This window comes from Myodes glareolus, chromosome 9, assembly GCF_982192425.1.
Source record: "Myodes glareolus chromosome 9, mMyoGla1.1, whole genome shotgun sequence".
Lineage (NCBI taxonomy): Eukaryota > Metazoa > Chordata > Mammalia > Rodentia > Cricetidae > Myodes > Myodes glareolus.
The window spans coordinates 39,191,431-39,452,291 of NC_142034.1; the positions used below are offsets into that span (position 1 = coordinate 39,191,431).

General features: G+C 43.4%; 9 protein-coding genes, 3 long non-coding RNA genes and 1 other non-coding gene across 24 annotated transcripts in view; 6 read left to right on the forward strand and 7 right to left on the reverse strand.

Annotated features, from left to right (window-relative positions):
• The window catches only part of Heatr9 (HEAT repeat containing 9), a 10,373-nt gene extending 1,889 nt beyond the window's left edge, over window positions 1-8,484 (forward strand). The window contains exons 3-15 of one of the 3 annotated variants that reach the window (XM_048437802.3): window positions 877-1,058; window positions 1,331-1,457; window positions 1,662-1,718; window positions 1,896-1,952; window positions 2,984-3,041; window positions 3,382-3,512; window positions 4,831-5,013; window positions 5,414-5,503; window positions 5,594-5,713; window positions 6,886-6,959; window positions 7,357-7,408; window positions 7,750-7,836; window positions 8,048-8,484. In XM_048437802.3, the coding sequence (XP_048293759.2) occupies window positions 877-1,058; window positions 1,331-1,457; window positions 1,662-1,718; window positions 1,896-1,952; window positions 2,984-3,041; window positions 3,382-3,512; window positions 4,831-5,013; window positions 5,414-5,503; window positions 5,594-5,713; window positions 6,886-6,959; window positions 7,357-7,408; window positions 7,750-7,836; window positions 8,048-8,413 (1,584 nt within the window). In that variant the 3' untranslated portion in view covers window positions 8,414-8,484. The remainder of the gene's footprint in view (window positions 1-876; window positions 1,059-1,330; window positions 1,458-1,661; window positions 1,719-1,895; window positions 1,953-2,983; window positions 3,042-3,381; window positions 3,513-4,830; window positions 5,014-5,413; window positions 5,504-5,593; window positions 5,714-6,885; window positions 6,960-7,356; window positions 7,409-7,749; window positions 7,837-8,047) is intronic. The other 2 variants (XM_048437804.3, XM_048437803.3) reach the window with 2 other exon arrangements.
• A 5,195-nt stretch (window positions 8,485-13,679) lies between these two features.
• Taf15 (TATA-box binding protein associated factor 15) lies at window positions 13,680-48,124 on the reverse strand. 2 transcript variants are annotated; one of them, XM_085695560.2, is made up of 16 exons: window positions 47,995-48,124; window positions 38,329-38,368; window positions 35,572-35,623; window positions 35,371-35,455; window positions 35,184-35,289; window positions 33,397-33,587; window positions 31,294-31,315; window positions 23,189-23,223; window positions 22,559-22,591; window positions 20,884-20,993; window positions 19,028-19,157; window positions 17,616-17,708; window positions 16,061-16,142; window positions 15,885-15,973; window positions 15,270-15,759; window positions 13,680-14,005 (listed from the first exon to the last, which is right to left on the reverse strand). In XM_085695560.2, exons 1-16 carry the CDS (start codon window positions 47,999-48,001, stop codon window positions 13,966-13,968), a joined length of 1,605 nt encoding a protein of 534 aa, XP_085551686.1. In that variant the 5' UTR covers window positions 48,002-48,124; the 3' UTR covers window positions 13,680-13,965. The 2 variants fall into 2 exon arrangements, with proteins under 2 accessions (XP_085551686.1, XP_048293763.1); XM_048437806.3 differs by having other exon boundaries at window positions 31,195-31,315.
• Window positions 47,961-54,479, forward strand: LOC125402837 (uncharacterized). 2 transcript variants are annotated; one of them, XR_007232768.3, is made up of 3 exons: window positions 47,961-48,613; window positions 51,273-51,369; window positions 51,585-54,479. It is a non-coding gene; the product is annotated as an uncharacterized LOC125402837 (long non-coding RNA). The 2 variants fall into 2 exon arrangements; XR_015738789.1 differs by lacking the exons at window positions 51,273-51,369; window positions 51,585-54,479 and adding an exon at window positions 49,339-49,428.
• Window positions 54,480-57,826: 3,347 nt separating this feature from the next.
• Window positions 57,827-81,948, forward strand: Mmp28 (matrix metallopeptidase 28). The gene is made up of 8 exons (XM_087910167.1): window positions 57,827-58,183; window positions 69,205-69,284; window positions 69,378-69,565; window positions 73,779-74,003; window positions 76,679-76,924; window positions 77,382-77,531; window positions 77,825-77,992; window positions 78,864-81,948. Exons 1-8 carry the CDS (start codon window positions 58,073-58,075, stop codon window positions 79,256-79,258), a joined length of 1,563 nt encoding a protein of 520 aa, XP_087766293.1. The 5' UTR covers window positions 57,827-58,072; the 3' UTR covers window positions 79,259-81,948.
• LOC148120830 (uncharacterized) lies at window positions 69,842-79,054 on the reverse strand. Its single transcript, XR_015738790.1, has 3 exons — window positions 78,915-79,054; window positions 70,737-70,974; window positions 69,842-69,967 (listed from the first exon to the last, which is right to left on the reverse strand). It is a non-coding gene; the product is annotated as an uncharacterized LOC148120830 (long non-coding RNA).
• Pgbdf (plakoglobin binding and degradation factor) lies at window positions 80,612-83,059 on the reverse strand. 2 transcript variants are annotated; one of them, XM_048437809.3, is made up of 3 exons: window positions 82,956-83,059; window positions 81,235-81,547; window positions 80,612-81,155 (listed from the first exon to the last, which is right to left on the reverse strand). In XM_048437809.3, exons 1-3 carry the CDS (start codon window positions 82,966-82,968, stop codon window positions 80,909-80,911), a joined length of 573 nt encoding a protein of 190 aa, XP_048293766.1. In that variant the 5' UTR covers window positions 82,969-83,059; the 3' UTR covers window positions 80,612-80,908. The 2 variants fall into 2 exon arrangements, with proteins under 2 accessions (XP_048293766.1, XP_048293765.3); XM_048437808.3 differs by lacking the exon at window positions 82,956-83,059 and having other exon boundaries at window positions 81,235-81,761.
• An 8,131-nt stretch (window positions 83,060-91,190) lies between these two features.
• Window positions 91,191-99,098, forward strand: Gas2l2 (growth arrest specific 2 like 2). The gene is made up of 6 exons (XM_048437811.3): window positions 91,191-92,025; window positions 93,581-93,822; window positions 94,651-94,758; window positions 95,747-95,843; window positions 96,418-96,670; window positions 97,378-99,098. Exons 1-6 carry the CDS (start codon window positions 91,641-91,643, stop codon window positions 98,879-98,881), a joined length of 2,589 nt encoding a protein of 862 aa, XP_048293768.3. The 5' UTR covers window positions 91,191-91,640; the 3' UTR covers window positions 98,882-99,098.
• Window positions 99,099-99,628: 530 nt separating this feature from the next.
• Window positions 99,629-111,519, reverse strand: Rasl10b (RAS like family 10 member B). 3 transcript variants are annotated; one of them, XM_085695559.2, is made up of 4 exons: window positions 111,268-111,519; window positions 107,838-108,189; window positions 102,636-102,760; window positions 99,629-102,092 (listed from the first exon to the last, which is right to left on the reverse strand). In XM_085695559.2, exons 2-4 carry the CDS (start codon window positions 108,051-108,053, stop codon window positions 101,822-101,824), a joined length of 612 nt encoding a protein of 203 aa, XP_085551685.1. In that variant the 5' UTR covers window positions 108,054-108,189; window positions 111,268-111,519; the 3' UTR covers window positions 99,629-101,821. The 3 variants fall into 3 exon arrangements, with proteins under 3 accessions (XP_085551685.1, XP_048293769.1, XP_048293770.1); XM_048437812.3 differs by having other exon boundaries at window positions 107,838-108,194; window positions 111,268-111,518; XM_048437813.3 differs by lacking the exon at window positions 111,268-111,519 and adding an exon at window positions 110,773-110,947 and having other exon boundaries at window positions 107,838-108,194.
• A 6,038-nt stretch (window positions 111,520-117,557) lies between these two features.
• Ap2b1 (adaptor related protein complex 2 subunit beta 1) lies at window positions 117,558-229,490 on the reverse strand. 4 transcript variants are annotated; one of them, XM_048437816.3, is made up of 22 exons: window positions 229,359-229,490; window positions 221,510-221,569; window positions 213,762-213,867; window positions 209,283-209,418; window positions 205,949-206,194; window positions 195,887-196,077; window positions 193,508-193,729; window positions 192,897-193,017; window positions 192,684-192,779; window positions 189,272-189,387; window positions 186,645-186,810; window positions 185,317-185,415; window positions 180,956-181,215; window positions 177,221-177,413; window positions 162,549-162,590; window positions 161,603-161,749; window positions 158,274-158,419; window positions 157,051-157,180; window positions 133,454-133,538; window positions 132,519-132,605; window positions 124,708-124,862; window positions 117,558-118,028 (listed from the first exon to the last, which is right to left on the reverse strand). In XM_048437816.3, exons 2-22 carry the CDS (start codon window positions 221,544-221,546, stop codon window positions 117,954-117,956), a joined length of 2,856 nt encoding a protein of 951 aa, XP_048293773.1. In that variant the 5' UTR covers window positions 221,547-221,569; window positions 229,359-229,490; the 3' UTR covers window positions 117,558-117,953. The 4 variants fall into 4 exon arrangements, with proteins under 4 accessions (XP_048293773.1, XP_048293771.1, XP_048293772.1 ...); XM_048437814.3 differs by lacking the exon at window positions 229,359-229,490 and adding an exon at window positions 226,898-227,053; XM_048437815.3 differs by lacking the exon at window positions 229,359-229,490 and adding an exon at window positions 226,393-226,547.
• Window positions 229,491-229,661: 171 nt separating this feature from the next.
• On the forward strand, window positions 229,662-233,602 carry Pex12 (peroxisomal biogenesis factor 12). The gene is made up of 3 exons (XM_048437820.3): window positions 229,662-230,268; window positions 230,552-231,105; window positions 232,187-233,602. The coding sequence occupies exons 1-3, from the start codon at window positions 230,143-230,145 to the stop codon at window positions 232,584-232,586; spliced, it is 1,080 nt and encodes a 359-aa protein (XP_048293777.1). The 5' UTR covers window positions 229,662-230,142; the 3' UTR covers window positions 232,587-233,602.
• A 4-nt stretch (window positions 233,603-233,606) lies between these two features.
• Window positions 233,607-237,100, reverse strand: LOC148120831 (uncharacterized). The gene is made up of 2 exons (XR_015738791.1): window positions 236,380-237,100; window positions 233,607-234,145 (listed from the first exon to the last, which is right to left on the reverse strand). It is a non-coding gene; the product is annotated as an uncharacterized LOC148120831 (long non-coding RNA).
• LOC125402850 (Z30 small nucleolar RNA) lies at window positions 234,257-234,353 on the reverse strand. Its single transcript, XR_007232779.1, has one exon. It is a non-coding gene; the product is annotated as a Z30 small nucleolar RNA (small nucleolar RNA).
• A 12,403-nt stretch (window positions 237,101-249,503) lies between the features above and the next one.
• On the forward strand, window positions 249,504-259,745 carry Slfn14 (schlafen family member 14). 2 transcript variants are annotated; one of them, XM_048437822.3, is made up of 5 exons: window positions 249,504-249,834; window positions 251,795-252,855; window positions 254,344-254,424; window positions 255,005-255,719; window positions 257,932-259,745. In XM_048437822.3, the coding sequence occupies exons 2-5, from the start codon at window positions 251,829-251,831 to the stop codon at window positions 258,770-258,772; spliced, it is 2,664 nt and encodes an 887-aa protein (XP_048293779.3). In that variant the 5' UTR covers window positions 249,504-249,834; window positions 251,795-251,828; the 3' UTR covers window positions 258,773-259,745. The 2 variants fall into 2 exon arrangements, with proteins under 2 accessions (XP_048293779.3, XP_048293778.3); XM_048437821.3 differs by having other exon boundaries at window positions 249,508-249,834; window positions 254,293-254,424.
• The last annotated feature ends 1,116 nt before the right edge of the window (window positions 259,746-260,861 follow it).

Consider the following 260,861-nt stretch of genomic DNA (forward strand, 5'->3'; position numbering starts at 1 on the left):
CCTGAAATCCAAATTTAAGCTGTCATTCTTTTGAAGTTTCTTATTTATGCCTTCTAAATATAGAAGTCAACATTCCAAGATTTGAAGTCATGACAATCACTGGAAAACCCTTAAGATCCTATTAGTCACTAAACTGAGAGCTCCTGATGAAACCCATTGTTCCCTGTTGTGTAGAGAGATCCGTTGTAAAGATAGAAAAGTTTGAGAGATGCCCGAATCTTGGCCAGATCCTCAGAAAACCACTGGCCTGCACAACCCCCTCTGCTACAGTCAGAACTGTACCACGCAGTTAAAGACTTGGGATCTAACATGCACAAGGCCCTACATGTAGTCTCAGCAACACACATAGCCAAGCTGTCACACAGTAAGGACAGTACTTGAAGGAAGCCTATTTTCTCGAGTAACCTATGAGATTCATGGAAGCGGATAACTATGTAACATACAGTAGGTGCTCTTGTCTGAATAAGCAGTGGCCTCCTTTCCCTAGCGTTATACCTCCCCGAGCCCTGGCCTCCTCCCTGCCCACATGACCTTTCAAAGGCTTTGAGATTCTCGAGTAACCAAACCATGAACCCAGATCAGTTTACAGATCCCTTCAAGATCTAGGGTGCTTCTGAGCTTCACAGCTATCTTGGGAGAGGAGCAGAACAAGGAATTAGACTTGTTTTACAGAGAAGACTGAGGTCTTGGGATTGTAAAGTAGCTTTTCCAAGTCATATAAATGGGGGAGATGCTAGCTGTGGCTCCAGCCTAGACTTAAAGTGGTATCTCCCGTGTTTCCTTTTCCTCCCTTCCATACCCTTTCTCTGGCCCCAGCACTCCAGTAATGGCCTAGTAATGGTCTCTGACTGCTCTGCCACTTTCTCTCCCTGCCAGTTGCCAAAGGAGGCATTTCCCCCAAGTCCAGAGTGCTGGAGGGTGCATCAGAGCAGACCAGACTCAACTCCTGCCTTGCATACTAATAAGAATGAGCTCCTCATACATTGGCGCACTCTGGATGATCGACGCAAGGAGCGGGAGTCGCAGAAGATGTTTTGGAGAAGGAGAAAGCTCCCAAGGTGTGCTTTGCCCTTGTCCATATTCTTCACACCATACAACTCCTTCAGGAAAAGAGAGGAAGAATCAGGATGGGTTTGGGCCAAGAGTGGGACAAATCAGGTCCTAGATAGAAAGGATCTTGGGGTTCTAGAAGCACAGCTCCATCAAGTGAGTATCACTGAATCCTTCTCTGGTCTCTTCTCTTGAGGCTCTGTGGCACAGTTAGGGTCATGATACACGTAGGAGGGGAGGAAGAAGGGGACCATGGCTCTCTGTGCAATTTCTCACACAGGTACTTCAAAGACAGTGCCCAAATACAAAACCTTTATGTCGCTATCAGCAAGTTGACTTTAAAACCTAAGTTGGAAACTGGATCGTTAGATCCCACCAAGGACCCCCTGAAGTGGCAAAGATTAAAGGTCAGGACCATGGTAGCATGAGGACTGTGGACACTCCTTTTCTGTGGATACCTTTACCTTGGGTTCAGACTACCTACCCTTCAGCCCTGAGTCCTTCTTTGCAAAATGGAGGGAAGGAAGAATGGGGATGGGGTTGGCTGGACTGCTTTCAGTTTGGAGTTCTGCTTTTTTCTTCCATCGAACTGGCTCTCCTCGGATGCGCAGGAACTCACAAACAGCCTGAAATCTCCAAGAGAGGATGAACAGTGCTATGCAGCCTATGTGAGAAGCAGCAAGGGGATGGGAGGGCAGCTTCAGGGGGTGGTAATTGCGATTGAAAGGGAAAACCAGCTAAAGGTGGATGGTAGGGGGCAGGGACATCCCAGGTATAAATTTCAGCTGTGTCCAGAAGACAATAACTCTTGAGCTGGTGTCCAATGTCTTTTTCCTTTCCTACAGGCTTTAGGCCATCTGGGCATCAATAACAAGTTTGTCATAGAAGCGCTGTGGCAGGTGGTGAGTTCTGGGGCTGCATGGAGTTCAGGGGTATGTAAAGGGTGGGAGCATGGGCACATAAGGCTGTCCAGAGTACCAGGAAAGGTCAGGTTCACCATTGTGTAAAGTCCCCATTTGTGCCTTTGGCCTCTTTAGACTTTAGTTTGAGGACAGTGGGAATCTGAAGATCCTCTTTGTTTAGGAAAATACTTTGGACTGAAAAGCCAGAAAAGACTTGGAGCTGGAGCTGAGTAATCATTCCTGCAATCTTAGCACTCAGGAGGTGGAGGCAGGAGGACTGCTAGTTCCATGAGCTTGAGCTACATGAGTTCAAGACCAGCCTGGGTTGTGTAGCTAGACAGTTTTAAAACACTAAGGACTGAGGAGGTAGATCAGTAATAAAGCCTTGGCTAGCATATACCAGGCCTTTGAGTTCTATCACCACACTGGGACTAAGTTCATCCTCTGACTTAAAACATTACTCTAGGCTTACATATGTTAAACTAAGCATCCTACTATCATTATTGATGGAGGTCAGGTGTGTGTGTGTGTGTGTGTGTGTGTGTGTGTGTGTGTGTGTGTGTGTTTTGCTGGGAGTTTTTTTGTTAGTTTGTTCTGAGATAGATTTTTACTATGTTGCCCACGTTTTGAACCTATGGACAATCCTCCTGCCTCCTGACCCCAACTGTTGGAATTACAGGCATGAGTCACCACACCCAGCCTGAGCCTAATCACTCTTTATAGTCACATCTACAACCTTACTGAGCTCTCAGAAGAGTTAATAGTATCTCACAAATAGAAGCTCTGAGAATCCAAGTGCTTGCCTAAGCCAAGTGACTATGAGATACTGGGAGCACAGAGAATGTGCACAGAAGCCTCCCTGGCTTGGCGCTGCTTCATGGCGCCATCCTGTCAGTGTATTCTGTGTGCGCATGAACAAGCCACTCTAGTTCCCTGATTTCTATCCTGTAGACATCACACTGAAGCAATCCTTAAAGCTTTGACCATCTATCACTTCATGGTATGTTTTCGCTATTTCCTCCTTAAATCAGGCTCAAACTGGTTCAGCAAAAGTGAAGGATGAGGCCTATAGAGCCCTGGCCATCCTAGGTATGTTCTCACCCTTCGTGGGAGGTATAAAAGCGTAGCCACTTTCTTCTGTGGGTGTGGGTAAAAGGAAAGAGGGTATGACCCCACTCCAACCTAGCGTTCTGCAGGGGCTGGGAACTACCCTAGGTACCGTTGAGCAGAGAGAAGGACAGGGAAGGCTCTTCAAGTTGCATTCATGCTTTGCCAGCTCTGTGATACAGTGGGAGAATGGGCAACCCCCTGGAAACCAGTACTTGGACCTCCCGTCTTCAGAGTAAAGTGGAGTTAAATGGGTCCTTACAGAGAAGAGCAAGAGCAATCCTTGAGGCCCTGCCCTGACCTGAGCACCCTCCCTATCCAGGTTGCTTGAATAAAGTTGTGATCCAGGCTCTCATCAAACAGTTGAAGGGACAAAATGAGAGACAAAGGAGAGAGACCCTGATGGGGCTACGCGTAGCTCTGAACTCCTGGGCTGCTGTGCCGAATAGCAAGGTGATTGGGAAGGGAATCTGTAATTGAGGCAAAGAAGGTCAAGGCAATTGGTGATTTCAGCTCGGACTTGAGTCCGAAAGAAGGCAGCCTAACTCTTAGATTTAATAGGAGACACTGTCCTTGTGGAGTTCCTTCTAAAGTTGAACAGAAGTATAGGCTGATAAACTCACAGTTAGACAAGCTCTGTAAAGCTGAAAAGAGTAAATGAGATTCTATAAGAAACCAGCATGTCTGTGCCCTTTAAGTGGGCGCCATCGTTATCATCACCTCTAAAGCAGACCATTGAAGCAAAATCTCTGTCAAAAAGTAAAAGACACTAAGCGAGTCCACTGATACGGCTCTCACTTATCAGGGATCTCTTTAGAGCCCTCATCCTCTACTTCAAACAGAGCTTCGTGTAAAAAAGAATCCATTACTCATCCATTTATTCAGCAAGTAGATATTAAACAGTTACCATGTGCCAGGCACTGTTGGTCCCTTAGGATTATCAAAAAATCAAAAAGGCAAAGCATCCTGCCTTGGTTGCAGGACTCGCAAAAAATTAAATAATTTAATATGCAGAAGTATCTATTTTTGTTAGTGGTACCAATGTGGTGGGAGGAAGTAAGCAGCACCAAGACTGCCAAGTACGGATGAGAATGAACTGTAATTTAGACATGGTAGATAGAGAAGGTCCAATAGGAACAGTGCATTTGAGCAAGACACGAAGATGCTTTCCAGACACCTAAGAGAGGGTGTTCCAGCAGAAAGACTACCCACGACAAAGGCAGGGACATGATGGGCATGGTCGTGGGTCAGCCAGAAAAGGCAGTGCTGTTGAAATGGAATCAGAAAAGAGAAAGCAACGGGAAATGAAGGTCTAGTCCAAGAAATTAACAGACTAGAGTGTATGTGGCCTCGTGGGCTTAAGTACCCGGGCTCTTACTGTGAGTTTGAGGCCAGTCTGGTCTACAGTGTGAGTCCAGGGCAACACAGAGAAACCCTGTCTCGAAGGGGAAAAAAATATGACTTAGGAAAGAGTAGATGACAGCAAAAAGTAAGGAAAAGAGTGCAAAAATCATGTGATGGCCTGAGGCTTATTTTAGAGAAAAATGGTCGAAAGCAATATTCTAGAAAACATGAAGCCTGAGCCAGGTACGGCAGCGTGTGCCTGACATCCCAGCTCCTCTGAGACTGAGGCAACAAGACCCTAGGTTTGGGGTCATCTATAAAATGAGATCTTAGCTCAAAAAAGGAAAAAAAATCACATTTAAACGTGACTGCCCACTGAAGACAGAGCGCCTCCTGGTGCTCATTTTACATACTGTTTCCCTTTAAGAGACCTGAAATTGGAAATGAGGAAGAGCTGGTGCCTGTGCTCCAGAAGCTGATAGACAAGTCGCTGAACGAAGTGTCCTTAGAGGCAGCCCTGTGCTTGGGTTTCCTGAGGCCCAGCAACAGCATGGTCCAAGAGTTCTTGCTGCTATGTCTGTGCCAAGGGCCCATGCCTCAGAGGATGAAGGTATGAGAGGCAGGAAGCCAGGATCCCTGGGAAGTGCTTGGCAAACAGTGGCCAGTGTTGACTTGGCCAGTGTTGTGACTACTATCACATCCCAAAGAAAACAAGTTTCATCTGGGTACACAGCACAGTTCTCTGTGTGTTTATGAATATGTAAATACATGACTATGAGGATATATGGACAAACAAGTGTACACACATACATGTATTTGGCATTTGGTATGAGTGCTCATTTATTTATATGTGCACATATCCACTTGTACTCTTATTCAAAAGGCCGAAAGGCAGAAAGAAGCACCCTCTCCTTATTCCCCATTGAGTTCTAGGCTAGCCCTGAAGTCTGCTTGGCTATCAGCACACTTCTGGGTACACCATATACCCTGCTCCATCCCGTCCTTCACAGGCACTTAGGATGCTGGTCAAGATGATGAATGTTCACTCAGCTGCAGTCACCAGGGCCATTCTGGAACAGCTACACTCTGACGTCATTGATGTAAGCTCTAGGCTACTTGCCTTAGCACTTAAAGAGGAGGGTTGGAAAAGGCATCATCTTTCTTTCACACCTCCCTGTCCCTTTCCTTAGGACCGCTTTGAAGCTACCCAGATGCTCAAGACCATTGGACTGGAAAAGATCCAGGCACAGGGACTGGAGGAACTCACATTTGACCTGCTCAAGAGGAAGATACACAATGAACCCTTCCTAGTAAGACCATAGTTCTCAGGCCTAAATTTCTCTTTATTCTCTTGAGATGTTGATTCCCAACAAATTCCAGACTCTAGTATCACAGTGATTTTACCCTATGCCTCTCATGTAGTCCATGTTTTTAACCTACCTTTTCTGGTCAAGCAGTTCCTCAGCACAAAAATGCTACCCAAACTGCTTCCTGCTATTCATTTCTTCTTTCTTCCTATGAAAATGCTATTGCTCCTTCCAGACTATTCCAAGCCCAATGTGGTAGTACATGCTTATAATCCTAGCACTTGGGAAGTAGAAGCAGTCAGGAATTCAAAGCCAGTCAGTCTCAGTCACAGAGCAAGCCTGGGGAACCTGCGGGCAACATGCAAACTGATAAGCAAGGGTGGTCCAAATAGCACCTCCTAGGGGAGCTTTTCCAAACCACCAGACTCAATCTTGTCTTTCTCACATCCATTGCATTTAACTCTACAGAACTGCAGTATGTCCACATCATTCTAAAATGTAGATTGTCTCGACTCTTCATAAAACTTCCCCGCGGTTTCCAGTGCCCTCGGGATGGCTTACTTTGTGTACCATCTCAAGCCCTACTTAGCTCTTTAGTTTCCTCCCTCTCCAGTGCTAAGGACCAAACCCAGGCCCCTCTGTACAGTAGGCAAGTGCTCTGCTACTGAGCTGTGTGTCAGGCCTTGATTCTTTGAAGACTTTGTAGCTGGTCTGAAACTCACACTCCTCCTTTCTCTGCCTGGCAAGCGCTGAGATTGCCGTGTGCACCGCCCTACTCAGAGCCTCTCTACCCTACTCAGAGCCTCTCCAGCTTTCTTCTCGGAGCCACACAGCAGCTGTGCTATGGGTGGCTAGATCCTGATTTGCCCTCCTCTACCAGTATCATTACTGAGTGCAATTCTGAAAAGCCCTGGTCTGACCACCTCAGAAAATCAACTGTCTCCCCACCACCCGCCATTCTTCAACAAGCTGCTGGAAAACGTCCCAGAACCCAAGACTGAATAAGAAAATCCTATGTATGTGCGCCTTTCAGAGTACTGTAACTGCCTGTCTGCTTGTCCTTTACCTATTCAGTTGCTCAAGACAGATATCCTTTGTAACAAAAACTAAGTGTTTAGTAAAGGCATATGAAGGTACATCCCTGCCTTCCCTCTTTCTGTTGTCCCACTCTGCAGGCAATGAGGCAGGCTGTGTCTGAAACAGCAGAAGTTCTCAAGATGAAGCCTTTAATAATGAAACTGATGGAGGCGTGAGTTGGACTAGATAGGGCCAGAAGGCAACAGTGGGGTTGGCTGAAAATCTTATCTGTACTTCTGGGCAGGTCATTCTGACTCTAGACTTCTGTTATTTAAAAAAAAAAAAAAGCTAGTAATACCACTCAGTACCACTCAGGGTTTGCTATTAAACTATATTATAACCCCAAGGAAACTTTCAGAAGGCCAAGAGTTGTGGTGAGGATCAAACCTTAATCATCATGTTAGTGTTTCACGGTGAACTAGAGTATGTCTCCCAGCTCCTCTGATCTGAGACACGAGAGGGAAATGAAATTAGCAGCACCCATCATCATGCCCTCTCTCTGGGCCTGAGATATCAGCAGCCTCCCTCTCCCTGTCCTGCAACTGAACAACATACTCCCTTCTACACAGGCAACTGATGAGCCCAGATGCCAGTGACCGCCAGGAGGCAATCATCTCTTTGGTAAGCAGTGCTGGTTTTTTTTTTCTGAATCCATTTTTGAGGCATATTGATGATGGTAAGGGAGTAAATGACTTTGCAGTTACTGAGGATGAGAAAGAACTGTGGTTTGGGAAGGTTATTTACTTTAGAATTCTAGTTCTATTGAAGATTCAAGCCTTGGAATCAGTAGGGTAAATGATAGAGGGGTGTGAAGGATGCTATTAGGTATTAGAGAAAAGGTCTTGATTAAGTGGGAACAAATTCCCAAAGACCAAGGCAAGGGAAACCAAAATGGGAAAGAGGACGGGGCATATTACTTTCCTGGAGCTGGCTACTTAGGCAGATTCATTTTCTCTGCCCAGGGTGCCCTGGGGATCCGTAACCAACAGGTGTTCCACTTGCTGCTGGATATGCTGGATGCAGAAGAGACCCAGTCTGTGAAGAAGAGTGTAAGACATTCCTGTCACATACCCTCCCATTCATTTTGCTGTTTGTTCACAGTCAATGATAGGGAATTGGGGCAAAAGTCCTCAGACACTGTCGCTTGACTTGATTCCTTGTGGGTCACAGTAACCATGTCTAGAATCTCCTTTCAGGTTCTACCTCCTTTCCTAGTCCCAGGCAAAGTGAGTCAGCCTCAAGGTCTTTATTTCCATGCAGATACAAGAGACATTACTTGTTTGGGCTGCAAGCAACCCCTGGATCCAAAAAAAGCTGCAGAACAAGGTTTTCTTTGTGTATGATGTACCTAAAACTGGGAAGGTAGAGCCTACAAGGTTTCGGAAGGAGCCTGAGGCCATAGATGACTTGTGTATCAAAGACTTTCGACGTGCTAAGCTGAGCCCCTTGTTCATAGCAAAGTCCTGCAACAAACAAGGTGAAAAGCAAGAGGCGCCTGCTTTCTCATTCTATTTCTCCAAACCAAGAAAGCAAAGGCCACAAGTCACAGGGCCTTGGGAGCCAAAAATCAGGGAACAACTCTGGAACTTGGTGAGGCCTCAAAGTAGGTTTGCTTTTTGGGCCTAATTTCTAGTCTCTTCAGAATAGTTTCCTGATAACTCTTCTCTTTCATGAATAAATACTTGTCACTTTACCTAGCTTCGGAAGCACCACGGCTGTTCACTCCACAGGCTTCCTTCCCATGGCTGGGTGTTTTTTCTATGCAGCCACATTTCCTTTTATCAGAGCAAAGAAGGGAGGACAGAGCCAAAAGTTCTTTCTCTGTGGCTAGTTTTCCTCTTGTTCTAGCTTCATTCTGCTGCTGTGGCAACTACCATTACCAGAAACAACTCGGGAAGAAAGGATTTGTTTGGCTTATTCTTCCTGGTCATAGTCCATCACTGAGGGAATTCAGAGCAGGGATTTAAAGGCAGGAGCTTGAAGGCATGAACACTACCTGCAGGTTTATGCTTAGCTGGCTTTCTTATACCTCCATGGGATGATACTACTCACAGTGGAACTGGCTCTCCTGTATCAGTTTGGAATACAATCCTCCCACAGACATGCCCACAGTCCAATCAGATCTGTAATGCCTTAAGTGAAGTTTTCTCTTCCCAGAAGACTAAGATTGTATCAAGCTGACAAAAAGCAAAAAACAAACAAACAAAAAAAGTAGGACACTTCCCTAAATCAAGTCCCTTGTCAGTGCCCAGAATCTGGCAACAAAACTAATGAGCTGCCAAAGAAAATACAGAGAAGATACTGGGAAGTTTGCTTCATTTTCTTACTAACTTTGCCCCAACCTAAATCTCTCTAAAATGGTGAGAATTTTAACTTTTAAATTTCATTCATTCATTCACTCATGAGTACCTGTATATGTATGTATATGAATCCATACACCACAGCATAACTGGAAAGTCAGTTCTCTCCATACACCTTGTGGATCCCAGGCATCCAACTCAATTTGTCAGGATTGACAAAAAGTACCCTTAGATGCTGAGCCTTTTTTGTAAATCTCAAAATTAAAAAAAAAAAAAGAGACAGCATCTAGCTATGTGTCCCACCCAGACTTAGTACTGCTATTCAGCTTTAGTCAGAGCCAATCAAACTCTGTTGCCTACCTCATAGTCATTCTCTTTAAAAGACCCCATTAACTTTGTAAAATTGCCTTAGTTTTTTCTCTTATTTCTATTGACATTTGTATTTCCCTTTACTAACAAAACCTATTCCACCAATCTCAACAAACTACAACCATATTAAAAGGTTGCAAGGTGTGGTAGTGCAAATCCATAATCCCAGAATTTTGGGAGGCTAGCAAAAGAATTTGAAGTTTGAGGTCAGCCTGTTCTACACAGTGAGTTGTTTTAAGATTTAACCAAACCCAAGTCCTCTGCAAGGGCAACAAGGCTTTTAACCATTGAGCTATGTCTATAGCCCTATATAGTGAGTTTAATGCTAGTCTGAGTTATATACAGCAAGAAAAAAAAAATGGTGAAAGGGCAAGAGAGAGAAGAAATGAGAAAGTTGAAGGTAGTGCAGAGTGTGGGACCTTTGGAGAAATAAAACACTTGTTTTGTTTTTGGAGACAGGGTTTCTCTGTGTAGCCTTAGCTGTCCTGGTTTGCAGGCCAGGTTGGCCTCAAACTCAAAGAGACGTGCCTGTCTCTGTCTGTTGAATGCTGGGATGAAAAGGTGAGTGTCACCACAGCTCAGCAGAGAAACACTGATTTTTTTCCCTAAAGTGCACTACAGTGGTGACAATATAAAGAATAAATGATCAACATCTGAGAGCTAAATCAAAACAGTGACTAAATCAAAACAGATTTCAGATAAGCAAAGAGATGAGAATGTTTGAAGTGAGGCTTGTAGATACCCTTTATTTACTGTTAGGGGGCATGCAGAGATCCCATTTCCAAGACTTGTTAAAGGGGTGTGTTACATTTGGATGTTGTCCTAGAATCAGTTTTAATAGATTCTGATGGATGAGTGGGCATCTTGGGACTCTGAGAGGAGGTAATGGGAGGTTGTGACACTCTGGTGATAGACCCAGATAGATGGTAGGTGCTGTGTGAAGTCATTTTTGCTCAGTGTTATCAAGTCTTCTGCTGAGGATCGGTGAAATTAGGATTGAGATATTACCATGTAGAGACTGGTTATCTGGTTAAGTAATAAAACATGCCTCCTAAGGCACCATAAATATGGAAAAAAGGGGGTTAGGAATCTGGGCAGGGTTTTACACAAGTTGAAAGCTTAAACAATATCATTAATAATGCAATGTTTTTGTCTGTAGGCTGTTGAAACCCTGGGAAATAAGAATTACATTCTTATTCATCCCAAACCCCAAGAATGGCCAAGCAAAGAATGTCTTTCTTGTCTTTGGCAGGAGAGAGCCTAGGAAGTGCTTATATTTCCAGAAGAGAGAAACCATACTCTCTATAATACTTTACTTTGCATTCAGAATTCAATTCTCTTCCAAAACTTTTACTGAGGCAGTAGTTCCTAACAGTGTCTGCACACATTTTAGTAAACAATAATTGGTGTGCAGAAGAGCTATTATTAGCTTCCAGTGAGAAGATATCAGGGATGCACAGGACAACTATAAAAAATATCCACCAGCGCACAGTGGCACACACCTTTAAACCCAGCACTCAGTAGGCAGAGGCAGGAGGATCTCTAAGTTCCAAGTCATTGAAGTTACACAGAAAGACTGTTTCAGAAAAAAAGAACAAGACCAAACATGTTGGGTGTGGCGCGCTGCTTGACCAGCAAGCAAGAACGACCACAAAATCGAGGATTCTTCTCTGATCACACTTTATTGGAGCCTCTCGGTTGAAGGGATAGCGTGGAGCGAGAGAGAAGAGAGAGAAAAGCGAAAGAGAAAGAAGCCCAAGTGGCAGCTGCTTTTATAGGGTGGAGGGGGTTGGATATTGTCCTGACTGGTGAACACCACTCCGCTAGGGAACAAGGCTCAGTTATGCAAATGCAGGCCAAGGGTGAGTGGCAACTTCAAAAGGATTTGTTTACCTCCAAGCTGCAGGACCTTGGAGATGTCCTGAGGGCTCCTTACAGTTGGGATATATGCCTATAAACCCAGCACTTATAAGGCTAAGGAAAGAGAAGAGTTCAGGGTAACTTGAGCTATGTAGCAAAGACCCTGTCTAAAAAACAATGGGGTAGAGAGAATATATAACCTAGAGTGTTATTTTATTTACTTTAAAATAACAAAGATTTATTATGTATACATTTGGCTTCCATGTATGCCTGCAGGCTAGAAGAGGGCACCAGATCTCATTACAGATGGTTGTGAACCATCATGTGGTTGCTGGGAATTGAACTCAGGACCTCTGGAAGAGCACTCAGTGCTCTTAACATCTGAGCCATCTCTCCAGCCCCTATTTTTTATTTTGTGTAAGTGAATACCAGTGTGTGGGGACATCTGCGGAAAAAGGGACATCAGATCCCTTGAAGTTGGAGTAAAGAGGTGGTTGTAAACCACGTGAGGTGGGTACTAGGAACTGAACTTGGGTTCTCTGGAAAAGCAGCAAGTGATCTTCATGGCTGAACTATCATCTATCATCTTTAGACAGGAGCTTTTATTTTATGTAGCCCTGGTTAGCTCTGAACTTATGATCCTCCTGCTTCAGCCTCCCAAGTGCTAGAATTAAATGTATCGCCACACACAGCAGCTTTTCACTTCTTGAAATTCACTCTTCTCAGTATTATATTAACTCAGATGGGCAAAAATCATGTTCTTTCTCATATGTAGGTACTAGTTCACAAAGTGCTTACTGTATGTAAGTGGGAGTATTGGTATAGGTTATGAAACTAGAGACCACAAGATGTGAAAAAAAATTCCTTCTTCCCTTGGGCTTCATTGGCCACATAAGTTATTTCTTAGTTTCAGGATCCTCTTCTACCCATCTTTTAAATGTGTCTGAGCTGTTCTAAAATCTTTCTTCCCAAAACTAATTATTACTTTGGGTGCTTTTAAAAACACCCAGGCTTCATTCAGGTATGTTTGGAGTTGAGCCGAGGCATCTTTATTTTCAAAAATTTCTAGCTTTTGTATACAGCAAACATGGAAAACAACTGCTCTAGGCAACTTTATCTATTCTCAACTCCCACTTACTAGTTGATTGATAATTTGCAAATACGTGTGATGAAGATGTCACAAAAAGTGATGTGGAAATGATTAAGTGCGGACAGTATTTTAGGTAAAATGGCCAGGAAAAATGAGGAAGAAAATGGTAGACCATAATCTAATGCAGTACTGTAAAAGGAGTAAGCCATATGAGTATCTGAAAACACTACACAAAGATGAGCAAAGGTACTGAAGCAGAAGCCTATTTGATATGACCAAGAATTATAGGGCCAAAGACTGAGATAAGACTCAGTGATAAGAATGCTTGCCCAACATGAATAAAGCTCTTGGGTTCAATACTGCCACCCTAAAAAAAAAAAAAAAAAATGGAGAGATGATCATTGTGGCTGAACAAAACAAGCATGAGGTTGGTGAGAAAGACAAATCCTGTAGGATCTTGTAAACTAGGATGAGGAATTTAGATTACAGGCTATATGGAATATAAAGCAATTCAAAGAGGGGCTGGAGAGAGATAGGTCAACAGTGAAGAGTGCTTACTGTTCTTACAGAAGATCTGGGTTTGGTTCCCAGCATCCAAATAGCAACTCATAAAACTCAAGTTCTAGGGGATCCAAAGCCCTCTTCTGATTTCCACAGGCTCCTCTGCACATGCAGTACAGACATATACACATAGAATTAAATATTACAAAATTAAGGTCACTAAAATTAAAAATCAGTATTAAAAAATACTGACATACAGTATTATAACATCTTTACATCATTTAGTTTTGTAGGGAGATTTGTGAACACACTATTGGAACTGTCAAAACGAGACAAATGCAGTTTGCTAAGAGAACTGTCAAGACTATAGGTGATTTTAGGTATATTCTGAAGATAGAATCAAAATGGTCTGTATACATACAGTATATAAGTTAGAAATCAAGAAATTCTAAGTTTTGATCTGATCTGACCTGGGCTGACCTGGGTTGGTAAAGACATTAGGTTAGGAAGACTAAGAAAAAGATGTTTTGGAAGATCAAATATTATATTCAGTACTTGTTAAGTTTAAAGACTGGAATCTTAAACTCCTCAGGTGATTCTGACTCTCAGTCATCCTAGAGAACCACTATTCTAAACAAGGCAGGAGCTTAATAACTAATAGTTGGAAATAACAAACTATACCTAAATTTACTTAGGTAGTAGTAATTTTCTAATTCTGTAGGGTTATTTTGCTGTGACTGAGTCCTAAGTGTGATAAATAATGCACTCAATGTCCACAAAAAACAAGCAGCTTTTATTGCAGTATTACAAAACACTTTCCATTTTGGCAATATTTTACAATGCACTTTACTTTAAGGGTTGGGAAAGAGAAGGTGGAAAACTAAAAAGGAAAATTTCAATGGACATTTCTAAAAGGAAAATTGTCCCCAGCCCTCCCACCCAAATAAAAACCCGAATGTCAATTTCGCTACCCAAGAGGCCATGAGGAAAGCAGCAGGCAAACTCTGACAATTCCACTACGGATCATGTCAGAGACAAAGGAATATTCAAAACAGTCATCAGTACGGTCGGTTGCGCTGATCATTTCTGTAGTCGTTTCTAGGGATGAAAAATAAAGAAATAAACTAAATTCTAGGGTTTTTAACCAATGGAACATCAGTTATTTCTTCAGAGTACTGATGACCTATACCAGCTAGATACTTTCTATAAAAGTTGGCAATGCTCTTTATTTCTGTAACCCAAGAAAGTATTTTTGAGGCAAGGTCTCTAAGTAGCCTGGCTGTCCTGGAACTATGAGATCAGGCTGGCCTCTTTTTTATTTTTATTTTTTGGTGAGAGACAGATTTTCTCTATGTAGCTTTGGAACCTGTTCTGTAACTCGCTCTGCAGACCAGGCGGGACTCAAACTCAGAGATCCACCTGTATCTGCCTCCCGAGTGCTGGGATTAAAGGCATGTGCTGTGACCGCTTCACTCAAAAAAGTATTCTTAATAAATCTAATTCATCACTTTTAAGACTTACAAAGTTTCTTAAAGAGGCCTTGTTATCCATCAACTCTAGTAATTTTCCACCTAGATCAAGGACCACAAAATCACTGTAAATACTTTCAATTGTCTACTAAGCCAATAATCCAAGTATCTACTACGGCACAGAACCTTGGCATAGTGAATAAGCAAACCTTTTAAACTTACATTTCATGTATGAGTTCTGTATCTGTCACTTACTACGTATCTAATCTCAGAAAAGTTACTAAATATCTGACGCGGTTAGGAGACTGACAGAAGGACCAGAACTAAAGTTGTATAAAGACACTACAGTATTGGATATACCAAAATTTGTGATAATTAAGCTATAAGTAATACCTAACAATTATACAATGCTTTCTATGGGCAAGCAAATGTGACAATCTCATAAAACTCTACAAAGTACGTATTATTTGTTCCACTGTACAGATAAGGCTATTGATGCTCTAAAAGGTTAATAGAACTACAATCACATTAAGATGTGGAGCAGAGGCACAGCAGTTTGAAACTACATGTAAATACTATTCTCACTACCTTATACTACCTTCAGTAAATAGAGGAACTTGATTAAGGAGTTTGAAAATCCTCCAAGATATTCTTAATTTAAGTATTATCAAGTTATCTCTTTACCCCAATTTTCTTTAGTCATGAGAAAAACAACAAAGATTTATTAATTTGCAAAATAAAACCAAAATTTGAACTTATTAAACACAGAACTAAACATTTTTCTGAACGATATCAATTGGAATTAAAGAAAACAAAACAAACAAAAAAATGGCTTGAACCCTAAAACCTAGAAGCAGTGAGACAAGAGTTCACAAATATACCTGAATACTCACCTTCCTCCCATTTTGCCTCCATAGCCACCTCGATCTCCTCCATAACCCCCACCTCGGTCTCCTCCATAGCCACCTCCACTTCGGTCTCCACCATAGCCTCCACTTCGGTCTCCACCATAGGCGCCACTGCTGCCACCACCTCCACCACCACGGTCTCCTCCATAGCCTCCTCGGCTTCGGTCTCCTCCATATCCGCCTCGATCACCCCCGTAGCCACCTCGATCACCCCCGTAGCCACCTCGATCACCCCCATAGCCTCCTCGATCACCTCCGTAGCCTCCTCGATCTCCTCCATAGCCACCCCCTCGGTCTCCACCGTAACCACCTCGGTCTCCTCCATAGCCACCTCCTCTATCTCCTCCATAGCCACCTCCTCTGTCCCCACCATAACCACCCCCACTTCTGTCTCCACCGTAGCCACCTCGGTCTCCACCTCTGCCCCCACGACCTCTGTAGCCCCTTTCTCCACCGTAGCCTCTCCCCCGGAAATCTGCAAGGTAAAATTATAAACCAATAAGGCCAATATTAATAATACAAAGCCTCCCCAATGCTAGTTAGAAGACAAACAACTTATACATGCTGTCAAAGGACTAACGAAAGAAAGAGTTAGCCTACCTCCCCCTGACTGACGAGAGTCCTCTGGTCTAGGCTCATTGCACTGATTGCAGGAATTCCTTCGAGCAAAGTTCATATTTCCACATGACCTGAAGGAGGGAAATAAAATGTTCCTAAGTCTCCAATAAACCCTCCAACTCTACCTCTACACCCACCAGAGTAAATGACATACTTACGGATTAGGGCAAACCCAGTCCCCATTCTTGGGGTCTCCACCTCGACCCTGAAAACCTCCACGGCCTCTATATCCTCCACGGCCTAGGGAAGGGGGAGACATAAGATAGAAGTGAAAATTCAGCAGCAGACATTAACAATATACAGGCATAACACCAGATGAAAGAAATAAAAGAATAAAGTGCCCATTAATACCTGAACAGACAACTTCAAAAATAATTTCCATTAAAGCAAGACTTAGAGGTTTCACTTAAAAATATAACAAACGTTAAGAAAAGACCTGGAAGACATTATAATATAAATACTATAGTAAAAATCCTTCAAAGTCTGCTTTTCATAATAGTTGATAGTTTAAGAATCTCAGTCATAGGGGCTGGAGAGATGGCTCAGTGGTTAAGAGCATTGCCTGCTCTTCCAAACGTCCTGAGTTCAATTCCCAGCAACCACATGGTGGCTCACAACCATCTGTAATAAGGTCTGGTGCCCTCTTCTGGCCTGCAGGCATACATGCAAACAGAATATTGTATACATAATAAATAAATATTAAAAAAAAAGAATCTCAGTCATAAAAATTAAATTTAAGTAGTAAATTCCAAAGTTGAGAAAATAGACCCATTTTAAAAAAAAAATTAAGAAGCTGCACTGGGAAACTTAAACTTTGGGTCAGCTCTGGAAGTGAGACTCAGCAGGCAAATTACTTATTCTAAGCCTAAAAAACTGAGTTTGTGCACCAAAGCATGCATGTACCAACAGAAATAAATGCTTTTAAAAAGTTAGACGAACTACTTAAGTAGGTTTCATTTTGATAGTTATTCCAAAGCTCCTTTACCACTGCTGCAGAACACTGCAAAGACATTTCTACAACCTTTCCTACCACTTTCTTAACTACTAGAACATCCTCATTTTAGGATGAAAGGCAGGAGACTGATGCCTCAGTGGTTAAAACACTAGCTTTTGCAGTACCCAATATGGTGGCTCACAACCATCTGTAACTTCAGTACATACAAGCAAACCACTCAAGCAAAAGCCAAAAGCTGTACGTGTCTGTGTGTGTGTGTTTGTGTGGTGTAGTGGTGATACACACCTTTAATACTAGCAGGGAGCAGGGGGAGCAGAGGCAGGTGATCTCTGAGTTTGAGGCCAGCCTAGTCTACAGAGCAAGTTCCAGGATACCCAGGCTATACAAAGAAACCCTGTCTTGAAAAACCAAAATATAAAAAAGAAAAAGTAGTAATAAAATTTACGAGGCTGGAGAGATGACTCAGAAGTTAAGAGCACTGGCTCCTTTTCCAGAGACCCCGAGTTCAATTCCCAGCAACCACATGGTAGCTTATAACCATTATTAATGGGATCTGATACCCTCTTCTGACATGCAGGTGTACATACAGATAGAACACTTATGTATATAAAACACACAAAATTTTTTAAAATAAAAAAGGCTAGCAAGCAATTCTATGCAAGCAAGGACAGAACAGACACAAATTCAAACTGCTACGTGTAGCTCTTGAACCTTCTTATTTATTTAAATAGTGCTGGGAACCAATGTAAATATCCTACCTCTTCGTCCACCTCCACTTCCACCACCTCTCATGAATTCAGGCCTTCTGGTGGCAAACGACACTTTTATGATGTTTCCATGGAATTCTTTTCCTAAGAAGAAAAAACAGTTCTGAGGCTGAACAAGGTGGTACATACCTATAGTCTCAACACTCTGGAGGCTAAGGCAAGAAGATCACTGAGATTTTGAGATTCCAGCTTCAGATAGATAGTATGACCAAGAAGAAAAGGAGGGAAGTGAAGAGGAGAGATATTTAAATAAATGCTACATACAATGTCACAACATACCTTTACCTCCTGACAAAACAGTAAGATTGTCTTGGCTATTTTAGTTTCAGAAAAATAAACACATCCCTGCAGAAACTCAAACATACTAGTGCTCTGTGTTCCAATAGCGCTAAAATAAAACCCATAATCTACTCAACAGAACAGACCTTTCCATTTCTTACTAAACTTAAAGACAAAGAAAATCACCTAATATTTTTAAGAGTAAATGAAGGTAAAAGTTTTCCAGTGTTGAGAACTGAACCCAAGGCCTAATACAAACACTCTACATACTACTGACCTAAATTCCGAATTCTGACTTTACATTTTATATAAAGATCTAATTTGCAAAACTGTCAACTGTGTCACCATTTCTTTTTCCCCCCACCATTTACTTCTTAAAGGGAATTGGCATATGTGCATGTGTATACACATGTAGTTAACTATATATATATCCACACATACACTTGATTTGGTTTTTTTGCTTTTTATTTTTTGAGACAGTGTTTCTCTATAGCTTTGGAGCCTATCCTGGAACTTGCTCTGTAGACCAGGCTGGCCTTGAACTCACAGAGATCCGCCTGCCTCTGCCTCCCAAGTGTTGTTATTAAAGGCATGCACCACCACTGCTCACCCACACATATTCTTGAATGTGGGCTTCCTAGTGTGCTTATAATTTAGAATAAACAAACTGGGGGGAGGGAAGGAAGGTTGTCCATAACAGGATCATGTTTAAATATTTAGTCCTCAGCTTGTGGCACTATTTTGGAAGGCAAGATTAAAAAACACTCTAACAAGCAATGACATAGTTAATCTCATTCTACACACACATAAAACACCAGTTTGTATTCTTGATTGCTATTAAACAGGAAAATAACCATTATCTCAAAGAACATGTTTTGACTTCCAGACTAGAAAGAAAAATTTCTGTTGTATATGAATGGAACTAGAGAAATATTCAGCAGTTACGAGCACTGGGCCCTAGTTCAATTCCCAGCACCTATGTGGCAGCTCACAACCATCTATACCTCCACTTCCAGGGGATGTGATATACTTTTTTGGCCTCCAAAGGGTCTGTATGCACATACATCCATGCAGACAAAACACCCAAACACATACATAATTTTAAATATAGGAAAGAAGCATACCATCAAACCAATCAATGGCCGCCTTAGCAGATGGAGGGTCATCAAATGATACTGTTGCTTCCCCTTTTGGCTTTCCCGTGTCTTTGTCTGTATAAAGATTTATCATTGGTTTTCCAGTCTTTTTGTTAGTCTAAGGAAAAAAAAATGACCAAATTGGTGTTGTATTTCAGGAATAAATGATCATGTATCATTCAGGTAAAATTTTTTTCGAAGATTTATTATTTTTAATTATTTGTATATATGTATGTATGTGGTGTGCACAAGGGTTCAAGTCCCTTCAGAAACCCGAACCGTTTGATTCCCTATAGCTGAAAACTACCGTAGCGGGTGTTGAAAACTAAACTCAGACCCTCTAGAAGAATAGTCCATGCTCTTCACAGCCAAGCCACCTTTCCAGTCCCAGGTAAAGATTTTTTTTAAAAGGAATCCATATATTCACACTATAAAATATTATATGCTTACTATAAAAATAAAAGTTATCTGCAGGTGTGGTTAATGAAAACTTTCTAGGCAAGAGTAAGTGAAAAGCAAACTATAAAAGTCTTGTAAGGAGCCAGACATGGTAGCACATGCCATCAATCCCAGTACTTTGGAGGCAGATCTTAAGAGCTTGATTTGTCTACCCAGTAAGTTCCATGATAGCCAGGACTTTAAAAAAAAAAAAAAATCTTGCAAGGGTTACCAAATGTGAGGATCTGCACCAGCAAAAAACAAAACAAACCAAAAAACTCAACAACAAAAAAATAAAAGAACCAACTACCCCAAAGACAAAAAACACCCTAAATAAATAGAATGCTATTTATGTGCAATTTATTTAAACCCATAAAAATCAAATGCAGATGTTTCATAAAAAATGTTTTGTAAAATATTTAAAGGCCAGGGAAAAAAATCTTTTAATGAAAATCAATACATTATTATTAAGGAATACAGTGGGCTTTGGCTGGAATAAGGCTAGAAGACAGAATTCTACTTTATTAAAAATGTGTGGCCAGTTATGGTATCTTGCCCCTCTAACCCCAGTACTCAGGAGGCTGAGGCAGACAGATTGTGAGTTTCAGGCCCTATCTCAAAACAACGAAGAAAAGCTCTGAACTTGTATGAGTGTGTTTCATGTATAAATTTAAAAAACAAGCAAACAAAAAAGCCCCAACAATTACTCAACAAGGGAAAAAATGAGTAATTTCACTAACAACCAAAACAAGGAATAATGAATGCAAAAACATCAAACAAGTAATACCTACTTAGTCCTGCTCTAAAGCATATATTGGCATTTCAGAATCCAGGAATGAAGCTTAAGCACAAGCAGAAAGATAAACATGAACAAGAAATAAAATGTACTTAGTGTGCTCCTTAGGTTTTTTGTTTTGTTTTATTTTTGAGGGGGGTAAACTTGACTCTAAAGCCATCTGGGAATAGGAACTGCAATCTGTTGCAATGTTTCCAACAGATTGGTTGACTGATGTGGGAGGGTCAGCCACTGGAGGTGTTGCCACCTCTGAGCAGGTGGTCCTGGGTGCTGTAAGAAAGCAAAATGAACAAACAAACCATGGGAGCAAGCAAGTTAAGCAGTGTTCCTCCTTGGTTTCCATTTCAGCTCCTTGCCTGACTTCCCTCAAAAATGGATTGTGATAAGTCAAATAAAATAAGCCCTTTCCTCTCCAAGATTCTTTTGGTCAGAATAGTCTATCACAGCAATAGAAACCTAAAAAAGACACACAGGCCTATTGACATGAGGGAGCACATGCATTACAGGATTTAGTAATGCTTACTACAGTATTATACAGACAAGGTAATACATGCATCTTAATTACAATATTAACAATTATGAAATCTTCAATGTGACACTGATTACTTACCTTGATAATTCCTATTTGCTTAAAGAACTCTCCCACTTGATCTGTAGAGACACCCTCCCCAAGTCCTTGCACAAAGATTGTGTTGTTATCTGAATTATCAGACTCTGAATCTAAGGGGAAAAAATTACGATCAATTTCATGTACATATTACTTGGTTTTACTACTCCTGCTCAGTAATCAAGACCATTTATTGACTAATATTGGATTGCTTCTAAGTCCCAAATAGAAGAACCAACATGAAATCTTACATAAACATGCAAAGTATTCAGTTTCATGGAAGACCATAAATTACAATAAAACTTTAGGTAAAATGCAGGTTACACTCTGAAATACATAAACCAATTAAGGGAGAGGTTAAAAGTATCACTCTTCAGATCCAGGACTAAAGCTCATGAAGAGATGAAGAAAGTTAACTAGTATACCTTTCTCAGAAGAACTTTCAATTGTATATAGTCATACAACTGACTACCCAATGCTTTTTAAAAAAGACTTTCTAGTACAAAATTCCCCCAAATTGGATACTTGACTCTCAAGCCAGCCAGCCAAGCAGAATGCTGGGTTCCCATTCACTGCAAAAAGCCTTGTACATATCAGAAGGTAAGAGCACCTGGTACACACACCTTACCTTACACGCACACTTTTGGATTAGTACAACAAAGTAAGAAAGTTGTATAAAAATTCAGTCCATCAAGGGATAATTCACAAATTGCCATCCATATAGAATACTTTGGCATCTTAATAAAAACAAAAGTTCTGATTTCAATATATATTAAGTATTTTTATTGAAATAGATTTTAACCTCTAAACCATAACTTTAAAAAGGGTCCAAAAGCAAATCTACAGTCCTGAATTCATCTAAAATTGAAAAGTCATATAAAATTAGTGCCTTCCACCCAGAGAAAGACAATTCTCATATGCATGAACTTTAATTTCTTATGTCTACTAAAACTACCAATCTAATGTAAGAGTTTTATTTTATTATTATTATTTTTTATTTTTTTTTTTTTTGGTTTTTCAAGACAGGGTTTCTCTGTGTAGCCCTGGTTATTTTGAAACTTGTTCTGTAGACCAGGCTGGTTTCAAGCTTAAAAGATTGGCCTGCCTCTCCCCCTGAAAGCTGGTATTAAAAGCATGCACCAACACTGCCTGGCTGAGAGTTTTTTAAAACACATATCTTTTTTTTAAATATTTATTTATTTATTATGTATACAGTATTCTGTCTGTGTGTATGCCTGCAGGCCAGAAGAGGGCACCAGACCCCATTACAGATGGTTATGAGCCACTATGTGGTTGCTGGGAATTGAACTCAGGACCTTTGAAAGAGCAGGCAATGCTCTTAACCTCTGAGCCATCTCTCCAGCCCCACATATCGTTTTTTTAACCTCTATATTGTTAAGATAGCAAAATTTGAATATTTCTTCAAATAAGAAAAAGCGTAACACAGGAAAGAACAGTGATTTCTCTAGCACGTTTTCTAATTAGACCCCCCTGAATTTTTAATTTTGGTATTTAAAAAATAAACAAACAAACAAACAAATAAATCAAACTGCCCAGATCTGCCAGCACCATTAAATTAAACTTCCCTTTAGTATTTACTCCTACAACACATATTCCTCTTTAAGAGGTAGAAAACTACTATTTTGTAACTGTAAAACAAAAGTATCAAGACTCTTACCAGCATCTGGTCTGGATCCATAATCCCTGTGACCTAAGAGAGAAGAAAAGGCTGTAAGGCAACTCATTTGGAATTAAAAAGGAAGATGGTAATATCAAGCATGTAAAGTCATTACTTCCAAATCCTTGAAAGTCAACCATCACAGATTTATAAAATAACTACATAAATTTTCATTATTGAAAGTGTAAGAAATCAAAGATGAATGTCAACGTTTCTTTAAACTTGTCCAAGATGGCACCCACCACTTTTGCCATTATTCTAGCATCACTTTTGTCAAACACTGATTGATTGCCAATGCTGATTGAAAACTAATAATTTAAGAACACCATGTCAGCTACCTTTATAAAAGAAAAAAAAACCTATTGTCACAACCCAGTGAAATATTCATTCATTGGTCAGACTCTTTCATGCAAATTCACTGTGTAGAAAACCCACTGGACTATTTTGAGATCAGTTTTGGCTTTTAGTATTTACTTTGACATAAACGTGTATACAGAGTATTTTGTAATGCACACAACACACCAGCCTCAACATTGTAAGAAAGGGCTTAGACTGCATCTGCGGGATATTGGTGGCTTTTAGATTTATATAGCATTTCCACTGAAACATTTTGGGATACTCAGCACTTACCACCAAAATTTTTGAAGCCACCGCGGTCACCACCACTGCAGAGGAAAAATTGAAGAAATGATTTCTTCCTTAAGTCTCTAATGTGCTGAGCCCTGGGCTCAATCTACACTTAACTGTCACAAGTAGAGTGCCTAGGAAAATAGCACCACTAACTTTCCAGTAAATTCCATTTCAGAGTTCAATGACTCAATTTAAGTGTTTTCTCGAGGATTTATTTCTACAAGTTGTCTTTTCACGTTTATTATACTTTTTATGTTAAAAACAAAAAACTTCCCAACCCCAAGCCAAAAGGTTACTACTCAAACCACTAACTTAAAAAGCTGAAGCACAGCATGAAGTATGTAAAATTAGAGCAAGTATTCTTTCCCAAGCAGTATGTCTGAAATATGGGAAAAAGTTAAAAGACCAGAGGAATAAAAAGCAAAGTTAGACTTTGATAGCAGAACAGGAAATATAAAATCCTGAGTATAGATTCTGCTGTGATAATAAAATTATGGGTTTTGTAAAATGAACTTCTTTAAAGTGATAAATTTAAACAAAAATGAACCTGAAAAATATTTGAAACTTTTAAGAAAATTAATAAAATGAGGACTAAAAAAAAACAGCTAAACTCAAAACTGATCTTCTCCACAATATTAATATAAGTCTTTTCATATCATAGCAGAGGTTCAAGCTGCCAAGTGCTCCAAGTATCAAAGCAACAGAATATGTTAAAGAATGCAAATACCAACACTGCAGGTGCCTACAGAATGACTTTATTTGGCAAATTCACAGTGTCAGTTTAGTCAATGGTCCTCATACACACAGCTTTATGTAATAAATCTAAGCAGCTCATACTAGTCAAGAAATTAAAACAGAAAAACTTGGCTGAAATAGATAAACTTTCTAAAACATAGGTGCTGATAAATAACACAAAAATTTCAGATATCTGATTTGCTGCTCATCTTACGATGCTAGAAGCTATCTGCTTACAAACTTCTGCTCCAGTGATTGTCCAACTCTAGATGGCTTTTCTGAATCATCCAATGACTAAACAAGATAGCTTTCTCTTATATTTTATTAGCCTGACATAAAGATATTTTGTCTTGTAATCAACTTAGGTACAGATATATGTGTTTTAACTTGCTTTTAAATTGTGTAAATCCCAGGAAATCCTTCTAGCAAGAGAATAAGGCTAGATCAAAGCTACGAAGACAGTATTAAACTAAAGTTCTGCACAGACACAAATTTGTATTTAAAATTACTATGTCAACACAGTACCTACGTCTTCCCTATACTTTAAATGACAGGTATATCACTGCTACCTCTGTAATAAAGAGGCGCTGGTTATTTTCATTTTGAGACAGGTTTTTAATGATGGTTCTGAATTTTCTATGTAGATAAAGATGACCCTGAATTGATCCTTTTGTTTTCTCAAGTGTATTTTCCATGAGAGCCCAATAAAGCTGAAGTTAAATTGTTGAAAAAAAGTTCCCCTTCTTTTGCAGTACCAGGGACTGAACAGAGCCTCATGCTTGCTTAAGTAGGTAGTCTACCATCATTAAGCTATACTCCAAGTCCCTTGGAAATTACATTAGAAGTCAAGGGTCCCTAAAAGATGAACCTCAAAATCCCGATGGCAGACATGAAGAATTACTGAAAATATCAAGTCCACAATTCTTTTTTTTATATTTATTTATTATGTATACAATATTCTGTCTGTGTGTATGCCTGAAGGCCAGAAGAGGGCACCAGACCTCATTGCAGATGGTTGTGAGCCACCATGTGGTTGCTGGGAATTGAACTCAGGACGTTTGGAAGAGCAGGCAATGCTCTTACCCTCTGAGCCATCTCTCCAGCCCCAAGTCCACAATTCTTAAAAATTGTTTGGTGTCTATTTTCTTGTATATGAATATGGGTGAATACCCACTGAATGTATGGGTATGTATAGACAGCTGGGCCTGCATGTGGAGGCCAGATGTTTATCAGTAGTCTACTGTTCTCCACTTTATATTTTGAGATAGGATTTTTTCACTCAACCTGAAGCTTATGGATCAGATAGACTGGCTGGCTACTCAGCCCCTAAATCTTCAAGTCCCCTCTTCCCAACACTGGGATTACAGATGTGTGCCATCACACCCATTTTAGAGGGTTAGTTAGGGTGTGTAAGATGAAGGCAAGACTTTTTGTTTGTTGTTTTGTTTTTTGTTTTGAGACAAGGTTTCTCTGTAGCTTTGAAGCCTATCCTGGAACTAGCTCTTGTAGACCAGTCTGGCCTCGAACTCACAGAGATCCGCCTGCCTCTGTCTCTCCAGCGCTGGGATTAAAAGTGTGCACCAACACTGCCCAGTGAAGGCAAATCTTTTATAAGGAAACTAGAAGTTGTGTGTTCATAAGATATATCCTAACTGCTTTGTTGTCAACAAAACTGCTGATCTGGCCCACAGTGAAAGGAAAATATGCAATTTTATATAAGGTAAACTCTCATTTCCACGCTGGCCAACAATACAACTTTGAACAATTTTGGTGGTGGTGGTGGTTGTTTTGGAGACAATGTCTCTCTACATAGCCCTGACTGTCCTGGAACTCACACTATAAACCAGGCTGGCCTCAAAGTCAGAGATCTGCCTGTCTCTGACTCCCAAATGCTGAGATTAAAGGTGTGCACCACTTTGTGGCCTGGCTGAACAACAACAAAAAACAACAGAGATGACTCAGAGGTTAAGATCACTTGCTATACTTTCAGAAGACCCAAGTTCGGTTTCCCCATACCCATGTTCAGCAGTTGCATATAAATGCCTATAACTCTACCTTCAGAGAATCCAATACCCTCTTCTGTCTACAGACACCCCACATGGCAAATATTTACTGATACAAATGCAAAATAATTTTAAAAATACATACTCTAAAAGAAAATATAAAAAACATAAAGGTTGAGTTTCCTTCTTTACAAAACTCAGTTCTACATCCTTACTATTAAAGGGTAAGCACAAGCATAAACATAGCTTAAAAGCTTCTCAGAAAAACTCAGGCTCCCAGTAGCCATACAACGAAAATTTGCATTAAGATCCCCAAGTAATTCATATGCATATTTAAATCTGAGACGTGCTGATCTATGTTCATCTGTACATCCAAATGACATCCAACCATTTTCTCTCATTAATTACATTCCCTTTATTAGGAAATTTATCGTCATTAACTCGAGAAAAAGACTACAAAGCATATTCATTAGTACTAAAGAAGATATTCCTGTGGTAAATGTTTCTTTCAAACTTGTTAAGTTACAAAATTCTTTCTTCCATAGTAAGGTCTCATTAGCAAATTAAAACAGATATTTCAACAGCTGAGTCAAGATGCTACAAATTTGTTTTCAGTCCCAAAAAATAGAAGCAAACATGTGCACATAAAGAATTCCCCAATATCATTTTAAGGTAAAGTAGTAGAGGTATTTAAGAGACATATGCATCTTCAACTTAACTGACAGAGTACCCTACACAGAAAACTTAAAGAGATGGGTCTTTCAAATTCAAAACCATAATGAAAAGAGGACTGTAGGGTAGACTGTGGAGGTTTCATACATTTAGAAAAGAAAGATTCAACAGAAAAGAAAACCTGGGGACTGAAAAAATGGCTTGGTGGTTGAGAGCACTGACTGCTTTTCCAGAGAATCCATATTCAATTCTCAGCACCCACATAGCTCACAGTCATCTAGACCTCTAGTCCTAGAGGATCCAATGCGCTCTTCTGGCCTTCACGGGCAGAGCATGCAGTATACAGACATACATGAAGGAAGAATACTCAAACATTAAAACAAAGTTTTAAAAAAAAATTTTTGAAGAAAACTTTTGAGGTCCCCTCCTTTTCCCAAGACAGGCTTTCTCTGTTTAACAGCCCTGCTGTCCTGGAACTTGCTTTGTAGACCAGGTGGTCTGGAAACTCACAGCAATCCACCTGCCTCTTCCTCCTGAGTACTAGGATTAAAAGTGTGTGCCATCAAGTCCGGTTTAAGTTTTTGTTTTAGGTGTTTGTGTTTTTTTTTCTTGTTTGAAGACAAATATATATCTTATATAACTTGGGTCAGCCTAGCACAAGGGAGTCCAAGCTGGTCTCAAACTCATGGCAATGCTCCCAAGTACTGGGATTGATAACAAACACAAGCCATCACATTAAGCTCTCAATCTATAACTTAAAAAAATAGAAACAAAATAATCCACTTAGGAAAAAAGGACATAGCTAAAAAGCAACAAAAGAATTTAAAACCTTGCACCGTGCTTGAGTTTTCATACTAATCAATCCAGAATACACATTTTGGGAGTGGGAAGAAAAAACCCAACAATATCTTATGTGAATGATTCAATCAATTTGAGCATCATTCTGACTTCCCTTCATGTCATACATGTGTGGCAAAAGGCTAACTTCAAAAAGACAAGAATCCTCTTTGTCGATGTGCAATGTCCAATATACAGTTAATATCTACAAGAGTATTTAAAATATAAGTAGACTAAAATGTGATGAGCTCTAAATGTCAAAAATGAAATTAATTTCTAGTTTTAGGATCACAACTTATCTATACGTGGAGTATTTTAGATGTGCTGGGTTAAATAAAGTATATCATTAAAACTGATTTCACTGATTTTATTTATATAAAAAGTGTTCTCTTTCTTTTGCAGTCCTAGAAAATGAACCCAAGAGACTATATCTGGGTTTTCTGTTTTCTTTTCAATGTAGCTATAGAAAATTTAAAACTACATACATAGTCCAAATTAATGATATACACAGTTTTCTATGGAGGAAGTGCTGTTCTAGACTACAGCTAGACCATATATACTTTCCATCACATCCAAGTGCTGGGAATAGAAGCCAACTTTTATTTATTTGTTTGTTTTTTGAGACAAGGTTTCTCTGTGTGGCTGTCTTGGAACTCACTCTGTCGACTAGGCTGGCCTTGTGCTCAGAGATCTCTGCCAAAGATAAAAGGTGTGTACAACCACAGCAGGCTAGAATCCAACATTTTTAACCATGCTTTACCACTGAGCTATATATTCCTTTAACTCAGGATGTATACATATGTTGTTTGAGACAGGGTCTCTTTATGTAGTCCCAGCTGTTCCAGAACTCAAGAGATCCATCTACCTTTGCCTGCTACGTGCTATGATTAAAGACACCATGCTTGGCTACGCATATACATTTTTAGGGGGTGCTAACTAAAATTCTCTTGCAAAGGGAAGAAAATATTCAAAATTTCAGAACATTTTAGGAATTTACCTGTAAGAGCCTGAAACATTTAACTTGATCACATACAATGAAAAAGATACTCTGCACAATAGCAATCAATGCTTTAAAAAAAAGAGAGAAAAGAGAAAAAGAAAAAGAAAAGAAAAATCAAGTCCTGGGACACTTTTTTCTTAGCTTCTAGGCCACTAAGTTGCCAATGTCAAAGGACAAGAAATTCAGTACTCTTTTTGCAACAATTGCTTCTTAATGAAGTCCCTATGTTCCTGTAGTCCCTATGAACGTATCTCTCTCCAAATTAAATTAATGGCTTCTTTTTTGGTTTGAAGTCTTCCTCCAGTCAACCAATCACAGAATAAGACGATCTCATTCTTTATCGCATATCCAAATCTCACCCTTAAACTATGACCCTTATTTAAAGATAATAATTAATGTAAGGTAGTCTTCAAACTGTTGTGGCCCTCTACCCTTCTACACCCGCCCAGACAAAAATTTCAACTGACTAAGATAATTAGAAACACAAATAGGGTTGCTGAAGACTAATTAAAATTTCTGTATATTTTGGTGTTAAGTACAAAACTAAGTGTTCTTTAAAAACAGAGCAAAGGAGACATTTATAGTCAAATTCATAATGCTGCACCCTAATGCCTAAGTGAGAGAATACATCTTAAGGATGCTGCAGCACATAAAAATTATATGACCTTTTATTTTTTTTTTCTTTTTTTGAGAGACACTAGTTCTGGAACTTTATGTAGACCAAGTTGGCCTTGAACTCACAGAGATCTGCCCAGAGTGCTGGGATTAAAGGCGTGCACCACCATGCCCTGCCCAGAGTTCTAATTTCAGTAAATTCATAAATAAAGTTTTATTAGAACAGAGCCTGGTTTGTTTACATTAATTTATGCCTCCTTTGGTGCTCTAAGAGCAAGTCTGAAGAACTACAAGGCCTAAAACATCTGGCATCTTGCTTTTAACCAAAAACCCAAAAAAACAAACTTTGCCATCTCAATACAAAGAATAATGGCCACTGAGATTTCTAAACAGGCTCTATGTGGATGACTAATTTACCGGGGGAAGAGAAGAGAAAGTAGTCAAGACTAAAAACTCTCCACTCTAACAAAATCAGCATCATCTTGACCTAACATAAACGAAGGCTTCTACATAAGTTCTTTGTACTGAGTTTCTACATATAGAGATTTAAAAATAAAAACTTAGCTCATGAATTACTATCTGAGCTACAAATTATACTTAAATATATTGTCAAGGAAGTTATGTTGCTTTAAAAAGGGGCGGGGGGTCTTAGGCTGTTTAAGGTCCTTTTCCTTCAGCAGGGAAGAATCATTCAACATCCTTGCAACCCTGTGGTTCTAAGATGGGTGCCCGCTAACAAACTAAAATGTTATAGGCTCTCTATCCATTCCCTTCATCCTAAAAAGGTGAGATTCCACTGTTCAATTAAGACAGAGCTTTAATAGGTAATCTATTAGATTGCAACTTCCTTATTAATAGTAGAAAATTAAACTTATGACACATATAACATTTACAGAATTTCAAATAGCCAGTCATCTACAACAATTCCATTGGAAAATTAAGTATCTAGCAATTATTATCTCAGGGATTCAGTTTTAGGTTGGGAAGAGGCCACAAGGTAAAAATTAAGTACCATTTCACTTTACAGTACTAATTTATATACAAATAATAAATGATGTTGACATACTACTCTTTTTGATAATAAAGGCACATACAATATCATCATTTATCTTGGTAAAGTGAATGACTACCAATCAATCAAAAAAAAACCTAGTATTAATTTTTTACAGTCTTTAATGTCTCTTACAAAAATTTTCAAAATTATGAGACTTTGGAATATCCACAATATCAAAGAATATAGTATATTTAAAAAAGATATATAAGCAAATTTGTGGCTCACTTAAAATAAGAGTACATATAAGTTGTTTTTCATGTCACCTTAAGGGACATTCAGTCCCTAAGGACGGAACTGAACTGCTACTAACATATTAAGTAACAGACCATTGACAATTTCAATTCCCAGTAAACAAATTATTTCAAAGCCTATGTATTTTATAAATTTACAATCTATAAATTTCATCTCAGGACATAGACCAATTGGTTTTTCATTACATTTTCAAGACCAATAAACTAACTTTACAAATATGTTTAAAAATTATGGTAAAATCAGCTTTTATAACCTGTATTGTTATGAAACCAACATTAATAATTTAAAATTAGCAACGAGAAAAGTTAAATTTAAGGCTTCATACACCACAGCTACAATCATTAAAATTACAGAATGTTATGTGATATATTATTTCAATAATTGTGTTTAAGGGGAGACATACATTAAAAATTTCTTACATGTCTATCCCATTTTTCTACTCTGCTACTGCCTAATACTTTCCCAGCCCAAGGGAACTTTGTCTTCCATATACATTAACTTACCTTTTCATTGTAAGATACTTTGATTTCCAGAGTTATCTTTTAAAGGAGTTTTGAGTCTAGCTCCAGTAAGAAAACCAATCAGTAATTTAATCAAATCATAATCATGGTAGGGAGCTTTAATGATATTTAAATTAACATACACCATATAAAATACTATCAACATAGCCTCTTCTGAAGTGATTTACAACATATAAAGATTTCAAAATAAAGTTTTAATTTATTCTTTTTTTCTACAACATAATCTCTGAAAGTCTCTTAAGTAAATGCCAGAACAAAAATAAGGAAACCACAAAGAGAAAGAGAGAAAATGAAGGTATCTGTATCTAAACACTTACCTTGGTCCTGTCATAGGACCTCTTCCATCCTTGTCATATCCCCCACGCCCTCTACCTCCTCCCTGTGACCCGCCATATCCTCTATTATCTTCTCCATACCTACTCACATCACGACGGTCATCTATAAAAGGAAAATATAACACAAAAAACTGTCACTTCAATTTTTTTATATTGTTGCAACAAACATCTCTTTACAATAGGTTGATTTTGAATTCTTTCTTTTTTGTTAGATTTATTTATTTATTATGTATACAGTGTTCTGGTGCCTGCAGGCCAGAAGAGGGCACAGATCTCAGTACAGATGGCTGGGAGCCACCATGTGGTTGCTGGGAAATGAACTCAGGTCCTCTGGAAGAGCAGCCAGCACTCTTAATCCCTGAGCCATCTCGCCAGCCCTTGATTTTGAATTCTTGAACTTAAATAATTCTAATCTCATATAGGAATACTGATATATGCCACCATACCAAGAAACTATTGTCATTTCTTATTGTTTCAAAGAATATAATTTTTTTAAAAATATTTATTTTTTTATTGTGTATACAGTGTTCTGCCTGCATATATGCCTGCAGGCCAGAAGAGGACACCAGATCACATTACAATGGTTGTGAGCCACCATGTGGTTTCTGGAAATTGAACTCAGGTCCTCTGGAAGAATAGTCAGCGCTCTTAACCACTGAGCCATCTCTCCAGCCATAAAGAATATAATTTTAACTGTCACTTTAAGCCAGATAGTATGTCCTTCAAGGAAAGACACTAATACACCAAAATGCAATCCACCATACAACATCTGGAAATGTGTTTGGGAATTATATCTGTATCAGATTACATTTTACTACAAAATCCGAGAGCAAGTGGAATAATTTAAACTAAGTTGGGAACTATGAATTCAAGAACTTTAATAACGTAAAGACAGAACTCCAATTCTATTTTTTCACCTCAAATACATTAAATGCAAGTCAGGCATAGGCATAATCACAGCCACCAAACATTTTCAAACTGAAAAGACAGTTATTCAGACTATCTGCTTATAGTCACTCACTCGATTTATTATATGGCTGGGGATATAGCTCAGTGATGAAGTGTCTATATACAAAAGTCCTGGGATTCAATTTCTAGCACCACCAAATTATTTTCCCCAGCAAAAATGTTTAATGACAACTTACTAGGAGCCAAGTCCTATCTAGATAATAAAGGCATTATGGGAGTGAGAGAAGGGTTGGGAGTTGAGGGAGAGGAAAGATTTCTGTCCTTAGACCACTGAGTTTCATGGTGTGGTTTGAGTCCTATGCATCATAAGATATATAAAGTGTTATGGGACAAGAGAAATTAATGACTATTCCTTTTTACATGAGATTAGAGAAGGCTAGCATAGGACAATTTTCCCCCATCAAGTATTCCATCATCAAAAGAACTGACAACAGGGGCAGGAGAAATGGCTCTATGGTTAAGAGCATTGCAACTCTTCCAGAGATCCCAAGTTCAATTCCCAGCAACCACATGGTGTCTCACAGTCATCTATATTGGGATCTGATGCCCTCTTCTGGCATGCAGGTGTACATGCAGATAGAATACCGTATAAGCCTGTGTAACTCCAGCACTCCACAGACTGAGGCAGGCTGATCTCTGCGAGTCTGAGGCCAGCTTGGTCTACAAGAGCTAGTTCCAGAACAGGCTCCAAAGCTACAGAGAAACCCTATCTCAAAAAACCAAAAACAAATAAAAACACCATATACATAAAATAAATAAATCTTTAAAATTATTAGAAAATAAATAAATTTTAAAAAACTGACAACAAGCTGGGTGGTGGCAGCATATGCCTTTAATCCCAGTACTTGGGAGGCAGACACAGGCCTCTGTGAGTTTGAGGCCAGCCTGGTCTACAGAGTGAGTTTCACGACAGCCAGGGCAGTTACAGAGAAACCCTTCTCAAAAATAAAACAATCGAAAAAAGGAAAAAAAGAACTGACAACAGCACTGTCAAATGCTCAGCATTTAAGACAACAAAGAAAATGTCATCAGCCGTCACACAACCTTCTGACGATCTCTAGAAAGTTAACCAAAAAAAAAAAAAAAATAGTTTGGATGACCATGAGAAATATATGTCCAGTCATCCCAAATTTTTAATCAATGAGTAAAATCCAAACTCAATAAACAATTCTGTTAAGGAATAAAGAAATACTTAAGGGGCCATTATAATCTTACCTTGTGTGTGGTGGCTGTAGTTTTCCCTTTGTGAATGGTAAGACTGCTGGTTTTGATTATAGGAATCATGTTGTTGATAATTTGACTGCTCATCATATGAGCCTTGATGCTGATCATAGCCTGACTGCTGACCATAAGAATCTTGCTGACCATAGTCAGACTGGCCATATGAAGGTGCTCTTCCACCTTGGCTAAACAGAAACCAAGAACATAAGACCTTATAGAATTGTTCACTGCAGCAAATTAAAGAACACTAATATAAAAGGCCTAGACAGCTAGACTTCAGCAGTGTCTAATACTATGTTCTCACAGTAATTATTTGGTTTTTCAATCTAAAAAAACACATCAATGAAACACCCCCCAAAAACAATTTCACTATCACTAAAAAGGGGAAAAGAAAGGTTGTTGCACTACACTGGGGAAAAACAAGCACTTTTGAATACTATTAATAAAATAACTGGTTTTTACTTTGAGTTAAAAGAAAAATAAGATATTACCAAAATACAGTGATATGTATGATTCTTTAGCAAACATGGCCATTAAGTGATGAGTTCTCTTATTAGTTACACTGAAAGGTTCTTTGTTATTTCCTTTCAACATCATGTCTTTTGTATTTAATAGCCACACATGATGCCTGTCCTTTTGGTACTGGGGAGACAAGAGCATCATGACCTTAAGGTCAACCTAGGTTACGTAGACACTGGTCTCAAAAAAGGAGGGAAAAACGGAGAATTGTCTCAGTTCTTAACAGCCACACCTAATTCTGCAGAATACCACAACAATCTATTCCAACTCCCAACTCAAAGCATCAGAAAACTATAGTTTGAACACTAACCCTTTACTTAAAAACAGTCAAAACATTTCTCTTTGCTTTACATTTATTTCACGCTTTCAAACATACAGCCTTTATAGAGCATTTATCCTATGATCACACTTAGCAATAAAAGTTTTTTCCTAATACAGCATGGCTTCCAGATATTATTCCCTACATATGTCCTTTCTACTTTGCAGAGCACCTTTCTAACTAAGACGAATAATTTGACCTCACAGTTCTTTCCCAAATTCTACTTAAACTTCATTTAAAGTACTTCTGTCATTGCTGCCAGGAATGATTGGAGACCTTAAGCTCTGGTTCTTTTAACCTTCTTCACCTCTATAAAATAGAAATAACTACTAATGTTGTTTCATAGTGGTGTCTGAGGACCAACAACATTAGGGAATGTGGAGTTAGTCCACCAAACAAAGCGCAATAAAAACTCCACTTTGTAGTAACACTACTAGTTATTTCCATTCTATATAGGCCTACATAGTTTTATGCCAGCCATGGCTACATAGTGAAACACTATTCCAAACAAAAAAGGGGAGGGAGGGCTAGAGATATCGCTCAGCGTTTGAGAGCACTTGCTTTTGTGTAGAGGACCCAATGTTAATTCCCAACAACCACATGATGGCTCACAAAAATCTGCAAACCCAGTTCTAAGAGATGTATGCTCTCTTCTGGTCTCTATACCCTGCCTCTAACCTCTGTGGGAACCAAGCACACATGGTACACAGACAGAGATAATACTCATAAATCAAAATAAATGCATCGAATATATATATAGTAAAGGTAATGTATCCAAATGGTACAAAAAACAAAACATAGGATTTAAACACAGAGCTCAGTGGTAGATTACTTATGGCATACGTAAAGTCCTGGGTTCTATTATCAGCACTACAAAGCAATTAAATGGAAATACAAAGGCAGGAATGTACAATACAATTTCAATAGTTTACTGTTTCCTTACCCTCCTGATGATTCTGTGCTTTGTTGTTGTCCCTGGTTATTATATGATTGCTGGCCGTATGAGCTCTGCTTTTGATTCTCATAACTACCATAGGACTGTGAATAACCTAATAAATTAGATAAGAATACTATTTAGTGAAGGCTCTGATCCAACTCTCTAAAATAGCAATTTAACAAACCAGTCCAACCTGATTGATTTTGTCCATAACTCGAGTAACCACCATAGTTTTGTCCATACGAAGAATCAGTCGTTTGTCCATAGCCAGAATAGCTCTGAAATTCAGGTAAACATTCAATCTTTATTACTTACTAGATAAAATCACTATGGACAAACTTTATTACTTATTAAATAACTATTTATAAGGAAAACAACTGATTTTTCAACCTACTTGTGATGTTTGTCCATAGCCTTGACTGCCTTGATTTCCATAGGAAGAATAACTGTAAAAGAAAATGTTAATACTTGAAAGATATATACTTAAAAAAATTGAAACGCTTAAATGAAAAACTCAGTCTTCAAAAGAACTTAGTGTTTCTCCCGCTTGCATCTGAATTGTTTTCTGTCTAATGGTTATAAAAAGTTATTTTTTTGGTTCTTAGTGACTGACTCAAAATAACAGACCATTTAGGTTTAAACAATTCTGCCTGTTTCTTAGAATTTAAATTGATGACCAACAACTAATGACACAAATAAAGTCATTCCCAGACCTCCTGAATGTCAGTACCAAGTGTTGCTGTCAAACAAAATTTCTTACAAATAATATTTCACCAGAGCTACAAAACTAAGAAAATTATACTTCGGGATAAATAACAAAACAGAGAAAGGCACTGAACAGTATCATTCCATAAACAGGTTTTTATTTAATATCAGGTACACAGATTTCTAATACTTAGAACATATACAGTTTTTTTGTAGCTAAAAATGTTTATATAAATAACCATTCTGATGATCACATAGTGGCCCAGGCATTTAATCTCAGCACTCACAAGACAGAAACAGGCAGACCCCAGGCTAGCTTGGTCTACATAGCAAGTTCCAAGCATACCAAAGCTACACAGTAAGACCCTGTCTCAAAACAAAAACAAGCAATCATTCCTAAGAACGTGCTATTTCCAAAACCTGCATGTTAATCCATTGTAATCTGAGAGATTACTTTTGAGACAGGGTTTCTCTGGCTGTCCTCACTCTGTAGACCAGCCTCCAACTCAGAGATCCCGAGTGCTGAGATTAAATGCATGTGCTACCATGCCTGGTTTAAGAACGTAATTTATAATACTTCTTAAGCCATATATGAACAGATTAATTTCTTCATACTATTTGTTTGAATTGAATTTCTTTAACTTTCCAGAAAAAAACAAAATATGGAACAAAAGTTCGGTACATATGCTTCAGTAATTATATCTATGCATGCCTCTAATTACCGAAGCATTATGTGTGTCTATGTATATACATATACAAACATACACACACACATATATATATATATCCAAAGAACCAACAGAATGAAATTATTCTGTATCAAAACTGCTCTGTAGTTTGATAAACATGCATTGTGCTATTGAATAAATGTACTTCCTAAGACTTATCTTTTTAAAATTGTATCATGTATTAGCAAGTCAAAAAACAACTCAATATATGGCTCTTTAATACCCAAAGAAAAGTTATCTTCAAAATAAAACCTTTTATCTTAGAGCAATCAAATACTAAAATTCCAACTATTTTTTCTCCCAGAATCCCATAACTTTTAAAAATACAAGCAATAAAGAAACACTTGCCAGGTACCTACTAAGAGACTAGCACTCTCTTATAGGAGTAAAAATCACATCAATTTTGTTTCTGATTTGCTTCTAACTATCTCACAATAAGCCTCCAACAATAGTTGGTAGTGTTATGTTGAAAGCTGTTACTTCTCGTAAGTGAAGAACAATCTACCATCATTTAGACATAAAAATAAACTTTCACTCTGAGCATATTAGTACTTTTAAGAACTGCTAAACAATATACTATAGTGATTTAAGAAAATCTACTCTTGCTCTGGATCTTCCTTAACATGTAGTGATGATTGTTTTCTGGTTCAAGTTCCACTAAAACTGGAGGCTGCCAACTGACCGAAGATGGCAGGGGTCAGTTTTCTTTCTTGTTCAAATAAATGGCTTAATAAGAGAGAGAGAGAGAGAGAGAGAGAGAGAGAGAGAGAGAGAGAGAGAATATCTGTGAATCTGTTCTAGGGGCTAAAGCAATGGCTCAGTGGTTAAGAGCACTTGCTGCGGAATCAGATGGCCTGAGTTTGATTCCTAGTATCCTAGTATTCAAATATTGGCTCACAGCCATCTCTAACACCAGTACCACAAGGATCCAAAACCCTTTTCTAGCCTCCATGGGCACTGCATGTACATGGTACACAGATATACATACAGACAGAACACCCACACAAGTTATTCTTAAAATCACATTAGCATATTATATATCATGGAAAAGTAAAATTTTTTTCTAAGAACCTGTTTGATGCAAGTTTTAAGAAATTCTCTAGGCAGAGGATGGCTCAGAGGTTAGGAGCACTGCCTACTCTTCCAGTGGACCTGGATTCAACTCGCAGCACTCACATCAGGTAGATCACAAAAGTTTGTAACAATAATTCCAGGGGATTTGACACCTCTGACTTCCAGAGGCACTGGTATTCATGAGCACATACCCACATGCAGAAATACACATAATTATAATAAAAATTTTAAAAATTATTAAATTCTCTTAATTTCTAAAAGAAATTTCTAAAGAAAAAAATTCTACAATATCTAAGATTTCTGCTTTATCCTCAAGACATATTTATTAATCAAACAGACTACTTAAAAAAGAAATGTTGCACAATACCCATTTATAAAGGCAACCAAGTTTTAACAATTTAGTCACACATCCTACCCCCCCCCCTTATTTTTAAGATAGGGTCTTTCTATGTAGCCCAGGCTGGCCTCAAACTTTTGGTAGTTCTCCTACCTCAAGTTCCTGAGTGCTGGGATTACAAGCCTGAAGTACCACTTCTAGCCTTATTATCTTAAGATATCCAGACAGCAAATTTTAGAGAGAAAATTGTATTATCTTTCTCAGTTTCAGCCTTTCATGATATTATGAAAACATATGTATACTTTACCTTTGCTGCTCACCCCCAGACTGACTGTAACTTCCAGAATCTAAAACACATAAAAAAAATTTAAATCATATTTAAAATTTATGCTTCCCCTAAGACTAACTTTATAAAACTAGCAACTGTCAAAAATTACATTAAGAAAAACTAAAAGCCAGGCCTGATGGCACACACCTTTAATACCAGCACTCAGAAGGCAGAAACAGGGGGGGTTCTATAAGTTCAAGGCCAGCCTAGTTTACATAGTGAGTTCCAGAGAGCAAGAGGTGCAGTGAGGCCCCGTCTCAAAAAGACAAAATAAAATAAAAAAATAAAATAAACACAAACACACACACGCACACAAAGAAAACCTAGAAATTAAATCTATGCATTGTTAAACCACTGTTCTAAAAGTATATGCTGGTGGTCACAAGAAAGTAAATATAAAATCATTGAAAATTCATTATTTAAAAACAAAAAGACTCAACCAGATATGGTTGTTCATGCCTGTACACTTGGCAAACTGAGGCAAAAAAGACTGTCAGAAGCTCAAGAACAGCCTAGGATAGGCTCACAGACTTCCAGACCAGACTGGATGGACTAGTGAGACCTTGCTTAGTTCAAGCTACATCTACATATCATTACATTATTAAAAGCAAACAAACAAAAAAAGTAGCTGTTTAAATTAATCAGGGCCAAAAAAGGGAAGAAACACGCACTCTGACATGATTAATCTACAGAATCACACTATCATTACCACATCAAAACATACAACATTTTTCTGCATTGGACTACTATGGTTGTCATCATCAATGAGAGTCTCCTAAGACTTGCCAAGAAAAGCTGTTGATTTTACCAAACTTTCAAGCAACTGGCCAACTGGTGACATATCAAACCAGCAATGATATATGCTTGTAGCCTGAATTTTAGTAACAAAAACTACCTTAGGAAAAAGCCTATCCGGGCAGTGGTGGCACATGCCTTTAACGCCAGCACTTGGGAGGCAGAGGCAGGCGGATCTCTGTGGGTTCGAGGCCATCCGGGCCTACAAGAGCTAGTTCCAGGACAGGTTTCAAAAGCTACAGAGAAACCCTGTCTCGAAAATCAAAAAAAAAATAAATAAATAAAAAGCCTAAATAAACATGTCAAGTAAAGGAGGCAGAAGAGAGCAAACTATAAACTTTCTCTACAGTTCAAAGTATAAGTCATACCAAAAATTGTTGAGGAGGCGCTACCCTTTTAGGTTTATATTCAATGTCAAATGAATAGCCTTAACTTGTGATAAGACAGATGTTGTATAAAATACAACTATAAAACAGGATCATATGACAACCTTATCTAATTTTAAAATCTTCAATGAATAATTCAAATAAAATCAAAAGCTTCCTTTTCAGTATATTTATATCAAGTTACCACATAAAGATACATCACTACAGGTTTAAGCAGGTGACATTAAATTTATCACCATGCTACTGTAAGTATCTCCAATATGACATTTCTTTAAAAATCCTTAAGACTATTAAAGAAAATCTGATATGAAGTTAAGGACACAGGCTACATGAAATGGGGAAGAGAAACTATCTTACATGTCAGCTATTTCCATAACTGGTAAGAGTTGCAGCTAGCAACCAAAGGAAAATAGGAAAAGAACATACTCTACCTGGCCCATTAAGAGAATAGATGCACCTATCAAACAGCAAAGAAAAGCCACCCAAATCAATCAAGAAGACTGGGGGGGAGGGGATTTAAACACTTGAAGATACATATATTTCTCCATCGACAGTCTAATACTTCAGTATTTCCTTTTGGTTCAGACAAAACCATTTAAGTATTTAGCACTTAAATCTTTCGACCGTCTCTCAAAATCTAGAAGTTAAATATTCTTAACTTTAGCCAAAGTAATTACAGACCTTTAAAACTATAAACCCGACTTCAGCAGAACTAAAATTTCAAGATACACAAATAAGCACAGCCACCAAAAAATATGTATTTCAGTGATTAAAATATAGGTGCTATTTTCAATTAAAAAAATCAGTTTGCAAATGCCACTTAGGGCAACTCAAATAAGACCTTGTTAAGATTACCTGACACTTGAGACTTGTGTCTGGACTTGTTCATTATTTAGAAGTGCTTCTAAATTATCAAAGTGTACCAGTGTACTGGCTACTTTATGTTAACTTGACACAAGTTGGAACCATCTGAAGAGGGAACTTCAATTGAGAAAAGATCCAGCTATATGAGGCATTTTCTTAATTGGTGACTGATGGGGGAATGTCCAGCCCATTGTTGGTGGTGGTTGTGGGTTCTATAAGAAAGCAGGTTGAGGGCTGGAGAGATGGCTCAGTGGTTAAGAGCATCACTTGCTCTTCCAAAGGTCCTGAGTCCAATTCCCAGCAACCACATGGTGGCTCACAACCATCTGTAATGAGATCTGGTGTCCTCTTCTGGCCAGCAGGCATACACACAGACAGAATATTGTATACATAATAAATAAATAAATCTATCTTTAAAAAAAAAAGAAAGAAAGCAGGTTGAACAAGTCATGAGAACCAAACCACAAAGCAGCACCCCTCCATGGCCTCTTCATCAGCTCCTGCTGCCAGAAATTGCCTGCCCTATTTGAGTTTCTGTCCTGACTGCCTTCAATGATGAACTATAACTATTAACAGATAGTTATAGAAGCATAAGACAAATAAACCCTCCCCAAGTTGCTTTGGCCATCATCACAGCCATAGTAACCCTACAATAAATTGGTACCAGGACAGTGGGATGTTGCTGTGACAGACCTGGCCATGTGTTTTTGGGAGGATTGTGGAAGGACTTTGGAACTTTGAATTAGAAAAGACATTGAGTGTTAACAGCTCAGTGGGCCATTCTTCAGGAGCTGAGGGCAATTCAGACAATGAAGGCCTGGCTTGGTAAGTTTCTGGGGAAAGCAAAGACTCTGCTGGGCATTTTGTGTGAACAATCTGTGGTTCGAGTCAGCCAAGGCTGAAGAGTCGGTCGTGATTAACAAGAGACCAGAAGCACTAAAGACCATTCCTTTACTGGGACAACTGATACTGGTCAGCCAAGAAATTTGTGGGAATTAAAAGACCAACTAGAAAGTGGTTTCTGACAGCTAACACACAGAAGCTGTGTTCTAGATGTGGCCTAGGCCGTATCTTATGCTGGCAGTTGAATTTAGTACTGTTTAGAGTCCCCTAGGTGATACTGGTTTTGAAGGCATGAAGGGGTCATAGAATAACTGAGGTTTGGCACTGTGAGGGGCCAGGAGAGGCCACTGGTAAAGGTATAGCCTCAGTAGCATTTGCAGCCCTGAAGGGACTGAAGGGGTCAAGAAGGGAAGTTAAGGCTTGGCACCAAGAAAAGAACAAAGGACAGGTTATAGGTGAAAGTACAACCCTGCTGCAGTTAGAGGCCCAGTATTTTGGAGATGCCAGTACCACGGGATGACTACCCAGAACAGCAGCAACAGTGGAGCAGTCAGCTGGAGCCAGAGAAGTGACCCCAGCACTTTGGAGGAGTACAGAAGATCATCAGTGGATCCCAGATACTGGATACTGAGTTATAGTGGAGTTTGGTTTTGCTGTGTTCAGACTGTAACTGTGCCTTGGTTCTTCCCTCTTGAAGAAAAGCATTTTTTTATTTTATTTTACAGAAGCCCACAGTTAAAAGACTGAATTTTTAAAGACATTTTAGGTTTTAAGAGACTTTAGACTTTTAAGTTATTTATGTTTTATGCATGTGTGCTCTACATGCCAGATAGGGCATCAGATGCTATTATAAATGGTTGTAGCCACCATGTGGGTGCTGGGAATTGAACTCAGGACCTCTGGAAAAGCAGCCAGTGCTCTTAACCACTGAGCCACCTTTCCAATCCCTAGATTTTAGACTTTTAAAGATACTGAATTTTGGGCTGGTGAGATGGCTCAGTGGTTAAGAGCATTGACTGCTCCTCCAGAGGGCCCAGGTTCAATTCCCAGCACCCACATGGCAGCTCGCAGCTGTCTGTAACTCCAGTGCTCATGAAATAAAGTTAAAAAAAGTTTAAAAAAAAATTCCCTCCCTTAAAAAAAAAAAGAAGAAAAAAAAAGATACTCAATTTTGAGTATTTGAATTTGTAAAGAACTGTAGGACTTTTAAAGTTTATAAAATGTTTCATAGTGTGATGGTGATGTTAATGTGTGATCTTGGGGGGGTGTTGAAAAAGGAAAGGCAGTGATGAAACAGTGATATGTGTGTGTTAAAGTGACAAGGAGTCATTTGTCCTGGATAGTTTTATATCAACCAGACACAGCTAGAGTCATCTGAAAAGAAGGAACCTCAATTGAGAAAAGGTCTCCTGAAGACCCAGCTGTTGGACATTTTTTAAATTATTGATTGATGGGGGAGGGCCCAGTCCACTGTAGATGGTGACATCCCTGGGCTGGTGGTTCTTGGTTCAATAAGAAAGCAGACTGAGCAAGGCAGTAAGCAACACCCTTCATGGCCTCTACATCAGCTCCTGTCTCCAAGTTCCTGTCTTGTATGAGTTTCTGTCCTGACTTCTGCAACGAACAGATATTGTAAGTCAAACAAACCCTCTCCTCAAGTTGCTTTGGTCATGATGTGGGATGCCCCTCTGTAGGCTGTGAATATGTTTTATCACCACTGGCTAATGAAGAGGCTGCTTTGGTCTATGGCAGAACAGAACAGAATTTAGCTAGGCGGGAAATCCAAGCAGAGAGACAGAGAAAAAGAAGGCAGAGTTGGAAAGGCTCCAGCAGTTGCTGCAGGAGTAAGACGCCAGAGCATTACTGGTAAGCCATGGGGCCCATGGCAATACGGATTACTAGAAATGGGTTCATTTCTATGTAGAGGCAGCCAGTAAAAAGCATGAACCATTGGCCAATTAATATTAAGTCTCTGAATGATTATCTAACAAGTGGCTGCAGAAACCAGCAGGTAGGAGAGAAACTGGTCCAGTGGGACTGCGCAGAAAAGAAAAAAGTCTGCAGCTACATCACAGTGTTTCAAAACAGCAACTCTAAACTCTAAGACAACTAGGTATGTCCAACTTGTGGCCCAAATACTGGAATTGTAGGCTCGAGCCACAAATCCTGGCTTAAGAATTTCCTTTAAACAACATTTACAGTAGCTTCAAAGAGACAACTACATTTCAGCTGATGTTTGTCTGGTTACTCTCTCCATCTTACCTCCAACCTATTTAATATGCTTTATTTCTGAACAGCATTTATCTAGGTAATTTTTTAGCACTGTGCTTTTACCTTTGTGCTTTAGGTGGGCTGTTTTTTCTATTTTCACTTGTAGCTGACATCTTAAATTAGAATTTTCTATTTACCATAGCTTTTCCTTTTTCTTTTAACTCCTTTCCTACTTTCTATTATATTCTCTTTATATTCCATTTCCATGGCCTTATAAATTTTGGCATATTTTCTTGACGAAATTCAAAATTATCAACCTCCACTAAAACACCCAGACTTTACTATCCTAGTGCAAATCAAATTTTGTGCCCTTATTTTCCTTGCAATTTTTATTCTTCTTCCTTTCTATACATTAATTCTTTTGGCAAAGATCAGTATGACTATGCGCTAGTTTATTTGGTAGAAAACTCAAGGTCTTTGGCTATTTTCCCTCTGGACATTAGTCTAAAACCTTTTTAAGCAGACTTTTATTTATGTGTCCAAATAAAAAGTGAAAGAGCATGTATATATGCATGCAAGACAGAAGAGGGTGTAAGACTCTCTAAGCTAGAGACACAGGTAACTGTGGGCTTCGAGATACAGACACTGGTAACCAACTCTAGTTCTCTGTGCCACGAGCAGCAGCAACAGCTTCAAGGTCCCTCTGCAAACTGTTTTTTTATGGGTTATTATTTTATAATCTGTAATCTTATAGATTTTGAAATTATTTTTAGGCATGTTTGAAACTAATGCTTGATTAAAACTTTCAACTCCTTAGGCTTGTCTGCCTTTAATCCCAGTACTGATGAGGAAGGTGGATTTCTGTGAGTTCCTGGACATCTAGGGCTAGTGAGGTCCTGTCTCAAAATAAAAAAAAAATAAAAAATAAAAAAGAACAATTGAACTTTTCCAGCTTTTTTTTTTTAAGGCAAGAATTTCCTATGTTGCTCATGCTGGTTTAAAACTAGAAACCTTCCCAACTGAGCTTCATGAATACTGATGACAGGTATGTACCACCATACCCACCAACTTTCACTTTCATCTCTATCCTTCTAAAGTGAATTTTGGAAGACAGATTACAACTACATTTATAATTCTGCTAAGTTCACTATTTCACTTCTCCCATCTTTGAAAATTATGTTTGGGAGAGGGAAAGGGTAAAATGGCTCAGTATGTAAACATACACGACATAAACTTGACATTCTGAGTCTAATATCTTGTACTACAAAGTCTTTGTCCTGACTTTCACAGGCACACCAAGGCACACACTCGCACCCGCACATTAATGTAATTTTTAAAAATTGTATTTTGTTTCTTTTTCAAATCTATGTGGCCTTTCCACATAATATGTTGGTCTTAACAGTAATTCATTCTTTTTTAACTTTTTCTAAATTTAACATTATTTTATGTGCATTGGTGTGAAGATGTCAGATCCCTTAGAACTGGAGTTACTACAGATAGTTGTGAGCTGCCATGTGGGCACTGGGAATTGAACCTGGGTCCTCTGAAAAAGCAGCTGGTGCTTTTGACCACTGAGCCATCTCCAGTCCTGATTCATTCTTTCAGTTTTTTAATCTTCAACATATAAACATTTGTTCTTTTGACACCTGTTCCTTGTGTTCAATTTTTACCATGAACTCACCTTTTGAAAGGTTTACATTTCCTCAGATTCTCTGTGATCTATGTTATCAGAATTCCTCCAGTTTTCATTTTGTTTTACTTTTTTAAACCAGGAACCCAAAGATGTTAATCAGTCCAGATTTTTTATTTTTATGTTACATCGTTTTAAGGTTTCCTACAGGCTAAATGAGTAACTTAAAAGAAGTAAGAGGTTCCGGGCTACAAATTCCAAGATTCTACTGTGTCTAAGCTTCCTCGTTAACACGTACACTAGGATTTTTTTTCCTCTTTGTTGATTTCTTCACTGAAGGACACAATCCTTCACATCAATTACCTGTAAACCCAAGATTTATAAGGGTTTCAGTTTCCATTATCGGGCTAACAGTTCAAGGTTGCATCACCCACCCTTAGATAATAAAACCACCATACAAGGCCTATACTCCCTGGAGGTAATTGCCAAAATAGCTCTATGCATATCATACTGGATTCTACTTCCATTTTTACTATGGGTTTTAGCCTTCCCAAATTTTTGTCTATTTTTTTTTGAGGTGCATATAGAAAATAAGATACCTTGAGCTGTCCTAACTGCTTGACTTTATTTTATATATAACTAATATTTTACTTGTGATTTTAATTCAAAAGCTCTGGTAATTCACTTTCGCAAATAACTTTGAACGTCACTGATAGTAATTTTGACTTATTGACAGAATGCTATGAATACATCGCTTTCCCCTGATGCAAGCAATCAAATCCTTAAGTTTTGTGCATGCTTAAATTCCATTAATTCCAGCCCAAATGATTACATTTTAATATGTTTGAAAATCTGACACAGCAAGCATCTGGATTAGTTGAGTCAAATTTCTAAGTGTAGTCTGGAATGTTTAAAGAATGTAACTTATTAATGATACTAGTTGCTTAGGGGTGAATTCTGTTAAGTTTATTAATTTAAACACGCATTAAAAAACAAGTCAAAAGCATCACTTTTACACAAAAGTCAAAGTATTTTACACAAATATCACAAAACATGTTGTTATAACACTAACAAGATCTTAAAAGATTTTAACTTAAGTCTCTAAATTTAAGTTTTCTATTGAAATTACTCAGTCCTATAAAAATGTCACTGTCTTATATGAATAATTACATTAAAAAAACCAACAGAGTTTGGGCAAGGTACAGCAAGCCTGTAATCCCACTCAGGAGACTGTTTAAGATGATGAATTAAAGGCCAGCCTGGAGATATACTGAAGATCCTGTCCAAACAATCCCGAGTTGCTACTGATCACTGCTTGCACTAATGTTGGTAAATTTCTACATGAGAGTAGAATTTTATTTTTACAGTCATATACCCTTTTTAAGGAAGCATTTGTACATATTCTTCTGGACCTTTACCAGGTATCATGACGAATTATGAAACCTGGTAGCAGACATACCAACGTCTACTTTGGAAAAATTTGAAGAGCTAACTTCAGTACAGTTTAGCCCTGTCCATCAGACAGATATCCTATCCCCGCCCCCCAAAAAGCTTAGAGCTCCTTAGAATCAACACTAATCTAAGGAAAGATCATTCCCCTGCCCAGTCTTTCCTACTCATTTGAAATCGTCTCCCACTGCTGCTGCCTTGAACGAATGAACAAATGAACGAAAGGACGAACACACACACACAACCTGGTGGACTGGGGAAACCTTTTAAAAAGGATTGCTAATTAACAGAAGTGTAAAAAAAACTGGTGGGTGTATGGTTCATGCCTTTAATCCCAGAACTTGGGAGGCTGGGGCAGATAGATCTCTGAGCTCGAGGCCAGCCTGGTCTACACATCGAGTTCCGGGACAGCCAAGGATACATAATGAGATCCTGTCTCCAGTAAATAGGTAAATGTAAAACTACCAAAGGGCATATTTCATTCCAGCCATATGGCTTTCGGCAATGTCCCTCGGAAGGAAAGCACGAACTCATGCTCGCTTCTAAGATCAAGTGGCCTGTCTCTGCCACCTGTAAATGTAGCCCAACAATAAAGGCCCTTGTATGATCAATTGGACCAGTTAGAATCAGGAGGACTTTTAAATTCTGGTTTAACAGGATCAAACTGGCTGTCCGGGAGAGGCAAATGCCTCTCTTCCACACATCCGTGGCCTCCATAAATATCACTTCGAGGAAGACGCTGTCTTTCCTCTGGTCTCTCTGTTCTAAGGGAAATGCCACGAAGACCTGAAAGTGCTCACCGTCAACTGTCAAGGCTCACATTTCGGTGCAGGAGATGAACAGGTGGAGGAGGGAGTACAAAGGTGAAGTCGGATACGCAAATCCCCCAACCCCAATCAATCCCGGTGGTTACAGCAGAGGGAATGACCCGTACGAGCGGGTTGCGTGCAAGGTAATGTGCTGTGCTCCCCGAGCCTTGGACCCCCACCTGATGAATGCGTGAGTCGGGAAGGGCCCAGCTCCACTTCTCGGATGGGGAAGCTGAGGAACGAGGCGGCGAGACGACCGGCCAGAGGCCTCGCTGAGAGACCCGAGGCGCTCGCAGCTGAGGACCAGGAGCTGCTGCTCACATCCCGACTTCCCCCGCCCCTGTGATGGTGCAGGCGGGCCTCCGTCCCCCCAACCCCCAACTCACACACCCCCTCCCCAGGGAGCTGCGCGTCTCCGCAGGTTCCAAGGGTAGGGTCAAAAGACAAGGCTCAGAGCTCTCCCGCCGCGATTCGTAGCCAGGGAGCGTTGGGAGCGTGCGTGCCTCCAGTCCAACATGGCGGCGCCACGGCCGCCCCCCCCTCCCGCCTCCCTCGGGCCGGAGGCTTTCCCTCGCCGCCCTCCGGTGGGCGGGAAGACGGCCAGCACCCGCCGGACCCCTCCTCGCCGCTGCCGCTGCTCGCCGGAGGCGTCACCTACCCGACATGCCTAAGAGCCGCGGCGCGGAGCCCTCACGGCCCGCGGAGAACAAGGCAAACGAAGAGTCAGGCGGCGCGGCTTCTGGAGCTGTTCTGAGGGCGGCGCGGCGGGCTGAGGCCGACTGCGGGACCGCGGCAGCCAATCAGCGCGCGAAGGGCGATACCACCGTGCCGCGGCCGGAGGGGTGGTCCTACGCCGCTCCGGTCCGTCGACCCCGGCGTCTGTCCCGGATCGCCCCTCCGCGACCGTACCATTATTGAGAGGGAACTGAGAAAGGAAAGTACCAAAGCCCTCGTGGGGCTAGGGGGAGGCGGCAGGGCCGGCTCGCTCCGTCCCGTTTACAACCCCAGTTCTAATTGTTTTGGGACGGGTAGAATTGTGAGTTGTGAAAGCGAAAGAGGCGCCCTTTTTCCTAGTCAGAACTATTGACTTGGGAAACGGGTTTCTTTCCTCTAATGTCGGGAATGGTGTGACCGGCCTCGCTCCGGCTCTTGATGCAGAGCTTGAACCACTTGGGGGCGTTCCGAGTCTGAGGAGCGCGCGGGACGAAAGTCGTGACGAGCTCGGTACCCGATCACCTCCAGGCTTGCTCGAACTGCCTTGTCCGGTAGAAGTCAAGGTGAGAGGAGGACAGAAACGCGAGTTCAGTCTAAATCACGCGCAAACCTGACCCCGGGGATAAGGTGGTGCGGGAATCGCGCTTTCTCAATCCTCTATAATAACAGCTATTGATCGGCGTCTTACATCATCTCATTTAATTCGCGCAGGAACTGATGAAATATTTCCTCCTGGTTGCGGATAGAAACGAACAGACTGAGGTCGTGTTTTGGAAGTCTAGTAACCCAACCCCACTGCTGAGGGCTTTAACCTAACGCTGTACAGTAAACTCTATTGGAGAAAGGGCTTGGAAAACTACGAGAAGGCCATTTCCCCGAGTGAGACAGCTGAACCAAAGCCTGGGTGATGAGTTAATCAAGTTGAAGAAGAGGGCAGAAGATCTGTCCAGAGTTTTAGAACATGTAGCTTGATATGTTTGGAGTGTCGCCTGCAGGGGAGAATACTAGAATATGCCAGAAAAGTAGGAGGCTAAATAGCTGAGACCTTGTAGTTTGAACTTTATCCTGAAGGCGGTGGATCCACCCACTAGAGACTTCAGAAGGGTGAGATCAGATACGTATTTCCCAGCTACAAAATGAAGAACAGGTTGGAGATGAGAAACGTCTAAAAGTGTGTGTGTGTTGAGAGGAGGGGCGACTGAGAATATTGTTCAGTATTAAAGCCTGGCCTAACATGTTTGAGTTCCTGGGTTCAATTTCCAACACTGGTAAATATTTTTTTTTTCAGCCCATCGAGGTAGCACATGCCTATTAATCCCAGCATTCAGGGGGCAAAATCAGGCAGACCTCTGAATTCTTGGCCAACCTGGTGTACATGGTGAGTTCCAGGACACACAGGGCTACAAAGAGAGAACTTGCCTCAAAACAAAATTCAAAATTTTAAGCAGAGAGATCATGCCATTAGCCAATGCGGTGGTTATAGTGAGAGATCATAGTGCACTGGATTCAAAGTAGCTGTGAAGGTAAGGACAGAAATCACGGGCACACTTAGGAAGAAGTGGTGATCAGTGCGTGTGCAAGGAGCTGGTGCAGAGAGCTTTAGGTTTTCAGTATACACATATGGGCAAGTGGAGGTGTCACTCATTGGGATAGGGACCATGGGGAACAGATTGGGATGGAGTAACAAGTTCAGAACTGATACTTGAGGTCAGAAAGGGGCATGAGGTCATTTCTCCTCATTATGCCCTTAACTGTATAGACGGAAGATTATATATATATATATATATATATATATATATATTATATATATATATATATATATTATATATATATATATATATATATATATATATATATATACCTCCAGATGGGTACAAACAAGCAAAGCTAAAGAAATAAGTCTTTCACTACTACGAGTCATATACATATAACTTGAGCATCTGTAATGAGAAAAATAACCCAGAGAAGAGGAGCTTGTGCAGTAGCGAAGTAGCGGGAGAGAATCAGGTCTCAGGAGGAAGAAAGAGATCTGGGTTAGTTTTTTTATTTTGTTTTGTTTTTAATTTTAAAGAAAAAAAAACCAGTATTGTTCGGGCTGGAGAGATGGCTCAGCGGTTAAGAGTACTGACTGCTCTTCCAGAAGATCCAGGTTCAATTCCTAGCACCCACATGGCAGCTAACAACTGTCTGTAACTCCAAGATCTGACACCCTCACACAGAGATACATGCAGGCAAAATACCAATGTACATAAAATAAAAACAAATTATTTTGAAAGCAGTGTTGCTCATCTTTGACTGCTTGTGTTTATATCCTTATTCATTCACTTATTCATTCAGTCTCCCTTTCCTAAGGCCTGCTCTGTGCGTAGAACCTGGGAAGTCCTAAAGACAGAGACACAAACCCAGCTGCCACCCTCCAGAAGCGACAGTCGCATAATTGGTGTGGTGCAGACCTGTGGTTCCTACCAGTTATTGGAACTGAATGTTCTAGGGTTGGAAGATGTTCTGAAAATAGGACACTTCGTCTATAGGAAGGTAGGATTATCAAGAAAAGATCCCGCATGAGGTGCCTCCTGAACCAAGCTTTGAAGGAAAATCAGGATTTAGCTGGTGGGTATTCCAAGCAAAACGGGGTGCATTGGCGATCCTGAGAGAGAGCGCTTGGGGGCACTGTGAGTAGCCCTGATTGGCTTGTCACTGGAGTTGTAGAGATGGGGGATGAGAAGAAATGCCATGTCAGAAGTGGGCACCACATAGACATGGAGATACATGTGTATAATCCCAGCACACGGGAAACTGCTGCAGGAGGATCCTAAGTTTGAGACCAACCTGGACGACAAAGATCATATCTCAAAAGGGGGGGAGGGGCAGTGACAGAAGCTAGTCTGAAAGGCCTTGTCTGCTCTATGCTTTATGGATGACTTTGGGCATCACAATTTTAAAAGGGGTAAACCTGAGGGCCAGTGAAAGGGCTCATCGGGTAACCACTTACCACCAAACCTGATAGTGTAAGTTTTTTCCTTAGAACCTGCATGGTAGAAGGAGAGAACTGACTCTTGCATGTTGTCCTCTGACCTCTGCACACATTAATTAATGCTCAGTTAATTAGTTAAAGAAGAAACGTGGGAGCTTCTGAGGAAGTTAACTTAGGAGTGACAGTTTTCTGTATCCATTATCTCATTTTCAGGACAGACTTGTGAAATAGGGATTTGTATTTTGTAGACGATAACCCTGAAACTCAAGAGAGGTGAACGTGTTGATCAAGATCACATGGTCAATTAGGAATAGAAGCAGAGATCCTGCCAACCTTTGAACTGAGGTCAGTGATCTGTGCACAGTGTCCCTGCTCGCCAAACTCGAAGCTCCTCCCATGTCTACTCTGTTCCAGGGCCTTCTCCACCACAGATGAAGCCCTGTGCCCTTCTGCTTTCCGAGTGATTGCCCCATAGACGAAGCGAGTGGGCCCTGATGATATCTACAGCAAGCTTTTGTCTTCACCCATTTAACGCTTCATGGTGACTCTCCCTTCTCTAGTGATGTTCGCTTGCCTGGCCTTGGTCTACACACTGAGAGAAGAGAACAACGGCTTCAGCAGAATGTTTCTGGGAAGTCTCGTTTCTGGGCCTGTCTGCCCCTGATCTATTCCCTATGGCCTCACATGAAGTCCTGCAACCCCCTCATCCACCCCATGATGGGTGGGTGGGTGGGTGGGTGGGTGTTGGGTTGGCTGTATGCCCAGCAAGCTATAGGCACCAGGTTTAATCCTCAGCCATGAAAAAAAAAAAATTTTTAGATTCAAGATTGTGCAATTACTGCCACTGGAATTGGTAAGTAAGAGGCTGGGGAGAAAAGTACAAAGGTCAGTGTTAGGATCCCCAGGACCCATGTCAATGCTGGGCCATAATGGTGGTCGGCCTGGAATCCAGCACTTGGGAGGCAGGGGGTGCCCAGGGCAAGCTGACTAGCTAGAGTAGTCAAATCAAGTGTGCTCCGGTTTCAGAGAGAGACCCTACTTCAGTAAATAAAATGGAGAGCAACGGAAAAAAACATTGGACTTTAACCTCTGGCCTCTTTATGTGGCAATTTTCTCAGGGATCGAAACATTCTACCTGCAGAGACTCTTCTTAAGATAGTAGGTAAATAATTCCAGATGACTTCTGGAAGTCCCAGGCTTTTTTTTCTTAAGACTATGTAAGTGACTCCTGAGTGTTGCTCTCAGACAAGACAAGCTGCAAAGAGGATTCTCAGACAAGCCAGCTTCCTGGAAGAGGCACTAGGAGAAGACACATTCCAGCCTGTTGAGCTGCCTGCAGGCTGTGCGGTATGCACCAGGTTTCCAGCTTTTGTGAGCCGGCACCCATGCTAGAGTGGGTTTTGGTGATGTAGCTGTGTTCAAGTGATTTCTGTTCCTCTAAGTCATAACCCCACCTCCATACTTTCTGTAAATAACCCCAGTGGAACTCATTGGCTCACCAAGTTGTACTTTGGTGTATCTATACATTGGCCTGTATTTCCTTTCTTAGAGTGAATAAGTGTGTGTGTTTGTCTTTCCAGGAAAAGTTTGTCATATCATACCTCTACATATGCATGTGCACCTGTGCACACACACTAATACACATACCAAACACACACACAAAACATAGCATTTGTCAATGGGAAACTGATAAGAAGTCAGACTGGAGATGAAAGCCAGGAGAAACGAAGGTTGCTCCACAGGGAGTTAGCCAAGCTTCAGGTTCCACTGGGGACCTGAGCTCTAGCACCTGCCTGCTGGAGGAAGGGAAATGTTCAGAGCCCTGATCCCTGGCTCCAAAAACCACCCCCTCCCTTTGTTCTCCAATTCATGGCTCCTGTAGTCCTATTGCCACTGATAATTTCTATGTTGCCTCTATTGCCAGGTTAGCTCCCCAACTCTTCCATCATTGATGCAAGCCTTGCAAGGACATTTTTAAGGACCGGAGATTTAAGTCGGGTGAGAGAAGAAACTGTCAGAGCTATTTGAGCAGAGGTGTGACCTGCTTGGCCAGGATTTCTCTGGCTGCTTTTTTCAAAATATGGTCAACTACAGGACACATAAGTAGAAGCCAAATGAAGTAATTGTTCAGAAGACTCACACCGAAGCCACAGTGAGATCCCGTGGCAGTCACAGGATTCGAGGCTTTCCAATTTTTTTTAGTTTGTTCTGTGATATGTGGCCTACTTCTCTCCGAACCTAAAGCACCCCATCACAATACCTAAAACAGTAGGCATTTAAAAAAGTTTTATTTATTTTGATTTTATGTGTATTGAGTGTTTTGCCTACATGTATGCATGTGCATCACATGCATGCCTGGTGCCTTCAGAGATCAGAAGAGGGCATTAGATCCCCTGGAACTGGGGAGTTCTAGATGATTGTGAGCTACCATGTGGGTGCTGAGAACTGAACCCGGGTCCTCTGGAAGAGCAATAAATACTCTTAACAACTAAAGCCAACTGTCTCTCCCAGCTCCAACATTATGCATTTTTTAAAAGGAAGTGGGGGTAGGGGCTGTGTGCAATGAATGCATAAATAGGAGCAGCACCACACAGAAATGGCCTGCCTTTCTGGCTTATGTGTGAACTCCTCCAACTTGAAGAGCTTACCGAGAACTGTCCTATGTCTCCCAAGGCACAAGTGAGTGTCTCATGAGTGTTTGCTGAAAGGACAGCTGCTCTGGGCCAAGTGCCACAGGCAGCATGTAGCCATTGTCATCACTCCACCCCTTGCAAGGGAGGTGTCCCTGGGACCCAGTGCCTGCAGCCTTCCTCGAGAGCAGGCCTTCCAGCTGCAGCAGGAGGCTACCCAGTCCTCCCACCATGGCAGGCGCTTCCTGTTTAGGGTGGAAAGGAACCAGACACTTTCCTGTTAGCAGGTCTCTTAAGCAAAGCAGCAGATGCTAGCAAGTGACTGGCCCAGTCTTGCCGGCCAGATGCCTGGCGGGCAGACAGCCTTTATGTGGAAGGGAAGTAGGGCACAATGCCAGACTGGCCCAGCTTTTATTGTGTTCCTCGCACGTCCCCAGGGTCCTGGTGTGAGTACAAAACAAACCAAGAAGAAGCCGACGCTTTTACTAAGCTGTGATGAGGGATGGGGCAGTGGGGCTGCTCCGAACTGAGCACTGCTTAGGGAAGAAGCGCTGTGATTGTTCTGCAGTATGTCGTCTGGGCTATGAGTGGGCCCAGGTATGGAAACTGCACAGGACTGGGGTGAGCACTTGTGTCTGTGCAACCCATCACCAGTACTTGGCAGGATTCAGATTACTAATGATCCTGCTCACTCCTCATTGCTTGTCGGGGCATGGGGGAAAAAAAAGACAAGAATTCTCTTTGTCCCCCTTGAGAAACGGCAGAAACTCAAGAGTTGTTCATTTACAAAGATCACACAATGTGGTAAAATAGCCAAAATTCAAAGCCAGGTCTGCCTCATGTCTTGCTTTTCCCTGATCAGAGAGAGAGAGATCCAAAAGTACATAGGCAGGTGCACTTGTGAAGGCGCCTAGACTGAGGCCATGTCCACTGTGCTGGATAGGGGAGCTTCCCTCTGTTATAGGCAGAGGTGATTGCTAGAAAGTGGGGAATTGCATCGCTCAAAGCTCAGCAGCCTCTGCCAGTGGTAAGTCATGTCTCCACCAAAGTTTGCACCACCCAAGGGAAGCCTCTCCAGCTCCCTCCAGCTCCTCTCCTGTCCTCACTAGTCCTCAGATTTTGCTGGTCTGGGGACTCCTTGAGGCTGGTCCTCCTGTGACTGACTTACTTGGGAGCCCAGAATCCATCCCTTCTGATAGAATCTACTTTGTGTTCTGCACACTTCCCGGGGAGGAGGAAAGTGCAAAGACAACTCTGGCTGTTCTTGTTGTTATACAGAGGGAAACTGAGGCCTAAAGGTTCCGTGTCCTGGTTTATACATCTTGCCTGATTCAAGAGACCTGCTGTGACCCTCTGCCAGAACAGGAGGAATGGCCGCTGACAGCTACCCCGCTTGGCACACAGCATGCCCAGGCCTGGCATGAGTTCCAGAGTTCTGTCCACTATGGGAGGATTGGGAGGCTCTAAGGAGCTGAGCCAAACCCCAAGTTCTGCAGGAGGAAGGGGAGGGGGAGGCAGCTGTCTTTGAAGAGGACACGCGGTGAATGCTACCAACACTGCTGGGTCAGAATCAGAAACCACCCAGCAAAGATGGGGTAGGAAGGAAGACAAAAACAAAACCATTGGAAAACTCAGAGCTGATTTCCTCTTGGGCACTTCTGGTATTTAGTGTTTAGTGATTCTTTAAGTCTGCAGTAAGCCTCAGAAGTCTGAATGTTTCTGGAAGGGGAAAGGGAGGTTGTGTTCTGGAGACTGAACCCAGTGCCTTGTGCTTACTGGGCAAATACTTAACCTCTAAGCTATAGCTCAGCCCAGGAATCAGAGTTTTTAGTAAGTGTTTCTGTGAGGAACCTAAGAACATTTCATGCATTTCACTTATGTATGATAGTGCTGTGTTCTAGAGTTACAGCATTCAGGCTTGAATCCTGCCTTCATTACTAGAACTATGACCTTGGGCAAATGATGGAATCTCTGAGCCTCATTTTCCTCATCCTTTAAAGTAAGAATGCATAGGATAGTAGCTTTCTCCTAAGGAAGTCACAGAGTCTTTCTGTGTAGCCCTGACTGTCCTGGAACTGGCTCTGTGGACCAGCCTGGTCTTGAACTCAAAGATATACACCTGCCTCAGCCTCCCAAGTGCTGGGATTAAAGGCATATGCGACCACACCTGGCTCTCCACCAAAAAAGATTTATTTTAGGGGCTGTAGAAATGGCTCCACAATTAAAAGCCCCTGATGTGTGTGTGAGAGGGGATTTTGTTGCTGTTGTTTGTTCCCATAATAGCACAAAGGAGACAAGGTAAAGTGGAACAAGGTAGCTCCCAAACTCAGCAGTGGTACTAGTGTGGATGGGATTGCCCTGGGATTCACAGGAAGGGAGAATCAGCTGTCTGTGTAGCCAAACCTGTATTCTTGCAGATGCTTGGTTGTCTAGAGAGCCACAGCTCCCTCTTCGCCTTTCTCAATAGTGCAGCTGAAGTGGTTTCTGGGTGTGTTAGAATGGAGAGAATGCGCCAGATGGGGAGAATCTAGCTGGAGAAAGAATCAGCTCAGACTGGACTTCTGCTCTGAGTCTACTCTCAGACAGGTGTCCCTTACTGATACTTCCCAAAGCTCCCTGATCTAAAGAAGTGCTTCCAGGCCTGTTAGAATCCACCCATTAGCCAAAACTACCATCTGCCCTTGTCATACCTATAATTCATACATATCCCCTACAGTTGCCAGTTAAATTGTAAGATGCCCAGATGAACTTTGTCTAATCATTTTCATATGCCTGTCCCAAATGCCACATGACACTCACCTATATTAGACAACTATTAATGTAATATTGAAGTTTAACTGAGAATTGAGGTTTTATTTTCTGTCTTTAGTAGCTCTGTCCCACTGTCCTTCAGAACCTCTTGTGCAGGCCACCAAAGCTTATCCACCATTTGTTTTGTTCTTAACTGAGAATTTACACTGTAGGCCATGTAGGTAGACTAGAAGCTCTCAGAGGAGAAGGCTGGCCCAGGCCTCAGGCAGCACCTCTCAGGAGGATCCCCTGCTGGATAGTTAAGCAAAGAAACCCCTCTCCAACTCTGCCCCCAGCTGCTCCCTCGGGTAGGAATTGTCTGTTCCAGGGAAGGGTCTTCCCAGAGAAGTGCTTGTATCTAATTGTTCTCCCCAGAAATGGGTGCCCCCTTTTCACCAGTTGGTTGGAAGGTATGGTGGAAGAGGGTGCTGTTTCCAGTTAGTGCCACACAGGGAATGCCTGTTTATAAGATGTGAATTCAAGAACTTTTTCCAACTCCTCTACCCCAGTAGTGTCTTTTTCTAATAGCACAAAACTTTGAGAGCGATTGAAGCCCTGAGCCTCAGGGTTCAGAACACTGAGTTACTTTTGCTTAGCATTTAATAGATTGCAGATTATTTCTGCAACTCTCACCTAATTCCAGAAGGGCGACATCCTGGTCCCATTTACATTTTAACAGGCGAGTGGACTGACACAGCGCCTGACATTCTCAGCAGTAGATGTGATGGAGTTCACGTTCGCTCAGTATATGTGTAGCAATGGCAGCCAGAGAAATCTTTCCGTTCCGTTCTCATTCACTGTGTAGGTTAAATGGAGGTTTGGGGGATGTATGCCCTTCGTTTTCATGCTATTCTGAGTACTAAATGTCATATACTTTCTTTTTACTCATGAAGAAAGCGACACTTTGCCAAAGGTGTCACCACTGCATCCTGCCATTTACTGTGTTCCGCGTAATACCAGGCATCATGCTTGCTTATGCGCAGGTATTATCATCGAATCTTCCCCCAAAGCCCCAAATCTATCCTTTTCCCCATGATAAGATGTTCTATTTTCACATGATAAGATGTTCAAAAAGGGTGAGTAACCCAAAACTACACAGCCTGCTGGTGGCTGGGGCGAGACTCAGAGCATTTCCAAAGAAGCCGGTGTCAAACTTCAAGCCCCCAACTCCCTGACTCCAGCCCTGGCTTCTCTCACAGTGACCTCGACCCGCACCTGACTGAAACCACAAGCCCTGCCCTGCGCAAGCCAGGATCCTTCTTTACCAAAGTCCTAGGTAACTGAAGGACTAGGAGACCTATCCGCTCGGGTCCTTCCTGGAGAGACCGGGACCAAGGAGGAGAGTGGCAGCAGGCGCCGGGCGAGGCTGCACCGCGGGCGGAAGAGTCTTGGGCGAGCTGCTGGGCTGGTGGGTGGGGCAGCGCCCGGCACTCCCTCCCCTCCGCCCTCTCAGTCCTCCGGCCGGCCGACCGGCGTGCGGGCATCGCGGGTGCAGGACGACCTCGGCCGGCGGGGAAGCAGGGCTCTCGGGAGCCCCGGAAGCTGGCAGGTCCGCCCGTGGACCACAACAAACTGGCATTCGCGGGAGTCGGGCACAGCTGACCACTAGCAACCCGCAGCTCGCGGCGATGGTGACTGGCGTGAGCCTCCTGCTGCGCGCCCTGCCGCTGATGTTGTGGGGCTGCCGGGATGCACAGCCCGCCCGGCTAGGATACCCGAAGCTGCGCGAGGAGGCAGAGGTACGGTTTGTGCCCGCGGCGGAGAGGGGAACACCAACCACGGTCCCCTCCGAGCGACCAACTGAGTGCCCTCGCTCTGATAACTTGCACACAAAGAGACGGGACAGGATTTCTCCCTGTGCCAGAGCTGCAGGCCTGCGATCCTGCACTGACTAGCAGGGTCAAGAGACAGCCACCAGACGGGACAGTCGGGCAGGCTAGAGCCTAGAGAGAACTCCACCTTACCGCTAAGCTGGGGCGACTAAGCCGCTCACCCATGCAATGTCCCGCACCCTGGGTGTAGTGCAATGGGTACTGCTGACTGGCCAGAGCAACCGTGGCCTCCTGGCTTGCCTAGCGAAAGCAAGCCTTTTAAACTGCTTTAAAAAACTAGTTTAATCCGTCAAACGGGGACAGTCTGCAGAGGCCGGTATTAGGGAGCTTTAAATAGTGCTTTAGGACCGAAAGTGAGAAAAGGTGGCAGAGGTAAGCCTCAAAAGATTTTTCTTTTCACTTTTCTCAACTACCTGGTAGTACAGTGGAGAACCTTAGTGAAGTGGAATGAGGATTAGTGTAAGGGGTCTGTTTTCCACTTTGTGCTAATACCAATTTCACACACACACACACACACACACACACACACACACACGCACACACGAAAGCGTTTCTCTGTTCTTTTCACCTCTCAAGAATAGCACTATTGTAAGAAAAGATGAAATAAACTTTCAACACTTGAGTCCAGGTTCTGTGCCGGTCCTTGCTCCCCTGCCCCAGACTCCTTTCATTCACTAGTTCCCATCACGGTTTGGGGATATCTGGAAAGGACCAGGCAATCTGCCCTTCAACTCAGTCAGCCCTTCCCTTTGCTATAGAGGAGGCACTCTCTGCTTTCGCATATAAGGATTCGCTTGTCTCTCTGGATTTGCTCTTACAGCATCAAGTGCAGTCTTGAGGTGCCAGGAGAAGGCTTCTGCCTACAAGGCCAAGTCTTGCTAAGAGTCCCACCCCACCTCCCCCTAGGCAATTTCTGGCAGAGGAACAGAGGCAGTATCTCTGCCGCCCATGCCTGTGGTGGACCCAGATGGTGAGAATTTCATCTTGGGGTATGCTTGGGAAACTTAATATCTAGCAGATTGAGTAGGGACTCAATCTGTTTAACATAAATTGGGGGAGGGGGATTTTAAACTCTGGTCATTAAAACTGTTTTAAATGGGTAAATGCTCTGGAAATGTGTAGTGGGTGTACATCTCCGTGTGTCTATGCAGGAGCACATGTGGGTATATACAGTTGTGTGTGAGAGTCTATCTGTGTTTCTGGGCATGGTTACAATGTCCATTGTTTACATGGGCTTCCAGACCTGCATGTACAGGGCAAGCCGCTTAATCAGTAGGCACTCATAATGTCTGTTTCCACAAGATTCTTGTATGGTTTCACTGAAATTATGTATCTAAAACACTCAGTCTGGTACCTAGTGCATAGAAAACAGTCTGTCCAAAGAAGTTCTTTTACTGTTGATGTTGGAATTATCTGCATCATTATCTTAGAGCACTGAGCTGCAGATTTAGAGCTCCTGGCCAGGAGTCTAGCTCTCCAACAATAGCACAGAACAAAACATGTAAAGCATTTATTTCCAGCACCGGCCAACAAGCAACAGAGGACTGCAGCTCCTAATAGTTTGTCAGTGACTATGGCTATGACAAATTATGTCTCATAAAACCAGGCACCATGGCACACACCTGTAATCCCCACACTTGGGGGGTCTGTGCAGGAGGATCAGAAGTTCAGGTCATCTTTGGCAGCATAGTGAATTTGAGGTCAGCCTGGGATACATGAGACCCTGTATCAAAAAATCAAAACCAAACAAAACAAAAACAACCAAAAAAGAAAAAGAAAGAAAGAAACAAACCTACCTCCAAGATTTGGTGAAATAAAGCAAGACTTTATGAAGTTCACAGATACTGTGGATCAAAACTTCAGAGAAGGCCTGCCTATCAGGGTAGCTTCTCTCCACTCTAAGATGCTTGGGGCTGTTCTCTGACCCTGGCTCTCAACCAGAACCTTGGGTTACTGGGGGAAATACAGTCATCACAGAACGGGAGCTCTGAGGGTGAGGCCGCCACCTCCCCAGCTCTTGCTTTGGACACAGTTCCATGACTGCAGTGCAGGAAAGTGGACCAAAAGCAGAGCCGAGTCCTGCTGAACTGAGGGGGGCGAAATCCAGAGTTCAGGGCTGTTGAAGCAGCCTGAATGATTGGCGCGCTGTTCCGCTGACAAGGGAGTAGACTTAAGGGTATGCCGTCGCCTGTATGGGATGACTTCCCTGGCGTGTGCAAGTTGAGGGCATGTGGGGCTACTGAGGACAACTGCTATGTGACTGGGAACAGAAGGCAAAACTCTGGAATTGAACCGGTCTGAAAGATGTGAGACGTCTGACCCAGACCCCCCAAAATGTACAAAGACTGAATACCCCAAGTGTCCATGAGAGCCTACAGTGATGCCATGATTTAGTGTGGAAAATGGTCCCATGAGAACAAAACTTAGGAATGAGCGCACATAGAATGTGTTGTCTCCTGCTGGAGCTTCTTTAAAAGACAACTAACTAAAGGAAAATACGCTATGTGCTGGTCTGTGGACCACATTCAAGATGTCTGACAGTCGTGCAGGACAGGAAGGGGTAGGAAAATGAAATTTTACTGTCATGGGCTCGTAGATTTGTGAACTGGAAGTAACTGGTGTGAAACAGAAAATGGGATGTGTCAAGTGGGAAGTGCAATATTGGTGTAATAGTAACTATAAATAGACTAAAATAGGTTAAGGATGTACTGTGATAGGTTAAGGAAGTCAGTCATACGTTCGTCCCCGCCCACTCTCCCCCCATACACACAGAAAACAAAACAGAGCCTTGCAAAGATCTGCCTCCACATATTTGCAATATTCTGGACATTCTGTATAAACGGACTCATATAAAATGTGGTGCGATTATTTTCTTTTGTAGGGGGGAGTTGGGCTTTTTAAATTTTGCTTTGCTTTCTAAGACAAAGTCTCACTATGGAGCTCCAGGCTTCAGATTTATGGTGACCCTTTGGCCTTTGTCTCTCCCAAGGCTGGGATTACAGGCATAAACCAGTATTACCTGCCTAAAATGTGGTATTTTGTGGAGAGTGGGAGAGTTTGAACATCTCTAACCCAACAGAGAGCAGAACAAAGCAAGCGTGGTGGCGCAAGCACTGAATCCCAGCACTCAGAAGCAGACAGATCTCCAAGTTCAAAGCTAGCCTGGTCTACAGAGCAAGTTCCAAGACACCTGGACTACACAGAGAAATCCTGTCTCAAAAAAAAAAAACAGAGCAAAGAAAGAATAAATAAACGTTAAAAACAAAAAACCAGTGGCCTTATGGTGTCACAGATCTTTATTCCGAGCACTTGGTAGGCAGAGAAGCATGTGAGTTTGAGGCTACCTAGCAAGTTCTAGAACAGCCAAGGCTACAAGAGACTCTAAAAAATAAAATAAGTCTCAAAAATAAAATAAATACATAAAAACAAAAAACTGGGCATTTGGAGCAGTGGTGAAGTGCTGGTACCATGTGTAGGTCCTGGGTTTGATTTCCAGCAGAGGTGCTTATATATCAGGATGTTGAGATGGCTCAGTGGGTAAAGGCACTTGCTGAGCAAGCACGATAGCCTGACTACATCAGTTCAATCTCCAAAACCCCCAGTGAATGGAAATAACTTTAAAAGATTGTTCTCTGACCACCACACATGCATGCCAATGCCATTGTACACATGTGTGTACACACACACACACATGCACACACACAAATAATAAGTTAAAAAGATAAAGAAATGCTTAAAGTTGTAGAAGGCTTGAGCAACCGTGTCAACTGTATTGACCTAGTTGATACTGTTGGTAAAATGCCCCCTATAAATCCCAGGATATGAATTCTTTTCAAGTGCATGTGGCGATGCCTTCTGACGAAAGCAGAACTAAACTGGGAATTGGGAACAGGATACCCAACAAAGCTCTAAACGTTGAGAAATTAGACAACACACTTCTGAATTACCCACAAGTGAATGAAATCACAAGAAAAACTGGAGAACACACGACCCAGCAGTATTTAGGGATACAGCTAAAGCAATATTCATTTAGTGAAATTCAAAGCTTTAAATGTCTACAGAGTACAAGAAAACCTTTGGAAGGGGTGTTGAGATTGGGTCTTTCCATGTAGCCCTAGCTGTCCTGGACCTCATTCTATAGACCAGGCTGGCCATGAACTCACAGAAATCCACCTGCCTCTGCCTCTCAAGTGCTGGGATTAAAGATGTATATCTTCACGCACAGTCTAGGAGGAAGGGTTTTAGATCGGTGATCTAGATTTACAATCTAGAGATGGTAGGAAAGGAACAGGAGGGAAAGAAAGAACAAAACAAGCTACGTGATCATGGGTTGATTCCTTCACTTCTATGAGCTGCCGTAAAATCAGGAGATAAAAGGTTTGAAAGACTTCTAGAATTCTCTCTAGCTAAAATGTTGTTTGGCTTTGGTGTTTGTGCCTATGTAGCTGTGCATCTGTGTGTGTGTGTGTGTGTGTGTGTATGTGTGTGTACAAGCATTTGTCTGTATGGCTATATCTGTGTCTGTAGCTTTGTTTACTTTAGAGTTTTTGGTTTTTTGTTGAGACAGAATCTTACTTTGTAGCCCAGACTGGCCTCAAGCTTGGATCCTCTTGCCTTAGTCTCCCTAGTGCTGGGATTGTAGGTCATGTCCATCTGGGTGTGTCTGTGTTCTCAAATTGTCACATGTGTTCCTATATCCAGTGTGCTCGGGTCTATGTTTCCTTTGTGTGCAGAGTGATAACATCAAGGGCTTTCCAGAGTGGGTTTTGCTTGGGAAAAAATTTACTGCTTTCAAAGCATTATGAACAAGTTCATTGTTGTCCACTTAGGAAAATCGGAGCCAGTCACAACACTCCAAAATAGGAAGAGCCCCCCCCCCCCCCGCACTGAATTGCAACATTGGGTTAATGAATGACATCATCACCCTGGCCCCCATTTCCAGCCAGGTTCTGTCGTATATTAGGCGACAAACTGTCCCAAGGGATCTGTCTATCTACCCTTAGCTTTGTTTGAGTCTTTTTACAACAACCAGACTACTAAGTGTTTCCAGGACCTGCCTTCCCTCAGTGACCTACCCATATCTGCACAGCCAACCCCAGTGTGCAGTACCAGAAACTGGACTGTTTTCTTTCTCCAGAGACTCTCTTGGGCTTCTGTGGAGTATCCACGCCAAGATGTAGTGTCTCTTTCTCATACCCCAGGGCCATTCATTAGACTTTTTGTGAGTCAGAAACCAGAAGCCTGGGTGTGGAAGCCATTCCCAGGAGCTCAGCATAGTGACTAATGAGTAGAGGGTGGACAGAAGTAGAAGGAGCGGTCCCAGGGGTCACAGACAATCACAAGTTGGTGGAAAAGCCTTTATCCACCAAATGTTGGCCTTTTTGCAGGAACAGGGTTCAGCGCAGTTGGGAACCTATGGCTTATTAGATGGTCTGCTAGGGTGTGAAGAGGAAAAAAAAAGCCATCCTGGGCTCCATCTGACAACCATGGAGCCCACTAGGCAAGCTACCCTCACTTCCTGCAAAGGAAAAGCCCCAGCTTCATCTCCGGTACAGCTGAGAGCCACTGCTTCCAGGTTCGGGTTGGGAGAAGAGCTTGTCCGTCCCTCCCCCACCCCTCCTCTGCTTGAAAGCTGCAGAATCGCTAATGCAGATGTCAACAAAACACCTGGACTAGTTGTCAGAGGGTCTCTGGATTCAATCACTGGCTCTACCCCTCACTGGGACACGTCTACAGGCCACTGTGCTCCCCTGGCAGTGACTGTCCTTTAACATGGAAATAAGTTCATCTGCTCTGGCTGTCTGCTTCCAAGGTGGTTGTAACATTCAAAAGAGGCATCACGTCTAGAAAGCTCCACAGATTTCAAGGACTGCTTGTGCTCCTGGTCACCATGGAAACCTTTTTACACAGAGAGCAGGTCAAGGCAGGACACCAGCTGCTGTCCCTCCCTCACATCTTAACTTGGCTACTAGCTAAAGATGTATTTGAAGGGTAAGTGGAACCCACAGTGTGTCTATGTGGAGACAGAAACCATGAAATGGGATATGACATGGAGCCCAGTGTGGTAGTGCACGTCTGTGGTCCCAGCATCAGGAGACGAAAGCAGGAAGATTACTGCAAGTTTCATGACAGCCAGCACCTCAAAAACCAAATTAAAAGGGAGGGTATAGTAGGAAGGCGGGAAGGTGAAAAGGAAAGAAATGACAAGAGAAAGGAAAGGGAAAATAGATGGGCTGCAGCGTGGGTAAAACAGCAGAGCTTCTGCATGAGTTTGTCATTTTGCAATTTTTTAAATGCTGTATTACTTTTATGGTTGTTGTGTGTGCACGTGTACGTGTGTTCATACCAATGTGTGCCACTCTGCACTTGTGAAGGTCAGAGGACAACCTGCAGGAGTAGATTCTCCCCTTCCACCATGGGGATCAAATTTAGGCTGTCTGTGGCAAGTGTCTTTACCTGTTGAGCCATCTCGCCAACCTCTTTGCTTTATTTTTGCTTCTGAAATTGATGCAGAGAGTATTTAAGAGGTTTGTTGCTAGAGTCACCCCTGTGACTGCAAAAGTTAAAATGATATTCTTAGCAGGATGGCTTCCCTGAGGCTTTCCTAGGGCATCTTCCTGACCCTGGGGATGCTGTGGTGAGGTCAGGCAGTGTGGTCTTCCACCCGGTCAGGCAACTCTGTCAGAGTATACACATTGGTCATTGATCTACAACGACAGCAAGGCCTGGGCTATATCTAGGGATCTACCCCCATTTTATAGAAGAAGAACCCGAGACCCAGAGAATGGCAGGCCTGAGAACACAGCAGCAGCAGCAGCAGAACAGAGATTCACCCGGTTCTCAGCCCAGTGACTCAGTTCTTCACTCTGCCCAATTACCCTGCTCAGAAATGGCCAGAATTTTTCCTTCCCTCCGGCACTAAACAGACTGAGCTAGACACACACCCTCTCATGACAAGTAGGGACCCATGCTGGATGACATCCTGTAGAACAGCCATTCCACCCATCTGCCTGATCGTGCAAGCAAGCTCCTTTCACTCCGGCACCACAGCCACTCCCGGGACTTTCAGAGATGATTCCTCAGAAACGTGGCCCCATCCTTACTCAAGATGGGCAAGGCATGCTGGCACAGGTTTTTAGGCCAAAGCAGGGTGAATCACCTAAAGGGCAAGGTCCTCAGCTTCCTCTCCCTTTAGACATAGCCTTGGGATCCCCAGGAGAAAGAACAGGCAGGTAGAGAGAGACCAGAGTAGAGAGACAGTCACTTGCTTGTACTTCAGGGTAGGGAGGAACTGCCTGGCACCACCTTCAGGAAAGCGGAAAAGGTTATGACCTTGGATAGAGTTCCGAGTCCCGAAGACACAAGAGCCTAGCCTCAAAAAATGGAAGCCAGAGGAGAAATGCCACCCTGGAAGGGGCAGGTGGTGGGCAGGGATGAAAGTCTGGTGCTCTTCCACTGGTCTGAGTCTTGTAAGATTCCTGTTCCCCACCCCACTCCTGCTCTTCTTCGCATTCAAAGCGAGTCATTTCTGTCACCTTGGCAGAGAGTCTGAGGGACAGAAAAATAGCAAAGGGTTAAGGACAGTTCCAGAGGCAGGATTCGAACCTGGTTACCTCCTCACTCCTCTACTGCCCAGAATTTCTGAGTGCTAACAGTAGCAAAGGGGCCCTTCCTCTGTGTCATTTTAAATGCCTAAATATGCAATAGTATACATAAGCATGAAAGTTCATAAATCTACATGATCCACATTGTAATATCTGAGTGCTGTTATGGGAATATGAAATGTCAAATTCTTAAAATGCCTTTTCTCATTCTCTGGTGCTGGTGGCCTGGGCGGGGTGTTCTTTCTGCTCACTGGGAATTTAGATCTGCTAAGCCGCTGAAGAGGCCAGAACTTCCCCTCTGATGACCCCTGAACCCGCCTCTGCCTCAACTTGTTGCCAGAGTACCAGGCAATGCCGCTCAGCCAGGAAACAGGGGCCCCGCCATACAACTTCCCCTCCTCCCTGCTGTCCCAGAACCTCAGCCAACTCCCTGATAAAGTCTGGGCGGGTTTATGGGGAGAGAAACAAGGGAGCGCCAGCAGGGCTGACCTGTGACCTGGTCTCTTGAAAGTCATTGGTCCAGTTAAAGGGCTTCCCTCTAAAGTCCTCTTTCCAGCCTCACCAAGGGAAAGGGGAGCGGCAAGGAAGAGAACCTGAACTTGGCTGACATGAGGCCAATACCTGGGAGCAGCCCCTGAGCAGACACAGAGGCACAGGTGGGCTGTATGCCAAAAGCCTGTGGTTAATTTTCCCTGCTCACCAATGAAACCAGTGCTTGCTGGGCATTTACTACGTGCCTGGCACCGAGCCAGATGTGCAGTGCTTTATTTATATTTATTTGTGAGATAGTGTCTTACCCTGTAGCTCTAGATGGCCTTGAACTCACTACCCAAGCTGGTCTTGAGCCAAAGGCCTCCTGAGTGCTAGGATCACAAGCATGTACTACTATACTCTGAACAATTTTGCCTGTAGTCCTTGTGGGGATCCTGTGGGGAAAACAACAACAACCAAAAAAACCAAGGCTCCAAGATGTTCTGTGTCTGTTACCAAGTAGGATCAGGGTTAGAAATATTCTCTAGCTCAAGTCCTGTGAGCAACACATGATTTTCTTGATGGAGACGCTCAAACCCCTTGCATCCCGTATGTGTCTGAAAATGACATGCATTTACAAAGGCAAAGGAGAAAACCAGAGTGCTGATGCTAACCCACCCGCAGAGAAACAGCAAGGCTGGTTTGCGAAGGGGTCAGCTGTCCAGAACCAGGGCTCCTTACAGAAAGCCTCTGTTTATTAAAGTCTTACAGTTGAGGTCGCTAAAGGTGGATGCAAATGTTTAGTTTGCTTGCTTTGCTTTGCTTTGTTGGTTTTTTTAAAATTATTTTTATCATATTTTCATTTATATTGTGGATTTCTTTGTTTTATTTTGTTACTGGTTTTTGAGACAGGGTTTCTCTGTGTAGCCCTGGCTGTCCTGGAACTCACTTTGTAGACCAGGCTGACTTCGAACTCAGAGAACTCTGCCTGCCTCTGCCTCCTGAGTGCTGGGATTAAAGATGTGCACTACCACCTGGTTTGTTTGGGTTTCTAAAAAACATTCCTTTTATGTATATGCACACATGTGCCTGTTCACTACAAGCCTGGAGAAGCTCCCAGAGGTCAGAAAGGGGCACCATGTTCCCTGGAACTGGAGTTATAGGTGGTGTGGACCACCATGTGGGCACTGAGAACAGAACCTCAGTCCTCTGCAAGAGTAAATAAATATAGCAAAGAAAGGTGAGGATAAGAGAACAAGGAAATCAGAAAATTATTTCTGTATAGATAAGCCAGCAAAAAAGATATTGGATCTGGTTGTGCTGGCACATTCCTTTAATCCTAGCACACAAAAGGCAGAGAGGCCGGCCAGACTTGTGTGAGTTCAAGGTCAACCTTGTCTACTGTAAACTCTGGGTGAGGCAGAGCTGCGTAGTGAGACCCTGACCCAAAATAAACAAAAATTCAAGACACTGTACGTTAGAGTCAAGAAGTTGAAGGTCTGGGGTTGAGGTTCAGTGGATAGAATGCTTGCCTAGCATGAACAACAACCTGTATTCAATCCTCAACACTACACACACACCAGCTGTGGTGATGTGTGCCTGTAATCCCTGCCCTCAGGAGGTGAAGGCAGGAAAATGAGGTCATTTATCTTCATTCAGGGTCATTCTGGCCAACAGGGGAAGTTCAAGGCCAGATAAATGAGACTCAAGAAGGAAGAAAATGAGAGAGGAAGGAGGGACTTGTTTTTCATATCCAAGGTATGGTTTATGGGGTTCATCAATGCTCTGGGCAAGTAGGAAGCCAAGTGTACCAGCTCCCCAAAAGATAGAACTAGTGGTGGGTGAGGATAATGAGTCACCCTCTTCTCTCAGCTGGGAGACCCTCATCTGTGCATGTGAGGGCATTCAGGCAATAAAAGGCCAGGGGATCATGGGACATTATCCAATTATGTTCACTTTACCTCTGGGGAAGTTGCAGATTTCTAATTCAAAATATACATCTCTAGAAAGTCATTTTTTTATATGGGGTAAAAGGTAGATGGTGAGTATATTTGATGTCAAAGGGACTTCAGACTTTAGCATCTTTACCTTTGGAGAGGAGAATTAAAAAGAAGGTAAGATCAGCGGGAAAATTTTATGCAAGACCAAGCAGGGCAGAACCAGCAGTCTACAGCTCCTAGAGCTCTTAGATATTTCAAAGCAAATGTGATGCATGTGGATGGGGTACACATGCACAGCGCATACCCTAAGTGCTCCGTGGGGGGTGGGGGGCTCCTCTGGTGTGGCAGGTGCCTTTAAAGTGCTTTGGGCTAGTCCTCATAAAAGGATAGTTCTTAATAATAACTCCTCTGTAGCTGAGAAATGGGCACTTGAAAGACAAGCAGCTGACTGACAGAGGATGAGGCTCACTTGGTGGGGTGATAAAGCACTGAGAAGGCCCCATAAACAACACCTTGGGTGTGAAAATCCCTCCTTCCCTCCTCACTCCCTCATTTTCTTCCTTCTTGGGTCTCCGTCATTCCAGGCTGGCCTTGAACTCCCTATGTAGGTAAGAAGTAACTTGAAAGATGGAAATCAAATCTAGAACAGCCCGCCTCCAACGCCCATCAGTGTCCAGCACACTCTGTTGGATTTCTGACAATGCCAGAAGATTATAAGAAAGCCGGATGTTGGGATATATTGAGAGCCTGCCTGCAAGCCTCTAGCTAGTTGTGATGGTCTTTTGACTTTAATCCCAGAATTTTTTTCTGCTATAGTTTACAAATATTCTCAGGACAGGAGGGGAATCTGGCCAGGATGTAAGTGCCTCAGACCTTTGGGTGCAAGGATGCCGCATGTTCCTCTTTCCCTCAGGCGTTCCTGGAGAAGTACGGGTACTTCAGCGAGCGGGGCTCCAAAGCTGCGGCCTCCACTCAGTTCAGCAATGCCATCAGGTATGATGGAGGGATGTGAAGGGGTGCGAGATACATAGCTCCAGCTTTGCCCCACCTCCCGCTGTAGTCCTTTCTCTCCATTTTTCCTGACAGAGAGTTCCAGTGGGTGTCGCAGCTGCCCGTCAGTGGTGTGCTGGACCAGGCCACACTGCATCAGATGACACGTCCACGCTGTGGGGTCGCAGACACTGACAGTCATGCAGCTTGGGCAGAGAGGATCAGTGCCCTGTTTGCTGGGCACCGGGCCAAAATGAGACGTAAGAAACGCTTTGCAAAGCCAGGTGAGTGCACTGAAATCCAATTAGGCTGGGATTCCCTGGTGCCCCGAAGAGCCTGTGGCCAAGAAGTGTGACCAAATTGAACAGGAATTTTGAGAGAATCCTCTCTTACCTCTGGCAGAAGAGGGGCAGATCTTTTGGCTAAGGATTATAATCATGAATACAGATATTTAACTCTAAATTATACTTGCATTGATGAATTTTCATTGTACATGTATTCTCCAGATTAAACCCCATCAAGCCCACTTAATTCTCCAATCAATATTCTACACAGGGCAGTTAAACAGTTGTCAATGGTTCTTGTTCATATTTTATTGAAGTTATTTCCATAAGAATTGAGACTTTTCATAACACTTATTCAACCAAGATGTGATCTGTCGATGAGTTTTATTTTGTTCATAGCACCTTTAAAAAAAAAAAACAAGTTTTATTTAGATGGAATTCGCTTGCCGTGCAATTTACCACTTAGAGTATCCCATTCTTCTAAAAAGAAGGGTTTATTTTATTTGTAGAATTGTGCAACCATTACCACAAGCTAATTCCTCTTTCCAGAACATTTCCATTGTCCTCTGAAGAAACCCCATGCCTGTTATCAGTTAGCTCCCTATTGTACCCTGCTGCCAGTCCTGGCCACCACTAATCTTTGTGTCACAGGGGACCCGTCCATATTAAACATCTCATCACAATCCAGTGTATGCTCTGTACAGTTTCTCCTGTTGGGTTTTTCCTTTTCTTCTCTTTCCCTCCCCTCTTCTCCCTTCTTGCTCCTTTCTTTCCAGTACTGGGACTGGAACCCAGGGCCAAGGAGGATGCCACTGACCTACATCAAAAAATTTCTCCTCTCCCTCTTCCTTGTCTCCCTCCTCCTCCTTCTCTCTCTTCTTCTTCCTTCTTCTCCCCCCCTCAAATATTCCAGGGCCATTGCTCCCTGTCTACAATTATGAATTACTATTATGAATATTGGATGCTTCTGTCAGTTTTCCGCAAATAATAAGTTTTGATATGTGAAATTTTGGTACCATGATTGCTTTGACTAAGACAGTTTTTCTTTGCTCAATTTTTGCAGTTTTCAAGGTTGTTCACAAGATAAGGTTTTTCTGTCAGGTTTTCAAGTATAATTTTACTGTGCACACGTTGAATGGTGGCCACTTTCATTTGTGCTGCTTTTACTCACCTCACTCACTGAACACATGATTGAATATCCAGAATTTGCTTTCATTTCTTAGTTGATGGCTAAGGAACTTGTGGGCAGCTGCAGGGTGGCTGTTCCCAAGCATGTGCTAGGCCGTTCCTGCTGCATTCACTTGTCCATCCCTCCTGACTGCCCTGTTCTGAATGACCGTATTCATCCACAGTCAGCTCTGGGGTCAAGGTGTCCCAGGTGTCAGCATGCTGTTCATCCCATTGTGTTTCTAGGCAGCAGAGAAGAGTGAAGTAGGAAAGGGGAAGGACACACTCACAACAGGCCAGAACAGAAAGACCATGACCCGGGAACACAAGGCACTGGGTTCAGGCATCAGCTGTCATGACCAAGTCATGTCACTTGGTTCTGATCCCTCATCCTCCTTCATGTAGGAGTCAGACTTTCTTAGGTTGCAAAGGAGAGCTCTCTGGGATTACTGAACGCAAGAGGCCTGTGAGAATGTGGTGGGAAGTGAGCAGGCCCAGAAACACTAGAGCCTGAGCTCTGGGGATGCTTCCTTCTGGCTGCAGCCCATCTTCTGCCCCAAGGGAGCATCTAACTGAGTGCATTCATAGCTAACAGTGTGGAGTATCTGACTGCCAGATAAATTCGAATGTCAGATAAACAATAAGGAATTGTATTTATATTTTCTTATTGAAATTTGTCTGGGCATCCTGGATTCATATGTGTGCATCTGCCAATCTCAGGTCGAGCACCTGATCCTGCAGGGCTGATTTCTCAGCCTCCTGTTTCTTCACAGAGTTGGTGGGTGGGGGGGGGGGGTGCTGGGCGGTGCACCTGAGTTGAAAAAGGAGGTGAAAGCAAATGTGTATGTTCTCAGCCCCCAGCACATTCCAGGCAACTTCCCAATGTTATTCCGAAAGGTAAGCCTCATCGACTCCACTATACAGAGGGGGAACGGAGGCTTGGAGAGATTCCACAATTCCTGCGAGCTTGTACATTCAGGACTGCGATTTCAGCCTATACCCTGTGCTGTCATCAGTTTCCTGCTGGGCATCAAGACTCCACAGTCCTTCTAGCCCACACTTCTAGCTTTTCTGTCCCTGTCCTCCTTAGTGCCTTCCTTTGCCTCTTCCCACTGGGACCCTGGAGAGAGGACATAGAGGGCAATACCACATGCAGGGAGGGGGGCCTTCAGTTACTATGGAAAGCAGCCCTGCATGGGCTGGATTTGGGATTAGGGCCAGAAACAGCCAGCCTTCTCCTGGGGTGCCAAGGTAGAGGGTTAGTACTGCCCCTACCCAAACACACAGGCAGTTCCTTCCTTCCTGGTCTCTCCCAAGAAAAACACTCTTTTTAAATTTTTTTTCTTTTCAATTTTGTTTCTGTTCATTCTCCCTACCCTTCCCCCACACCACTTCACAGAGATTTTTTTTTTTTTTCTTGAGACCTGTCACCTTCCCTGGCTACTCAAATGACTACCACCCTCCTTCTTTCCCGCCTTGGGGGTGGGGGAAATGACAGGCCATAATTGCAGAGGGAAGCACCCCATACCATTTGCTAGAGGGTTAAAGGTTTGGTGATGTTAGTCGGGAAGAGTCTGAAGTCGGGTCCCTCACAACAGGATGTAGGAGAGCCCAGTGCACGCTGCTCTGTGCCCTGTGAAGACTCACAGCAAGCCGCAGAGGGTTCTTGGTTAAGAATGAACCATCCTGGGTGGACACCTCTGGACCCTCAGCCTTGCCTCCACCTTCCCTGTCTCCTTCCCTTCCTCAAAATAGTTCCCTCTTCACTCCCTGAGGACTGGTCACTGGCTGAGAGGCAGTAGTTGGGTGGCTGCCAGGCCAAACAAGCCCAAGGAGATGCATTGCCTTGAATGGAGTGGGGCGCACCCCACCCCCACTTCCATGGGTGGAGAGGGCCAGAGTGAACCTCCCTCCCATCTGGGGAATCTCAGCCCTTGCTAAGCTTTGACCCTAATGTTTAGGCAGCTTTATAGGCCTGGCATCTCTGCAGGGAGGACTGCTTCTCTGTGTGGACTGCAGAAGGAGCACTGGGCCAGGGGTCAGGCCCCAGCTCAGCCTCTCTGGCACTCTGCAGCTGTGGGCAGGCGCCTTCCCCTGGGTCCTAGTCATCCAAGTCTGGGCCTGGAGAATCTGGCCTGCAAGCTCTGAGACTTCCATTTGGGATTTTAGTCTCTGAGCTACAGGGCTCGGAGGCCATCCCCGACAAACTCAGAAGCCAGATTTTCTGGCTGCTCTGTTCCTGGCCACAAAGCAAACTGCAGATGGGCCCCCATGTAATGAATGACCTGGGGCTATAGCAGAGGCCAGAGTCCCAGCCCTTGGGGAGGAACTGAGGTTTGGGGCAAAGGGAAAGAAGCTTAAGAAAGAAGAGATGGAAACGTTACCCGGGCCTGTGACAAAGCACACCCTTTGTTCTTATTTGTCTTCAACCCAGAGGTCTCTAGAGTCCCTAAGGAAGCAGGGAGCAGGTCGAGGGGGCAGGGAAAGACCTCAAATGTATGGTTATTTTGGTTGTTGACCAGTCACAGGCCCTAAGTTCTGGCAATTGCAGAGTGCAGTCTCTGGGAGGTGACAGGAGACCATGAGGGTGGAGGGAGAGCCTGGGGCAGGCGCAGCTGTGACCTTAGTGGCCCCACCGACTCTCCATCCGGCTACTGAGGACCAGCCTCGAGTGATTGTCAGCCAGAGGCATTGAGCTTTCTCAGGCTCAGCCTGGGCTACGGGAAGGAATGAAATCCGAGACCAGGGGTTCAGACTGATGCTTGAGGGGGTCCTTTTCTGGGCAGAAGCTACATCTTTACCATCAGATGGTACCTCTTAGGCCACTAGGTTGCAGACTCTCCAGGAGAGGGGTAGTCTGCCCAAGGTGCATCCTCCCTTCAGCAGAGGCGTAACTTCCCTCCTATCAAATAGGAGGCTGCCCAAGGCCAGGGCTGAGAGTTCCCTATCAGATCAGCCGCTCCCTGGGGCCAGGCCAACCCATCCTCCTGGGCCTGTGGGGACCAGTCTCAGCAGGTGTGACTCACACGGCCTTTCTGGGTGACAGGTAACAAATGGTACAAGCAGCATCTCTCCTACCGCCTGGTGAACTGGCCTGAGCGCCTGCCTGAGCCAGCTGTTCGAGGGGCCGTGCGAGCTGCCTTCCAGTTGTGGAGCAACGTGTCAGCGCTGGAGTTCTGGGAGGCCCCAGCCACGGGCCCTGCTGACATCCGCCTCACCTTCTTCCAAGGGGACCACAATGATGGGCTGGCCAATGCCTTCGACGGCCCAGGTGCTGCCACAAAGTCTCTTTCACACGGCAGGAGGGGCCCCTGGCTAGGATAGGCAGCCTGGGGGTGGCAGAGGAGTTTCCATTCTCCTTGAAACCATGGCCAAGCCAGGTTCTCCCCCCAAAGGACCCTCCATCCCCTCATCTGTAAAAACGGGAACAACAGGCTCTGTCCAAAATGTACCAAATGACTGAAAGGACAGCCAGATAAGGTTTGGTGTGGAAAGCACTTTGGTAACCCTAGAGTGTGCTGGATTTTTGGAAAACATTCTGAGATTCTGTCTACCCCAGCTTCTAGACAGGCCCGTGTTTCTATTGTTCTCCAGAGCAGACTTTATAAAGGTATTTAGACCACCATCAGCCCTCCCCTTCCCTGCCCCCAGACAGCCAGCGCAAGAGGCCTTCACCCTAGCATTCACAGAAGTGCTTCACAGATCCCAGCCACAGCTGCTTCCATTTGTCCCCAGCCTGCAGGCTTCCTCTGCAGTATAATAATGTAAAAGTTCTAAAGAATGAGCACATTCTTCCATTGTGCTCAGCACTGGCCTTGAGACTCTGAATGTGGACCATTTGAGCCCTCCAGGGAGAGCTAAGCAGAGTGGCTAGCACAGGAGACGCAGGAGACGGCTGAAGCACATTCAGGAACCGTGAATTCCTCCTGCATTTGCCAGGCTCTGCCTCCACCTTTGTCAGTCCCTGCTGACCTGGGCTTCGAGAAGGCAAGGCTGGAAGGACCCAGGATGAGGCTTCTAGGCTAACATTATCACAGTGCTGTGTGCTAACCTTAGCGCAGGTGTGTGTGAGCAAGAGGACCTGGAAGCTACACATGTAATAATTTCTGGACGGGCTGTTCACCTGTGAGAACCACTGAGGCCCTTAACTCCCTCTGCTCACTCCTACGATAGCAGGGAGAGAGAGAGGCCCACAGTGGAGCCCTAGTAGAAGACAGGAACAAAGGATATATATGTTTATAAAAAACCATACACATCAGCCAGGTGTGGCGCACACACCTGTGACCCCAGCACTCTGGTGGCCATGAGACTGGAGGGACGGGGCTCAGTGCTGCGTAGTTGTGAAGGCCTGAGTTCAGATTCTCAGCACAGGGTGTGGGGGTGTGGGAGGGCGGAGACAGGAAAATCTCGGGGGCTCAGTGGCCAACCAGTCTAGCAATCTAGCCAAAATAGCAAGCTTTATGTTCAGTGAGAGGCCCCTCTCAAAAAAAACACCATATATATATATATATGTACATATACATATACATACATATATATATATATATATATATATATATATATGGAGAAGGCCGAAGAGATCAAAGAGATGGCTCAGTGGTTAAGAGCACCGGCTGCTCTTCCAAGGACCTGAGTTTGATTTTTTATCATCTCAGGGCTGCTCAATTTTTAACTCCAGTTCCAGGGGCTCTGATGCCCCCTTCTGGCCTCTGAGGGTACTAGGCACACATGTTGTAAAGACATACATGCAGGCTTAATACTCATAATAGAATAACAATTTAGTTGAGTGGTAGTGATGCACACTTTTAATTCCAGCACTTGGGAGACAGAGATAGGCAGAGGCCAGCCTGGTTTACATAATGAGTTCCAGGACAGGCAGGGCTACATAGAGACACTCTTTCAAAAAATAATGTAAACGTGTTAAAGGTTAAAAAAAAAAAGTGACTAGGAAAGACTTCCCAACATCAACCTCTGGCCTGTACAGGTGAGCACACCTGCCCCCCCCACACCAGGCCAGCAAATAAGACCCCTGTCCAAAAGAAGTGGGGTGGGCGTGAGATGTCTCAGTGGATGAAGGTGCTTGCTTGCCCTCACTCTCAAGCCTGCATGCAGACTGATCCCCAGAACCCACGTGGTAGAAGATGAGAATTGAGTCCCTCAAGGTGTCTTGTACATGACACACTTGACACACACACACCTTAACCAAAAAACAAACAAAAAACCAAAACCAAACAAAAACAGGGTCCCACTCTGTAGTTCAGGATGGCCTTGAACTCTCTTTGTAGACCAGACTGGCCTGGAACTCGAAGAGATCCATCTGCCTTTGCCTTCTGAGTCCTGGAGGTTAGAACTCACACTGTAGATCAGGTTGGCCTCGAATTCACAAAGATCCACCTGCCTCTGCCTCCCAAGAGCTAGGATTAAAGGCATAGGCCACCACTGCCTGACCCAAAAAAAAATTTTTTTTTAAGAAAATGTGCATACACATAGAAGCACATTGTGTTCAGTCTGCCGACTCCTGAACATAACCCACGAAGGGGGCAGGTCAGGAAACAGCACAAATCCTTACCATCCTTCTAGGGGTAACCGATATTAGTAGTGCCTAGGATAGGCACTGTTCTAAGAATCAAGTGACACACGCTCGTTCCCAGAGATTAAGCTGTCTGCCCAAGATCACACAGTTAGTAAATGGTAAATCTAGCACCTTCGAAGCCTAGGCAGTTTGGCCCCTAGCTGAGTCCACCATGATCTTTCCTTAAGATCCCTTAGACATCTGCTCTCCTGCTGGCACTCCCGCGCCTATCAGACTAGAAAGGGAAGTTAGAAAATCTCTCTCTCTCTCTCTCTCTCTCACACACACACACACACACCCCACGTAGGAGCCTGGTGTCTGTGCGAGGGAGCCCCTGGTTCCGGCTTACCATGCCTATTCCGTGCCGCTCGCAGGGGGCGCCCTGGCCCACGCCTTCCTGCCCCGTAGGGGCGAAGCGCATTTCGACCGGGATGAGCGCTGGACCCTGAGCCGCCGCCGCGGGCGCAACTTGTTCGTCGTGCTCGCGCACGAGATTGGCCACACGCTCGGCCTCGCGCACTCGCCCGCTCCACGCGCGCTCATGGCGCCCTACTACAAGAAGCTGGGCCGCGACGCCCTGCTCAGCTGGGACGACGTGCTAGCAGTGCAGAACCTGTATGGTGAGCCCCCAGCCCGCTCCTGACTCTGTGCTTGTCCCCTAGGGTCTCTAGTCTTCGGACTCTGGCTCCTCAAACAGGATCCCCCACCCCATCCCCGTCACTTCCTTGCTTCAATCTTCTCTGTCCTAAAACCTCAGGCACGCTTGAGATCTGAATATCCACAGGCTCTGTGTTTCCCCATTTCTCCATCAGTTCCAAGAAATTCATGAGTGCAAACCTCTGCCCTTAGCTCAGAACCCTTTAGTCTTCCAGTCTCGCGTTATCTCTTTTCTGGGCTGTTGGGTGGGAGAGGAGATTCCTGGATTAGTGCACTCTTGGTGAACACCAAGAACCAGGGCTGCATTCACCCCTCCCCTCTCCTTCCCTGGGTCTCAGATCAAGGGCAGAGCAGACAAAGGGTCTTGAACCCTCCATGCATGTCCACCAATGTCTGCTATCTCTCTTCTTGAATCTTAAGGAAAGCCTCTGGGTCGTTCAGTAGCCACTCAACTCCCCGGGAAGCTATTCACTGACTTTGAGGCCTGGGACCCTCACAGTTCCCGGAGGATACGCCCGGAAACCAGAGGTCCTAAATACTGCCATTCTTCCTTCGATGCCATCACCGTAGGTAAGATGATCCCAACAGTGCCTGGGGTCTTTTTTCCCTTTTTCGCATCTCTAGGGCTCCCATAGCTGAATGACTAGAGAATGGAAGTATCTGGAGTATAGATATCCGGAATCACATGCTGTCCTGGGTGGGGGGGGGGTCAAGCTCAGTCCCAGCTTTGAAATCCTACTTCCCTGAGCCCCCTTGTGCGTCCCACCTTGGGCTTGTCTGCAAAACCGGGTCTAGGGCAGCATCCTCCCCCAAAGTCAGCAGGAGGCCAATGGCCTTTCCTGCCGTCTCTTGTCTGGGGACAGATGGGCAATGGCGGCTGCACGTCTTCAAAGGGAGCCACTTCTGGGAAGTCACAGCGGATGGCAATGTTTCAGAGCCCCGTGCACTACAGAAAAGGTGGCCTGGGCTGCCCCCCAATATTGAGGCTGCTGCAGTGTCATTGGAAGATGGAGACTTCTACTTCTTCAAAGGTATCAGTCCTGAGTCAGCTGAGATTGGGATGCGGCGCCAGGGGTGGGGGTGGGGGTCCTACCCGAAGTGAGGAGAGGGAAGGATCCCCAGCAATGAGTCCCTGGTGGAACTCATTGTTAAACCTGTGGCCCAGGAAAGACTCCTTTCAGGGATGGAGCTGGGAGCAGCAAGTGTCCCGGTGGTCGTCAGGTATAGAAACAGTAGGGGGAGGACTGCTCTCCAGTCTGCAGGTCAGCAGAAAGTCTGGAGGTGTCTGCCCTGCCACCCTGGCTGTGTGAGGCTGGCATGCCGCTTAGCTTTGGGAACTCGCAATTCTTGGATAGGGAAAGCAATGCTCAGGTATGAGGAAGCCGGATAAAAGGCAATGGCTGAAGGGTGGACAGCGCACGATCTGACGTGGTAATACTGCGTTGAACAGCACTCCTTCTACCGGTGCTCAGTGCCTGCGACCTTGGCACAGGGACAGGGAGAGGGAGGGACTGGAGACACTGCCCTCGGGGAATTACTAGTATTCGGGGAGCGATAAAAATTTAAGGCTATTCAATCTTCCCTTTCACTCCCGAGGTAGGGAATCCCGTCTCCACCCACCCCACCCCTACCCTTTTTCTCAACACCCTCCTACCCTCCCCAGCCAGGGATAGACGGATTCTTTCAGTGTCTGCTCTCTGCTGGCACCTGCTGGGAGTCTGGACCATAACCGGTTCCCCTCTTCCGTGTACTCCTTAGTTCTTAGCCACACTATGACTCCAAGGGTAGCTAACAGTCTGTCTGGGGCTCTCAGAAAGAGAAGGAACCAAAGGGACAGAGATGGGGTGGAAAGCCAATGAGTGAGCACCTCCAGCTCACTCTGGTTCTCTCAATGCCCCACAGGGAGTCGATGTTGGAGGTTCCAGGGCACGAAGTCTGTGGGGGGAAACTCACAGCTGTGCCGTGCTAGAGGTCTGCCCCGTCACCCGGACGCAGCTCTCTTCTTCTCGCCTCTGCGCCGCCTTGTCCTCTTCAAGGGCGCCCGCTACTACGTGCTGGCTCGAGGGGCGATGCAAGTGGAGCCCTACTATCCCCGCAGCCTGAGGGACTGGGCCGGGGTCCCTGAGGAGATCAGTGGCGCCCTGCCAAGGCCGGATGGCTCCGTCGTCTTCTTCAGAGATGACCACTACTGGCACCTAGATCAAGCCAAACTGCGGGTAACCAGCTCCGGCCGCTGGGCCACAGAGCTGCCCTGGATGGGCTGTTGGAATGCCAACTCAGGAGGTGCCCTCTTCTGAAGGCTCCCGGTACTGAATGAACGGTTGAACCGTGGTTGCTCGTCCCACCCCACCCCACCCCCACCCCCCGCCTGAGAGGCGGGGCCTGTCTAGGAAGCCCTTGAACGTCGTCGCAGGAACTTCCCAGTAGCACGGCCTCCAGCAGGAAATCTGCATTTATTCCCGTGGTCGAAGGAGAAACAAAAACAGGGTTCCCAGAGCCCTTTCCTTCAAGGACCTCTTTCCTTCCCACTCCTGAGGGGATTCTGTTCCGATGAAGGTTCAGCCCCATGCCCATAGTGCTGAGTCCCCCACCAAAGAGGATGCAAAAACTCAACCGGGTGGGAGGACTGCTCTGCAGAAGCCGCCCTTTCTATGCCTTTCGGGCTCATTTCTTGGGAAATCACGGATTATCCCATCAGAGACTTCACCCTACCTCCCACCACTAGAAAGCTGGGGTGCAGTGAAAGTTCCTCTCCACTGTCAGAGGCCCTTTGTTGGATCAAGAGGCCGAGCAAAAGGGAATGTGGTCCTCCGGACCTGACTTTTTGTCTGGGGTGACGAAGAAGCACCCCCAGCTGGTCAGCCTAGAGGCGTAGCAGCCTTCCTTGGACAGAACCTTCCACCCTTCTCAGTAGAAGCAGATGGGTACGGGGTACTTGAGACACAGAGACCATGCTCTCACATCCAACTAGGGGACAGCCGGCTGCGTGTGTATGGTTGTCATGGAGAGAGGGGGTGTACCTCTCTTCGAAACGCAGGCCTTCTTCACGCAGTTTGCCTTCCAGATGACCCGACTTGTGCAGCAGGAAAATGGCCGAGGATCCTTCAGGGTCTGCCCATTGCAGGCACTGGGAATGCAGCCGCCATGCTGCTCCGCAGAACGGATGAGGCCTGTTTGCTCTCAACGGCCCCATTCTCCAGGCCACACACGCAGCAGCGTTCCGAGGCCCATTCTGTCTAGCCAAGAATAGCTGGGATTCCTCAAGAAGGAACCAGCTCCCCAGCTTTCCCCTTTTGTCGGAGCCAGTCTCGGTATTAATTTTAGCATCTGGATCTCCATCCCACCCTGCCTCCTCCTCCACCTACCAACGCCGCTGCGCACACACGGTGACCACCGCGAACCAGCTCTCAGGGACTGGAGAATGATTTGGCAGGGAAGCAGCCTGCAATTCCCTAGAGGCATTGCTGGCCCCGTGCCCTCCTTTCTTCTCTGTGCAGTGGACAAAATGACCTTTGACTGCCCTTAGATGCAAGTGCTTTGTACTGCCCGGTCCTGGGTAGACCACAGAAGAATCTCCCTGCTAGACCCTGCTTTTTGGGTTGTACCCAGGAGAGAGAAAGGAGGGTCCCATTTTTATTACTCCACTCCACTTCAGGTGACTCTAATTGGAGACTTTATTGAGGGGTTAGAGGGAAAGAGGCAACCCCGAAGCTGTTTTTCTTCAAGCAATGCATCTGTTCACCTGGCCAGAAGGACCTAAAAAGATGTCGGTGAGGCTGTATCGGAGGCGTGGATCAGGAGGGTTGTAGGTGCTGGATACAGTCTGGAGAGCAGGGCCTGCTGTAGTTCAGCTAGACAACAGGTGAGACCGTGAACCGACAGTGGACCTTCTCACCGGAAGGAGGAGCTAAGGACGGCGGCTTGAAAGGACAGTTCTGTGAAACGCACTAGAGATAGAAGAGTTTGGAGCTTTGCGGACCCAGAGGCTGAGAGTGGATGCTCTCAGAGCTCCTTGCGGCCTCTCCCTTACCCGGGTCAGGGTGCTCCAGAATACAGTGCTCAATGTAAGCTGGGTGGCTATGCAGGCTCTTGCATTTCTTGCAGAAAAGGATCTCGCAGCGCGCACAGCCCCCGCGGCGCGGTGGACGCCGCCGCGTCTCCAACACGCACGGTTCTTCCGGGGCACCACGCTTCCTACGGGCCGAGGACGTGAGTGCTCAGGGGCCCTGCGGCCCTCCTCCCTAAAGCTCGGCCCCGGGTGTCTGCACCTCACCTGTCCGCGGGGGCCCCAAGGCCACCCAGAAGCGCGAACGGGCTGAGCCAGCCCCAGAAGCTGCTGTCCGAGCGGCGCAGCAGCGCCACCTGCTGGCTGCTCGGCTCCTGGCGCAGAGGGCTGTAGGACACCGAGCGGGCCTCTCGCTCCCTGGCATCGCCATCCTCCTCGACCTCCGCCGTGCTCTCAGGGTCCGGCCTCTCCACCTCCGACGAAGACGAGGAAGACGACGACGACGACGACTTGCCCTCCAGCTCCTCCTCCCTGGCCTCGGGCTCCTCCACCTCCTTCCTCCACAGAGGGGTCTTCACACCTGCAGGCGGGGAGGGAGTCAGTGCAGCCGGCTGTCCTGGCTGCTTGCTGCGGAAGCCTGAATCCAGAATGCGTGGGGGAGATGCCGCCGGACAGATGCTGCCTGCCAAAGGGTTTCGGAGTCCCAGATTCCCGGACTGCTGCTGAGTTCCCTCTCTCCTGAGCTTCCTTGCTAAGGATTCCAAACAAATCACCTCGCTTCCATCATGCTCCATTTTCCCGTCTCTGAAGCGGGAAAAGTAGCACCTACCTCAAGAGTGGTTGTGAGGCTGATTCTAGATAATGTCTGGGTAAAGCACACAGTTTCCTGCTTGCAGTTGTGCAAGCAATCAACGAACATGTATTACCAACACGGAAGGAGGAGGGTTACCCAACGTTAATAAACATCAATTGTCATTTCAATAGGTGGTCGTTTATGGTTGTTTAAACAATCATCACAATCTATTATTATTAATATTAACATTATTATTGAGATACGGTCTCACTGTGTAGCTCTGTCTGACAAGGAAACTCACTATATAAACCAGGCTGACCTGGAACTCACAAATATCTGCCTGCCTCTGCCGCCAGATTTTGACTTTCTGTGGTGGTGGAAGTCCAGTGTCACGGGAGACTGGCTGAATAGGCATAACTAACTAAACCCGAAACTGTTCTCAGGCTTGGCCAATTGCAAGTGGATTTCAGCCACATGCCCCCCTCTCTAACTGACAGACAGACATCATAACTGCAAGTAAGTCAGGACCTGAAGCAAGTTCCTGGGCTGAAACTAAGCAGGTCTTCTCCAGAGATAGCCATTCCATCAGCACATAGGCAGCCCCAAGACAGCTAGACTTACATTGCAAAGAAGGGGGCAGCACTTGAGGTTTGCCCTGGAAAGGTCAAAGGACAATTTCTATAGACCACTGTCCATCTTTTCCCCAAGTTAGGAATGGAATAGAATGATAACAGTGAACAAGAAGGTGTGTGTGTGTGTGTGTGTGTGCGCGTGTGCGTGTGTGCGTGTGCGTGTGTTGGGCACTGTGTTGGTTAATCTTAACTGTTTAAATTGACACAATCAAAAACACCTAAGAGTTTGTGTGAAGGGGTTTCTAGGTTGGTTTAACTGCTGTGGGAAGACCCGCCCTGAATACAAGCTGGCAGCCGAGCTGCTGCGGTGCTTACACTTACACCAAGGCCAGAGAAGATAAGGGGGAGCGAGGTCTGAACAGGAACAAGTGAAGATAAGAGAACTGATGGTAGAGGATAAGAATATTTAGGAAGGGCAAAGCAGAGGGCTTGTAACAAAACAACATGAATGAGGAACTGAGAAAAGGTCCAGGTTTTCTAATGTCACCATGGTGATGGGCTAGTTGGTCCAAGATGGATCAAGTGGTCCTATCTCGGTTTGCACCCTTTCTAGCCCCACTCACCATGCTTATCCATTCTTGGTAATGGAGTTACTGTCTGTTCCCTCTGGTCAGGGACTGGGATGTAAAGGATGCCCAGTACCTATAGAACTCCATATGGTTTCCAGGACCTCTGTTGGATCATAGGGGGTGGGGTTAGAACCTCAGCTGCCCATAGGGCTCTGCTTAAGGACCGATGCCTTTTCCAGAATCTCCAGACTCAAAACTCTCATGTTCCCTACCTTGTTGCAAGGAAGAGTCCAATGGAGAATAGAGGATGGCTTTGGCCCCAGATTGACTGGGTTCAAATCCCGGATCTACTACATAAATATAAAACCTGTCAGACCTTCAGCAAAAACCATTTTAACAGGAACAGTTGAGTTAGGCCATTGCTGGGGGTGAAGCCTACATGTGGGCACCAGGAGTTAGCTCCTTGAGTCATAAGGCCCAGTACCCCTTGGCAGGCACACCCGAACCAACAAACCCAGCCTGTGACTTAGGCAACATCCTACTAAGACACAAATGTTCCAAGGCCCAGTTGTTCATCCCGCCTGCCTCCCCAGGCCCAATCTACCCAACAGTTCTTTGTCCTTCATTTTTCTCAGGGTAATTCTGGGGTTTATGGAATTTTAATGTATGTGGGGGTGGGGTTGAAGAGATGGCTCAGTCATTAAGAGGTTGCCCTTGTTTTGTGTGTTTTGGTTGCTTTTTGTTGTTGTTGTTTTGTTTTTGTTTTTGTTTTTTTGAGACAGGATTTCTCTGTAGTTTTTTGGTGCCTGTCCTGGAACTAGCTCTTGTAGACCAGACTGGCCTCGAACTCACAGAGATCCACCTGCTTCTGCCTCCCTAGTGCTGGGATTAAAGGTGTGCGCCACCACAGCCCAGCGAGTCCTTGTTGTTTTGCAGAGGACCCTGTTTGGTTCCCAGCACTCACATGGTGGCTCACAATGATCTACAACTGCAGTTCTAGGGGATCCGGTGCCACCTTGTGGCCTCTGCAGCATCAGGCACGCATGTGGTGCATGGCACATACATGCAGGCAAAATACTTACACATAAGCTAAAAATAAATCTTTTTAAAAATGTAGAGTGTCATAAAAACAACACTAGCAAAAAAAATCATGTTAGGACTTGTTCTCAGAATAAAAATGGTATTCAGTGAAAACATATAAGCAAGCAATCTTACCAGAATGTGGGGTGCATGTCTCTCCCATTCAAGTGCCACTCAGAAGCCCCCTGGAGAGGAGACCCCCACTGGGAATGAGTAAAAACTTGGAATAAGCTGATCTCCATCCAAAGAGGGAAAGGAATGAGCTGCATTTATTGGCAAGCACCCTGTTACTTCCTGCTGTTCATAGAGTTTGTTATGCCCAAAGAGCAAGGTGAGGCACACCTGTGATTCCAGCATGGGGGAGTCTGAGACAGAACTGATTGTGAGTTTGAGGCCAGCCTGGGCTTATATATGAGACTCTGGGGTGTGTGTGTGTGTGTGTGTGTGTGTGTGTGTGTGTGTGTGAGAGAGAGAGAGAGAGAGAGAGAGAGAGAGAGAGAGAGAGAGAGAGAGAATAGGCGGGTGCAATATCTTACTTGGTAATACAGATTGCCTCTGTTGTGGCCATCTGGAACATCCTTGCTTGTGCAGAGAAAGGGAGTGAGGCTTTGGAAGGTTACACATACATCAGCTAAAATGTATCTGGTTGGTCAGAGATTAAAATGGCTAACTAGTAATGGGTCCAAACTTCATACCACTTATTCACTCAACAAGCCGAAGGTAGGGGATGTAGGACTGGTTTAGTACCCTGGTGATGTGCTAATACCTACAGGCATCATCAGACTCTATGGCTTGTGCTGAGAACTCTCTGGAAATAGAAAACCCTCTGTCACCAAAACTGAAGCCCCTTCTTCTGCCATAGGCTGGCATGGGTGCCAGAGACTGCCTCCTCTTTTCCCTTTCCCTTCTCTTCCCTTCCCTTCCCTTCCCTTCTCTATCCCTTCCCTTCCTTTCCCTATCCCTCCCTTTTCTACCCCTCAGCTGACCAGCCACGGGCCTATCTTTCTGTGCTCCAATCCAGGCATTTCCTCAGATTCAGATTACACTGAATTCTGGGGGAATCACCTGTTCCTTCTATAGTCTCTAGGAACCTGCTAGGCTTCCTTCCCTAACCCGTTTACTTTCTAAGAGGACCCACTGAGCAAAATCTGAGCCATCATCTCTCAATCCTCCAGATACAAGTGACCCTGGGGAAAAAAGCACACACTCCCTAGTCAAAGGCCCAGAAGGCCTGTGATTTCAGCACAGCCGGCTGTCCCTGTTCTTAAGTCACCTGCAAGCTGGTCCCGAGGATAGGTGGAAGTGCATGTGGCTTCTAGGGGGAGACTGGGAAAAGGATTCAGGACAAGACCAGTCTCCTGGACTTGAAGGATGTGTGTGCATATCCATAGGGGTTTTCGCCATCAGCAACAGAAGTGGGCCTGGCTAAAGCTGGAAAAGGAGTTTTCAGGTTATGGGAAAGTCAGTGGAGGTTATGGGAGAGTGCGTAGACCCACCAATCAGCTGGAAAGCAGGAGAGTTTGGGGCCTGACATCACAGCTAAATTTCTACCACAGAACACGAATTGTGAAGCATTGCATCTCTGGCCCCCGAATTCAGGTGGACATGCCATCACGGCGGCCCTAAGGATGAGTTCTTCACTGCTTCTGGGTACCACTGGCCCCATTTCATGAGTCTCATTGATTCCAGCCAAGGTCGCATACTCATGAGCCAACCAAAAGGGACTCCCAAAGATGGAACCAGGTGCCTTCTGGGTAGGGGAGGCACCACAGAAGCATGCAGCCTCCTGGTCCAGGCTGTGAGATTCATGGCTCTTTCCAGTTGCTTGTTCATGGGCAGGAAGAACCCTACTTTGTCCACTAGCAGACTTGTGATTTCCAAGGTCATTTTGGTTGTAAGTGACAGCAGACCAACTCACACTAACAAGGTATTCCTTTGTCACAGATGGAGGTCTGGGTCTTAATCCCCATTTCTATGTATCAACATATCCATTGACCTAAGGAAAGCATAAACATTGACTCTCCCATTTCTTTATTTTTTTAAATACAAGATTTATTTAGTTAGTTAGTTAGTTTGGTTGGTTTTTCAAGACAGGGTTTCCCTGTGTAGCCCTGGTTGTCCTAGAGCTAGCTCTGTAAACCAAACTTGCCTCAAACTCAGAGATTCACCTGCCTCTGCCTCCTGAGTGGTGGCATTTAAGGTGTTTACCACCACTGATCAACTAAATTTATTTATTTTTCTTTTATATACATGAGCGCTTTGCCTAAATGTACATCTATACACCATATGCAGGCTTGGGGTGCCAATGAAGGCCAGAAGAGGGTATTGGGCCCTCTTGGAGTTATGGATGGTTGTAAGCCAACATGTGGGTTCTGGGAACCAGACCAGGTCCTCTACAAGAGTGACAAGTGCTCTTAACCGCTGAGCCACCTCTCTGGTCCTCTAATTTCTTTCTTAAAACCCAACTCACATTTTATTTGCATTGTTAAGTCTTTGGGCTGGAACGCAAGTCTACCCAACTCCCTTTCAGACCTTACTAAATCTCTACCTCAGTTCTCTGCTGTTTTATGTGTAGGTTTAAACCTCTGAGGAAGGGCCAGAAAGATGACTCATGGTGCAGGGGTAAGAGAGCCTTTGGCCAAACCTGGGGACCTGAGTTGGATCCTAGGGCCCACATGTGGATGAATAGAAATGACCCCTGCAAGCTGCCCTCTGACATCTGTATGTACACACCACATTTGCACACATGCACGTGCATACACTCACACACACATGCACACACACACACACACACAAATAGATACATAGATAAGTAAATGATGAAAAAAAGTTAATTTTATTTTTCTGGAGTTAAGGAGTGCAGCTGGGTGGTCAGGCATTTGCCTGGCATGTATGAGATCCTAAATTCAGTCTCTATAATAAATCATATCCTATCCAATATGATACTAAAGTAAAAATTGTGTTTAATTTAAAAAGACTAAAGAGTTTTAAATTTTTAGTTCATATAATTTAAGGATTGGCATGTTGAATCCTGAATGTATACACAATCCAATTTTTTTGTTGTTTTTTTTTGAGAAAGGGTTTCTCTGTGTAGCTTTGGAGCCTGTCCTGGAACTTACTCTGTAGACCAGTCTGGCCTCGAACTCACAGAGATCTGCCTGTCTCCACAGTCTGATTTCATATGAATGTCTACATACTTAATGTGTTGTAAAAATAAAATAAAACCAATAATATAGAACACAGACATAATTGGCATCTAAAGCCAAAAGATTTGCTCTTTGGTTCTTTACACAAACTATACAGCCAAGGTTCATCAAGACTTTGTGGTACTATTGAATGGTTAGGACTATAAATTATCCCCTGTCTCCATTCTTCCCTTCTTCCTTTTAGTAAAGAGCCACCACTGAATATTGACAGGATACATGACCACCAGCTACAGTTTCAGCCTCCCTTGCAGCTACGTGAGGGCCCAATGCCTAACCCGTGGCCCAATTCATGTGAAAAAAAAAGTTATGTGTGTAACTTGCACTTCACATCCTTGAAACGGAAGCTGTCAGAGCTCATACAGCTTCTGCATCTTCTTCCTACAAATCTGGAGAAGACAAAGTACTGGGAAGCCAGGGTTGATCCTGTAAATGATGACAATAGCTAAAGGGAGCCACAAGATAGATGGGCAATGTCATGGACAGAGCCGTCCATCTACCTAGAACCATTTGCCTAGCTCTGAGAGGGGAAATCTTTATGTGTGTGAGAGCCACTGCTGTAGGTGGTCTGGCCTGATGACTGACAGGTGGATAGATAGACAAGTGGTTGGCGATTAGATAACAGAAAAGAGAACTCCAGCACCCCAAGGTCCTCTGTTCCTCTCTCTGAGTGTTTGTGTGCCAGCTTCCTTTCCCCGTTGTAAGATGGATCTCTATGCATGCAGGTAACATGGATTCACCTCTGCATCTCTAAATCCCTACTATCCGTTGGAAAAAGAGCTTGTCCTTGTAGTTCCAACTCAGAAACCGCAGAGAAGAGGGCTAGGGAAGTGTCTCAGTGGTTAGAGCCCGGGATGTTCTTCTAGAGGACTTGGTTCAAAGTCTAGCACTCATATATGGTATCTCCCACCCTCTGTTACTCCAGTCCAATACCCTCTTCAGCCTCAAGGACAACAGGTGTGCACATGGTAAGCATGTACGTGCACCAAGTATGCACATACATACATGCAGACAGAACACTCACACCTTAAAGAGGTAAAAATAAATTATAAAAGTTTTTTTAATCACAGATAGGGCTCTATGAGTGATCCACTTTCTTACCTGTATCATAAGTTCCCAAGGAGACGGGGGAAGGTTGTTGCCATTCCGAAGGCAACAGCTGGAGGTGTTCTTAGATGATGTAAGAGGCTGAGATATATACCATGGGCAATTGGTGGGTGGAGGTCAGGCATTCTGACAATTGTTCTGTACTGCTCGAACAACCCTCTATGACAAAGAACCAGATAACCAGAGCGCCAAGGCTGACCGCTTGTTTGGAACAATCCTCCGAACTCCCCAGGAGCTATGTGGAATGTGGTCACCTGTCGTCTCCTGGTCTAAGCTACCACTGTTCCTCCTTGGATGCTGCTAGGATTTCAAATGTTGTTACATCTGTGGCCTGGGAGTCCCTCCACACAGCTGCCCGAGTCGGAGCATGTTCCTCCTCTGCCCGGAATTCTGGTGCGTTTACCATTTTACTCAGAGAAAATGCATCTCGGTGTTCACCTGCCAGGCCCCATCTTGGGTCTCGATTCTTCTCAGCCACATGTCTGTCTCCTTTTTCTATTCTTTTCAAAATTGATTTATTTATATTTGTTTGTTTGTTTATTTTACGTGCCTGCATGTATGTCTGTATACCACGTGCATTCCTGGCCTGGTGTCCGTGGAGGCCCGAAGAGGATATTGGGTCCCCTGCAGCTGGAGATGCAGACGGTTCTGAGCTGCCATGTGGGATCCAAACCAGGTCCTGGAAGAGCAGCCAGTACTCTTAACCTCTGAGCCCTCTCTCCGGCCCTTCGTTTAAAAAAAAAAAATATTTTACGTGCATGAATGTTTGCCTACATATGTGTATGCATACTCCATGCATGCCTGGTGCCCACAGAGGCCAGAAGAAGGCTTCTGATCCCCTGGGACTGGAGTTACCAGTAGCTGTCAGTCATTGTGCGAATGCTGGGAACGGAACTCAAGTCCCCTGCAGGAGCAGCCAGCCCTCTTCACTGCTGAGCTGTCTCTCTAGCCCGCGTCACAGTCTTAAAACTTTTTTTTTGTTTGTTTGTTTTTTGGATCTGTTTGGGTTTTTTTGTTTGTTTGTTTGTTTGTTTTTTCGAGACAGGGTTTCTCTGTAGTTTTGGAGCTTGTCCTGGAACTAGCTCTTGTAGACCAAGCTGCTTTTAAATTCACAGTGATCTGCCTGCCTCTGCCTTCTGGAGTGCTGGGATTAAAGGCGTGCGCCACCACCGTCCAGATAAGACTTATGTATTATGTATGTCTGTTTGCCCTGTGTGTGCAGGGACCCATGGAGGCCAGAAGAGGGCATCAGATCCCCAGGAACGGGACTTACAGATGGTTGCTATGTGGGTGCTGGTGGACAAACCCAGGTCTTCTGGAAGATTAGCAATCCCTCCTAACTGCTGCTGAACCATCTCTCCACCCCCTCTTTTTGCTATCCTTTCTTTCTTTTTTTAGGATTGCTATTCTTAGAACATACCAAGCATGTTCCTGCCTCCAAGTCAGTGCACTGGCTGCTCCTAGTCCTCATGTGGGCTCACGTCCTCACTTCTCTCAGGTCTCTGCCCAGACGACACCTTAGCATCAAGGCCTTTCCTTTACGAGAGGTGCCCCTGCCTATAGAACCACCCACTCTCTCCTGTATTATATCCCCCCAAATTATCCCTACCCAAATGACTGCACATTTATTTTGTTGTTGTTTCTTTTTTTTCTTTTTTTAAATATATTTTTAAAACTTATTTATTTATTTATTATGTATACAATATTCTGTCTGTGTGTATGCCTACAGGCCAGAAGAGGGCATCAGATCTCATTTCAGATGGTTGTGAGCCACCATGTGGTTGCTGGGAATTGAACTCAGGACCTTTGGAAGAGCAGGCAATGCTCTTAACCACTGAGCCATCTCTCCAGTCCCCTGTTGTTTCATTTTTTGATTTTTTGAGGCAGGTCTTATCATGCATTCCAGTCTGTACTTGAGTTTGCTATATAGGCTGGCCTTGAACCCTCGATCCTCCTGCCTCAGCTTCCCGGCTACTAAAATTACAGGCGTGTGCCAGCACTCCTAACCAGATTTATTTGCTCATCTACCCACCCATCACCTAGTAACATGGAAGTAGCTGCTAGAGTTCAGGCAGAGGTATCTTTGTTTGTTGCTGTATTCTCAGCCCCATGATAATGCCAGGTACATAGTAGAGGCTACAGAAATCTTTGTTGAGTCAGGCAGTGGTGGTGCACACCTTTAATCACAACACTGGGGAGGCAGAGGCAGGTGGATCTCTGTGAGTTTAAAGCCAGCCTGGTCGACAGAGGGAGTTCCAGGGCAGCCAAGGTTATGCAAAGAAACTCTATCTCAAGAAACAAAACAGCAGCAGCAACAACGAAAGAAATCTTTGTTGAATGAATGCGTTGCTGTGCCCAGGGGATGAGACTGTTCTAGAAGAATCACACGATTGGAGCAGGGATGGAACAGATTCTCTGGTGTGTAGACAGGGCTGCCGGGTGAGAGCTGGGGCTCACCCAGGCTGTACCTGTGTGTTCTGAGGGTCTGGTGTTTTTCCACATATTATTCTTTTGTTCCTCACGAAACATCTACCCCAGAGGGTAGATATTGTCCTTCCCATTTGACAGCTGAGAAACGAAGGCACAGAGAGACCAGGGAGTGTATGCCACCCCTCAAAGGGCTTTAGGGTGAATCTCCCATCTTTGGTCTCTATTGCTGGATCTCTCTCATGCTCATTCATCCTTCAGTGTTCATTGATCTCTAAGTCCCTAGTTCTGCACTTCTCCCACCCCCCACACACACACAGAAGGAAGGAGTCAGTGGGTGCCAGAACCCAGTCCCTCTCTTTCCTGCTCCCTCTGCTCAGGCCTCGCAGCAGTACAGAGGCACTTGGTTGTTGGAAGGAAGAGTTAACAAGGAGTGTTTGTAGCAGCTGCTGTCTCCAAGGAGAGGAAGGAAAGCAGAGCAGCGAGGCCACAGCCTAGATGCTGTTCCAGGCTCCCTGGCCGGCGACAGTCGCGAGCTGGAAGCAGCAGATGACTTGTCTGGCCCTAACAGAGGGGTGTTCTCACCTCCACCAGTCTTGGGAAGCGCCGAACTGAGAGGACTGGGCAACTTGTCGCTTGCAGGGCCACCAAAGGGAAACTTCAGGCAGGGACTGAGGAATGTGGGCATTGGGGGTTGGGCCTGGCCCAGAGGCTGAAGCCAGCAGCAAGCTGCAGAGCCAGAAGCCCTGGGCTCTCGGAGGGGAGAAGGGGACCAATTGAACCAAGGAGAAGTGGGCCAGGACCTTGACCTAGCAGGTGGTAGGAGGAGAGAGAGAGAGAGAGAGAGAGAGAGAGAGAGAGAGAGAGAGAGAGCAGTAGAGGACAGGAGGCTCCTACTTCCTCCTGAAGTTCTGCTCCAGCCATGTCTCAGCATAGGGGACACAGGAGGAGACCCAGGACCCCAAGGCCTCCTGTGCGCAGCATCCGGCCCTTCAAGTCCAGCGAACAGTACCTGGAGGCCATGAAGGAAGACCTGGCCGAGTGGCTTCGGGATCTGTATGGGCTGGACATCGATGCAGCCAACTTCCTGCAGGTGCTGGAGACTGGCCTGGTGCTATGCCGGCATGCCAACACTGTCACAGAGGCTGCTCTGGCCTTCCTGGCTGAGGCACCTGACCGAGCTCCAAAGATTCCCATGCCCCAGGCTGGGGTTTTCTGCAACGGGGCTGCTCAGCCAGGTACCTTCCAGGCCAGGGACAACATCTCCAACTTCATCCACTGGTGTCGCAAGGAGATGGGCATCCAAGGTAACACATCCATCTCAGACCTTCTCTTGTGGGGGCATGCATTACGTGGAGGCTCAAGCTAAGCTAGATCTTAGGGAGGGGGTCAGAAGTTGAGGTATTCTTCTAGATTTTTCCATGAGGTAGCCACATTTTTGTGTATCGATTTCTTCTCCTCATAGCCCATCCTTATAAACACACACTGACGATCAACAAACATCTGTTAATGATTCAATCCATGAAGGGACACGAACCACCCTTTCGGTTTCCAGCACATGCTGGCTACCAAGGACTGAGACTAGAGTCCAATGCCCAGGAATGCATGGCCTAGGAAGGCAGACTGCTGGATAGATTCAGAAGGTACAGCCCAAGGGGATGTGTGCTCCAGTCAAGTGTATAGTATAGGCTCCAGAATAGGAATGTGCAGAATGGAACAGTTGCAGGCACCAGCAAGGGCAACAAGAGGGAAGAGATTTGGGGGTAAGAAGAGAAGTTTGGGGAAGTGAATTAACTAGGCAGTGGGGAACCAATGGCAAAGCCCAAGAAGGGCAGATAACTGGGAAAAAACGGCCAGTAAACCCGAGGAATTAAAGCTGTGATTCTCAACCTTCCTCATGCTGCGAGCCTTTAATACAGTTGTCACACACACACACACACACACACACACACACACACACACACCATAAAATTATTTCACAGCTGCTTCACGACTGTAATCTTGCTACTGTTATGAACTATAACATGAATGTCAGATGTGCGACTCCAGTGGGATTGCGACCCATAGGTTGAGAACCACTGGACTAAAGAATGAGATAACTGGGGATGGGGGAGTACCCTGCAGGGAAGGACACGGTCCTGCAGGGATCCATAGGGCTCCGGGAGTGACAGCTGTTTGCCTTGAACCCAGGAATGGGATTAGGTGTGATTGCATAACCCTCCAGACCCAAGGTAACTGGGGTGGGACAGGGAAAGGGTCAGGTTTGAACTCCTGGCCGGTAGAGAGGAGGAAGGGGCTGGGTCAAAGGTTAATCAAAGCTAATGATCTGCCTGAAGATGGAGCTTATGTCTCATTCCCAGCCCCAAACCCTCAAACAGCTGCTGCTTTCTGTTGAGATAGGCTAGACCCCCATTTCTCAGAAAACCAAAACTGGGACTCTGGAGCCAGCTGGAGGTCGTATAGCCTTTGAGAGAATCTGGGACTGAGCCTTGTAGGGTGAGGTACACAGAGCCTACAGTTAAGCCAGCCTGGTTTTCTGGAGCTGAATTTGGGGAGTCTGAAGGATGGGTAGGAATGCTTCCTGCTCCTAGGATCTTCTTGGTGGCTAAGTGGATCAGAGGAGAGCTGGACAGAGAAAACCCCCTTCCCTGCCCTAGGATCAGCCAGGCTCCAAATACTTTTGCCCATGCACCAGCCTCTGCAGTTAGCCTGACGGCCTTGTGTGGTCTTCTTCCAGCCTCCTCCTCCACCCGAGACGCTGAAACCCGAACCACCCTCCTGTGTCTGCTACCTCAGCCTAGGGATGGTCTCTAGGGGGGACTTAAGCCAGGCGTGTCCCCTTCTCTCCTTTTCCTACATCAGAGGTGCTGATGTTCGAGACAGAGGACCTGGTGTTGCGCAAGAACGTGAAGAGCGTGTTGTTGTGTCTGCTGGAGCTAGGTCGCCGCGCCTGGCGTTTCGGTGTGGCAGCACCAGCCCTGGTGCATCTGGAAGAGGAGATCGATGAGGAACTGAGGCGTGAGCTGGCCCTGCCCTCGCCGGATCCGCCACCACCCGCACCCCCTGCCCGCAGGCCTTGCCACTTCCACAACCTGGACCAGATGGTGAGGAGCCCGGCCACGCCCTCAGGCCCAGGCTGTGCCCCGCCCTCCTCTTCCCAGTCCTCACTGCCCTGCTCCACTCCGAGCCCCTACCCTCACCGCTTACCGCCTTTGCCCCAGCCCATCACTGCACACTTCTTATTTAGCCCTGTAGGCTAGGTGCCAAGGACATGGCATCCTCGTTACCCACCTTGTGGCTTTAGACCAATCATTTAACCTTTTTGACCCTCCGTCCAGGGCCATGTAGTGGACTGAGGCACAGGAGCCATTTTCTGTGACCGCTGTGAGAATTAAGCCCTACAAGAAGGGCGTGGGGGCGGTTTCCAGAGGGGAATCCCGTCACAGGTGGAGGCTCTTCCCTGAGGCTAGCCCCATTCCCGCCACTGGGAAAAATGGGGCTCCCCCTTTTTCTTTCATTTTTCTCTCCTACTCTTTCCCTTCTCTTGCTTTTCATTTCTCTTTCCCTTCCCTTGCTATGTTGTCAAACGTGGTCTCCAGGTCATGAGCCCAAGCAATCCTTCGGGAAGGTTTCTTAGCTGAAGACCTGTGACGCAATGGACATGGGAATCTGCCCCGTGCTGGTCAGAGAGCACAGTCCACTGTATCCCACTGACAGAGGGGAAGGGGACCACAGAGGTGGCTCCTATGGACTCTTTAAAGCCTTTCTCCCTTTCCTTGCCTCTCAGCCCCCAGGTCTGACCCCAGCACCAGCCGGGGAAAGGAAGGGACTGTGTGGAGTCGGATAGACACCCCGTTTAGCTTGACCCAGTATGTGAACGGACTTGGGTGCTCAGGCAGAGTAGAAGGTTGAGTCTCTGCCATGGCCCACAGGTGCAGAACCTCGTGAGTCATTGCACATGCCCAGTGCAATTCTCCATGGTCAAGATATCTGAAGGGAAGTACCGAGTAGGGGACTCCGACACTCTCATCTTCATCAGGGTAAGTTGGTCCTAAGGTGGAGGGACCTCCAGCACCAGCCAAATGGGGTTTCCTTCCAGGGAGCCTTGCCTGAGCCTGAGGGCAAGAACGGGAAGCCACCCACCATTCACCCCGTGTCACCAGACCTTGAGGCTCTACTCTACCTTGGAAATTTCCAGGAGATTCTAGGCAAAGTGGGCAAGCCTATCCCATCCTCCCACAAATGTAGCTGGAACCACCACCCTCCACCGCCTCCGTCAGAACTGAGTCTACAGGATGCCCCAGGCAGAAAGGGGGTCTATAAAAAGGTGCCCCCACTTTCATATTCCACAGGACAGGACAGAGAGTGAGGGACCTGAGAGCCTGGGTTTGTGTTCAGTGTATGACCCCAGCCATGTGGATCCCAAAGTACACCACTCAGAACCTGGAGCTGTCCATTCTGTAGAGCAAGCAGTGGTACAGGTCTGGGATGGACTTCCCACTAGCTCTCCCCCATGCCTGACTTCACCTCCCCAGAGACGGTTTGTGCTCAGGGATGTGGTCAGCAGTTGGGCATAGCCAAGGCCTTTCCACGGGCACAAAATATACCTGGGAGCAGAGCCAGCAACCTGAGCCCCTCAGATCCTGAGACAATAGTCTTGTAATGTGGGTATAGGCCAGAGATTTGTGGTTCCACTTTGGAACTGTGGAAATTAAAGACTGGAAAGACTATGGAACTTGTCTCATTACAGAGTTGGGTAGAACTCCCACCGTCTCTGTCACCCATCACAGAGGCATGATGGTCCCATATCAATTGCAAGTAACGACAAGTGCAAACCCCTGTGTAACAAAGAGTGTCCCCAGTTGTGGGTGCACAACTTGCTGTTTCTCACCCTTGGCACGTGATGTCTGTCATGGGTAAGACTGAACAGAAAATTATCCTGTCTCCAATCCCAAATGTGATTAAAGAAGTATACGGGAATAGGGGAAGTCCTTCCCTCCGTTCTCAGTCTCACCTTTGCTCCCTCAGATCCTCCGGAGCCACGTGATGGTGCGTGTTGGGGGCGGCTGGGACACGCTGGGCCATTATCTGGACAAACATGACCCCTGTCGGTGTACGTCCCTCTGTGAGTTCCCCAAGAGGTTTCGTCTATGGGGCTAGTTAGAGAGACATAGCTCCTGGTTGGGAGGCTACCTATGGGAGGGCAAATAGGCCTGATCTCTAAGGGCTCCAGCTGTGAGGGAACTGTGGGTGAAGACAGAGGGGCGGTCGTGGCGCAATACTATAAATAACCACAAGGTGGCGCAAAAGACACGCAGAAACAGCGTTGGCCGAGATGGTCTCTACATCTCGGTGGAGAACAGGTCTGGCCTGGAATCCACACTGGTAGCCCTTCTGACTTGGTTTTCTGTCTTTCCCTAATCCTCTTCAGTATGCCAAGGAACCCCGAATGAGCACACAATTTGAATTAAAGTTGCAGATCGGCAATACAACATAACTTTCAGCAAATCCCAATGTTGGGCTCCCTGACCAGATTGTGTCCCCTGAGCCCCTTTGTAGAAGCTGGGACTGCCACTGTAGGCTCTGGTACCTATAAGAAGGAATAAGAAGAATTTGAGAGCATGGGGAGGAAGAACAATGAGTTTGATAAATAGGAATTGAATCTTTCTTCTGCTTTCTCTGGGGGCCTTTGGGAGTAGCTCACAAACCAGGCAGCTTCCTGAAGCCCCCAGGGCCACCAGTGCAGCATGAAGTGAAGGTGCAGGATGGGCCTTCACAGCCCCAGCCTACAATGACCATCAGCCGCTCACAGAGCCCACTGCCTCCGGTGGACTGGAGGACCTACACCTCTTCCAGCCGAAGGCTGAGGCCGCCCACTCCCTCTTCTCCCCAAGCCCATGGTGAACGAGGATCAGAAGCCAGGATCATCGGAGAGACAGCCCCATTACTAAGGTATAAGAGAGGGATATGTAAGGGTCTCCTCCATATTCTCAGTGACTCATCATTGATAAAGGGAACAATGTCCTACCACAACAAAACTTCCCATGTACCGGGTACGGTGGCATATACCTGCAGTCCTAACATTCAGGCAGCCAAGACAGGAAGATTGGGAATTTTGGTCTTTCCTGGGCCACTTTGGAAGGCCATATCACAAAACCAAATTTAAAAGAGAAGGGTTATATAGCCCAATGGGACAATGTTCCCCTGGTATGTACAAGACCCTGGACTCCACAGCCCAGGGCCACAGAACAAGACAAAGCTTCAGGTGTTTGTGATCAAAACCAGGACTTAAGAATCATCTTGTTGCTCCAAATATCTACCCATTTTATAGCCAAGGAGGCTGAGGCCCAGAAAAGGAATGGCCATATTTAATGTCCTTCCAAATATGAGTGAGATCTTCCAAAGTGAGATGGAGATCGGCCCCAAATATGGATAGGCTCCGATCATCAACCTTCAGGGCTGGAGTCTTCCCTTGAATGGAGTCACCTTCTATCTGCCACATGGGAACAAGGGAGGACAGGCAGGAAGAGCGGCTGCGTAGGGCCCTCTTGGTTCACCCTAGGGAGAACACTGGTTCTCTAGTACCCCATAGGATACCCATGGGCAATGCCTCTGGTAGGCCTAGGTTTCTCTTTCCAGCCTGGTTTTCTCCTTTGCAGGTCCCAAGAGAGGCCAACGACCCCATCTCAGAGGATGTTGTCACCTGGTTCCCAACTCTCATCTACCTGTAGGAGCCCAGACCTACGAAGGACCCTGTCAGGAAAGAGAGAGAATAGAGGCCTCAGTGAAATGCCCAGAGGAAGGACTCCCACATCTTGGGATCACAAGGATATAGACAGACAAGGAACCCATACCAAAGCCCTCACCCCGCAGAGGCTCCAAATCCCTGAGGCCACCAGTAAAGGAACATCAACAAGAGGTCCATCTCCCCCACCTCGTTCCTCCAGCCTAGTCAACCCTCACGGCATCTGGCTCCTGAATCAGGGTGCTTCCCCACAGCTCGGTGAACCTGTGTCTATGCAATCCCCAACCCCTAGCAAAGGGTTCACCAAGATTCCCATCCGACTTTCCTCTGCCCGGCCCCCAACACCCAGAAGCTTTTTGGGTATTGAAAGTAGAGGTTCCATGGAGAGAGGATCCAGCCCATCAAGGGCTCCCACAGGGAACCTGGATAGAGCCACACATGGGCATCACTCCGCTGAAGCGAGCCATGGGGACCACCAGATGGACATTCGGATGGCTTTGGAGATTGAGGATCCCAGGAGCCTAGACACACAGAAGTGGAAGGGGGAGCCCGTGTCTCTGCCCCTGAGCAGGACCAGAAAGCAAGCCCTCTACCATAGCCTTGACGAGGAGATTGTGGCCAACATGAAACAGCTGAAGGTGGGGCCTGCCTGTGATCGGGATGCAAAGTCTCAAGCCATCCCTCGAAGTGGAGTCTATGTTCCCAGCCTGGGTGGGAAGTGGCCTGAATCTGGGGGGCCTTATGACAAAGTTATCCAAGAACTGGTTCAGGGGCCCCCACCCCTCCTTAAAGTGGATCTGAAAGCCTGGAGAGTAGACTCTGAAGCCTCGCCTAAGCCAGCTGTGGGCCCAAGAAGTCCCGAAGAGAAGCTAGGATCCGGAGGGAGAGGACCAAGGATAAAGGCAAGCCTGGCTGTCAGGAGTACCCCAGTGAGGACTGTGCCACCCACAAGAGGGAAGGACTGCTCCACCTGGACTGGGCCCGCCACCCCGGAGGCTCCCACACGTTCATGCTCAGACCCCAGTTCTGACAAAGCTGGGGTATGTCTGGGCAAGGGCAAAAGAACCCTCCGGAAGCCTCAGAAAATCCCATCCATTTACAAGCTGAAGCTGAGACCTAGAATCAGGCCACGCAGAGACCACAGGCCTGAGAAAAGACCTTCCAGAATTCCCAAGCCACTGGCCTACCTCTGCCTGGGTCCAGCCAGGACAGCTCCTGGAAGCAGGCTATTGAAAGCTACACTGGGTAGCAAGGGAGGGGGCACCTGCCCGGTGGAGCGAGCAGGTGATAAGAAGGAGGAAGAGGAAAAGAAAGAAGCCGGCATCTCATTGGAGAACAGCTCTCAGGCTTCAGAGGGCCAGGCACCCCTGCAGCTTGATGGAACCCCACTTCCACCTGAGGAGGAATCCTGGGTCTGAAGAGTCTATAGACGGGGAGGACCACAGCAAACGTATACAGTACAATGTATGTGTGAGGAAGGATGGTCCCTCACTCTTCACAAGGGCTTCCACTGCAAGCCAGCATCAGGCCAGCGGCAGTGGGGAGCACCCATATCTTTTTGTTGCCCCCAAGAACAGTTCCTTGGCCTCTGGACATTTCCCCAGCTGTAAGTTATTAAACACACGTGGGTCTGTCCTTGAGTCTCAGCTTTTTGGGGGGTTCTTTCCCTAAGGCTGAGGAAGGGTAGTGAGTTGCCGCTTCAAACGTTGTCTCTGCTGGAGGAGATGGGGACAAGGTGGAGGGAGCGGTCAGCGAGGCGAGGCTTCTATCAGGTCCTGATGGTCAGGACCGCGGACAGCGACAAAGGGAGCCCCGCACAGGCTCCTGAAGGCCACCCTTGACTTTAAAGATTTGCCCCTGGTCCTGAGAACAGGGATCACTCAGGGAGAAGAGAGCTGATTGGTGACAGCCATCACACTTCTGTGTCTAGGAAGCTATGTTCGGAGGCCCTAAATTTGACCCCTGCCTGGGAGGAAGACGCAGAAACAGGATTGAGTCTTCCAGGCAGTTGATGGTTCCCTCTGTGTGACTGCCATTATCCAGTACCTTTTCCCCTTTGATCCCTGGGTTGACCTGGACGCTGGGGTGGGGACTCTGTCCACACAGCGCACGCGCACTGCAGGGACCCACTCCACCCTCCATGAGCAACAGAGCTGACACCGAGGTAGAGAAACGAGGGAAAACACTCCCTGATTTTTAATCTGACTTTCGATAACAGCTCAATGGGTGTCACACACACTTCCAGACCCTGTGTGGGAAACCCTGGTTGGGGAGGGGAAGGACAGAGACTCAGAATGAGGGTGAAGGGACCTGAAATCCAAGACCTGGGATGAAGAGGAAAGGGTGAGGGGGGCTACATTCCAATGGTTCCCCCCAGGAGGGGCAGCCAGAGGCCTGGATCCCACCACCCTCACCTCAAGTGCCTCAGAGTTGGGGGGGGTGATCGGGCACATGAGATGCTGCCATCTTTAGCCCACGTCCCATGGAACCAGGGGTGGGGCTGCAGGAGAGGAAAGTGGGCATCTCTCCTAACCCTTCCAGCCACTCTGAAGTGTGGGGAAGGGGAGCCACCACCTCTGTTTCAGAGGGAGGCTCAGAGAGGGCAAGTTACTAGCCCCAAATTTTGCAGGACAGCAAGGACTAGAACCCAGAATGCTGGGCTGCCCACGGTCAGGGCCGCTGCTGTTGTACTGCAGTGCCCTGCTGGGTGGAGGGAGTGAGATTCAGTAGGTGAAGCAGAAGAGAGAATCATGGATTCCCTCCCACACGGGAACACCATAAATTCCCCACCCCTACCCCTGCCCCCAGATCCCTCCCCATAACCTCTCTGGGTACCTGATTTCCTGGTCTGTGCACTGTAGCCCGGGAAAAGGCCGGGCATCCTATGAACCACTTTTAACAAAGGGTCCTTATTATCCTCCCAACTGGACCAGGGCTGAGGCTGAGGGGTCAACCCCAAGAACTCTCTTCGGCCAGGGCAGGGGACGTGGCACCACCATTTCTTCCTTCCTCCCTCCCTCCCTCCAAGTCCCCCATCAATCCCTCAGGCCATTCCTAGAATCTCCAGTATTATTATTTCTAAATCGGTACAAAACTGACAGTGATCAGCTCCGGTGACGAGAGGTAGAAACCCGGCCAGGCAGCCGGGGAAAATGGGGTGGGTGAATTAGGGCATAGGGCCAACCTGGTGTTAGGACAAGGGGTCAGATCCTGAGGGCCTCCACCTATGGGTGGGGTTGCATGCCTAGCTCCCTCAGGCACAAGAAGCTCCCTTAGTCTTTTCTCGGCTCTGCCCCTACACAGACTGATCAAGACAACCTGAGACCCGATGGAGGCAGAGTCTTAGGCAGTTGGACTGAGGTGGCACTGGGACACAGAATTACCACTGGCATAACCTGACCCCCTCCTGGGCACCACCTTGCCCACCACCCCCAGTCTCCCACAACTCAACCTCCCATAATACAGCAGACCATCCCAGTGCAGGAGGTAACGGAGAAGTAGGACCTAGCATCATGGAGAGAAAATTATCCTTACGGGAATTTCCTCTCCACACTGTCAAACTGAACAAAAGGAATTTTAGCCCGGGGGCCATCTGGCTTTGGGGTCAGGAAGGGTGAGGGGCACCCGGCAGGGACCATTGAGTTAAGGCTGGAAAGTAGGTGGTTGCGTCTCTGGGGGCTGCTGGGCAGGGAGGTCTCCCTGGATGAGGAAGAGCTCTGCCTTCTCTCCCTGACGGCTGTGGGACCTCAGCCCTCGGACCCCTTGGCTTTGGTCCTTGGGCCACTTGCCTCTCTCTGCCCTGTGCCGGTGGCGCTGCCAGTGAGAAGGCATTGCAAAGCTGCCAGGACCTGCGACAAGGGGATGGACGAAATGAGAGCCCTGTGAGCGGAGCTGGGGGACAGGGAGGGACACTGAAGGGAAGACAGGACAAATGAGGACGGACAGATACTTGAGTGGACAGACATTGCAAAGGGGGACACGTGGCAAAGACAGACACACTGTAGGGAAGATGAGCAGGGGCCCGGCCAAGACAGCACCTCCTCACCCCACCCTCCATTTCACACGCTCAGCCCTCAGATTGTGGCGCCCCCTGGGGCCGGGCACTACACTACAGCACTGAAGGTGGCTGTCCCAGGGAGACCCAGGTGGGAGGGGAGGACTAGGGAGTGGCGGGGAGGCTCCCTCTCGCCCTCTGATTCTCGTTGGGGAGGTGTGTGGCTGCAGGGGTGCTTCAGGCCGGGAGCCCAGAGTTCTTCTCTGGGGATTCCCGCTATAGCCCAAGTGTCCCGAGGGAGGCTGGCCCCGCCCTGCCCTCTCTTCCGCTGGGACAGTGCTGCAGCAGGGCGCACGCAGCAGCGTCACATGATGGCGCAGCGGTTGCGGCGCAGCGCGCCCTGGAAGCGCAGGGCGGCGTGCACGTGTTTGCAGCGGGCGCAGCCCACACTCTTGAGCAGCTCGCTGAAGAGCAGCAGGATGTGCCAGTTGTACTTGGCCGAGCACTCCACGTAGCCGCACTTCCAGGTCTTCCGCACCAAGTGCGACACGTTCCAGCGCGGAATCACGCGTCCGCGTTGCAGGTCGCGCTTGTTGCCCACGATGATGATGGGCGTCTCGGAGGTGCCGATCACCCTGAGGGTCAAAACAGAATTCTAAAGACGCTGCCGGTCTCAAAAACTACTGGACTCCGCGCTAGCATGTACTCTGATAGAGGTGCAGCCCCAGCCCCTTGGGGAAGGTTACATCTCTAAAAGGCACGTCTTTGGATACAAGAAAGTCGATACTATTGTCCATTTTACAGACAAGGAAACTGAGGCTTATATGTCAACTGATCTGAGGCCATGTACCCCCAGCCCCTGCTCTTCACTGATAGGGTAGCCATGTTAAAAGCAGGGGTCCCAAAATGAGTCAATAGAAGTAGGGTATGTGACCCACACCTACAATTACAGCACTAGGGAGGCCTGAGGCAGGGATTTTGAGTTCATAACCAGCCTGGCTACATAGTTGGAAAGAAAGGAAGGAAGAAAGAAAGAGAAAGGGGTGGGGGGACACGTGGGAACGAGAAAAGACATACATTTCCCTGTGACCTGTGTTTTCCCCCTTGCCCATGTCCCCTTTTTTGGAGACAGGCCACCATTAGGGCGCCCACGGAGACAACAGACGACAGCTCCTCACCTCGTCTCCAGGATCTGCTGACGGATAGTCTTGACGTACTCAAAGCTGTCAAAGCAGCAGATGTCATAGACCAGGATGTAGGCGTGGACGCTCCGGAGTCCCCTGCAGCAGGCATCTGCCCACTCCTGCAACACCCCCGGCCAATACCCCCATCAGAGCAGCCACGAGGCCTCCCAGCCCCCAGTTACCCTGTCAAACAGTGTTCTCACCTACCACCACACCGGAGCTTCCTACCCCTCCCCCGCAGAAGGCCAGGTTCCCCGTGCACATAGGTGCTCAGAGCTGTAACTTCCCCTCCCCAGTCAGGAGAGAGCAAGTCATAGGCTGACTGACTTTCTGGCCCACCACACTATCTTGTGAGGATTTGGAGATTAGCTCTGTCTAATTCATCCATCCATCCATCCAATCCTTTGTTCCACATGCATTTATGAATCCCCCTAAGAGCACACCCCTGACCGAGTGGTTCTACCTACTGTATTATCTTCCAAGGCTTAGATGAAGCTCCCACCCAGGACAGGGGGGAATTTGCCACCCTTCCTGCAAGCAGAGGACTGTGTCCAGTCTCTCCTGTGTCTGAGGTCATGGATTATACCCTAGTTACACCTATCCTATTTCTGTTTCCTCGCAACTGCAGTGAGCACCCAGGAGTGCCAGGACCCTGTTTTTGTTTTGTTTTCCATTTTATACACTCCCTCCTTTTGTCCCTTGTTAAGTGGGGTTTTAGCTTCTGAACAGCAGTAATCATACTGGTGAGCTCTCTCCATGGTGCTGAACTCCACAGCACCCGCAACCAGGAGCAAGGTAAATCCTATCCCTAATTTAACAGCCTGAATTGGGTTGCAGCCTGAATGCAAGCCAGGAAAAAAAAAAAAAAAAAAATGAGACTGGAAGCATAAGGGGGCGGAAGAGACACAGAACAGAAGCCTAAGGAGTTCTAGAAAGATGGGATTGCTTTTGTTTTGCTTTAAGGACTATGTCTTCCTATGTAACCCGAGTTGGCCCTGAACTCTTGGTCCCCCTGCCTCTGCTCTCAACTGTTGGGATTACAGGCATGCACCACCATGCCTAGCTTGCCTATTTAAATATTTTTAAAAATACTTCCGTCTGTGAGAACTTCTCATGGAGGGGCTTCAGCTCAAGATGAATAGGCCCTTGGAAAGACCTATGTGTTAACGAGAAGGTTCCTTAAGGACTAATTAGATAGTTAATCTGCCAACAGATGTAAGTGCAAAAGGATGTTCAGGAAGACAGACTGCAGAAAGGAAGTTCCCAAAGCTTTGTGGGGGCAAAGGAAACTAGGGTCTCTCCTCATAAGGGCCCACGGAAAAGAAGGGGAGGAAAGGGGTGCAGTGCAGTTGTAGGGAAGAGCCTGGCATGTATGGGATCCTAAACTCCATCTCTGACACACACAAAAAGGAAGGCCAGAAGTATGTGGAGGCACAGCTTCAGGCCCAGCTAGCATGCAAGAATTTCAGCTGAAGCAGAAGGGGGCAGACTTGGGTGGCAGCTGTAGAGTGTGGAGTCTGACTTCGGAATGGCGCTTCCAGCTTGGGAGATGCTGTGGTGGATTCCCCTGGGGAGATGATGTGGCATCTCTGTGCTGAGGTTTTAATTTTTGGTGCAGAGGCAGGATGCAGAGGACAGATCTAAGAACGTAGGGAGCCATAAATCTGCTTTCTCTCAGACCAGGAAACCTTGGATTTGGTGGGACACCATTACCAGGGGGCGGGGGCAGGTATCAGGGGCCTGCAGGCCTATGCATGCAATTTGCCTCCCGCCCCACGTAAGGAATGGAGACCCCTGGGAAGAGGGAGGGAGGATAGATCCCATTCTGCAAGCCCTCTCCCGGCTGCTGGAAAGAGGCTGCCAGACTGAGGGTGCAGCCCCACTCCCCCTCTAACACACTGCCTCCTCAAGGGGACCCCAGGATGCCTCCCACTCACTCCTCTCAGGAGGCTTCTAAAAGGGAACAACAGAAAGCCCCAGATTGGCTGGGCTGTCCCTCCACTCCTTGACTGAAAGGAGGGATGGAGAACGCTCAGCTTTCCTGCCAGTGTGCTCCACGGAGGGTTCTCATTTGTCTCCCCAGAGGCCAGCTGTGGGCTGGATTGAGTCAAAGGATGGACTGAACACACAGCCCAGGGGTAAAGAACATACTTATCACACACAAGGCCCTGGGCTCGGCCCTAGCTGACAAAGACAGAGACAGAGGCGGAGAAATGGGAATTGAGTCTAAGTCCGGGGATATAGTTTGAGGGACTCAGTCACCTGGCGTTAGCCATGAGTTTCCAGGCATCTCCTTCGCAGGCTGCCCATGCCCTCTAACTTCAGCTTCCTGCTCTGAAGGAGGAGAAAGGACTGTGGAAGGTAACAGGCTCAGACTCTAGGGAGCATTACTTTATTTTATTCCTAGAAAGCAGCCATCAAAATTCTTAAGGTTGATATTTGATTGTAGAGCTTTCGAGGTCCCTTCTTAAGACTTCTGTATTCAGAGTCCCTAACTGTGCTCCAGCAGTGGCATCTTTGAGATCTTAGCATCTAATATAAGGGTCAAACAAGAAGAAAAGGGTTACTAGGTGTGGTGACGTGCACCTTTAATTCCAAGATTGGAAGGCAGAGGCAGAAGGATCTCTGTGAGTTGGAGGCCAGCCTGGTCTATATAGTGAGTTCCAGGATATCCAGGGTTATGTATGTAGGGAGACCCTGTCTCAAAAACAGAAGGAAGAGGAAGAAGAAAAGGAAGAGAAGGAGGAGGAGAATCACACAAATATGGTGCTGCATGCTTTTAACCCTAGCACTTAGGACGTAGAGGTTGGAGGTTTAGGAGTTCAAGGTCATCCTTGGCTACAGAAAAAGTTCCAGGTCAGCTTGAACTACACAAAACCCTGCCTCAAAAACAAAAACAAAATCCCCAATAATAAGAACCCAAAACGGGCAAATGATATTAGTAGTTCTCAGAAAAAAACCAAACCAAACCAAAATCAGAAACGCAAAAGTTTTAACTATATAGAAAAAGCACAACCTTCACTACGCAAAGATAGACCACACCGAAAATATCCTCTCTCATCTTCTAGACCAGTGGTTCTTAATCTTCCTAATGCTGCAGCCCTTAATACAGTTCCTCATGCTGTGGTGACCCCAACCATAAAATTATTTTGTTCCTACTCTATAACTGTAATTTTGCTACTGCTATGAATCATAATGTAAGGATTTGTTATTTAGGATCTCTGATATGGTATCTCCCAAAGGGGTCACACCCCATAGGTTGAGAACCACTGTTCTAGGGTATCAAAAATCCCAGACTTTCATAGGCTACACATAGAACTTTTAGAGAAGGGACTTTGGAGACACTTTCCAAATTCCATGTCTATTTATCTTTTGAATTGGCAATGCCATTTCCAGTAACCGCTCCTGCAAATATAGCGACCTACGTGCAAACTGACTTATACATAGGCTACTTATTTATTTTGGCATCGACCTAGAGAATGAGACTGTCTTCCAGAAAGAGGCAGGAAAATATTAGCTCCAGTTACAATGTTAAGTGGGGTGGCGCACACCTTTAATCCCAAGATCGGAAGGCAGAAACAGATGGATCTCTTTGAGCCTGGTCTACATAATGAGTTCCAGGACAGCCAGGGCTACATAGAAAGACCACACCTCAAGAACAAATCGAAACAACAAACCCACAAATACAAAAACAAAACAAACAAAAACCAAAATGTTAAATTAAAGAAGCAAGGGTCAGGTTTCGAGATGCATGCCTGTAATCCCAGCTACCCTGAGGACTATGCAGGAGGATTTTAAATTCAAGGCCAGCCTGGGCAACATAGCCATATCCTGTCTTCTTAATGAAGAAGATAGAAGTCTGGGCATGGAGCTTGGTGGTAGAGTGCTAACTTACCATGTGGGAGACTCTGGGTTCTATTCTAAGCTTCAAACAACAGCCACAGCCCAAAACAAGACACGGGACTTAGTGGGGTTGATTTTTATGGAAAAAGGGAGAACGAATGAAAATACGTTTTGTTACTTGAGTGTCAATGAACCACCTGTGAGAAAGGCTAGGGAGAGTTACTACAGGGAGAAGGGGCAGAGGCGGAGCACCGATTGTGCGAGGCCACAGTTCGGGCATCTATGCCCCTGACACATTCTGAAATTAGTAAAGACAGATGCCAACCGAACATGAAAGACGTACTTGGGCATGGAGCCAGATTTCATCAAAATTCCAAGTGAGAAGTGGAAGGTCTCAGGCACACCGTGGGTCACATGCTTGGACCAGGTTTCTCCTTGGGGTGCTGAGTCAAATAGTCACAGCAGGATGGGCCAGCTGAGCAGGCCCCAGCCAGAGATGGCTGAATTTGCTGTCACAACTGGCCAGGGCTCGTTCTTGTCTCTATGAAATGCCCACAAGCCTCTCTGCATTCCTGTTTCTGTTTCCCCTGCAGCCAACTTCCTTCCAAGCCAGAGGGAGAGAGAGGTATGAAGGCTCTGGTTCTAAAGCTGGGGAAGATGCCTGGGGGCGGAGCGGAGTTGGGAGGGGGAAAGGGAGTGCAGGCAATGGGGATGGTTAAATCTAATTCTGCAAGGGGTCATGAGGCTGTCCTGGGGCTTGGGAATAAGGGTTCCTGAGAGAAAAGGCCTTGGGCAAAGGACCTGATTGGGGTCTCCAGAGTCATTGAGAACCTCCCTTCTCAGGTCTCGGTCTGTCCTGCAACCCTTCTACAGATGACAATGAGGGTGTGAGGCCATGGCAGGAGAGCTTATGAACAGGCGTTCATAAGCTGCCTCTACTTTGTTGAGACATCACCTTCCGTGACGCGGTACACCTGAGCATGCTAGACCCTTCCAGCCAGGGCTGCATTAGCTCCCCCATCACCTTCAATCACAACCTTCATTACATCTCACAGTAACTGTCTGTTAGCCTTTTTCTCACCAGACTATGAGTTCCTTGAAAGCCAACTCCATATTCTGATTTCGCTGACTATTCAGTCTTGGTGCCCAGTGCAGCGCCTGGCACACATTAAACAACCATCAAACATCTTTGAAATTCACTAGCCCACAAACGCGCAGCTTCTTGGGATGGCTTTAAAGAGGGAGGCCCAGGGTGTCCTGTAGAGTTCCTGGCAGTGGGGCCGGAGCTGGGGAGGTAGAGAGGGTTGGCGTCTCCTCTCCCCTGTTGCCTGACTGCCGACATGGGCAGCTTACCTGCAGTGTGTTGACAGGGAAGGCGCTGATGGGTGGAAAATCCAGGATCTGGAGGTCGTGCACGTGGCCGTTCATGACCACAGCAGGCAGGTAGAGGCGGCGGGCGGTGGTGGGCACACAGACCTCGCTGAACTCGTTGTATAAGAACTGGCGCACGATGGCACTCTTGCCCACACCTCGCGCCCCGAGCACGGCCACCCGGTAGGTGGAGACCATGCCTCCCGCCCCACTCCGCCACCGCGTCCTTGCCTGGGGCTCCTCCGGGCTGCATATTCCAGGGGCTGGGGGCTCAGCCACCGTCAGGACCAACCATTGCTCCCTCTGCTTGCCTCTGGCCCTCTTCGGCCACCACCTAGACTGGGGGGACAAGAGGTGGGCTCAGTGCTCTGAGTCATCATCCCTGGACCTGAGCCGTTATTTTTTCACCTCTGCATCTTTGTGGAAGCTGCCGTTGCCACTTGGAAGGTCTCCTTTTTCCAGAACAACTATCTCAATCTATTCCCCCCCCCCAAGCTTCTTCACCTTCCTTATCCATTCTTCCTGCAATCCCTGCTGTGCTCTGTGTCCTGATTCTCCTCAACCTGCATACTTCAGTGTACAGCGGAGAGAGCTCTAGCCTTGGATTCAAATTCCAGGCCCAGCCCCAAACCTGGGTCTCAGTCACATCCTGATTTCAGTGGAGGCCCTCTTGGCATCCTCAGGGAGGAAGCTCTTTTAATGCAGGGCCATTATTTCGGACATCTTCATTTTGTGGCTCTCGGGAGATAACTGCCCACAGCAGCCTCCAGTTACCATGATGACCCAAAATGCCCCTAGCATTTCCCAAAGTCCCACTGAACTAGATGATTACATTGACTCTGGAGAGCAACACAGTTGAGCACTGGCTGCTAGCCCGCCAACGCGGTTATCCTCGGTCAATACAGTACCCCTAAGGGAAAAGTATTCCTATTTGCACTTCAGAGAAGAAGGCTCTGAGTGCCTCAAACCACACAACTAGGAACTGCTGCTACTTTCTACAGGTCGCCGGGCTTATCATGTTTAAGTGCAGTGACTCTAAACAGTGACAGACTAAAAGCAGGGTCTGAGTCTTTGACATCCCTTGGAGCTCAGAGGGCCTGGCAGCACACAGCTGCTGCTCAGGAAGGGGTTGGACTTTTGAGATGAATTCATTAGTTTTTTTTGCTTGCTCAGTGCCTGTGACTTTTCGAGCTCGGACAAAAACCCCAGCTTTGATGATTTCTTTTAGCTGTAGGTCTATGGGTGAAACACCTGCTTTGGGGCCATGCTCTACACATATGTAAAGTGGAGCCAACAGCCCCCACTTCCAAGACAACCTAAGTAAATCTCTCAGCTGGAAGGAGACAATCTTCCTCCTGGGTTGAATGGTGACCACAGTTAGTAAATGGGTACAGGGAGGTGGATTTTCTAGGTCCTGAGGGTGCCTCAGCCTCTGTCTCTGTGTGTGTTCTGGAAGATGCACGTTCTTTTCATATATATGAATCTTTTCGATTCATAGCTGAATGTCCCCTAAGCTGTCCTGGTTTAAAGCATTCTATCTATTGGTATGTATGCATGTGCAATGGTAAATAAAAGACAGGGCTTGGAGTGACAGCCATCAAGGTTTGATTCCCAGCTCTGCCATTCACCTAAGTATGACCTTGGCCAAGAAACTTCCTAGGTATGGTGAGATTGTTCACGGAAAGCCCATGCCTGGCACAGAGTAGGTACGCAACAAACAGTGACTGCTAGTCATCTAAGGTTTTCCTAGATGCTCAGCTGGACTTCCTGGTAATCCTGGAAGGAGTCACAATTTACTGTTGTGTGGACTCATGTACCTGTAGTGTGCATGCCTGGGCACCCATGTGCATGTATATGATGCCTTTCATTTTGCTGACGAGATAAACCACCACCAACAAAACAAGACCCCAGAGCTTCAGGGAAGCTAAGTCTAGGACTCTAAGCTCCTTTGTGCCTCATGCATGTCCTTTCCCCAACAGGTGTTCTCTGCTGAGTCTGCTCCCAGCTGAGACAGGACCAACCCTCCCACCACAGGATCCCTTCAGGTCCTTAGGCCTTTGGGGCATTCCTGAATGCTGCCAGCTTGGCAAAGAGACTCAGCTGGGTTAATTACATAACAGTACAAGCAGGTGGGGATGGGGGAGACCTGGGCAATAAGAGAGGGCAAAGAACAAGGAAACGGAGTCTGGAGTCACTCTGGGTGTGGTGATTTGGAGGTTTCGGGATATACCCCTACCTGCAGATTCTCAAGCCCAAAAACCAACTCTTTCTTAGTAGTAACAGAAACAATAACCAGGTACAGTCTGGGAGCCAAGGAGCAGGGGCAAGAATAGCCTCCTAGACACGGGCCAGCCTCTGGAACTACCAGGCCTAAGTGTGGCCCTGTCCCCAACTCAAAGGGGACAGATATCTCCTCTTTCTTCTCAGGCACAGATCCTGGGTCTAAGCGTTTTACTAAACCCACATGCCTAGTTATGTGGGGTGAAAGGTCTGTCCCAGGAAGCAGGGCCCAAGCCCCCTGAGCTTCCCCAGGGCCTGCATTCTGCAGTGATCTGCAGATAGCTCCCGGCAAGAGACAGGGGTCACACACTCAGGCCACAGCCTCTTTCCAGTCCCTTCCTTGGCCTGGACTTGGGTCTCTACCTCACACTGGGAAGGTCAGGGGCTTCTGAGGATCCTAAAGGCCGGGCCCTACAAGCTCACGCGGTGTGTCCCCACCACGTTCGCACAGGGGTGGGGGCACCGGCAGATGCCGGGCTCCCGGTGACCCGATCGAAGGCAGGTGTGGGGGCTGCAGGAACCCCGCTAGCTTCCGGCCCCAGCTCCACTCCCGCGGCCGCTTCCTCGCCACCCCCGCCCCCCGCCTCCGGGCCGCCCCTCACCCCGCGGTCATCCCGCTCCTCCTCCTCCCGCTTACCCGGGGCCGTCCCGGCTGCCTGCCCCCTGCCCTGGCCGGCGCGGCCGCGCTCCCCCCGGGCTCCGGCGCTGCCTTGGGCTCCCCCGCCCGGGGGGAGACTGAGGGGCGCCTCCCGCGGCCCGGGCGAGGCGGGCTGGGGCGCGGGGGGCCGCAGCACTGAGGGTCGCTCAGCTGCTCGCCCTGCGGAGCGCGCCGCCCCACTCGCACCGGCGGAGAGGGAGGCGGGCGCGGGGGGATCCGCTGGGTCCCCGAGCCCGACAGATTCACTCGGGCGTCGCGGGACCAGCTCCCCAGTCCCTAATCTCGACCTTCATCTCCCTCCTGACTCTTCCTCGAGAAAATGTGGCTCGAACCTGGAGGAGTCGGAGGCGGGGACCGAAAAGGCCCCGGAGCCTGTGGCTTCATTGCGATTCCCTGCCCTCACAGCCACCCACCCTGCCCCCAGCTGAGCTCTTGGTTCCCCTCCTCCCCACGGTCTGTCCTTCCGACCCTTACCGGTCTAGTCAGTCAGTGACTGGCAGCTGCCCAGCGTGTGTCCTGCCCTGGGTGCTGACATTCAGGTTCTTTTGCTCCTCCACCCCCCGGAGGACGGGGTAGAGGGTGGTCACTCTCGCCTTTCACTGCGGCAGGGAACAGCAGGCCAGGCTAGCGCCAAGCAAAGCTGGGCCCCTGCCAAAGCATGACCTCCACTCCTCTAAAACTGCAGTCCCTCTCCTCCGTGAGATCCCAGCATTTGCCAGGCTTGAGGGCGCAGTTTCTCTGGTATTTATTCTCAAGCAATCTTCATCAACATATTTTTAATCAGTAGGTAACATCCCAGTGTGCTAAGAGCTTTACCTAAATCATCAAGTTAAATCCCCAGAACATTCTATGAAATAGGCTCTGTTTCCCCCATTTTACAGATGAGATCATTGAGGTTGAGAAAAGATGAGTAAGTCATTGTATTTAAATGCAAAATGTGGAATACAAAGGCTGAGTCACTAGCTAGGCAGCTACGGAAAAGCTCAGCAGAGGGCTCACAGTCCAGTGGGGAAACCAAAGACAAATCCCTGTGTTCGAAGTCAAGGTGTCTATCTGGGAGGGCAGAGCAGGCTGGTCAGTTCTTTAGAGGGGTCAGCAGAGGCTTGGCGCAATTGTAGGGGCTTTAGGAGAGAGTCCAGAGACCTGACAGAACCCCACAGGCTGGAAGAATGGGGGTCAGAAGATGTTGGGAGAGTTTAAGACAAGGTGTCTGGCTGCAAGATGTCAGCCTGTTCAGGTGCTTACCGCCAAGCATGAGGACCTGGGTTTGGTACCTGGGTTCCAAAGGAGAGAACTCCCATACATCCTCTGACCTCGTACTGTGACTCGTGTGCCTTCTTGATTGCTTTCTGCGCCCCTAAAAGAGTCTCAGAGTGGTTTAGGAGGACAGTCTATTGTGGCCAGAAGGAGAAGTGGTGGGCAGCCAGGAAGGAAGCAGAGGTGAATGCTAGGTTAAGCGCATTTTTCCCCCTTTGCCTTTTTATTTAGTCCACGGGATGGTGCTGCCTACATTCAGGTGAGTTTCCCCGCTTCATTGTTAAACTCTGGAAATACCCTCACAGGCACACCCAGAGACGTGTTCCTGGGTGATGCCAAATCCAGTGAAGTTGACAAGGAAAACTATCTCTCACCCAAACTGCCAGGAGTTTGTTCTTTGTTCTGTACTGGATGGATGGGAAACAGGGAAGCATTCTGGGATGGATGGGAAGCAGGGCATCACAGCTGGGCATTAAATGGGTGGCGAGGAGAAACCGGTCTGTGCCCATCCGCCAAGGGTTTCCCCCATTGTGACTGCATCCTCCTCCAAAGCACCAACTGTCTCACAGACCCTCTCTCCCTTCTCCCGTTGGGCTCTGTGTTTTGGGCATTTCCCCAACGGCTGTCTCCATCTCTGCTGGGAAAAAAGTGCAGTGGTCAGAAGCCTGGCTTCCCAGTCAGACAGCTCTGTATTTGATTCCAGCCCTGCCCTGTGCTGTGTGTACAAGAAGTACACACAGAGCCTGTACTTATGAAACAGATTCTAGTTCTTTCCCCCACTGTTGCAGACAAGGCAGAAATGAGCCAAAGTGTGTGATGTCTTTACACACCGCACAGTATGGAGCCCAGTGTGTGGTCTTATCTTTCAGGATGAACACCACTGGCAGAGAGAGAGCATTCCCATCTATTCTAGGTGGGCTCCTGGAGTTAGGATGTGGGCTTGAGGGCTGGGAAAGGTCGGGGCCCCTCTCTCAGAGCACCACTTTGGGGCTGGGTGGGGATTAGATGTGACTGTTCCCAAGGGATTCCAGTAGAATTAGTGACATCCTCTAAGCTTCATTAAATAAATCATCCAGGACACCCCTTCCTACTGCATCTCAAAAATATTTCATTCCCGTCTTGCCTGAGGATTGAAGCTTTCAATTATTCCCCCAGGACATAGGTCCGTTTCAGCTTGAGGACTAGAAATAAGAAATCTTGCAAGCCTCTACCCTACAGATTATGGGACTTCATACTAGCCTTCAGTGGTATGTCATTTAAAGCACTGCTTTTATTTAAAGAAGAAACAGTGGTAGTATTTTCCCTGAATTGAACCTAATTCATTTTGCTCTGCTGAGAGCTGATTTGGCCCTGTTTACTCATCTCTGTCACTAGGATTACCTTGTTGGGAAAGCTAAATGGGTTTGGTATTTGGATCTGTCTGCCTCTGTGGCTGTGGTTCAGCTGAGGATTCCTGGTGACTGAGGGGCAAGCTCACAAACTCAGGTTCTAGGTGAGCAATTGTGTGTGCCCTCTGTAGCATCTGAAGCCAGGGCATGGAAGGAGACAGGCTAGACCCGCCCGTCCCATCAGAGGCCTGCTGCAAGTGTGAACAGGAGAGTCAGCTAATACTGATCCTTGCCTTTCGGTCCTCCATACCAAAAGGCACTCTTGGTTAAGGTGTTAGGGTCCTGCCTGAAGACGGATCTGATCCTTGGCAGTGTTGTCCCCAAACGATGCTCCCTAATCAGCTCTTCAAGTCACTTTTCCAACTAAGAATCTAGGTCTGACTAACCCCCAGCTGAGTCTTCCCCCTTGTTGGCAGCATCAAGAACGGCAGGGCAGAAGCTAAACTAGAAACCCAAGGAGGCCAAGTCCAAAGCCAACTCAAAACTTTTCAAGAAATGTCCTTGCTGCTAATACCATGTCCGGGGGCTGGCTGGGATTCTAGGATTAGTGTTCAGGAGATAGAAATGGGTAACAACGGGGGAGGTGTGATCTTTCCCAAGCGCTATACCAGCTATTAAAATAAACAGGCTCTTGCTTCTTAGAGCTGAGGGTGGCAGGGAAAAATCAGGGTCCAGGCAAGACCGGAAGTACTAATGCAAGCAGTGGGAGGAAGGCCCAGACTGGAGGGTCCTCAGCAACAATGTACCTGAGGCCCGTCCTAGGGGCAGAGAACAGTGTAGTCTCTGAAAACAGGTTTAGGTTGGGGGTGTGGGAGGGTGGTCAGCTGCTTTGAGCATATGGCCCTCCTCAGGACTCAGCAAAGCTGGATACAGTGAGTGGGAGGGGAGAAGCTTTTATGGAGCGAGAGAGAACTGCATGCAGTCAGATGTGGGGCCACATGGTCCTGAAAAGCAGGTGATGCCACGTTCAGATGGGCAGGGTAAACAGGTGTTGTGGGCACCGAGTGCTTTACCATTCTACCACAAGTACTGCTGTGGATGAGCATGGGGGAACACTAACCTTGGCTATTAAATATTTTTAAAGCAATTTATTTAGTGTCTGTGTATGTATGGGACACAGGCATGCAATGGTGTGGGCTTGTGTGTACTTCTGGGAGTTGGTTCTCTCCTCCCATGATGTGGGTTCTAGGGATGTGAATCAGATTCTCAGATGCCTTTCCCACTGGGCCATCTCACCTTCGCCCTGACTCACTCATCCAATACGAAGATAAATCATTTCTGAAAGCTCTGCAGGTGACTTGCACCTGAGCTGGGTGTCTCTGGGGACTTGACCTTATCCCGGACAGAGCCCAAGACTGCTCTTCAGTAGCCTGACCTGAACTTCATTCAACTTAGAGACCCTTTCTTTCTCAGGGTTCCCCTAGTACTTGGAAGTCCAGTAGAGGGCCCCAGCTGCCAAAAGCAGCTCATTGTCTAGACAGCAAAAGCAACTTTGAGCAATTAAGTGCTGAAAATCCAAACCCCGTCTATATTTGTGAGATGTTCAAGGACTTGCCCAAGGGCCTCTTCAAGCAATACAAAACAGTTCTGGATATCCTGGGCTGTCCCATTTGCTTGGGAACATGCTGGCCCTGGGTTCAAGAGGCTTTTGCACCTGAGTGCTGAGAGACATTCTGGGTAACAGGTGCCACGCAGCAGCCCCACTATGTTTCTGCCCTTGGCTATGCTGGTAGATACTGACAATCCAGGGGGATGCGGGACCACCACTACCATTCTACCCAGTGTCTGGGAACAGCTGCCAGAGAGGCTGGCTTCCCTGCACACACCTTCCTATGGGAGGTGACTTGAGAATTGGAACACCAGGTGACTTCCAGAGATAAAGGTTTTTTCTTAATCCTAATTTCATCTGGCTGAACCCCTGGGAGGGCCAGGACCATTAAAAAAAAAGGGTGACTAATGTCTCTTCTCTGGTCAGCTGTTTTATCCTGGGGTGTCAGACCTGAGAACATAGTACACACACAGACTTTATTTTGTGTAAATGAGTTTATTGATGAATACACAAGGAAGTCCCCCCCCCCCAACAAATCCCAACAAGAACAGAAGAATAAGCATTCTTAGGGCAACCTCTACCCTCACACACCTGGTTCCAGCATCCCAACTTCACAACACAGACACACGGACCAGGCTTGGCTGAGGACAGACACTCAGGGACTCTGACCCGGAAGAGCTCCAATGTGTTTGCTTCCCTGCCCTCTTAACTTCAGTTCACATCAGAGGCTTCTTAGACCAAGGAGAGAGGATGCAGGAGAATCTGGCTCCTGCTCTCCCAATCTGGTCAAGAGGGCCTGGAGGGAAGCGGTGGCAGGGGCAGCAGACTGCCGTCTCTTCAGGAGGCCCTTTCATGGGAAGCAGCATCCCTCCCTAGCTCTGCCTGGGGTGGAATGAGAGGTGGCTTCACCAGGGGTCAGGCATCACCAAGTGGCTCAGTTAGACCAGCAGAGAACAGCAGTTCTTATCCGACACAGGTAGAGAGGCCTCAGTTTCAGGGGTGGGCACACCCTGGTATAAAACTGTTCTCTGCTTGCCCGGGCACAAACTCTTCTTTCAGGAACTACAGTTTGCTTTGAGATGAGAAAACTGTGTTTGTAGTGTGAACCCCTTACACTACTCATATCCAACTGACTCCATGAATGAGTCTCAACAAGGGAACTTTGTCAACTTGCTTTTCCACCCAACATATCACCAACCTACCTGCCTCCCACACAGCCTTGCAGCATTTCCTATTCCCGCATGGTGAGGGAGGGTTGTATTTCCTTTCCACCAGCCAGCAAAGATTCTCAAAGCTTATGGAACTTGAGAGAAGCTTTGCAACTGGGAGGAAACAGGATCATTCCAGCCACTCAGTTGAAGGAAGTTGGTTTCTATCTGGTTTTCCACACCCTCTCCTCTGGATCCAGCGGGTTAGGACTGAGTCCAGCATGAGGATGAGGTCTTTGGACCCTGGCATGCTTCTGACTTGAGCAGGGAACTCTTAATGGACCCTGACTACAAGGTGCCAGGCTGTGCCACATCTCTAACAGTGTGAACAGTACTCAGCAGGGTAGTGGGTATGAGGCATTCTTTGATGAATCATATCAATGTGCTACGGGAGGGGACTTCACATCCTCAGCCCTTTGAGAGATGACAAGAACTACATGGCCTTCTGGGATGACCTTACTTTGCTCTGGAGCTTGAGTACCATGGATGAAGAGCAGATCAGGGAGCTGAGGGACAGCGAGAACTGGCAACCTCTCTACACTCACTGCTGGCCTCCAGAACTGTGCTCTAGGAGAGCCTGGCAAGTGTTAGCTCCGCTCCACTCCTGCTACCTGGATGTGTATTCAGGTAACTGAGATGTCAACCGCCACCTGCCACCGGCAATGGTGGAGCACCAAACTCAGTATGGAGTATGCAAAGAGCCACAGGCAGGCACAGGAAAAGAACAACAATGAGCCGGCCATACAGGGAAGCGGATGGAGCTTTAGGGAACCAGCCTCAGCTCTGCTACTCAAGAGCCAAGAGGCCTCAGCAATAATCTTTTTTTCCTGTTACCTTTCTTTGTAGAAAAACAAGGTTGGATAAACCATTAAAGTCTATTTTGACTCGAGAACCCTGACTTTTGGTGTGAATTGACCCTGAGGAACAGAGGGAAGAAGGCTAGAGGAGGGCACTGTGGTTCTCACTCATCTCCTCTCAGCTCCTCAGTCAGTGTGATCACTGGGGTAGCGCAGGGAAGGGAACAGCCTTCTACTATCTCTCGGTTTTGTGCCTACAGGCCCAGGGTCCCTGCACTCGGAAACATCAACGAAGACCACCACTGCCAAGCATGGAGTCATCAAATGAGATAGCATGGGATATAAGGGAGCTTGAAGGCTTGGCCAAGGAAAGAATCTGGATAGAGGGGAAAAAGAATGCAAATGACCAGGAGCAGGGTTGCCACAGATAAGAGAACCCCCCTCCCCATAAGGGGCTGGGGCCATACCTGTATCTCCTCTAAGACTGATGGTCAGTTAACCCTCCCTACTCATGGTTCTACCTCAATTTCTCATCTGTACAAAAATAGAAAACAATAAGGTGCAGTTTATGTTTCAGTGACACTTTTCCTTGCTTTAATTAACTTGTTGCCTTTTTCTGCTTGTGAAATGAGCTTTTGATTACAAAACATCAAACTACACTCAAAAGAGGGTGTAGAAAAGGCTAGCCATTGGCACAGCATGGAGAAGCTCACAGGGAAGGGCTGAGAGCAGCAGCAGGTGGCAGAACTGGGGAATGACAGAAGCAGTGGTTACACATATCACAGGAAGCTAACCTATTCAACGGGGTGAATGCTAATGTCAGCACAGGGCGACTGGTCACTACCGGGGTGGGTGGCGCAGTGTTTGGGTTCAGGCTCTACACAGCAGTACAACTTCTTTCAGTTAAGAGTTCTTGGCTTGCACCGATTACAGGGTGGCTGAAGGGTACAGGACCCATTTATTAGTTTTTCAAAATGCTGTCATAGACCTGGTAGATGTACTGAGAAACTTCAGGGGCTCTGCACTTCAGCGACAGCTGTGAAAAGAAGGAGAAAGGAGATTAGTATGGAGATGGAAATAATCCAAATATTCAGGTCAAGACTGTTTCTGACATTCCAAGACACTCTACGGCTGGAACAGCTAAACAGAGTTCACATTAACACAAACCATGGACTTCAAAACTTCAGCGTTGTTGGTGTCAAGCTGTGCGCTGTGCATCTCCCTACAGCCCACATGATCCCAGGAGACCTCTGTTCTGAGGCTTTGCCAAAGGTGCAGACGCCAGTGCTGAGGAAACCTGGCGACAGTCCTTTCAGCTGCTGATCTCAGTTCCTATGTCCGATATGGATCTCAGTTCCAATTTCAGGAGGACCGAGTCTTAATTTCCTGAAACACCAACATTCTAAAAACTTAAAGTTAGCTAGGTGGTAGCTCATGACTGCATGCCAGCACTTGGGAGGATTGCTGTGAGTTCCAGGCCAGCCTGGGCTACAGAGTAAGACACTATCTCATAAAAAGCAACACAGAGTTGGGGAGATGGCTCAGCAGGTGAAGTGGTTGCTGTACAGGCATGAACTCGTGATCCCTAGCACCCATGTAAAAAGCTGGGCACAATGACAGACAGCTGATTTCCGCGTTGGGGGAAGGTGGAAAGAGCAGGATGCCTGTGGCGGGGTGGCCAGCCACTCTAGCTAAAATGGTGAGGTCAGAGAGAAACAAGGTCTCTAAAAATAAGGTAGAAAAGACTGATTGGGGAAGACACTGTCTTCAACCTTTGGCTACCGAATGCACACACATGCACACACACACACCAAAAGTGCAGACATACACATAAAATAAAAAGGAGATACTTTATTTAAAGTTATTAAAAAACATTTGTATGTGTGGAGGTCAAGGGGCAACTTGTGGGGAGTTGGCTTACTCTTCCACATGTAGGTCCCAGGGATTGAGACCCAGTTAGGACTGGATTAGCAAGACCACATGTGTGGCCCCAAAAAGCTATCTCACTGGTCTTTTATAGTCTCTAGGACATTTGCAAAACTGCTATTCTATTATCAGTCATGAAGAGAATTCTGATAAATGTAACCAGAACAAATCAACCCACAACTAATGTATAAACATAGATATGGTTATAAGCTTTAGAGCCACCCCTTCCACTTTTTTGCATTTATCTGAGAATCTTGCTAGACAAGGTCTCACTATATTGTCCTGGCTGGAATGCTCTATGTAAATCAGGCTGGTCTCAAACTCAGAGATCTGCTGGCCTCTGCCTCCTAAGTGCTGTAAAGGATTAGAGCTGTGTGCCTAGTTTGTATTCTTTTATTTGTACTTTAGTGTACTAAATTACAGGGTTTATTATTATTATTATCTAAAATTGGATATAATATTTACTACTGAACATGACTGGGATGAGTTTAAGAGTGTCTTCAAGAGTGCAGGGCTTGCCACTTATCCAGGGGACCACACAGGAATGATCCTGACTTTAGCCATGGAGGATAAGCTGTTTCTCAGCTACCATGTATTCAAATTCATGCATATTAAATGTGGTGAAGTCCCAGTCTCAGAGATGTGGATCTATTGGAGGTCAGGAAACCTGAACACTGACCTGCACAGGGCTTTGATCTTATTCTGCAGCTTAGTGCATATGGCCAGTGTGAACTCTGGTTCCTGTACCTGGAGACGTCTCAAGGTACCCTGCCTATACCTGTCTGGAGCCTGTCAGCCCCAGCACAGGACACAGCTTGTTGACATGGACAATACTAAGGGTGGAGCTTTGAATATGAATACTATCTTTACCAATCCTTACCATATATTTGTTGGCACAAATACAGGTGCTTCTAGAGCTTCAAATTACAGTTACTCATATCTGCCAGACCCCATGTGGTCATGGGGAGAAGTTCACTCACTTTTGCTCTTGGCATCAGGGATGCTTTGGCAGAAGCGAGGCTTTGGGCAAGTAAGGCTTTGTTGTGGTGGTTTGAATGAAAATGGCCCCTACAGGCCCAAAGCGAGAGGTACGGAGGAAGTGTTTCACCGGGAATGGGCTTTGCCATTTCAAATGCTCAAATCAGTCAGTCTCTCCCCCTCTCTCAATCCCTACTACCTATGGATCTGGATGTAGAACTCTTAGCTACTTCTCCAACACCATGTCAAACGTGTGTCGCCATGCTTTCTGCCACGACAATAATGTACTCAACTTCTGAACTGTAAGCTAGTCACAATTCATGCTTTCCTTTATAAGAGTTGCCATGGTCATGTGGCGTCCATTCAAAGCAACAGAAACCCTAAAACAACTGTCATCAAACCATTAACACTGGGTGGAGTGGCAGCTCATGATGACATCAGGATCTTTGGTAGCTCGATAGAGGGAAAGACTAGGCAATGAAATTTGTTTCTTCCGGGATATTTTTTCCTTCTTCTGTTTTAGGGCTAATCTGTTAACTTTTCCTTTAGGATTATCTCAGTGTGGCATGGGAGTGCATACACAGGTTATCATAACCATGAGCTCTGCAGGAGGGTGATTTATCTTTGTTCAATTGGAAATGCCAGATGACGACATAGTCCGCATCTACACCTGGACCTACTCTCTGCATTTTTAAGAATGTGCAGCAAAATTTTAGCAATATTTTAAGCTGCCAACCCCGAGTCCAGCATACTCTGGTTTAGACATACCTACAAACTCCACCACAATATGGAATAGCTCACATTTTTCTGTAAAGTATTACCATGAGGTACGTGGTAGCTTTTGGATCTGTGTACTTTTGAGGGGCTGAAAACTCCCAGGTGTTCTTAAAGTGCAAGTGAAGAAGACTTGAACCCTTGATTCCCACGCTTGTGTTTTCTGGGTCAAGTGAAGAGAGATCATTTAAGATCTCTTCAGCTATAGCATTTCCTATAACTGTGAATTTCTCTCTCTTTCAGACAGGGTTTCTCTGTGTATTCCTGGCTGTCCTGGAACTTGCTCTGTAGACCAGGCTGACCTCGAACTCACAGAGATTTGCCTGCCTCTGCCTCCCGAATGCATGCACCATCATGCCTGGCTTACAAATATCTCAAATTTTCAAAGAATACAGAGAAGAAAATATTTTTCACTTCATGATTTAAGAATCCATGGTTGATGCATAAAGTTGGCTAACATATGACCACACAAAAAGCAAACTACTGGTACCTGTTGGAAACTAGTAAAAGGATATTATGGAATGTGCAAAAAATAATTTTGTAGATTATATAAGGGGCTGGGAAAAAGGTTCAGTGTAAGTTACAAGACCAGCGACTGGGATCTCACCCACATACATGGTGAGTAGACATGCTTAACTGCCTGCAATATCAGCAGCTGGCTGGACTGGCTGCACTGGTAAGCTCTGGGTTCAGCTGAGACCCTGTCTAAATGAATAAGGTGGAGAGTGACAGGGGAAGACTCCCAATGTCAGACTCAGGCTTCTACATGTATAAGACACATACATGTGGTGGTTTGAATAGTAATGGCCTCCCTAGGCTCGTACACTTGAATGTTTGGTCTTTAGGGAATGGCACTACTTGACAGGGACTAGAAGGTGTGGCCTTGTTGGAGGAAGCGTGTGATAAGGGTTGGGCTTTGGGGTTTCAAATGTTCAAGTGTTCTCTCTTTTTTCTGCTGTGTGGTGATTTGGATATAGAACTCTCAGCTCCTTCTCCTGCACTATACTTGCCTTTGGATCGCCATGTTTGCCACCATGAAAACAAAGAAATAATAAACTTCCGAACTATAAGCTAGCTCCAAATATAAGAGTTGCCACGATCATGGTATCTCTTCACAGCAATAGAACACTGACTAAGATACATGTGCATTGACACACCTGAACATACATGCACACACTACACAGAGAGACACATATAAAAGAGAGGCAATGTGATGTATAATTTACTTTCTATAATATTTTCAAAATGACACAATCATTGTAGGAGAACCAATGAGTGTTTGCCAGGGCTAAGGTTACATTCCAGCACCTGGGAAGCAGAGGCAGGTGAATCTCTGAGTTTGAGGCCAGCCTGGTTTTTATAGTGAATTCCAGGCCAGCTAGGGCTACAAAGTGAAACTTTGTCTCAAAAACAAATAACACCCCCAACAACAAGACAATGACAAAAGACTCCTCCTACACAGAAAAAACAAGTCACTCTTTTCTGCCTGAAAAAGCATGTAATGTACAGTTTCAATTATGTCTATATTTATTTGTTATTTTCTAGTTTTGAAAGTATTATACTATGTGTAAAATATTATCAATATAAAAAACAGGGTAAAAATAAAAACCATGTGAGTTCTCAATTATTTCAAAATAAAGTACGTTTTAAAGTGTTAACTATATCTGAGAGTGAACAGCCTTTCTCAAACAATGTGCTTTAGGAACAGGCAACAAACACCTGAACCTTAAATATTACTGTCTATTTTTTTTTTAATTCCATGATTTTGAACAAATCTTTTTTCCCTCCACTTCTGGTACCAGGGGTTGAATCTAGGTCCTACCCTAGCCAACAGGTGATCTACCATTGAGTGATATCCCCCATCCCTATTTTTACTTTTTTCTTTGAGATAGACAGAGTTTCTGAGTGCCCAATTTGGCCTTGAATTTATGATCTTCCTGTCTGAGCCTCTCACACAGCTGGCATCATGGTCTGTGCACCAGGGTCTAGTCTCACTATTCTTGTATATTGGTGTGTGCGTGTGCCACAGTACTTGTGGTGGTTAGAGGACAATTGGTGGGACCCAGTTTTCTCCTTTCACCATGCAGGTCTGGGAAATGAACAGTTATCAGACTTGGTGGCAAGTGACTTTACCTACCCAGTCACCTCACTACCCCTCTCTCATCATTCTTGACCAGGATCTCTTTGTCTACAACCTGGGACTAAAATGCTTCTTTAACTTAGTCAATATGGAACAATGTATACACTACTAATGGTGAGTTAAAAAGACACATGCACACAGATTTTGAGCAAATGTTTAGAAAAGTAAATGGAGGTATTTTACAAAATCTGAATTTTACAGCAAGACCTTGTCTTGGAAGAGTACAGAGGGTTTTCTTGTCCTAGGCACTTAAGGTAAAGGACAAGATAGATTACCACTCTCTGAAAAAAGTAAGAGATGAGCCTGGTTTGTTGGCACATGCCTTTAATCCCAGAACTCCCTTTAACTTCAGCATTTGGGAGGCAGAGTCAGGCAGATTTTTGTGAGTTTGAGGTCAGCCTGGCCTATATAATGTATTCTAAGATGGCTAGGGTTATATTGTGAGACCCTGTCCCAGAAAAAACTAAAATAAACAGCAAAGCAAAACAAAAAAGATAAGAGATGGTGGCAGGGACAGGAAGAGTGTCCAGCTCCTGGGGAAAGCTCACAGACGCTGACCGTGAAAGCCCGAGTCGACACGACTCAGCAGCAGACACACACATGGCATTCCAGCTTACACCAGGGGAAATGTACTCTAGGATAAACATGAGCTGTTAAAATTAAGGAATGGTGTTGGAGGAGTAACAGGTTCCCTGAGTCTGATTTTTCACCTTCCTCAGAACTAGTCAATGTTGAATCTTCTTCCTGTCACATTTTCCAAAGCAGCCTAACCTGAGAATGAGACACTCCCTCATCTCAAGGTCTGTCAGTGACCTTCCCAGTGCAGATCACAAGCAGCCCCTGACCAGTCTTTGCTGTTGAGCAATGCAATGGTTTCTGCTGCATGAAGCCATCCCAGAACTTCTGCTTCAGTTCAGTGGATACTGGAGGAGGTTCCTCAAGGTTCAAAGGGGAAACCTGCAGGCTGGAGACTTCCCTCCAGGCTAAGGAAACCATGGCTAGGAATGATTAATTAGTGACTTGTTCAAATCATGACTTTGAGGTAGTAGTTGCATCTAGGTTTAGGCATCCTTAAGGCCAAGAACTCCAAAAGTAGGAAAGGTCCAGTTTAAAGCCAGGTAGAAATTATTTTGGGGGTTATGTGTGCATGTGTGTGTCCATGTGCAAAAGCCAGGAGTGTGTTGAGCATCCTGTTCTATTTTTTCCATCACAAGTCTCTGACTGAACCTGGAGCTCACCACTGTGTGTGTGAAAGAGAGAGGAGGGGGAAGGGAGAGAATGAAGCTGGTTGGTCAGCAAGTTTTAATGATCCTCCTGCTCCTCCTCATGCAAAGCTGGGTTTTTACAGCATGTGTGGTTATGCCCAGCTTTTATGTGGGCACTGAGGATCTGAACCCAGGTCCTTATGTTTACACAGCAAGCACCATTACCCACTGAGCCATCTCTTGGCTCCAGAAACATTTTTTTTTTTGAGACAGGGTCTCACTATGAAGCTATGGCTGGCCTCACGCTCACAACAATCCTCCTGCCTCTGACTACCAAATGATGGGATTAAAGGTGTACACCATAATGCCCAGCTAGAGACACTTCTCTTGACAGCTTATTATAGCACCAACTTGATGCTGAAGAGGCAGCACTGCTATGTGTCAGGGAAGCGAGGGGTTTGCAGACCTCCTTGCTGTCAGAGGCAAATGATCTACCCGAGTACCCTACGTTTTGAGTGGCAGAAGACTACAGTGAGGAGAGGTGGTCTTTCATAAAGGCAACTAGGGACTCCTTTACTGGATGCTTCTTTTGGGTGTCTCAGGTCAGAGGTACTCGCTCCAGGTCTCTGTAGGGCACTAAGGCAGAAATGTCTTACTCTAATCTATCTCACCCATTCAGGGAAAGGCCTTACCGTATAATTGGGGTTTCCTGGCTGGATCCGTAGCTCGGCCAAAATCCAAATGCCATTAGTGAGCTTCAGGGACTGGTACAGCATATCTTGCCCTTCCACATTCCTCTTGGCAATAGTGTAAACATTGTTGTTTTGCAGCTTGCTGGAAACTGTGTCTAGAAGCAGAGATCCAAAACTTACTTAGTGAAAATCTCAGACAGATGGATTCTCTTCTCCGACATTCTTGTGAGCCATCACAAACGCTTGAGTTCCCTGATGAACTCTACCACACACACATTTCAGGGGGCTCTTCTAATACAGACAGGCAAAATGAAGGGCCTGTCATATTATCAGGCAGAAAACACTATAAGGTGTGTTAACATTGGTTTAGAGTTACCAAAGAAGATTACACAGTAGAAAGGCTTCAGATTTACTAAGACCAAACTAAGAACTCACAATAATGACTTTTCTTCAGGCGGTGACAACATTCCCTGGCCAAAGCAACAGAAGAAAGGGCCTGTTTACGCTCACAGTCCATCGTGGTGGGGAGTCACAGCAGCAGGAGCCGAAGGCAGCTGGTGGACGCTGCACCCTCCTTCAGCAAAGGATGAATGAATGCTTGTGTTCCCTGCTTTCCAGTTTTTATTCAGTCCTGGACTCCACACCAAGGAATGGTGTCACAGAGTTAAGGTGGATTTTCCCATGTCAATTAACTAATCCAGATAATCCCACACAGGCATGCCCAGAGGCTAACCTAATTTAGAGAACTGCTCACAGGAGTGTCTAGAGGTGTGCCTCTAGGTGATGCTAGCCAGGTCAAATCGACAACATCAAGCATCACAGGAGCAAGTGCTGGGGAGAGTAGGAGTCCTCAGGTTCAGGTGTTACTGGTGTAGGTACTACTGCTCCCCAACCAGCACAGTTACACTGATGGTCAGACGCATGCTTCCCCAGTCCCTGTTACTTGACTCTGAGTCACTTGGGTCTCAGTTTCCCAGGGTTAGAAAAGGGCAGAACTGCACAAGCCTTTTCAAGTCAGATTTATTAAACTGGATACTTAACTTTTTTTTTTTAAGCAGGCAAATTAATTCTTTAGATGCTAGAGAAAATCATGCTTTCAAAGAAACAAGGAAACGAAGTGTTTTAATAAGAGACAAGAATTCAGTGTCGGCCAGTTGCCTCAGGCTCCTGCTGCTGTGACTCCTCCACCGATGGACTGTGAGCCCGAAGAGACCCTTCCTTTCTTCTGTTGCCTTGCCCAGAGGATGTTGTCACAGCCCCGAGAAGTCATTACTATGAGTACTTAGCTTGGTCTTAGTCAAACTGAGGCCTTTCTACTGTGTAATCTCCTCTGGTAACTCCAAACCAATGTTAACACAACTTATTCTGTTTTCTGTCTGATAATATGACGGTCTGATAGACAGACAAGAAGGATTAAAGCTGAATGAAAATGACTGGTCCACGAGGATCACGCCTCTGCACTCACCAGCTCAGGGAAGGGGTTTATTCTTGTGACTACAGCATCAGAGACCTGATCGTCTAGAATTAAACGTCGTGTGAGATATTGGAGTCAGAGACAGATAAACTTCTAAGAACAGAGATGACAGGCCTGGTGTGGTAGTCCATGCCTTTAATGCCTGCACTCGAAAAAAGCTAACCAAACACACACACACACACACACACACACACACACACACACACACACACAGAGAGAGAGAGAGAGAGAGAGAGAGAGAGAGAGAGAGAAAGAGAGATAGAGAGAGAGAGAATATATAATGGATAAACACAGTTTCTTTGCTAGTTACTTATTATATTAGCTCCAGATGAGACCTCAAATAACCCACCCTAGTTCAGGAACTAAAAACTCTCTCACAAAAAGGTCTGCTGTATTCCTGTAGGGTCTCTAGGAAAAGGAAACATGGTGACCTTCTGCCCAAGGGAAAGGGAAGATCTTAGCACAGGCAACCTCATGTTTTTATCATGAGCTTTTCTCAGCATCTGGACAACATGTACCCGTTACCACTATCTGTAAATATGTATTCAGATTTTGTACTGACTCAGGTGCTAGAGCTGCTCCAGGGTTAAAGCACCTGCTCAGAGAGAAGAAGCTTCTAGAGCCCTTTTCACTATGATCTCAGGTAGCTTCAGGGCCGGCAGTGCTAAGGCCTCATTCACTAAACATTATCAGTTATTACTTAACTTTTTGCCTTTTATTTATAAAGTTTTCACTAATATCAAAGAAAAGTAGTAACAACTTAAGAGTGGCTTTAGGGGCTGGATAGAAGGCTCAGCAGTGAAGAACACTGGCTGCTCTGCCAGAAGACCTGGATTCATCCCTAGCTCACTGTCTAATGCCGTGGTTCTCAACCTTCCTCGTTCATTCTCTCTCTCTTTCTCTCTCGACAGGGTTTTGATGGTGGAAGTTACAAAATAATTCCACACTAGTTCAGAATTTTGTATAATAAGGGTTATTTATTTAGGGGAGACTTACAGATCACTATCCTACATAAACATGAACAGGTCGAGAGCCAGAAGCAAGACAGCAAGAGCAGGCTTTACAGCTACATTTATAGTATAAGAGACTACGCCCAAGTGGGTTGGTATCTTAAAGGCTATTGGCTGAAGGAGTGGAAGAAGCTCCCACAGCAGGGTTTCTTTATGTAGCCCTGGCTGTCCTAGAACCAGCTCTGTAGACGGGGTTGGCCTCTAACTCAGAGATCTGCCTGCCTGTGCCTCCCGAGTGTTGGGATACATGTGCCACCACCGTCCAACCATTTATTTTGTTGCTAAATCATAAGGGTAATTTTGATACTGTTACAAATTTTAATATAAATATCTGATATGCAGAGTATATGGTATGCCACCCCTGTGAAAGGGTCATTCAACTCCTAAAGGGGTCATGACCGACATGCTGAGAACTTCTGGTCTAGGGAATCTGATGCCCTCTTCTGGCCTCTGAGGTCATCAGGCATGCATGTGGTACAGATTTATATGCACGCAAAACACCCATATCCATAAAAAAGAAAGAAAGGAGGGGGGAAGGGAGGCAAAGGGAGGGATGGGTTTTATTCCAGACAGAAAGTCTATCTCAGGGTAGTACTATGCAATACTGCTGGAGGAGGGAGCCTCGATAAACTCTGCAATCATCTTGTGGTGGGGGAGACAGCTCTTGCTATCACTCTGGTTCCTACAGTGAAGTGCTCTTGCAACTTAATGGGTTGCTAAGCAACATTTCCAGCTGGAGTTTGGCTAATGCTTTTTGAAAAGACAGTCTTTAACACACAGGGACTTGCTTTAAGTAGCAAAAGCTTTTCCTAACTTTCAAGGTGCTTGCCTACTTCCCAGGAAGGCGGGTGCCTTTGTTGAGCAGTCTTGTTGCATAGGCCTACATTCATTTGATCCATGTATCGAGGCCCAGATGCCTGCAGACTTCTTGTGTTCTCACCATTTGTGTAACAGATGACGGGAAAGGAACAGGGCTCGGCTCATGCTGAATGGATGCATGTACTGTGACTTCTATCAGAAGGCTGAATGGAAAAAGGGTACTTACGAGCCAACTTTTATATTTCTATCTATTCATTTAAACCATATTATTATTATTAAAGGTGTGTGTTTATTTGTTTTGGGGGTGGGGATTCATTATATACCCTGGGCTGTGTAAATCAGACTGGCTTCTAGCTTGCAGTGACCTATTCCCATCTCCCCAGTGCTGGGATTACAGACACAAGTCACCACACCCACATACTTTTAAATTTACTTTTTGCAGTATTAACACACTGAACCCAGAGCCTATCACTGAAGCTTTAGGTTTGAGCTTGAGGATTTAAGGACTGAAAGATATTTACTCTGCTAAGTGTACCAACTGAGGGAGGCAAATGCTGGTGATGCACACCTCAATCTCCACCCAGGAGCCTGAGGAGGAAAGGATGTCGTGAGAGCAAATGTTAGGCAGCTTCCAGCCACACTGGAGCAGACCTCTTAGGCTATCACAGTGTCTTGTACACTTGAACTACTGGCAGACGGACCAGAGTCTGGACACTGGGAGATGGTGAGAAGGAGGTGTGATGTCAACAGCTTCCGTGTCTACAAATGATGCTAGCTCAGGCCAAGGTACTGAGATCTGTCCCAAAGTAGGGTGATGGTCAAATACGATTGTGCTTGCTTCAAGATGTCATTTCTTCTTGTTCTTTTTCTTCCTTTCACTGTGTGTTTGGGGTCTTGAAAGGTGCGGGTGTGGTCTTCCTTCTCTCAGCTTTACTCTTTAGCTAAGGTCACAATTTTGTCAGCGATAAGAGCAAAGAAGGACTATAAAGTGGATGGTGGAAATCTACACTTGGGTCCCTTTGGGGAACTGATCAGCAAGTTCAAAATTGCTCATCTGAAAAGGACGTTTCAGAAGAAGAATGCTGAAAATGACTGGGAAAATCATCTGGGGGGAAAAAACTACTGTTAAGTGCCAATTAGGAAAGTTTGTTTTTGAAATGTCCCAAAGCATAGGAAAACCACAATAAAACAGAAATCTAACTCATTCTCACTTAGTGGCCATGCCTAAAAAAATAGCTTTTCACACAGTGCCAGACAAGTGAAGATACATACCAGGTGTTTGAGTATAGTAAACAACAGGCTTGCAAAACTGCTTGCTATAAGCACCCCTTTTTAGATTATGGATGGAAATGTACCTACCTACTGTGCATTAGGTAGTGTTTCAAGATATGTAATAATCCCAAATGTAGCTAAAAGGTACGATATGGCTAGGTGGTAGTGGCGCACGCCTTTAATTCCAGAACTCAGGAGGCAGAGACATGTGGATCTCTGAGTTTGAGGACAGTTGGATCTACAGGACAGCCAGGGCTACATAGTGAGACAGTGAGATCCTGTCTCAAAATTAAAGAAGAAGAAGAAAAAGACACCTGTAGCAATGTCTGAATGTTTGCTGTTGGGAAACAGGAGTCTTGTCCGTTGGTGCCTTTTTAGCCTAAAATCTTCTAGTATTTACAACAAACAGCAATACCATCAACAAGACCACCCGAGACATCTTTATTAAGGTCTGATTATTAAGACTTGTGGAGGGTTCTTTCTTCTCTAGAAAGAGATCAGAGAACAGACAGAAAATCTCACTGCTAAGCTGGTGAGTCCTGTAAGGCTGTGACTTCCTGGAGCCCAGAGTGTTCCTTCCATCTGTCAAATGTCTTCGCTAGCACAGAAGGTCTATTTTAAGTGCTGCTGCTATTGTGATTAGGAAGATCAGCTGGAAAGGATGGTATTTTTAGCTTTCAGCTAGACACAGGGTGTTGAATCAGAAGGCAGCAAACCTGCATAGGCTCTGTTAATAGAGTCCTCAAGACGGGGAGGACATGGAAAGGCCAGGGCCTTCCATGCAGCAGGGTGGAGACAAGGAACAGTTAGAAGGGATTAGCTGAACAAAGTGGTCTTGCAAGATAAGCAGCGATTTAGCAAGGAAAATGGCCTTGGGCAGCTGGAGAAGACAAACTGGCTGTTTTTCTTTATGTTCCACCTGCCCCACTGCCACAATATGTGCCACCAGGAAACTGGTTCAATAGCATTTGGAACACACACACACAGAGGAACTAGTGTGAGGCCAGGGTGGTTTTCATAACTGAGTCTGCTGTGGGGACTGTATCAGAGCAAACAGCCTCCCTGAGAAAAAGGCCCCATGCTCTGGTGCAGTGGGCATTCTTTTCTTTTTAGTATTTTGGCATGCCAATCTAAAGTTCTTGGTGAATCAAATTCCCCGTGCAAATACACATTCTTTACACACAGGACCCCTAAAACCAAAACTGCTTTCCAATTACTCTGGCTGTTTCCTACTCTCTATAGGGAAAGTCAGCAGCAAGCACCTAGGACCTGTAGTTCTACAAGCAAATACGTTAGTGGAACACTGAGTGGGACAGGTTTTCGAATGTAGGACTTAGCAGAGCTCTCAGTGTGTGCACACACAGGCATGCCATAAGGTGCATTTTCCAACCTTAACCACTCCAGGAAAACTTCTCCACCTTTTATTAAGGGACAGCTGTGTCTCTGTGGCATGGAGTGCAGAGGCTGATTCTCTGGGTTTTGCCATCAGCACCATGGACTCTATCTATGGTCGGTCGGCTGAGGGTTCCCATTTCCCACAGAACAGTTCCTTCTGTGAAGCGCTTCTGCGCTCACCAAATACGGTTCACCGTAACTCATTGGCGAACTTCAGCTGGCAACTTAAAAACCCACAAAACCAAACTGAGAGTCTCCTCACACCCTCTCCAAGGGGCACAGATGTGAGGTAAGGAGGTAACTCTTATCACAGCCAAGCTCTATCTGCAGTGTCTATGCTCAAAGGATGCCGGCTGTCTTTTATGTCTGAGGCCTCAAGCAGGCATTTATCTTCCAAAATGTCTCGGAGGCCCAACTGGACCAGCACATTTGAGAGTCAGCACAGGAAGATGCTGATAACATTTGGATTTCAAAAGCCCTACATATAAAGATCTGTCTGAGTACAGAAGAAAAATACAACACAGAGACCCAAAAATCTAAAATTAAAAATGTAAAATAGAAATGACAAGACAGTGAGAGCTTTTTCTTCTTTCTGTACTGCATATTGTCCGTCTCCTTCCTCAAATGCTCTGCTCCAAGCGCAATGGAGAATGGTGAAGACCCACAAGGAGGACCAACACTGTGCAGAGGAGGAAGCGAGGGGTCAGTGAGGAAGGTGCTGCACAGGAGGGGAAGGAAGGCTGCTACAAAAGCCAGTATTCTGGACAACAAACATTCCAGTCACACAAGGCCCTAGGGACAGACAGCTGCTGTTGTCTCTCCTCTTGGATTACCTCTTTTTGTATTTTACAATAGCAACAAAATTAACTACAAAAGGGTTTAGGGATTAATGGTGATTTAAAAGGTTATTATCATTATCTGAAAGTTGACAAAAGGGAGAACAGTAAAGGTTATCAGCCAGGCTTTAATCAACCACGATAAATGCTTTATTTATAAATAGAATTCTAAATACAGGTTCTCAGATCCTTTTCTCCAATGCCAAACACTGACCTGAGAGATGGAAGTCTTTCCATTCTGTGGAGGTGGCTATCCTCAAGTACCACTTTAATGACCTGATGCTGAGGATACTTAAGTAACATGACTGACATTTACTTCTTCTGCTACTGAAGGACTAGTATAGTACATGGGCCAGTTACATGGTTCGTGTTTTGTTTCTTTCATACTTTTCTACATTTTGCAGTGCTGAGAGCAAACATGGGATCTTCTATAAGTTGGGGCTAGTTTCTTTATTTTAAATCTATTAATCTTGTAGCTTATAAGTAATTCAGTGATTTATATCACAATATCCCATATTTTTGATTTTTTTTTTTTTTTTTTTGGTTTGGTTGTTTTTGTGTTTTGAGAGAGAGAAAGACTCAAAGACTCACTGTATAGTGCTGGCTGGCCTGGGACTCATTGTGTAGATATCCAGGCTGCCTTTTAACTCCTGAGATCTGCCAGCCTCTGATTCAAGTGCTAGAATTAATCCATTCACCAGGAAAACTTCCGGACACATTGTTTATATGTGTATGTGTTTTTAAAAGGAGATGGGCTCATTATGTAGCCAAGACTGGCTTGGAATTTGTAATCCTCTTGTCTCGGCCTCCTGAGATCTTTGATTACAGGTGTATGCCACCATGTCTGGATAACATGCCAAGTATTTAAGAGAGATTTGCAAAGTAATATATGTAACATGAACCCATTAGAATCATGTTAAATGCAAAAAGAAGTGGGGACAGCAAAGAAAAATTTTAAACATTTAATTTGACTAAGATGGAAATGAATCAAGAAGTATTACTTACCAGCATTTAAATGACATTCCTTAATCTGAAACTGAAGTTCATTTTCATTGGGAATATCCTTCCATGTTGCAAGGAAGACCTGGCGTTCTGTATGGGGAAAGGGAGAAGAGGGGATACGTCAGTATTCTACTCCCTGATACTTCTACCAGTTTTCCTTTGGCTTGCTAGGAGCAGGCTAGGATTGGAGCAAAGTTTATGATGTGCAATGGTGCTGTATACTAGGCCCTTACTGCTGAACTAAAAGACACTGGAAAAAAGTTTGCATTTAAAGTTTAGCTTTGGCTCCTTGTAGTCCTACTCGGGGAATTTTAGGCACATCTTGTGACCTTTCTTTTTTCCAGACAGTGCTTCTCTGTGTAGCCCTGGCTGGCCTCAAACTCAGAGATCCTTCTGTCTCTGCCTCTGAGTGCTGGGATTAAAGGGGTGCACCACTACACCTGGCTGGATGGTAGTTTCTTAAGTAAGGAAAGGGAAAAGCCTTGGGGTAGGAAAGGAGACTAATGGTTTATTACAAATTACTGAATTCTTATCTTACTATGAACTCAGGGTCAAATAAGTGCTAAATTTACATACTATATCACTAACTCATAAAAAATGACTTTCATTTTGCAAAGGTAGAAACCAAAACAGAGGCCAAACATTTTGCCCACAAACACACGGATAATGACAAAGACCAAGTTCACAGCTGTCCTCAATCCTCTCACCTGTGTGTGGGGTGGCTGGGTCAGTCGGCTAAGTGGCTCTGGGATTTGGGATGGCAGAGTAAGAACAGCGACGGACAAATGATTGACAGTGATCAATTATTTATTGGGGTTTTAGAATATCCTAATGCCATTTAAAAATTTCAAAATGGTCTGTACTTCTAGAGCTATGTTATGCTTGCCATTCAGATGATGGCCAAAGGTATATTTAGTAGGACAGGAGGACACACTTACCCATTTTGCCATCTTCTACAAAAAGCACATTGAGTGGGATGAGGCAGCTGAAGTAGAAGACATCAATATTGTTTTTAACAGCCACCTGGCAGGAGAGCAAAATGGAAAAATGCGGACATCAATAAGGAGCCAGGTAGTAGGAGGAGAACAGGTGTGTGTCTAGAAATCTACTTCCTATTTCAGTCAGAGCAGGCCTCCCAATCATCACACACCAGCCTATCGCTGCAAAGCACATCATCCTCACTCATAACTGTGACCACCTGTAAGCAATCTTTCTTTAGGAGGACCATCTATGGGATACCCTTCAGACCAGAGGTTCTCAACCTGTGAGTCACAACCCCTTTGACGACTGAACTACCCTCTCACAGGGATTGCATATCAGATATCCTTTATATCAGCTATTTACATTATGACTCATGACAGTATCAAAATTACAGTTTTGAAGTAGCAATGGAATAATGTTATGGTTGAGGGTCATCACAACATGAGGAACTGTAATAAGGGGCTGCAGCTTTAGGAAGGTTGAGAGCCACTGCTCTAGACAAAGAATAATCTCTGCAGTTGTGTCTTTTCAACTTTAAAAAACTAAAGTTCTGAGTGCTTGTGTATGCACAGGGCTACTATGATGAATGTGCAGAGGTCAGAGGGTAACTTCTGGGTATCATACTGAAAAACACTATCTGCCTCCTTTGACACGGGTTCTTCCATTGGCCTACAGTTCACCAATCAGAGCAGGCCAGCTGGCCAGCGAGCCCCAGGGACCCTCCCGTCTCTGCCTTGGCCATGCACCTACTACAACACCTTGAATTTCTATATAGGTTCTGAAGATGGATTCAGTTCTCTTATTAAACCATCCTCTAGCCCTCTTCCCTGGTGACATTTCTATTCTTTACAACTAACTAAGCAAAGTAGCTACCATTCCCTTCTTGTTTTATAGATAAGGAAACTAAAGAAAGGAAAAGGGATGACCCGGGACAGGTCATAAAGACTGTACCAGGATTCAAACTCAAACTTGTCTGATTTTCAATTCAGTCTTGATTATGTTTTTTCCTCCTCAAAAACTAGAGGCCACAACACCTTGTAACTTTTCCAAGAGATGGGTTTGATAAGACCTATTTCTTAGGTCCTACCATAAAGAAGCATATCGGGCTCAATTGCTGGTAAACTTCATGGTTACAATGACAAGCCTTTAAGCAAAGAAGTGGTTTTTCTTTTCTTTATACACACACACACACACACACACACAAGCTTCTAGACTATGGTCTTCCTCTGTGTGCACGTGCTGTTTTAAACAAGCTACTGCAGGCACTTTTATTTGGGGCACTCCTCTATTGTGGGCATGGGGGACATGCTGACCCCTGCCTGCAGCAGGTTCTGGAGCATGTGAGGTGGCAAGAGAGAGGAGCTGCTCTAAGACACTGCCTCCCACAGCGTGCTGCCACCAGCGACTTCCTCCCTATGTTCCCAGCACTGCAGAATATGTTCCTCTGGGTAAAGTTCTATGATCATTAACAAAGTCTATTTCTTTCTCACTTTGCTTTTAAAAAGTAAAAGAAACTGGATGTGGTAGCTCATGCCTATAATCCCTACACCCAGGAAGCCAATATAGAAGGAACTGCTATGAGTTCAAGTCAGCTACAAAGACCCTGTCTCAAAAAACCCAAATCAAATAAACAAATAAGTAAAGAAAAAGTGCTTATCTAACACCACTATTCTCCCTTTCTTCTTTTCCATATTTTTATGAAAAATTTTTCATAATGTATTTTCCCCCATTTCCCAACCCACCCAACTTTCTTTTCTCTCTCTGTTTTAAAAACTCAAGTGAGAAACAAAAATGAAACAACAAAAATCAAAACAACAGGCAAAAGACCAACAAGACCACCCCTCCCCCAAAAAACAACCCAAAAACAAATAAACAAAACCCCCCAAAACAAAGCAAAATGAAAGAAAAAGCCCACGAAAGTACCAGAGTTCTATGTCTGCTGAGTATTCCTGGGCATAGGCCTGCCCTACAGTGTGACTGGTGTATCCAAATGACAGACACTAAATTAAAGACAATTGATTTCTCTTTGTAGATAACCTCCCCTTGGTCAGGAATGGACTCCATGTCCGTTTCCCCGAGTGCTGGATCCCTATCTGGCTTGACCCTGTGCAGGTCCTGTGTATGTTGACACAGTCTCTGAGTTCGTATGTGCATCAGTCCTGGTGTGTCTGGAGAACACTGTTTCCTTGGATTCATCCATTACCTTTGGATCTTACAATCTTTCTGCCTCCTCTTCCTCATGGATCCCTGGTCCTTGAGGGGAGGAGGGGAGGAATTTGATGGAGACATCCCATTGAGGGCCGAGTGCTAAGAAGTCTCTAACTCTTGCACATTGTCAAGTTGTGGGTCTCTGTGTTAGTTCCCATCTACTGCATGAAGAAGCTTCTCTGATATGGGTTGATTGAGGCACTGGTCTATCCATCCTCCCCTCTTTTCTACCTAAACTACACACCCAAACTTCACCAAAACTGTGGCTATGTGATAGAAGAAACTTCTTTCTGAAACCTGCAGCTCTTACATTCCTTCCCAATTCATCTTTCTGAACTTACAGAGCACCGTTGCCTCCTCCTCCATCATTACCAGGGTATGCCTCCTTGATACAGTCTCTCTGATCTCTCAGAATTCCTTCAATTACTTTCTTGGTAAGCTGTGCTAACCTTCCAATTCCTAAGCATAAAAGTTTCTGACCTATACCACACAGGCTGACTCTCAGAGAGACCAAGCCTGCTGGTTAAAGCAGGAACAAAATGTCAGAAAGGGTGTGAAGCACTCTTGATTGCACTGAAACACCACTTCCAGAGACGTAAGCCAGCCGTAGCTTCCGGAAGAGAGCTAATCTCGAATTCACCTGATTCTCAGCAGAAGAATTAGAGAAAAGGAATGTCTTTCTTCAAATTATGCCCTCGAAAAGATCTCATGACAGTGCCTGGCTCTGGAAAGGGCATACAAGTAAGAACTGGGGAGACGGAGGGCTTCATGAGCACTAGGGACTATTATTACTGTCATCCTTGAATATAAAGCAGTCAGATCTCACAATGCGTCAGTTTAAAGATTTATGGGTGTTCACTATTTTCCAAGCACTTGCGATAAAACTAAAAATAGAGAAAATACAATGGTTATCTCTGCAGGGGATAGTGATTCTTAACCAAGGGCTTTTCTTGGAACTATCTTGACAGGCTTTTCACAATGGACACTAGGGATCTGCTCTATGTGACAGAATGACAGCCTCTAACTCTGGAAACAGCATCTAGAAAGAGCACTACTATACAGCAGTATTTTTGAAGGAGGCTGAGTGAGCTCCTAAACACCTGTCCTGAGAGTGCTTATTCCAGTCACAGCCTGACGGCAGTGCGAGGCCAGAAGATGCTCCTTGAGGTCAGCAGGCTAAACCGTTTGGTTACTGCCTGGACCTCTTAAGCAGATGAAAGCCAGGAACCCTCTGCCACTCTGTGACATACAATACAGGGTTCTCATCTTCCCCCAAGACTGCCCCAAAACATCTGCTCTAGAATAATTCTGTGAGCAGATCCTCTAATCAAAGGCAGCAAACACTGCTGGCAAAGTCTTGGGAATCAGAACAATGGGTTTCAAATTCTAACTCTGACACCTGCTTTCTGTGTGACTGAGGAGCAAACAATATCCAGAATAATTTCCTGTCCACAAAAAGACCAGAAGCATTATTCACAGGGTTGTCATAAAGATGAGCTCATATTTGTTAAGCACACAGAATGCTGTCTAACTCTCAAGCCCAATGGTGAATGCGTGACAATAGAAAACAACTTTCTGTAGTGATATTTGGTTTGTGTTTTATCAAATAAAGCTTACCTAAAGATCAGAGTACAGAGCTAAGCCACTAGAGGCTAGGGCAGTGGTGGCACACATCTTTAATCCCAGGATTTGGGAGACAGAGGCAGATGGATCTCTAATAGTTCAAGGTCGCCCTGGGCTACACAAGCCTGAATCTGTCTAAAAGAGAAACAGAACTCACACAAAGAGGGTCCCGGCACTTGGGATCCCACACCTTTAATCCCGGCACTAGGGAGGTGAGGACTGGAGTGAAATGGTTGAGTGGAAAGAGGAATATAAGATGGGAGGAGACAAGCTCAGACGTAGTCTGAGGTTTGGTGGCGACAGCTGCCGTCTGAGGGTGCAGTCTGAGGACAGGATCGCCCCTTTGGTCTGAGGATGTGGTAGAGGTAAAAGGTCTCTCCAGTGGCTGGCTGCTCTGCTTCTCTGATCTCTCAGTTTTTACCCCCTAATATCGGACTCTGGGTTTTTATTATTAAGACCAATTAGAGTTCGAGCTACATCTTTCACTACCTTATGCCCTGTTTTGATTTTTGAGTTTTTTAAATATATAATTAAGGATAACCACATTGGATTATCTGAGATTTTAGTATTACTATTATTCTACATAGGGATCAGATAGTTTTAAAGAGCTTACTGGCAAACTGTTTGCTTAAGCCAACCAAGATTTTACTGTGACTTGGTAAGAGACCATCTTTTAGGAACAACTGCACAAGGGGAAATTATTTGCTGGGGAAATGTTTTAATCTTATTTTAGTTTTAAAAAATCTATACTTTTGCAGTTTTCACTTTTACCATTAGGTAGAACTGCATTCATTTCAGGGCTCAATGCTCCCACGGATCCACCTCTTGTTTACCTTTCCGGGCTATTTCCTTCACTTCGACCAAATCCAAATTACTTCTTGTCCCCAGTACTGAAACTCACAGCTCTGCACTTTCATGTGCTCTTCTTTATGCCCGATACATCCTTTTCCTTAAGCTTTGTCTAACTCACCTAACTGTAAGTCTCAGTTCAGTCTTAAATTTTCAGGAAGTCCTCAGCCCCTACCAGTGCCCAGTATACACACTACTACTGCAGTGAAGAATGTACGCTCATTTACGTAGGGCCACTGCCAAGACAGCTGAGGGTGCTGGGCAGCTCACTTTTACCAGCACATGGCCTGGTTCCATCACTATTGTTGGATGAAATGAAGGAAAGGACGTTACACAAATGAACCAGCACCCTGGTGTGTTCAGTTGTTTCCCTCCTTTGCACTTCATTCCTAACATTCATATGTGTAACAAAAACATCAGTAAGATCTCAGGAACACAGACTCTCAATGTGGCCCAGGGTTGGGGGAGAGATGATGGTGGTGGTTCTTTCAGTTTGAGATCAGAGCTTAAGCACTGTCTAGCACTTAAGGTAGTAGACTGCACTCTACAGAATGCTAGATACTCCGACGGTGGTGGCGCACACCTTTGATCCTAGCACCTGGGAGGCAGAGGCAGAGGCAGAAAGATCTCTGTGAATCCGAGAGCAGCTTGGTCTACAGAGTGACTTCTAGGTGCCAAGGATATATAGTGAGCCCCTGTCTGAAAAAAAAAAAAACTAAACTAAACAAACAAACAAAAAAAAGCAAGCTGGATGCTCCATGGATATGCCAACCATCCTTTATAAACAGAACCAGTCCCCTTCTTTGAGATAATCTCATGTGTATGGGTGCTTCACCTGCATGCATGTCTGTACATCATGTGAATGTCTGGGGCCTGCAGAAGTCAGAAGACGGAGTTGGACTGCCTGGAACTGAAGTTACAAATGGCTGCGAGTCACTAAGTGAGTGCTGGGAATGGAGCCTCAGGCCTCTTCAAGAGCAACAAGTACTCCTATCTGCTGAGCTCTCTCCCAGAACCTAGCCTCTCTTTTTTCCTCTCCCACTTCCTTTTCTTTAGGATGCTGGATGTTGAATCTAGGAGCCCTCTGCATGCTAGGCAAGCGCTCTAAGACTGAGCAACACCCAGGCTTACATTGTTTTAAACACAGAATCTTGCTGTATGGCTCAGACTGGATCCTCAACTCCTGACCCCCTACCTCTGACTCCTGGAGAGATGGGCATAAACCATTACAACTTAAGAAACAAAAAAGGATTTTTATAAGATAGTGGGTCTAATTATGTAGCCCAGGCTAGCCTGGGGCTTGCTATGTCCTCTTACCTCTGCTACCCAAGTGCTGGGATCACTATTAAGCCCACCTTCCTACAATCATAGTTTTAAAGGACAGTTTAAACTATTATGTATTTATGTGTGTCTGGGTGCGGTTTTATGCACATTTGTGTGGGTGCCCATGGTGGCCAGAGGCATTGATTCCCTAGAACTGGAGTTAAAGGAGCTTGTGAGCTACCTGACATGGATGCTGGGAACCAAACGCGGGTCTGCACTCTCTACCACCGAGCTCTCTCCAGCCCAGCTGTCATTTCAAACTCAATAAACAGAACACAGAGAACCTTTTGGCATCTTCCTATTTCTGCACTTGCTTCCACTCATCTGCCTGCAACTCCCCTTCACACTCAGCCTCCCTAGTTTATTTTCCATATGGAAGCCAGAAGGATTTTAAAGAGTAGGAAGGCTGGCAAGTACTTCTCTGTTCAAACTTTCAATGGCTTTCCATCTCATTCAGAATACAACTGCTATAATCTGGTCCCATTAACCCTATGACGGTTCCCCCCTTGCACTTCCAGACACTTTCTGTTCTTTGCACACAGCCTAGCCCGCAGCTTCCAACTTCTTGCTTTTGCACTTGCTGTTTCTTCCTCCAGATATCTGCATGGTTTACTACTTCCTCAGGGCTCTGCGTTAATCACAGCTGATCTCAGCAGGTGGGTCTTCCAGACCATGTATTATGACAGTAACAGATCACCCCTCCAATCCCATTATTTTTTCACTGTCCTCTTTCCTGTCCCACATGCTTTTCAGTTTTCTTTTTAACATTTATTTGTTGGCTTGATCGTACCTCTCGCAGTAAAACACGAATTATATGTAGGAATTTTTGTCTTTTGTTTACTACAGGATTCTCAGTACCCATGTGAGTGTGGAGTAGATGCCTTTAATCCCAGCACTCAGGAGGTAGACAGAGGTGGATCTCTGTGAGCTCAAGGCCAGCCTGGTCTAAGTGTTCCAGGACTGTTACACAAAGACATCCTGTCTTGAAAAACATATAGAATATATATATATATTCTATTCTATTTCTCCTTTTAAAATTTTTATGATTTATTTATCTTTTATTTTATGTGCATTGGTGTGAAGGTGTCAGGTCCCCTGGAACTGGATTTTCAGACAGTTGTGAGCTGCCATGTGGGTGCTGGGAACTGAACCCGGGTCCTCTGGAAGAGCAGTCAGTGCTCTTAACCACTGAGCCATTTCTCCAGCCCCTATATATTCTATTTCTATATTAAAAATATACAACAAAGCAGCCAGACATATGGAGCATGCCTGTAATCCCAGTCTCCAAGAGGTGGGAGCAGGAGGATCACAGGTAGGAGGCTAGCTTGGACTACATAAGCAAGGCCATGCCTTAAAAAAATAAGCAAAACAGAGAATATCACTGTGCAGCGCAGCTCATAAACAGTAAGTAATATTTAATCTCCAATTTCACCTGTGTAAATGCACCGCATAAAACACATTTCTTATGTAAACTGTAGTTAAAAGGAGCATAAAGCTCACAATATTCACATTCCCAATAATAAAATGGCTTTAAATAAATGGGTTCAGTGAGCAAAGGAACAGAATGCCCACTTCAGCTACGGCTCTGAGGCTGCCCAAAGCAGGCCACAGATGGTACAGGAGAGGCTTGCCTTCCTCTGGTATACACACCATATGCAACATGTGGCCATAAACAGTATGAACCTGCTTCCTTCTTAGGGACATCAACAGGAAAAACAAATAGAAATGATTATTATGAGGCACTCTGAAACACAAAAGTGAGCTAAAAATGCTCACTAGCCATAATAATGCTTTTTTAAAGGTACTTTCAGGGCCTGCTGGGGAAAGAGTAGCCTGTCAGTGTCAGCCTGCACCCAGCAATTACTTTCTTTCCATAGCATAGGAGGCCTGCTGCAGTAGCTGCAGCCTCTTTATGGTGGCACAGCTGGAGATAAGCAGCCTAAATTAATATTCTGTGTTCCAGTGTATTTAAAAGTACTATAAAAAGGTATAAAATGAACCCAGCCTGAACTCTGGCAAATGGGGCCTCTTATGATACCTCTCACCACAGGTAACCAAAGGAGGCAACCACTACCACAGGACCCAGTTGAGCCACACAGGGCTTACCCCTGAGATGATCTCATTCACTCTTCATGACGTCACATGTGACCTTTCCAAGTCTCTGAAGAATATTTTTTCTTTTTATTCCTTTTCTCCATTTAGCTTCTGGAAAGATTATTTGCAGACTGGTCCAAGTTAGGACCCGGCAATGACGCCAACCATCTCCAGTTCTCCAAGGACTGATGATTCAGATGTGTTTTTAAAGTGCCACACAACCTAGTCAACAGATCCTAGGGGAATGGCTCCAAGTGACAGGCTTTTATCGGCACAGATTCTAAGTGTGATACATGTCATCTGAGACTCAGGCAGAAATGGCCTTTTCTGTTAGCTGCCAGAGTTCATCTGTCCTTCAGCTTTCTTCATTCCTGGTCAATGCCCAAACTGTCTTCTACCTTCAGTTTAAATGTTATCTTCTGCCTTAAAGCCTGTTTGTTGATCAGTGAATTATGGAGGAATCTTCAGAGATTCCTGAAAAAGCAGAGCTATCTGCAACTGCTGACAATGTCTGGGCACAACAAAATGTAGCAGACATAGTCATAAAATTCTCACAGAAAAGGTCAATGCATTTTCTGCCACAAGGTAGTTACTCTTTAACCCCATGATGAGCTAGAAATAACCCTCTTTCCGTATTCGTTTTGTGATCATCCAATAGGTCAGAATTCATGTGAGTTGAGTAGCGCTCAGACCGTACCAACTTGCTGGGTACCCCGTTAAAGGCTCTACCTGTTGACGCTCGGGAGACGCTGGCTATTATCCACTGTCAAGAGGATGTGAATGGGAACCCTATAAAGGGAAAGCATGGCAGGTTCTTCTCCTGACAGACGCAGAGGTTCCAGGTCCTAGGTCAAAGCACCATGGCAACAACAAGCACTACACTTGTAGTTTTGACAGAAATAGAAGCTTTGAACGGACATCTCCCCCATGACTCCTAAAACTCAAAATCCTCAACTAGGACAAATTATTTCTGATATTTAAAAGTACAAGAAACTCCTAGGAGCCAATCTCTTTCGTAGGCCTTGTTTTAAGAATGGGGACTCATGTCGTCCTCATTCTGCCATGAGAGTTATCTAATCTATTCTCAAAGAAACTCTCAAGTCATTTAGACTACGGGTTAGAATGTATATAGATTAAATTCCAAAATACCAAGGAGAAGATTAAGGTTGTAAAGTAGATAGACATTGGTTTCAATGAGACAGACACTGGTTTCCATGAGAGACTAAACTGTCGCAATTCTGATTTGGGCAGGGGAACACAAGGCCGGCTACGGGAGAAGCCCAAAGCACAGCAGCATCAGGACTACTGAAATCAAGCTCTGCAATGTTTAAAGATTTATCTTTAATTTTTACTGATGTGTATATGTGCACACGCATACCGGTGCCTGTATGGCCCGGAACAGGGTATTGGATCCCCTGGTGCTGGAGTTACAGGTGGCTGTGAGCATCCCAGTGAGGGTGCTGGGAACCAGACACTGGCTTTCTGAAGGGGCAGAGCAAGCTCTATCAGTCACTGTAAAGATGTTTCCACCCGAGCTCTGCAACTCTTACTGCAGTTTAAATTTAAACCAGTTCCAAGTAGCCTACCTACAATCATTGCAGAAGCTCTCTGAACTGCAGGGAACAGGCTAAACTCACACCCTCAAGATCCCGAAACAATATTCAGTGCGAGAAGAGCCAGGTGACAACTTGATCCCAAAGTCCAGTTCAGCTTAGAAATTCCAATTTCCGTACCTCTTATCTCTTAATTGATAATCACACCTATTTCCACCAATATAGATTTCTGGATTATATGTAAAAAAAATCTGGGTCAGAATTTTTCTTTTAAAGGCAAATGCTAGGCTGATCATTAACTGAAGAAACTGTTTTTTCTTCTTCTGCAGCCCTAACTGACCTGGAACTCACTGTGTAGACCAGATGGGCTTCTAACTCATGGTGATCCACCTGCCTCTGCCTCCTGTATGCTGGGATTAAAGATGTGCGGCACCAGGCCTAGCTGTGAAATCTTTAAAAACAAATCAAAACCTTAAAGTAAATAAAAGAATGACCAGATAAAATGAACAACCGTGTCCTTTTATTTTATCTGATTTCAATGCTGGGGTCTGAGTAGGTAGTCCAGGCTAGACTCTCAATGGTCCTCTTGCTTCAGTCTCCTGAGTGTTGGGACTGCAGGTATTAGTGGCCATGCCCAGTTTACCCTTTCTATTCAAGATCCTCCACCTCTCCGTCTATGTGTCTCTCTTAAATACATCTCTGCATTTATTGGGGTTATGGAAAGGCAAGCAATTTGCCTTCTGGACTCAGTGAAAATGTCTTGTTCAGCTATATTTCCTGTCAGGTATCTAAATGATTTTGGTTTCCCTTAGGCACTTTGAGAGCATTCCTCAACTTTTTCATTTACTCTGAGCTTGAGCTTTCAAATTTACTCTAGAAATACTAATAAAAGTAATCTTAGGCTCTTCGGACACAGTTGAATAATTTAGGGCTGCCAGTTTTATTTTATTCTTAAGAAGCATAGGTTAATGACATAAAAATTATACAAATGTTAGAAGACAGCCTATTTGTCTCCTCATCTCCGATCTCGGGATGGATCAATATGCCTTAAAGCAACAGTTCCTTTCTCTTTCCCTCCATGGAAATGAATCTGTGACTGCTGATCTGAGATGAAATTTAGGCTCCGGATCACCCCCACCAAGGAAAATGCTCAGACTCTGAGCAACAGCAAGCAGAGGTTATAGTAAGGGAAACTTTGCTAAGATGAAGAGCTGGTCTTGCTGGATACTGGTTAAGAACCAGAAGAATCTCAAAGCAATCCCCATCAAAATCACAACATAACTCTCCACAGACCTCAAAAGAACAATACGCAACTTCATAGGGTATAATTATTATCTCAAAATGCCCTTAATAAAAGGCAAAAGATTTTAACTTCATATGGAAAAACAAAAACCCAGGATAGTCAAAACAATCCTGTACATTAAAGGAACTTCCAGAGGCATCACCATCCCTCACTTCAAGTTCTACTATAGAGCTACGATAATAAAAACAGCTTGGTATTGGCATAAAAATAGAAATGAGGATCAATGGAATCGAACAGAAGACCCTGACAGTAATCCACACAACTATAAATACTGATTTTGACAAAGAAGCCAAAATTGTACATAAAAGGAAGCATCTTCAACAAATGGTGCCGGCATAACTGGATGCCGACATGGAGAAGAATGCACATAGATCCATACCTATTGCCACTCACAAAACCCAAGTCCAAGTTGATCAAAGACCTCAACATAAACCCAGTTACACTGAACCTGATAGAAGGGAAAGTGGGAAGTGGCCTTGAATGCATTGGCACAGGAGACCACTTCCTAAATATAATGCCAGTAGCACAGACACTGACAGAAATGATTAATAAATGGGACCTCCTGAAACTGAGAAGCTTCTGTAAAGCAAAGGACACAGTTAACAAGACAAAACGACAGTCTACAGAATGGGAAAAGATCTTCACTAACCCCAATCTGACAGAGGACTGATCTCCAAAATACATAAAGAACTCAAGAAACCAGACAGCAAAATACCAAATAATCCAATTAAAAAATGGGGTACATATCTAAACAGAGAATTCTCAACAGAAGAATCTCAAATGACCAAAAGACAATTAAGGAATTGCTCAACATCATTAGTCATCAGGGAAATGCAACTCAAAATGACTCTGAGATATCATCTTATACCTGTTAGAAAGGCTAAGATCAAAAACACTGATGACTGCTTATGTTGGAGAGGATGTGGAGTAAGAGGAACACTCCTCCACTGCTGGTGGGAGTTAAAACTTGTATAGTCACTTTGGAAATCAGTACGGTGGTTTCCCAGAAAACTAGAACTCAATCTACCTCAAGACCCAGCTATACCACTTTTGGGCATATACCCAAAGAATGCTCAAACATACCACAAGGATACTTGCTCAACTATGTTCATAGCAGCATTACTCATAATAGTCAGAGCCTGAAAACAACCTAGATGCTCCTCAACTGAAGAATAGATAAAGAAAATGTGGTACATTTATACAATGGAGTATTACTCAGAGGTAAAAATCAATGACACCATGAAATTTGCAGGCAAATGGATGGGACTGGAAAAAAAAATCATCCTGAGTGATGTAACCCAGACCCAGAAAGACAAATATGGTATATATTTACTCATAAATGGATATTAGATGTAAAGCAAAGGATAAGCAGCTATAATTCACAGCCCCAGAGAAGCTAGCTAACAAGGAGGACCCTAAGAGAGACATGCACGGTACCCTTGGAAGGGAAAATAGGTAAGATCTCCTGGGTAAACTGGAGGTGGGGGAAGAGGGGAGAGGAAGGAGGATGAGAACTGGAGGGAACAGTAAGGTTGAATTTGCAGGATGGTTGAGTTGGGGGAGGGATGGAGAGGGAGAGAAATGAAAGAGATATCTTGACAGAGGGAAACATTATTATATTAGGGGGAAACCTGGTGCTAGGAAAATTCCAAAGAATCCACAAGGATGACCCCAGCTAAGACCCCTAGCAATAGTGGAGAGGGTGCCTGAACCAGCCTTCTCGTGTAATCAGATTGGTGATTACCCTAATTGCCATCATAGAACCCTCATCCAGTAACTGACAGGAGCAGATGGAGAGCTCCTAGAGTCCAGTCAAAGAGAAGGACAGGAAGGATTATACCAGTGTGTGTGTGTGTGGGGGGGGCGGTGTTGGGGCAAGATCATGACGGGGAAACCACAGAGACAGCTGATCCAAGCTAGTAGGAGCTCATGGACTCTGGACTGACAGTTGGGGAGCCTGCATGGGGCCAAATCAGGCCCTCGGAATGTAGGTGACAATTGTAGCTTGGGTCTATTTGTGGGACCCTGGCAGTGGGACCAGGATTTATTCGGGATGCATAAATTGGTTTTTTGGAGCCCATTCCCTATGGTGGGATGCCTTGTTCAGCCTTGTTGCAGTGGGGAGGGACTTGGTCCTGCCTCAGCTTGATATGCCAGGCTTAGTTGACTCCCCATAGGAGGCTTTACTCTCTCTGAGGAGTGGATGGGGGGGTGGAAGGAAAGGTGAGATGGGGGAGGGGAGGGAGGGGGAACTATAGCTGGTATGTAAAATGAGTTAAAAAGAAGAGCTAGGGGAATCTGATGTTTATAAATGGAAAAAAAGGCTTATCCAATAACAAATAGTTACTATCCACTTATGGTGGTGTTTGGTACTATTCTAGGCACTGAGGTATTAGTAATGGGGGGCAATAACTGCTACTTTTCAACAGTTTGCTCTAGTCAGAGGGGGGGAAAGAAGTACAGGTGAAAATGTATTTAAAATGTGGCAAGTAGCATTGGAAGAAAAAAGGATTAGGAGGGACTGGGGGAGAGGTGGAGTGAGACCTTACTTAAAAGATTCTGTTTTAGCAGAGGTTTTGCCGAATATTTATGTACACTGTGTGAAGCTGTGTCACTGTGATTGGTTTACTAAAGAGCTGAATGACCAATAGTTAGGCAGGAGAGAACAGGTAGGATTTCCTAGGAGAGAAAGCTGGGAAGACGAGAGGCATATGACTTCACCAGCAGACTGGGAACAAGTTGGTTGTGCCATACTTAGAAGAGACATGTAGATTAGACATGTACATTAGAATGTAGATTAAAAAAATATGAGTTAATTAAGTTATAAAAGCTAGTTGGGTAAAAGCCCAAGCTAAGGCCAAGCTTTCATAATTACTAAGTCTCTGGGTCTTTGGTGGTCCAAAGATAGTACAACTAGAAAGCTTGCTACACAGAGGCCTGAAAGAACTAAATAAGGCATTGGGAGGGCACGCTCCAGAGGAGAAATGGTCAATCTAAAGGGTTCAAGGTAATAGAGGACCTACTGTCAGGCCTACAGAAGAGAAAGGGGCAGAGGGATAGGTGGAGTCAATGAGGTATAAAGAGAGAAGGACATGGTCAGGACACGTAAGGCCCTGTAGCCTACTGTCAAGACTTCAGCTCCTCAGCTTAGAAAATTATAAACGCACCATCCTTTCTATCTGGGAATGTGGGCTCAAAGGGTTCCTGCACAGAACTTTCGCCACAGCAGCTCCATTTCTATGAGCTTCGTGCCTTACAAGGACCTTCAGGGTCAAGAGAAAATGATGTCAAGATACACGGCTCTGCTCTTGTTCCAGGTAGCACCCTTTCACAGCCCTGTGGCGTTGAGGATTAAGCCCAGGGCCTGTGCTCCAATGATCTATATAGTCAGTCCCACTGTCCTCATTTTAAAAAGTTTTACGGCAAGAAAGTACAACAGGAACTTATAGTGTAGATGTGACCTCCTTCTGTCAAAATATGACTAACCTGTGACACTACGCTGATCAACCCAGTGGCTATCTAAACACCATTATTACAAACCCTCACTTTTTTCTTACTCTAGTTAGTTAGCCTTCAGTAGAATTCCTTTATATAGTATCAGGTGCCAAAACTAGCCACCAATAATTTCATAGGCAGAGGACAGGTCAGTTCTCCACATGATAACTAAAAAAAGATATTATTTTTATTCTATATGTGTGAGGTTTTTTTTTTGATTTTTTGATCTTTGATTTTTTTTTGACTTCTATTAAATCCTTATAAAACAGAATACAAAATCCTGGCGTTGACAGCTGGTGGGAAAGGAGTCTGTGGCAGTCTTTCCAGCTGGCAGGACGGAGCTGAAAGGGCTTGCATGCCCCACTCTAAAAAAGGTCTCATCTTACAGAATCCAGCACGGTTGGTGGCCAAGCCAGGGATGGTCTCACAGTTAAGGGGTCTGAGCCGCCCTCCAGACTGGACACGAAGGAGACCAAGGAAATGACAGTCTGCAGGGGCTAGTCCCTGGGTGCCCAGGAGCTCCCACACCCACCCTTCAGGAGGCCTTTGGAATGTGTCCAGAAGCAGGCAGGACAACCTCTCCTACTGTGATGATCCTATGAGACTGGGGAGAAGGGTATTGGGCAGTGGGTATACCAAGCCCCCACCCACCAGACCCCAATATTTAAGAACTCTTCAAGAACAGGGAAGCAAGTCAAACTCTTTCTTTCTTCTTTCTTTCTTTTTCTTTCTTCTTCTTTCTTTCTTTCTTTCTTCTTTCTTTCTTTCTTCCTTCCTTCCTTCCTTCCTTTCTTTCTTTCCTCTTCTCTTCTCTCCTCTCCTCTCCTCCCCTCCCCTCCCCCCCCTCCTCTCTCTCTCTCTCTCTCTCTTTCTTTCTAAGTCTAAACTAAACTTGACAAACAATCTTGACCAAGGGGTTTTAAGCCAGGAGCCCTGGAGACACCTGAGCAGAATGCGGGGCGGGGTGGTCTGGTCCCCAAAGCCGCTCCCCCACCTCCCTGTCCAGCAGGGCCATGGAGAAAATGGGAATTTGTATAGCATAGTAGCTCATGGCTAGAAACAGCCCCCAGGCCTGGGGCACTGCAGGCCTACCCAGTGCCTTCTCAGCCCTTCTCAAATTCCCAGAGGGAGGCCAAGGCAGCACTGGCTCCTTTCCTTAAGGTAGGCACACACAACCCCCTGTCCTTGGGGGCAGAGGAATGTAAGGGACCTCTGAGTGTGGCCACAGCTCAGGGTAACATAAGGGAGCCAGGAGAGCTCATGAACTCCAGGGGAAGCATCGGGTAGGCTGTGGCTGTGGTCAGGCTGAGCCCTGAGAAGGGGCACTCATGTGGGGAGACACATGGGGACCCCATGTTTGCTTATGTAGACCTTGTCCAGCACTTCTCCTGCCTTGGTGGAGCTAGCTGGGTACAGGTCCTCCTCAGGCCCTGCTCCTGGGAAGGGGACTGGGAGCTGTAGGCCTTTTCCAGGGCAAGGAGCTAAGCAGCCTGGAAGGAGATTGTGTGTGAGTGTTTTACCTGCATGCATGCATGCATGCATGCATGTATGTATGTATACCATTTGGGTGCCTGGTGTCCAAGGAAGCCAGACAGCATCAGATCTCTTGGAACTGGGGTATAGACTGTTGTGAGCCCTCATGTGGGTGCTGGGAATTCAATCCATGTCCTCTGCAAGAGCAGCAAGTGCTCTTAACCACTGAGCCATCTCTCCAGGCTTCCCAATGCTAAACTCTTACCTTAAGCAATTCTGCAAATCCTATACAACACCACCACTATCCCCCCCCCCCAAGTCATAACTCCTTTCCCTTTCAATGACGGCTATATGTACCTTGCCAGGACTGGGAGAGACTGCAGCTGTCACATCATTGCATCAATACTCACAGATAGAGGAAGGAAACTTTCCGGCTGCAGCCTGCTGTGAGAACTTACTATTAAACTTTCCTTTTTTTTTTTTTTTCTTTTTTGAGGTTCAAGGAATTTAACCCAGGGGCTTCATACATGCTGAGCAAGAGTTCTACCATTAGGCTACACCTCCTACTGCTGTTCAACTTTAAAATAGGAGCTAGAAGATAGCTCAGTGAGTAAGGGCACCTGCCACCAAGCCAGACACACCTGAGTTAAATCTCCAGGACCCACATGGTAAAAGGAGACAATCAACTTGTGCAAGCTGTTTTCTGACTGTCCCCTCCCCATGTGCACACTCGCACTGCAGAAGGCACTGAGGTCCTTGTGCTCACAGATGAGCACTGGGGAACCTGGACTGTCAAACACACAGGGCTGTTCCTGCAAATGAGAGGATGCACACATAACCTGTTACCTACCCAGAAGGCCGGGAGCAGACATGGCTAATAGCCTGGTGACCTTTTCGCTAGTTATGTGACCACACTGGATCCTCCCCCATCCCTTATCAGGAGCTTGCTTTTCTTGGTCAGTCTATAGAACCTATCTTTATGGAAAGTGTTACATGTGCTTTACAAAGAGTTTTGATGTAGTCCCGTCTAATGTTTATTTAGTTTACTTAGTTGACTCAAGATTTAAGTATACCTTATTTTGCACATGGGATTGAGTTAATTATCACAAGCAAAATTTTCACCAAATAGTACTGTGCTTAAGAATGTCTAAAATAAAAGCAACACTGGCTATTGAGACATGTTGAACCGAACCGTGTTTTTGCCTCCCGCAGCATGGTCACTCTGCTGGCTGTGAAGGTCACAGAGACCCACCCTCACACCACACAAGTATACACCAAATACATCATGTAAAAAGCCCCTTTAAAACACATTTAATAGAAACTGTACTATGTTCTAAGATTATGAAGGCAGGGCTATATTAGTTAAAGTAACACCCCAAATCCTAGACTAGTGGGCTGTAGAAGCACTAGTAGCAGCATAAAAACTTCAGGTTAGCCGCACATTGGAAATCAACTAGAGTCACGGCTGTGCCTATGCACTGTCTGGTTTGTTATCTAACCTTACGTGGACAAAAGGAAGACATGCGGCTGCTGGGATGCTGAAGAGGACGGGTCACTGAGCACCAACACTATCTCTAGGCAGCCCACCAGGGAGCATCATATACAGAAGGGACAGAAACTGTCAGCAAAACAATAGATTCTGAGCATTTACTTTCCAGTTCTTTCAGTGGTTACTGGAAACAAAGGCCGCTTCTAAGTCCAGGACCACTGTTCATTCATACACCTTTCAAAAACATTGGTCAATATTTTTCTTAGTTTCTAAACTATAAAAGACTCCTAACAATATTCACCAGCAACCCCATGCCTGTTTGTTTTTTGCTTTTCTCTTAAAATAGTAAGACTAACAACTACAACAATGGTTTCCCTTAAACCAGGTTTTCCTGAAATGGAACAAAAGGGAAAGCAAAGCCAGGTGTGGTGGACACCGGTGGACACCTGTAACTCCAGTTACTCAGGATGCTCAGGTAGGATTGTGATTTGAAGGCTAGACTGTGTGACATAGGGAAAATTATCTCAAAATAATACAAGAACATAAATAAAAGGAAAAATGAGTTCAGATTCAGTACATTTTCATTATATGTCACCATGACTGCTTTTCACTCTGCATACTTTGATTCAGAAAGAAACTTCTGTAAAATCCACAGTTGGTACCTACAGAGATACTAAAGGAAGACATTTTCATTTCAAATAACTATCTTTCTTATGGAATTTTATGAAGACAGAGAGGAGGATTTTAGGATAATAAACGTTGATAGAATCCCTGCAAATACTCAAACCCCTACCACTGCCAGTGTAGTGTGAATTCTATCAGAAACAGACAGGCTTTGAAACAGAAAAAGAGTAAACAAAAGCTATCCTCGCAAATGTAGGATTTTCTATTCTCACTAAGAATGGAACCTGGGCTCTTGGGCATGTCAGATGAGAGCTCTGCCGCGGAGATACAGCCCGGGCCCCAGGACAGTAGTCTTCACACATGCATGCTCGTGGGGCTTTGCAAAGCATCTCTTTTCTACTTGTTCTATGTGTGTTTTTTTGTTTGTTTGTTTGTTTTTTGTTTTTAGGTGGTGGGAATTGATTCCCAGGCCTTAAACATGATAGGAAGACTTATCACCACGCTATACTCCAAGCCCTCGATTTTTATTTCAGTAACTAATGGTTTTCATATTATGAAGCTTGAATAACGTATACTTTTTTTTTAAATATCTGTTTATTTATTTATTATGTATACAATATTCTATCTACATGTATGTCTGCAGGCCAGAAGAGGGCACCAGACCTCATTACAGATGGTTGTGAGCCACCATGTGGTTGCCGGGAATTGAACTCAGGACCTTTGGAAGAGTAGGCAATGCTCTTAACCACTGAGCCATCTCTCCAGCCCCGAATAACGTATACTTTTAAAAGCAAAAAATTTTATATCTTATAAAACGTATCACTAGAGAAAAACATAAAAGAGTATTATAAGTATATAAGTATAAGTAAATGTGAATGAGACTTGAAAATAGACCAGTCCAGCTCAGGAAAATCCCAGAGTTCTCTTTAACTTGAACCTATAATGTACATTCAAGCTTCATGTAAAGATTTTTCAGGATAATGAGCATAGAGGGACTGGAAAGACATTACCTGTTTTGTACTGAAAATCCAACATTCTCTAAATACCTAAAGATCATATAGTTAAAGCTGTTTCCAACCATCTAACAAACTAGAAGTCTCCAACAGATTTCATTTTCTATTATTCACTTATAACTTATAATTATGCTAGAAATGGGTATGATTTTAATAAGAGTCTGGGGCTGGAGAGATTGTTCAGGGGTTAAGAGCACTGGCTACTCTTTCAGAGAACCTGGGTTCAAATCCCAGCACCCACATGTCAGCTCACAACTGTCTATAATCCAACTCCAAGTGATCTGACACCCTCACACAGGCATACAAGGAAACAAAATGCCAATACACAGTAAATAAAAATAAGAAAAGTCTACAGCTCACTTTTTATTACTACTGTACACACACACACACCATTGTCCTTTGCTCAAAGTCTTAGTATGGTCCTCTGTTCCATTCAATGACTGGTCCTCACAGGTCCTTTCCTATGGCATAAGGTGGACTGAGAACTGAGCTCTGTATTCAGGAACAACTGTCTCCTGACACTGCTGGCAGATTTCTAATCTTGCAGAGTGCCTGGTTCACAAGAACATAGCGTTACTACTGCCTATTGCTTACATGTGGTTATTTAGGTGGGGCAGCTGCTGTGAACAGATGTGTTACTTGGCTCTTGTTAATTTGCTTTTTAGAGATGGAGTCTCACACTTTAGCTTAAGTTATTTATTCAGCTAATCTGAAGCTCACTATGTAGCCCAGGCTAGCCTTAAACTTGCTGCAAGTCTCTTGCCTAACACATACTGGTGCTGAGGTTAGAGACACCACGTCCAACCCAAATGATTCTTTAAGCAATACTTACACAACCCTGCTAAAAAGTATCCTAAAAGAATGACACTATCAATATTCTCAAGCACAGCACCATGAAAAAGGAAGCTATATAGCATGGGAACTCTAAAGGCATGTCACAACTCCATTGTCTCTGTTCAGGCTCTGACTTGAAGAAGCAGTTACTTGCCAGTGAGTATACTGAGAAAATGTTCCTAAGCAACTAACATATGAAGAATGGAAACAATGACAGTGGAGTCAATTAAACACATTTAGAGAAAAATTATTTAGAGACTTGTTAAGGTTTTTGTTTTATTTAAATAGAGGGAATAACCTTTTCTTTTTTAAGGATATAATTATCTGATATAAATAAACTCAAAAGAATTCTGCAGTGGGGCAAATTTTAATTTGTATGCTATTCATAAGCTGGATTTAGAGGCCGTGTGTGTGTGTGTGTGTGTGTGTGTGTGTGTGTGTGAGAGAGAGAGAGAGAGACTGAGACTTGTTGTGGAGTGAACCTAGAGTTTTACACACAGTAGGCAAGAACTCTGCCACTGAATTATATCCTCAACCTCACAAAAGCTTTTCAGCCAGCCCTGAAATGGCAGTAAAATCATTCCAGGTTCAGATCTCTACCAGAGATTCATCCTATATCTGCGGCACAATTACTGACTTTCTACTTTTAGAAGTAATTGAGGCTGGGGAGACAGCTCAGTCAGTGTAGCACTTACTTTGCAAGCATGAGGACCTGGTTTTGATGCCCAGAAACCATTAAAACACAAACGCATGGAGTAAAATGCTTTCAGTACCAGCAGTGGGCAGACAGGCAAAGACAGGCAGCTCCGTAGGGCTCGCTGGCCTCCTAGCTTAGCCTGCTTGATGAGCTCTGGGCCAATGAAAGACTGTGTCCTAAAACAAAGAGTTCTCCTGAGGAAAATGACACCAGGGATTGACCCCTGGTCTACACACACACAGAGGAACAGCAGGCCTGGGAGACGGCTCAGTTGGTAAAAACCTGGTATTTAGATCTGAGCATCTGAGTTTGATCCTTAGTAGCCACATAAGAAAGCCAGCTATGGTGGCATGCGTTTGTAAGTCAAACACTTTGGAAGCAAAGAAAGTAGATAGCTGGAGCTCATCAGACAACCAGACCAGCTGAATTTCAAAAAGCTCCAAGTGAATCCTATCTCAAAATACAAGGTGGATGCCAACCACTGGCTTCTATATCCACACGCACACATGTATGCATATTATACACACCATGTACAAATACAGGTGAAGAAATGGTATATTTTTTAACTTAAACTATTTCATACTATAACAAATGGTAGTTTATTGAACATTTTAATGAAAAGCTTTTGTGACAGTACTATAGTAAGTCTGGGCTACTTGGTCTAGTCTCAAGTTAAATTTAACTCTTCTTGTTCACATCAGGACAAGAGCAGAACGGAAGCTAAACTCTGCAGTCCCTCACTCACTCCAGCTTTCTATTTGCCTTGTCTCCCAGCAGACATGATACAGTGTTCAGAAAGGATGAAAGCTTTTCTCTTCAAGGTTTTATCTTTACCACTGACAAGTGCCAATTAATAAGAGTCACAATTATGCTATCCCTGAGAGAAAAGGGCCCACGAGGAAAACTTGGAGAATCAGTAGTTGACTAGAGATGAAATTGGGGGTGGGGTGGGGTGGGTTGTGTTTGCTAGGCAAGTGACAGTCCTAACCTTTAGAGACAGTCTTTTACAGACTGCTTTTTATAACAGCAGGTATGTGAAAAATAACTTATTAAAGAAGATCCATCTTCTTTTAGGAGGGTTCCTATCAGGGATTTAGTAAATTAGAAATGCAAACAGGAAAGTGAATTAATAATTCCTTTGTTTTCTTTTAGGAACCAAACACTTGCCCTAGTTTCTGTAACCCAAATCTCCTTCCTTCCTACTTCTGAAGGAAAGCATTCATGCATGCATGCCGACTGTACTAGACCTCATGCTTGGGGCTTAATGGGCCAATGGGAGGTCAGCCTCCAAGAAAAGAGAACAGATGCATATCTGGGTTAGTTACTTCAAGACTGTGAGCTGGAAACGCCCTTAACACATTACTTTCCTCGTAGTAGCAGCCAATTCTATCTACGGAGTAACTGTAGTTTTCTTCTTCTAGTCTCAGCCAAATTACATTCTGACTCACTTGTCTACTCTAAAAAATTCTTACTCAGTGCTAAGAAAAGCAACAATCAGCCACTGTGGCAACAAGGTAGTCAGGGAACCAGCGACAATTGTGCTGGTGTCCCACTACTGAAGAATGTTTAGTTTGAAGTGCAACATAATAGCTTGTTTTATTAATAGTTGTCACATGCTACATGGGTATTTCTAGAACACCAAGCAATGTGATCCATCTGTCTGGACTGGAAAGTGCATGGTTAATAATTATTTTTTTTTCACCATGTTAAATATATTTTAGTCTCATTCAAATATCCTGTTGTTTCAATTTCCAGGCAGTGATATCCTTCATTAAGTCTGACGTCGGCCACAGCACATCTTCCTTTTCTCCTTTCCACTGACCAAGTGTAAGCTAATTATCAACATATTTTCCCTTCAGGTGGGAGTTTTCTGTTTTTAAATAATTTATTTTTATTGTATTTGCATTGGTGTTTTGCCTGCATGTATGTGTGAGGGTGTCAGATCTTGGAGTTACAGATAATTGTTAGCTGCCACGTGGGTACCAGGAATTGAACTCAGGTCCTCCGAAAGAGCAGCGTTCTTAATGGCTGAGCCATCTCTCCAGCCCACAGGAGTCTTCTTTAAAAAAAGATTTATTACTTTTATGTGTATGAGTTTTTGCCTGCATACATGTATGTGTACCATGTATGTGCAATGCCAATTGAGGCCAGAAGAAGCTGTCAGATCCCCTGGAACTGGAGTTACAGACAGCTGTGAGTTGCATGTGGGTGCAGGGAATGGAACTTGGTTCTCTGTTAAATGGAGACAGTGCTCTTAACTATTAATGCGTGTGTCTAGTTTCTTTAGTCGGAAATTTTAAATCAGGCATGGTGCTACATGCCTATAATCCTACACTTAGAGGAGGTAGAACTTGGAGAATCAGAAGTTCAAAGTTATTCTCAGCCAAGTTAGGATAAATGAGACTCTCAAAAAACACTTTAAAATGTTGAGTAACTCTAAGCATAACATGTTTTTGTTTATTAAAACAAAATAAAAACTCTTCACCAAAGTGTTACTTCAAACTATTTTGTTACCAACTTTATCATAAGGAAAGAGGTTTCTCCTTGGAGGTTTCATTTTGGAAGGATGGGTCTTTAGCATGCTGGAGTTGAGACAGGGAATGGCCCAGGGGTGAGGACACTGGGAATGCTGGCCCTTCTAAGACATTCCAGTAGTTCTTGTGAGAGCTTGTCTAGGTTTTGAAAGAGTGAGTTTTTATTTTAAAGAATCACTGCCTCTGCTTCTCCTTCACTCAGTGTTGTCCTGTCACTCTTCCCTGTCACGTGTCATCTACACAATTCTGTGCAGAGTGCCCTCACCAGATTAAATCTTGACACCATGCTCTTACACCTGCTGAACTGTAAGCTAAATGCTCCTCTGTACATCAGTATTTCATTATAGCAATGGCGAATGAGCAACTATAGATAGATCATTTTACACATAAAGGAAAATCAGCAAGATATTAATAAACTCTGTGAGTAAGGGAAAACTCTAACCTGCAAGTTATTCAGAGGTTCCATCTTCATGACTGGGCCCAAGGTGTTGAGAGGCAGAGAGACATCAATGCTCTGGTTTGGCATTAGTGGAGTATGGATGGCCAAGGGTGTGCTCGGGATGACACCAAAACTGGAGAGAGGAGGAACACTTGGACATCAGTCAAGAGGCAGAGGTCATACACCGCTAGGTTTCCATAGCTTAGTCACAGTGAAAGAACTTTCAAGACAACTAAATAGAAGCTACAGCAGGGAACAGTGTGCTCGGCTGACCTGCTCCAACACTGGCTATAATCATAGTTTCTGATTATTTCCATTACATGAATTAGAAAGACAGCTGACTTGAGCTAGTGGGAGCTCACAGACTCTGGACTGAAAGTTAGGGAGCCTGCATGGGACCCACCTAGGCCCACTGCATGTGAGTGACAACTGTGTAGCTTGGTCTTTGTGAGGCTCCTAGCAGTGGTATCAGAACCTGTCCCTGGTGTATGAGCTGGCTTTTGGGAACCTATTCCCCAGGCCAGAATGCCTCACCCAGCCTTGATACAGGGGGGGGAATCTGGTCCTGCCTCAACTTGATATGCCATGTTTTGTTGACTCCCATGGGAGGCTAGCCCCTTTCTGAATGGAGAAGTAGTAGATGTGTGTGTGTGGGGTTAGATGGGAGATGGAGGAACAGGAAGAGAGGAGGAAGGAGAAACTGCAGTTAGTATGTAAAAGAAATGAAAAACGTAATTAAAAAATAAATAAGTAAATAAATAAAAATAATAAAAAGAAAAGAGAGACAATGTTCATGGGCAGGAACTATTGCTGATGCTGATTCTGAAAGATTCCTTTGTGCATCATGTTGCTGGAGGGACAGTTTTTTTTTTAAAACTGAAAATAGATTTTTCTCTCATATAATATATTCCAACCAGAGTTTCCCTTCTCTCCACTCCTCCCAGCTCCCCAACACTTTTCCTCTCTCCCAGATTCACCTCCCACCCCCATTTCCCTTCAGAAAAGAACAGGCCTCCAAGGGACGACAGCCAAACACAGCAAAATAAGATATGCAGTAAGACAAGACAAAAGTCCTTACATGGAGGTTGGCCAAGGCAACCCAAGAGAAGGAAGAGTCCCAAGAACAGGCGAGAGTCAGAGATACCCCTATTCCTACTGTTGCAAGTCCCACAAAACCACCAAGCTAACAACTCCTCAACAGCAAACCTAGGATGTGCATGTCTTACCTATTCTTGTTGAACTGGATAGCAAAGTCCGTCATGTGCTGCAGAGCTTTGTTGGTGAAGTTCATTTCCATATAGATATGCCCTTGGCGATGAGTGAACGTGCCCGAGATCTCCAAGCCTTTAGCCTTTACTGCAGGTAGCCAGACCTGATGAAACATAGCACAAAGCCCAGGAAGGAAGATTTACCTCTATGATGTTTCTTTCCCAACATGTAAGGAAAATCCACCCCATCGGGAAATTATGGCGATTTTTAGATAATAAATGTGAAGTTTGTGTGAAAGGCTTTGAATAAAGCAGTATTTTTTTTTAATTTTTGAGATCATGCTCAATTATTTATGAGCCAATTTAAAGTAAAAGTCTATGAGCAATTGGCATTTTTTTCTATCTTCTGTTCAACTTGGTCATTTTACTGTTTTAAGTTCTGCTGCCAAAAGCTTATACAAGTAAAAACCATTCTGATGAGTACCATGCTTCTGTTAGGCTTGAAAAAAGACTCAAAGGGAAGAAATTGAATCTTCTAATGAAAATAGCATGACTGCAATCTTTCAAGACATTTTCAACATTACCAGCACACTATTAAGGGCAAGGACCATATGTTATGTTATATTTAAATCTATTTCCATTTCTGACAAACAACAGTTAACGCCTCAGATGTTACTTAAATGCTTTTTCTCCAGATAATTGGTTATGTATCCTTGGCCCCGGAATCTATAATCCTGATTCATGCTACTCAAAAAAGGTAGAAAGTTTATGAGCTGTTATGACCCTAACTAGAGAGTTTATGGGTTGTAAATAATCATAATTTACCCAGCCACACAGAAAAGAGAAAATATAAACATAAGATATTTTCATTTATGAGAAGGTTAAAAAAATTAGAAAAAACAAAATAAAACAAAACACCCGAAAAAACAAACACCAGTTGATTCCTGGGGTAAGGTAGAATATGGGAGACTTGGTATTCTTTATGATTTGTTGGAAGTAAATCTGACATCACCTTAGCAGAGGGCAGATAGGGAAGGTCTGTTTTAAAATGTGAAATAATGAATACTATTACAAAAGCATACCAGGATATACAAGGATGTTCTCTGCAACATCACAACAAAGAATAAACGAAGCACCAGGCAGTAACATAAATGCTCATCAACAGAATAATTAATACGCTAATTTATCAATCTACTGAATACAGCCATTCAATAGAACGTGACAATTATAAAACGATGTAAAGCAGCAAACCCTGGTGCTAGCATTTTCAAAGGATACAATGTACAGGAAGATGCATAGTTTTCCCTTTCTGTTTTGAAAGCATACAAACAAAGTTAACAGTGACTGTAATATGAAGAAATGGGGACAAGAAAAGGCTCAATATTCTGTTTTACATCTGTAAATTATTTAATTGGTCATTTGTAAGTGTAGTTTTTACACTAATAATGAGTACATTAAATAACTTTTATTATCTATCTAGATAGATTATCTATCTATCTATCTATCTATCTATCTATCTATCTATCTATCTATCTATCCGCTTTTTCAAGACAGGGTTTTTCTGTCTAGCAGACAGGGTTTTACTGTGTAGCCTTGGATAGCCTGGAACTCAGAGATCCACCTGCCTCTGCTGCTTAAGTGCTGAGATTAAAGGTGTGTGTCACCACTACTTGGCAATAGTAACTTTTTAAAAAAATGATTATTTTAAACACTTACTAACTTTATTATTTTATGTATGTGAGTATTTTGCCTACATGTACATCTGTGCACCGTGTATTTGTCTAGTCTACTTTTAGTTGTGCTATTCAATGGCTGTATATACCCAAGTAAAGACTTGCAGCAGACAACCAGTGTACATTGCTATGGCAGGATTCTTTGTGGAGTATAAGATGGGGAAAGAAAGAAATCAGGGATGCTGGTCCTTAGAAAGAAAGACTAAACTCAGATTGGATGGCTAGTATCTCTCTCAAGAGTCTAAATGAAACTTCATTATAGAGTTTCCCATTTTACACTTATGTCAGAGTGACATCAAGCAAGACTGAGACTGGAAGAGTCCTAAAACACATAGCTAAATAAGAACACGAAAGAAGAGCACTGAAGCTGGATATAGTGGCTACACTGGTAAGCTGGCATGCATTACGTTTGGAGAAAGTGGACTCTGGGAGTGAGGGCAGCCTTGTTTCTGACTCAAGCATTTCTCTCAAGTGACCCCCAAAACTCCCTGTTCTAGGTCAGTTTGGCCTCCTGCCTCTAACAGAAAAAAAACAGCAAATAGCTCAAGATATTTAAAACACTGCATCTCTGAGAATAGACAGTAAGAAGGCAAACTATTTCCAACAGAAGCTACTAATGTCCTCTACCATGAAATAAAAGTACCTGCTTTGGAGTCAGAAGCTAGAAACTCATCTAGAGAAACCTCTCCGCTTGGCTGGAGATCTCACCAGGAGCTTCAGCCTCACTAGTTCAGTCAATTCTGTGGTGTGAGCACCTCGTCTGATGATGTCTTTTTGCTGGTTCTCCCAACTGGGCTACTCCAGCTGCCTTGACGAGATGCCTGTAAGTGCCTGATGTGATGATGCTCTGCTGTCTGTTCTTTTCCTTCTGCTCACTACATACTTATGAATAAGCTCACTCATTTGAAATCACAAGCATGGCTATTGTAGATCATTCTCTGTCTACAACAGTGGCACACTGCTATAATTCTAGCAATATAAATCTAGGAGTTTGATGCAAAAGACCATGAGTTTGAGCTTGGGACACAAAAGAAAAGAGGTATACTAACACCTATGAAAATTAAATTTAAGGAATTGTATCCCAGAATCCATATATAGTACCAATAAGGAAGGAAAATGAAACAAAGTTTTATTTATTTATTTATTTATTTATTTATGTATACAATATGTCTGTGTATATACCTGCAGGCCAGAAGAGGGCACCAAGCCTCATTACAGATGGTTGTGAGCCACCATGTGGTTGCTGGGAATTGGACTCAGGACCTTTGGAAGAGCAAGTGATGTTCTTAACCACTGAGCCATCTCTCCAGCCCCCACAAAGTTTTTTTTTTTGTTTTTTGTTTTTTTTAAAGCCACCATTCTCTACTGTGTGTGCTTGCTGATACACTGTAAAGTGATATACCTTTAATGCAGACAAATTAGATGTCTCTAAACTTGAGGTTCAACTTGAGTATTTAATATTTCCAATTTTAAGCCTAACGGTGTTTCCTATGGTAAGTTCCTCATAGATCCTCCAGAACAAGAGCTACATCCTGTGTTAGCGGCAGTAACACTTGTTAGAAGTAATCTAGGCTTTATCCACTGAGGAAAATGTTGCCCATTCTATGTACTTACTGCTTTAGGAGCCACGTATCCACCAGGTGCCATGCCTATCCCCGTGGAAAGTTCAAACAGGTCATTCAAACCACTGCTGACCACAGCAGGAGTAGGTGAAGGAGCGAAGGTTGCAGGCACCGATGATGGGATGAAGGACTGTCCTACCTTTGGGGGAAAAAGGGAAGAGATGAGAAAGAACAGATTAATCGTCCTTAAACTGTTACTTATTTTAACAGCACTGGTTATTCCATTAGAAAACACTGCAGTTACAATATCTGTAAGAATCCACTCAGCATATTGTTTCAATTACTTTTTATCACCAATGATAAATGTAAACATACTTTAGAAACTTTGTCAAGGCACAGTACTAGGTAGGATGCAAGAACACAGTGATCCAAGATTTTGTCTTATTTGTTTCCAATTTTAGCTTCCACGATTCTGTGCAAAAGGCCTACAGGTACTCTAACGAAAGAGGAGTTTGTGTCTACAGAATGAAGGAGAAGCATCCAACTTAAATAGCTGTTTCGTTTCTACATGAGTTGGGCCAAGTCTTACTTCCCATTTGAGTGTTAATATCCAGCAGGAAACTCTCCTGAGGGAGATGATATTCACACCCCATAGGAACTCATCTATGAGGAAAATGCCTCTACGAATCCAGAACTCTCTCCAATTCCTTCTGGATACCAGGGCATAAAAGCATTCTGCAGTCAAGATGGGAGTGTCCATTTCCTTCAGCTCTTCAGTGTCAGAAACACAAAGATCTCTACAGGCACCACAGCATCAATCCCTAAAGACGTCCCTAGACCACATGTGGCATGTGACCCTGCACTCTCTGCCCTCATGCACTGCGACCGAGCTTGTGGTGTGCAGTGCTGGAGAGCAGGGTGGCTACTCCCATAACGTGTGCAGGAAAGAATCAAACAGGGCAGAGCTTCCCATGGTGAAAAAAACAGATGGCACTTACTGCCGGACTTCCTCCAATGCCCCCGCCAAGGTCACTGCCAAGCTGAAAGAGAGAAAGGAGAGAGAGGAGAGAGAGGTAGAGTTCATTTAGCTAAGTACTAGATGCCCACATAGATTCTGTAAATTGCTCTACCAAGTCATCGGAAATACATGCCATTTGACTTGTCTCCCAAAGCCTAAGGAATTCTAGATCACCAAGAAACATGTTCTAGGGGAACCAAGTCGTGGTAGTGAAAGGGTGTGAGCATTTAGCAAAAACTTGGAAAATGCAGCTGGGACATCGTAGGGATGTTTGAAATGTAATTTTCTACCCCAAATTCATTGGCATGAATCCGAATAAGATTTAGTGTTTATATATTTGAAAGAGCTCTAAGTTCAAGCAGCAGCATTATTTTTCCTTTACAAAGAAATTTAAGGTGGGGGAGAAAAGCAAAGAAAGACAAAAAATATTTTAACCTACAAAACCTGCTGCCTTACTGAGATGATAGGAATCAAACCAGTATTGAGTTGCAATTTCAAGCTTCAAAAATTACCAGGGAAACATAAAAGGTTTTTAGTTGAGAATGCTCCTTGGGGGAAAAACAGCTAGTACAGAAAGATATGCATGCATCGCCCAAACCTCCCACAGTTTGTACCTCTAAGGAGAGATGCTGTGATTTATATGGAGTCCGTCATTTAAAAGAGGCAAAGTAGAGAATTAGACTAGTTGGTTAGCTGACAGGAAAACATTCCACAGGCTCTTAGTCTTGCTTCTTTCCCCTCAGGGCTCTATAACATACAAAATTCACCCTGAGGGCAGTCTTGTCTCCCTTGACAAGACCAATGAAGAAAAACTGGAGCTCTTTAGCTAGTCAGTCTCTCTCTCTCTCTCTCTCTCTCTCTCTCTCTCTCTCTCTCTCACACACACACACACACACACACACAAATGGTACTGTTTATAAAGCTAAAGCCTTTTTGGGGGGGCGATGCTTGCAGTCCTGTATTTGCCTCCTTCCTAGCTCCACAACCCTCTGTGAACCACCAAATAGTTTGTCCTAAAAACAGACGAAAAGTCTAAAAGTACTGTGGTATTTCTTGGTTAGTGATGATAATTTAGAAATCATTGGGTTGGGGTAGTAAAGACAAAATCAGACTGCATCTTTATTTGGGAATGATGATTTATGAAATGATAGTAGTATATAAATTGATGCTGTCAAAACCTAAAATTCAATCTATACTCAAAAATGGCAAGGCCTATGACAAAATTTTGTTTTATTTAAGATACAAAATAATTCTAGCAGGTGCTTTAGTCAAGCCAACTTTTCCAGAATGTGATTCTCACAGATCACTCAATGGTGTCACTGGATGAAGCCAGATACTTAACCAAATAAAAAGATCATTGCAACCACCAACCTGAGAAACTGAAAAGGTGCCAAAGCTAAGAGAAAAGACATTGCATATTGTCTCTCCCTGATTCTAAAATGACACATATAGGCAGCATGATGTCTGAAAAGCATGACATTCTATTTATTGAAACAAATAAATACGGAACATTTATTGCATGCAAGGCATGAAAAGATACCAAGCAATGAAGGAAGCACAGATTAATCAGGGCAAGTTTTACAGACTGGCAGGAGATAGAAAATATAATGCAAACCCATACAGATAACTAAGTAGAAAAGAAATTCTGGAGGAACAACCTCCCTCTGCCTAGAAGGAGATGAAGTGAAGATTCAAAGGCATGGAAAAGCAGAATTTTTAAAAAAAAGCAAAAAGGGCATGAATCGTTTCTCAACAGCATCCACAAGGCTGAAAACACAGTGCAGATACATTTTTGTTTTTAAAAGTTGACCCAAAGAAGCTTGCAAAGGCAATATAACTTGCAAACATCTTTTAATTTTCCTGTTAATAAAAATATGGTGTTTTCTGAGACTAACATTCAAACTTTTAAATAGTATTAATAACTACTTTAGTTATACGCCAGTAACCATGCCTACTCTCAACCTTACGTACAAAACAAATCAACCATCTGTGTGTGCACATAAGCTTTAAAAGCTGCTACTGCCAGTCTCATCCTCAGAGAGGATGATTTACTTTTCTGAGGTGTCATCTGGACACTGTGAAATAGTTCTAGTTCATTCTAATATACATTCAGCCAGGGTTGAAAATATCACAATCGAGAATTATTAGGATTCAGACAAGATTCTGATGTTAAAAATTACTTCAAGAGCTGACTTCTATATAAAGTGAGAGATGAGAATGTGGGGAGATAAGGGAAAACCCTCTCTAAGAGAGGAAAGGAAACCAAAAACAAGACCCGAGAAAGAGGCTCTACAAAACATTCCATTTGTCCTAACGCTGATATGGCTTATGACTTCCTAGCAGGCTAACCCCCGCTTCCCCAAACCACTCGATCCTCTGGCCAGGTTTGCAACCCAAGTTTGAAAGACAGAATTCTTTACCAAACTGGTTGGCATACGCTGAGAAGGAAACACATATTTAATAAAGTAATAGTTTTTCCAAATATTCAATTAAAAGCACAAAGAAGAGGTAGCTATTGGTGACATTTAGATTAAAGGAAATAAAGTCTGTTGTTGTTTGGATCCAAAATGTCCCTCATGTTTGCACATTTTAGTCCCTAGCTGCTGGTGGTGTTTGGAGGCGTGGAAACTTGGAGGCACAGGCCTTGAGGGTTCTACCCAGTCATTTCCATTCTGTTTTATGCTTCCTGATCTATCAAGATGGAGGAGCTTCTACCATGTACTAGAGCTGCCATGAACTCTGTGCTTTTGGGCCAGTGACGAGAGACATAACTAAACAAAACCCATTTGTAGTTCTTGTTTTGAGACAGGGTCTCACTATGTAGCTCTTGGTGGCCGGGAACTCATTATGTAGACCATGTTGTCCTTGAATTATAGATCTACCTGCCTCTGCTTCCCAAATGTTGTAATTAAAGGTGTGCATCACCATGCCTAGCCCATTTTAGTTTTTTCTTCCCTTAGATTTTTATTCTCATCTTTGAATATTATGAGAATATTAGCTGGAAGAGATTAAACGCAATCTTTCCCCATGCTACTGACCAATTTTATTTGGAACCACAGAAGAAACAATCCAGGGGGTTGCAGAGATGGTTCAGTGGTTAAGAGCACTGGCTGTTCTTCCAGAAAATAAGCATTCAATTCCAAGCACCCAAATGGTGGCTCATAATTGTCTACAATTCCAGTCCTAGAGGATCTGATACTCGCTTCCAGGTATGTATGTGGTCCACAGACACATATGCAGGCAAAATACCCATACACATAAAAATAAATAAATATATTTAAAAACAAAACAACCCTGATGATATCTTTTTTTTGTATTGCAATTCACCTAGAATCAAGAATACATTAATTCATCTAAAATCTGACACACGTAAGGCCCAAAAGATATGAGACACACAGTCAAAAATACAAAGGTTAACTTAATTTTGTTATACTCAAAGTAAAGGAAAAGTACAAAACCCAATGTTTCTCAACTAGCAAAAACTAGATTGTAGCTTATTCAGACTTTATTTTAAATCTTTCTTCTTGACTAGAAAAGGTTCCAAGGGAGGTCATCGTCTTCTGTGAGAATACGGCAAGGCGAAAGCAAAATGTCAGGGGTGTGAGGCAGTGACTAACAGAGAGATCAGCAAGGACGGAAGCCACTCAATACAAGGTCTTATCTACTTACCACACTGACAAATGTAATGAAGCAGATAACCGAGAAAAATACCTAGAGAAGTTATTATATATACATCAGCCTTAATGCTGGGATAAAGTTCATCTAGTAGGGAGTATTCTGAGAGCTCATACTTATCAGGATCCTACACTAAATCAATCACACCAGGACCTATAAAATTCAGGTTTCTATCTGTTATTCAGTGAGCTATGAAAGCCAGGAGTGAAAGGTGTCCCAATCTTAGGTGTTCAGATACTGTCATTTGTTTGTTTGTTTTTTGAGACAGGGCTGTCCAGGAACTCAATCTCTAGACCAACTGGCCTTGAGCTCAGATCTGCCTGCCCCTACCTCCCACGTGCACCATCACTGCCCAGCACTCTTATGCTTCACTTAGGTGTCCAGTTACTACTATGCTTCAAGTGTCTTTTCAATTGTCCTCATCTCACACCCTATTTTCCTAGGATTACCTTACCGAGGTTGACTTTTCTCCATGAAGAAAATAATGTCAACTACAGGACAATTAAATCAGAATACAGAAAAAAAAGGAGAGGTGTCAATTTAAAGGGGGATAGGGGAGTGGTTTCTGTTTTGTTTGAAACTGAGCCTTGCTATATATATCCTAGGATGGTCATGAACCGATAATCTTTCTGCCTCAGTCTCCTGCATCCTGGGACCATAGGCACGAGTCTGAACGTATAGCTATGGAAAAGAACATTTCAAATGCTGGTACTTTCAACGAGTACTGTAATTCCCTATTCCCCAATCTAAACCACAGGATTTGCTGCCGTTATATGGTACTGAGAATAAAATTAACATTTGGCTACTATCAAAGAGAGGTCACTCCGCCATATCTAAAGTAATGCTTAATGAGGGGACTGGAGTTAATGTTGGATTACACAGTAATAGGTCACTGCAGAGCTAATCCAGGAACTGGACAGAATGCAATGATTCCACGGTGGCCACTGTAACCCACAAGCTGAACAGATTTAGGCACGTTACATGAGCTCTGTAGCAAGGTCAAAAGTCTGAACCATATGTGAGCTCCAGATGAGCTTTAAACAGCAGAGGGGAATATCAGCTCAGCTTGAATGGCTACATAATACTACAAAAGAGTAACACAGAGGAAACTGAAGAAGGAAATTCCATTAAAGAACAAATCTGCTCAACTCTAAGGGAAAAGAAAATCATAACAAAAGACTATTAACAGAGACACCCACTGATTTAAAGGAAAAAATTCTACACAGTATTAGCAACTGGGTCCAGGTTAGCTCCCCCCTGACCCTGCTTTGTGGCCAGTCCAGAGCACATCGACCTATCCCTAAAACTACGGAGCTGTCTAGGTACCTGACCAGTCCAGAGCACACCGACCTATCTCTAAAACTACGGAGCTGTCTAGGTACCTGACAGCTTATTGTCTTAACCATGGGAGCAGACTTTAAGCTCAGACATTCTACACTTCAGTCTAGACTCTCACTTATGTGATGCTTTCTAGAACTCACTGAAGGGAAGTGACTCTAAGGAAAGCACCAACCCATACAGTTTGCTAACAGCTCTGGTCCTCAGGAGTCTCGAATGGTGTAGAACAAGACACAGGGATTCCTATCACAAACAAAGAAACCTGTAGGGGAAAATATGGTTTTCGGCTGTTGAAATATCAAATATGGTTTCTCTATGCAGAGAAGCATCATAAAACATAATCAGTGAAATACACAAGGAGATTCTGTGAACATGTGATAAGCCAAGAAACAAACCGATGACTAAGAACAGACTCCTTTTCCTCAAAGGGGAAAGCAGGGAGCTACGGCAGACACTTCCTGATAAGAAATTTAAAGGTTCCCTTAAAGCCCACGATAGGACTTTCAGGCCAGACAGAAGCTGTATAAATATAGTCTGCCCCACTGCTCTTCACACCACAACTGCCTCTCTACAGAGGAATTCACCATTTCTCCCCACAACAGAGGAGGAGCTTGTTAAGAATTGCTTTGCTCACAACTCTAATCTTAGTACCTGGAATAAAGCCTGACATAGCATAAGTATTCAATACATATTTATTAAATTAATATTCTAGTGATCAGGTAATTGCAGCTACTGGCAATAGTTCTTAGGAGTCAACTTTGCAATGGATCATTTTATTTACTGGAGAAAATAATCACCAATGGACAGAAGCCAACAAACTGTCTATTGGCCCAGAGCACACTATTAACATCAATCAATATCTTGAGCACATATGAGAAGGATCAACTGGGGGAATGAACTCTCCAGGCTGAATGCCTTGCTAGAATGGCACTATCTGCATGGTTTGTTTGTGTTTGAGACAGAGTGTTGATATGTGGATGAGGATGGTCACTTATTTGCTATTATAGCCTAGGCTACCTCAAACCAATGACCCTCCTATCTCAGCTTCACCCAGCGTCTGTGTGATTTTGGTAGCAGAAGAGACACCTATCATTTTATCATGAATCACTGACAAATAGATGAGAAGGTGGAATTTTGTGTATTCACCTGAAAGAGTTTAAGACCTTGAATTCTTTCTCTTTTCATCAAGGAATATAGTTCTCTAATTCTCCAATGTTCATGTACATCCTAGTGACACATTAGCATAAAGGCACAAGACACAGAACACAAGAGGTGCAGCATACAGACGTCTGGGAGAAACCGGCCCATGTTTTGTCTTAAACAATCAAGTAATCTGCATGCTATGTTCTAAGATGTCAGTTTGTCCTGTGCTTTCATTAATCACTGTTAAGCAATACTGACACTGCAAAATGATAAATCGTTATGTTTATTCTGCAGCTTCAAATGCACACTCATTGTCCTGTGTACTGCACAGGACATCGATCAAAGTGAGGTGCCACTGACTCTGCTCTTGAACACAAATTTTGAACCATGTAGCTGAATACAAGATCATAAAAATTTTGGAGACAGTAAAGGTTTCCATGCAATGACAAAAAATTAATTCAAAATCAAATGTGCAATGAAGCACTTCCCATCCATGTTACATCATGTGACCTCATTGAAGTCTTAGTTCTGAACAAGCAGTATCTGACCTCTGTACTGCTCTGTTGTCAATGCCTCTTCTTCACAGCCAACAGTACTGCTCAAAGCACTCGACTCAGACTAAATATTACTGTTTGCTAGGAATTGTACAAAGTTTGCTGCTGCTATTGAAACATCATGGATTAATTATGGAAAACAAAAACTTTTAACATTTTCCCACCTTTTTTTATTAGCACAAAAGTATTAAATTAGTGTATCTCTGTATTGTGTTATAACATCTGACTTTCAAAATTGCTGTTTTGAGTTGCTGCATTAAGTTCTATTTTCTTTTAAATCATTAAATAAACTTTGGTTTGGAATTAGGACAGAATTTCCAACAACAGAGAGGCCCTAAATATACTTCTATCACTTTTGTACTATGCATTTATGAGAAAACAGCATTCTGAGCATTAACTATAAAATATAAATAATTATTAACTCTGAAAAATGTTAAAGCTGAAATATCAAATATTCAACCAAGAGTGGCTTTTTATATAAAAATAAACAATACCCATCACATTAACATGCAGATGTGCTTTGATCATTAAGAAACAGTGAGGGGCTGGAGAGATGGCTCAGACGTTAAGAGCACTGGTTGTTCTTCCAGAGGTCCTGAGTTCAATTCCCAGCAACTCACAGCCATCTATAATGAGATCTGGTTCCCTCTTCCGGCATGCAGGCATATGTGCAGACAGAACACTATATACATAATAAATAAATCTTAAAAAAGAAAAAGAAACAGTTTAATTGGAGCTGGAGAGATGGCTCAGAGGTTAAGAACAATTGTCCAAAGGATCCAGGTTTGGATTTCAGCACCTCTATGTCTGTTTACAACCATCTAAATATAACTACAGTTCCAGGGGACCCACAGCCCTCTTCTGGCCTCTACAGGCACCAGGTGTGCTGCACACGGTGTACTTACATGCATATGGCAAACCACACATATAAAATATAAAATTAAATTTTTAAATGCTGAATTATATGCACACCAAGTAATTATCTTTAAAATAAATATCTGATTTATTGTCAGAAAATGTTTGATTTGTATATGCTTCTTTCTCCTTTTTTTTTCCCTTGGTGTTTCAAGACAGGGTTTTTCTGTATAGCCCTGGCTGTCCTCAAACTCAGAGAGAGCCATCTGTCTCTGCCTCCTGAGTGTTGGGACTAAAGGTATGCACAACCACCACCCGACAATATATGCTGTGGCCCACACAAAGGGTTTGTTTTTGTTTTGGTGTCGGGTCCCCTGGAATTGGAGTTACATACAGCTGTGAGCTGCCATGTGGGTGCTGGGAATTGAACCCAGGTCCTCTGGAAGAGCAGTCAGTGCTCTTAGCAGCTGAGCCATCTCACCAGCCCTTAGTAGAATTATTTTATTTATGTATATACTGAGGGCTGCATAAAAATTTCTTGGGCAAAGAGAATCTTGAATGGAAAACATTTAAGTTCTACTCCAGAAAAATGGCAATTACAAACAAACCAGAGCAATCACAAAATGGTGATAAATTTTGAAGATTGGAAATGGATCAACAGTAAACAATTGTCAAATTTCTTCTAAATTGCCTGTTATGGTTTGGATAAGTGTCCCCATACAGTCCATGTGTTAAAGGTTGGTCTAAACAAAGGCTATGGGGAGGTATGGGAAGAAGCATAAGTTCAAAGGGTGGACCTTATGAGAAGGATGCTGGTCTCGAATAGGGCAGGCCCCTGTAACCCTTCTCATGTTTTAATTCCCAGTCACAGAGCAATGATGGCAGTCTATCAACTACTGCTATACTGTGTCATCTCACCGGAGGCCCTGTCTCTGCAGTCCCAATCTGGTACTGGAACTGGTTTTCAGTTACACTGGAATCTTGAAGAAGTCCATCCAACAGGGTGGATGAACTTGCCACCAAGTGTGAAGGCAAGCAGGGAAAAGCAAAGCTTCCTTTTCCCATGTCCTTCATGTGGGCTACATCAGAAGATGGCCCAGATTTAGGGTGGGTCATCCTGCCTCTAATAATCATATTAAGAAACCCCTTCACAGATATGTCCAGAAGCTTGAATTTTAGTTAATTCAAATTAAAATTTAAAATTAGTCAAAATGACAATCAAGATTGGCCATCCACAGGTCCCAAAGCAATAGGACTAAACATTCATTATCTGAAGCCACCAAAACGATGAGCCAACATAAACTCTTTCTCATCATAGGTGGATTATCTCAGGTTCTGCTTACAGTGACAAAGGTGACTAGCAAACTGAGGCTAGTCTTTAATTAAATTTCTGCATTAACAAAAATGAGTTTCAGAACCACTCTGAAAAATGTAATGTGTAAAATGGGTCAAGAACTTACAAAGATCTCTGTGATGGTTTGAAGAGGTAAGACCTCCATAGACTCATGTTTTTGAATGTCTGGCCCATAGGGAGTGACATATTAGGAAGTGTGGCCTTTTTGGAGAAAGTGTGTCACTGTGAGGACAGGCTTTGAGGTCTCACATGCTCAAGAGACACCCAGTGTGACACACAGTCTCTTTCTGTTTTCCGTGGATCAAGATGTAGAGAGAGCTCTAAGGCCCTTCTCCAGCACCATGTCTGCCTGCATGCTGCCATGTTTCCTGCCATGATGATAATGGACTAAACCTCTCAACTGTAAGCCAGTCCCAATGAAAGGTTTCTCTTGCATGGTATCTTTTCATAGTAATAGAAACCCTAACTAAGACAATCTCTCCACACAATAAACTTAAAAAACCAAGTTCTTAAGTCACTGCAAAGGAGAAACAACAATGCAAAACTAGAATTTATGGAGAATTTTCCATGGGCTAAGCACTCAAAACCATTAACAAAGTAGCACATGACAAACACAAGGTAAAGAACTGCAGGGAGCAGCGTGGGAGGGAGGCTTTGAAAAGCAGACTCTAGAATCTAGAAAAACACAGCTTCTCCTAGATCCTGCTCTCGCTCCAGCTAGTGACAGAATCCTTCTAGTATGAAATCCTTTCTCAGCATAAAGGGCATCTGGAATAATGTTTTCTTCATATTTTTTGATACACAACAGCACCACTTAAACAACACTTAAATAGAATAACACACGGAATCTTGGATGAACAAAAGACCAATTTAATCAAGGCCTCTGTTGATAGACTAAAAGTAAAGGCAACAAATAATTGAGATTCAGTGGCTACTTCCATAATCCTCACAGGTATCAGATGGCTGAGTATAGCACAGACAAGAGTCACACACATGGATCTCAGGTCATCTTTTATACTACACCAATTTTCCTCACCATGCAGAAGGATATGCATGGTGAGAAAAATAATACATAACCCAGAACAGGCAGTTTTATAGATCGATTATCAATGGCATTAATACACATGGCTTGTAATACAAAGAAATGAAAAAGTCAAGATAACTACTTATATAAGCCTACCCCTAAATTGAATGGCACCATGCTTTACATAGAGAACAGGCAAACCACTTAGTTACATTTTACTTGAATTCTCCACATTAAGCTGACAGTTGTGTTTACAGTAACAGAAGAAAGAAATATCTGCAGAGTAGAACCAACAAGAGAAGAATGCTGAAGAGCAATAAAAACACAAGTGGCAATGAGACTGCAAGAATAGGTAGGAATTAAGTTTGATTCAAATTTTGAGCTAAACAGGCATTCCATTTCTAAAACTACCCGAGTTCAAAAGTGACTGTTTTTCAAAAGTGACTGCCCCCTTAAAACAAAACATAAACCAAGTAGGCCTCAGGAGCATGGCTTGGCTCCTCTGTATCCAGTGGCATTCTAGCCTAGTCTGCTGTAGGAGTCTCAGATTCTGAGTTACTGTCATCAATGGGAGAACACTTTATTCAGGTATGATTAGTAAATTAATTAGCATTTCCTGAACATGACAGCTCTAGGAAAAGGTCACTAAATAGCACAATCTCTCAAGTATAGCGATGAAAGAAGGTTAAAAAAAAAAAAGACAAACTGGAGGATCAGAAGAATCTAAAAAAAAGGAAGGCTGAAAATACTTGCTAGTGAACAGAAACTTTTAGGAAAATGAGCCAATAAGGCTGGTGCACACCTGTGATCCCAGCATGTTCAAGGGTGACACCAGATAGGGACAGAGTGAGATCTTGACTAAAAAAGTATATAATCCAAATAGAAAATGCCCTCAATTTTTTCAGTCTCCAATATATCTGATCAAGTTTAACTTCTAGCCAAGACAGACTGAATCACTTAAAATCCCAATGGAAAGAAGAAAAACAAGACAAATAAAAAAAAAAGAACAAAACAAAGGTAAACAGAGATGTCTAGCTTTTAAAATATTCATTTTTATTTATATAAATATTTTTATTTTATTTATTTATTTTATTGTTTGTTATTACTGTGCATGTGTGCAAGTGTGCACGCATGTGTGCACATAGATCAAAGGATAACTTGGCTTACTCCTTCCACCCTGGATTCTAGGGACTGAACCTGGGTCATCACTAGCCTGAGATGTCTGTTTTTGTAAGCTGTGTCAAAGAGGCTTATCAGAAAACAATTTTGGGGGGGAAGAAGTCACTGTTTGGCACAAGAGATCAGCTACCTAATTCCACTTAGAATTTTATTTGGCTTGATGCTCTCAATCCTGGCTGTAAAGTTAAAAACAGCTCCAACAACTTTAAAATAAAGGGGGGAAAAAAAGAGCATTTGGGGCCAGGTTTGGTGGTGCACATCTTTAATTTCATCACTTGGAAGGCAGAAGCCTGCAGATCTCTGAGTCCAAGGCCAATCTGTTCTACACAGTAAGACTCTGTCTCAGAAAAGATCCTGCTCTGCAGATGTTTTACTGCTATATATAAATAGCATTGCTAGATGGGGTTAATTATGCAGCTGGAATGAGAATCATAAAAAGGTAAGGAGCTGGCAGGTAAAACTAACTAGTAGCATACCACTGACCTCCATGGAGTGAGGTTTAGTTAATACCCAATACTAATACTTGTGGCATATGCCTGAAATCTCAGCAGTAGGGATACTGAGGCAGGAGGATTGTCAATTTGAGACCAACTTAGGTTATATACAAAAAAAAAAAAACCTGTCAAAAACAAAAAACAAAAACAAAAAACCCCGCCTCAAAAACAAGGTAGAAAGCAAAGAACAACACCCAAGGCTGTCCCCATATACACGACTAACCAAACAAACACAAAAACTGCAAATAGGTTTTACCAGAGTCTAACAAATCAGGATCTCTCTGGTGCAAGATCTTTATAAACATTATTATATAGTTTTTTAAAATGTTACTTACTATAAGGAAAGGTTTCATTTAAAAAATGACACTATTTATATGGATTACAGAAAAACTGAAATTATTTTCCTCTTTAGATCACTTGAACAGGTATTTTTAAAGCATCATAGTGCACTGATGCCTTAGAAACTTATTTTCCGGGCTGGAGAGATGGCTCAGAGGGCAAGAGCACTGACTGCTCTTCCAGAGGTGGCTCACAACCATCTATAATGAAATCGTGTCCTCTTCTGGCCTACAGGCATACATGCAGACAGACCACTGTATACACAATAAGTAAGTATTTTTTCTTTCTTTCTTTGAAAAAAAGAAACTCATTTCCACACAGCCAGATTTGGGCTTCTCTTGTGATGCTCTTATAAAAGAAATTTCTGTTTTCTGAGTGAATATATTAAACTACATACAGATCCAAAGTAAAAAGTAAGGGCTGTTAGTACTCACATGATGGCTCACAACCATCTGTAACTCCAGTTCCAGAGAATATGATGTCCTCTTTTGGTCTCTGAGGCACCAAGTATGCATGTGGTACACAGCCATAAAATACAAAGCACCCATACACATTTAATTAATTGACTAAGAAAAGTACCCTGTCTTTTTTTTGAAGACAAGGGTCTTACAATATAGCCCTAGCTGTCCTGAAATTTCCTATGTAGACTAGGCTTGCCTCAAACTCATCTAGAACCATCAACTTCTGCCTCCCAAGTGCTGGGATAAAGGGACACTATGCCTAACCTCAAGCAAGTTCTTAGAACCTTTACACTCACTAACTAGGCTATGTTGGCTGGCCAGCAAGCCCCAGGAATTTACCTGTCCATGCCTCTGAGTACTGGACTTAGAAATATGTGCCACCATTACCTGTTTTTTGATGTGGGTGCTGGCAACCAAACTCAGGTTCTCGCCCTTCAAGACTTAGCCATCTCAGCTGGTGGTGGTGGCACACACCTTTAATCCCAGCACTCGGGAGGCAGAGGCAGGAGGATCTCTGTGCATTTGAGACTAGCCTTAAACTAGATCTAGGTCTAGAGAGTTAGTTCCAGAACAGCTAGGGCTGTTACAGAGAGAAAATCTACCTCCTCCCACAGCCTTTTTGTCTGGAGCAAACAATGAGTTTTATCTTTATGTACTATGTATCTATCCACCTGTTAGAATTGTGGGCCTGGAAACACCAAAACCAGGGCCTCTTCTCTACCTCCATCCCTAAACCCCTGTTTGTCCTCTTAGGTTCAATGAGTCCATCATGTAGTAACCCTCCAGAGAAAGCAGTAAGGAAGTTAGAGCATAAACCTGAGGATGTAGTATTCAACCTATAGTTGATACATCAATACAACAAGAGATATTTTCATTTCTTGGGCAGCTTCATGATACTTAAACTATCTGTCTACTTTAAGTTGTAAAAGGCTATACAGCAGTGTGGGATGATGACAAAATACTATTATTCTATAGTTAGTCAAGACCAAATTCCATGTTCAACAGAAGGATAATAGGGATGTTAAATGTGACAACAAGCTAGAATTCCCTGCACGGTCTGTGACTAGACTCTGGATGCAGTGCACAACTCAGAGGTCTGACTATAACCTTAATGGATTCTCTGCCAATCAAAACTTAAATGCAACTATACTGACATGGAAAAGTCACAGATACCACACTCCTCATAACGCTTAAGAGACGACATTATATACAGAAGAGAGAGTAAGTGGTTTTGCTTCTATCATCTCCGAAAGTCTGACGATACCTATGATGTGTGCCTTTTAATGTTGCTGGAAAATACATCACCTTGTCAGGCATTCTGTCACCAGAGTATCAGACACCTAGTCTGTAATCCACCAAGGTTAAGTACCTGATCTGCAGGGAGCCTTGTGACCTACCATTTTCCTAGGCTTTTTTCCCAGACATTGATGGTTGCCATTTGATAATTTCTCCATCTTGTACAACAATAACTGGTGGCCCATGTACCAGACATTCTGGACTTTGGAGCCTTTTATTATTAGAATCCTGGAAGCTAATTAAATTGGAAGTATGACAAAGGCAGAAGTGTGGAGGAGGAAGGGGAAAAGTCAAGCAGTCTTTTCCAACTGTAATAAATGTACAGTTTAGACAAAAATGCTCACATAACTGCCTTAAAACATTTCAGAGTTGGAAAATGCACATACCAATAAATATTTAAAAGAATATATTTAAAAAATTTTTTTAGAGTGTGTGCATGCTGAAGCAGGGTCTCCTATAACTCAGGCTTGCCTTGAACTCACTTTGTAACCAAGGCTGGCCTTCAACTCCTGATCCTCCTGCCTCTCCTCCCAAGTGATGGGATTATAGGTATGTACCACTACACCCAACAAGGCAGAGGTTTAAAGGCCTGAAAGATGGTGACCACTGTGAAGTTACTTTAATGATACTCAGGACCAAAGCAAAACTTGTAAGAAGTTAAGAAGCAAGAAAAATAATGAACTCTGGTAAGGACATTAATAAGATAGCCAAATAACGGGTTGGCTAAATACCAGAAATTCTATTTATCAGCAGGTCAACATAATAAATCTATACACATGCAGATATATTCCATTCCAATAATGAACAGAAGGGTAACGAACTCTCTAAAGATAGATAATTCTGTCCTTTACAAAGGACATTTCTGCTTATCAAGGAAAGCTGAATAAAGTTCTCTAGTTCACCAAGAACTAAAAATAAGCAGAGAAAAGGAACTGCTTACCAGGCTATCCAGTCCTCCTCCTAAAAGGTCCACAGCTCCCATCTGCATGGAGGACACTTGTGGCACGTTCACTGGGGGACCCAGGTCAAGATTTAAAAGATCCCCCAGAAGGTCACCTTGAGAGGGGATAACCTGAGGCTGTTCCAGGTTGGTTGCAGTGGTGGTGCCAACAGGGCTATCCCCTGCATCAGTGCTGTAATCAAACACAGAGGAGAGATGAGAAAAACCATCTTCACCCATGATACAAAAAAAAGCAACAAGCAAACGTCACAGGTATAATCACAAAACACGAAATATGCAATTAAAGAATTAAACAGGGCTGAGATGGCTCAGGAGGTAAAGGTTCTTGCCATCAAGTTCAATTTCAAGAATCCACACAGTGGAAGAAGAGAACTGACTCCCACAGGTTGTCCTTCATGAGATGTGCACACACATACATAACAAATAAATACATGTTAACAAAAAACTTAAGTAGCTTTGGACAAGATTTGAACATGGTGGAGTAAGGAGAATGGCAGTAAACAAACATTAAGGAGAAGATGAGCGATGCTGCCAATAGGGGATCCAGAAGCATGATTTTTAAAAAAAAAGATACTCAGGTTTTTGTTCTGGTGTTCTTATGCTAAGAACAAATTCTACAACCGTGCTATAACCATAACTTCAAGATGCTTAATTCTGTTGTGTAAAGAAAAATAACTACAGATGTTCAGCAGTCAACTAAAGACAAGTGACTGGCAGCCAGACATAGACAATAAACTTGGAAAGAAATTTATATACACATCTCAAAGCTGTGGGGCATTTGGGGATAGGGCCTGGCTGGCAGAAGTAGATCAATAGAGATAAGCTTTCAAAGGCATACCTGGCATCCTGTTCGCTTCTATGAGAACAAAGTGCTGCCTTACACTCCTACTGCCATGAATAGGGGTGTTCCTGTGCCCATACCTTCTCTGCTATGACCATGGTCAAAATAAATCCCACTCTTGTTTCTGTCAACATATTTTGACACAGTAGTAAGATAAACGTGCTAGCCACTTGTCTCAGTGCTGTGACAAAGTATGTGATAAAAACAACCTAAGAAAGAGTTTTGGCTCATAGTTCAAGTGTGTGGTTCATCATGGTAGGGAAGGCATGGTGGCTAGAGCAGGAGGCAGATGCTCACACTCTGCCCAATCAGGAAACACAGAGCAATGAATATTGGTGCTCAGCTTACCTTCTCCTCTTTATTTAGCCTGGGCCCCAGCTCCTGTCTCTCAGGGTTGGCCTTCCCAACTGAATTAACCCAGTCTGGACAATCTCTACAAACATGCTGACATTTGTTTCCATGGCTGCTGAACCATTAGGATTCAGCTTCCAAAAGTTATAGTTTCTTTCTGGTACTAGCCTGTTCTCTGCTTCTGCTGCCGAGTGACTCAGCAGCTGCTTCACACTCCTACTGCCTTGAGTGGAGCTCTCCTGGTGCCATATCTTCCCTACTACAGTTCCTTAAGCATGGGAGCCCTTCTATCCCCTTCCCTAAGGTTTTTCTACCAGACGTTGTCACATGAAAACTAACAACATGGAACTGCAGAGATTGAAGAAAAAGACAATCTAAGAAAGAAAACTTAACATGAAAAGTATCAATAAAGCCATGTCACGAAGGGACAAAGGCAGAAGTCACAGGAGATGATCTCAGAACTTTTAAGAAACACATGAACACAAAGGCTAATGAAATTACATCCAAGAAAATTAATATCCAGTGTTCCCCATTATAAAGTCATGTAAAGTAATCGCATAATATATAATCTCAAAGGTAAATTTGTCTCAAATAAGACAACTATTTACCACATCACCTTTCTAGGGCAGTTGGCAAATACTGGGCACAGTACACATTTGGGAAGACAGTACTTCACTCTTTTCTGAGTGATTCTGAAAGACCTCACCTTTTAAACCACTACAAGAGGCAGCAGGCTAAAGCCTTCAAGTGTTGCTGTATTTCATGTCACAAATATATCAACTTTTGCTGCAGAAGAGTTAGGGATGGATGATATGGGATTCCCTCTGTATGCTGTGAATACTACTGGTTAATAAAGGACTGCTTTGAACCTATAGCAGGGCAGAACTTAGCTAGGCAGGGAAAACTAAACTGAATGCTGGGAGAAATGAGGCAAGAGGAGGGAGAAGCCATGTAGCCCCTGTCAGAGGCAGATACGGGATGGAACTTAATTACCCAGTAAGCCACAGCCACATGACGATACACAGATTAACAGAGATAAGTTGGTTTAGGATATGAGTTAGCCAGAAATACGCTTAAGCTATTGGCAAAACAGTACTGCAAATAATATTGTTTCTGTATGATTATTTTGGGAGTCTGGGTGGCCGGGAAACGAACAAGCAGCCTCCTACTACAGATGGACCTTTCTCACATGCCATTTGCAGCAATTAATCACATAAATCTACAACCCCTTTTGTTTCTTTGGATGAGCTGGCATGCTGGGAATTGAACTTAGCGGCCTCAGAGGTGCTAGACAAGCATTCTACCATAGAAGTATATTCCCCAGCCATTATCTCCACTTATACCAAAGTATATTTTTTTGTGTGTCAGTCTTGAAAGACAAAAATAAAGTACAAATGGCTAAGGGTCTTTGATAAGGACCCATGTATAAAGCCAGACTTGGTTGCCTAGGCCTGCAGTTCCAACTTCATGGCAAACTGCAGCAGGAAAATCTAAGCTTCTAGGCTGAACAATGAGTTTTGGCCAGCCTTGGGTACATAAACCCTGCCTTAAAAAACAGAAGCAGGCTGGGCAATGGTGGTATACACCTTTAATCCTAGCATTCAAGAGGCAGAGGTAGGTGGATCTTGTGAGTTCCAGGTCAGCCAGGGCTACACAGAGAAACCCTGTTTCAAAAAACAAAAAACCCACCCCTCTAAACAAAAGCAAAAGGAGTTTATTAGTGTTCCTCTTCTCTGATTTTAAAATTGAAGAGTTAGGAAGTAAAAGCTGCATGCTACCTGTGATCTGCTCCTAACACACTTTCCTTACTGATCTCATTAAACTAATTTGGTGAAACAAAATAAACCAGGCATATGTAACTGAAAGCTATATCTATATATAGAATCTAAAATGTAATACATTTTAATTCTGTAAAAGTATTTCATTAGTAGTTTTAACATAAGTCATTTATACAAGAGAAATGGTCTCTACTAAGGTTTTCTGTGTATGTGAGCATGTGCCAACCCACAGAGCACAGAGGAAAGCTGAGGTGCTGCTCCTCAGGTGCCTAGTTTATTTTTCTTTCCATTTACGTGCATCTGTCTGTGTTTAAGTGCATGTGGCATGTGTTCCATGTCAAGAAACCCTGGAAGCTTGATTAGTTTGGCTAGCCAGTGCACCCCAGAACTTTTCTGTCTCACCTCCCCGGTGCTCAACTACAAGCACTCACTACCATGCCTAGTTTTTCCACATAGATTCTGGGGATCAGACTCCCTCTGTCAACTGAGCAAGCTCCTCAGGCCCGGTATTTAATAAATTACTAGACTTAAGCAACTTTCAAACCTTATCAAAACAGAAGGTATGAGCATAATTTCCTATAGTTTTATTGTACTCCTATGCTGGAACTGAGAGAAAGAAGTCCTTTAAGGCAGCAAGATTGCAGAAGGCACAGCAAGATCCTTTTGTGCAAGATCAGGCACAGAGCAGAAGATAAGACGCCTAACCAGCAACTTAGTACTCACAGAATAACTTCACCTGCTTACCTCCCGTGATGAATTGGCAAGTGCTTGCGATGAATCCCATGACTCCCTTCCACAAAAGCATTTGGAGGCTTGTGGTACACGGAGGCCAAAGAACCAATGTGGCAGATGAGCTCATCCAGGAGGGTAGGCTCTATGAGGTCTGTCTCCTCAGAGATCAGCGGCTTCTCAGACAGCACTACTTCTTTGGCTGTCACAGGGTCAGTTGAAAGAAGGCGCCAATAAATATAACCCCGATCTCGAAGGTCAGGATTATCAGAATCCTAAAGCAAAGCAAAGACAAGGAAACTCAGATGGATCTGTCTCCACAGAGACATTAAAGTGCCAGGCTTACTGTCAAGGCACTGCTGTACTGACTTGCACAGATTAGCTATAAAAATGATATTTTACTGGGATCTAATAATATAGTTATAATTCTACATGTCTAATGTTTCAAGGAACTTACACATACACTGAGATTGGGTTAATATTCAGATTCAAATTCAAAGGGAAGCTGAGAAGAAAAAAAGCCATTTTAATCCAGCAATGTTAAATGGCCTTGGTAAATAAGAATACTATTTTAATTATTCTATTAAGGTCTCTGTATATCACAATAGCTCAGAGGGTTAAGGCACAAGCAGGCCTTGTGACCTGAGTTAAACCTCTGGGACCTATATGGCAGGAGGAAAGAGAACTGACTCCACACAAGTTGTCAACCGATTTCTACAAGCGGAGTGTGACGTGCTCTTTCTACTCTCTCTCTGTCTCTCTGTCTCTCTCTCTGTCTCTCTCTCTCACACACACATAAATAAAAATGTGTCAGTCTTTTAAAAAAAAGACTTTTTATTTTACTTGTACCAGTGTTCTGCCTACATATAGTATCACCATGCGCATGCAATACCCACAGAGGACAGAGGAGGACGTCAGAGTCCCTGGAACTAGAATTACAGATGGCTGTAATTGTACAGAAGTGTTGGTCCTGGGAAATGAAGGCAGGTCCTTTGCAAGAGCAGTAAGTACTCTTAACTATTGAGTCATCTCTCTAGCTCTCATGTGTCAGCTTAAACAAAAACAAAACTGTTACATAAGTCACATGTGGAGGCATGCACCTGTAATTCCAGTACTCAGTCAGTGCATGAATTTGAGGGCAGCCTGGGGTATAAACTGAGAACTGGGTCAGTTAGGTACACAGTAATCCCCCATCTCTAAATTTTTTAATAAAATGGCCATAAATATTAGTAGCAATAATTCTAACATATATTCTACCTTACATCTATTTTTCTTATATATTCTTAAATTTTTACTTATATGTCTACTTGTCTATATGGACACATGTGTGCAAAGCCTGTGGATCCCCTGGAACTGGAGTTACGGACATTGTGAGGCACCATATGGATGCTGGGAATTGTACTGAGTTCCTTTGCAAGAGTAGCAAGTGCTCTTAACTGTGGAGCCAACTCTCCAGCCCCATAATTTTCTTCTTGATTCAAATATCTACATGCATCTCAAAGAGACGCTGGCTAAGTCATAGTAGTAAAAAGAGACTATATACAATGCTCATAAAGGTACTATTAACTAAAACAAACAAAAACAACAACAAAAAACCCCACACGATCCAACAACAAATCATTAAAGAACATACAAATGTATGTGCTTTCAAAAAACACAACATGAATCTAGCACTCTTTTTGTTGTGATTTCAAAATAATTTTATGCATGTTTATGGTTTAAAAATAATTATACTCTGTTGAGCGTGGTGGTGCACGCCTTTAATCCCAGTGCCTGGGAGGCAGAGAAGGCAATTTCTCTGAGTTGAAGGCCAGCCTGGTCTTTGTAGTGAGACCTTGTCTTGGAAAGAAAAGCAAAAACAAACTATAATCATGCTACACCAAGATTTACAAGGGTATAAAATAAAAAAGAAATCTCTCACAATTATCTAATCCCTTCCCACTCTCAACTCTCCACCTCCAATAACTAGTACTACTAGCAAGCTAGATGTGTCTGTCTCAACAGATCACATAAGCTTTTGGCATAGAAACCAGTTTCATATTATACACACTGCTCCATAAGCTACTTTCACACATAGTCATACACATAATAAAAATTAAAATAAAAATTAAAAATATTTTCAAGAGCACTTACAAATGAATCTTTAAGATGTAAAATTAGTAACAGGAAAATGACAGCTCAGAACTAGGCAAAGTAACATAGAAGGAACTGAAATTTTGATAATATACCAATTAGAAACAGATGAAAAAGACAAAAAAAGTTAATATTTGAATCGAATTCTATGTGTAGATATACATCTTAATTGACAATTGTGCTAAAGCCAGCCTGTTTGCATATTCAATGAAAGACATTACTAAGTCTGATGGACTGGTGATCATCGTATTAGTTACACTATAAAAAAGAAATTATTTTGATTTCTATGGATTTGAGAAAGTGACCTGATATTCTTTTCCACTGTTAAAATTTGAACATAGGGCCCTGTGCACGCTAGGCAAGTGCTATGACTGGGCTATATCCCCAACATTTTAGCAACTTTTTAAAATTTGAGACAGAGTCTCATTAAGTTTCCCAGGAAGACCTTGAACTTTTTGTTATCTTCCTGACTCAGCCTCCCCAGTAGCTAGGATAACAGTCTGTGCCATCAGGTCTGGCTATGACTTGACCTCTAAGGCCAATGGCCACATTCCCAAATTAGAATCCACTTGAACTTCTTTTCTTCTGACCAGAAACATCTTATGTGATGGTCAGGGTTAACTGTTAACTTGACAGAATACATAATTATCTAGGAGATGGACCTCTGGGTATGCTGGGGAGGGGAGTGTAGTATCTTCATTATGATAATTGATATACACAGAACCATTTTAATTTTAAGTAGAGGGATCCTGGTGATATAGAGAAAGGGAACTGAGCAGCACACATGCATGCACGGTTCTTTGTTCCCGACTGTAGATACAATGTGACCAGCTCCCCCGTGTTCCTGTTCCTACGACTTCCAGTCTTATTGGACTGTAATGGGAACTGTGAGTCACAATAAACCCTTTCTTCCTTATGTCGCTTGTCAGAGTATTTCTGTTTGTTTGCTGTTGTTGTTGTTTGAGATAGGGTTTCTCTGTGTAACAGCCTTGGCTGTCCTGGAACTCACAGAGATCCACCTGCCTCCGTTTCCCAAGTGCACCACCAGGAAAAGCATATAATTCAAGTATCAAACGGCGTAAGCACCTTAACATTATCTCTGAGGGAAAGGCGCCTCTCTGAAAGGTAGATAAAACACACAGCATTTCATATGAAAACTGAAGGAGTCACCTAGAAGATAGCAGACTCTGTTATTTTCACATATGGAGGGTTTTTAAAAATCAATAATATATATATAATCTAAACCAACTTTTCAAAATTATCATGAAAACTGAAGTCAATCTAATTGTTTTATTTTAAAATTTATTTTATGTGTATATGTGCATGTCTGAATGTATGTATGTGCACATGCATGCAGGGAACTGCATAGATAGGAAGAGGTGTGGGATCCCATGGAGCTGGAGTTACAGTTGGTTGTAAACTACCATGTGGATCAAACCCAGGTTCTCTGTGAGAACAACAACCACTCTGGAAGTGCTGAACTTTCAGTTTCTCTAGCCCCAGTTAGCTGGACTAAATGGTACATTAGTTGGATATAATGTAGCAGAATCTGTTAAGAGGCATAACTTTAATATTTTCAGAATTAAAACCTGCCCTGGGAAGTTTCCTGGCTAGTTTTATTTCAGCTTATTACAAGCTAGAGTCATCTGAGAGGGAAACAATTGTGCAGGGCAGTTATGGCGCATGCCTTTAATACCAGCACTTCTCAGGTAGAGGCAGGCAGATCTCTGTGAGTTCAAGGCCAGTATGTTCCAGCCAAGACTAAACAAACAAACTCTGTCTCAAAAGACGAAAAAAAAAGGAATAAAAAAGAAAAAGAAAAAAAGAAGAAAGAACAAGAGAAATGCCCCCATAAGATAAGACTATAGGTAAGCACTAAGACATTTTCTTAGTGATTGATAGGGAAGGGCCCAGCCCATTGTGGAAGAGGCCAATCCTGAATCAGTGGTCCTGGGTTCTATAAGGAGGCAGACTGAGCTGCCATAGGAGCAAGCAAGCCTGTAGGCAGCACCCCTCCATGGACCACACAACAGCTCCTGCTTCCAGGTTCCTACCAGGTTTGAGTTCCTGCCTTGGCTTCCCCCAGCGGATGATGTGTTAGCTAAAGAAAGCCTTTCCTCCCCAAGTCGCCCTTCACTGTGGAGCTCACACAGAACACACAGCCTTGAACAAGACAAGAAGTGTTGATTCTTACCACGGGAAGTAGCACAAATCAACCCTTCAGATGCTCTCAGATCTCTCACCTGTGTGGCCAAGCTCAAGACCTGCTGGACCAGTTCCTGTGTTTCTGATGGCTTTTTGAGAAACAGCTTCACTATGGCGGTAAGCAGCGTGAGCTGCACCTAAAAAACAAAATCAACAAAGTAAATGAGAGGCAGCATCTCATTTCCTCAACTATGAATTACTGATTTTGTTAAGAGATGAAAGAGGAAGCTCAGCCAATGGAATGAAGAGCAGCCAAAGGGGATCTCTGAAATAAGAGTCACCTGAACATTCACTAGCCTCTTATTTCCAGTTCCATTTTTGTATCAAAAATGATTTGTTTCTGGGCCAGATTTTCAACTATTTTCTTTCTTTTTAATAAAAAAGTATTATTATTGTGTGTACATGATGTGTGCGCATAATGTGTGTGAGGACATGGGTCACTGCACATGGGGAGGACAAGGACAATGCCGTAATCAGTTCTCTCCTTTCACCTTTACACATGTTCCAGGGACCAAACTCAGGTTGCCAGGAGGCTTGGCAAAAGCCACCTTTACCCTCTGAGCCAGGCCTCAATTGTATTTTTTAAAGTACACACATAAAATAATAAAACTGGCTCTTGATTAAATTGTGTATTATTTACTTTGGCCAAAGCTTACAAGTTTGAAGGACTTATGAAACCACTTGCCATACTGGGATAAGAGCCAAAACAGAATTATGTCAGATTAGAGCCAATTAGAGGGAGCCTGCTGATCTACTATTAATATTATGCCTATTAAAATTACTATATTGGATTACATACACAAACTTCTATTTGCTATGAGCACAAATGCCGGAGAGAAAAGGCTTAATAGTCTGGCTGCTTTTCTAGGTCTCTGACTCTAATTTTATAGGAGGAAGGGACAGATAGGGAAAAATCTAATCATCTGCAGAGAATCTTTTCAAGTCTCACCATGACGTTCTGTAATGAGCAACAGCAAATGCTAAGGACAATATGTAATCATCAGTAGGTGGCAGAAAATAAAAATCTGGTTACTGCCCTCAACCACCACAGGGAAGCTCACTTCCGGAGCATCACTCGCAGCAGGTAAGAGATGAGACTACATAGGTGCTTCTTACTCTCTGGGGGTGGAGGACCAGCAACCTGGGTTTCAAAGAGCCCCCAAATGTTCCAATGTGCATTAGCGTCTATGAACCACTGATCTAAGCTCTGAAGCTGTCACACTATAAACCAGGACTGATCAAAAGGGTCATCCCCTCTGAGAAAGAGAAACCATGACATACAAATGAATACAAGAAACGACTCAATGTTTAATATTCTCAGTTATCTTTTTGAAGAGATGCAGACACAGGATAGAAGAGAACTTACCTGGGTACTTTCATCATGAAAACCCTCCAGGAAGCTCTCTAGTAATTCATCAGCATTATCAATTCTTTCAGCATATTCTCCTACAATCCAAATCATAGCTGCTCGAGCATCGGGCTCATCCAGGGAGTCCAAGTTCTCACAGAGAGTGGCAATGATACTTTCATACCTGTTACAACAAATGGACTACCGTTACCAAGGACAAAACTAAGAACTGAATTTAACAGTGGAAGCTAGAGTCAAAACCATCACCAGAGACTCCAAGCCAAATCACCAAACTACAAAGGTGTTTAGTGAGCATAACGCACTAAGTCAGAAATTTATGGCTTACACTTTTCTTCACATTTGCTTTAAAAATACCTCTTAGATTTACTTTATTATTATTTTGTGTAGATGAATGCTTAACTTGTATGTATGTGTGTACCACCCACAGCCTTGGTACCCATAGGGGTCAGAAGAAGAAACAGGATCCCTTAGGAGTGGAGCTACAGATGACTGTGAGCCACCATTCTTCAATTATATTTCTTTTTTCTTTCCTATTTATTTATTTATTTATTTAGGCAGGGTCTCTGTATAGCCCTGAACATCCTGTAATTCACTATGTAGATCAGACTGGCCTTGAACTCACAGAAATCCACCTGTCTCTGCCTCCTGAGTACTGGTACTAAAGGTGTAAACCACCACGCCCAGCTCAATTACATTTCAATAACTAAGATTTAAACTTTTACAAGAGTTCATGAGACAGACTTTCACAAGGAAAAAAAATTAATCTGTGATATAAGAAAATTCTACTATCTTATGTCTAAAACCAATCTTTCTTTAAGTACAATAGAGAGCTTCTCTAGTATGCATTTTTGCCTTCATGGTAGAAAACATTAGAAATCTCACTTTCTTTTTAGGAAGATGGAGTTCGAAAACAACAGAAAACCATAACCCTGTCTCCTATTGCACTTGTCATTCTATTTCTGTGGTGTGTGTGTGTGTCTGTGTACGTGCATGCGCAAAGAAGCCAGATGTTAACATGAAGTATTTTCCTTGACAGTGTGTTCTACTTTAATGGAGGCAAGGTTTCTTTCTGAAACCAGAGCTCACTGATACAGCCAGTCTCGTCAGCCAGCTTGTCCAGATATCCTGTTTCCTGGCACTAGGTTTACAAGTGGGCCAGCAGGTAAGCCTGACTTTTATATGGGTGACAGGGATCAGAACTCTGGTCTGCATGCTTATGCAGTAAGTGCTTCATCTGAGCACGCTCCCAAACCCCCATCTGCTTTTTGTGAAAGAAATCTTTATGTTCAAATGCACATATTCTAAAGACCTACTTCTATTAAGAAATTAAAAAATTTCTTTTTTTTAAACATTTATTTATTTATTATGTGTACATCATTCCTTCCATGTGTGCCCGCATGCCAGAAGGGGACACCAGGTCTACATTATAGATGGCTGTGAGCCACCATGTGGTTGCTGGGAATTGAACTCAGGGACTCTGGAAGAGCAGTCAGTGCTCTTAACCACTAAGCCATCACTCCAGCCCCAATAATTTCTTTTTATTCTTTCTCACCTTAGCCTCCTGAGTAGCTGACATTATAGACCTATGCAACCAGGACCAGCTGGCTAATGTAATTTAAACACAGGACAAGATAGAACAAATTAATGTGGTAATTTGATCTAGATAACTAGATAACTAGGTCAAATATCTATCCCATTCCTACTCATTAAATCAGGCTTTTGATTTTTCTTAAAATTTAACTGTCATAACCCCTTATTTACACAATTGGTCATACTGAGATACACTTTTTTTTTTTTAAACAACCTATAACAAAACAGTTTAGAAATCTTACTCTCCTTTTTTTGGGAAGTTCAGTAAAAGATGGTGGTCCTCTTTCTAAAAATAACACTTCTCAAGCAAAACAAAACAAAAAACCACACACATATGCATATGAATTCTGAACTGCCTATCTTCAGAATCAAAGTATAAGTATTTGTTTTATTGTTTTTGTTTTATAAACTAAGAATCCTCAATCTGAAAATTCTGTGATGTGAAAATGCAGGTTCTGAGTATCTGTGTGGAGGTAGCTACAACACGGCAGAAGAGACCGGAGGTGGGGAATTCATTGCAATAAATTGAGCATTTTCCCACAAAGTAACAGGTCCCATACAAAGTAAATAGTGTGGCCATTACTGTTCTGCTTTTGTGAAACCGTGGCCACATGATTCGTGTACCATATTAAGACCCTTTCAAGATGATAAAGTATACAACCACTTGTTTAACATAAACAAAGTGTGTCCAGACAACAGGGAATATATAGGTCTCTTGTTTAATGGTAACTGCCGAGAGACAGTATATACTCAAACAGAGACTCATTTTTACAAAAAATAATAAAAGTAAATGGGTACAATGGCTCATGCCTGCAATCCCAGCACACAGGGCCAATGTGAAACCCCATCGCCATCTCTAAATGAGAGGTTTAATCTCTGTTAGCTGCACACCTATGTATCCTGACTTTTAATAAAGTATCTATTATGAACAGTTATATTAAGAATAATAATTCTTACCTAGTCAGTTTCAAAGTGCCTTACTTAAACATTTCCCAAATGATTTGAGAAAGAAGGTTACAAGAATTTTGACATACTTGTTGGGGTATTTGCGGAAGATGTCCCTGATGACAACAATTGCTTCTTGGACCACATAATTTACTTTGGTTTGGATTAGGTCAAGCAATGTGCTTACACAGCGTTCTGCTGATTGCTAGAGAGAGAAATTTCAAAACATAAGTCAGATGATCTATCCAATAACACTATCTCAACACAAAAAAGGGGTAAAAAAAGGAAACATACAAGTACATTCACTAAATTAAATAGGCACTTGAATTTGCTAAAACTATACTAGAGTGAGATCATCTATTGTATATCAACAGTAGAAATTCTAGAAATATACCAGCTTTTATTCATTAAAAAACAACTTGAGAAATGTTTTGGATTTGGTTTTGTTTGTTCTCCTAAGAGCCTCACTCAAGTTAGTAAAGCACTCTACCACTGAGATATACTTCTATCTCCCAGATAATTCAGTTATGAGTAAACATTAACCTAGATAACTGGAAGACCAGAAATAAGAAAAAATTAGCCAGGGTCTGAGGAAAGAAAGGCAGTTAAAGAGTGCACCTAAGTACACTCTTAGTTAAGAGGTCCTTAACTGGAATTCTTAGGTGAATGGGGAATGTATGGGATGTTTTGATGTTTTAAGAAAGATTTCTGGGGACTGGAGAGATGGCTCAGAGGTTAAGAGCATTGACTGCTCTTCCAAAGGTCCTGAGTTCAACTCCCGGCAACCACGTGGTGACTCACAACCATCTGTAATGAGATGTGGTGCACTCTTCTGGCTTGCAGGCAATTCAGACAGAACACTGTATACATAATAAATAAATATAAAAAAAAGAAAGAAAGAAAGAAAGAAAGAAAGAAAGAAAGAAAGAAAGAAAGAAAGAAAGGAAGAAAGGAAGGAAGAAAGAAAGAAAGGTTTCTTCACTGGTCTTTCTCTCTTCTCTCTCTCTCTCTCTCTCTCTCTCTCTCTCTCTCTCTGTGTGTGTGTGCGTGTGTGTTGAGGAATTTCTGAGCTTACAGGTTTTCACCCTAGCCTTTGAATCTCGAGTTTTATTAGAACCATAGAAATTTAGTTAAAGCTACTTTAAAGGGTAGCAACAGAGCCATTGTCTAGGCGGACAGAATTCCCTCCCAGGCTATAGCCTGAGCAGCCGACTGCTAGTGTTTACAGTGCAGCCACTGTGATGAGGATAAAACTGCATTTGTGTGCACACACACATATTGGTGCTCATGAGGAGCCCTGGAAGCTGCAGTTACAGGAGTCTGTCAGCTGCCTGATGTGGTTGCTAAGATGTGAACTCCGAATCTCATGACTGATCAACCAATACTCTTAACTCCCAAGTCATTTCTCTGACCTCCTGCACAGTGTGTTTTTAAACCTCCTAAAAGAAATCACCAAATTTTGTATGGATTTACGAAATATTTTACAAATATAAGGTCCATAGCTTTTATTTTCTTTTCAGTTATCTATGGCTCAAAATATCCTAGAATAGAGTTTAATTCATTAATCTTTTACTAATTGAATATGAAATACAAACTGATAAATTTATTGGTACTGTGAAAGATTTTTTTTGAGGACAGGATTGTGAGAAAAATCCCCAAATCCAAGGGTAAGTCTATCATTTATCACAATGTACTATCACAGGTCACTAAATTATGTGCCTCCTGTTAGGATTAAAAAGCACACACCACCACCTGAAACTTGTGAATATCACCAAGCCTCCAGATTTAGTTATCTAAAGGAGATGGAAGTATGAGATCAGTAGAACCATTAAGATACAGTCCAGTCTCTGAGAAAGTCTGTAAGTCTAATGAGCAATCAGTATCTGTGGTATTAGGGCCAGCAAGATGGATCATCGGATAAGGGCACTTGCCACCAGGCTGCTGACCTGAGTTTGATCTCCAGGAACCCTATGGTGGAAGGAAAGAATCAATTCCTACAAGTGGTCCTCTGACCTCCACATATATACCCTGGCACATGCTGCCCCCTCAAACAATAAACATTAAATGTAAAAAATAAATAGGTAATATCAAAATAAGTTAAAATCAAAACAAAATACAACACCTAAGGGCACATATTATCTGTTATTCCTTTTGGTCTCTGGTCCCTTTAAGGGCAAGCCACGCCCACTCCCACCGACTTCTGACCTCTTTCACCATCTTGGTCTCTCTTTCTCCCTCCCTCTCTCTCCTCTCTCTCCTCTCTCCTCTCTTCTCTCTCTCTCTCTCTCTCTCTCTCTCTCTCTCTCTCTCTCTCGGAGTGTGCACTCGTGTTTTCTGTCTTTTCTCTCTCCCCTTTTCTCTGTTTCTGTCTTTCTTTCTCTCCCTCTCATTCTCCCTCTCCCTTTCTTTCTCTGTCCCCTCCCCTTTTCCTCCATAACCCCGAATAAATATTTTAATCTCAGTTTACATGTCCATGTCTCTGTCTCCTGCCTGCCCGCCCACAGCCAGCTCTGCCGCTCACCGCGGGGAATCTGCACCACTCTGGCAGCCATCTCTGCCTGGTTTGCAGCTGCTCTGTGAGCCGCTGCCCGGGAATCTTGGGCAGGCTGCTCGAGGGGGGCACGCCAGCATTTTTTAAGGAATAATATTACTAAAAAAAAAAAATGTGTGGAAAAAGAAAGACCACAAATTAAAGCCAGGCATGGTGGCTCATGCATGAAATCATACATTTGAGATACTAAGGGAGAGGGAATGTGACTTTGGGGCTAGCCTGGGCTGCACAGTAAGACTCTGTCTCAACAAGTAAAACCAAAAAGCCCCCCCAAAAAATGCTTGGGGGAGGAGTGGGGTGTGTTGAAAAGATAAAAATCTGTAACTAACAAATCAGTAAATAATAAAACTATTGATATGGATGTAGCAAAAGAAAATCTAAAATAAAAGAGTTAAAAGTAATACTTTTGGGGAAGTGTCTAGGTAGAGAAGGGAAAGAACCAGGGACAGTGGCTTTTCATTTTCACTCGGGCTGGAGTACCTGACGGGCACGGTGAGGGCGTTGTTTTTGGAAGAGAGAGTTTATCCCAAGGGTGCGGCCTATAGCGGCACAGGTTGCCGAGCTCATCCCAGGTGAGGGGTGACCTGGGGCTGCTTCCCAAGAGCTTTCAGAAGTCCCAGGAAGGGAGGCCTGGGCTTGATGGGGAACCCTTAATGGGCTTTAATCTGGGGCTGAGAAGGCTCAGGGACTAAGAGTAAAAATGGCTGTTCTTCCAGAGAACCTGGGTTAGAGTACCAGCACCTAGATTGTGGTTCATGACTAACCATTTGTAACTCTAGTTCCAGGAGATCCAATACCCTCTTAGCACACACAAGGCAGACAAAACACCCATAAACATTAAACTTCATTAAGTATATGCTTTATTATTTTGATAAACTTCAAAACACACATACTCTAAAAAAAAAACACTCAAAATCCCATACCATGTGATCTCGACTCTGGAGCCTTACCTCCACTTTGATGGCACACCGTCCAATGGCCCTCACAGCTTTGCGAACAAAGTCCACGTCAACCTCAGTGGCATATTCCTTCAGCTCTGCCAGAACCTGTCAAATATCCAAGTGGGTAACATTTAAAGATTCTCAAACAGAAATTTCATGCCTTCTGGATGTCAGATCTTAAGTTCAAAGCCAGCATAAATTTGAGACAGCTTAAGGTCTGACCTGTGCAATGTTAGCTTGGGACGCAAGACGAATCATGATGTCCAACTTCTCTAGTTTAACATAGATGGGATCATTGTACTTCACAAAGAACACTTTGATTTCCTGTTTCAAGATTTCAGGCCTGTGATACACAACACAAGAAAGGAAGATGATGGAACTTATTTACTGACATATCCGGCTCAGTCCTTCTGCCTGCCCCCTTGAGGGAGACAAAACCCCTTACAAATGTCCTGTATATGTCTCTTATACTTTACTCCCAAGTGCTGGGAGTAAAGGCATGTGTCCCCACCCCCATATAGTAGTTGCACTACTATATAACATTTTTACTTCCGCACAGTAAAGCTGGGAGTCTAGCACATTCTAGGCAAGCATTCTACCACAAAGCTACACTCCCAGCCCATCTATTCTCCACCAATTCCTTTTGGTGTGAGCGGTAACTGTAAAGACTGGTAACTGTGAGTTGTATTCCTGGACAAGTTGTACTACCATTATAACATTTTCACTTCCACACAGTAACAAACAAAACAGATTAGCATCGGACTATAGGCATTTATATTAAGCTTAATTCAAGATCATAAACATTTTAAAATCACCAAACCACTATTTCCCACCTTTTCTGGACAATTAGATTGATGTTCCTCAGGGCGACATACTGCACTTCTGGCTCCCCAGACAGCAGAGTGACAAGCGGAGGTGCTAACTTCTTGAGCAGCATATTATAGTAGTCGGAGTCCTTGGGTAAGAGCTCCAGGAACTTCATCAGGACTTTCACCGCTGAAAGCACCACCGCAGAGTTGGCATGGGAGAGTCGAGGAGTCACCCGCTCACAGATGCTGTGGGCAGAAAGGGAAAATACAGCACCTTTGCTCAATTCATCCATAAAGTTATGCTTCAGAGTTCCATGGCCCAAGTATCAAGAAATCAAAGATTCAGTTAGAAAAGTCAAAGCTCCATGCTTAGGTCAAAATGGGATCCAACACCGCAGAAGCTTCGTGCCCAGCAGACTACAGGCAGAGCAGGGGTGTCAGAAGACTTGAGAAGCCAGCAACAGGGATATCCAAACCGGAAGGGAACTAGCAACCCCCAGACACTTGCACCACACCAGTTACCTTCTGGATTTTAGTTCTCTGTCTCCCACACATAATGCTAGGGCCCCCTGCCTCACAGCTCATCTCTACTCAACCTATAGAAAATCAAACCAAGCGTCCTGAAAATAAATGCACAGCGAGAGGTATCATCACCTGTGTCTTAAGAGAAAGTGGGTTGGCAGATGAAACTACACAGCCTCTTGCTTTCAAGCTAGTAAGAAAAACCTCGGGAACAGATGAGGCTTTCGTTCTTTCTGTTTGGGTTTGGTTTTTAATGTTAGAATATTATTACAATATTCTCCTAACTTCTTCTAGCCCCTACTACCTATGCTTAGATGCCCCATAGAATCTTGACAGTCACACTTACAGTGTTCTCTGAAATCAACCTAATTTTGCTACCTCTTGGGCAACATCACGAGTGACTGTGTGCTAAGTACCTGCTTACTCTCTTCTTTTTATAACCACATGGCTGACTCCAGGCTTAAAAGAAGGTCCCTTTCACAGAGACCTTCTCAATTGCTCTTTTTAAAAAGTATAATTCCAAAAATTAAAATAAAAAAATAAAATCCTGCCAAGTGTGGTATGCACAGCTTTAATTCCAGCTCTTGAGAAGCAATGGCAGATGAATCTCTGAGTTAGAGGCCATGATCTATATGGTAAGTTTGAGTCCAGTCGGGGCTACATATCGAGAGTCTGTCTCAAACTATAAACAAACAAAACAAATAGTGAGTCAGGAGGGTCACAAGTTTGCATAGACCCCGATTAAAAACAAACAAAACTATAGAGATGGAAGGCATTCTCTTTATAGTCTATTACTCTAAAACATCTGCCATTTCTTAGATCCTTCTAGTACCTCTGTTAGCAGTCATGAGTTATGACCTACATTCCTGAATATCCACATTGTATAAACTCCTACCCCCTCAGAGTGAATGGTGCATAAGGACCATAACTTTTGCCTGTTCACTGTAGAATCCTCACAGCCTAGAACAGAACCCAGAACATAGCATGGGCTTAAGAAGTAAGTACTTGCCGAGGAAACTAATGAGTGCAATGTCAATGGCCAACAGAAAACAAAATTCTTGGTAAAGTTCTCTCCAGAATATAACTGTACTTTCAATGATGGAAAGAAACTACCAGCAGTCTTAGTTAGGTCCAGAGGGAGTCATTTCCCAAACAAGAGAAGAGAACTTACATTCTAGTAGCTTGGAAATCAGCTTCAGCCAGGCAAGGAAGGTTCTTATCTACCATAATTAAAATATGTCAACTTTAATGAAGAGTCAGCAATTCTTCAGAAGTACTTTGCCTAGTCCAGTGCTTATATATACAACATGCTCAATTTAAAAATGGGTAGTAACTCCAACCTTGTAAACTGAAATGCACTTAATGTGTTGATGACATTTGGTAATAAAGGTCTGACAGTCAAAGAAATCTGCAACATGGAAGTGGTAAAGGGCTGAGTGGAGCAATCAAGCCGTTCTCAAAAGAGCCAAAGGAAGTCTAGCAAGACTTCTTTACACAAGGGCAAGACACATCTGTGTTGCTGACTCTAAAACACTTAACTATTATTGTTCAGCTCAGTAACTAGTATGAAGAATCTAACAGAATAGACAGCATGTCATTACAAGGAAAGACATAACTTTTGTTTACCAAATGACCAGGAATTAGGAGATGGGTGACAATATGATGGCGGTTTTGGCAGAAGTATAACAGAAACAACTAAATTCTTGATGTGCTTTAGCACTTACGGTGTCCCTAACTCCAGTGAGAAAATATGCTGGGAACAGCAATGTCCCCTACATCCTCTGCCTTCCTCAGTCTGACAGCCTCTTACACTAGGAACAGACATTAGACATTACTCAGTCAGGCAGGACCATCAGCTTATGTCCAGTAAGACAGACTGACCTCTGGGCTTCCCGGTCATCTTTAGGGTTGTAATTAGACAGGCAGTCCAGGATGAAAATCTGGCCCCATTCAGTGCACTCATTTAGGGCTGTGAGCAGCTTATTGATATTCTGAGGGTTCAGATCAAGTAAGTTGCTGTTTGGGTGAGATTCACTGATCTCAGACAATGCTGCCACAGCATTGGCCACCACCTGAGAAAGAAACAGATAATGATTTTAATATACCAGAAAACCAAAGCTATGACAAACAAAAACCTTGGCAGGATCACTTCACAGCTCTCAATTCGCTCCTAAACATTTTACCCGGTTAGACAGAAATAAATGAACTGCTTTCAAAACATGCATTAAGCCACCAATGACAGCCTATACAGTTTCTGAGTAGTCAGGCACTCCAGAATTAGAGTAATTCATCCATTAGTAGAGTCACGGATGATTCACTACGGAAACATTAACCACTGTAGCTGCACTCAAAACTGCAGCCAAAATCAAGACATAGCAACAGCTGTAAAAAAACGAAGCTAAACTGCTGGTGGCTCATACCTGCAATCTCAACACACGAGTGACTGAGACAAAAAGGATACTTTCAAGTTTGGGACTATCATGGGCTAGCTACAAAGTAAGCTCCATGTCAACCTGGACAATATAGAATGAGACCTCACAAAAAAAAAAAGTCAAAAGTAAAATCTCAATAAATATTTGCATTGTGTAACAGAAAAATCTAGGCCAAATTATAAATGAATGTGGACAAGAAGGAGGTGACATTGTCCGTTATTCAGTATTACTGAATACCTTAGAGTAAATGTACTGGAAACCATAATTCATGAGTACACAAAATCTCTATACCATGTGTTTTTTTTCATCTGGAAATCAGGGAGAATTTAATCTACCTCATAAACTAATTTTAGCTTGAGGGTACAAGTTCAATTTTGTTATACATTAAGAAATATTTATGGGGCTGGAGAAGTTGGTCAGCAGCTCGGAGCACTGACTGCTCTTCCAGGGGACCTGAGGTCAATTTCCAACATGCATATGGCAGCTCACAATTATCTGTAATTCCAGTTGCAGGACACACTTGCACAGGCACAGATGCAGGCAAAACATGAATGCATATAAAATAAGATAAATCATTATTTTTTTTCCATGTTAGGCCTTTAAACCCAGCTCTTGGAATGCAGAGGCAGGTGGATCTCTGAGTTTGAGTTCAGCCTGGTCTACTGTGCTAGTTCCAGGACAGTCAGGGCTACAAAGAGAGACCTTGTCTTTAAAAACAAAAACAGAGAAATTCCACAATGCCTGAAACAAATTTAAGGTGATAACATTACCATAATTCATCAAGTAACAACAGTAAGGTTTTTTTGCACTAACATCTCTAAAACTGGAGTGCATTTATAAACAACCATCATGGTTTATTCTGCGCCCGGATGTTTCGTCTATATGTTCACATACACACCATGTATGTGCCTGGTGCCCTCGAAGGCCAGAAGAGATGCTGATCTCCTGGAACTGGAGTTACAGATGGTTGATAAGAATCAAACTCGGGTCTTGTGGAAGAACAGGACCTGCTCTTAACTGCTAAGCTATTTCTCTAGCCCGCAATCACCCATTCTTTAGTGGAGAATGTTCTTCACAGGGATATAGAAACTAATCATATATGTTATAGTTGATGAAATTGTAGACTCAATGAAATATAATATTTTAAATATATCCTCTTCTTTGAGATGGTGTGAAAAATTGTTACCCTAGACAAGAAAGTACACTTGTACCTTGATTCACTGATAGGAGAATATGTGTAGCTACAAAACAAGGTCAGAGTTTTAAATAAAAATTACAGATTATTTCTAATATAAATGAATACTCAAAGTTATTTTAAAATTTCAAAAGCACTCATGAACAGCACAATGAAAATATTACCGAATGGGTCTGTACAGGTGAGCTTTAAAATATGTTTTACACTAAAAGTCCATATGTTAAGATTAGCATGGCTGACCATAAGTATTTCATAATTTAAATAAGAACCAAGAGCCAACTTCAACAATACTTAAAAAAAATTCAATGACATTGATGCATAGTCGAGTCTTACTAAAATCCCCTGACAAAAGCTTAGAAACTGAGTTTTACAGTCATGTTAGCAAGACAGAAACACAACGGCTACAACCTAGCTATCAGTGTTATTATTCACATTACCTAGGTATTCGGCAGATTATACTAATCATGAAAATAAACAGAGAAAGCAAATATCCAAGAGAGTGATTTAATACATAGTACAATGTAGCAATAGTCATCATTATGTAGAAGATAAGGAAGGCAGACAGAATTCTCTTAAGCTATAATTTGGTGATGAGAACAAAAAGTCCCACATGAAAAGAATCAAAGACTTGCTGAGTAAATATAATTAGACATTTCATTGCCACAAAACAAATCTGACCTAATGTATCATCTATAATAACATATGTGAGCTTTTCTCAAAGGCTTTTGTTCATTCCATCCTTGTTCATGAGATTTAGTAAAACAGAAATGCATAAAGAATGAAACACTGCCTATAACCCTAGCATGGGAGGTGGAGGCAGGAAGATCAGTGGTTCAGGTCATCCTCAGTTACAGAAGAAGTTTGAGGCTAGCCTGGGGTACAAGACCCTGTCTGCAAGCAAGCAAACAACCCCTAAACAAACAAAAATAATAATCATTCCCAAGAACTTCACATGCAGGGAAAAAAACTTATTTCCCATGCATGATTGACCTTATTTTAGAATAAAAAAATTAAAATGTCTTATGTCAACTGCTTATTTTGACTGCTATGTCAACACATTCAACCATGTCATCAGTTTAAAAGAAACCTCCTACCATAATTACCATTTCTATCAATGCATCTCCCTCACCCCTACCGTGTGTGTGTGTGTGTGTGTGTGTGTGTGTGCATGTGTGTGTGCATGCATGTGTTGTTTAAAGTTAAATAAAAGGTTTGGTAATAAAAAAGATGAGAACTGAGGAACTAAAAATAGACACGGAGAAAACAGAGAGAGATTAAACACAATGAGGAGTTAGAATCCCCTCATTACCATTACAGGCAATTAGAAATTAAAGGAAGTGTGTTATGCAACTAATGAAGGGTAAGTTCTGATGCTTAAATAGGCAATGTCTACTTACTATCATATTAAAACAAGGAAGGAAATACTCAAAAGTCAGCTAATAAAAATAAACAGAAAGATCAGATCAGAGGGCCACGCTGAGGAAAGCCTGCGGGAGGGAAGAGGTTACTGGTCAAGTCACCACCAAAGTGACAGGGCAAATGAGATGCTCTTCCACCCTGCACCAGACTTCCTGTTCCTCTGAAACCACCCAAGGCTGCTTCTACCTCTTCACTGTCATCTTCCAATCAATTCAGACTCTTGGGTTTCCAGAAATTACCCAAGGCATGCCCATGGTGGAGTGCTTTACATTCTCAAGTCAGTAAAGCGTGCTCCCACGCTGTGATAACTTGATGCCAGTCAATCACACTGCATCTGGGGCAGATGAAGGAAAAGACTGAGTTCAAGTTGACAAGTGGGCAACCGGTGTACACCAGGTCTCTCTCTCTCTCTTTTTTTTTTTTGGCCAATGCTTCTACAATTTTTTGAAATAAAAATTTAAAGATAAAATGATAAGTTAGAAATCACTTCTTCCCAAAGAACCTTCTCCAAAGAAGAACACACCACTGTAGGGACAGAGTGAGAAGTGCCCAAAGAGCAAGCTCAGCCAAGGTAAACTCCAACAGGAAGCAAACACGGCTTCCCTTGGTCACAGTGTCACTCTGTATGGGAACTGGTAAGACAAGTCTAATATTTCCTCCCTAAGAAATGATCCTTTATCTTAGGAATGCTGCTGCAATCTCAGAAAGACTAGGAGCACATAAGGCAAAAAAAAAGAGTTCTCAAGGAACTTTTCTTTAAAACTGCATTTGCAGTCACATGTGGCAGCACACACCTGCAATCCCAGCACTCAGGATGCGGAGGCAGGAGAATTAGGAATTCAGGGCCAGTCTTAATTACATAAGCCTCTGATTCAAAACACCAAAGCAGTGGTGCGGGAGAATTGTCTGTAATCTGTCAATCATATTTTAAATAAAACGCTGATTGGCCAGGCAGGAAGTATAGGTGGGTCAACCAGACAGGAAGTAGAGGTGGGGCAAGGAGAACAGGAGAAGGATAGGAAGCTCCCTCTGCCAGTTCTGCCCAGACCACCAGAGAGGAAAGATGTAAGCTGCCCCTGCTGGAAAAGGTACTGAGCCATGTGGCTAACGTACATAAGGATAATGGGGTAACATAAGTTATAAGAGTTAATAAGTAGCCTGACCTAATGGGCCAATTAGCTTTATAATCTTATGGAGTCCTCTGTGTGATCTTTTGAGGGGTTTGCCGGCTGTGGGGTACTGGGCAGGAACAGATACCCCAACAAGCCAGCCCTCATGTTACAAAGCAGGAGGGGAAAGAACATTATCAATGGGGAGACTGAGCTTTCTGGACACACAAACTGATTTCTACAATGCTGGTATCTAGGACTGGAGAGATAGCTCAGCATTAATGGGCTGGCTTTCAGAGGACCCGGGTTAGAATCCCAGCCACTCATCCTTCTGGCCTACACCTACACACACACACACACACACACACACACACACACACACACACCTCACAGAACATGGACCTTCAGGATGAAGTTTTAATTATTAAAACACAAGTGAAATGCCACTACAGTGGAAAATGGGTATTTCCCAGGGCTGATGAGAGTGACAGAAGGCTTGGAAGATGGAGATCATGGGGGTTCTGTAGTAAACCAGAGGGTCTGAGAACTGTACTCAACACTAAAGTGCAAAGCACACATGGTATCACTGTCAAGGGAATCTCTCAAACCGTAGATCCTAATATATATGTTAGCTGTAGAAAGAAAACTAAAGATACCAGAGAGCAAAACCAAATTAAGCAAGGAAGAGACTAACACGGCCAAAACTCTAGAGAGCACTCCATTCAAAAGCGCACTGTTTTTCTGCAAGCATACTTATCAAATGACGCTTCTAAAATTCTGGTATTTGTGAAGAAATCATGGACACTGTTTCCCTGCAGCTCCCAGTGTGTCTTCATCCTGAAGACAAGCTTACTTACAAAGTGGGCTAGTAAAATCCACAACTGAGTGAATGTTTAACTCTGATGCTATCACAAGATATTATTCTATAAAAATGCACGGGTATTAAATTAATGTCTACTTCATAATTACAGTAGTAGTCATCTTCTGGCATATGCCAGGTTCTTTAATGGGTACAGTTTAAAATCTCAATTAATACTCCCAACCCCTTTTCCATGTAGTCTTGGCTGGCCAGAAACTTATTATATAGATCATGGTAACCTCAAACTCACAGAAATCTGCCTGTCTCTGCCTCCCAAGTGCTTGGATTAAAGATGTACATTAACTAGGCCTGGCCTAAGCTTTTTTATATTTAAATTTTTTTATTATGTGTGTGTGTGTGTGTGTGCGCGCGCACACTCACATATGAGTGTGGGGCCCTCAGAGGCAAGAAAAGGATGTAGGAGTCCCCAGAGCTGGAATTATAGGCAGTTATGATGGAGAGGCTGCGGAACTTGGAGAGCAACACACCCTCTCAACCATGGAACCTTCTCTCTAGCCTGCATACTCCCAACTCTTGAAGACAGTATCTCTCATTTTCCAGAAGAGGAACCAGGAAGATTAAGCAGCATTAGTGTAACACTAGCACTAAACAGAGTCAAGAAATATTATCTCAAAGCTAGCCTTTCCTCTGGCAACTAGGACACTGAGAATCAGCTTTAAATAAAGTAGTGAAATAACTACAGGAAAATGGAGTATCGGTAGGAACCCCTAAAAATGACAGAAGAAAAAAGAGTTCTATTACTTATCGCAAGGCACAGCAATGCTAGTACTCAGAGCTGATCTAACTCCAAGCACTGTCACCTCCTGATTTACATTGTATTCTCATACTAACATTCTGGCCAGGTTTTGCTGGCACACGCCTTTAATCCCAGCACTTGAGAAGCTGAGGCCAACGGATCTCTGTAAGTTCAAGACCAGACTTGTCTACAGAATGAGTTCCAGGACAGCCAGGGAGGTTACACAGAGAAACCCTGTCTTGAAAAGTCCCTCCCCACCAAAGGATTTGAAGACATGTCTGTAAATGTTCAGGTGCTTTTCTCTCTAGGAAGCCATTCTGAACTGTAAGAACACTAAGGTGGGAATCTCATGTCCTTTAAGACATGGTGCAGTGCTGCCACCATGTGGGACAGCATGAGAAAAGGTGGAAGAAAATCACTCAAACAAGGGACAAGGACTCATAGCCACAATTAGAGTAAGAAGTTGACTTCGTAGTAATTAATGGTGTAAAGATAATTAAAGAATTTCATGTATTCAACTCTAAACCATTTTTAAAACATGAAAACACAACAGACCTAAAGCGTGTGGGGTATGTATACACTTAAGCTTGTTTCTTCACATATATCCATGAAAGTGGTGATCAGGAATAGGTTTGGAACTCGGAACCAGGCTGCAATCCTGGCTGCATTACAACTAGCCACATCCCATCGAGACAGCAGCCTCTGGAATGCTTGCTCATCTCTTGATCTGAAACATGGCAAGACTTCTGCTTCAGACAGACATGAAAGCAAGTGAAATAGTTTACATAAAAAGCATCCATCACTGTGCCTAGCACACAGGCAATACAAATTAAATATTCCTTTCGAGTGACACAAAAGCCTTAGGAGCTTCTGAGGTGTTTGAGCTAGCGCGCTACACGCCACCACTAGACCTTGAATGTCACTGCTATTCACGCACTTGGTCTAATTGTTATTTGCATCTGATCCCACCAATAAAAGGAAAACCAGGGTGCTAATGCTCGCATTTACTTAAGGTTACTTTCGGTAACTGTAAGTCAACAATAAACAGACAATAAAATAGTCTAGGGGGATGTGAAGAAAATGGTTTCTTTAGTGGGAGAGCCCTCCCAGAATGTGAGTTTCTCATAAGCCTACAAAGTAACTTTAACTTATTTTCTATAAGTCTCCTCAAACATACTTGTAAAGTCTCTTCAAATCACCTCTCCATTTGTAGTTATAAAGACAAGTTAAAAAATGTCACCAACAGTCAGGAGTGGTGGTAATCCCAGCCTTTACGAGTCTGAGACAGAGACTGACAGTTCAAGGCTGACCTAGGCTGCATAACGAGTTCCAACACATTCTGGATGTACAGTGAAAACAAACAACGACGACAACTCTGGGGGGCATTGGTTTACTATGGATACTATACTAAGTTTAAATAGAAACCATCCATCAACGCCTGTTTAAATTACATACCAGGCAATGAAGGAAACAAGTAGGATTAGACTATATTGATAGTTATTTAAGCTGACAAAAATAAATAAATCCATTTATTATATTTGTAAAAGTATTTTTAAAAAAATCAGACCTCTCCTCTGCAGAGGAAGCTTAGATGAGGTCAGCAAACTCGGCATGCATGCTGCCAGCTGACCTGATACAGATCTTCCAGGGTTACCTGGATTTCAAATCCTGTTTCCTCACAAACAAACAAAAAATCTGATTGCTGTGCTTTCCATTCCTCACACCCTAAAATGTAACAGGTTCCATAGGGAAGAATTACATGAGTGCAGAGGTGCCTTTTCCCTTCAACCCAGAACTGCTTGTGGGAGTCAGTTTATTTTTTGCCTCAATCCATTCTTAGCTCCACTGAATATTTAATAGGTTTCCACAGGGTACAAGATATTCTGCCTGTCTAGTTGGTGCTTAGAACTTTATCACCTCATCTGTCCTTGGATAGAGAATTTCAAAGATGGTTGCTCAGAATGACAGAGTGAACCACCAACAATGGCAAAGGTACACTGGTACAGCCAAGCAAGTCATTAAAACTGGCATTGCTAGGACTGGTGAGATGGTTTTGCATGTAATGGTACTTAAAACCAAGAGACCAAGGACCCTGGAACTCACATTGCAGGAAAAGAGAGTCACAGCACACAATGGCAATACTCACTTCAACACACACACATGTGCACACACACACACGTACGAATGCAAGGCAATTTAAAAAGAAAAAAAGTACGGCTATATAGACTCAATTATATATATATATAATATTATATATTATATATATTATTTAAATATATATTTAAATATATTTAAATAATATATATATATATATTTAAAGGGGTACCAGGTGGTACTGCATGGGAAAGTAAACCAAAAAGTGGGGTTCATCTTCTAATAGTGGTGATGATGCCTTATTGGAAGTCATTGTTCAAGTTCTTCCACGTCTACTCTTAATCCTACAAAGCGGTTGAACAGTCCCTGACTGATATGCAGCATATGTGTACCTTTGAAAACTGTACATTACAAGCTTCATCCTTGGCCTTCTGCTACACTAGAAGGATAATGACGCCAAGGGCATGGAATAAGATGAACAATCAAGACCTCAAAGCACTGACTGGAACAGAGTTTTTGCTAGGAAAAGATGACACCTAATTCAGGCAAATTCCAATTCACTCCCCACTCATAAAAGTTTAATTATGTGATAACATAAGTACTCACTCAAAAGTGAATATTAGACATAAAGCAAAGGATAAACAACCTATAATCTGCATCCCCAGAGAACCTAGACAACAAAAGGACCCTAAGAGAGACATACATGGATCTACCTAGGAAGGAGAAAAAGATAAGATCTCCTGAGTAAGTTGGGAGCATGGGGGGAGGGTAGGGAAAAGGGTGGAAGGGGAGAGAGGAGAGATGATGTGGGATTCCTCTTTGTATACTATAAATATGTTTTACTACCATTGGTTAATAAAGAAGTTGCTTTGGCCTATGGCAGAGCAGAATACAGTTAAGCAGGAAAACTAAACTGAATGCAGGCAGATGCCATGTAGCCACCAAAGAAGAAAGATACAAGAACATTACTGGTAAATCACAGCCTTGGGTCGATACATAGATTAATAGAAATGGGTTAATTTAAGATGCAAGAACTAGTTAGGAATATACCTGAGCCATGGACCAAACAGTATTGTAATTAATATAGTTCCTGTGTGATTTTTTGGGTCCAGATGGCCGGGATGTGAAAGTACAGTCTCTGATTACAGGGAGGAAAGAAGGGGAGTGGGAAAAATGTATAGATCAATAAAAATAAATAAAAATTATCAACAACAAAAAACATTACATTACTTATTATTTCTTAGCGTTAATTCATCTTCAAAGAACTACTGTACTAGAAGAAAATTACTTAGCAGGGTGGAGACTCATGCCCATGCTCAGACTAGACAGTGAAACCTTGTCTCAAAAAGAAAGAAAAAGTCAAAAAAGTCAAGTGTAGCATATGCCTGGAATCCCAGCACTTGAGAGGCAAGAGAGTTCAATACCAGCTACATAACAAGTTAGAAGCCATCCTAAATATAGGAAGCCTTATTTCAACACACAAACAGAATGTTGGGGGAAATACTTTAAGAAAAGTGGCCAATAATCTTCCACCTCCTCAGTACCAATACTTGGTAACCAATCACTTAATTTAAATGAGCTTAATTTAATAATAATCAATCTGTCATTACATAAACAAAATATAAAGATGTCAAGAAGGAAATAAACTCCAACTTTGAGATGGGGCTTTAGTTTGGAAATAAGGTACTTGCACAAGGTTCTGGGTTTAATCCTCAGCACTGCCAAAACCAAACAAATAAAAAAAAAAAATTTAAGCGTTATATTCTGGCTGCTAAATACACAGAACACAATCAATTTTATCCTAGAGTTCTTTGAGAATACATTACAATAGTTGGTCAATAAAGATTATTTTGATTTAGTTTCATTTTCATACAAGAAATTACCACAGACCACTATCTGAAAAACTAATTCTAAAAATAAAAACAACCAGGGATATGATGTATACAATCCATATATTACACAAAGCTGTATCCCACAACTACTCTGTGGTCAATGTCTCAAAGAAAACATGTATTAAGCATGCCTCGGAAAGGGCTCATTTTAAATGTTGCTCTCTTTATAAAAGCACAATAAATTACCATTGGATTTGAATCTGCTATGAGATCCCGCAGAGAATCCAGAAATCCCTGGTCTTCCACCATCTGGGCATTGATATCATGGAGCTTTGCCACACAGACTGCTGCTGTTTTCCGAACATAGGGGTCTTCATCTTTCAAGCACTTGCGGAGGGGTTCACAGAGATATTCTGTGATCTTGTCTACCCGGATGCACCCCATGGTTCTAACTGCCAACGCTCGAATCAAAGGATTAGGATCTTCACAATCCTACCAAAGAAAAAAGAAAAAGCAACTGTATGAATACAAGATGATTACAAGTAAATACTCCAGTTGACATAAACTTTGCAAGTTTCTAGTACATTCTACATGAGAATCCAATCTCTCCTGCTATTCCTTCCCTAAAGGTCTTAGTTGTCTACTCAAGAGCTTAGAAAAAAAAAAGTTTTGTTTTTTTTTTTTTTTTAAGAAATTTATCAAATTTATCAAGCTGGAGAGGTGGCTCAGAGGTTAAAAGTACTTGTTCTTGCAGAGGACCTAGATTTGATTCCCAGCATTCATATAGCAGCTCACAACCACCCATAACTCCAGTTCCAGCGGACCCAACCTCTGTGGGCACCAAGCATGTGCATGTACACAGACACATGTAAACAAAACACTCACACACATTAAATAAATCTAAAATAAGGATTTATGCTATGAATGTGTGCAGGTACCATATGCTTACTTACGTAAAGGTACTCACAGAGGCCACAAGAGGGTGTCAAAGCCCCTGGAACTGGAGTGACAAGGGGTTATGAGCTACTGCATGTGAGTGCTGGGAATAGAACTTGGGTCCTCTGCAAGAGCAGCAAGTGCTCTTAACCACAAAGCCATCTCTCAAGCCCCAGAAAGAAATCTTTTAAGTGTTGCATACATACAATGAGGAAAGGTCCAACAGGATTCAATCTTACTAGGCACTTGCCTAGTAAGTCGGTGTGGCCACCCCTAGAACTATTAGCAGACTTGCTCTATAAACAGAAATGACCCCCTTTCTTCTATTCTTGTTCAGGAAAAAAGACAGAGAATTGGAAAGGTTATGTCCCCTCCACTGTCAATCAGTAAGAACCAAGTAAAAAGAGAACACAATTGCAGGAGGCCTACAGAACAAAACAAAGATGTGCTACGATCTGGCTGGGGCCTGACAGAAGCATACCTCTAGCTAAGCAGCAAAGTGGGCTTTCTGGGCTCCTCAGCAGCAAGCAGTCTCCTTTACAACAGAGTTCTTCCAAACAAAGCATTGACAAAACACTGACAGAGAATATTTTTTTTTCCTTTCTTCTTTAAAGATTTTATGTATAAATGTTCTGTCTGCATGTATGCCTGCATGCTAGAAGAGGGCACCAGATCTCACTATAGATGGTTGTAAACCATCATGTGGTTGCTGGGAATTGAACTCAGGACCTCTGGCAGTCAGTACTCTTAACCTCTAAACCATCCCTCCAGCCCTTCTCTCTTTCCTCTCTTTCTCACTCTATTCATTCATTCATTATGTATGTATGTATGTATGTATGTTATGTATGTATGTATGTATTTTTTTTATGGGACAGGGTTTCTTTGTGCAGCTCTGGTTTTCTCAGAACTCATTAGACCACCTGCCTCTGCCTCCCAAGTGTTGGGATTAAAGGCACGTGTATCCACCTACTGGCCAAGAATACTTTCTTAAAATTCCTATATCAAAAATTTCTTTAGGCTGGGCATGGTGGTGCATGCCTTTAATCCTAGCACCCTGGAGGCAGAAGCAGGTGAGTCTCTGAGTTTGAGGTTAGCTTAGTCTATACAGCAAGATCTAGAATAGTCAGGCCTGGACAATAAAACTTTGTCTCAAAATAAGAAAACTCTCTCCAAGTCATGTACATTTATGCTCAACTCTTTCAAAAATCTAAACAAAAATCTTCCCTATAATATATTCTACCTACCAAAGAATCATTTCCCCCCCCCCCCCAATAAAAAACCAAACCAAAACGAAAAGTTGTGGTCTATGTGTAAATGTAGAAAAACATGAGGGAAAAAAGCCTATAAAAAGTTTACCAATTATTTTTCAAAGTTCAAACAGAGGTTAATTTTGGAAATGTCTGACGTTTTTAAAAGGCAGAATCTATTTCAGACACTAAGTGGTAATAAGGTGATTAATGCACTACCAAGCCCATCCCAGCTAATGACAGAAAACTCTACTCAGTGGCATTAAGTAAACTGTTTCACTCCTTATTTATTTAGGTTTTCTGAGACAGGATCTCCTGCAGCTAGGCAGGTTTCAAACTCACTAAGTTTGGTGTTGTCAGTTTTAAAGGCTGTGACAATAGTAGTGAGGTCATGATTTTAAAAACAGATCCTAGTCAGGTGTGACAGTCCATGACTAGAACTCTAGCACATGGACGGGAGTGGAGAATGAGAGGAGGCAGAGGGAGGAGGCTCAGCCTGGGCTAGAGAGGAAGACCCTGGGCTACGGAGGAGAGCAGGAGGGAAGGACTGAGATCCTATGGTCTGACTCTGACAAATTTAAGTATGAAAATGATGCTGAAAGAGGGGTCGGGGTCAGAAAAGTGTTTTATGTACAGGGAATATAAATTCAACAATAGTGGCCTTGTGTCAGTAGTTATTTCTAAAAAATAAATCATAAGATGAATATTTTACTATTTCCCCTACATGAATATTTTTAATTTGCAAAATAAAAATAGTTAATCATGGGCTGAAGGGAGGCTCAGCAGTTAAAAGCACCTGCTGTTTTTTCTAGAGGATCCATGTTCAGTTCCTAGAACCCATGTCAGGCATTTATAACCACCTGTAACTCCAGCTCCAGAGGATGCAAAATCTTCTTTTGGCCTCTGCACTCATATACAAATAAATAACAAAATAAATCCTTAAAAAATACTTTATCAAATGTTGTAAGGCAAATCAAAGATAAGTAGCACCTCCTGCAGTAGTAGTTCTGAGTCATAACCCTAACTCACAGGAAAGAGAACAAATCCTCAGGTAACAATATGGTGGTTTGTCCAACTCTGTCAGCAGGTATCTATTAGGATGAAATACCCTACATCCGTTAGCCTTGGGAGCTAGACACTGAGGTTCATCAGGCTTTCTTTTATTCATCTGGCAAGGATGGATGGACCAAGTCCCACGAATAGAAGGCTTGTCACATGGTTTCTATGATCCTGGATGCTCCATGCTGGTGTACAGAACACTTACAAAGTGAAAACTGCTGCTCACTGCTAGGACTTCCCTACAGGACTTTGTCCCTAGAAACACAGTTTGCCTATCTGCAATGCAGACACAAATGAAGGAAAGCCACTTCTGAAGACTGAGTCCTTGGGAAAACTACCTTCACAAAGCTGTTGACAGCCATGATGGCCATGTCTGGCTGACTCTTGGCATAGTTCATCAGATAGAGGTACACCAGCTTCTTCAGTTCCAGGTTGTCAGTCTGCATACAGTTCACCACATCTGGGAAGAGAGAGCTGAGGAGAGAAGAGGAAGAAAGAAATGAGTGCAGCAGTGTCAGTGCTAAGCTGTTCACAGATAATGAGGTGACGGCCTTGGATTCCAGAGCGACTTGACAAGAGGACAATGGTGACAATTCATTTTCACGGAAATGAGTAACTAAAATAAAAATAAGCTGGGTAGTGGTGGTGCACACATTTAATCCCAGCACTCGGGAGGCAGAAGCAGGTGGATCTCTGTGAGTTTGAGGCCAGACTGGTCTACAAAGTGAGTTCCAGGACAGTTATGACTGTTAGACAGAAAAACCCTGTTTGAAAAACCAATCAACCAACCGATAAATCGATCAATCAATCAATCAATCGTACTACAGGCTGCCAGGTCTCTAGATTGTTTAGTTTTGTAGTGCATAGGCTGAACTCAGGGCCTTGTGCATGGTTTCAAGTACTTTACTACTGAGCTATATCCTTAGTTCTTTCTCTCAAAGCTTTTGTGGAGGGGAGAAACTATTATGAAAAATTTGAGAGCAACAGAATGAGCCCAACATCTACATTCCCCACAAATGCTGATACAGCTCCATTTTGACTCACATATACCCTCAAACTTCATTCCCACTACTGACTCTAGATTCTCTGTTCAGTGATAGAGACAAAACTCAGAGCCTCACACATTCTAGGGAAGTGCTTTGTTACTGAGCTATGTTCCAAACCCTGGAAAGATTTTAAAATGAATCACATATATATTTCTTACTGAGCCACATGCCTAAGGCTTGGCTCTCTGAGCAGGGTCTATAGTTTAGGGGGACCTGAAACCTACTATGTAGGCCAGATGACCTTGATCTCACTATTCTCCTACCTCAGTTTCCCAAGGGCTGGGATTTCAGATGTGAACCACCACACTCAGTTTACATTATGTTGTTTCATCTATAATAAGCTAGGCATATTTTTTAAAAAAATTAGCTTTATTAAACTGAAAGAAAAAAATAACAATTTTCACATCAGCTCATGGTGGTATCAAAGCATTCCAATGTTTTAATGCTCATTTTCCTCCACCTTGACCAGCAAGCACTTAGGTGGTGCCCAGGTTCTTCTGATATGACCCTATATTTTCAAGTGTTTCTATGATTTTTCAAACATTCAAGTTTTAAATTTTTAATCAAGATCTGGAATCAATCATTTCTCCAAAGTGTCCTCATTCCCTTTTGGGAGAATTTATGAATTTATTTACTTTTAGAAAGCACTATGCATTTACAAGTGAGGTATTATCAAATAAATGGTCTATTCATTTCCCAATACCAGTCATCATTTCACAACCTACCATCTCTTATAAGAACTGGAATGCCTAGCTGCACTCATAAAATAGCATCATTAGCCTTAAAGGATTGAACTCCAAGTCTGGCTTCTAAAATGAGCCATATTTTAAAAATACAATTTTAAAATTTAAAATTTAAAAATACAAGTTAACTAGAAAGTTAGCAAATAGCCTTTCCAAAGCTTTATTAGAATACTTTGTAGACTCTAGTTTTACATATCTTACAAATATAGGAAAAAACCACAAACACTAGTATATTTTGCATAATATGTCTTGTATACACACAAAAGCATAATATAGAAACTTTTCTAAGTCATAAACATGGTATCATTTTTAAAAAAAAATACTCAAGTGTATCTGGTCTGTGCAGATATGGAGGAACCACATGGACCCTAGTGACTGGTTTCAGATCATCAGGCCATCTCTCTGGCCTTAAAGAGATGCAGAAAGGGTACAAAACCATTGAGTAATTACAAAACATTATCCAACAGTATGCTTACAACTCTAAGTAATTCTAACAACCTTCCCAAGAAGACTGAAGCTGGGCACACTGGTGCATGCTTGAACCCCAGCTTCTGGGAGGCTGAGGCAGGAAGACTGCAAGTGCAAGGCCTGCCTGTGCTTCAGGGAGAGTTCAAAGCCAGCCTCCACAACATAGTGAGACTTTCTTGAAATAAAAAGGAGAAAGAGGGCTGGGAAGGAGCTTAGTGAAGAAGGGCTTGCCTATTGTAGGCGAGGCCCTAGGTTCAATTCTCAGCACCAACAAGAGAAAATTATAGCAGACTTCAAAGGTTTATGATTATTACTTCAAGAGGAATAGCTAGCACTTCAAAATTTTCTCAGTTTTCCCTGTTTGAATGTGAATAAGTATAAATCACACACGCAAAAGTTTTCTGGAGATCTCAGGGAAAATGAATCCCAAGACCAAAGGCTCAGAGCTGTTCCCATAAGCAACAGTAAGCCCAGATATCAATGGTGGGACAGGAGACCACTCAGCATCTTCTGATGCTCCTGATGCCCTGAGGAAGGTTTCTTTTATTCCTGTCTCATTCCAGGATTGGTAAAATTTCATAAAAGGACAAGACAGTAAGTATTTTAGGCTTAGTAGACCAAGAATTCACTTAAATTAACAAACATAAGCCAGACATAGTAACACACACCTTTAATTCCAGCACGTGGGAGGTAGAGACAGGGGAATCTCTTGTGAGTTTGAGACCAGTCTGGTCTACATAGTGAGTAGCAGGAAGGTCAGAGGTATGTAATAGAAAGACTTTGTCTCAAAAAATAAATAAATAAATAAATAAATAAATAAATAAATAAATAAATAAAATCCTAAGCCCATTTCATAAATTATTTTAAAGTGAGTATTTTAATCAAAAAGACGATTGCAGTGCTTTACATTTTACTTATTGTTTGTGTGTTTGTGGGCATTCATGCTACAGCACATATGTGGAGACCTGAGATACCTGCTAAGAGTGGTTTTCTGCTGGGCTCAGGGGAACCAGTGGGTCATCAGGCTCTGCAGCAAACGACTTTACCCACTGATCCAGCTCATCAGCCCCTTGTTTACATTCATAAAGCTCTACAATACCTGGCTAAGTAGAGACAATGGGAGTCTCATGTTACTACCTCTGCTGTGGGATGTTTTAGCTGAAGTATAAGAAAATTCAGCTTCATATGAATATATGACTCAGAAAATGAAAAAACAGTTTATCTTTTTCAAATAAATGGATAATGTTCTCTCTCTCTCTCTCTCTCTCTCTCTCTCTCTCTCTCTCTCTCTCCACACACACACACACACACACACACACACACACACACACACACACACATATATTTATTTTATACACAATAGTGTTTTGTCTGCATGTATGCATGTGTACCACATGTATGTCTGATGTCTGAGGAGGTCACAAGGTGTTGAGAGTGTTGGATCTTCTGGGTGTTGGGAACTGAACCCAGGTTCTTTTTAAGAGCAACAAGTACTCTTAACCACCGAGCCATTTCTCCAGCACTCTAATCACACACAGTATATTAAAATCACAGCTTCAACACACACACACACGCACACACACATACATGGGGGGGATATTTTTTTTAAAAAACAGAAAAAAGGGCTAGCAGGATGGCTTAGGGAATTGAGTCCTTGCACATGGGCTAGCTGGCCTGATTCAATCCAGGACTCCACAGGTGGCAAGAGAGAACAGACTCTTGAGAATTGTCCTCTAATGTCCACATCAAAAAAATACCTATTGAATAAAATAAAATTTTACTACATCATGAATGACAATCCTAAATGAAACTGTTTTTTTTCTTGTAACTTTTTTTTTCTTGATAGTGAAAAATAGAAGGACTCTGCAGGCCAGTACCATGGCCTGTATCACAGTAAGGCACTGGCAATTTCATCCACCACTGTTTTCTATCAGCTCAGAATGGTAAAGAGGCAAAGAATGTACAAATATTAAGAAAGCTTTCGTCTCACGGACTCAGAAAAGGCCCTTAGAAAGCTGCAGGGCCTGCAGACGACCCTCACTCATTTTAAATTTCCACTAATCACAAAGATGGAGGCAGTTTTGGCAGAGCTGGTTTCACCAGAATGTAGAGTTGTACAGCGGAGGGCACCAGCTTAACCCAATTAAAGAGTATGTGAGCGCAGTAGATTTTTATCAGCTCCTAGAACTGTCTGAGGCAACAGATATGTACCTGTGCCAGGGCTAAAGACAGTTTACGCTAAATCCAAAAGCAACAAAAATGAAAACAACAAACTAATGAAACACTTAGGTCAGAGCTGAGATAAAAGCATGGCCACTTCCTTGTGATGTTTTCAATGGCACAACCCTATTCTCATAGGTTTTTATGTGTTTGCTTTTTTTGAGATAGAGTTTCTATGTTGTCCAAGTTGGGTGCCCAACTCAGACTCAAGTGATCCTCCTGCCTCAGTGTCTCAAGCAGCTGGGAGTACAGACGTGCACCACTGTACCTCAGTGGTCTATGGTTTTATAGGAAAGCAGTGAGAGCTATAAAAACGTGGTCTAAGCGTCATCACCCTTACCTAACATCCTTCCCCACGGTCATAGCGGCAATCACCTTCTTCACAGCCTCCTTCCTCTTTTCTTTCTTTTCATTGTTGAGTTCAGCTTTTAATTCAAAGATTTCTCCTAAAAGAGATGAGAACAAACGAGTGTGGTCTCAGGACTAGAGAACAGGAAGAAAACTGCCATATGAAATGACACCAGGATAGCAAGGCAGCCACTGAAGTACGATTATTTAAAAATTATGAAATGTACAATCCAACGCCCTGGAATGTTAACTGACCCACCAACAAACACTTCATTAATAAATTTTTAAAGCCTTTTAAATCATCGCCTTTGAAAATGTAATGCAGACCTTTCTTTAGAAAGCCTAAGAGCGTCAGCAGTGATAGCACTCATTTTAATCTCAGCACCAGGGAGGCAGAGGCAGGCAGATCTGTGAGTTCGAGGCCAGCCTGGTCTACAGAGTGAGTTCCAGGACAGCCAGGGCTACACAGGGTATCTGAGGGATGATCTCACAGCAAAATTTTAAGGACCTAAAAGGAAAATAAATGTAAGGTAGGGAGCTGGCTTGGAAATCAGTGTTTACAAAATAAAAAAGAAGCCATTCAAATAAATAAACTAGGCTCAAAAATCACACAGTTTATTAGTTGTAAATCCTTATAAATCCTCCTTCTCAAGATTTATTTATTTATGTGTATACGTTCTTTGCCTGCATGTTATGTCTATGCACCACATGCATGCCTAGTACCATCAGAGGCCAGAAGAGGGTGTTGGATGCTCTGGAACTGATGTTATGGACAGCTATGAGCCACTATGTGGGAGCTGGGTCCTCTCCAAGAACAAGTGCTCTTAACTGCTGCGTCATGACTCCAGCCCCCAGCATTCACTTCTTAGCTCCAGTTCCCAGCACTTACACGTAGCTTATAACTGTCTTTAACTCTAGTTCCAAGGAATCCGATATGCCCTCTTGCATCTGCAGGCACCAGGCACACATATGTCCATGCAGAAAAACACTGATACATATAAAAACAATAACATTTTTAAAGGATGACTTTGGAGATTGATTCTCTCCTTCCACCTTGTTAAGACAGTCTTATTTCTGCTGCTGTGTTGTGTGCTCGGTCAGGGTGATTCTCCTGTCTCAGTTTCCCATGCTGAAGTAAGAATAATAAGATTACTGATGTATATGGTACCACCACCCTTACTATGTGGGTTCCAGGGACATAATCCAGATGGTCAGGCTTTTGTAGTAAGCATTTTTCCCTACTGAGCTATCTCACTACAAGAAATGTTCAAAAATATCAATGCTTTGATCTACTCTGGTCCAAATGAGCTGGACTGTAAAGAGCTCTTAGTTCGTAAGTAATCCTAATATACAACCACAGGTAGAAAGAAAGAAAGAAAGAAAGAAAGAAAGAAAGAAAGAAAGAAAGAAAGAAAGAAAGGAAGGAGGGAGGGAAGAAGAGAGGGAGGGAGGAGGGAGGGAGGGAGGAAAGAAAAAAGAAAGACGGAAAGGAAGGAAGGAAGGAAGGAAGGAATGAAGGAAGGAAGGAAGGAAGAAAGAAAAGAAAGAAAGAAAAAGCAACCATCAGTCTGGTGCTATAGCAGCATGTCTGGTATGGAATAACGGTCTACTTTCTAATAGGACTTGAAGTTCACTCACAGAGGGAATTCATGCTTGGCACTTGTGGCGCTTTGAATGAAAATGCCCCATAGGCTCACATGTTTGAATACTTGGCCCCCAGTTTGTAGAACTGTTTGGGAAGGATTAAGACGTGCGGTCTTAGTGGCAGAAGTGTGTCACTCCAGGAGGACACCATTCCCACTGTTCCCTCTCTGCTTCCTGTTTGTGGACCTGGATGTGAGCTCTTAGCTGCTGCACACCATCACCGTCTGCCCGCCTGCACACCATGATGGTGACAGACTCCTATCTCTCTGGAACTGGAAGTCCCAAAGAAACCTTTCCTTCTGTAAGTTGTCCTGGTCACATTATACTGTCATAGCAAGAGAAAAGTAACTAATACAGTACTGGAAACCTGCTCAAATGCCAGGGCCAGGGCTGTAGGCCATGGTGGGCAATCTATCATTGCTATTCTGCTGTTGTTTTATTATATGTTGTCTTCTACATGCTCACATTTATACTCAGAGGTTAGAGCTGTTCTCAATCTTGGTCAGAAAAGCTTTTTTGAATTAGACATTGGTTAATGCAGAGTCCTAAGTGCTGAGAATATGTGACCAAGTTTGCAGCCTTGACCGGAATCCCTGTATCAACCACCTTACCTGCCCCATGGCTCAGAGAGCATCACAGAAGGAGCAGTATGGACAGTGTATGAGCTGGAGGATGCGGGGAGGGTTGTGAAGTGCTGTTGCTGTGCATGAGATGGCCACTGCATTCCTTAGCTCACAGGACCTGTGGTTATGTGCACAACAAGGCAGCCAACATTAAAGCATGGATGTGGGAGGCACTCACAAGGCTCAGTCTTAGCCTGGGGGCTGTCGGTAGGTAGGTGTTGGCAGCTGAGTCATTTTTCTTTGGAGGTATAGCCACTGAGATTGTCCATGCTCTACTAGATGGCTCCCATGTTCATGGCCACGAGGACAGTACCAATTGGATTCAGAGGATTATTTAAAAAAAAAAAAAAAGGATAAAGACCATGACGTTGAGAGGGGGCATGTTGGGGATAAATGAAGGGGGAAGTGGTCCTGGATATGAAGATACATCATATGTGTATGAAATCCTCAATAAATACATAGGGACTAGTGATATAGCTAAATGGTTAAATATGCTTCAGAACCTACATGGTGAAGAGAACTAACTTCTGAAAGTTGTCATCTGATTTGCACGTGTGCTGTGTCACACACCTATACACATACACACAAACACAATAAACATAAAAATATCACCACCTTTGCCAGAACTTTAAGGGCTCAGCTCCAGTCAATTCAATGCAGCCCAGCATGGTGGCACACGTCTGTACTTCCAGCATTTAGGAGGCAAAGGCAGGAAGGAAGACGGCCACAGGTTCAAGGCTAGCTTTAGTAAGTTACTACTACTTAGTACGTTCCAGGCCAGGTAGAGCTACATGAGATCCTGTCTCAGAAAGCAAGAAAAAAGGAGGAGGCCAAATGAAGCTTCAAGTCATTTCTAAAGGTCCAATTTTGAATGGCTACTCAAGAAGTGTCAAAGACTGTTGTCACTATTTTAAGGCGCCATCTCTAGCCTCATCTGTCTTTAGAACACGCGGACAAAGTAAAAAGGCAATGGTCCTACACGACAAAGGAGAGGGAGACTGGAGGGAGAGCTCCCCACATCACCATGTTGATGCCTACTTCCATGTCTTCCTTCTATGTCTTCCCCCACCTTTGTTGGTGTTTGTTTTGTTTGCAATGGGGCCTGGAATTTACAATGTGGACTAAGATGGTCTCTTAACTCCTAAGCAATCCTTCTGCCTCTGCTTTCAGAGTGTTAAGATTACAAGTGTGTGCTACATCACCCATCTTTCCCATCTACACCTTCAAATTTGACAATATTGCCCCCTTGTCTGGTATGGGAGGCCCTTCTGCATATGTGTTGCTTTTATTATTAATGAATAAAGCTGCTTTGGCCTACAGCAGGGCAGAATAGAGTAATATTCCCATTCCAAGCAGATAGAAGAGAAAAGAAGGCGGAGTCAGGGAGATGCCATGTAGCTGCCAAAGGAGACAGACATCCTGGAATCTTGCTGGTAAACCAAGAGCCTCGGTAATACACAGAATAATAGAAATTGATTACTTTAAGATATAAGAGCTAGCTAGAAATATCTTTAAGCTATTGGCCAAATGGTAATTAATATAGTTTCTGTGTGATTATTTTGGGTCTGGGAGTCTGGGAAATGAAAGAGAGGTCTCCGACAGCACTTGCCCACCACCTTCCAGACTGCTCTCAGTGCTCATTTTACCTGGATGCCCTCAACCAGTCTGCACACTGAGTCATCTCCCTGAAGCCCCCGGCAGGAAGTATACTAACAAGAGACATAAAAATGGAGCACAAAAAAGCTCATCTTATCAGTATCAATCCCCAGCAGGCAAGCAAATTGTTCTAAAAAATCACAACCCCATCTAACTGACAACTACAGAAATAACACTGGCAGAGAGGCCAGGCCTTTAAAAGCATCATTCTCTTCTTCACTGAGACCTGTACTGCCGAATGCAGTTCTCGGGGCTCCTGTCATTTACTTCTGGAACAGTGAAGGGCAAACAGCAGGGTTTCAGAAAGTCTGAATTGTGAGCAGCAGCAGGAGCTGCAGAATCAAAACAGGATGTAACTGAAATGATTCCAGAACCAAGCATAAATGTAAAGAATCTGCTCCAGAGGCGGTTCTGGTGGGCGGCACAGGAAGCAAAAGGAACACGGTCTATCCATTTTTGAAAAACATGATATTATCTAGCAGTGACTCAATTGGTATGTCTCAAAGTTTTATAAATGTCACCTGCACCGCTATAAGAGAAGGTATGCTAAACTAGTATGCTTTAAAAACCTGTTAAAAAAAGGGTCAGGTGTGGTGTATGCCTTTAATCTCAGCACTTAGGAGGCAGAGGCAGGAGAATCTCTGTGAACTCTAGGCCAGCCTGGTCTACAGAGTGAGTTCCAGGATAGTCAGGGCTACATAGTGAGATGTATGTGTGGGCGAGATTGCCATACTAAGTGTATGAAGGACAGGGGACAACTTTGTGGAGTTGGTTCTCTCCCTCCACCTTTACTTGGGCCCCAGAGATCAAACTCAGGTTGCCAGGCTGCTCAGCAAGGACCTATACAAGGACCTTTTTAGTGGCCTTGGGTTTTTTGAGACAGGGTTTCTCTGTAGCTTTGGAGCCTGTCCTGGAACTAGCTCTTGTAGACCAGGCTGGCCTCGAACTCACAGAGATCTGCCTGCCTCTGCCTCCCAAGTGCTGGGATTAAACACGTGTGTCACTATCGCCCGGCCTGTTTGATTTTTGAGACAGGGTCTTGCTATGTAACCCAATCCAGCCTCACAAGCACCCTGCCTCAGCCTCCTAGGTGCAGATTCTAGGCATATGCCCCCATGACCAGCAGGCTAATGTTTTTTGAGGTGTAAATAATAGAGAAGAAACTGGATAGATCTATAAAAACAGGTACTAGGAGAGCCAAAGTATCTTGCATATACACTTTATTATCCAGTCCCACTCCTTCCACTAGTCAAATCTATCAAGTGTTGCTAGCAGCTAAAAATTGTTCTCTTTGTTGACTACACATTAAAAATATCTGAAGAGCCTTTAAAATCTCAATATTCAGCCTAGCATGGTGATGGATGTGTGTTTGTAACCCTGGCACTTGAAAGTATGTCAGAAGAGTGAATTCCAGGCTAACCTGGGGTACAACACAAGTTCTAGAACAACTTTGCTACTCAGTGGTAAGAATCTAACTCAACAACAGATTAGATAGCAGAGATTGGAGAAATGGCTCAGAGGTTAGGAGCACTGGCTGCTCTTCCAAAGGACCTGGATTTGATCCCAGTACTGAGATGGCAGCTCACAACTGGTTATAACTCCAGTTCCAGGGGGAATCTGATGTCCTTTTCAGCCTCCACAGGCACTAGGCACTGGTGCACAGACACACAGCAGGTAAAATACCCATACACATAAAATAATAATAAATAAATTTTTAAAGATCTCCTATCACCAACCACCAAACACAAAAACAAGTTAAAACAAAAAACAAAAGTCAATCTTCAAACTGTATCTATCTCATAGTTATGATTTTGATGCATCCACTTTATAATTCTCTACATAGACACAGACCTTTCTCTTGTGTTATTTAAAGCTGCATACATCTTTAGCCCTGATATATAACTTGTGTTTTTCAAGGTTAAGAAACTTTTTCTTAATTATCTTAATTAAAATATCAATATAGCACCATTACCATGCAACCTAAATAGACCTTGTTCTTCCCACCCCATGCCCAGCTGTAGGGCACATTCAGCTTAAGAATAAGAATTACACTTATTGGCATGTCTCTTTAGTCTTAATATGAAACAATTTTTTTTCATGATATATTTTTTAAACTGGGTCTTACTGTGTACCCTGGTTAACCTGGAACTATGAAGACCAGGCTGAGCCTAAACTCACAGTAATCTACTTGCCTCTGCCTCCTGAGTGTTGGGTCATGATAAGATTTTTTGAGTACAGGACCCTTTTTATGAGAAGCACGTCCAGTTTGCCATGGGTTTCCCTCATTTTAATAAGGTTATGAATTTGGCAAGCTAACTTCACAGAACGTCACATCCAAAGGCAAATGGCGTCACTTTGACCTGTTGTTGGTGCTGATAACATTGATTATATGGATAAAGTTCTAAACACCGCATCTGGTTTTTGTTGTTGTTGTATTTTGTTTGTTTTGTCTTTTTTAGATTTTTAAATTTTTTGTGTATATGAATGCTTTGCCTGCTACCCATAGAGATTAGAAGAGGGCAACAGATTCCCTGGGAGCAGTTATAAATGGCTGTGACCCACCATATGGATACTGTGAATTGAATTCAGGGCCTTGATTATATTCAATAGGTTATAATCCATTTCTCTAATCACTTTCTTGTTCAAACTATCCAAATTTGGCCAGTGGAAGTCCCTTTAAGGTGTGGGAGTGGTCCTTGATGTCCTATCATTTTCTGAGTAATTCCTTACTTAGAAGATATTCACCTTCAACTTAACACAGCCCCGGAATCAGTATTTGCCAAACAAGTTCTGGATCCTTTCAGTGAAAGACGTTATTTATTTATTTTTGGTTTTTTGAGAAAAGGTTTCTCCGTGTAGTCCTGGCTGTTTTGGAACTCAGTCTGTGGACCAGGCTAACCTCAAACTCAGAGATTCATCTGCCTCTGCCTCCAAATGCTGGGATTACAGACATGTGCCACCATTGCCTGGCTGAAAATGTTATTTAAAAACCAAGATTGAGTACAAGGTACCGTTGGCACCCACTCTGACTTAGAAGAAATTGGAAATTAGAGTACTTAATCAGGAACTCCCTCCAAGAGTGTTTGGGTACCAAACAAAATGCGCACGGTACATACTCAAAAGCAACTACACCTCAAGACAGCACACCAGAAACTACTTCAAGGCAAACAAACACAAATTCTATGCCAGCAAAGTTGTCACATTCCAGCCACTGGAGGATACACACACCAGAGAAGCAGGCCAAGACACTGAAAATCAAGAGTAATAAACGCCACAGTAGTTGGTGCCATGCCCAGAATATTTCAACAAATATAAAACCTGATGAACACAAAAACAAAGATTTCTGACCCCAAGAAACAAAGCGAGCTCAGCTGGGTGCTTAGTCAGATGAGGACAGTGATGCTAATCTATCCCTGACGGAAGGACCATCCATAGCTCTAGAAATTTGCCATCTGGAAACAATTTGGGAAAGCAGATTTTCCCAAGAAAAATCCTTAGTTCCTAGGCCCTCACTCACGTGTGAAGCCTGGCATTATATTACTGCCCACAAAGGTGATGAAGAGCTGGAGGTGTAGCTTGATGGCAGAGCACTCGCCTAGCATGTGCGAGATACTAGATTAGGTTCCCAGCGCTGGAGAGCGAGCATAAAAAGTTCCCTACACTTTAATTACTTATTCAAACACAATTAATTGTAGAAACATCAGATTCCCAATGAGAAGATGCAAACACATGTAAAAAACTTCAGAACATTCTACCTGGGGAAGGTAACCCAGCAACTTAACTGAACAATCTGAAGACTGGACAAGGTTCTACTTACCCTTCTTATTGGTTGTGAAGTACTTGGAGTCAGTCATGATTTTGGATCTTTAGAGTGTACCTACGGCAAGAGTAAAGAATGCTGTTATCCAAATTATGTCTCAGCAAGGCATCTGACTGATTTGAAGACCATCTATAGTTAAGACCTTTTAAACAAAATGAGTAGCTTCTCCTGTTAGCACCACCATTCCTGGTTCAAGCAGCCCAGGAAAGAACTGCAATTTGCCTCAAGGAACTTCTAGGGGCAAAGTATGAAGGACAAATGGAGCAGGGTAATAACCTGAACCCCTTATGGCACTGTAGCCTCCAAGGACAAGCTTGACACCTTTGTAAATACACCTTAGCCACTCACTCAAACATTTAAGACAAAAAGTCTTAGTGCCAAAGATTTCTCCATAACTTTCTAATCAGAAAAACCTGGTTACTCCCCTGCCTCAGCATGGGGCTACTCAAAGCAGCCAAAGCTCAAAGGCAGAAACAATTCTGCCAAACCTATTAAACACTGCTGGCAAAAGGGTCTCAGAAAATAAGAAGCCTGCCTTATCCCCAGCCCTGGGAGGTAGAGGCAGGAAGGCCAGGAGTTCAAGGTTATTCATTCTTTTCAGCACAGCTACACAGTGACTTTGAGGTGAACCTGGACTACAGAAGACCCTGCCTCAAAAATAAAAAGGAAAGAAATGAAAGAGCTAGAAACCACGAGAACCACATAGAATACAGAAACTGTTTTGATGTTTGTCACAGAGGTTTGCATTAATGTTTTCACATCTTTCTAGAAAAAATTCAGAAAATGCCATTATCAATCCATTCGCAGCATCAATTAAATAGAAAGCAGACAAATTAGGGAAATTTTTTTCCTTTAAAGGTTTTTATTATTTACTTATGTGTATGTGTGTACACCTGTGTGTGCACCCATGCCCAAGAAGACCAGGAGTTGGATCCTGAAGCTAGAGTTACAGATGGCTGTGAGCCACCTGATGTGGGTGCTGTAAATTGAAACTGGGTCCTCTGCAAGAGCAGCAAGAGCTCTCAACCGGTGAGCTGCCTGCGCTTTTTGAGACAGCTTCTGTAGCCCTGACTGGCCTGGAATTCTTTATGTAAAAGGCCCTCTCCTCCTGCCCTCTGTTCAGGCGCTGAGCTTACAAAACACGCCACCACACACAGTTCTTTTTGTTTTTTAAGACAGGTCTCATGTACCCGAAGATAGTCTCAAACTTGCTATGTAGCTAGAAATGACCTGAATCCTACTTCTCCTGTCTCCACCTTCCAGGTGCTGGGAATACAGGTGTGTGCCACCGTGCCTGTCTAGGAATTCTTCACAGAACAGGCAGGAAGTTCTCTGAGTTCAAGGGCAACTTAGTCTAGCAATGAATTCAAGGCCAGCCAGGGCTACAGAGAAAGACCCTGTTTCAAATCACAACAAAACTTTTTAAAGATTTGTACTAGAAATCTTGTCTGTGAGTTTACACACACACACACACACACACACACACACACACACACACACACACACACACACACAGAGAGAGAGAGAGAGAGAGAGAGAGAGAGTGAGAGAGACAGAAAAGACGTGTAGAAAATCACTAGCGCCTGACCAGAGCGTTAGAAGCTGCCAGTCAAAACTTAATGTTTACACAGAATGCTGTTAAACCATTCTAAAGCCCATGGAATCATCAAAACTTCAAACTTATGATTTAAAAACAAAATCTGTTTGGAAGTTTTTCACCCAGTTACTTGGGGAAACTGCACAAAAGCACCCTGTTTTCTAAAGCTAACATACATGTATATAAGATTATTTTTTTCTTTTGTTTTGAGACAGGGTCTTCTCTGTGTCCTGGCAGGCTTCAAACTTGCTATAGAGACCAGACTGGCTTCATACTCATGGTGATCCTTCTGTTTCTGCCTCACACATGCTGCAATCACACGTGCCACTATACCCAGATAACATGACATTCTAACAGGAATTCTCAACATACTTTGCTCATAGTAAATCAGTCACCTTAAGTCATGTCTTTATTAACAGCCTACACATTTCATGATTTGCAGGATTCAATTTCCACCACCCAACATGAAGACACATCACTGTAACTCTGGTTCCTGGGGATCCAACACCCTCTTCTGGCCTCCCTGAGCAGGAGGCACACACAGGGTACACTGACATATACATGGGTGCAACATCCAAAAACACAAAATAAAATAACAATTTTTAAAATGTCTGCAACATTGATCCTAAACCAAGAATCTCTGCTCTAACGAAAAGAGATAAAGAGATATGACCAGCTACTTTGGAGGCTGAGGTAGGTCTGGATAATATAATGAGACTTTGTCTCAAAAATAAAATAAAAAAATAAGGCTGGAGGTGGCTCAGCAGTGAAGTGCACTGGCTGCTCTTTCAGAGGCTCTGGGTTCTGTCACTTGGCAGCTCACAACTATATCTGTAACTTCAGTTCCAGGGGACTAGAGGCCCTCTTCTGGCCTCTGGGGGCACTGAGTACACTAGTGGTATATAGACTTACATGCGGTCAAAATACCCATAAACAAAATAAAATAAATAAAGAAGGGCTCAGAGGTGGAGGGCTTGCTAAATACATGGGAAACCTTGTGCTCAGGCCTCAGTGCCAATTTAGAGCAGGGATATGGCTCAGTGGTAGAGTGCTTACCTAGCAGGCATAAGATCTCTCCATCAAAAGAAAAAAAATTAAAAGAGAGAAAAAAATAAGCAGGTAAATACATCACTCACTTAACTGACACCATGGTAAACAATTATGATGACACAATCCCCTCATATAGGCAAAGAATCCTGCTAAGTCTGTCCTTGCCTTAAGCAAAAACAAACAGAAAACCTCCAAGGGAAAAAAATGAAAATAGTCTAAACAAAAGCAAAGAACTAGAAAGGAAGGAATGGGGGTAGACTGGATCTAAACATATAAACACATTATATGCATATATGAATATTAAATATTTAATTAAAAACAAGAAGTGGTAGTAATGGCAGAACCTTAATGCCATTGTAACTTTCAACTCAAAATAGTTAAATATACCTATTTTTAAGTGAAATAGCCCAAGTACTTGCCAGATATACACACCAGTTTCTCCAAAGATATGAAAACTGATGCCTATATTAGAAACCACAGAAAAAGAGCCAGGACGGAGCTGGAGAAAATACAACTTGCCTAGTGCTTCAAAACTCAAAATCCTACTGAAGTAAATCTTTGATTTTCAGGAAACCCCTAGAAATAAGCAAGCCCCATGGAATCTGAACTCACAGGAACTTAACACCAAGCCTGAAAAGTCACTAGCTGATTTATGGTGTGGCCTAGGGACACTGGTAGAGAACAAAGCAGTCACCAGGCAAAGCATGTAATTACCTGCATCTGTCCTGGCCCCCACTGTGACGCCACCGCCTTTCACAGGCCTCCCTGTACAAGGTTATAATCTATAGCAACATAACCTAGTTTCTGCCAAATATAGACTGTCAAAGTCCCTCCCTCCTCCCCTTCCTCCAAGTCCCCAAAAGAGAAACTCAACATTGAAATAAGATTAATAGGCTGAGTATAATAAGGTCAGAAAAAACTTAATAAGGTCTTAATTTCAAATGGTTCTCTGGGAAACGGCAACTAACACTAGCATCGGCAAGGCGGCTATGCCTTTCTTTGCACATAAAGTCAGTAACCAGCCCACGTTCGGGGAATGGTAAAGGAACTGTAAAGCAGAAGTGTCATTCCGGCAATCTCTGAGATAAGGCTGAGAGGTGGAAGATTCTATCTGGCCAAATGGTCAATAGTACAAGGACACAGCACTTCAGATTAAATACCTTATCAGAAATAAAACATAGAAGCCAGATTCATCTCCGGTTTCTATTTTAAAAACTATACGTTAATTCATTAATATAGCATTATACATAAAAAAAGAAGCCCAACAGTTATGAAAATGCCAAGGTATTTTGGGAAACAAGCCTGGGAGGAAAGAAAAAAGGGGATGGTGACCTCTCTGAATATTCCTTGTCTAACTTGGTTCGAACATATTAAGACATAATAGACATAATACATAATAAGACATAAGACATAATAGTTTAAAATGATGATTTTTTTTTCAGAAGAAAAGGATATAAGGGAACTTCTCTGAGCCCCCATTGGTCAAAACATTTGCTTTATATTAAGTTTAACCATCCACCTTTAGGGAGGCTGTTTGCAGAATACACTCCCCTTTATTTCTCGGGAGTCTGCCCTGCAAGACACCCGCGACCAGCTCTGGTTTTACACCTCACTTAGTCATCACTGAGCTGTGTTACCCTCCCTGCACCGCCTTCACCTGCGGCTTTCTATTATTACTCTGTAAGTGCACCCTAAGGCTAAGCAGAACTACACAAGGAAAGCAATTAATAATTTAAGTGCTCTTCACTGAGAGCACTTTCTAAGGCAACTTGCCTTTCTGAACTTATTGTGTGTCCTTTGTCTTTTAAACCATAATGGTTGCAAAAGTGTTTGGCAATTCAAAAACCCTCTCCCTTCTAAAAGTTTTAAAAAAAAAATTCAATGAAGCATCCATGACACATTCATGCTACTTCATAATGAAATAAATAACGTGAGTTTTATAGGAGCCCTTCCCTAAACAGAAGGATGCTCAAAAAGCGAATGCATCCTGTGAATTCAAAGAATAAAGAAATAGCAGGAAATTCCAGTTTTTTCACTTCTAGTAGCATTCACAACCTTGCTCAAACTAGACTGCTCCTGATAACTACAGGGAAGAAAAGGAAAAAAAAAACCAAAACCAAACAATTTAGGACTAAGATTTTCTTCCATTGGCTCCCCCCTCTCACACAGGGGGTCAATTACACAGGTTTCACCTTCCTTCCTCGAAGTACATTTAGCCCCCTTTTCTCTTTACCAGTCAAGAATCTGGAGATCTGTTCAGTTTTCAGCAGGTAGGGAGAGGTGCCTCTAAACCCCAAATACGGGCGGCGACAAGAGAGGGTTCCGTGGCCAAACCGTCGAGGGGATCCTTTCTCCCCTTGCTGTGCGGGACACGTCCTGGCTTCTCAATGAACAGACGCCAAACTGGAAAGCTGGGAGGTTCTCCCTCGGCCTCCAGCCGCTAGCGGCCACACCCCTGGCCTCAGCCCTCTCCTACCGGGGCGCTCCGAAGCCCCCCAACTACCAGCTGCTGCACCCGACCGGGCCACCACGGCCACTGCGGCCACCGCGGAGGAGGCACTTTTTCCAGGCTTCCCCCTCACAACGGTCACACCCGAGGACTCCCTCCATCCTCAACCGTCACGCTCCGCGGATCTCCCTTTCCTCCCGCGCCTACTACCGGGCTTGGGGTTCCCCTCCCTCACAAGCACCCCCAGTCAGTCAGGGACACACCCCAAAGACAGCCGCCTTGAACTCACCGGAGGCAAGGGCGGGGTGGCGGCAGCAGCCGGAGAGCACAGCCCGGGTGGTGGTGTAATGGTTTCCTGCCCGTCACGATTCTTTCTACATCTAAGCCACTGCGCAAAACCCAATTTGCCAGGGACAAAGATGGTGGGCCGGAAGCTTTGGCGTAAGAGAATCTCGCCGCGTGATGTCATCCGGGTGCGCGGGAGACCCAAACAACCAGGCTGTGTCTCTGTTGCCCCGGCAACGGAAAGGTTTCTTTATCTCTGGGTCAGGGAAGTGCCTATCGATCAAGGCTTTGAAAGCCAAATTAGTGGATATTCTCGGCATTTATTTCCGTGAACAAGAATTTTGTAAAGCCTGTATGAGATACCCTATTTTCTTAAACACAAACCTCAGGTAATTTGTCGGATTTAGAAGTCTGTAAGCTATAGAAACCGACTGACTACGTGAGCAGAGGAACTAGGAGATAGCGACTTAAAGAGTCTAAGGAACATTCAGAGCTGAATTCGAATCTCCATATTGAGTATCACTGGGGAAACTTAATAGTGCCCCACCCCACCCCACCCTGCTCACACACCCTTCGTCTTGGTGCTTAAGTGGTGTAAGCTAGCTTTAAAAACAAGAAACACATGTCAGACGATGTAGTTCGTCCAGGGTAATCAGCAACTGGAGCCCCTCTTGCTTCTGCCTCTAGCGTGCTGGAACTCATCTTTTTTGAACTTTGAATCTATATACCTTAGAGGCTCTTCTGCCCTGCTGCTTTTGGCTTCTCTCACTTCACCATTGAACAAATATTTATTAAGGACTACTACAGAAATCCAACTTTTTTCTTTCTTTTCTTTTCTTTTCTTTTTTTTTTTTAACAGTCCTAGCTGTCCTGAAACTCGTTTTGTGGAGCAAGCTGGCTTAGAACTCACAGAAATCGAAGCAAGCCTGATCCACAGAGTGAGTTCCAGTACAGCCAGGGCTACACATAGCCCTTTCTCAAAAAAAACAAAATCGAAAAAGCAAGTAAAAGCATAATCAAGTTAGCTATTTTCTGAGAATTTATTACATAATTTCCTATGTACATATTTATTATATATTCAAGATCTCCAAAACTGATGGTCAGGCTTAGCCTTCAATGCCTTCTAATAGAAAGGTCAATCACTTATGTGTCTTCTATTAAACTCCACATTTGAGAGTGAGGTTTTTGATGTTATTATTTGTTTACTAAAACCAGGCACATTAACAAAGTAAAATAAAAATTGACACCATTTTTTTTTCTCAGAACTGGGGATGGGTCCTAGGGCTTCATACATGTTGGGCAAATACTGTACCACTGAGTTATATCTCCAACCATGACATATTATTTTTAATTCTGTTCCTTTTCTCATGTAATAATTAGTTTCCTTTTTAAAGAGTAATTTCATAGATCCATTAATCTAGATGTCTTGCTTCTCTAAGAATGAAATGAGACTCTAAACCAAGATTATTCAACTGGATTTTTTTTTCTCCTTCTTCCTCTCCCCCTTTTCGTTTTTTTCAAGATAAGATCTCACTGCCCAATCTCTCAGGTGCTGAGATTGCCTGTGGGTGCCAGCACTTCCTGTCAGTTAAAACTGGACTCACCAGCACAGCGGCAGCTTGATATTCATTGTAACAAGGTTACTTGGATGAAATTTTGCTAATTCCGGCTATGGAACTCTAAAATGGTTAAATAGTCCTGTTCTTTTTGGGCTATCTTATTTTTTGTGAGTATGGGCTACATAGTGATTACCAAACCAGCCATGGATAGGTACACAGCAAGAAACTTTAAAGCTGAAACATTTTTTTTTAAAAAAAATTAAAACCTTTTAGAAATTCAAAAGTTACACTTCCTGACAACTATTTTAGTAAAGTATAAATCATATTCTAGAACTATAAAAGTAACTTCTAAAATTGAAACAACTAAGCCCAAGCCCTTTTTAAGGTTCTCATTATATAAACCAATTGCCTACGTTTACACTCTAAGGTCCGAAGGCCTTTTTAGCCAAGGAATTGGAGTTATCACGGAGACGGTGAACTCGTCCAAATTCCATTAACCTCTACCCACAACTCAAACGAAGTAAAGTATACAACCGGGACTTTGCAAATCCTTTGGCAGATTACTTTTTGTATACAAACCGAAAAGTACCCTAGTCTATCAAAACTCCGTTCCCACTAGACTATCAGGAATGTTACAGTGTATTGGTGTTGCTAACAAGGCATATCTACTGGACCGGAGGGCAGGAATAAATTTCATCTAGCAGAATATGTCTAGAGTTGTAACTTAATTTTAGACATGGAAAACGATTTAAGCTACCAGCCTGTATGAAAAGTAATCGTCCTAAATTCTGGTGGATAAGAATAAACTTTTTCATCTTAGTGGAACTTGTTGATAACTACAATAAGAAGCGTTAAAGTCTGACTCTAACTTCTCGGGAAGGCAGAAGAATTTGAACTAAGCACCACCTGCGTCGGGTCTGCGCAGAAAGGACCTGCTCATCTTTTTTCCCCTGGCTTGATCGCCCGTGGATAGGGGTGTCAGGCAGAGGCCCCAGCTCTGCAGAGAGGCTGGAATTTGGCCCTCCACCGAAGCCTCCGCGCAGAGATGTCCAGGAATGAACCCACCCACCACACTAGCCAGTCGCCTCATTAAAGTTATGAGAACGGAAGCGGAAGTCCCGGTTGGTCATAGAGTTCCCCGGTTCCGGCTCAGGGCCACAGAGGATGCTAGAGCGCCTGTCTTCCGCCCGCTGTGCGGAGGTCCTCGGAGCTTCTGTTTCCGGGTGCGGCGTCTGTCACAAAGCCTAGAGCTCCCTTCGCCGGTGGCGTCACCGGGTCCTCTGCGCCGCGCCCGAGGTCAGCAAGCAAGGACGGGCGCTTCCCAGCGTGCGGCCGGAGCCGGGCCTCGCAGCTCCGAACTGCACCTCGACACGTTCCGTGGCTCACACCTGTCTCCGAGTCACGGTCTGCCCTGTGAGGTGCAGCATTTGACAAGTCATTCCCCAGCCCCCACATGCCACGTCCCGAGCTTCGGAGTTAACAGTCCTCAATTTTGAAACTCCCTTCCCTCTGCCTCTATAAGTCTTTTTATTTTTTTTAAACCCCAGTTGAGTTTGCTCGTGTAAAATTAAATTTGGAGTTTCGGGTGTCATGCAGAAAGATTAAGACTCAGCACCCGTTTGATACAAAATAAGTTCATGCTCGTTAGAGTGTTTGTGGGGAAAGTGACTCCCAGTACACACAGGATACTATGGCTGAGCACGGGGCTCATATCACAACTGCTTCGGTGGCGGACGACCAGCCATCCATCTTTGAAGTGGTAGCACAGGACAGTTTAATGACAGCAGTGCGACCCGCTCTTCAGCATGTGGTCAAGGTAAGATGTTATTCCTCTGAAAGGTTTCAGGAGCGAGTGGATACAACTCAAAACATCTTATTAGTAGGTGATTAGTATAAGAGTTTGCAATGACCAAAGTGTCATTCATATCCATGACTTAATTTGCATCCAAGGAGCCCTGTACAATTTCTAAGACCTCAGGGAGCTTAGGCTATACCCCCAAAGTGAGTCATTTCAGCTAGGTGTGTTGGCTTTAGAAAGAATAAGTTAATGTGAATACAAACTGAAGACGGTCCTGAAATGAATCTTGTTTTTGCTTCAGGTTCTTGCAGAATCCAATCCTGCACACTATGGCTTCTTCTGGAGGTGGTTTGACGAAATCTTCACCCTGCTAGACCTTCTGCTCCAGCACCATTACCTTTCCAGAACCAGTGCCTCATTTTCTGAACATTTCTATGGCTTAAAGCGGATTGTAGCAGGGAGCTCAGAGCAGCTTCAGCGACCGGCCAGTGCTGGGCTTCCCAAGGAGCATCTTTGGAAGTCCACTGTGTTCCTAGTTCTTCTACCCTACCTGAAAGTGAAGCTGGAGAAGCTGGCTTCTAGCTTGAGAGAAGAGGATGAATACTCTATTCACCCCCCTTCTTCTCACTGGAAACGATTCTACAGAGCCTTCCTGGCGGCCTACCCGTTTGTTAATATGGCATGGGAAGGCTGGTTTCTTACACAGCAGCTTAGATACATCCTAGGAAAAGCAGAGCATCACTCTCCTCTGCTGAAACTGGCTGGAGTTCGGCTAGGTCGACTGACAGCTCAGGACATGCAAGCTATTGCGCATAGGCTATCTGAAGCCACTGCGATGCAGGACCCTGTCAGAAGGTAAGACCTTAACATTGTCTAAAACCCTTTCACTAACAAAATTTAAAGTTGTATGTCAATCATCTGGTTTGCGCCAGTTACTAATGATTTTGTCATAGCAAAATCACTCCTTACATCCATAAACAAGGACCACCTTTCTAATGTTTCTTATAATAGGTACACACCTTGCTGCATGCCTGGTGTATGCAAGGCTCCATGGGAGGTATTGACTTTGTGTACATCATCTTATGCCTCATCACAGACTGCTAAATTAAATGCAATGGCTTCAGTTAACAGTTGGGGGAACCAACAGCTAGAAGACGCAGAACCAAGACTCAGTGCAGAGCATACAATTCTAAATGTTTTCTTTTTTCTTTTTTGGCTTTTTGAGACAGGGTTTCTCTGTGTAACATCCTTAGCTGTCCTGGAACTCGCTCTTGTAGACCAAGCTGGCCTAGAATTCACAGAGATCCATCTGCCTCTGCCTCCTGAGTGCTGGGATTAAAGGTGTGCACCACCACCGCCTGGCTTAAATGTTCTTATCCATGATGCTACACCACCCCTAGCAATGCTTATTTTCCCACAAGTTCAAAGATATATATGCATCTCATCGCGGCTAAATTACTTTTTAAGTCAACTATTTCCTTTTCTTGGTGGATTATCTTCCATTTTAAAATTCTATAAAATCATCTTTAATGCCTTTCTCAGATCAAAGCCTAATCTTTTGTTGTTAAAAACAGGTTGGGGGCGCTAGAGAGAGGGCACAGTGGTTATGTGAATGGCGTGCGCTGCTTGCTCTTCCGGAGGATCAGAGATCAATGCCCAGCACCCACATTTGGCAGTTCACAACAGCCTGTAACTCCAGATCTTCTGAGCTAACTGCATGCACATATAGAAAAGCAGACACAAACGTACAATAAAGCTTTTCCTAGGTGTACACCTAGCAGTCGGTGATGAGTGAACTACTTACAACAGACCCTCCATTCCAGGAGCGCTCAATCTTCAAACCAGTGACTCCCATCAAGTGTGAACTGCACTGAGTGACTCTGTGATCACACCCAAATAAGCTGTTTTCTCTGCCCTTTGCTCTCTTTCCCAACAGCGTTGGTGAGAGGATAAAGTCAGCTCTGAAGAAAGCTGTGGGAGGTGTCGCCTTGTCCCTCTCCACTAGCCTGTCCGTGGGTGTGTTCTTCCTGCAGTTCCTTGACTGGTGGTACTCCTCTGAGAACCAAGAAACCATCAAATCACTGACTGCTCTGCCTACCCCACCGCCACCTGTACACCTAGACTACAACTCGGATTCGCCCCTGTTACCCAAAGTGAAGACAGTGTGCCCGCTGTGTCGTAAAACCCGGGTGAATGATACAGTTCTTGCCACCTCTGGCTATGTGTTCTGTTACCGCTGCGTATTTAATTATGTGAGGAGTCACCAAGCCTGTCCCATCACAGGCTATCCCACGGAAGTCCAGCATCTAATTAAACTCTACTCTCCAGAGAACTGAACAAGGTTAGCAGAATATCTCACAGCTCAGGTTCTGGACTGTAGGCCACAGGATTGTTTCAGTGTGGCAAACAACACTGATAACTTCCCTAATTCATAACTACAGTAATTTTCAGTAACTATATGGATTCCTTTAAAAGGACATATCCACTTGATCCTAACTTTTTGCTCTCTACCAAGCTGGTTAAGCAGGAGAATCGGATGACAGGCGGTGTGAGGGCCAATGGGGACATGGATTAAAGAAAGCCTCAAAGTGTTGCTTGTCCTGAAGAGTAAGGTTTTCCTGAATGTGGCAGTATAGTATCTGCACCCAGGAGGTGGAGACAGGATTTTGAGTTCAAGGCCAGTTTAGGCCACCAGAGGGAGACTGTCAAAAAAGTAAAATAAAAGTGAGAGGCTATGATTAGGAAGAATGCAAGCTCACAGGCAAACCCAGGTTAGACCTTATAGGACAGGTGGTCTCTCTTTAGAAGGTATTTCTTTACCTGTGAAGTAGAGGCTTCATCAGACTACATACAATATGAAACACGGACTTCTGCTTTCTAGAAATACTTAGGGACATTTTAGAGAAACAACCCCTTCCAAATACCTTGACTTACTAACATCTGCTAATTATCAGTTATCAAATTAACAAATGCTAAATATCAGCATTTGAAGATTCCTTCATGAGCCGATACCTGTCTCTCTTGGGAAACAGATTAAAGAAAAAGGATTTGTTTATAGGGAGGAGTCTGGAAATTTCCATGTGAATGAAAGCTAGCAAGCAATGGTGAGATGCAGTAAAATACTTATGAAATGTTTACCGAATACTTACTTAATGAATACTTACTGAGGAGCAAAAGCTTTCTGCTTGCTCTTATGAGTTTTCAGTTTGCTCAATTGACACGAATCATCCTGGGTATTATGGAAGTTTCTATGAAACATTTAAGTAAATTTTAACAATACATGATTCTGGGAAAGAATTGTTCCATGCTGTTATGATTACTTCAGGGGTTTAAAATAAATTTTCATACAGAACACCTTTGACTTTTTGAAGTATTTCTGTATTGATTAAAGTTTTGTTTATTAAAAAGACAAATCCAATAATCAGAACAAAAATTCTGTTCTAACACAATACTGCCTTGTATGAAATAGCATTTGCCAGAAACACAACACATCAGTTGCTTATTTAGGAAAATTCATGACAGTAGGTGGACAAGCTGATGAAGAAACGGCTTTTGAAAAATCATTAATGTAGGATGAATGAAAATAATTTATAAATGCCTGGTATAATACTGTGACTCATATTCTCTGGCACCAGGAAGATGAAACAACTTTACTAGCTTTTAAAAGTCCATTCTGTGGACTAAAAATATTAATGCTCACATATACCGGAAGGGGAGATCATGGTCTTTTACAAGCTCTGGTAAAACCTATCATAACAAAGGTCTAACCCAAACAAATACCATAGTTAATTACAATACTTTTAATACAGTAAAAGTCAGTGAAGAATTGGTTCCAATTCAGGGCAGAAATGATGAATCCTCCATGAAGTTTTCAACCCTGATTTCTCACCTGGACCTAAGAAGGAAAACAAGAAAGCATCAGTAATTCAAAGGCTACAGAAGAATACACATAATAAGCTGGGATCCACACAGGTTCAAACACACCTGGTGGCAGGACAAGCACAATCAGCTCAGAGAGAAGATTAAGGGATCATGCCCTGGTCAAAGCCAGCGCCGGAGCAACGGCCATACCAGGTCAGACTATACTTCACTCATCATTGCATCATTTCATTTAACCTCCCTGGTTACCTAGGATGCCCATTTTCATGTTCAAAAAGAATTTAGACTTGCATACCAAAAGAGCTACTTTTCTTAGATGTTTCAATTTCGAATTTTTTAGAAATACTTTCCGCTATGCAGTAAGTAATTGCTATACAAAAATAAAAACTTAAGTTTTGTTTGTGGGCAGCGGACTTATCTGTTTTCACAACACAGAGCAGTGAAACATCACTCAGAAATTTTTTTAGAGCCAGGCATGGTGGTGCATGCCTTTAATCTCAGCATTTGGGAGGCAGAGGACTGTCGAATCTCTGTGAGTTTGCGGTCTACATAGTTCCAGGACAGCCCTCAGAGCTATACAGCAAGACCTTGTCTCAAATTAACAAAATTTTTGTTATTCAAATGAGTCCAATCTCCACTTATTTGGACAAAATCTTAGGGATATCTGTGAAGAGACTTATAGCCTAATTTAAAGTAATTGCTGTAGAAAAGATTCTCTACAAAATTATACATCAATTAACATAGAATTCAGCTGCTATCAAAAATAAAAAAATATAGTCAAAATGCTTGTAGTTCCAGCTACTCTAGAGGGTCAGACAGGAGGATCACTTGAGCACAGGAGTTAGAGGCCTGAGCAACGCAGGAAAACCTACAGTGAACAAATTATTCAACACAAATTTTTCTATCAGAATCTTCTAATTTCAGTTCAAAATCTCTGAGAGACTAGGATCTGCTAAAGCTCTATAGCAATTAATAGCAGAATGAGGAAGAGAATTGGTCTGAATGCCAGGTTTCTATTTTTCTACCCCTTCACTTCTCAACTCCTGCCCTTTACTAACATAGGAAAAACTACTGGCACCAGGGAGATGTCTCAGCATTTAAGAACACTAGTACCTCTTGCAGAGGACCAATAACTGACTTTAAACCCATCACCTTGACAACATTGTGATCACTTTGACAACATTGTGATTCAGTGGGTCTCCTGCCTCTAGTTCCCCTGGGCTCCAACACATATACACAGCCCAAAAACCTATAAAAGTGTGATTCAGCAGCTACAAGCATCCAATTACTCCCCATGGCCCAGGGAATAAAATCAAAATTTCTTTGCTTAGCATTCCAAGGGATTTCAAAATCACAAGTGAAGCCATAGGTCAATTCCCAGAACCATCACAACAAAAACGACCCCCAAACAAGAACAAAATTCAAGCCACGTGTAGTGATGTATACACCTGAAATCCTACTGCTTTGGGAGGCTGAGGCAGAAGAATCCTAAGTTTCAGGCCAGCGTGGGCAATACAGATCCTGTATTTTTTTTAAAAAAAAAAAACTTAAAATCCAAATTAACTCACATTTGTTCTTATCTAATTAAAAGCATAACCCTAACAACTCTTATAGATCACCCAGCCCAGACTAACTTCTTAGATCTACTCTATTTGGCCTTGTGCCTTCCCTTCGATGGAAACCCTTCCTCCAGCTCAGTTCTGCCTCCCCAGTTGTGACCCTCCGAAATGCCACTTTTTGTTTGAGGCTTTATCCCAATTAATCCTAAAGGAAGGCTCCGCCCTTCTTCTGAACTACGGAAGCAGAGTTCGTGGAACCAATTCCGTTTAAAGATCCCTACAGAAAAGGGAACTGAACCCAAGCTCCTGCCATGCCCAGCACGTACGTTTCCCTAGTTCTCTGTCTGTACACATCCACCTGAAGCTTCTTCCCGCTCTCCATGCGAGAATGGCTGGGTATACTGTTGGAGCTACTCAGAAGTCTCCTTTTCTGTTAACTGCCCTGAACTGCCTTAGTTTCCTCTGACCTCCACAGTTTTCTCTTCCGTCACAGCAATCATCACCCACCAACTACGCAACAGTTCACCAGTACCGCCCCTCCCCCGCCCCAGCTCCATCTCCCCCACCAGCCCCATCTCACTGATTTCGAGGTTGACTGTTACGAGCCTGAACACAGGAGTTCAATAAATGACTTCAGTCAGCCCTATGGTCCTCGATTAGAAAAGCAGCACAATTTATAATGCCAGCTTACCTCCAACCGGTCACGCGGGCAAGGACCACACCTCGGGTATCCCCAAGCTCTCATTCGCCCATCCTCTAACACATGGCGCTCTGCACAGATCCCTTTGCAGGCCAGCGAGTGCTCACACACAGCACCTCCTCAAAGCAAAAAGAGAAAAAGTCCAAACTCCACCAACTTCGAGAGACAGAAGCCATCCTTGGTGGGGAAAGGGGACTGATGCCAGGGTGGGGGCCTGAATCGGCCTCCAGCCTGGACTCCTCATTCCGCAGTCTTGGATCAAGACTGTCAGGAAACACTTCCCGACTGCAGAGGATGACGGAACCCAGTTCTGGTACACTGCTAACTGGTCACACAGGATTCCCGCGCCCTCTCCCCAGCTTCTCTGCCGGCCTGCATCCCACAACCCAACGCACATCAAACAGCCAATCCCGCGGGAACCAGAGATTCACGTGAGCGCTTGTAAGGCGGGGCTGACATGAAGAGCAGCCAATCAAAGGACGAGGTGAAAGGCTGAAAGACAGGGGGTGGAGCTGGCGTAATGGCGGAGGCTGCTTTCCTGGTCCTTCTAGGCTACCGGGCCTATGGTCTACGAGTCAGGGCTGTGTTGTTCTGTACAGAGAGCGATGCTGTTTTTCTTCTCCCTACAATACTCTGTTCATGAGATTCCTGGTGACTGTTAGGCATAGTGATTTTACGCTTGCCTCGGTAGAGAGTGAGGGAGAGACGAGAGACCCCTGTGTTGAACTTTTTTAAAGACAATTTTTTTAAAGCAATTTATTTATGATTGTGTATGTGCGTTTTGCTTGCGTGTTTGTCTGTGCACTATGTCAGTGCAGAGCCCGCAGAAGTCAGAAACGAGTGTCATTTGGAACGTGAGCTATCATGTCGGCGTGGGTAATAGGTGGCCATTTTCATTCAAACTTCTGCATAGGTGTTGCTGGTCTTGAACCTTTGATCCTCCTGACTCCACCCCCCAAGTGTTGGTATTACAGGCATGCACCACCACCCCTGCTTTACTGACTTAATTTAGGGACAGGATTTCTTTTCTTTCCTTTGTGGGGGAGAGGATTCGAGACAGGATTTTTCTGTGTATCTTTTTAGAAACAATTTACTTTTATTTCTGTATATGCATTGGTGTTTTAACTGCATGTATGTCTTTGTGAAGGTGTCCGATCCCCTGAAAATGGAGTTATAGACAGGTGTGAGCTGCCATGTGCTGGGAGTTGAACCTGGATCCTCTGGAAGAGCAGTCAGTGCTCCTATCCTCTCTAAGCCATCTCTTCAGCCCCTTCTCTGTGTATCTTTAGCTGTCCTGGAACTCACTTTGTAGACCAGGCTGGCCTTGAACTCACAGAGATCCGACTGACACTAACTTCTGAATGCTGGGATTAAAGGCAGGCACTACCACTGTCCAACCAGGATTTATTTTCCGTTGATGGTCCTAACAAATTACCACAAACCTGGTAGCTTAAAATGACAGAAATATGTGGGGTATTTTATTTTTTAAAGATTTATTTTTATTTTATGTGTATGGAATTTTGGTTGCATGTATGTCTGTGCACCATGTTCATGTGTGGTATCTGAGGAGATCAGAAGGTATTAGATTCCCTGGAACTAGAGTTATGGATGCTGGTGAGCCACCATGTGGGTTCTGAAATGAACTGAGATTATCTGTTGTGGGATAGTTGTACACTGTGTGAAGATGTATTTGCTGTGACTTATGTAATAAAAAGCTGAATGGCCAATAGCTAGGCAGGAGGTATAGGTGAGATTTCCAGGGAAAGAAAGAAAGAGTTGGGGGCTGGAGAAATGACTCAGCAGTTAAGAGCACTGACTGTTCTTCCGGAGGTCTTGAGTTCAAATTCCAGTAACCACATGGTGACTCACAACCATCTATACTGAGATCTGATGCCTTCTTCTGGTCTACAGGCAGACATGCAGGCAGAACACTGTATACATAATAAATAAAATAAATCCCCCCCAAAAAAAAAAACAAAGAAGAAGAGGAGGAGGAGATAATTGAGGTGCAGATAATTGAGGTCTCCAAAGAGACCTGGAGGGAATTGTACATACAGAATGAAAATGGTAAAAAGCCATGAGGCAAAATGTAGATTAATATAAATAGGTTAATTTAAGTTATAAGAGCTCATGAGACAAGCCTAAGCTAAGGCCAAGTTGTTCATAATTAATATAAGTCTCCATGTCATTATTTGGGAGCTGGCTGGCAAAATAGAGAAAAATTCCATACAGTCATGTAAAAAAAATCAATTACTTCCAACTACTAAGTTAGACGTATCTGTAGTCCCAGTCAGTTTTTTCTTTCTTTCTTTTTAAAAACTTTTAATGATTTATTTTATTTGCATTGGTGTTTTGTCTGCATGTGTGTTTGTGTAAAATTATTGAATCCCCTGGAACTAAAGTTTCAGACAGTTGTGAGCCACCCTGTAGGTGCTGGGAAGTGAACCAGGGTCCTCTGGGAAGAACAGTCAGTGCTTTTAACTGCTGAGCCACCTCTCCAGCCCCTTTTTCTTTTTTTTTTTATAGTAAGAGGTTCTGATGGAAAACCCCCTTCAGCCAATGACCTTTAAGAGACTGGACCAGGTAAGGGTGTGACTTTTTGGGTACCCAGAGAAAACCTCCTGTCTGCCCAGCTCTCACACTCTCTTGTTTCTGCAACTCCCACTCCTGTTCCTATCTAACACAGGCAAAAATCACCATGAGGCTGCAACTGCAACACCTGCTGGCCGGTAATAATTTTTACACCTACTCCAATTCACTGTAATTGCCTAAGGACAGGTAAGATCTGTAAAGCTACAAAAACAATTACCAATAACATAGCTATTCAGGAGTTCAATAATTATTTTGCTTATTCTATGGATGGTATTCTGCAAGGCTTATGTGATTTTCCTTATACATCCCTTTATTTGGTTCTAGGGATTAGTTTTATTTTTTTCATATTATCTCATTAAAAATGGTTTGATGGGCTGGAGAGATGGCTCAGAGGTTAAGAGCACCAGCTGTTCTTCCAGAGGTCCTGAGTTCAATTCCCAGCAACCATATGGTGGCTCACAGCCATCTATAATGAGATCTGGTGCCCTCTTCTGGACTGCAGACATACACGCAGGCAGAACCCTGTATACATAATAAATAATAAAAAAATAAATAAAAATAAAACAAATAAAAATTGTTTGATTACAGAGCCAAGAATGGGGCATTTTTAGAAATGATACAGTCTTTACAGACTAATAATGAACAGCTAGTTGGGAAAATCAGCACTTTGGAGAGGGATACCATCAATTTGATGGACAGAATCCAGTCAGTGTTGGAGGGTGCTGAGACATTATCTGAAAGAATTTGTGCTGCAGAATTTAACAATCGGAATCTGTTGAACAGTCATGATAAATTAACGGAAAAGGTATCTCTCCAGGAAGGTAATATGCACACTGTAAAATTATGTCCAAGAATGAGATATTATCTTTACTGAACAAATTTCATACCTTGGAATCCTCAATAGAGGTATTAGAACAGAACACTGGATAGGAGATCCAGACTTTACAAAAGACAGTGGTAAGATGATTTGAGAAGATTAAGGAATTTATTAAAACTTATGAGCAGGAACAGAAGGTACAAGGACAGGATTTAGCCTCGTAAGTATGTGCCAGACCCTGGAATGACTAATCCAGAGTTATAACTGCCTATGTAGTAATTTCCTTGGAAAGATCATCGGTCACAAAGTACCCTAAGGTAGTCAAAGAGTTACTCACGGGAACCAATACATATGAGTGATCTCAAAAACATTAAACAAGCAATAGTAGCTCATGGACTACATTCAACATGTGTTAGGGAAATGATGAAAATGTGGGCTTCAAGTAATAAGACTACTCTACACTTTGGCTTCAGTTAATCTCAGCAGTCCTGGAAGATGGACCTCAGCTTCTTTGGAAGTGTATTGGAGAGAAGAGGCAAATTTTTTAGAACAACAGGGGAAAGCAAAAGGATTTGAGACTTTCCAAGATCAAATTCTTGGCAAGGGCTATTACTCTGATCCTCAGGACCAAGCTTTCTACAATAAACACACCTTGACCCTATGTAGCACAGCAGCTTTGAATGTTTGGGACAGGATTAAGAAACCAGAAAGAGAATCAAATCATATATTAGGGTTAAACAGAGCCAGAGAGAACCCTTTAGTGACTTTTTACAAAGATTAACTAAAACTCTACAAATAGGAGTAACAGATTCAGAAGCTAGATGTGTATTTATTGAATCTTTGACTTTTTAAAATGCCAACTTAAAAAGCAGAAAGATCGGGGGCTGGAGAGATGGCTCAGAGGTTAAGAGCACTGCCTGCTCTTCCAAAGATCCTGAGTTCAATTCCCAGCAACCACATGGTGGCTCACAACCATCTGTAATGAGGTCTGGTGCCCTCTTCTGGCCTGCAGGCATACACACAGACAGAAAAGTGTATACATAATAAATAAATAAATATTTAAAAATAAAAAAAAAATTTAAAAAAGCAGAAAGATCCTTGGGCCTTTAAAGGTCAGATTAGCACCAATGGACAAAACGATCTTGCATACAATTAATGTTGAGACATTTGACTATAGTACTGAAGCTTGGGTAGGGGAAGCGATTTCCAATGGTATGAAGAGACACCAAAATGCCAAATGTTTTAATTGTAGTAGAATAGGACATCTGAGAAGAGATTCTAGACAAGGAATTCCTAAGAATAATGTCTCCTCTAGGAATGACAAAAATAAGAAGTATAGGTCTCAGCCTTTTGGTGGAAGTGTGGGAAAGACTGATATTGGACCAATGAATGTAGATCGACAAAAGACAGACAAGATAAGTTGATACCATTGGGAAACTCCTTGAGTGGCCTCTCACAGGCCCCCATGTCAAACATGAACAAGTCATCCCCAGTAACTGTGGAGAACATGTCTCACCAGGAAAATTTTTAAAAATCCAGTGCCTACTGTAAAAAAACATACTGTTCTGGATGATGGGATAGCCATGAAGGATGAATCAAAAACTCCAGTAGGAAATAGGAAACATATATTTTGGCAGACTTCTATAAGTGATCAAAGACCAAAGCTAAGAGTGTGTATAAATAACATTGTAATTGAGGGATTAATAAACATGGGTGCAGATGTGAGTATCATTACTCCAGAATCTTTGCATCTGAATTGGCCTCTTCAAGAGGCAGATATTCAATTCTTAGGAATTGGAACCCTATCTCAAGTAAAACAAAGCTTGAGATGGGTTGAATGCGTAAGACCAGAAGGACAGAAAGAAAGGCCATATGTAGCTAATATTGCGGTGAATTTATGGGGCTGTGACCTATTGCAGCAATGGAATACCCAGGTTAACATTCTGGCAACCCCAAGGACTCATGTTTCTGGGGAAAATATTATAACGTACTATAGACAAAGGTCACCAGCCATTCAGGCTGTATAAGAACACAAAGCAACTAGCAAACCTTCAGAGGTACTAACTACCCTGTCTTTAAAATGGATAACTGAGAAACCAATAGGGGTTAAAAAAATGGCCTTTAACAAAAGAAAAACTGCAAGCCTTGGAACAGCTGGCACAGGAAAAACTATATGCTCGGCATATTGAAGAGTCAATCATCCCTTGGTATTTGTTGTTAAAAAGAAATCTGAAAAATGGAGAATGGTGACAAATCTAAGAGGTGTCAACAAGGTTATTCAACATACGACCCCTCTACAATCTAAAATTCATCTGCCTTCTCTATTATCAAAAGGATGGCCTCTCATATTTATTGATTTAAAGAATTGTTTCTTCACTATACCTTTATAAAGAAAAAAGGACAGGGAAAATTTTGCCTTCACAGTGCCTACTTATAATAATTCCCAGCTTACTAGGAGATGCCAATGGACCGTCCTCCCACAGGAAATGCTCCCCCCTCTGTGCCAATACTTTATAAGTCAGCAATTTCCTAAGTCTACAATTCACCATTACATGGATGACATTTTGTTATCTGATTCAAATGCAGATACTTTAGAAAGAATGTTTGAAGAAATAAAGAAAGTTTTGCCTAAATGGGGATTACAAATTGCTCCTGAAAAAATACAAAGAGGAGATTCTGTCAATTGCCTAGTTTACAAATAGGTTTACAGAAAATTAGAACACAAAAGGTACAAATTTGGAGAGACCAATTGTGGACTCTTAATGAATTTCAAAGATTGGTAGGAGACAATTCCAATCTATAACCGGCTGTTTGGATAAAAATTTATTTAAATAAAACCTTAGATGGTGACAAAGACTTAAATAGTCCCAGGGAGTTAACAGCTGAAGCAGAAAAAGAATTTATGGTTATTGAAGAAAAATTAAATGAGGCACATGTGAATAGGGTAAATCCAAATCTTAATTGTGTTCTAGTCATATTGCCTTCCAGAATTTCTCCTATGGGTATTTTTTTTTTCGAGACAGGGTTTCTCTGTAGCTTTGGAGCCTGTCCTGGAACTAGCTCTTGTAGATCAGGCTGGCCTCGAACTTACAGAGATCCGCCTGCCTCTGCTTCCCAAGTGCTGGGATTAAAGGCATGCGCCACCAGCGCCCGGCTCCCCTATGGGTATTTTAATGCAAAAGGAAGATATTATCTTAGATGGATCTTTTTGCCACATAAATCAAGTAAAAAGTTAAAAACTTATGTGGAAAAAGTCTCTGAATTAATTATGAAAGGAAAATTGAAACTTTGTCAACTAGCAGGTATAAACCCAGTAGAGATTATAGTGCCTTTTACTACTGATGAAATTCAAAGATTATGGGAAGAATGAACTATGGCAAAGAGCTTGTGCTAATTTTTAGGAGAAAATTAATAGCGATTATCCCAAAAGTGATAGATTAACCTTATAAAAGGAACTATTTGGATTCCTCCCTGAATTGTATGTGACACACCAATAACTGGAGCCTGCACATTTTATACTGATGCAATTAAATCAGAAAAGAAAGGTTACAAATCAGGAGAATTAAGTAAGGTAGAACAAAGCCCTTATAATTCTGTCCAAAAGACAGAGTTATATGCTATTCTCATGGTACTAAGGGATTTTAAAGAACCTCTCAATATAGTTAGTGACTCACAATATGCAGAAATAGTTGCCTTGCATATTGAAACTGCAGAATTTATACCAGATGATAGAGAATTTACTTCATTATTCATTCAGGTTCAAGACACAATCAGGAATAGGCTTTATCATATATATTATAAATAAATATATATATATATATATATGTATATATATGTGTATATATCACACATACAATTCCATATGGGTCTGCCAGGTTCTCTAGCACAAGGTAATGCAGAAATTGATCAAATATTGACTGGAAGTGTTCGGAAGGCCTTAGAATTTCATAAAAAATATGTCAATAGTAAAGGTTTAAAGAAAATTTCCTACTACATAACAGCAAGCTAAGGAGATTATAAATAGATGTCCTACTACTTTTTCTATAACCAAATACCATTACCTGCAGGTAGTAACCCAAAGGGTACTCAAAGGAATGAGACCTAGCAGATAGAGTCTTTCACTTTACAGAATTTGGAAAATTAAAATATGTGCACTACACCATTGACACTTTTCAGGTTTTCAATGGGCAAGTGTCTTGAACTCAGAAAAGGCTGATTCAGTAATTATGCATTTATTAGAAGCTATGACCATTATGGGTATACCTGTACAAATAAAGACAATGGTCCAGCATATGTGTCTAAGAAAATGAAACATTTTTTGCTAATTATAATATAAAGCATATTGCAGGTATACCAAACAGTCCTACAGATCAGGCAGTTATAGAAAGATAAATTGAACTATAACATATATGTTAAACAAACAGAAAGGAATGAAAAATACCTCCAGAAATATACTGTATAATGCTTTGTTAACCTTGAATTTTCTTAACACTAATGAAAAAGAATCAACAGTAGCAGAGAGACATTGGATAATAAAAAAAAAAACTTCTCAGTTAAATCAGTGTATTTTAAGGATGTGTTGACCTCGCAATGGAAACCAGGAGATGTGCTACATTGGGGAAGGGGTTTTGCTCTTGAGTCCACAGGAGAAGAAAAACTATGGATACCATCAAAACTAATAAAGATTTGCTTTGGAAAGGAGAAATGACAGTTCAGCTCATCCACAGAGGTGACAACCATACAGGTGGTAAGAAAACCTTATAAGGGTTGGGGTAGGAGTCTGTTCTTATCCTTACAGGAGAATTCATCTTCAAAAAGTCAAGAGATCCTGGACTTTTGGATGCATAAAGAGGAAAAAATAGCTATCCAGAAAGGATCACCAGGCAGAAAGGAATATGACTTATGAGAACAGGTGATCAATATATGTGTGTGTGTGTGTGTGTGTGTGTGTGTGTGTACATATATTTATATTTATAAATATATAGAGCTGTCTTTGGAGTTGACAATGGCTATCCTTCTCTGGTGTGGGAGGTCCTTCTGTAGATGTGTTGCTTTTTATTGATAATGAATAAAGAACCTGCCTTGGCCTGTTATAGGGCAGAGTGGAGCTAGGCAGGGAAAACTAAACTGAATGCTTGGAGAAAGGAGATAGAGTTAGGAGATGCCATGCAGCTGCCACTGGAGACAGACACACTGGAAACTTGCTTGTAAGCCACAGTCATGTGGCTAAATACAGATTAATAGATATGGGCTAATTTAAGATATAAGAGCAAACTAGAAATATGCATAAGCTATTAGCTATACCGTATTGCAAATAATATAGTTTATGTGTGGTTATTTTGAGTCTGGGGAGCTGGGAACAAACAAGCAGCCTCCCCCAACACTTCTCTAAATCCGAGCATGTTGTTAGAAGAAAAATTCAGAGTTTCTGTCTCATGTCAGGAGCCATCTAGTATGGGACAGAAAGAATTAAGAAAAAATTTTACTTTTCTCCTTGCCTATTTTGTCTATATCATATCTTTCATTGAATATATATCTATATGAATAATGTGTAAGTTTTCCACAATGAACAGTAGATTTTCCTGCAGTAATCTTTGAAGTTTCCAGGAAGACAATGGGGCTTCACAACCATGACACTACCTGGTTGAGATGACATCATGATGCTGATAGTGCTACTTTAAGACCAGTTTTTGGTACCAGCTGATGAAGTGGTGCACCTTCTTACAATGTTCTGGCCAGAACTCCAAATGAGAACTTTAGAAAAACCCTATTGACTACTCAGAGATCATTTGAAATTATACAAGACAATAATTTTGAAACTTAACCATTGTTTTACTTTTACAGGATCCCATAGAAAGAACATCGCCCCCATGACAGCTGGAAGCAATTCTAGAAGACAATGTCCCATCGCCCAACAAAGTTTGTCCTTAGAGTTATGGACACCATTTAGCGGTTGATTATTACTTGTATAGGGTTGGTGGTTGGGGTGGATGTTATGTAAGCCCAGAAATCTCCTTGAAAAAAAAAAAGGGAAAATTCAATGGGATACTAGGTAGATTAATGTGAACTTACTCACACTAATAATAATAATATTGAGTAGTAGATTGAATACTTGTGAGACATTATTTATGAACAATTTACATTGGCATAGATTCTTGTATATTGATACAAGTTCAAATTATATTTGTTTTATTGAATATGCTCCTATTTCTGTTTACAATATTTGTACACCCATGCAAAGTTATTTTGTTAGATTATATGAATGCATATTTTTACCTCTGTTTAAGACATTTTATATGCTGATACAATTTTTAGGATATGCTTATCATATTGCATTATATATTTCTACCTCTGATCAAGATACTTATACATTGTTTACATTTTGAGGTCATTGTCCTCATTTACTGCACAGTTGTTTAAAAAATTGCTTAATATTCTAATATGAAGTCTTAGTCTTTGAGTTATATAAGCATTAAGTATTATAGGTCAATAGTCATTCATGTTTGTTAAACTTATACTCAGATTAATTAGGTTATTTAGATACATAGAGATTGTATTCTACATAAATAGGTAATCTTCAACCACTTCAACGATTTGTAGAATGTGGCATTTAAATAACTTAGGGTTCTGTTGATGTGAGACACCATCGCTCCTGGCAGCACGAATTATTCCCGAGAGAATGTTGAGCACCAGAGACACTCCACTTGGAGTTTGTTTTCTTCTTGGCAGAACTGGTCTTTGGGCAAGGAACTACCCATGCGTCGACCACTAACAAAGTGCATGGTGTCCTGACTGGACAAGCAGGACACAAGAGAAAAGACTTCCAAACCTTGCCAAGACAGGATAAGATAGTTCTGAAAATTTTCCTGCCTTGGAAAATGGTCCGTCAGCTACTCTAGCTCTTGCAAATGAGATTTTGTGTGATTGCTCAGGTATCCAGTTGTCTCTGTCATATACTGAACATTTTGGAAGCGGCTTGATTGCACTTCCTGCCTACTCAAGTAATATTATTTCCCTTCTCAGGCCTTTGAAGGGGTTGAAGATTAGATAATCATAGTTACCTTTCTCTTATGATTTAGCCAAGCCATTTCCAATGCAAGACTTAGACTCCTTAGGATAAAATGTTTATTAAAACATTTAGCATATGTTCTTTGGTTAATATTGTTTATCCTGGTTATAATTATAATTTTATACTTGATATCTGTTCCTGGTGTATACAGTTTTGTATTGGGTTTGGAACTCTCTTATTTAGACAAATGGGGAAGGTGATGGGAAACCTCCTTCAGTCAGTGACATGAAACTGCTTTGGATCTATATCAGGGTAGAACTTGGCTAGGTAGGGAAAACTAAGCTGAATGTTGGGAGAAAGAAGGGCAGAATCAGAGAGAAGTCATGGAGCTTCCAGAGACAGGTGCTGGGAACCTTACCCAGTAAGCCGCAGCCACGTGGCAATATACAGATTAATAGAAATGGGTTAAATTAATATAAGAGTTGGCCAATAAGAAGCTAGAGCTAATGAGCCAAGCAGTGATTTAATTAATACAGTTTCTGTGTGATTATTTCAGGTCTAAGCTAGCCCGGCAGCCGGAAACCAGCAAGTGACCTTCCTCCAACATTTAAGTGGCTGGACCACGTGGGGGCATGACTTTTTGGGTATACAGATAAAACCACTAGCCTGCCCAGCTCTCACTCTCTGTCTCTTTTTTAAAAAAAATATTTATTTATTTATTTATTTATTTATTATGTATACAGTAAGTCAGAAGAGGGCACCAGATTTCATTACAGATGGTTGTAGGCCACCATGTGGATGCTGGGAATTGAACTCAGGACCTTTGGAAGAGCAGGCAATGCTCTTAACCGCTGAGCCATCTCTCCAGCCCCTTACTCTCTCTTGTTCCCATGTTCCACACCTTGAGGTTGGACCCATGTCCTGTTCTGTGAATTTTTCCCTTACATTAAAGAATAGCCTTGGAATATTTTGGAGTTATCTTGGGATTATTTGACTCACATCCTCCCCACCTCTGCCTGCCTTTACGCGTTCAGCTTTAAGGTTCAACATCAGTTTCACCAAGCTGAAATCAAAGGAGAAACCATACCTTGTACTAGAAACATAGTCAAATACCTAGGGCCAGTGAAGTCATTGATCATGGAGAAGAACCTATAACTGCCACTTTTCTAAACCAGCACAATTCCTAACTACAGTTCAAATATTTATCTTTATACCCACAGAGAAGTATAGGTCTCCCTCATTAAAGAAATGTTTCCTTGTAACAGATGGAGATCATCACAGAAAACCACAATCAATCAAATTGCAGAGAACAAGCGACCATGTGGTGTCCAGTCCCAACTGAAACATCTACAATGTAACTCCTGTGCCTAAGATTCTGGGGGGGGGGGGGCATAGTGGAAGAGAGGGGGCGGAAAGACTGTAAGAGTCCGTGGAACAGGAAATTTGATGTGAAATTGCATCTCCTAGGAATGTAATAGAATAGATGCTTCACCTATGAAGTCCCATCAACGTGCTGACTGAACAAGGGCAGCATGGATAATGTGCTACTATGGAAGGCAGAAATATTCTGGGGCCTCAACCATAGACAAAGAAATACTGAGGGAGAAATGGTCTGTCCCAGCGAAGAGCTCACAGATTAGTTATCCAACACCAAGTGGTCAGAGCTGAAATCAAATCATACAAATACCATCATATGGACTGAGAGGGTTGTATTTATATATTTAGGAGGGTGTGTGTGTGTAAAACAACAAAGAAAGACCATGAATTTGAGAGAGAGAGAGAGAGAGAGAGAGAGAGAGAGAGAGAGAGCGCATGGGACAGGTAACAAGGGAAAAGTTACAGGGTGGAAGGGAAGGGGGTAATGATGTAATTATATTTTAATTTCAAAATAAAAGTTTTAAATGTGATGTATAAATACAGTGGAATTTTTTGGTCCGTAAAGAACAATATTTTATCATTTGCAGGAAAATGGATACAAGTGAAGATAATAGTATTAAGCAAGTTAAGACAGTCTCAGGCAAATATTGTATGTTTTCTCTCACTCCTGGTTCCTAGGTTCTATATAAATATATAAAATCAGTTATGTATATATGACATAAAAGCAGAAATAAAGCTTTTTAGGGCAAGAAAGGGAACTATCAGGAGGGTAGAGGGGCAGGAAGAGGGAGATTGAGGTTATAGGGTGGATATGTTAAGCATATAATATATACTTGTATAAAAACTTTAAAAATAAGGATCCTAAGAAAGACATATATGGATCTAATTTACGTGGGAGGTAGAAAAAGACAAGATGTCCTGAGTACATTGGGAGCATGGGGACCATGGGAGAGGGCAGAAGAGGAGGAGAGAGAAAGGGAAGGGAGCGGAGAAAAACCATGTAGCTCAATAAAAACAACTAAAATAAATAAATAAATTTTTTAAAAAACAGGAAAAGTAATAAAAGTAAGTAAAACACAATAGAAAATTTAGAAGATAATGAAATAAGCTAACATTGCTCACAATGAGTGTGTACAGGATAGCCTAATTTAAAGTGAGTACAGCTGGACATGGTGTCACACACCTTTAATGCCAGCATCATGGAATGGAGGCAAAGGGATCTTTAGGCCATCCAAGGCTGCATAGTAAGACCCTGTTTCTAAAGATTAGATTGAGTGCAAAGATTTGCAACCAGATTTAACCAGGAAAGAGGTGCTGTGTCTCGTGTGGAAGCGATGCTCCCTCCTTTCAAGAAGATGTAAACTGAACTCGGGCCGCTCATTTGAAAACTGCCAAGTTTCCTCACTCTAAAAGGACCTGATTCACTCTCTGAGGTCAGACCTTAGCTTGCTAATCTGCCACGACAGAGACTCTTCTTGAGTCCTTATCAGCCTTCCTCAGTGGGTCAGTGTTGTGAAGGCTGAGGAGTCTGGCAGAGTTCCTGTTCCTCCCAGGCAGATATCACAGGGCAGCAGGGCCCTCAACAGCAGGCAAACATTCTTCCCAGAGCCAGATGAGGAGCTGAAGCCGCCAGGGGAAACAAGAGTACCAGGTAAAAAACTGTTTTTCTAAATCTCATCAGTATTTTGGGCACAGTTCAGGTCTGAGAGGAGGAAAGTTGGGTATAGGTAATAGTCAAGGAGATATTTGTTAAGGAAAATGAGTGAGAGATTCTCAAACTTGTGGGAAGGATGCTCAGTCGGATCTAGAATCTCAGAACACTTAGTCATCTCATGTACTTGTGAGCATCCAAATAACATCCATGAGACTTGGGGTTATGAGACTACATACTGTGATGGTCTCAGTAAGGTTTGTCGTGTAGATCCCACCAATGAAAGTGACCAGGAAAGCAAACTGAGAATAAGGAAGCCATTTCTAACAGAACTTCAGAAAATGGAATGAAATTGCTCTGGACTGCATGCAGTCTCTGCAGGACCTCTGTGTGCAGACGGCATATGGGCACTCTTGCACAGCGAAAGACCACTTGCTTCAGTTAATAAGTAAATATTCTGCGTTATAGTTAATAATGGCCTTTCTGAAATATATTCTTCAGAGCTCTAATTTTAAGTTAGATGGCTATTCTCTAGTCTTAAAACAAAAGGTTGTTGGTCACAATTTAGAAACCAGACTCCAAAGGCTTAGGCTCTTTTCCAAATCTTAGAGGCTTTACACTACAAGGCCAAACTAGAAGGGAAGGCAAACCTCTGCCTCACGTCACACTGTTCGTAATTTAGAAGACGTGCAAAGAACTAAAGCAATTTCAGCATTTGGTTTTGATTGGCATTCTTTCGAGAGTAAATTAAGGTCTTTAAAACTTTTAAAATACCATATAAAATATCAAATCTTATGAGTTGTATACTTTTTGTTTCTTTGTTGCTGTTGTTTCTAAGATTTATTTATTATGTATACAGTGTTCTGCATGCCTGCAGGCCAGAAGAGAGCACTAGATCTCATTAAAGGTGATTGTGAACCACTATATGGTGGCTGGGAATTGAACTCAGGACTTCCGGAAGAGCAGCCAGTGCTCTTGACCTCTGAGCCATCTCTCCAGCCTCTACTTTTTGTTTGGTTTGCCTGTCGGAGACAGGGTCTCATGTAATCTAGGCTGGCACTGAACTTACTATAGCCAAGAAAGACTTTGAGCTGCTGACCCACCTGCCTCTATCTCCTGTTGGGATTACAGTTGTGTTGGGATTACAGTTGTGTTGGGATTACAGTTGTGTTGGGATTATAGTTGTGTTAGGATTACAGTTGTGTTGCGATTACAGTTGTGCACCCATACATCTGGCCTCAAATTCTTCATCCACCTACATCAGCCTTCTGAGTGCTAGGATTATAGGCATGTGCTACCATGTCTACCTTGATGCTTATTTTTATATCAAGACCTACCACACACAACCCAGACTCCACTTCCTTTGTTTTCCACTGCTTCTTCTCTTCCTCTTTGAGTTATGACTAGAGCCCCTGACTTCAGCTTCTATTTCTGCACATTTTTTAACTTCTCACTTAGCTCCTGCACTAACCAATGCTCCTTATATCTGGACTCAGTGTTGGTGCATCCCAAATTTAAGTGGAGTGGGCTGAAATCTTCAGCAACTTATTTTTTTTCCAATATGGAAATCTATTAAATATTCATTTTTCAATCTATGGCTTCTCTTGTTGAAAGTTCTATTTGGCAAAGTTATTTTTTTTAAAAAAAAAAACAATGCTGTCAAGGATTATTTCCCCAAAGCTGGGATCAGTGGAACAGGTCTGTAATCCCAGTTTTTCAGTCAGCAGGGACCCAGCTAAAAATGGTGAGTGAAGGGAAGGTTGGGGATGTAACTCAGTGGGAGAGCACTTGCTGAGCATGGAAAAGGTGAGGGTTCAATTCCCAGTCCCACTAAAGTATCTTTTGAAAGATTATATTCAGTGTTAAAATGTATCTCCAACAATGTAGAGCCTTGGAGGAAATATTAGCACCTCTGAACTTCCCACTAATACAAAAATATTTCTGTCCTCATTATTTGTAGGAATACCTTTCTGTTATTGCTGGGAGTGTAAAAAATGCCCTATGCTGAGATCACCATAAATTTGGGCAAAGTGACTTTGGGAGAAGAGAACAGGAAGAAAATGACCAATAATTGCCTGAAAAGACAAGAGAACTCGAGTGTCATCCAGGCTGTCTGTGCACTGCTGAATTCTGGAGGAGGCGTGATCAAAGCAGATATCAATGACGAAAACTATAGTTACCGGTGCCATGGGCTGGGACAGGATCTGGAAACTTCCTTTCAAAAGCTCCTTCCGACAGGTTCACAGAAACACCTTGACTGTATGCAACAGAACCACCACTTCCTGATTTTTGTAAAGTCCTGGAGCCCAGATGCCTCCAGCCTTCCGCTGAAGATTTGTAGCTTACGCTCCAACTTATACCAGAGAGATGTGACCTCTGCCATCAACCTGAGTGCCAGCAGTGCCCTGGAGCTTCTCAAAGAGAAAGAGTCTAGAGCCCAAAGAGGTGTCCCCAGTTTGCAGTCTCAGGAATGCACCCTCAACAGATCCATCCAGGAAGAAGAAGATATTAAGGTGTGTGCCTCAGAATTTTTCAAAAAAGATAAACTCAATTATAAGGAGAGGCTTAACTTCACAGAGTCAACACACGTGGAGTTTAAAAGGTTCACCACCAAAAAGATTGTCCCTCGGATTAAAGAGACGCTGGCTCATTACGTCTCCGCATTTGCCAACACTCAAGGGGGATATGTAATTATTGGGGTTGATGATAAGAGCAAAGAAGTGTTTGGATGTAAGAAAGAAAAAATGAACCCGGAATTACTAAAAATAGAAATAAAAAACTGCATAGAAAAGTTGCCCACATACCACTTCTGTCGTGAAAAGCCCAAGGTGAATTTCACAGCCAAAATTGTGAAGGTTTACCAAAAAGAGGCCCTGTATGGTTATGTCTGTGTGGTGCAAGTAGAGCCCTTCTGCTGCGTCGTGTTTGCTGAGGACCCAGACTCCTGGATCGTGAAGGACAATGTTGTCAAAAGACTGGCGGCTCAGCAATGGGTGGGCATGATGCTGGGTCTTCAGCCAGGTAAAGAAAAGATGGAAGGCATCGCCGAGGCTGTGAACCCTCTTCTTCACCTTTTGAGGGCGTTCTGTCATGTAGTTTAGCTTTAACAACCAGAAATAAACTTTTGTTTACAGATGCACTCCCACAAGAGTGTTCTTTTCCTAAGGGCTTAGTTCCAAAGACTCAGAGTTGCTTTGAAATTGAATGAAAGAAAGAAAAAAGAAAGAAAGGAAGGAAGGAAAGAAAGAACGAAGGAATAAATAAATTTGGATTTCAGTCTTTTGGGGGCAAGTTATCATATAGCTTCAGCCATGAATTAGTGAGTTCCTTTTCTGTGCTGTAAAAGCCTGTTGACAAAAGTTGGCTGATTTTCCTCATGTCCATGGAATAGTTTCACTGGAAAAATAATATTTAGAGGACATCATTTAAATATGACACTACACTAAGTATTTGGAGGGAAATTCTCTCTCTCTCTCTCTCTCTCTGTGTGTGTGTGTGTGTGTGTGTGTGTGTGAGAGAGAGAGAGAGAGAGAGAGAGAGAGAGAGAGAGAGAGATAAAATGTGTGACAAATTTGAACCATTTCAGTAAATCTAGAAGCATATATCTTAACCTCTGAGGCACTACACCACGGGAGGAATGAGGCAAGAGCAGATAGATACTCCGGGTAGTGACCACGCTGAGGGAGGAAGACCGCTGGTGGTTGTACTTCCCTTACATCTTGTTTGGCAGTCAGCCTTGGTGCTTCCTATTCAACCCAGAAAAGACCTAAAAATAAGTTCATTTACTTGCTTGCAGGATCAGATGCTCCCGATTTAATGAAATACCTTACATCACTGGATACAGAAGACAGTCGTTACAGACGTCTTGGCATCATCCCTTGTCTTTTCCTAATTTTGTCTGATCTATTTCCTCATCTCTCCAGGGAGATCCTTCCCCTTTCAATTCCTTATTACGTTGGATGGAAATTAAAGGCAACTGTAACCACCAGTTACAGCCTGTGCTGCCCTCTTTGACCACAGGACTGCTCCCAGCCAGCGGGGCTTTCTTCTTTCCTCCACTGCTCCTGCAGGTGGCCACCAAGTGTACAGCCTGCTTGCATTATTGTGTTTTCTCTCACTGTCCTAGAGCTTCGAATAACAGCTGTGCTTCGTGTGACTTTGGCTGCATCTAGCTTCCCTTTCTTCTAACAGGTGACCTGGCATCAGGGTTTTAGAGTGGGAAGGAAGCTCAGGGACCATCACCTCCTGAGAGACAGGAGAAATGGCACTGGTTTGAGTTACCCAGGGAGGCACACTCCTGGAGAGCCACAGAGCAGTTCCCAGCTTCTTTTCCTGCCGTGAACAGCTGGGTGAGACAGCGTAGCGCCTCGTACCTGGTTCTCGTAGAAAGAACAACTGCAAAGTTCTTCCACGTTTGAGTTTTCATTTTACCTGAGACCACTTTGTATACTTGCTTAGATCCTTCCAGTTTGCCCACCACTGATCCCAGTGCTCACCCGATCTCATCAGGTTTGTCTGCACCAAGAAGGCCAGCGCATCTCAGCAAAGTCCTGGAATATAAGGAGGCTCTGCAGCGCCGTTTGTTTCCAGGTACGCCTGTTTGGCTTTTGAGACAGTATCTTACTATGCAGTCTAGCCCAGGTTCCCTCTTCATTTCAGCCGAGGGGATTATCTTTATACAAAAAAGCATAGCTCAGTGGTAGAGTGCTTGCCTAGCATAGGCAAGGTCTTGAGTGTGATACCCAGCTTTGAAAAAAGAATTAAGTTGGGAGGAATTGATAGCAAGTAATTCAAATCTTTTTTCTTAGAGAAGGTCAAATGTAAGACCTACCAGACATAATGGTCCTACAATCACACACACACACACACACACACACACACACACACAGAGAGAGAGAGAGAGAGAGAGAGACAGACAGACAGACAGACAGACAGACAGACAGACAGACAGAAGTCTTAAATCCTAGTCCTCAATCTCCATCAATCTTCTATCTGTATTGATTTCAAACCACCTATGTCTTTTAGTCTTCAAAATGGAAAGTGCTAGAGTTCTCTTTGCAACAGGAAAACCATGGTTCTGAGACTAGAGTTGTCCTTTTCTGTCAGGTTGCAAGAACAGTCGTAGGCTTTGTTTTCAAGTTTTGGTAACTTCTATTCCTTCACTTTTCAGTGACAGAGGCAAACCTGCAGTTTCAGCCAGAATCCCTCTGTAAGAAGCTGTTCTCAGATCATCATGGACTGGAGGACTTACTGAAGGCACAGATACATCCTTGTTCTCATGGGATTGTGATAGTTTCTAGAAGCTGGGCTGGTGATATTGGTTTAACGAAAGAGCAGAAGGTCCTGTGCGATGCTCTCCTGGTAGCAGTCAACAGCCCGCTGGTACTCTACACAATCCTAACAGACCCGAGTTGGAACGGAGGATCTGACTATGCCCAAAACACTGCTCTTCAGTTAAAGCAGCAGCTACAAACCCTTGGCGGCTACTCAGGGAAAGTGTGCATCATTCCAAGGCAGATATGCCTGAGCAGCAGAGGGCTCAGACCTGATCAGTCCCTTGTGTGCTACCCCCGATCCTACACACTGTCTAGTCAGACAGAAGTGGAAGATGTGCTGCAAGCCCTTGTGGTGGTCTCATTGTGCTCCAGGTCCGTGCTGAGTGATCAGCTGGGCTGTGAATTTTTCAAACATCGTATAGAGGAGCAATGCCACTCACTTTCTGAGAGCCTCCGGGAAACCCGGGAGCTGTACATCCATTGCTTTCCAGGAGCCAGGAAGACACCTCTAGCCATAAAGATCACGGAGAAAATCAAGGATGTGTTCCACTGCAAGCCAAAGGAGATTCTCTATGTTTGTGAGAATGACTCCCTCAGGGAGTTTGTGAAGTGAGAATTTTACCATCTAAACTTCAGGGGGTGGGGGGAAGGCTTTCATCACAGTCACAAAAGGAATTTGTTTCGAGGTTAAGGTTTGGCACTTTTTTTTTTTCACCGTGCAAGTATGGAAGCCTGAGTAAACACAGATGTCCAAACGTGGTTGAGCTTTAAAATCGGTAACTTATCATATTCAACCCCAAATAGGCTAAGGATGCTTGTCATTAGTTTATTTGTTTGAGACAGTCTTTCTCTTAAACTCAATCCTCCTGCGTCAACTTCCTGAGCACTGAGATGAAAGAGATACACTACCATGCCCAAACATGACTAATTCATAGTAGATACATGTTCACACGATCTGTGTTCTCAGATCTAAGAAAAGTAGAAACGAACCTGTTTTACTTTAAGTAACTTTTTGCTGGATAGTTAGTGTTTTGGTTATACAATTAGTCACTATATTTAGCTGGAAGTTAAATGCAAATACAATTTAATTTTGTCTATAAAATATTCACATATTTGAGTTGTTTTGCACCAGTAATTTAAGAAAATATTAATTCTCTAGCTTTCAGTGTAGTAAATAAGTTGTATATTGCACAGTTTAGCAAAGATGGAAAATTCATACTATTTCTTTTGGTTTTAATTATTCAAAAAATATTTTTGATCAGTATTTACATTAGATGCTATTAAGTAGAATGTCAGAGAAAAAAACAATGAAGACTTTACAAAATAAACAACGCAAGTGTTGTGTTATTGGTATCATAATAAAGATCTTCCTCTTTATTATGTCGGTCAACAAATACTCTCCAGAGAAGGAGACTCTTGGCCATACTAAATCATTAGGAAGCCAGGTGTGAGAGCGCATGCCCGTAATGCCAGCACTCAGGAGACTGAAGCAAGGAGACTGAGAGTTTGAGGCCAACCCTGCCTATAACAGTGAGACCCTGTATCAAAAACAATCAGCAAACGATAAACAGTAGGAGAAGTGAATGAGATGGGGAGGGGCCTTCTAGGCAAAGGGCACACAGCAGGTCAAAAGCAGTGAGAAATAAGATCTAACTGGAGTGGAGCCAGAGTATGGACACGTGGAAAATGGTGATGCTGGAATGTTTACAGGTGCTAGACTAACATTATGCAGATCTGTAACTAATTTTTTTAAATGTCCCAGCTAAAACCCCAATGCCAAATACCTATCAAGCTCCTAATGTGAGGAAGATATGGAGACAGCTAAAAATCAATGCTTTTCCCCAAGAGCCACAGGGGCCAAGCTAGAAGAGAGTGGACGTAGTTACAAGTCACGGCTCAGAGAGCAAAGCCCCAGGAACTGTATCCTCAGTCCTGTATGAGGGACCCTGTTGGATCCTTAGAGAAGGCAGGAAGCCAGCAGACCTGAGAAGCGTGTTTGTGTAGCCCAGCACACGTGCATGCTTCAGTGTACCACAGCATATGTGCATGATACAATGTAGCACAAAGGGAAATGGACTAGAGAGGAAGCCCTGTGGGCTTTCTTTTCCTTCCTTTCTTTCTTCCTCCCTCCCTCCCTCCTCCCTCCCTCCACCGCCCCCCCCAATATCTTCTCAGCAACTGGTGTTTTTCTTACCAAAAACTCAAAAGAGTTTCTGATTTTTATAAGACAAACAAAGGAAAAGACCTTGCTTTACACAGAATTTGAATTAGCACATACCTCTTCTGCATGTATGGACTACGATATGCCTCTAGGAGACTGTTTCCTAATCCTAAGAGGACTCGTTAAAGAAGTAGGAACAGGCATGAGTTACTTTTGAGATTTCATTTAACTGTAGTAATCTTGTCTTCCCCTGCCAAGCATCACAACTGGACCAGTAGAAATAGCAAGATTTCCTAACTTTTTTTTTTTTAGATCAAGTATTGCTATGCAGGCTAGGTTGGCCTATAGTCATTATGTAGTCCAGGCTGGCCTTGGACTCAGGATCCCCAGCCTCCTGAGGGATGGGATTATAGGCACAAACCACTTGACTGTCCAACTACTTCATAGTAAAATTTCAAATGAAGATTTAACTAAAATATCCCCAAACTGTATTCTATCTGTTGGGTACCTTGGAAGTAGAGTGGTTTCGTTGTGCTACCTCTATTAGTGAATCGATCTGCGAAGAAGAATGAACCTCTATTTCCAATCCAGAGAGTAGGGAGAGCTTTTGTTATCTTTGTTGAAATGCCTGAAACCATGGTTTCTCTTTTATGGTTACAGCCAACAAGTCGCTTGCCAAGTTGTGACCCAGGGGACCTTCATGAGAGAAGAGTTCCCAAAGATTAAACACATAGTGGTGGATGCGCCTGAGGATTTCTGTAGGAGACACGGGGACTGGTACGTGAAGGCCAAGAGCATCACCCATCCAAGAACAAAGCGGGCTGCAAGTGACAGCCGTCACCATGGGATCCTCTGGCTTTTTCTGGATCCTTTCCAAACCCATCCTGCAGACGTTAGTGGCCTTCCTGCTCCTTCTGCTCAGTTTCCTCGGAAAGCGATCACTGAGATCCACTGTGCTGTGGAAATAGCTAACATCATAAACGAGGAAATGAAGAGGATCCGAGAAAATCCTCCCTCCCACATATCTCCAGACATGCTGGCCGTGCTCCAGGAGGCTCCCTACGGGAAAGCGATGCCTGCCCAGGCTCTGCCTGGTGTGTGTGAGATCAAGGCTAACCTGACACTAGAAGAGATGGCTGACTATGTGGCAGGGAAATGTCACAGCCTGTTCCACGATGGCTATCTGCCCGAAGATGTTGCAGTTCTGTACCGGAGCAGGGAAGACGGAGGACAGTGTAAGGATGCGTTGCAGTACAAGGATGCGCTGCTCAGAGCGATGGCCCGCAGAGCGGCAGAGGTTGAGCTCTGCAGCGCTGCTGACGTTTGTAGCGATGGCGTCATTTTAGACAGCGTTCAGCAGTTTTCAGGCATGGTAAGGAAGATTGTGTTTGGGCTTAGTCCCGAAGTCGTGCAGTCAGAGGGGGTCCATAAACTCTGCTTTGCCTCGAAAGCCGTGACACATCTCTACTTGCTCTACGGAAGGAGGACAGCGTCCTGGTGACTATTGTAATTAACACAGGAAGCCGGACAAGAGCAATCTCTCCTCCCAGATGGGAGATGGGTGGTAGCTACTTCCTTTTTAATATTACAAGTGGAGAAATGAAGGCACATCGCTATGGCCTGGAGTCACGGCCTCCCCTCACCCCTGGGGAGGGCTGTATCGCTCTGCCAGTGGTGGCTGTGCTCTTTGCTCCATCTACTTCTCTTTCCTGGACAGTGACAAGCTAGTTTGATTCCCTGCCTCCAGTCTTCCTAACTCAATCCAGCTCTTATTCTGTCATCCAAGGATCCTAAAATAGAAAACGAATTTTATGAAATTCTCTGCTCTGGGGAGTTCTTGTAGCCTTCAAATGGAATGCGTTTCCAAGGCTTTCTATGGTGCTGGCTTCCTCTCCTGGCTCCATCCTGGATCATGCCTCCATCTCCCAGCGTTTCTAATGCACTCCAGGCTTGTAGCCATGTTGGGAGTGATGGTCGGATATCCTTTAGACCGGTTACTTGGACTGGGCATCTTGAGAGCAGCACCTAGGCTAGACTAGCATCTCAGACTGTCTCTGGGGCTCCAGCTTCACAGGGGCAAACTTGATTTCCTTTCCTCACAAAGTGCGGAGTAGTGTCTTGGGGTTGACGCTGTTAACCAAGGTCACAGCAGACAAAGACGTGAGTGTAAGTGCCACTCTGTTCGTTTAGAATGTACGCTGTGGTAATCAGTGGGCTAGGGGTGTTTGGCTAATTTACACATGCATCAAGAATATAGGAAGCTAAGTGATGTGAGCAGAGCCCTATAGTAAGAATCACTCTCTCCTCTTTTTCTCCCTTAATATGATAGATAATGCAATTAGTGTAATAAAACAACCAAGATAAATAGTTGCTTGTGGTGTGAAGCTCCTAAAACATTGTTAAAAGAGAGCAACAGAATATGATCATATCAGCTTGAGGAATGGAAAAATGAAAATAAAAACCTCCTAAACATCTCTTGATCTGGTGCATTTTTTCATTTTTGCTTATTTCTATTCCTTTAAGATATGTTACACACATTGCAAGTTCTGCAATTAACTTTCTATTCTATATGGCTGCTTCTTCCATTTAATTTTTTGCAAAGCATTGCTACAGTGCTACTGTGCCTAATACTTCACATTCATCTTTAATTCTTCCCTTTGCATATCCTAACAGTAGAGCTAGATATTGAAAACTGGTATAGCTACTCTGGAAATCAGTGTGGAGAATTCTCAAATAGCTAAAAATAAATCTACCAGCGAGACACGCCTGGGGCATATTCTCAAAGGACTTGACATCACACTCCACTGTGAACACGCTCAGCCGCACTCATTGACATCACACTCCACTGTAAACACGCTCAGCCATGCCCATTTCCTCTGTATTCACAACAGCTAGGAAACAACCTAAATGACCTTCAAAACTGAATGAATAACGAAAAGGGACATGTATACAAAGGAATTCTACTCAGCTGCAAAGAAAAATGAAGTCATGAATTTTGTAGGTAAATGGATGGAACTAGACCATATGCCAAGTGAAGTAATCCAGACCCAGAAAGACAAATGCCACATGTTCTTTCTTATCTGTGGTCTTTAGCTCAGAATCTTTAGACAAGAGTAACCCCAGAAACCAGGGAAGTAAAAAGGGAGCAATTCAGGGGAGCTCTAGATTGGCACAGTGCTATGAAGCAGAAAACAGGGAAATTGGAGTGGGGCTTTAGCCAGGGAGAGGGAAGGTAAGCAATACAGAGGGGGCAAGAAATAACACTAAGAATGTTTCATAAGACATATAGACCCTATGATTTTATGCTTACCTAAAATTGCATGTAATATATGTGTGTACGTGTATACACAGATATATAGTTTAAAGAAGTTACAACACTTGGGGTGATAATGCTCCCCAAAAGAGCCATGAACTAACAAAGCCTCCAGTACCATGCATGAGACACTTGAGTTCTCTTGACCCATAGTCCAAGAGGACCCCCAAACACAACAACATAGGCTATTGCTGCTGCACTTGGTTGCCCCCCAGAATTTGGAAGGAAGACCCTATTGCTGAAGAAGTCACACCCTTGTGACACAGGACTTGGAGGA

Coding starts and splice junctions, on each gene's coding strand:
- Ap2b1 (XM_048437816.3), bottom strand. CDS start 221,546: ATGACTGACTCCAAGTACTTCACAACCAATAAGAAGG. Junction 193,018..193,507: donor AATCTAATTGTCCAGAAAAG/GTGGGAAATAGT, acceptor TGTGTATCACAG/GCCTGAAATCTTGAAACAGG. Junction 189,388..192,683: donor GGTGTGCCATCAAAGTGGAG/GTAAGGCTCCAG, acceptor TTCTCTCTCTAG/CAATCAGCAGAACGCTGTGT.
- Pgbdf (XM_048437808.3), bottom strand. CDS start 81,761: ATGGAGCATGATGGAAGCGAGGTGATTTGTTTGGAATCCTTAGCAAGG. Junction 81,156..81,234: donor CTTGGGGCCCCCGCGGACAG/GTGAGGTGCAGA, acceptor CTCGGCCCGTAG/GAAGCGTGGTGCCCCGGAAG.
- Rasl10b (XM_085695559.2), bottom strand. CDS start 108,053: ATGGTCTCCACCTACCGGGTGGCCGTGCTCGGGGCGCGAGGTGTGGGC. Junction 102,761..107,837: donor TCCCTGTCAACACACTGCAG/GTAAGCTGCCCA, acceptor GGGGTGTTGCAG/GAGTGGGCAGATGCCTGCTG. Junction 102,093..102,635: donor CAGCAGATCCTGGAGACGAG/GTGAGGAGCTGT, acceptor TTTGACCCTCAG/GGTGATCGGCACCTCCGAGA.
- Slfn14 (XM_048437821.3), top strand. CDS start 251,829: ATGCCCTATGCTGAGATCACCATAAATTTGGGCAAAGTGACTTTGGGA. Junction 254,425..255,004: donor GCAGCGCCGTTTGTTTCCAG/GTACGCCTGTTT, acceptor TTCACTTTTCAG/TGACAGAGGCAAACCTGCAG. Junction 255,720..257,931: donor TCCCTCAGGGAGTTTGTGAA/GTGAGAATTTTA, acceptor TTATGGTTACAG/CCAACAAGTCGCTTGCCAAG.
- Taf15 (XM_048437806.3), bottom strand. Junction 35,624..38,328: donor TCTGGGGGTGAGCAGCAAAG/GTAAAGTATACA, acceptor TTTCTTTTACAG/TTATTCTTCCTATGGAAATC. Junction 22,592..23,188: donor TGGCTTCAAAAATTTTGGTG/GTAAGTGCTGAG, acceptor CTTCTCTCTTAG/GTCACAGGGATTATGGATCC.
- Pex12 (XM_048437820.3), top strand. CDS start 230,143: ATGGCTGAGCACGGGGCTCATATCACAACTGCTTCGGTGGCGGACGAC. Junction 230,269..230,551: donor CTCTTCAGCATGTGGTCAAG/GTAAGATGTTAT, acceptor TTTTTGCTTCAG/GTTCTTGCAGAATCCAATCC. Junction 231,106..232,186: donor ATGCAGGACCCTGTCAGAAG/GTAAGACCTTAA, acceptor CTTTCCCAACAG/CGTTGGTGAGAGGATAAAGT.
- Mmp28 (XM_087910167.1), top strand. CDS start 58,073: ATGGTGACTGGCGTGAGCCTCCTGCTGCGCGCCCTGCCGCTGATGTTG. Junction 69,566..73,778: donor GAAACGCTTTGCAAAGCCAG/GTGAGTGCACTG, acceptor TCTGGGTGACAG/GTAACAAATGGTACAAGCAG. Junction 76,925..77,381: donor AGCAGTGCAGAACCTGTATG/GTGAGCCCCCAG, acceptor TTGAATCTTAAG/GAAAGCCTCTGGGTCGTTCA.
- Gas2l2 (XM_048437811.3), top strand. CDS start 91,641: ATGTCTCAGCATAGGGGACACAGGAGGAGACCCAGGACCCCAAGGCCT. Junction 94,759..95,746: donor ACACTCTCATCTTCATCAGG/GTAAGTTGGTCC, acceptor TTGCTCCCTCAG/ATCCTCCGGAGCCACGTGAT. Junction 96,671..97,377: donor GAGACAGCCCCATTACTAAG/GTATAAGAGAGG, acceptor TCTCCTTTGCAG/GTCCCAAGAGAGGCCAACGA.